This window comes from Pezoporus wallicus, unplaced genomic scaffold, assembly GCF_028554395.1.
Source record: "Pezoporus wallicus isolate ANWC-B61680 ecotype Strahan unplaced genomic scaffold, APGP_CSIRO_Pwel_v1 scaffold_2146, whole genome shotgun sequence".
Taxonomy (NCBI): domain Eukaryota; kingdom Metazoa; phylum Chordata; class Aves; order Psittaciformes; family Psittacidae; genus Pezoporus; species Pezoporus wallicus.
Window position 1 is genome coordinate 45093 of NW_026639769.1, and position 204429 is coordinate 249521.

The 204429-nt window shown below is 43.1% G+C and overlaps 1 protein-coding gene across 4 annotated transcripts; it reads left to right on the forward strand.

The window, feature by feature from the left end:
- Positions 1 to 20237: 20237 nt before the first annotated feature.
- RGS6 (regulator of G protein signaling 6) lies at positions 20238 to 162981 on the forward strand. Of its 4 annotated transcripts, none has more exons than XM_057416070.1 (17): positions 20238 to 20303; positions 52218 to 52317; positions 92481 to 92531; positions 93880 to 93986; positions 96050 to 96101; positions 98898 to 98962; positions 101937 to 102013; positions 106653 to 106734; positions 107249 to 107323; positions 108615 to 108713; positions 110037 to 110098; positions 114424 to 114534; positions 117678 to 117803; positions 126333 to 126519; positions 140797 to 140886; positions 148423 to 148476; positions 162060 to 162981. In XM_057416070.1, exons 1-17 carry the CDS (start codon positions 20277 to 20279, stop codon positions 162108 to 162110), a joined length of 1416 nt encoding a protein of 471 aa, XP_057272053.1. In that variant the 5' UTR covers positions 20238 to 20276; the 3' UTR covers positions 162111 to 162981. The 4 variants fall into 4 exon arrangements, with proteins under 4 accessions (XP_057272053.1, XP_057272055.1, XP_057272054.1 ...); XM_057416071.1 differs by lacking the exon at positions 20238 to 20303 and adding an exon at positions 46823 to 47042; XM_057416072.1 differs by lacking the exon at positions 148423 to 148476.
- The last annotated feature ends 41448 nt before the right edge of the window (positions 162982 to 204429 follow it).

Genomic DNA, 204429 nt, shown 5'->3' on the forward strand with positions numbered 1-204429 from the left:
GCAGAGATTCATCATCTTCATCCTAATGAGAGAAACCTGTGATGTGTGGGAAGTGAAAAACTGGAAATTGATAAATTAAGGATTTCCTCTTGTGTATGGCAAATTACAGAGCAAGCTCATTGGCCTGATGTTAAACAAATGCTTCCTACCTAAAGAAATACTCTTTAACTTGTGGGCGTGATTTATTTGTAGCCCTGTGAATTATTTCAGTCCAACTGCTCATGGCACCAGAGGTCCAAGTACAGTGACACTCGTTCGCTCAGTCCATGTGCACTACCGGCACCAGGCTCTGAGGGGTAACCTTTTCCAAGGGACTTACCTTTTCCATATCATCTGCAACTACATGAATACTAATTTTATCATGAATACTTATTTTATCTTCTCTCCTGGCTCTCAGAACTGTCATGAGGATTAAATCTAAACATCTGTGTCTCATACAGCTACTCTAGTTTGCTGGACAAATTATCATTATCGAGCATTAGGAAAGAGTCATGCTGAAAATAGCTGATGGTCTGAATTCAGTCCATTGAACGCAGATGAATCAGTCATAGGTCTTCATTTCACTGCATGTTTTCCTTCAAGAGTTTAGGATGCAGTTCCCAGCTGCAGCAGACAGTCTTGTGGATTTCAAATGCCATAGAAAGGTAAATATCATCTCATTATTATCTAACAACTGTATTGATGCTTATATTTCTTTCAAAGGCTGGTAAAGAGAAAGTAGTTCCAAAAGTGTGATAGGAATACTCTGGTTTCATTTTTACTTAAGTAAAAAAATGCTATTTATAACTAGTAGCAATTTTTTATTGTTAGTCCCATAAAAAAACAGGGTTTTAAAAATGAAATTAACCTTGTTCAAGCAGTCTTCCACAGCACACAAAATAAACCAATCTCTGCTGTTTCCCCAGATTTTCATTCAAAGGAAAATTCTGATTTGTACATAGAAGTATTACATTATGAACTGCACATACTGTGCTGTCTGAAGTACAACAGCCTCGCACAATTCATAGAATAAGTGGCATTCAAATTATCTTAAAGCATGGAGTGCTGAATGCCTGCAAGTCTTGCCTAGTAAATGGTGTGGATGTCCCCATCTCATCAGAGGACATCACTGGTACATTGTTTTTTGAGAAAATTAGCAGTGGGGCTGTGATTCACAAGAGAAGTCTGCATGTATGTGGTGTCTTTTTGGTGAACAGATAAAGAGTTACAGAGCTGTCAGTCCATCTCCTATCATTACTGATAAATATTTTTATTAACATGTGAAATTGGGCTGATATCTGTGGTCTTCACCTTGACACCAGAGTGCAGTCCAGACTGAGAAAGTGGGTATGGCATTGTGTCATATAGCAGTGATGAGTTCGACACTTAATTTGTGAGGTAGATCTCTTATTTTCCTCACACATTTTCCTTTAAAGAAAAGATACATTGTCAGGTCCTGATTCCTAACAGGCTCACTTGCTCTGAGCAGGTTGTGATTGGCCCCTACTGTGGTTCTGGCTCTCACAGGCCTTTCACCCATGTCTGGGTCTTTTATGGATCCCTTCCTAAACTTACCAAATTGTCTCATAGTAGTATAGTTTGTGGAGGATGATGGCTTTATTTAATAGGCAGCTACTGCTTTTATCTGCTATAAAGTACAAAGTATCATTTAGGCTTAACTTACTTTCACCTAAAAGTATGAGAAGCAGAATGATCCTGCCGGTACAGAGACACAGCAAGACCAAAAGGGGAAGAATGCTTGTTAGGCAAAGATGTGCTGAGTTGAAATTAAGGGGAATTTAAAAAAGAAAACCACTTCTGGATATGGTCCTATTACAATGGGTAAAGTGTAAAGAGAGCTTAGGTTTTCCCAGACTTCAGTTAGGCAAAGTCTTACAATTTGCCAGCCATGATTAACTTTGTATTTCCCATTTTCACAGACACTGAAGTGCGCTGGTGGGAAGCATTTTGCCCATGTGCAAAGACGCCCCAGGGGAGTGCTGAGGCTTGGCTAAGTGCACAAATTGGGCTCTGGGGAAAGGCTCTTTTTGTTGTTTCCACTCTGTTTAGTGTAGTTGTTATCACTCTGTTTAGTGCAGTTATGCTGAGAGGCCTGAGCAGTGTGAAAAACCATCTCATTGCTGTTTTTCAAGGGTAAAGAACCCTCTAAAACAGATGCTGGCTTCCAGAATAGCACGGCACAATAAACATTCCCCAGAACACCTTCTGCTCCATACCCTGGAAACACATTCCAGATATTCCTCCTGCCTCACTCTGTGTACCTAGAGCTGGGAAATATTGGATATAGTTAGGATTAATCTGAGCATGGACAGTAAGTTGCCTAGTAGACCACGTTTCTCAGTTTAGCCAAATAATATATGGTCTTACGTGACCTCCCAGTCCCTTCTCTCTCTGTACCAAAGGATGCCACCCCCAATAAACCTGCCATGATAAACTGTAGTCTTGTTTTAAAATCTGAACTGCTTAATGAATTTTTTGGTCCCTGAGGGATGCCTCTTTGCTGCTATGAAATTGCTTCCTGAGGTGGAAATATTTTGGTTCTGCATAATTTCATTCTGCATAAATGCAGTTTCCACTGTGCAGTGGGTCACATAGATTAAGAAGAGTTCTCAGAAAGCTGAAAACCCCACTTAAGCAAGCCTTTTATGCCCTGCAGTTGCTCTAAGAGCTGTTACCAACCAGGCTTACCTGCAGTCATCCTAATGAAGGCAATGAAAACACTATGTGCGTCATGCAGGATAACATAGTGACAGAGGTAGTCATACGTAATCAATGCAAGTGGCAACTGCTTTTTTATTTATAAGAAGGATCTGGAAGAAAATAAATCTGTTCACAGTGTAGGCCATGATTTGGTTGCAGTCAATAAGTGTGTGTTTTTTTAGCCCAGGCATGCTGCTCTGCACAAGAGTGATTGTCTCATTAAGGAAAATGAGTCAGTGAGAATATATTTTCGCTATTGATTTAAGTGGTATCACAGAGGGGTAGCTGATAGTAGTGAAATGAAAGGACTTCAGAGTATGAAAGCACAATGGTGATGCAGGGACTAAAGAAATGGGTACAGGCCAGTATTCCTGTTTCTTTACTCTTATCTGTAACACTGATTCCCTCTGTGAGGATGGGTAAAGCACGTAACTTTTCTATGCTCCACTGCAACAGCAAAAGGTGCTATAGGGTTACTAAGAGCTCTCTATGTATAGCATTTGCCATGGTGTCTGAAGTACCTTGCAAATATTTAAAAGCAACTGATAGTCATTATCTTCCTTTTTGTAAAGACCAAAAAAGTAGGAGTAGCAACTACCTACATTAGTGCTGCAACACTGCTACTGCCAGTCATAATTGTACCTGTAGCCTCCCTCCTTGCTTTTCTCTGCCTCCAGGGGAAAAAAATTCCTTAAAGAGTGTGTGTTTGTGTGAATTTGTGCATCTGTAACTGTGACTTCAGATACAGGTAATTCAAAGAAAAAATATGTATATCTTGTTGTTATATTGCATTCTGTGAAAGAAAGTGTCTGGAAAGTAGTGCACATCAGTGTACAATGTATACTGCATAATCAGGCTTAAATTCTCTTGAATCGCTCTCTTCAAGGGAGCTGGAAGAAAGTCTGTAGGAGCAGACTCCTGCGGGAGTTTCATTTAGCCTGCACATCTGAGGAGAGAAGGAAGCAAAAATTACCTGCTTTCTCAGTTCTCCATTGACCTTGATCTCTTGTTGCTCCCTTTGCTGAGGTGTCTCTTGGAAACCCTGCAAGCTGTTTAGAAGTGCATTTGCAATGAGCAAGACAACTCCAAGCAGCATTTATAGCTTGTCCCACACCCTGACAACTGTCCTTCCATCAGTGAAGGCTCCAGGTTCATGGAGGGTCTTATTCAGAGCCTAGGAAAAAGGCACATTAACATCTGTAAAGGCAGGTGAGTCTTGTGCTGACACTGTACCAAATTATAATGCCAGCACATGATATTGCTCTTGGTGCTGAGTTCAACATGAGTGGAGAATTCTGTGAAAATCTGAGCAGTGCTACCTCACAGTTTCTCGGGATAGATCCTGTTGTCACAGAAAACATTTTGTTTCATTGTATTAAACTTTCCTGCATTTACATTTATTTTAAAACATTTGAAAATAGATTATCTGTGTCTGAGGTTTTATTTTCAGGTAGTCCAAGCAGAAAAGAATGCTAACCAATGTGAAATAGAAGGTAAATAAATTTTCAAAAGCTTTCTCTGCCTTTTTTACTATCTCCTCTGAAAGGAGTTAACCTTATGACTTGTTGAAAATGGTGAAAATATTGGCAATCTGTATGAACATTCAGCTTCCACAGCACAGCAATGCTGTGGAAAAAGATAAATGACGGGGCAGAACAGATACTGGATTTCTAGAAGAAACAAATCTTTGCTTCCAACACAGACCTTTTTTCTATTACTGTTCTGATGAGCTAGAGAAGGTGCTTACAAATAACTGAACTAACAGCAGAGCATAATAATGACAGCCAATTTCAGAAAAGGAAATTAACAATTATTCTTCAGACTTCTCATCTTTTTTTTTAAATTAGAAAGTTATGGGTCACACTGTAGTAATATGGAGATGTTGCTGATTTCTGAGTAGAACAGAAACAGGCAAAAGAAGGGAACATCAAAATCCTAACCACTTTTGATAGGCAATTCTGCCGTAGTCAGGATTTCTGTTAGTTACCTGTTTTGGTGAATTAAATGTGTACTTAGGTAGAAAATGTTAATATTGGTAAATTTACAGTCCTCCATTTTCAAAAATGAGGACATGTGCTAAATCAAAGAAGCTTAATGTCTTTGAGGTATGTATTTTCCTTTGGTATCTATTTAGAGATAGGAAAAAGAAAAGTGTACTTGACAGCTTAATTTAAAGTTCTAATCCCAATAGTTTACAATAAAATTCCAATTTAATAGATCTAGCGTCATGTCATACCTCTCTAGATAAGTTAAAAAAACATGTAATTTATAGAGCACATTGTAAATGGAAAGCAACTGTGACTCATTTGATTTTAACAGCACTCTGTAGGCCCTTTACTGATTACTTGGACGTTTGCATGGGTTCAAAATGACAGGGCATGTAGCTTGCTGGTTTTGAAAATGCTTTTTAGAGCAGGGAATTTTCATGAAGTTTTGTTAAATATTCATTTTCCAGATGCGTGGTTGTCAGGTCATGTCTTTAGCACTTCAGGAAGCAGCAGACAGGACTTTATCAGGTCAAATACTTCCCTTGCTATAACCCAGAAAATAATGAGGAGAGATCTGTCTTCCCCTCTGCATGACTCTTTGCCCATCCCTTCCCCCAAAGAAAAGGTTACTCAATAAACAAGAGCAACAGAAAGAGGATCTTCTGCCATCTTTCCATGCACTGTACTCACACAAATTCACTTGCACAAAAGATGGAAGATTGTAGAAATATAAAATGACAGCTATAGAGCAGCTTTTATTAGTAAAGTATGAAGGTGAAGTATCTGGTATAGCCAACACCAGAGCTGTGGCTCAGGGGTGCCTGGAAGATGGTGCCTAAGAAGTTAGCCGGGTTTTTAAAGGATATAAGATACCGAAGCCACACTGTTCCTTGTAAACAAATCCCATCCTGCTTCAGTGTCGGTTTTAGCCAAGGCAACGATCTGTGCATAAAGCCAGTGTGTGGCCCTGCTCAGGCAGAAGATGATGTGTAGCATACTCTGTTACATTGTCAGGAATACATGGCTTGCTTTAAAGAGCATGGCCTGAACTGTATGTGGCAGTTCTGACACACAAAGGGATTGAAGGGATGTCAAACTGTAAAGGCTACAACTGGAAGTTGTAGATTCAGTATGGGGGAGAGGCTGGGCTGTCTGACTGCATCTGCAGTGTCCAAAAGATCTTTTTCCTCTTCAAATACCAACAGTAGTCAGACAGCGAGGAGCACCTCAGTGACAGTTTAACCTCCTGCCTCAGTTCTTTTGTTTCAGGCTTAATGAAACATTTTGAATTAGTCACTAGCTAATAAAGAAACGGACACCAAGGTAGGGCTTACAGACACACAGATCAGACTGCATGTAAGCCTGATGATAAGGAAACAGTAATTAAGGTCTGCTATAAGAATGGTTTGGTTGCAGGGGAGCACAAGAAATTAAAAGCTTAAAGACGGCTCTGAGTGTCAGATATAATGGGCTTGGTGGCTGAGTTTTATTCCTTGTTCTCATGACATGAGAGAAGGAACAAGGGAAAGGCCCACATGGGAGGAGAAGTCTGACACCTAGCAATGCTCAGAGTCCCATGTGAATGATACCTCTTAGATATGTATGAATAAAAATACCATTTACACCAGTTCACAGAAACCTTCTGTCCCTATATATGCAGTTAGCTCATAAATTCAGCCTGTCTACCCAGGAGCATGAAGCTGGCTCCTGCAGTCAGAACACGAATTGCTACAGCATCCATATGCGTATGACTGCACAGGGACAGGGGTACTTCTGCCTGTAGATAGAGGGCATGAAGGACAGAAATGGACCTAGCAGTGGTCTCAGTCTCTTCAGGTGCCAGAGAGACCCACCACCTTCCCTGGGGAAACACAGCTTGTGTGAGGTGCCTCCCAGCTGGAGAGAGTCAGAGGATGAGGCCATGTCTGCTCTGGAAGCTTTTAGCTTCACTGTGGGATTGCTGTACCTCTGGACATGAAGGCTGAGGGCTTTCATCGCAGCTTTTTGCAAAATTACGATTTGTCTGATAATTGTGTGTTGTCTTCAACAGCAATCTTTTATGCTGCCATGTCTTTGCCACTCACTAAATATAACTCTCCTTTTCTTTAAATAAAAGATTGGCCTGTCTAAGCCTAATACAATGATTTGTGTAATGAGTTTATTTAAATTCCTCCCATGCTTTACAAAGTTGCTTCTTTATCTTTACACTGTTGTTCAGGGTTTGTATTTTGATATATTGAGTGAGAAACTGAATGGGAGGAAATTTTTCCTCTGGCTTGTTATTGCAAAGCTTTTTGGAGGGCAGATGCCACATTTAAAGAACAATGTTTAAAATATGCAGTCTTGCTTAACTTGTGTTGTAAGGGTCAGTGTAGAAAAATCTCATCTGAATTGTTATGCCTATGTAATTATTGATTCTAGAGCTATACAAAAGCAAAGGTCCTAAATAAGAAGTATGAATAGGAGCAAAATCTCTTGAACCTTGTGTTTTGACAGTTCACATAAGTAACGTGGCTTTGTTGGTCTCCTCACCTTTAGTTATCTTCCAGGCAAAGCTCTGGGCTTTTGATTGAGATCATAACTGCAACTGAAAGATAACCTTTAGAGAATAATATTTTAGTTATCAGATTGAATTATTGTTATAAGTAATAATCAATATTTATAAAAGCATATTCTGTGATTTGGATCATATCCATGGGTATTTTGTAAGATAAATTTCCCTTTCTCCATGAGTCTTCCAAACACAGAAGCCACATCTGACAACTAAATACGTGTAATACAAGACAACCACAGCACTTCAGTGCATTATTTACTGAGTGTTTATTTGTGCATTTTTATTATTATTATGTATTTTCCCCAGATTTGAAGTGGAAATGGGCATGGTAAGATGGGTTTTTTTCTAAGCTGCCAGCCCTGGAGACTATTGGTAAGTTGCTATTGGCCAGAAGGTTTGCTTTTTGCCAGAAAATGTTAATTAAATGTTAATTACTGTCTTAGGAGTGTACAATAAGTGTAGATAGGGCTTATTACATTCAAGACGTCACGGGAGTGTTTGTTTCTGTGGTAGATGGACCACAAGCGGGGAATGCAGGTGGGGAACAGCCCTGTTACAGCAAGAGGCTTGGTCAGTGGAGGTTTTGGAAAAACTCCATTCAGATGCCCTCATGTTATCTATCAACCCATAATGCTTTTGCTTGATTGTAGAGACTCTCACTTACCTGGAGAGGATACCCAGCCTGCTCAGGGAAATGAAGGGAAAGTGTGATGAGAGCAACAAATACTTCAAGCAAGAAATATTTGCAAAACTTGGTTTGATTTAAAGCTAAGACCAGTTTACTGAAATCAAGTTATGCCAGTTGCAGAGTGGTGGCATTCCTGTCATGTAAAATGGTCCCTTTATAATAAACTGTAGAGCAAATTTGGCTGGGCTGAATCACTTGAGAGTGCTCACTCAGTGTGTTCATTTTGGAACTGGGATCTGACTGCATCTTTTCGTGGTGTCAGGCCTCAGCTTGGGAAAGCAGGTAATCCATGTTACTGCAAGCCAGCTCCTGTACCTCTGGAGACATTGTTCACTTTGTAAGTTGGTGCACTTGAAATTGGCAGGACACTTTAATGCGAGTTCCCTTTCTAAGTCTCTGCCCCACTAGAATCTGACTAACGCCAGAGCAGCTCATGCTCTGGGACTCCTGGAGGACACTGCAACCCTGTGCTCTTCCTGGCTGCTCACAAATGCCTCAGGTGGCAAAGCAGCCCTTTCCTGGACTCTTCCAAACCTGTGAACCACAGCTGATCACCAACAATAGCACTGGTAGTGCAGGAAGACAAAGGTGGCTGTGGCTGTGCCAGACTCATACTTTCTATGCTAGCTGGTTAGTGCCTGATTTGCAACTCCTACTCTATTTTTTTTACTGTCTAAGCAACAGAAATACACCAGTGACATGGGAGGAAGCACATTACTTGAGAGTATTTCCCCTGTCTTCCCATGAAAGATTGCTATAACAGAAATAACAAGCCTGAAGCCTGCAGTGGCCAGACTGTGTTCAGCAGCTTGGCAGATTCACAATGATTTTTCTGAGGATAGTAGTGTCTAAATATTTCAAAACCCAACCACTGCCCTTTATGTTGTTTCTTCTTGCTTAGAAGAGACTTCTAAACCACAGAGTTCAAGAACTGCAGGGGTAGGCTGACAAGAAATAAAGCTCTTGTAGCAGGTGGTGCCACCTTCATACAATCTGCTCTAGCAATGAGTGCAGAGCATAACTGTGGTTGACATCCCCATGCCTGGGAGAGTGAGAGCAGGGATGCTGAGACAGGCTGGGACCATGTCACGGGTGGCTGATGGTGTTAACATTGGTGCTACCACGACACACTTCAACTATTCCCAGTATTTCTGCCTGTGCACACAATCAGGTTTTTATCTACATACATATACATGTAAATAAATTATGTACGAGCAGCCTTGAGGAGAAGGACTTATGGATGCTGGTTGATCAGAAGCTCAACATAACCCAGCAATGTGCTCTCGCAGCCCAGAAAACCAACTGTATGCTGGGCTGCATCATAAGAAGTGTGACCAGCCGGTTAAGGGAGTTGATTCTCCCCTCTGCTCTGCTCAGATGAAACCACACCTGCAGTCCTGCATTCAGCTCTGGGGGCCCCCAACACAACTACCTGAGTGAGTCCAGAGGAGGCCACGAAGACACTCAGAGGGCTGGAGCACCTCTGCCCTGGAGACAGGCTGAGAGAGTTGGGGTTGTTCAGCCTGGAGAAGAGAAGCCTCTGAGGACACCCTATAACAGCCTTTCAGTACCTAAAGGCGGTCTACAAGAAATCTGGAGAGGGACTTTTCACAAGGGCATGCAGTGACAGGACAAGAGGGAATGGCTTTAACCTGAAAGAGGGGAGATTCAGATTAGACATTAGGAAAAGATTCACCACTATGAGGGTGGTGAGGCACTGGAATGGGTTGCCCATAGAAGTGGCTGCCTCATCCCTGGAAATGTTCAAGGCCAGGCTGGATGGGGCTTTGAGCAAAGTGGTCTAGTGGAAGGTGTCCCTGCCTGTGGTACGGGGAGTTCAGTTGCCTTGCAAACCAAACTATTCTATGATTCTATGGAGCATGCTGGCCAAATAAAAATAGCTGCTGTGCCTGGTCGGCCTTCTACCAACCACCTGTGAGCACAATATGCAGGGCTGCCATTGCAGATGAGTCTCCGATCTACACACCAGTTGCTTTATGCACAGTGGGTCAGAAGGGTGGTTCAGCCAAATCACATGGCTTGATAAGCAAATTTATTCAGCATAGAACAGATTTTCTGCATACTGAAAGAAGGTAAATTCGTTTATATTGTACCCCTTGCTGCTTCTAGAAATATGTACAATATCAAAGTCCTGAGGCCTGGAGTTTGATATATTAAATCCTGATTTATGTTTATATAAGGAATTTGAGTGAGAGTTGAGTGAGCTGTATAGAGTTAGGTGTTTGAACTGAAACCTGAAAGAAACTGAATTTGATCAGGGGGTTGTAGATTGTAGGACTGTCTCATCATGACCACTTAGTCATTACTTAGTTATCAAGCTGTGGGTGTCATGGCCTTCTTAGCTCAAAATTTCTCTACTCAAGTTGGTTATTTGTAGAGTGAGCATCTTTAAAATTATCTAGTCTTGTGTTGCTTTGCTTCAAACCCACAGACCATCAGTGTGGTCAGATGATGGCACTGAGAAAAAGCTGACATTACCAAGCCCATGACAGACTGTTGCATTCAGAGTTGGAGTTTACTGAATCCCAGGATTCAAAGAAAATGCAGGTGAGAGGAGACAGGGGTTGCAGAGCAAAGTTGAGGAAAGGGCTGGGAGATGGATCCTGTCAGGACAACTTACTGAGTCTGATGGAATTCAGGACAAGAAGGCTGCTAAGTTGTCCTCTAACTAACTTTATCTTGTGTTTGGAAAACACTAACTTACCAAATGGCAAGGAACAACAAATAATTTATATTTATTTACTTATTCATTGTTTGGTCATTTATTTATTTTAATAGCTTCACACTAGAACAATTTTTTGCATTTTTGATGCAAGAATTGACTTGCCAGTTTCAAAGTATTCTTTGCTTCTGTTTGACAGCAAAAAAGGAGAAACATGTAACAGCCACAAACTTTCTGGTGTTTGAATTTAAGTGTGAATGTTTTCTTTCATTTTAAATCTGTGGAAATTGTGTTCAGAAATCAGAGGAAGTTTAAAATGTTTTAGCCAACTATTTAGAATATAATCATAGAATCATAGAGTAGTTAGGGCTGGAAAGGACATTAAGATCATCAAGCTCCAACCCCCCTGCCATGGGCAGGCACACCTCACAATAAGCCATGTCACCCTAGGCTCTGTCCAACCTGGCCTTGAACACTGCCAGGGATGGAGCATTCACAGCTTCCTTGGGCAGCCCATTCCAGTGCCTCACCACCCTCACAGTAAAGAGCTTCTTCCTTATATCCAATCTAAACTTCCCCTGTTTAAGTTTTAACTCATTACCCCTTCTCCTATCAATACAGTCCCTCATGAAGAGTCCATCCCCAGCATCCCTATAGGCCCCCTTCAGATACTGGAAGGCTGCTATGAGGTCTCCACGCAGCCTTCTCTTCTCCAGGCTGAACAGCCCCAATTTTCTCAGCCCGTCTTCATACGGGAGGTGCTCCAGTCCTCTGATCATCCTCGTGGCCCTCCTCTGGACTGGTTCCAACAGTTCCCTGTCTTTTTTATGTTGAGGACACCAGAACTGCACTCAGTATTCAAGGTGAGGTCGCACGAGAGCAGAGTAGAGGGGCAGGATCACCTCTTTCGACCTGCTGGTTATGGTCCTTTTGATGCAGCCCAGGATACGGTTGGCTTTCTGGGCTGCAAGCGCACACTGCAGCCAGCTCATGTTCATTTTCTCATCAACCAACACCCCCAAGTCCTTCTTCGCAGGGCTGCTCTGAATTTCTTCTCTGCCCAACCTGTAGCTGTGCCTGGGATTGCTCTGACCCAGGTGTAGGACCAGTGTGAGAGTGCACACTGCCGGCTCATATTATGTTTCTCATTGACCAACATTATTTGATATGTGTAATTGTATGAATTTGATATGTACCTTTCATTTTGGTCTGCTTCAAGAGATTTTTAAACTATGTAGAATTACAATATTGTTTATTAAATCTAAAATATATCACAGGCATGATAGTATTAGTATCCAATAAGCTTGCTCATCTTCATTATTGCATCCTTTCAAAGATAATGCAAATTGTTTCAAGTAACTGGAAAGCATCGAAATCTATCCAAGCATATTATGTTTACATAGCAGTAGGTTTCCTCTGTTGTATATATCTAGTTACGCTTCAGCTATTTTTGCTTTGAGGTTTCTTTGTCCCTTTGGGATTTTGCCTGAAGTGCCTTAGTGTTCATAGTTACGTTAAAAGAGATATAAAGAGAAGTCTAAAGCTTGCTTTTCCTGTGATGAAGTGCTTGCATTTGAAGAAGTACTGTGCTCTACCACCAAATGTGCTGAAATGCAATATTGTGTCAGAAGTTATAATAACATTTTACCAACATTTTAGTGTATAAGACATTAAACTGTTGTGAGAACGGTTATTCTTCTGTCAGACACCTCTTCTTTGTATCAAAACATTGGAATATTTCTAATGCTAGAAGTAAAAAATTGACAAATCCTTGTTCAGTGTTCATAGCAGCTCACTTATCTCTGTGTCACAGATGATTGTAGCTATAAGATGGCTTTTGTAGCTTGTCAGTCACTGGAGTAACTGAGAGCTTTGTAAGGATTGGCACTATACCCAATCCCCAGAATGGGAACCCAGAACTCTTATCAGAGCCTGCTTCATACAGGCTGTCGTGGTTTATACCCTAGCCAGACAGCTTGTTCACTCACTCCCAGTGAGTGGTGCCGGGCTGAGAGCAATTCCTCCCCCCCCGGGGCTCTCCCCTTCCCTGCTCCCGTGAGGGATGGGGAGGTGGATCGAATGAGTGCACCTCCCATGGGTTGAGACAAGAACAGTCCAGCAACCAATGTACAACACAAATCACCACCGCTACCACCAACGACAACAATGATAAGGGAAAATAACAAGGGAAGAGAATACAATACCACTCACCCAGAAATGAGTCCAACCCAGAAGCCCATGTCCTTCCGGGTAACTCCCAATTACCCCCCACCCTGGGCATGACGTGCTGTGGTATGGAATACCTCTTGGGCTAGCCTGGGTCAGGCGCCCCATCTCTGCTTCCTCCCGGCTTCCCCTCCTCCCTGGCAGAGCATGAGCCTCACAAAGTCCTTGGTCAGGGTAAATATCACTTAGCAACAACCGACAACATCGGCTTCACCAGCACTGTTCCCAGGCTGCAAGTCAAAACACAGTACTGCACCAGCTACCACAAAGGAGAAACACGACTGCTACTGCTGAAGCCAGGACCTTATCTACCCCTTATTCCATACCATTCGCATCATGCTCAGATCCCACATTTTCAATACACCATCGCTCTCCCGCATATATACATCCATATACATACAGACCAAGAGAAAAAAAATAATTTTCTTAGTGCATGGACCAATCCCTATAATGCTGCCGAGTCCATTCAGTCTATGATGTCAGGTTCCATCTCTTGTAACAATCTTTCAGGGCAGGAAAGGCTGTGTGCAGTATTGGATCGTTGCCTGCTGCTACTGGTCGTTCCTTTACTGCAGAACTCATCCGGTTCTATCAAAGTTCATTCTCTGTTGGGATGATGGTTGGAGGGAAGTCAGGGCTAGTCACTGGTGACCTGGAGACATCTAGTTGATGGGCTATAAAAGCATTACACAGCAGGCAACAGAGTACAATTAAGTTCATTGGCTGTTTTCCCCTAAAATCAAATCCCCTTGAGGTATACATCGGACTTCCCCATCTTCCCGCATTACCACCAAGACTGCAAAAGCAATCCCATGAGTGGGTTTGCCTTTACCTGAAGCAGGAATAACCCAGACTGTCTTCCCCAGCAAATTCTTCATATGCACCACGGGAACTTTGTCCCCCTCTACAGTATGTAAAAGTTCTGACTGGGCTGGACCAGCCCTGTTGGCAGATCCTCTGGTGTTGACCAACCAGGTGGCCTTTGGTAAGTGTGTATCCCAATGCTTGAAAGTTCCTCCCCCCCATTGCTCTCAGTGTAGTTTTTAACAGCCCATTGTACCGTTCGATTTTCCCAGAGGCTGGTGCATGGTAGGGGATGTGATATACCCACTCAATGCCATGCTCTTTGGCCCAAGTGTCTATAAGGTTATTCCAGAAATGAGTCCCATTGTCTGACTCAATTCTTTCTGGGGTGCTGTGTCACCACAAAATCTGTTTCTCAAGGCCCAGGATAGTGTTCCGGGCAGTGGCATGGGGCACAGCGTATGTTTCCAGCCACCCGGTGGTTGCTTCCACCATGGTAAGCACATGGCGCTTGCCTTGGCAGGTTGGTGGCAGTGTGATGTAGTCAATCTGCTAGGCCTCCCCATATTTATACTTCAACCATCGTCCTCCATACCAAAGAGCTTTAACAGTTTGTCTTGGTTAATTGCAGCACATGTTTCACACTCATGAATAACCTGGGCAATAGTGTCCATTGTTAAGTCCACCCCTCGGTCACGGGCCCATCTATATGTTACATCTCTGCCCTGGTGGCCTGAAGTGTCATGGGCTGACCAGGCCAAAAATAATTCACCTTTATGTTGCCAATCTAAGTCCATCTGAGCCACTTCAATCTTAGCCACTTTATCCACTTGTTGGTTGTTCTGGTGTTCCTCAGTGGCCCGACTCTTGGGTACCTGGGCATCTACATGACGTACCTTCACCACCAGGTTCTGCACCCGGGCAGCAATATCTTTCCACAGTGCAGCAGCCCAGATGGGTTTACCTCTGCGTTGCCAGTTGCTCTGCTTCCATTGCTTCAACCACCCCCACAGGGCATTTGCCACCATCCATGAGTCAGTATAGAGATAAAGTACTGGCCACTTTTCTCGTTCAGCAATGTCCAGGGCCAGCTGGATGGCTTTCACCTCGGCAAACTGACTCGATTCACCCTCTCCGTCAGCAGTTTCTGCAACTTGTCATCCAGGACTCCATACAGCTGCCTTCCATCTCCGATGCTTTCCTACAATACGGCAAGAGCCATCAGTAAAGAAGGCATACTGCTTTTCACTTTCTGACAGTTTATTATATGGTGGGGTCTCTTCAGCGCGCACCGCCTCCTCCTTTGGTGACATTCCAAAATCTTTGCCCTCTGGCCAGTCCATGATGACTTCTAGAATGCCTGGACGACTGGAATTTCCTATTCGAGCTCGTTGTGTAATTAGTGCAGCCCATTTACTCCATGTAGCATCAGTTGCATGATGTGTAGAGGAGACCCTGCCTTTGAACATCCAGCCCAGCACGGGCAGCCGGGGTGCCAGGAGGAGCTGTGCTTCAGTGCCAATCACTTCCAAAGCAGCTCGAACCCCTTCATACGCTGCCAGTATCTCTTTCTCAGTTGGGGTATAGCTGGCCTCAGATCCTTTATATCCCCGACTGCAAAAGCTGAGGGGTTGACCTCGAGTCTCCCCTGGAGCTTTCTGCCAGAGGCTCCAGGTAGGACCGTTCTCCCCAGCTGCAGTGTACAGCACATTTTTTACATCTGGCCCGGTCCGGACTGGTCCAAGGGCTACTGCATGAACTATCTCGCGTTTAATTTGCTCAAAGGCTTGTTGCTGCTCAGGGCCCCATTTAAAATCATTCTTCTTCCGGGTCACATGATAGAGAGGGCTTACAATCAAACTGTAATTTGGGATGTGCATTCTCTAGAACCCCACTGCACCCAAGAAAGCTTGCGTTTCTTTCTTATTAGTTGGTGGAGACATTGCTGTTATCTTGTTGATCACATCTGTGGGGATCTGTCTACGTCCATCTTGCCATTTTATTCCCCAAAATTGAATCTCCTGTGCAGGTCCCTTGACCTTACTCCGTTTTATGGCAAAACCGGCTTTCAGCAGGATTTGGATTATTTTCCTCCCTTTCTCAAAGACTTCTTCCGCTGTATCGCCCCACACAATAACGTCATCAATGTATTGCAGGTGTTCTGGAGCTTGCCCCTGTTCCAGTGCAGTCTGGATCAGCCCGTGGCAAATGGTAGGGCTGTGTTTCCACCCCTGGGGCAGTCGGTTCCAAGTGAACTGGACACCCCTCCAAGTAAAAGCAAACTGTGGCCTGCACTCTGCTGCCAAAGGAATGGAGAAAAATGCATTGGCAATATCAATCGTGGCATACCACTTGGCTGCCTTTGACTCGAATTCATACTGAATTTCTAGCATGTCCGGTACGGCAGCACTCAATGGTGGTGTGACTTCATTCAGGCCACGATAGTCTACTGTTAGTCTTCACTCTCTGTTAGACCTTCACACTGGCCATATGGGGCTATTAAAGGGTGAGCGGGTCCTGCTGATCACCCCCTGACTCTCCAGTCTACGGATCAGCTGATGGATGGGAATCAGGGAGTCTCGGTTGGTGAGATATTGCCGCCGGTGCACTGTTGTGGTCATAATTGGCACTTGCTGTTCTTCGACTTTCAGCAACCCCACAACAGAAGGATCCTCTGAGAGACCAGGCAAGGTGGACAGCTGCTCAATTTCCTCAGTCTCCAAAGCAGCAATACCAAAAGCCCACAGGTACCCTTTTGGGTCTTTGAAGTACCCTCTCTTGAGGTAGTCTATGCCGAGGATGCATGGAGCCTCTGGACCAGTCACAATAGGGTGCTTTTGCCATTCCCTCCCAGTCAGGCTGATTTCAGCCTCCAGCACAGTCAACTCTTGGGATCCTCCTGTCACTCCAGAAATATAGATGGGTTCCACCCCTTGACAGCTTGATGGCATCAGGGTACACTGTGCACCGGTATCTACTAGAGCCTTATACTTCTGTGGGACTGATGTGCCAGGCCATCTGATCCACACAGTCCAGTAAATCCGATTGTCCCCTACCTCCACCTGGCTGGAGGTAGGGCCCCTCTAATGGTCGTCACAGCGCTGGACACTTAAGTCATGGCAAAAGGGATTATTCTTCGTTATCACAGGAGCTGGAGTAAAATCAGCTCTTCCACTCCATCTGGGAAACTGCTCACCAGAGACTGAAGCCGTAGCTCTCATGGGACGATCAGTCTTGGTCCTTGCTCCCCTCTTCAGTTCACTCACTCGTTCCTCCAAAGCTGAAGTAGGTTTTCCATCCCACTTCATCATGTCTTCTCCGTGATTCCGCAGGTAAAACCATAGGGTACCCCGTGGCGCATACCTCCTGTATCTCCTCTCTTGAACAATAGGACGCCTTTTTTTAATAGCTGAGATGTGTGTTGGTACACGTGAGGAGCTGGATAAATCAGATAGATCGTCCCTCAATTGTTTGAGGTCCTGGGACAGTTTTTTCACAGCTGAGATGATGGAAGGGGTGAGGTTGTCTTCGAACTCTCGGAGTTTATGAACCATTTCATCCACTGTTAGTGGTACTGTGTCATTCCAGGTTACTGTTGCCAATGAATGGGCATATGACGACGGTGCATTCCGTGTAAGTTTTCGCCACATGGGTTGTGTACATTCAACTTCATCTGGATCTATGGGTGTATCCCCGTTATTCGGCTTGATGTGATAGATGATCTCTACGATGGCCGATTCCCTCAGTTTGAGCAGCTGCTGTACTTGCCACTGGGGTAGCTGCGCTGTTCATTGCAACCAAAGTTTGAGTAGCAACTGTACTTGTCGCTGGGTGTGGTGAAGCTGCTGTGCTTGGAGCTGGAGTAGCTGCGCTGATTCCAGTAACTGCCTCTGTTCTGTGTCAGGGAGGTAAATAGTTGTTCATCAAGAATTGGTGACATGATGATGTAGAATATTGTAGGGAAATAAACCCTCAAAATGGGTCCCTTCAGCACGGCAAGACAGGGTTATTACTATGTACCTCTGAGTTGCTGAGTAGCTGGAAGGAGCATAGCAGGCCCCTGATTTAAATAAGCAAATAACTAAAACCACAGTCAAGAAATAATTCAGGCTTAAACTTTATTTCTGTAATTACCAGCTTCTTTTTAATTAATCAGTTGAGGTTTCAGAAAACAGAATTCCAGATAATAAGCATGACAGAGGAACCTGAACATAAATTTCCTGCTTCCAAAAGGGAGAAGGCAACAGGCTTTCACATGACTCCTATATTTTCTATACTTTTATAAGGTATTTTCTGTACATGTTTTCCCAGCACCTAATCAAGCTTTAACTTGCTTTCAGCTTTTTATAGTGACCACATAAAAATTAATAATATAGATTGCATTCTTGGTGTTTGTATGATTTTCAAAGAAATATGTCTTTCCTACCCTCTCACTTCCCATTTTTCTATTATCACAAGTGATTAATATTGTCCCATGGTTGCCTGACTGTCCTATATTACACTCGTGTATGACACTTGAGTCAATGAAACTTTCACTTTCTTCATTGATGTTAATTAAATTTGTAGCATAACATTTAGCAGTTGTTTTTGCTGTTGTTTTCATTATTAATCTTGTTGATAAAAAGTTCCAATGGTAACAATTTCCACCTGGGTTTAAGCATCAGTAGAAGGAGGACATATTTACTTGAACATAAAAGTGTTTTACTACCAATTTGGAGATTTTAGTGCTTGGATGGTGTTTTGGGAGTTAATCATTGCACTCTGTTTATGACTTTTGTTTATAGTCGTCTTCATCACTTAAGGAAAGTAATCATGCCAATTGCCTGAAAATGAATCTCTATTTTTGTTCACTTACAATACATTTATTTGTAGCTAGTAAGCAATTAAAAGGTTTTCAGGCAGATGCTTTAAAATGGAATAATGGCAAACTCTCTGCTTCCTGCCTTCCTTGTAAAGCTGTCATTAAAGAGGTGCGCACTTTCATCCTTACAAAATGCATATATATCTCTGGAGGGGTGTGTGTATGCATGCATGTACGCATGTGCTTGTTCATCACCTGTGCAAAGTCGGGAAGCTCATGGTATGTTCCAGGGGATCCCCTGCATATACAGCCAGCTCCTTCACATCCTTTTGCTGTCCCTATTCTTTCATAGTTTAGCAGAACTCCAATGTATGCTCCAAACTCAAGAAAGTATGAGGGAGCTCCGTTCTTCTCTCTATTCTAGCAGGGCAACCACACAACTAGCAATATTATGTACATGAATAAATATTGTACTGGACTGAAGATACCTTTTATTTTGCTCAGCAGCTAGTTTAGGAGGCAGGTTACCAGCATAGCTGATAAACTGGTGAAACCAGGTCACCTCTATGGTAGTTATTATTTATGTTATTTTTTGTGTGCCAGTAATAGCCAGTGGTTCAGCAGCTTTTTAAGGCAAAGCATAATTTCTGAGAACACTAGCACTCTTGAAAAATATTTTTACAATTACAACACAGGTTGCACCCTTTGTGTGAGGAATCTGTCAGCATACACACAGCTGTCCTAATGAAGCCATTTAAAAAAAAAACACCTTTCTGGGGACCTGGCCTGGCCTTAGCTTGGCTACTTACCACTTTAGGACACCCTTTGGCTAGCATAGTGAGAGCATCCTTCTCCAGTGCTTAACCTCCCCCAGACTGGAAAGAAACATAACTGGCCAGACCATTATCATGGTTCTGAAGACACAAATGACACCAGAGTAGTACAGGTTATTAATGTAGTAGTTCCCATCTCGTCCTGGAAGGGTAATTAAATTTTGTAATCACAGCAATATCAGATGGAAAGTACACAGTAGATCCAAGTATTGTCTTCCTGTTGGGAAGATACGCATTCAATAAAGTGCTGTGTGATGTCTGAGGTTATCATGGGGGATTTAATTTGAAACAAATTAGTAGCGGAGGAGTACATGCTTAGAATCATAGAATAGTTAGAGTTGGAAAGGACCTTAAGATCATATAGTTCCAAACCCCCTGCCATGGGCAGGGATGCCTCACCCTAGACCACGTCACCCAAAGCTGTGTCCAGCCTGGCCTTGAACACTGCCAGGGATGGAACATTTACCACTTCTTTTGGCAACCTGTTCCAGTGCCTCACCACCATCTCAGTATGTTGTAAGTCCATAAGCATAAGTAACTGAGAGCAAGAAAATGCTGGTGTTGGTGCCTTTAAATACTGTCAACTTCTGTGACAGATGAATTAGGTTAAATTTAACCTGCCCTCCAGACACAGAAAAACAAAACATTGTTAAATAGCTCTTTGAATTTCAGGATGTGAAAACAGAAGGTATCCTCTGGTAGTGTAAAATTGTGTTGTACCTTTTAGGATTGCATTTTAGACATTTTAAAGGTAGAGGTGGCCATCTGCCCAAATTAAAATTATTTGTACTTCATGGGTCTTGGCTAGCTACTTATAGACATCATCTCTAGGAAAGCTCCTGGAAAGCACCTGCTCAGGTGAAATTGATGCAGGTAAATGAGGCTGCCCTGTTTTTGAGTGTGGTTCAGATATGATATTTACTCCCTTCTGCTCATTCCACTTATTTTTCTTAGGCATGCTCTGTGCACAGACTAGTGTTCTGAGCTGAATTTCTTGGGATGTCAGTGATCTGGATGGATGTACAGGTGAGAAAATTGTAGTTTTCTCAGTTTAAGAATTGACTTTCATATTTTGTAATCGTAGTTAGTATTTTGAAGCTGTAGGTTATTAAAGCTAGAAAGAGTTTTGCCAAACAGAAGGTAAGTTTTAGCAAAGGCTATCTGCAAGTAAGAACATGAGGAAGGACTGGAGAATATTCCTGTTAGTGTAGGTTGAATTTAACATTCAGGAAAGTAACCTTCTTCATGAAAAGCTGTTGACTAACCAGGAAATACATTTGCGAAGCAGCAAAATAGAGTCCCTTTAACTTGGCAATGTAGAAGTGGTCCTATTACATGTATGTACAGTACTATATGAAGCATAAAATAGATATATTCTGTATTATGAAAGCTATAATTTTATTAATACAACAATCTTTTGAAATGAAATGTTGCATGTGACAAAGTGCAGGACAAACTGTGGAAAGGAGATGAAGAAAGGAAAAAGTCTGGTATAACCATGTCAATGTTAGTACAGCTGTCTCGCAATTCAGATAATAACACTGTTCTCAGTGTCTGAAATTGGTTGCTTTTGAGAGTAAGGCTGAACTTTCCTTGGCCAGAAAGGCAGTAGTTGGAAACTGGGTATTTAAGAAGCATGCACTGCATATATCTTAGAGTTGTTTTGCCTTTTAAATCAAGAGATGGTGGTGGCTGATGGGATAAATACAACTGTATTTTTGTGGTAGTAAAACACTTTGGCTTTTTCTGTGTATGAATGCCATCACTGATTTCAATAGTTCTGAGTTAAAACTTCGTTATCATAGGAGTGACTCTTGGCTCTTCGAGCCTGTGTTTTTTGCAGACAGCCTGTATTGGAACATGTCCTTGCAGCTTTATTTATAACAAAGTACAAGGGAGATAATTGAAATGCCTGACAAGCAAGAGAATGGGGACATACCTCATAGCTAAGACTCATTATAAGTGACACTGCCTCTCTTTTTGGATCTAAATTATATACAGACCACATAAATCTACTTCCACCTAGCTATTACAATATCCTATTATAAATCACAGAAGCAGAGACCTGCTTTTGGTTCATCCGATATGCTTTCAAATTAAGGCAGAACCTACTTTTTTTCCCCTCCCCAAACCTACGTTGGTGCTTGACATAATGAATTATGGTGTCTTGTTTCTAGTCTAAAAATACAAGAGGGTTGTACTTTTCTTCCTCCATGTAAGTACTGGTAGACTGAACTTCCCACATCCCTTTGAGTTCATCCTTTGTCCCCAGGCAAATCAGGGAGTTGTGCAAGTAACATCTGTGACAGATTTGCTGGGTTTGCATCTATGTAAAAACCCTTCTTTTCTGCTCTTTCCCTTCTTTTTTTCTAGGGCTGGGGGGGGATATAACCCATTTGCAGTTTTAGAAATCCAGCTGCATGCAGTGAGGCCTTGAGAATATTTTCACTAAATGATGTTCGTCCCCTGTTAAACTACCCTCACTGTTGACAATCAGTGTTGGCAGCAGATTATCTTCATAGAGGAAACAGGGCTGGAGGGAATTACAGATTTTTGACATTTGACATGAGGCAAGCCAGCAAATACTTGTGCTCCTCATACAATGTCTAAGCAAGCTGATGTTTCTGGTGTCCAGATTTCAAGGAGGACAAGGTAGAGTTCAAGAACATATGGAGAAAGGCAACTCAAATAGAGCAGCTGTCTTATGAGAAGATGATTAAATAGTTAAAATTCCTCAGTTTTAAAAGAAGACTAAAGGAGGGTTGATCATGTTTTACAGAGTCATGAGGGTGATGGATAAAGTCAGTGTAGAGTTACTATTCAGATCTGTATTGGTCTGTCTTGGTGGAGGATTCCTCTGCTTCCATGCACTCTTTTCAGTGGCTCTGCTACCTTTAGCACTCTGGATTATCTATTGAGTGCTTGGATACAGATGTGCTCTTGTTGAAAGAGGACATGAAACTTTGTTGTGGACAATCCAACAGGAAAGAGATGGTGTGTGGCTGAGTGAATTTAACTTACAGAGAAGTCAATAGTGCTCTCTTGCAAAGTGTGATGCTATAGGAAAATAAGCAATTTTCAAGCTTCCTAAAGTCTTTCAAGTGTGTTCACTTGTCCACAAAGTCTTCATTGTCCTTTTAAAATAAAATTCACAACCCTAGACAGTGCAGGAGTTTCTAAATCATTGACATTGTAATTGTCTTAGGGTAATCTGTTTTCACATGCAAATCCAGTTAAAGATGCTGAAAAGGCATTCATATAGGCTGCCAGAAAACTCATGGGAAACCCGCTGAACCTTTTCCAAAACACTTAAGCAGCAGAAATTCTCAGGCAGTGGGGGAGAAACTCCTACTTGTGTTGTTTTTTTTTTTTTGGTGCCAGGAAAACCTATATCAATGGCAACAACCCTCACCCCCAGACCAATATATACAGTGAGAAAACACTACAAATGTGCTACCAAACAGCTATATATGAAAAGAATTAAGATAGCAAAGTTGTAGATTGGATCCTTATGTGTGCTCCTTTTAGGTGTTCATTACTGTGCCCACTGCAAACATTAGATAATGTGGTGTAATAGAAGAGAGGCATAATGTGAATGAAAAAGTGAAGTTGGAAAATATAAATTGTCTAGATTAGGCTGTATAAACACACTGCTCAGTGTATTTGTCCTTTCAAAATTAAGAAATTCAACATATGTAGACTGAAATGTCCATGTATCATTTGGAGACCATGAGGCAGATAAGAATAGTGCGTCTTTCTAGGTCGCTCTAGCAGGAGCAAGCATGCTGCAGCCTCAGTGGATAGTGCTGCAGCTTAAAAGCAGGGAGCTCTCACCTCTGTGTTTGCATATGAGTAACTTTGCTTCTGCTGGGCGACATCCAGAGTGTGCAGCATTTGGGTTCCCTCTGCTGGTCCCGTGTAAGGCCCTACCCTGCTAGTTTGCAGGGGGGATGATGTTATTCCTGAAAGACTTTGAATTCATTTCCATTGGGGTTACATTTTATGATTTTATGTAGTTACTGTGTCAGCAAAGCATCCCTCTTTGAAAGGGCAGTAATATATACCAAAGTCCCAAAATAAGTGATTTAGAACTTAAGCAGGTGCTTAAAGTTAAATACACACTGAAATGCTCTACTTAATAGGAATGGTGTAGGTACATGCTTCCATGCTTTTCTGAATGGAGACCTTATGTCACCGGACAGTTAAACATGTACTCTCAAAACTTCACATACCATTACCTTGATTTTTGTCACCGTCTGGTGCATTGTTGTCTATACAGCCATTAAAATGGTACTCTAACATAATAATGAGGGCAGTAACAGTCTTTATTTTCTTTAGATTTTTTTGAATGCTTCACAAGTAAAATGCAAAAGTAGCAATTCAATGGCTCTAAATCAGAATCAAAACTCTGAAGCTGTGGACTTGCTTTTAACTTTCTTGCTAACAGCTGATGTAGCTGTGGGCAGGTGATTCCCTCTGGTGGGTTTTTTTTTTCCAGTTGTCAAAGTAGCTTTATGAACTTGTCTGAGTGCTGGAATTCATACCTTAATTATGAAGTGGCATGAAATTATTAGCTGTAAGATTATTGCATTAAAAGGGCAGTTGGAGCAAAGATGCTAATTGTTCTGTCAAGCTGACACCTCTAAAGCTGATGTTCTGCAGTTAATGGAAAGGAATCCTTAAAATATATATGTTTATAATGTCTCTGAAGCCTGAGTACCAAATAAAATGTCCAGGAGCAAAAATTAGTGCACAGAAATAGATTTAAAAGAAGTATATTTGCAGTCATCGTGCTTTTCTCTAGACATGTGCTATTGACCACTGTTGTGGACAGGAGTAGGTGGATTTGTGGTCTGACATAGCACTGCTGGTTTTGTGTTCTTGCATTTTCTGTTGTATTGTTTAAAAGGCAGGAGAAGTCATTCATGAGTCCCCCTACTTCATCTAAGACATGGGGGAATGTCTACAGTGGATAGTGGAGCAATGGCATTCACTCACAAGGAGGGAGCCAAGACAGCAGGATGCAGTGCAGCACTGCAAGGCTTGCTACCTGTTCAGCCAGGCATTGTGCTGCAGGTTCCAGCTGCCTTGGGATAAAGATCCCAGAAATCTCAGTGCAGGATAAGCCCAGGTATCCCTGTTCCCACCTCATGCATATGCCCTGAGTTCTAGCTCACCTATGCTGATACAAGTTTGGTATAGTTTGGTGAAGTCAATAAAATACTAGTGATGTGGTATGAGTATGGTCAGAATCATTCCTACTATTTCAGTGGCTTTCTGAAATGTCATACCAGCTAAGTCTAATGAGAATGGTGCAGATAGTGTGGGGAGCTTGTTCTGCTCCGAAATGTTTTGCTCTAGGGGAAAAATACATTAATTCAAAGCACAGTAATTTGGGTAATAGTGGGGTGGTGGTTTTTCTTTTCTAATATAGAAACTATGTTTGGAAAAGCTTTCAGTAGTTGTACAAGTTTTCCCTACAAAATTCAAACTGAAGAAAAGTCATTGGAAAGTTTTCTCTGGAGGTGTTGTGAGAAGATAAAGTTTTGATGAAAGAAACTTCACTCTGATAAAAGGTGACAATAGTAAAAAGAATGACCTCATTTCACAAACTCTGCAGAAAAAGAGCCTTAAAATGCCAGCTGGCCCCATGAGAGATGATCTGGGAGCTTTGACAGATAAAGAAGGAATTCTTAGAAGTGCACTCTCTCCAGAAAGTAAAAAAGCCCTCAATGTTTCTCTCACAGGTTTCAGTATTGATAGACTTTAGAACAATGTTCTCTGCTGTCTTGGATTCTGCTTAGCTGCCAATTTTGCACTTTTTTCACCAAAAAAATTGTCTGAATTTAAATGGAGAAGCTTCCTATACAACCACAGAGGGAGGAACTCTGAACTTTAGCTTTGTGTACTATGAAATGTGTACTATGGTTGCAACTGGAAAAAAACACCAAACCTGCATTTTAGGCCATGTTTAGAAAAATGTGGAGGATAATGGAAGGGACTTGCACCACTCATTGCACTTGCCTCTTCCTGAATTTAGAAGGTCATGAGGGGTTTTACCTCGGTGTTTCAAATTAAAATCTGCTTTACATGTGTTTTAAGAAGGTGGGGAAGAAAATCAACGTGTTGGAAAAAGCATATTCTCCTCCTCTGAGGCAACAAATAATACATAAACAGTAATAGTTTCTCTTGCAGCATTTTCTATGCTTGTCTTCTGTTTCTGGCAGAAATTAGAAAACAGCTTAATTATTGTCTTTTGGATCATTTAAACATCTAAAAATATGTGTTTTCAGCCATTCCACCAGAAATAGATAAAAAATAAAATGGACACATAAGTCTTTGGAACCAGATATGAACTTCAGATCAGTTTATGATAACGTTCAAAGTTTTATTTTGAGCAAGCCTTATCAGTGCTTAGAGTTGAGCCCTGGGAGTTAAAGCACGATTCCTGATCCTGTACCAAATGTAACTTTATACTTTCTTCTGTGTCCTTCTGTGTCCATCTAATGGCAACCATTGCACAGGGTTCCAGTATCCACAAAGGTCCCATATACCTCTTGTTCTAGGGCAGTGGCTTTGAAGTGGCTGTGAATAGCATTCACATTTTTTTTCCATCCTCTTTGCAATTGCAATGTTACCCTGTCATGTATCATTCCCCACATGAGACCCTTTCAAAATTGGGTCCCAAATTATCTACAGTATATATATTATCTACTCTCTCTCTGTGTATCTAATTACCTACTATATACATTAATTCTATTGTATTACCTTCTTATACCTAGCACAGGAAATTTTCCCCAGTTTTGGTCAGGATACAAGCAAAAGTCTGTTATTTCTGGCAACTATTTTCCCCAAATGATTTCATCTCATTCAGTCACTCAGATCAATGAGTGGACAGTAGCTGAAGAGCAGCAGAACCTTAGCATCTCACATGAGTATCTTCTAAGCTGATTTGACAAGTTTTTCCTGTTTGTTTTGGGGTTGGATTTTGTTTTGTTTTGTTTTGTTTTGTTTTTTCCCTTTTCCCCCTAGGAATTTCATCACTGGTCAGAAGTTCAGTTTATCTAAGCAAACCTCTTGGCAGTTTGTATGACATAGTGCTGATAAACAGCCTGGAATAACTCTATCCAGTATGTGTTCACTATCGTGTCTGGTTTTCTTTCTCCAAAACTAAAGGGATCTTGTTGCCAGTTAGCTGGAAATTCAGGCAATAACTGTGGATAGCTACACAGTATTGGCATTAAAGTCTTGCTCTTAGAGTTTTAGATTATTGTGTAAATGATGGAATATTGTTACTGTGGTTAATAAGACCTCCTTGCCATATGTGCAGTGATAATGCTGTAAAGAAAAAAAAGGTGTATTTTTCTGCCCCGCTTTCACGTTATTCATATTATGCTTGAGAGGTAAAATAACTTCTCTGGGGGATGTTTCCCATATGGATATTATCTGTTAACTGTTATGGAAACCTGACAAATTTTCAGGCTCATTGTAAATTTACATTCTTCCACTCTTTCCTCCACAAAAATATTTGCCAAAACTAGATATCTAGTCACAGTTTGTGCATGGAGATATTATTGTGGGAGCAGTTCCCATACTTAATCAAGCTTAAAGTTTTCTACAGCAAGCCTGTAACCATTCCTGTCTGGGTCAGCTTGTTGAAGTACATTTTGCTGAGCACAAAGACTCTGCAAGCAGAATATTCACAATATTAAATCATAAAGCAGTTATTTATTAGACAATACACAAAGTAGATAGGTAGAGCTTGGTAGCTGTGAAGTGAAGTGGTCCTAGTAAAGTATGTGGTGAACTGAGCAGTTGTCAGCAAGTAGGCACAGGATGGGCTCTGCAGCCCCCTGGAAGTGGATCTCTGGTGCTCACTTGTGATCTTTCAACTTCATATTTTTCCTAAAGAACTTGGTATCTTCATCTCGGAGCTTTTCCTCCTGAGCTCTTGGATGTTAAATGTTTCCATCTCCAAATCTTAGCTCTGCCTGCAATTGCACCTTTTTTACCACATTCTGTGGAGTTTCTTGCACCTTAGCAGTTCACCTGTATGTCTCTGCCTGACTTGTTGCAGAAGGCAGCAGACGCGTGGATGGTGAGGTTCATGGGCGGAAGATAACAAGGGCAATGGTAGCTCATGTAGCTGCTTCCTGCCTCTGACACAGAGTTCCTGCGTGGTGGTGAGCAAATTGCTTGAAACAAATAGTCATTAGTTGTAGTCTCCTGATTTTCTGGAATTTCTTATTTTCAGAGAGGCTGACTTTACAGCAGGACATGCCTACAAGACAGGAAACTTGGGCCTGTTGCAGAAAAGGCATACATTAAAAAAGAAATCTAGCCTAGCCACTTGGGGAGAAAATTATAACTGAAGGTTGGCCAATACTGCCTCAGTTCCAGAAAAATCTGCTTAAAAGCTTTATTTCATACTTGCTCATATAGCAGAGGAGGATATTTTTTAGCTGTGCCATAGCTACTAGCAATCTTTTAATGTGAGGTGAAACAAAACTTGCATGTAAACAGTTTTAATCAACAGGCTGTGAATGAGTTTGAGTTAAATATATGGTAAAAATAGAGAAGGCAGAGACTAGAATGTTTTTCTACTGATTTTCTGTGAGTAATTCATAGAACTGCAGGCTTTTCCAACTAACTTTTTTTTGCTAAAAAAGAAGCAACTAGAAGTAATAAAAAGATTCTAATTTTTTTTTTTTTTGTGGAAATTGGTGTCCTACATATGATTTGTCATAATTTGCACAATTTGCTTGTATTTGTAACACCTATTTCTCTTCCTGTTTTGGAGAAAGATAAGAACAACTGTTAATAATATGCCGTGGGCAAGAAGTGCTTTCTTCATCCTGTAGGCAATCATGTTATGCCTTGAAGCATGAGATTTGATTAACCCATCCCATTGTATAAGATTGCACAGCTGCAAATTTTATTGACTATTGTACTCACTTTCTGCAGTGCCTGAATGCAGCTTGATATCTCGTGGTAGTGAGTGTTACATCCTGGCATTTTGACACTGGAGAGACATGGCCATGATGTTTTGACTGTGCATAGCAGCTCTTGGGTCATCACAAAGGAGAACACTATAGCACTTTATATAGACTATATGAGAACCACTGCTCCCTCTTTGCACAAGCTACCGAGTGGAGGTCACGTCTGGTCTCTGCTCCTCCTTTGCTGACTACTGAAAGGTCTCTTCCCTTTCCCTCTTCACTATCATTTCTTGTAGGATTTATTTCCTCAAAAAAGAGAAGTAAGAAGGATCTCTGTTGCTCTTGTCTAAGGTGTTTCGTGCGTAATGCCCAATTTTACCATGGAGTGCTCTTTCAATTCATCCTTTTTGTGTAATGGTATATTATGTCTGACATTTAAACTGGATCACCTACCAAAAGCGTAGGCTTCAGGAGAGACTACTATGATTGCTCATCACTGTCACATAGAATTACTGCATTTCCAGGTGTCGTAACCTTCTATGTTGAAATCACGGGCTTCAAGAAACTGAATTATATTTTATGGAATATTGTGTCCATTGCCCTATTTATATGTGAATAGATTAAGATTGTGCTTGACCCGAAAAGGTTACAGCTTAATTCAAGAAGAAAAATAATGCATTTAAAAGTAAAATAAGATAGGATGAGAGTAAGTAGTATTGGAATACTGTAATAATTAACTTAAAGGATTTTATCTCTTGAAAATAAGTTTTGAAGATTCTTTTCTCTGAGCAGTTGCATTTCCTCATGTAAAAAATGTAGAAGGGCATGATGAGCCTTTTTACCACCTGTCAAGTCTGAGGAAATTAAGTTCAAACAATACTCTTTTTCAGGCTGAATAATCTGCGCTTTGTCAGTCTGATGTTACAGAACTAGTTGTACATCATAAAGCTATGTCTGGATACAAGAGATCAACAAATGCTCAGTGAGCTACTCTCACTTAATTGTCCTAGAGTGGTGTTTATACCTCCCCAGGAATATCGCAAGCATGGCTGGAAGCCCTCTGTGTTACCTGCCAAGTGAATGGATGTCTCTTGCTTCAGAGTTAACTGTTGTTAGTATTAACAAAGACTGTGTCAGAATCAAACATTTATCTACCTATGACTGCTAGGTTTTTAGTTTTTCTTTTTTTTTTCCCACTGATCCTAATGGGACTATATTGTTGTAAACACTTATTAATTATTTGATGGAAAAGATTTTTTTATTTGCTTTTGAAGTAAACAGAAGAGCTATTGCAAGACTGGCACAAGTTTGGTTGTTTTTTTTTGTGAGTTTTCATTTTTAATATTTGTTCCTTATTTGACAGTGCTTCATTACTTTGCATTCCCATCCTAAAAAAGGTGTTAGTTACTGAACAGCAAAGAACAGTTGCATCTAAGCTTTGCTTTCTAGTGCCATACATGCTGTGGGGACTGTCATGGCTGATTTGTTCTCAACACTCCCTGCTAGCATCTAGCCCTGTTCCCTTTCCTCTGTCTCTCTCAAGTTAGTGAGCAGTAAACTTTCTTGGTGTTATCCCGATCAGATTAACAAATATGGATGTGTACAAGGCTCTGCATCCTTCTATTTTGAATGTCCTTATGTCAAAGGATACCTTCACCTGGTGTTGGGATTGACAGACTTCTACCGATTGCTTGATTATGCATCAAATGAGTCTGTATGGCACGAGATGTGTGATCCTGGCTGGACATGCTCACTCTGCATTCAAAGCTGGTGTCCGTTACCTGCACCGGACAGCATGGTCCCATCAGGTCTGTGCCCCACCTTTGGAAATCCTAAGGCTGGGTGCGATGGCAGATTGTTTTGTAAGTTCTAGTAGGTTCATATGATCAGGGAAATACTTTTCATTGAAGAAAGGCAAAGAGTGGAAAATGTCCTTCCTACATTGTCCTACACAAGAAGAGAAGATCCGCAAGCACACCTTCAGTGCAGTTTCCCTTTCCCTTCAAAATATTTCTTCTGTACAGAGTGATGGGAAATAAATAGTAGTCACTTATTTACTTGATTTTTATTTTTTATTTTTTTATAATATTTGGAGATGCCTGATCTGATACTATGAAGGGTCACTTACACCAGGATTATGCAGCAAGTTGTCAGCATTATTATCTATTTCAAATGTAGGTCTGAGTTGCAGAAAGGGAAAAATCCTGGGAAATCACAGGAAAACTCAAACCCCAAACATACATTATTTTATGGAATCAGGCTATACCTGAAGGTCATTTAGCTGAAGTAATCTTACAGTGTAAGAGTTGTTTTATTCTAATGTGTGTTGCTAATTGCCGTGTTGTAGATAGGCCTTCTTGCAATCTTAGTGTCAAGCTGTCACAGAAAGAGCAACCAAATTAGGTTAGATTGACTGCTGGCCATGCTGTAATCACCACTGAGGTAAAGCTGGGTTGCAGTGCTGTGAGTAATGCTACAAATTGCTATAATGTCCAAGTTCTTTTCTAAGTATGCGCAGCACTGCAAAATGCCAGCTAAAGCATTAGCTGGGTTTTTGTTACTAAGATCTAAATATTTATTCTGAGGTGAATTGTACTGGGAAGACACAGAATTTATGCTACCAAATGTGTATCTTCTTGAAATATGTCTAGCAGGCAAACACTGAGAGGAAAGTTAACAGATGCTATGGGCGCTGGAGAAGTGCATTTTTTGTGCAGTCCTTTTTTACTGTAATTACAGCTGGGAACACAATCTCCAGCAAGGCATTAAATTAGGTCAACAGCTAAAAAGGCTTGGGAAGAGACATTGATGACAGCAAGTGGTGTCTATACAGGAAATAAACTGCAGTGTGATCCTGGGTGTGACAGGCTTTTAAATGCTGTAAGGGTGCCATTAACATATAAGTAATAATACATTAGAGAAAATATGGTTATCATGAGATGATGAAAATTTCTCAGATGTTAAGGCATTAGGCTCAGCAGACTTCTTCTAATCCTGTGGGACTGATGACTCCATAGTAGCTGTATCCCCTGGGATCATCTTGTACTGTAGCTATTATAAAATATATTAGTTCTTATTATTTAAAGAAGCTACGTGGATGAGTGCTGTCATCATTAAAAGATTGCAGGTATAAGCTTTTCAGGCATTTGCTTGTCCTCCCATTGCCCCCTGCTAAGATCTTACAGAGCCAAGCTGACTCCTGGTTTATGGTTAAAAATTAAACAAAAATCCTGTGTTGGGTATTCATGTTCATGTGCAGGGCAGAGCAAAACTGTCATTTCAGATTCATGGCACACATTAAGTGCAGGATTGGAGGAGTTGACAAGTTATCTATTTTAAAGGTGAGGAGGAGGCTCCTGCCTTGGGGTTACCCTTCAAAGAAAAGAAGGGTAGTTTCTGTCAGAGGCAGAAATTTGGAGAAGCCAAGGCAGATGGGGTCTCACATGATAAGTCATTAGGGCTGAGCAGTGTTTGCCTGAGGAGCTTGATCCCTGATCACAAAAATGAAGTACTTTGCACTTACAGACCACTGACAGACTCCACAGTGACACATGGAACAGAAGAAGCCTCTGCAGCTTCATTAATGAGTTTGTGTGGTGGCTCAGTGTCTAGGCCCACATCACAGCTTCAGCACATACTGTACCCCATTCTGTAGAGAGTCTGGCCTCCCACCTCTTGCTCCCTGGCTGCCTGCAGCCTCCCTGAAGCCACAGTGGTGGGCTCCCAGCACACCTTTTGGTTTCTTTGCCATTGCCACTGTGTGTCTTGTTCCCACCGTACCATTTTCATTTGGTTACTTCCTGTAGGATCTAGTCTTCTGTTTGCTGGTGGTGTCTGGGGTTCACAAATAAATGTAAATTTTAGTGATGGGTCAAAAAGGTGCTTTCAGCAGTCTTGGGTAATAATAGATCAAGGAGGAGAGTTCTGTGCAGAACAGCTTGGACCTCTGCTGCACCATTCGCTGCACTTCCCTCCATGGTTTATTTTTTGTGTAGATACAACAGTTAAAGGACCATAAAAATGTATTTTCTAGCACCTATCTGCCTCTTGAATATCTGAAACTGATGCACACTGCAGGTTTTGTAAACACTACATTCACCCTGAAGTTACTTGGAGAGGGGACAGTTGGTTACACTGAATTGGTCCAGTCACACTGATACTGTTCCACAAACAGTTGCGTTTGAATACTTGATTGATATTATTCATACAAATGTGACTAAGAGCTTTGAGTCAGTCACAGTGTAGGCAGCCTATATGCAAAGTTTCTTTCGCAGCTCTGCCAATGCATCCCAATCCTGATTTTTAGCAATTCCTTGTGCTGTTTCAGTCTTGGACCTCCTCCCCACCATGGTCATCACAAAGCACATAAACAGATGCATATAGCTACACAGCTCTGACAGTGTGCCTCCCTTCTTATGACATTTTTTTATTCCAGCCCAGGCTTCCAAACTGATCTGCCAACCTAACTCAGATCTGATCTGCAGCACAGCTTATTGCTGCTCATAAATCACTTCACTGACATCCAGGTCTGCAGTACTGTTACAGGGGACACAACAGATTAGCATGGAGAAGAAAAGGGGTATAACCTGGTCTTATTAGCCTAAATAAGCTGGGAAAGTACAGACATCCTTAAAGTTGTTACAGAATTATGATCAGGAATGACAGGGCACTGTACTAGTGATGAGGTGTCCAGGAAAAATGCAGTGTGGAAATTTATGCCTATAACAAAGTGAAGCAGCATAGCACTCCTTGAATTGTGCACTTGTGTGTTTATTATTTATGATTGGTGACTGCAGCACTGAAAATGGAGAAGGGTAATATGTTGACCATTTGCAGGGAAAATAATGCCAAGGAAGAAGGTGCTGTTGAACAGTCCAGACTAAATTTGGTGTGATTTTTGCCTTTTGTTCTGAAATTAGGAAATCCCTTGTACGTAATCATGGTTCAGTTGCTGTAACTGTAGGTCAAGAGAAATTGTGGTAGACTCAGCTGACTTCCACCTGCCAGTGAAGGCATGGACTGGCTTTAGGCTTTCCAAGTTTCACTGAAGAAACACTGGGTGAAATTCCAGCTTTGATTTTTCTTTGCTTTGCTCTGAATATGACCAGGAGTACCGATACAACAAATATGCTTTCTTAGGTCACTGCTACCACAGGAGGGAGAGCTTTTGTCAATACTTTTATGGAAGTGTGTATTGCACATAAAAGGTACTTTTTTAACTCTACAATTTTACATTAAGCTTTATGTAGTTTAAATGCATTCTATTCTCAGATGGACCAGAGTTCTACGGTAGCCTTTCATGTTTTGTTGTACACTTATATAGTTTGATGCCTCATCTAAAATAAATATGATATTTTCAGATGCTGCTTTGAATGAGAAAACACCTGTTATCTAGGTGTTGAATAAAACAAGAGTGTTCAGGGTAATATAATGCATATGCGCATTCTATGATTCTGTGATTGTTTCCTTTGTTGTTGTAAATGAGTACTTAAAGTAAAAAAAAATAATTAAAAAAATGCCTGTTTAGAGTGGGAAGAAGCTGAAAGTTATGGAAAAGTGGCGATGAAAATAAAACCAAGGGGGAACTAAAGTGTAACAAGAACAAAATACAGCACCTTTTTCATCATCTGGGCTGTCAGGGAAGTGATGTGACCAACATTGCAGTCCTGCTGTGATCAGTTAGTAAGTCAATTCTTACATTGTCAAAGACTCTTGCAAAGTTGCTAGACCTTTGCCAAAGGTGGTACATACAACCCCCACAAAACACGCAGCTAAAGAAAACAAGAAAATCTTCTGAAATTGAGTCTCTAAATGAAACACTTGAGTTTTTTGCTAGTGCAGGCTTTTTTGATGAACTGGACAGATTATCTCTCAAGGACACATGCTCAAAACAAAATTGCTTAAGTTGTGCAACTCAGAGGAAGTTCAGGTGGCTGAAGGTATGTGTTTTTCCAATCACTGTGTAGAAGGAATATGCCATATATAAGACAAGAAGATCCTAGATATGTGTTATGGTTTGGACTTTTTGTGAGTCTGCTTTCAGCTGGTGGGCTCTCTCCTGAGGGAGAAGACAGGTGAAGGGTCCCATACTGCAGACACACTTGTTCTGCTTTGATCTATCCAGCCTTCTGAGGCTTTCAAGTTGTTAAATTTGGGATATTTGCCACTTGGGAGCCAAAGTTAACTGACTACCATGTTTCATGCCTTAAAGGCTGATGTTTCCGCAGTCACCTGCAAGTAAGATATGTATAACAGCCATACTTGTTCAAGTATGATTGCCAGTGATTAAGGGCTTGAAAAGAGGAGAGCTGAGGGTTTAGCTGATAAACTGGTGTTCTCCTCAGAAGTACTTACCGGTGCGTCACTGCAGGTCAGATCTAGAGGAGGAACGGAAGATATGTAAACAAAAATGACTGTTTGCAGGTGTCCAGTGCAGGCTATGGCAAGATGAGAGTGCTGGGATTGAGTCTGAGGGGAACCTTGCTATGGTGGCTTCACAATATTATTACTCTGGATGCTACCCCCTGTACAAGAGAGACTGGAAGGAGTTTGTGGTCTCTAGCCTTAGCTCACTCCTTCACAGCCCAGCATAACACCATAAGCTATATTGAAATGGTGTTGGTGCTAAGACATCAGTGTGAACTGCAGTGTAAGAGTGTAAGTATAGATTTGCTTCTGCAGACTTTGCTCGGGGGAATTTGCACCTTCTATCACACAGAGCTGGGGGCACAATATCCTAAGCTGCTGCAGCAGTTCATTCAGCAAATGTGAGTTGAAGCGACCTGTGTGTACGACAGGCACTCAGTATAATCCTCCTGTGAACTTGCAATCCCTGAAGCATGGTTGTGTGCTGATTGGCATTTCTGAGGGAGTTATGACTGCTAGAAACTATGAGCATGATTTCAAGACATAAGTGAAAGTAACTGTGGTAGCAACCCCACAGTGTTTGTAAATGTTCTCTGCTCAGGGAAGATCAGGAGCTTGGAAATACCAAGCTAATGCTCAGTCAGGTGGGATGGAGACAAGGCAAGGAAATGCAGCAGTTTTCCCTTTGAATCTTGGTGTTATGCTTGAGGTAATCTGTCTCTTTCCACTGGGACATTTCTTGCATGAGAAATGCCATTTCTTCATTTCTTGGAAGAACCTGTCAGAGGAGCTTTGGAGAGGGGAGAGCTACGCAGAGGGCTTGGCCACGCACCCTGCAGGCAGCTGCTGCAGCAGTAGTATCAGCCATCGGTGAACTCCAGGTTTCCTCACTGTTTGTCTCCAGAGTGCTCTTGTGAAAGCATGTGCAGCTGCACCACATGACCTCCCAAGTAACAGCATGTGAAGAAGATATTCCATTTTCATTAGCTAAGATAGTTGCTATTAATTAAGCAATGTAAAAAGCCTCCAAGTTAGGTGCAAATTGAATTTTCCTTTTAAGGATTCTCGTGAAGGTGTGCTTGTAATTAAAGATCCTTTGCTTGGCTAGGTAAGAGCCATTTTACTTGCTGTGTCTGTGCAGGAAGCTGCATCTGTTTCCATTAGCTGTTGCACATGCACAGGTGAATCTGACCAATTTGCCCACATTAACCCATGCAGCAGGTTTGAGCAGGGCTGAGGATGCAGCACAGTCTGTCCCTGGGTCCCCAGCTTGCCTGCTTCAGCTTTTATTTATTTATCCAAGTCATGTTTGGGCATTTGATTTTAAATGTGTTAGGGAAGCACCTTTTAAAATCAAAGAGAAGATGAGCAAGCAATTCTCTTCATCTCCAGTTGCTGTCTATGACTTGGAAAAAACAGCAGGTTAAATTTCTAGCCTGTGCCTGAGTCAGGGGGGCTCTGTCATGTTGGGGTTCACTTTTCCATAACTCCTCAGCCAGCTGTGCAGATCACTGACTATTTCTCCCAAGATAGTTTTGCACTCATTTCTCATTCAGTTAATTAGAGCAAAAAACCAAGGTTCATGTCAATTGCAATTAAAAATGTCCCTGGACTATGTCTATGTTTGGACTCCCAGTGCTAACAATAATAGCAGTTGCTTTTGCCTTTGTAGGTTGTTTATGCCTTAGTGATGATATTCCCAATTCATAAACGTGATTCAGTACAATATAAGCAGCAGAATTTGTATGAAACAGCATCCTGTAACTTGTGTAGTCACAAGTTATTTTAAAAATTGTGCAGAGAAAGCTGAAATGACAGAACATTGATTTTCCTAAATTTCTGTTTAGAAAGAGAAAAACATTTAAGTTGCATGTCTTTACAGTTCCTTGAGGTCCTTATTGAGAAAAAAACTTGTAGAATAGCTGCTACTGATTTAAGAGACCAGATTGTGACCTGACCCTGTGCAAGAAAACTGAGTGTAAGACTGATCCCTCAACAGCATGCTTTAAGAGACAGCACCTCAAGTCCAGATGCTGCTTAGGCAGCCCTGTTTGCCCTGCTCTGGAGAGCAACACATGCCACGGGAGAGGGCTGGCAGAGGAGCTGTGGCTTTATCCCCACTTGACCTCAACCACTGGGGCTGGTTGGATGAATAAACTGCAGGAAAGGGAGGGATTTCTCATTTTGCTCTCCGCAGGAGGAAATTCTGATAAAGAATAGCAGATAAAGCAGCAACGAGGATGGGTATACAGGTATTAGAGCCTAAGTGCAAACTCTTAAAAATACTGGCCCAGTATTACCCCTTAGGGAGCACACTGCTCAAGTGTCTTATTGGGACTTAAAAGGAGGGGAGAGAAGGATATTTTCTGCTGCTTTAGTTTTCAGTTCCTGGAGGAACAAAACAGAGGACTCCTTCAAAAAAGACAGGATTCTCTTGTGCCTTTTTTTTTTGTTTCCACCTAGGACAAAGCTATACAGCAATGAACAGATACACAGAGAATGTTCGTGCAAACATCACTTGTTTGTTTTAAGCTCAGCAAGAGTTGCTTTTAGCATCATTCAGATGAAGCAAATGCACTAGGTTACACATAGCACTTTTAAATAAGTGCAATGCCATTTAAATGGTTTTAAATAACACAAGAGATCTGGGGGAAGCTGTAGTAAAAGCCAAAAGCAGCGCAGAGTAATATTACTTATGGATAATTCTTTTCTGTATTTCCATGCACAGAGCATATAGTAATAGTTGTTGGCTCAAAGACTTTTCATCAACCAAAGCGTAGCTGTTGGCAGTGGGAGCCAGTCTAGTTCAGTGGTTTTACATGCAAGTATCCCTTCCTCCTTATTGTCACAGATCCTCTGAACTGTTCTGTTCAGTTGGGTAATACTCAACATACTCTAAATATCTACTTATTATTTTGTCAGTATGTTATCAGTATATTGATATCAATATATTGTTAGTTTATATCTATCAATATATTGTATATATTGATATATATATCAATCAATATACTGTACATATTGGTACAGAGCTGACCTGCAGTTTGCTGTATGTGTAAGATCAACATGCGTAGGAACAGAGCTGGAAAGAGTGAGCAAGCAATGCACTCAGCTCCAGTGGCAAGCACTTTAATAGACATGCTCATAAACAAACTTCAATAAACTGATCAGTGAAATTCATCAGAAAATTATTTGCAGCTGTGAATAAAAAAATTATACATAAAATCTGAGACTTTATCATTGAGAGTTATTTTTTAAAATAATAAAGGAATAATTTTTTAACATATTTTGTGGTATTTTGTTTAGAAAAACTTCATGGCCAGACTCCTACTGAAACTCCCATGTACATGAAAACCCACAAAGAATTAGAAAAAGAACTACTGAAAGATACTGTGTAAGTGAGCAGTTTAAAACCAGGGAGGAGCCCTGGCTTTACTGAAGTTACCTGGAGATGTCAAAAATTTAGTGTCACTTGTTTTTAAATCTGCAAACATGAAATGATGGTGTGGAAAGAGGCAGTATCAATGCAGTATCAACTGTATCAATGCTATGTGAAGGGGTATCTTGTGCTCAGGAATAAAGATGCAGAAAAGTGAGAAGTAACCTTTCCTGAAGCCCAGGAAACTGATGGTGAGCAGCTGTGTGTACTGAAATGAGAGGATCCAAATTATTCTTTTAGTACATCTGGAAGCAAAGGCAAAATGCTTGTGTCCAATCACTTGCTGGTATCAACAGGGTAGTAGGAAGGTCAGAAATCTAGACAGGATAAGAAACAGCAAATACCAGGAAAATTAACATTAACACACCTAAGAAAGGATGAGACTTCAGGAGCTGACAGCCCTGTGATTGTGTGCTACAAAACTTTGCACTTAGGTATGTTAAAGAGTGCTAGTTCTTATTTCCAGGAAGATGAAAAATGCTGTTGCTGACTCCATGGAGCAGGATGCATCAGGATGCAGGATAGCAAAAATGACCAGACAAATGATACGTAGAAGCTGGTGGTAAATCCTCTGTCTGAATAACGATTATGAGCAACAGAGAATAGAGACCTATGGATTATTTGGCTTTTGGAAAGCTTTTGCAGTGTTAGGTGTGTCCTGGGTTCAGCAGTAGCAGTCATGTTTTTTTTTCTTTGTGTTAACTGGTGCAGTGCTGTGTTTTGACTTCTAGTTTGAGAACAGTGTTGGTGAAGCCGATGTTGTCGGTTGTTGCTAAGTGATGTTTACCCTGACCAAGGACTCTGTGAGGCTCATGCTCTGCCAGGGAGGAGGGGAGGCTGTGAGGAAGCAGACACGGGGCGCCTGACCCGGGCTAGCCGGGGAGGTATTCCATACCACAGCACGTCATGCCCGGGGTGGGGGGTAACTGGGAGTTACCCGGAAGGACAGGAGCTTCCGGGTGGAACTCGTTTTCTTGGCCGGTGGTATCGTATTCTCTTCCCTTGTTATTTTCCCTTATCATTGTTTTAGCTGATAGTAGCGGTGGTGATTTGTTGCTGGACTGTTCTTGTCTCAACCCGTAGGAGTTGCACTCTCTCGATCCTCCTCCCCGTTCCTCCGGGAGCGGGGAAGGGGAGAGCCCCGGTGCAGGGGGGGGGGAGATGGACACGGACCTTGATTGTTGTCAGCTCGGCACCACTCACTGGGAGTGAGTGAACAAGTTACCTGACTGGGTTTAAACCACGACAAGGTGCCTGATCTGCAAACCTATCAGTAGCCTGTACATCAGGAGCTGAACTGTGATAACACTGTCGAATTCAGACCTCCCTGCACATGAACTCAAGTCCTGAATGTGAAAGAGGAAGAACTGGTGTTGAATTTCTGGTGGAGTCCTATCTCTCTGCAAGCATGTTGGATTGCTCAGGTGTGGGATGCAGTTTAGAGTAAGCCCCTTCCAGCTGCTCATTTATGTACTGGATGACACCGGTAAATACAGCATGGCCGTATGCACAGAATTGGCCTCGAATACACTCAGGAATTCCAGCTTTGCCATGCAGTGTGCAGTTCCCTTTTCCTTCCCTCTGGCTGTTCAGACATGTATTATTGATGGCCTTCCACCATCCTCTCTCACCCTGCTCCTGCAGAGCTCTTGTGCACTGCTGAGCCAAAGCAGGTGCAGAGACCAGCGTGGAGCCTGTGGGGCTGATCTCCAGGCTGTCAGGTGTTGTTTTTTTCATGCATACTTCCTAGCACTAATACAGACTACTTCATACTGGCACAGAAACTGAAGAGGACTTGCAAAGAGTCTTTCTTGTTTTCATTATCCAGTTATTCAATCATTACTAATTTTCTTTTTAATATCTTACTGGTTGGCTGAGTAAGAAATGCAGAGCTGTATCTTACTGAGCTGATTGTGGGTATAAGAGAATTCTGTTACCAATCCACCACTCTGTTTAAGTAACAGATTTGTGCAGTCTGTTGTTTCCTGCCTTTGGGCTTTCAGACAAGTAAGACATGTTATAGAGGGTTAACTGTCAAATTCCTGTTGATTTTTCACCAGTGTTGTTTTGTTGCGATTTTCTTGGTGAAGCTGTTAGTGTTAAGTACCAAATTCTGCTCACTCACTTTTGACTTACATTGAAATAATTAGAGAAGAATCTGTTGGTACTACTTATTTCAGAGGTTTCTTAAGTTCCTCAGTCACGTTTTTACAGGAAATAAAATGTCACTTTTAAAGGAATGCCCTGTATCAAAAATAGTAAGGAGAAACAGTACAAGTTCACTGTATACCCTTTGCATTTAATTGTGTTTGTGGAATTGTGAATAGAAAAAGCATTCAAAGGTGGTGGAGTCTCAAAACAAATTTCATTTCACTCCCACTCACTCATATTTGAAGTCTGATTTTTTTCCGTGTACACATGTACACATGCATGTGTTTTCATTAGCCAAGCATTTTCACACAGGAAAGAATGATGTGCATGTGTTTTTAGAGAAACGTTTTACTCAAGCAAGTATTCTTAGCTTTATGTAAGCTGCAGTTCTCATGCATTAATAGAAGGTTCCACATTTAGTCTTTCTATGTCTTGCAGAAAAAATGATGACATGTCAGAGAAAAAAAGAAATTCTTTTAGGTTGTAGAAATCAAATGGTAGAAGAGTTACATTCAGTAACCCTGAATAATTGCTGGATCTTACGGCAAAGCTTGTTACTGAAACTACCTAAAGAATATGACTAAAATTTTAGGTTCAGGAGCTGGTCACAATGAAAAGCGTTCATCAAAGTTAGGTTCTACCTTAAACATTTTTATCTGCTCTCTGCTAACAGGCTAAAATCCAAAGCCCCTTGTAAGTCTATTATTAAGATATTTTAAAAGCTAGCATCTAATTATGGTGCTTGACTAATGTGAGAGACAAACACTACGTTTTTGATTGCACATCTGCGTCAATCTCCTGGTAATAGGCAGGGAGAAATACTATTGTAGGCTCCCAAAACCTATATAAGCAGTCAGTTCATGTGGCAACACAGAGCTCAGAGGCCAGTCATTTTATAGTCTCTGCTGTTCAGTTCTGGACACAGGTAACCCAAGGCTCTTCTCTTGCCTTGTAATTGATGGTCAAGTGCCTGCACCTTTTGGTTGTATGTACCATTTACTGTCATAGGTCCATCTTCATCCTGAGTGTTAGCAGTCCAGGAGGAAGCAGTCATCTGCTGCAGCACTGGCTTGAGCTACTGCATTTGGTGTTCAGTTGTGGATTGGCTAAGGAGCGACGGACATTTCATGACCAACCCAGATGTCTTAGCCTTAGGAGATGGTGGTTATGAAGGATACAGCTGAACAATAGACATATGAGGCATCCCAGCTGTTTGGTTTTAGCCAGACTCTGAGTTAAGTTGTAAGGCCTGAACTCAAGTTACCCAGGCTGCAAGGCCTAACCTTAGGTTACTAAAGGACAGCTATGTGCAGTAGAACAAGGAACTTGGCGTTTGCTCAAGGTTAACAAGATGTAGAAGCGGGATGGGAAAACTGTAAGATGTGTGCAAAAAGTAACAAATGGACAAGCTTTCAGCTAACCTATTATCTACTTTGAAAATGTGTGGACAGCACTTTTGAACTATGCAGAATCTATATTGGTTACATCAACTAGTCCTATAAACTATAAAAGCTGTTGATGTGTGTGAATAAATTTGGCAATCGCTTGATCACATTGATCAACATTGCCTTTGTCCGTGACTCCCCCGTCAACATTCAGTCTGAAAGGACTTATGGTTACTGTACTCTTCTCCTTCCCTGGAAAAGGTTTCAGATCAAAGGTTGCTGAGCTGCTTGGCTAGTTCTGATGTGCAGAAAGATGAAGACGGCAGAGCTTAAATGTGGCACCATATTTCAGGGCATATAGTGTCTATCCCTTCAGAGCTGCATGTGCTGAAGTCCTTGGACAACGTGCACAAATGAGGGAGGGAGGTAGTGGCGGTTCAGGGACAGGAACTGGCAGATGGATAGAGCAAGCCAGGATGGAGAAATGGCACAAGAGGGTCCCTAGAAGGGAAAATACTCTGGAATAAGTTTTTTGGGGTTGGTTTGTTGTTTTGATTTTATTTTAGAGTAGAATTTATGGGTAAAAATATGAGAAAGCTCTAAGGAAGTTTCTTTTTTACAAGGTTTGTTCTTACCAGCAAGCATTCTGCTTTTGTTTCTAGCCATTTATAGATAGCTCTATACCTATATTACTACAGAAAGGCCACTGAAAGATGAGCTGCTGAGAAGTGTGTTAGGTATTTTTTAAGTTGTTTTGGCAATAGTGATGTTGCTTTGCAGCCAGAGGAGAAAGTTGGGAAATAATTTCTTAAGAAGATAAAGTTATGGAATAGGGAGATTTTGAATCTGCCTCCATAGTGAGTGTTTCGATAATTCAGTGACTTCAGTAATGACCTTAGCTGGCAAGAAGATGACTTTATAGCAAAGTGAAAACCCCTTATACTATTTTGTTAATAATTTACCGTTCAGCACTAGTGTCAAACTTGAGCACTAATGTAAGATTTAACAGAATGGAAGTACAGGCCAGGCCTGCTAATAATGTAACTCATATCTAAAAGTCAAAGTCATGTTTCTGAGGGTTGTAGGTGTGTTTATAAAAAGTTAAAACAGAAAAAAAATTAAAACATTGTAAAATGGTGATCCCATTTTGAACCCAATAAAATGCATTTTCCATTTGCACGTGGAGCTGCTTTCTGTTTTGTAATGAGGAAGGTAAATGATTTTAAAACGGTCTCTGATTTATATTGTGATATATGTGATGAAAAATCATGTTGTTTGTGTGCTGCTTGATGTGTTACTGTTTCAGTACATGAGATAGATACAACCTATGACCAGGCACTTGGTCTGCCTCTCAGATGACATTTCACAACTAAAAATATCCACCTTTACAAGACAGTTGTGTATTTAACAATTCCATCTTTCAGCATCAAGTAGTAAAAAAAAACAAAAGGTAGTGGAAAAGATGTTCTGGCTAACTACTCTTCTAGACTTACACAACTGAGACGTATAGACAAGCAAAAATATACTAGTGCAGAAACCATTGCTTTGAAAGTAAGGCAGAGTGGAAGTCAAAACCATATTGTACAACAGGTTGTTTGTTGTGTAGTAAGATTTAATGTTTATGATGGTGTCACCTGTGCAAGATGTTCTCCTTCCGTACCATGAAAACATCACTGATTGAACATGAAATCCATGAGAAAAAATTACCTGTGTCACACAAAAGGATTATTTGCTATTTATCTTTTGGAGTTAATACTTCCCGCATTTAAAAGTAGAATAAAAAAAAACCGCACCAACAAAACAAACAAAACCCCATCTCTGTACAATTACAGATATCACACGACAGTGATGCTTTTATTTAATGCTCTGGAGGTCGGGTGCCTGCTCATTTGATATGCTCACCTGATGAAATAGCCATCAAGCTGCAGCCACAGTATGCAGTGTCTGCTCCTTTTATTCTGTTCTGTCCTTTCCCAGTGGATAAAAGAGCAAGTTGGCATTACAGGGCCAGAGACAGGCTTTTGTGCTGTCTGCTGGCAGGAGAGGCAGCTGAGAGCACCTTGGGTTTTTGATGGCTAACTGCATTGTGAGCAGTGTCTTCAGTTGTCTTTTACATAGGCCCCTGTAGAGAAGACAGCAATAAGCTACCAAAAGTAAATGAAACCTTTCTTTGTAGAAGTTCTAAATTTCATTCTACTGATAACTCTTCCTTGCCATCCCCCAGGAGTTAAGCAAAATACTGGTTATGTGTTAAGAGGCTAAGATTGAAAACAAAGCAGACATGGCATCATTTTTATTAACTTGGTACAAGTTTACTGCAAGTGATGTGTTCCTTGATGCATTACTAGCAGAAGAAGGAAAAGTCTGTTGGAGGGAAGAAGAATTTGACACTTCTTTTTATGTGAACAAAGAAAAATCACTGTTTTTCCAAAGTGTTGTTACAAATTGTTTTGTTTAAGTATTCCTTTTAGTAACAACATTATCAATTTACGACTAAAGGACAGAGTTAGTAGTGGAACCACTGAATAAAACACAAATTGGCATTGAAGCAAATAACTTCATCCATGGTGAAGACTGTAACTGTGATGCAGGAGAACTTATACCTACTGTTTGATTTGCAACATTTACTTTGCCAAAGGGGAAGCACCAGTCAGGCCTAGAATAATAAATGGTAGTTACGGTGCATGAAAATGTTAATGAATCCAGTAATGATGATCAAGTTATGAGAACTGTATGTGCATTTTTTAGTTCATGCCTTTAATTCATTGCAGAGAATCATATCTGGTTTGATTTAATGCTCAGCTTCATTTTAAATTTTCTCTAATACATTCCATTTTACTGCTGATCGCTGACATATGAGAAAGTGAAGCAGAGCACTGGAAAAATGTTTTTTTCAATGATTGCTAAATGCACAAACCTTATCACCTTACCAAAAAAATGGCACCTCTATGTTGCAGAGTGTTTAGGTCTGGTGGGTGGACATACCAGCCCTGCCTGTCACTGCCTTTTGTCCAGAACTCTTCCCAGTGCTAATACAGAAAGTCTTACAGTGCTAAACACTTCCGTTTTGTCTCTTTGTGGACTAAACCAATCTTTAGTTTCCAGCGTTGGTGATCTTGTGGATTTTTTTGGTTATAAAATTGTAAATTTTTAATATATGCATTTAAAAGGTATTAAAAAGCAATATGGAAAAAGACATAGTGTGCAAAGGTGTGTATATATATATATATATATATATAAAGAATTCAAATTTCCATTCTTTCACTTACCAGCAAACAAATCCCCAAGTATTTTGCTTCCCTCTATTCTTAAATTCAAATGAAAATTACATTTCCTTTTGCAGTGGTGCCTTTAAATCCTGGGTGGAAAACTTACGGATTTTTCCATGACTTTGCTTCTGCATTTTTTTGAAGTATTTTTTTTTTTTTTTAGTTTTTATGTGTTTAAAAGATAAAAAAAAAATATTGCAAGGTGACATTATGACATGGAGAGGGAGAGAAACAAAATACAACCTTTTCATGGTGATCAACAGGGTTTCCTCTGTTTCCTCTCTTTCCAGTAACTTATAAATTGCCCTGCTTTGCATTAACTTCACAGTATTAGGAGGGTGAGGGTGGATGTATCTAATCTTTATTGTGGTATGGCACTTTTCAGTGCAAAGAGTTAAATGGTGCATGAAATGACCTGTCACACTGTATTATGTGCCAGAGGCATATAAAAGGCAAAAAATTCCCAGTTCCTGAAGGTCCACCTCTATGTTGTTTTGCAGAGAAACATTTGTTGTATGTGTACACACATTTCTGCATAATTTATTTTAGCTAAGCCACAGGAGCCCATCAACTACTAAAATAGAAGGGATGTGCTGGAGAGTTTCTCTCATCCATTCATTAGGGAAGATAATGGTGGAGATTTGGTTCATGTGATACAGCTTTCTGGCAGGGAACAGCAAAACCAAACTTTTTGCATCTTACTGGAGATAACTTATTTTCTGATTGCCTCGGAGAGCCTTCATTACTGCAGGAGAAGTTAGGCACATGTTTATGAAGCTTTGCAAAATGAATAGGAAATTACAGTACTCTGCATTTATTACTCAATCATAATATTCTCAAGTTTGCACTACGAAGTTTCATCCAATTTTGCCTGCTGTTGGTAGCCCTTTGTTGGAGCTCAGACTGAAATAAGAAGCCTACACTGTAAAAGTCTTAAGATTCATGTGTCCTCCTTTTCACTGCAAATCCCTTCTGCTCTTTCACAAGGGTATGGACACAAATCTCCTCTCAAGCACTTGGGCCTAAATCTAAGTGCAAAGATAAGCTTTCTAGTTTTAAATGGAAAATAGTTACTTTAAATGGGAGTTACTTTTTCTGTTTTCTTCTTCTTTATGCAGAACATGTTCAGGAATGCAGCAGACACCCTTAGTGACCCACCGAAGTCTGGATTTTTTCTGTCTGGAAGTGCCTTATATTTGATGCTCCAGACGAACATGAACTTCCTCTGGAAGTACTGTGATTATCAAACTACAGTTCACTGTCACAGGGGAGAGTAAGGTGCTGCTTTCTCATACCAGGTCATGCAAAGACCACCACAGGCTAAGATTCTTGATTACTTCATGCAGTCTGGTGTAATACTAAAACTATTTTGTGCTACTTCTAATCAGGCTTCAAAAGCTGACCTATTATCATGGACGATTTGAGGAAATTGGAAACCCAGCCCAGAGTTGAATGACTTAAGATTTGTGGAGCTTTGTCAGTTGTTCTAGCACAAAAGCACGTTACAGCATAATTTTCTTGCATGAGAAAGATTAGTTGACTAGAATTCAAAGCGAAATTGGGAGTGTGGGAGCGAACCCCCAAAAGGCACCCACCAAATCAAAGCTGCTGAGCCGAACTCTTACTTTTGGCACCTGCCAATTCAAGCAGTTTGTGTAATGTTATTTCAAATGGCAGCTGGGTCACAGCTTTGCTCCTGGGCATTCCTGAGGCTGGGCTCACCCTGGTACCCTGACTGCGGTGGGAGCAGCAAGGTGCCCAAAAGTGCATGCCCACATGGGAACAGACATAGAAAGGAGCTCTGGCACATCACATACAGTTTATTCCTCTTGCAATGATTGCTGGGCAGGCTGCAGTAGGCATGTCTGCTCCACTCCTCATCCATCACTGTATGAGCAGTCTGGAGACCTTTGGAGTTTTACATTCAGTGCAGTGATGCAACAGAAAAGAAAACCTCTGCTGTTTCCATGGCAACTTGTGCATCGGGCCCTGGGTGGAGCAAGGCAGCAGGATGCTGCCAGTCCCACAGCCAGTGACTTCAGTAAAAGCTTGTCGAAAGAAAGCACATGCTCTCATGCTTCCCCCAAGCCCCTCTTGGTTATTCACATAAGGGACTGTAATGAATACATTACGTAAGTGCATCTCTAGATTTCCTATTATAACTTCAAGCTTCAACCCATGATGCTTCTTTGTTTTGATTCAGCCTTCTATCTGCAATAGTAATCGCAAAGCACGTCAGGATTATCCATACAAATTTTGATGAGGATGGCGTGGTCAGAAGGAGTTAGTACTGATTGGCTGGTGACTTGTATGAAATGGTCTGAGAGGTGCAGTGCTGTCACTAGCTGACAGATACCAACAGCCCAGATGCTGTCAGCACCAGTGACTGCCTCAGCAGCATTGTTTAGAGGAGAGGGACAGAATTTCTTCCTTTCTTCCCCACCAAAGTGGTTCCTCGAATTCAGATTGCACAATGAGAAACTGTTTATAGAGGATTCCACCCTAGATTTCCTGGCTGAATCAATCTGTATGCTGATTTGCATTTGTGTTTGCCTACCTCATAAATTGCACAAACCCCACCCCTATTCAATACACACTGTATATCAGTAATGGCATAACTTCTTACACCAAAATATGGCTTGCATCACACCTCAGTGGTAATTCTATGACCATTTGGTTTCAACTGAAATGCTTTATTTAAAATTCACGTCATCTTCCCTGGATATACTTTCCTACACTTGTAGCTTAATACTTCTGCTACAGAACAAAGTAAACATTTGGTCTGATTTGCAGCTAACCTAAGAAGGATTCTAATTAGAGCAGCCGTGCTCTAAATGGTACAAGATCTCTGAAGCTGATTACATGCTTATATGTGACATCTTTACCGTAACTATAGAAAGCACGAGAAAAAAAATGCATTCCTCTGCTCACGAGAAACCTCTGTGATGCTATAAAATGCAGCAGAGTTCCAACCATTTGCTACTTCTATTGCAGTTGCACAATCAGTAAATAAGAGTTCACGTTTAGTATTTTACACAGCTTTATAACATGCCCAAATATCTTCCTCTTAAGCAATTATAGCTTATGTAGAATTTGATCTCTTTGGGAGTTGTCTGTTGAAATGTTTTTAATGAAAATTTGAGTTTCATAACATTGACGCACTGATGTCTTTTACTTCTGACTGTTGACATTGACAGGCTGAAAAACTTGATTTTTGGGAAGGGAGAAAATTGCATTAGTTGAGCTTATTTGGAGAATCTCTGTTTGCTGAATTAATTTGCTAAGCTTTGTTTTTCTGCTGAATATTAAACCCTATTTTCCAACTGTGCATACACTGCCTGAGGGGAATAACTCCCACTCTCTTTTTCCATGACTACATTTTCTTATAACACAGCCCAGGCCTGAGTGAGGGGGGCTGCGCAGAGCTGATACCGTAGGCTGTGCTAGGGGAAGCATAATCTGGTCAAAAAGCTGCTGCCTTGTACTCCCCAGACTCTGGTATTTCACCTCAGCAGCTGAATGAGAAGTGTCACAGTTTTTTCCTAAGCATTGTTTTGCTTAATTCAATTGATGTGGTGAAACCTGTCTCTCCAAGTGATGACTTGCTGAGTAGCTAGAGCTTCACAGAGTATCTAGATTAGCAGCAGTATGCAAACAATTGTGAGTGCCTTGGTAGTTGTGTCTTTACTCCTACCCTCCTATTCACAACAGAGATATAAAAATATCTCTAAAGCATGTTACCAGTTTCAAGGTGACCTTATTAGCTCTGTTTCACCCTCCCACTAAATATTTGAAGAACATAATTGTTGTTTTCTTTCTCCCCTGAAACACACTCAAGCATGAGGGAGCTGTGTGGTATATTCTGCCTTTATCTGAAATAAGCTCTGAAATTTAAAGCAGCACAGATAAAAGCTCCATTGGGAAGAGGACAAGTTTCATCGGTGTCCCTGCCCTCATCTGTTGTTGGGAGTTACTCATGTGGGAAGCAGCCAAATGGCCCTGCCAGCTGATGCATCAGTGCTTTGCCGTGTTTTTTGTTGCTGCTGTTGGGATTGTGAAAGGTTGTCAAAGACAGAGAGCCTATCTTCCACAGTTGTGTAACATCCACTGTCCAAGGCACTCCAAGTTCCTCTCTGACACCTTTAAATTAAGTTTCACTGCCCCTGTGTGATTTGGTATTATCTCCATTATAGAGAAGGGGAGACTTGGACAGAGACAGATGAAACTGTTTGCTGAAGGTCACACAGCAATTCTCTGGTGGTGCTGCTTCGCTGCTCTCCAGCACTGCTTCAGAATCAAGGTTGTTCTTTCTCCCTCAAGGGTGAGGAAGGGAGGTTTATTAGCCCTTTTTTATTTCCCAGCCTTCTCTTTCTGTGTTTATCAGAGTGAAATTTTCTGGTCCAGTGAAGCGAATTGGCTTCAGACATCTTGTCAAATTAACCTTTCTTGTCTGTGAGGCTGTGGAGCTGTGTGGCAGAAGTCAGCAGATAGAGCCATAGGCATGCTGGTAGCATCAGAGAGCTTTGTCAGGAGTGCTTATGAGACCCGTAGGGATTGGCAAGGTGAGAAATGGTCTATTTTAGACTTGTATTTCAGTCAAGTATAAGATAAAATTTATACATAATGATATATATATAGCTCATGCTAGCTGAAAACAGACTGATCCTTTCCTCCATGTACCATCCAGCTCCACCAATGCTCATGAGTGCTCTCATCTGCGGTGAAGAGGATGGTTGGCATCACACAGAGCCATTTATACAACCTTATATGTTTAATGTTGGCACTGATGAGTGATGCTCAGAGACTCTCCAGCCACAGGTTAGCTGCTGACAGAAATGCCCAAGTGTAGGGTACCTGCTACAAATAATCGGGCAGAAACCTGGTGCATACTTCATGCCTTCATCTTCCACAGGCCAGTAAAAATAATGACAATGGAAAAGTCTAATAAATACCAGCAAATCCCATACATGTGTTAAATCCCTAACACATTCTGTGTAACAGTATGTTGGTAAACTGTCATAAACTACCTGCTGTAGGGTTCTTTCTCAATTAATAACATAGCCCTGAAGCCAAAAGCCCTTTACCCCGCTTTCAATGTACTGAAATGGGAAATAAAATCATTCTGGACAAATGTAGGGAGTAGAGCTGTCAGCAACTAGTCAGGAGAAAAGGCAGATCTAGTTTGTTAGGCATACATTACACTGTGTAGCTAACAGTGACAGCGGATACATAAATTGCTTTGGCTTTCTCAGGGACATATTGACCCAGAATCTACAGAGAGGGAAGAATAACAGTTCCCTTTACTGATGCAAAATAAGACCAGATTGAAATAGCAGTGACTGCCATAAAAACCCAACATTTTGTGTTCTCACTATGACTCCTGTTGGGCAGAAGTTAGTTCATCAAAGCTTGCTTATTTGGGAGTGAGAAAATATGAGGAATGCTTAGTTTTATCAGTTCCTGACTCCTAGCCCGTTGAAATGAACTATCGAAGGGCTCTTATTCCCTGCCTGCTAGATAGGGAAACCTAAAGGATATTTAATAAAATATGCAGAAAGTGAAGGGTGAATCATTTGCAGCGAAGTGTCTAACTCTTCAAAGTTAAGATGAAAAGCTTTGGTGAAAGGGAACTTTGTGCTTGATGTTCCCTCTTTACTTTTCTCAACACTTGAAGCTCTAATAATCACTTTTTTTCAGCTTTGTCACTGTATTACTTATGTCATGAAACATTTCCATACCTAGCCAGAAATTTGGGTGGTAATATCTGCAAACATTGGAAGCAGAACACAAAAGCTGGTAGAAAGGGTCAGATCTTCTCTTTTTAGTGGACTGATCAGCAAATAACCTTGCATAAGGTTCAGGTAAAGAGGAAGATGTGGTATTAATTTTCATAGTGTTTGGGTTGGAGGAAAAGTAGAATTATTCTTATCACAAGTTAACTGTAGGTACCCAGCTCTCATGTAATGTATTGAATATCTCAGGATATTTTCATCTTTGTGACTTCATTCCTACTGAGAATTTGTTCAGGGCATGTGTTAACTTAAAAATGACATGTAAACAAGGTGTGAACAGATCAGTTAAGTGATAGCCTGAGGTTAAAAACACAGTGATCAAATTCAGTGTCTGAAGTTGGCAGAGAGCTTGCCTTACCACCTTGGGAAGGCTTGAAATTAAACTTGTTTTGAAATGTAGGTGTTAAGTTTGTGGAAAAACTCACTTGCACATCCCTAAACAAAGCTGACTTTCCAGATTTGAAGAGAGCTCATTAAGCTCTCAGGCTGCCTTTACAGGAGAGAGGGGCTGTGCTCGCACCGCACAATCTTTCTTGCTGAGGTTGTGTTTTGTAGGATATGTGAGGAAAAAATCTTCATCTGAAATCAGAGCTGTACTCCCTGTCTGTCTGCCATTGGCCTCTGCTCCCTGTCACTAGCAGTGGGCAGGGCTGTACTGTCAACTGCACAAGCTAACAGAGCCAGCAGCTCTGCGTTTATTTTTGTTGGGCTTTTGAGACCTTACTAACTTGAAGGAAGTTTTTGGAGATATCAGATTTCTTACGTTCAGCTGTGCTTATGTTCAGCTATTTGTTCTCCCTGGCGTTGCCTTCAAGCAAATGCAGGGGAAGTAGCCTCAAAAGGAGCAAAAATCCCTTCCCATTTTAGAGTAAATGGAAGGAGGATTAAGCTCCTTCCCCCAGTAACCAGATCATCTGATTGATATGGCTTTTGAAGATGATTATATGTTTTTCTATATCTGATGGATTTTGTGTGTTCATGTGAAGTAAAAGTTAACTTGACTGTGAAAATGTAACTAGGTTTTCTCTATGATAGTTTTACCTTTGGTTGTTTACTTTGTATGATGGCTGCAGATCATACATCCAAGCCTACAGCATGAGGCAGTGGCAATCATTCTGAAGCTGTCCTGTCTTATGCTCTTCTCAAGCCGTAGGCTGTTGGTAACTGTCTGTGACCCTTTGGAAAATGGAAGGACTCCAAAGGTCACAGCACCAAGGATTCAAACGAAAGTGGGATAAGAGGGGGGAAGTGGACTGGATGGGAAGGACTTTAAGCTGACTGCAGTATAGAGGCTAACCCAATTCACGTGTGGACCAAACAACACCTTTCTGTCACCCCAAGCAGCAAAAAAAAGGACAAGTGCAATTGGATTGTAAGTTTCCAACTGACAATTTCCAAGCTTGTCTATGTTGTCTTGTGGTTTCTGGTCTCAAGGTTTAAATGTAGGAAGCAATAGCTGTGTCTCTAGGTCTGTGTGTGTGCAGTAATACACATGGTATATTTGAAGCCCATCTTACCAGCAGGGCTCCAAATAACTCATAGTATATAAGTATTACAGTCACCATTTTGCATAAAACACTAAGTCTTCCTTCCTTTTGACAGATTGAAGACATCATTACGAGAATGCAGGATGACAAAACAGGTGGAGTTCCCATCCGCACTGTCAAGAGCTTTCTGTCTAAAATCCCCAGTGTCGTCACCGGTAAGGACCCTGGGTAGCAGCCAAGAGAGCTTGAGCTGGTACTTGCTGGCTCTAAGCAAACTACTACAGCCACAAAACAAAAAAAGGAATGTAAGAAAAAAAAAATGCCCCTCTCTGCTTATTTTCCTGCTTGTCACTGTTACAGGGTGCAGTACTGAACCAAGATTTCTTAATTCCGTTTAAGCAAGCAAGCATTTATATTTTAGGGGTGCATTATTGAAAAATGTTATATAGCTTTTGTGGCTATCACATTATCACCAGTCAGAGGAATTCGCTGTTATGGGGATAGGACAATATCAGAGAAGAGAAATAAAGAATATAATTCCCAGATATTCTTACTGGACTTCAAGTACAGGTAGAGGAATTTTATGCATGTGTGCTGCTTTATTAAAGCTGTATGTACAAAAGTGAAGACGGTGCAGAAACTGTGAGTCAGAGTATAAAACTGTTCCAACATGTGTTTCCAGGCAGAATATCATCCAGTGCAATAAAGAATTCTGCCATTGATAAATGAGGAGTTTATTCGGGGTGATGTAAATTGCTCGGAGGATTTGTACTTTAGTTTATGGTACATGTTTTCACTAATTTAATACTAGTATTCACTATGGTAGCACAAAACTACTGGTTTCCCGCTCCTTACCAGTAAGCTGTTGTCCAGTATGAGATACCTTGTGATATCTAATTTATGAGGATGTGTATCTCTGTAAATATGACTTTTTTTGTCCTGCAGAGTCTCTTTCCGAATCAGATAAAATCCACACATTGAGCCTGTTTTGGGAAGTTTCCCCTCCTATTTGAAAAGTGAAAGGCTTTGTTCTCTGTGACTGTGACTTTGTGGCAGTAAAATTCAGATAATCACTAAAAATGCAGAAATTGTGTTGCTGCATATATATAGCACATCAGTAACTCAGAGAAGACTGACAGTTCAAAGTTCTTGCTCTTGGGGTCTTTATGCTGTTGTAAAACAATCGAACAATATCTGTTGTCAATGGGGATTCTGGCAGTGCAGCTGGTATCAAGCCATTGTTCCCTGAAGTAGAGCATATCTGAGCTGATGCACTTCAAAAATATCTTTACAGTGAAAATGGTTGTATGGGGCAGAGTTTGAATGATTCAGGAGTGTGAATTGATATCCTTGCATCAGAAAAAATGTCAAACTTAAGCTACAAGAAGGGAATACAAATCTACAGATTTCTTGGGGAAAGGCAGGGAATATGGAAATTGAAATGAAGTTTCTACTGAACTGAGGTTTAGTACAATTAACCCCATTTTACTGAACAACAGGCTCTTCTGTCTAAAATTGATGTGACTGGTGACTCAGTGTAACTGGCAGTTGCAGGATTAGGATTTTACAGTGTAAAAGACACATAAATCTAGACTGAGGTGTGAAAATTGTGTTCCTAAATTGCAGGTTATGGCTGGATTGGGTATGAGCTAACTGTTCTTGAAGGTTCCTGGGGAAAATAACCATTTATCTGATTTTAAAACTCATTCTATAAGCTCAAGTCTGCAATACACAGGCTGGATGTCTTAAGATTAACTCATCTAAACCAGGTTTCTGATATTCCTGTTAATATTCATAGCATTTATTAAACATTTGATCTAGTCATCAAGTCACCACCCGTTACTCAAAAGAAAAAGGAAACAGGTGACTTCACAGCATCTTTAAACAGATTATACTTATCCTTGGGTACCACTCCGGTTGACAGCTCCCTGGTGTGATGGAAACTGCCTTGCGCTCTGCTGTTCTGGAACAGCAGCTGCTGTTGCATCATCTTTAAATGGCTGGTTTATACAGCACAGGAAACAGTAAAAAAGATGAAGATAAAATATGAACAAAACCTCCCTTCAAAGCTCACAGAAAGTTCTCAGAAGGGAACAAGCTCGGTATCATTCCCTTCAGGTGATTTGGAGGCAGCTCCCTTGTGATGCACCAGGCAGCAAATAAACCCTCTGAGTTTGAGAAGTATGGGAAAATAATGGCTCAGCTGAGAGTCCAGAGTTTTTTCCATTTCTCGTTTCTCCTTTCAGATGCATGGATTTGCCTATTTGTATACCAAAACCAAAAGAATTTTATATAATATTTCAGTATTTGTGATAAATTGGTAAAGAGCTGGAGCACTTGAAGAGGCAGAAGCACCTATGTTTAGGCAGAAGCTGAGGACACTGGGTTTGTTCAGTATAGAGGCAGGAAAGCTGAAAGGAATGAAAGGGTATGGAGAAAGCACAGTCAAAGCCTTTCTCAGGAATGCATGTTGGAAGCATAAAAGGCAATGTACACAAGCTGCAGGAAAAGAAATCCCAACTAGTTTAGGAAGAAAGTTGTTTATAATCAGAGCAGCTGAGCATGGGCCTAGTGGCCTGGAGAGGCTGTGGAACCAGCATCTGGAGGTGTTCAGAAAGCCCTGAACCCAGCTGAACCGAGCAATCTGACCTAACTGTGCAGTTAACCTTGTTTTGGATGGAGGTTAGACTAAATGAACTCCAGAGAATCCTTCCAACTTGAATTATTCTTAGGTTCATTGTATATTCAGTTTTGGTGCTCATCTAATTCCACTCAGTATCATGAACAGAGATCGTATTTTTCAGAAACTTTGGATGTCCTCTTGCAAAGAGATTGATTTCTAGACTCTGGCATTCTCAGACAGTTTTCTACCTGAAAAATGGAACAGCAACACTGAGATGTGACTTAGTTGGGAGGCTCACAATGACTGTGATTAACAGGGGGTTATTTTTGCTTGACACTTCTATTTTAATTGCTTGTTACACAGGAGAAATATAAAACCTTAAGAAAAAGAAACATTACAGCAGCACCTTGGTGCTCTAAACAGGCGGCTCTGTTTATAGTACAGGAAGTGAGTGTTTGATTTAAAGTTTGAATACCAGGGAAAGAACCACTCATCTGGTTTGCTTTCATCTCTCCTGATGCCTAAGGTGTGAATGAGGCATTGAGTAACTCAAGGAAAGGAGCCTCCAGGAGTTATCATTAATGGTCCTCTCCTGACAAGAGGAATCGGGGAAAAAAATGAAAAAACCTTTTTGATTGTATGATGAGTCCATGTAGGGATGCAGTGCCAAAGGCACATTTTAATCTGCATTAGAAGTAGATTTGCGTATCCTCTTCCCTGGTTTTGGCTCAAAGTCAAAGGAGGACACAGCTCCCTATTATCTTCTTGGTTAAGTCTCCAGTTTTATGGACAAGGCACAGAGAATAAAAGTAAGATGAAACCAGCCTGCATAACATCTGTGTGCTTGTATCTGACATTTTCCAATGGTAAGTTTAGAGTATGGAATGAAAAACTGACTGAGGACAGGTATTGAGTAGTGTTGTGATCCATGTCCAGATTAGGCTGTCAGCCAATGCATGTGATGGCAGTTGCTGCAATAAATGGGGTTGCACTTCTAGTGAGAAAACAATTTCCTTAGTAATTACAATGTTTCTGTAAATGAATCAACAATTTTCTATTTTTCCCATTCATCAGACTGTTTAAGAACATCTCATTGCACTAACAAGCAACATAACTGGCTTTCTAGTCATCTCTTTGATTTCCATATGTCCTGGGTTCAGCAGTAGCAGTCATTTTTCTCCTCCTTGGTAGCTGGTGCAGTGCAGTGTTTTGACTTTCAGCTCGGGAACAGAGCTGATAACAAGGATGTTTTGGTTTGGCCAAGGACTTTGTGAGCCTCATGCTCTGCCAGGGAGGAGGGGAAGCCAGGAGGAAGCAGAGACAGGATACCTGACCCAAACTGACCAAAGAGGTATTCCATACCACAGCACGTCATGCCCAGGATGTAACTGGGAGTTAGCCGGAAGGGCTGGGAGACTGCAGGGTTGGAGGAGGTATCGGTCGGAGCTTGGTCGGGCTTGGGGGCGAGTTATCGGTCAGCTGGTGCTGAGGTGTTGTATTCTCTTCCCTTGTTATTTCCTTTATCATTATTATCATTGGTGGTATCAGTAGTGATTTGTGTTATACCTTAGTTACTAAACTGTTCTTATCTCAACCCGTGGGAGTTGCATTCTTTTCGATTCTCCTCTCTGTCCCTCCGGGAGTAGGGGGATGGAAAGAAGGGGGGGGGGGGGGGGGTGAGTGAACGAGTTACCTGACTGGGTTTAAACCACGACAGTTCTTTTTGGCGCCCAACGTGGGGCACGAAGGGTTGAGATAACAACAGATCTGACCAGATTAATAGTCACTCGTCACAATGCTGATTTATTGGCTCTCAGAGTTGTTCTTGTTGATCTCACAGCTTCAGAATGTTGTAACTTACGTAGAGCCGGTATTTGCTGTGTTGGTGTTTATCAAGTGTGGGGCCTGGGCTAAGGTTCTTGTCTCACTGTGCTTTATGGCAATGACTTGTAATACGGGCGGGCTCCAGCAGCAGGGTGGGACGGACGTGGCCGTGGACTTGTACCTGGCCGTCCGGCTGCTCTTCACCGGCCTGGCCCTCACCCTACTCTCCATCTTCGTGAGGCTGCGGGGAGCTGAGGGGGAGCGGCCCCGGGAGCCGGCGGCAGCCGAACCGGCCCGGGAGAGCGGCCCCGGGCACCAAGCGGCGGCGGGAGCGGGGCCGGAGGCCGCGAGGGGACGGCTGCCGGTGGAGGAGGCCGGGGCGGTCGAGGAGCAGAAGGAGGCGGCTGCCGAGCAGAGGGAGAAGGCGGCGGAGGAGCCGAGCCCCGCGGCCGAGCCGAGCCCCGCGGAGGATCCCAGCTCCGCGACGGCCGAGAGCATCCCCCGGAAGCCGCCTGCCGAGCCCCAGGAGGATGCAGGAGACCACGCAGCACTTCCCAGCAAGGCAGAGGAGGAAGAGCTGGACTCAGGAAAAGAGAAGCCGGTGGTGGGAGAGCCGGCAAGCACAGCAGCTACACCAGCCCCAGTGACAAGTACAGCAGCATCAACTGAGAGTTCTGAAGGTTTTGAATGGCCTTTGGGTATCCTTGGGACCTGCCTGCTGATTGTGATGGGGATCAGCATGTTGGCACACACACAGGCTGTGTGCTACCCACCACCATTTTGTCTGATCTCAGAAGTTAAGCAGAGTCAGGTTTGGGTCTTGTCTGGGGTTAGACAACAATATAGGGGGACCAAGAGGTTTTCCCCAAGGCTGAACAGTCATGAGTGGCAGGGTGTGTGGGACAGTATGGGCAAGTATCTAGTCCACTGGGCCCCTCCAGTGCTTTGGAAGCATCGGAGATGGAAGGCAGCTGTATGGAGTCCCCAACAACAAGCTGCAGAAACTGCTTAAGGGGACAGTGAATTATTTTGAGCCTGGTGGGCCCATGGCACTTCAGGCCATCAGAGCAGAGATGCAACATAGAGATGGACTCATGATCGAGGGGTGGACTTAGCAATGGACACTATTGCCCAGGTTATTCACGAGTGTGAACACTGCACACAGTCTCTCCTGCTCTGGAAGACTGTTACAAGAGATGGAGCCTGACATCATGGACCAGATGGACTCAGCAGCTTTATAGGGACTGGTCCATGCACTAAGATAAGAGTGCACTGAGATAAGAGTGATGGTATATTGAAAATGTGGGATCTGAGCACGACGTGAATGGTATGGAATAAGGGGTGGATAATGTCCTGGGTTCAGCAGTAGCAGTCATTTTTCTCCTCCTTGGTAGCTGGTGCAGTGCAGTGTTTTGACTTTCAGCTCGGGAACAGAGCTGATAACAAGGATGTTTTGGTTTGGCCAAGGACTTTGTGAGCCTCATGCTCTGCCAGGGAGGAGGGGAAGCCAGGAGGAAGCAGAGACAGGATACCCCATACCACAGCACGTCATGCCCGGGATGTAAGTGGGAGTTAGCTGGAAGGGCTGGGAGACTGCAGGGTTGGAGGAGGTATCGGTCAGAGCTTGGTCGGGCTTGGGGGGCGAGTTATCGGTCAGCTGGTGCTGAGGTGTTGTATTCTCTTCCCTTGTTATTTCCTTTATCATTATTATCATTGGTGGTATCAGTAGTGATTTGTGTTATACCTTAGTTACTAAACTGTTCTTACCTCAACCCGTGGGAGTTGCATTCTTTTCGATTCTCCTCTCTGTCCCTCCGGGAGTAGGGGGATGGAAAGAAGGGGGGGGGGGGGGGGGTGAGTGAACGAGTTACCTGACTGGGTTTAAACCACGACACCATACAATTGCAACTTAAAATTAACCTGTTGTTTGGTTGGAGGACCAAATGTGTATTCTTTCTGCTCCCACTGATTCAGACTTGACCTTATACAACATTGCCAAAACAAGTCAGCAAGAAGTCAGTGCTGCAACAGCTGAGGCTTCCAGTGCAAAAAGCCTCCTTTATGCTTCCCAGTCTGCCCTCAAACTCACTCCAAGTTCATCCTTGTACTCTGTTGAGTTGATACCCCTCTTTCCATCAGCAGTCCCCTAGCTGGGATCTGGGTCATGCTCTTAAAGCTTACCCCAGCACTCACTTGTCTTCTTGCTCTCCTCCCCAAGCTTCCTGTGTGGCTGTGCTGGATAGATGAGTGATGTCCTCACTGCACTGCCTTGTGTTAAGTGCTGCCATGCAAGCTTTGTGCACACAGCCCTGCCAATGCATTTCACTCCTGACCTGCCATGTCTGTTTTATTTAAGTCCTGGACCACTCTGAGCTGAAAGTACCAGTATTACTGAAATATGCCAGATGGCCTGTCGTTACTTGAGACTCATGATCTAAACCAAGTTTAAACTGCCATGTGTCTCTGTCTGAAGAAGCCAGCATGTGTCTTGGCAAGTGCCTATGGCATTGTCCCAGAACACATCAGAATGTCACTCAAAGAAGATGCTGGAGTTTGGAAATCCCATAGAGTTGGGAAAAGGAGACTTCATTATTGATAGTGTTCCCTGGTGAAGTAGTTCAGGACAAAATTTCTGCTAGAGGACTTATACAACCATTGCAAAATGAGCTCCTGTGGTGCTGCTCTGAGGGTATTCATTGCCTTTTCCCTTCAAAGGAGATCAAACACATCTCATCTAGATGTGGCAGCCAGAAGCACAAGAGAGAAGAGTGAGTTCCTTGCATCCAGGGTTTGAAAGGTCCCTGTTCAGAGGAACTGTACAAAGAAAGAGGTCATGGTATGGGGAGCAGGACCAGCACTGGCAATGCTGAGAGCTAGCACCTATCACCTAGCAGGGCCCAGAGAGCAAGCTGTGAGGCTGAGTGCTTTGCCATGATGTTTGCTTTTATTAATGCTTTTGCAGGGGTAGAACTTGCCTTGCTGCCTTACAGAAACTAATTTCACTGGGTCCAAGAAACTCCATAAGGTGGCTGCAAATGGATTTCGGCTCCTCTGGGCCATCTGTGCAGCTTACATCTGCATGCATGTACTGTAGCATTTTAACCAGAGGAATGTGCCTGATACAGATTTCCCTCAACATTTGAGTAGTTTTATTCTCAGTTTAAACCACTCATCCCTGAATCTGGGACAGCACTAGTCTCTGAACCTGAACAGCTAAGACTTTTGTCAAAAATAGTGTCTGGGTCTGAACTTCTAGGCCAGGTCTATCTATCTTCTTTCATTTGTCATTCCTCTACAGTTTTGAGGCATTTCTCTCCTGTTTTGAGAAACAGGAGGCTTGAAATGTGGTACTGAGTCTGCTTCAGACAAAGTTAGTAGGTGTAGATAGTCTCAAAACTAAACCAAGGTCAATCTCTTGCTAAACATGAATGAGCCTATTTAGTTAAAACAAGCAAAACAGAGAGGGGGGACACCAGACAAACCAAACAAAAAAGAAACAAACAAAAAACCCACAAAAAACCCCAGCAAAACTTGAATCAATATCCTAACTGATTTGGGGTATTTACTGATTTGCAAATAATAGAAAGAACATGTTTATGGGTTAAAATTGACATATATGTATGTCTATAGTATTGTATGGTTTTGCAAATTTATGTACAGGAGATGCTACTCAGTAAATTCAGCAGTTGTGCAGTTGCGTGGTAGAACCTGGCTTGCAAACACCAGTCAAGCATGAAATCCACTTATTTCTCATGAGAAAATGAAATGCTCTGAGAAAATTCCATTGAAACTAATTCAAGACTGGGCTTCATCATCGCGACTTCTATTTCCTTCTTTTATACATCTCTTCTTAAAATTACACCCAGTGGAAATGTAATCCAACCATCCCTCCTTAAGAAGGCTGTTATACCTTTTAATCTAGTATTTCAAAGCTGCTGTGAATCACATAGCATTAGATATGTCAGCTTTTACACAAGTAATGCATGCCTTGCAATTCTTTTTTTTCCTGTAGCTTTCTCTTAAACTCTCTATTCTTGTGCCAAATGACAAATTAACCCAGTTAAGAAGCCAAAGAGTTGTGCTGTCTACATCCACAGCTCCCTTCTCCCTCCCTTATTTTTCTTTAACTGTATTCAGCTTCCTACCTTTCAAAGGATGAGAGGGATGGAGAAGAGAAAGACAAAAATTAGCTGCCTGAAGTGTAGCAATTCTTTGCCTGTTGTTAAGATGCAAGTCACAACTTTGTGGAGCAAAAGTTGAAAGGATTTGATTTTTTCAGAAGACAAGGGGCATAGCAGATTAATTGAATAGGATCTAGTTGTCAAATAAATATGAGAAAGCAACCAAAATTTGTATTTTAGAGTGTCCATTCAATATACCTCTGCATCTGCATGTGTGTACACTTAAAGACACATAAAGAACATGCAGTTGTTCTTAAGGATAAGCCTGAGAGTGGTAAGAATGCTGGAACTAAATAAGGACAGGCTTCTGCATTTGGAGGTGCTATGCAGAATGAGTGCTGCTAGTGTTTGTGCATCACTGCCCTCTGCTGCAGTTAAGCTACAGTTCAGCCTCTGCAGCTTTTCATCACAAGCTGTGCTAGGTTTATATTGTGTGTTCCCAGCTCCGGTGGTTTGTGTGGGGCATTTTGTGTGCAGCTCGTTATATAGTAGTGGTCCTCCCTACCTGTGTGGCATGAACCTATCCCAGTTATTTGGATATGTGTAATTTAACAGCTACTCTGAGCTTTGAGAAGAAAGGCAGGTTTCATAGCTGGCTGTTGATGCCACTTCTCTGCATCTCCTTCTTAGTTCTCCATACTCTTTGGGGCTGCTAATCTCTGCGTAACTATGCTCATACATCACATGAAGCTTGCACATCCCTTAAAAATGTGTGCACACATTATGGAGTAAATCCTAAACGTTTAAATGAAATTAAGTATCGTTTAGAATTAGCAAAACTAGATGTTTTTCATAACCATGTACTTTCATATGGCAGCATTTAAAGTAGTCATTCCTGCAGTGGAAAATCGCATCACAGCAGTGGATGCATTAAAATTTGGCTTAGGCCACTGCAGAATACTTATGAAACACCTTCTGAAGCCTTAGTATTCAGTCAGTAAAATGACCTCTGAAGTGCAATCTAAAAGCCCTGAATATTATGAGGAATTTAATTTTCTTGCATTAGAATTGTGGTCCTGCTTGTTCTTGCTGGATTTGAGTCTCTGCATCTGTCAATTGAAGCTATGATAAATCAGGAGCTTAAATATTCATGTGATGTGGGTATTCCTGTGGGCAATAAAAATGCAATGAAAAATCACCAAAATCACCAAAGATAAGTGATGTTGTCAAAAGGGAAAGTAAAACCAAGAAGACCTTCCAGCTGCCTAGGCAGAAGTTAGAACAACACAAAATTATAATTTCGCTTATTGAAGAATCTGAGCATGAAAATTACTGGCCTGGAAGGCATTAAGTGAAAGCTATGAGCCTGGAACAAAGCAGGTCTGTTAAAACTGTTGCATTTGGTTTTGTTTTGTTCTTCCCAAGAATTGCTTGTAGGCCTTTCCAATCTTCCAGTTGAGACTAAAAGCTGGAATAGAGACAGATTTGATGATAAATTACCTGCTGAACTCCAGCGTTACGATGAATTGGTAATTCAGCCACAATAACAAAAAAATTTTACATATTAAGAACATTTTTGTTGCTGACTGCAGTTTTATTTTGAAAGACAGCATTTAGCTGAATGAATATTGTGGCTAATGAATAAAGCATTAAAAAGAAAAGTCAACAATATTTCAATGCCTGTAGAAATTCATAGGAATGAATGATTTATGCTTTTCTGCATTCATCTTGCTATCTTCAAAAGCTCAGCAGTATTACAGAAGTTTGTTTCCAGATCTGAATGACACAGCAAAAGAGCAGAGATTAATTATAAGTACCGTGTGGCTTTCATTTTTGGATGTGAGTGTTGAGCAGACTGCACTCAAGCTGCAATACTTCACTTCTCTTGTCTTCACTTCATAGCAACCTGTGAGTTGCATGGTGAAAGATCTGCCGACACAGTTTTGTTTTTTTCACAACTCTTGCTTTGTTTCTGCCCTGCCTCCAGCATTGATGTGGGCTGCGAATCATCAGATACACCATGGAGCAGCTTTGCTCCCATGTGCCCAAAAAGCCATGTACCCCACCAAGGTGTATGTGGAGATCTGACCCTTTAGACAAACCATTTCTGTCTTGAGGTACTGCAAAAGCAATGATATGTAAATGCCCAATGGTAACCACTATCAATGTGAAAGAGCAAATCCTGGAATCTGTTGCTTTAATTTCATGCCATTCCAGCCAATAGAAAAATAAACCCCTCTTACTATTTGGTGAATACATCTGCCTCGTTATTCCATGCATATATTCTATTCATTCTTATCTATTGTTCTTTGGCTTTTTAATGAAAGTAATTTTCAGGGTGGTATTTACTGAGCAGATTCTTACTTGCATTTTAATTAAAGGGCCTATATTGCAAAACACAAGTTTGTTACATTTCCTGTGCTGTTCTAATGAAATGCACAAGTTAACTCTAGTAATTGTAAATCCAGACTCATGAACTGGTAACTGTATATCCTGTAAATCCAGTCTCATTGTCGTGGTTTAAGCCCAGCCGGCAACCCAGAACCATGCAGCCACACGCTCACTCAGCCCCACTTGCTCCCCCTGCTCCTGGAGGGATGGGGAGGAGAACTGAAAGAATGTAACTCCCATGGGTTGAGATAAGAACAGTCCAGTAACTAAGGTATAACACAAATCACTGCTGCTGCCACCAATAATAATAATGATAAGGGAAGTAACAAGGGAAAACAATACAACCTCTCACCACCTGCCAACCGATACGCAGCCCGAAATGAGGAGTGATCTAGCCCTTCTGGGTAACAGCCCCCAGTTTATATACTGGGCATGACGTGCTGTGGTATGGAATACCTCTTTGGCTAGTTTGGGTCAGGTGTCCTGTCTCTGCTTCCTCCCAGCTTCCCCTCCTTCCTGGCAAAGCATGAGACTCAGAAAGTCCTTGGTCAGAGTAAACATTACTGAGCAACAACTGAAAACATCAGTGTTATAAGCGCTGTTCCCAGGCTGAAAGTCAAAACCATAGCACTGCACCAGCTACTAAGAAGGAGAAAAATGACTGCTACTGCTGAACCCAGGACACTCATGAATTATTTTCTAGTCTTTTACATGTACATTAGGTTTGATGATTCTTCCATGTATGATATATCTCAGTTACAACATTGAAGTAACCATTAATGTAACTGTTGGGGGTGGGGTGAAGAAGAAAGGGTTGGTTTTGGTTTTTTACTTTAAATAGTAGTAAGAATTACATCGTGCACCAGCTGATTTTTACAAAAATAAATAGCACACCAGTCAAATCACTGGTGCTCAAAGCTTCACTGGGGACAGCTCGACTACATATCCAGAAGAAGCTGTAGCTGAGGGGGGTTGGCACAGTGCTGGAGCAGACAAACTGTTACTTGGTTTGCATGGATACACTGAATGGTTGATGAATAACTTGGTTTCTTCTGCCTGTTCCAGTAGAAACACTCAGTTCTTTGGTCTGTTAAGTATTTGTACTGCGTAGCACCTGAGAGTGCCATACATTCGGCTTTAGAACTACCAGAAATGGCAAACAGGAAAATGAGAACGCTTCCAGGCTCACCAGGCATATCCTTTATTACAAATAATGCACATTCATGTGTTTTCTTTAACTTTTTTGTGTGTGTGTGTGGAGAAATCTCTCAAAATCACATGCTGGTTTCCCATGGATTTGTTTTGAGTATGGTGTGAATTGATGAGCTCGGGTATTTTTGATGTATGATTCACTACCACATGCAGGGAAGAAAATTATATTTTGGTCCTGCCAAGAAATAAAACTAAGCAATTAGATCTTCATTCAGTTAACTCCTATTTGACGGCCGCTTGCTTTGCAAGAGTGTCTCAGCATTCTCTTGAATTACACCATCACTTGCACAATAAGAATTTTCTCCATGCAGAGATCTCCACTTATGGCAAGGTTTTCAGATAACCTTCTACCTAGAGATGAATAATAAAATGTGCATGAAGCTTTGAGAAGTTGGTTAATGTAACATGGTAATTATACTCGCAAGAAAAAAAAACAACCAACCAAAGATTGATAAGAAAGGAATGTATGTCTATAGCGGTGGAAGGTTTTATATCACAGTATCACACAGTATCACAGTATGTTAGAGATTGGAAGGGACCTCGAAAGATCATCTAGTCCAATCCCCCTGCCGGAGCAGGAACACCTAGATAATGTTACACAGGAATGCGTCCAGGCGGGTTTTGAATGTCTCCAGGGAAGGAGACTCCACAACCTCCCTGGGCAGCCTGTTCCAGTGTTCCGTCACCCTCACTGAGAAGAAGTTTCTTCTCAAGTTTAAGTGGAACCTCTTGTGTTCCAGTTTGTACCCATTACCCCTTGTCCTATCATTGTTTGCCACTGAGTAGAGCCTGGCTCCGTCCTCGTGACACTCCCCCTTTATATATTTATAGACACTGATAAGGTCACCCCTCAGTCTCCTCTTCTCCAAACTATAGAGACCCAGCTCCCTCAGTCTTTCCTCATAAGGGAGATGTTCCACTCCCTTAATCATCTTTGTTGCCCTGCGCTGGACTCTCTCCAGCAGCTCCCTGTCCTTCTTGAACTGAGGGGCAATATCCAGTTATTGCAGGGGTGGAGGGGAGGGAGGCTTTGTTGTATCGCATAGAAAGTCTTATTCTGTTGGTTTTGTACCTATTTTTATTGTGGATAGGATTGCATCTTCTCCCTTCCCTCTTGTTTTTTTATGGAAACTTTATTGCTTCCCTATTGGTGCCAGAAACATTGTCAGATTCATCTGAGTGAATAATTTCTGATGGCTGTTTCTTGTTTGATATTTTTACCTTTGCTCTAAGTATTCAGTAATTTTTATTCCTATTTCCTGAACAGGAAAACACACACTTTTTTGCAAATGAGATATTTGCTATATTTCCAGAGTTATTTTGTTAAATGTTGCCTATGTTTTTTCTTTAACCTCAGGCACATTGATAGGTGAGCTTTCAAAGGGAACAGTAATAGCCACAGAAAAGAAATAAAGGTTACTGTATTCTGATAAAATTTCAATCACAAGGCTATTCAAGACTATTGTTACTGAAAGAAATGAGTTGGACAGTGGCATATTCATCCATGTTTATTTATTTGTCAAGTAGAAAAAGCAATCAGAAGACTGAATCTTCTAAAACTTGATTTATAGTTGTCGTGGTTTAAACCTAGCCAGACAGCTTGTTCACGCACTCCCAGTGAATGGTGCCGGGCTGGAAGCATCAAGGCCCATGTTCCACTGAGGAACACCAGAACAACCAACAAGTGGATAAAGCGGCTAAGATTGAAGTGGCTCAGATGGACTTAGATTGGCAACATAAAGGTGAATTATTTTTGGCCCGGTGGGCCCATGACTCTTCAGGCCACCAGGGCAGAGGTGTAACATATAGATGGACCCGTGATCGAGGGGTGGACTTAACAATGGACACTATTGCCCAGGTTATTCATGAGTGTGAAACATGTGCTGCAATTAAACAAGACAAACGGTTAAAGCCTCTTTGGTATGGAGGACGATGGTTGAAGTATAAATATGGGGAGGCCTAGCAGATTGACTACATCACACTGCCACCAACCTGCCAAGGCAAGCGCCTTGCACCATGTGTGCTTGCATTGTGGAAGCTTTCCTTGGTGGAAGCAACCACTGGGTGGCTGGAAACACATGCTGTGCCCCACGCCACTGCCCGGAACACTATCCTGGGCCTTGAGAAACAGATTTTGTGGCGACACGGCACCCCAGAGAGAATTGAGTCAGACAATGGGACTCATTTCTGGAATAACCTTATAGACACTTGGGCCAAAGAGCATGGCACTGAGTGGGTATATCACATCCCCTACCATGCACCAGCCTCTGGGAAAATCGAACGGTACAATGGGCTGTTAAAAACTACACTGAGAGCAATGGGTGGGGGAACTTTCAAATTGGGATACACATTTACCAAAGGCCACCTGGTTGGTCAACACCAGAGAATCTGCCAACAGGGCTGGTCCAACCCAGTCAGAACTTTTACATACTGTAGAGGGAGACAAAGTTCCCGTGGTGCACATGAAGAATTTGCTGGGGAAGACAGTCTGGGTTATTCCTGCTTCAGGTAAAGGCAAACCCACTCATGGGATTGCTTTTGCTCAGGGACCTGGATATACTTGGTGGGTAATGCGGGAAGATGGGGAAATCCGATGTATACCTCAAGGGGATTTGATTTTAGGGGAAAACAGTCAGTGAACTTAATTGTATGCAGTTGCCTGCTGTGTAATACTTTTATAGCCCATCAACTAGATGTCTTCAGGTCACCAGCAACTAGCCCTGACTTCCCTCCAACCATCATCCCAACACAGAATGAACTTTGACAGAACCAGACGAGTTCTGCAGTAAAGGAACGATCAGCATCAGCAGGCAACGATCCACTACTGTACACTGCAACTGGGGAGAACAGTCCTACCTGGAGCCCCTGGCAGAAAGCTCCAGAGGAGACTCAAGGTTGACCCCTCGGCTTTGGGAGTTAGGGATACAAAGGATCTGAGGCCAGCTATACCCCAGCTGAGAAAGAGATACTGGCAGCCTATGAAGGGGTTTGAGCTGATTCGGAAATGATTGGCACTGAAGCACAGCTCCTTCTGGCACCCCGGTTGCCCGTGCTGGGCTGGATGTTCAAAGGCAGGGTCTCCTCTACACATCATGCAACTGATGCTACATGGAGTAAATGGGCTGCACTAATTACACAACGAACTCGAATAGGAAATCTCAGTCGTCCAGGGATTCTAGAAGTCATCATGGACTGGCCAGAGGGCAAAGATTTCGAAATGTCACCAGAGGAGATACAGGAGGTATATGCCCACGGGCTACCCTATGGTTTTACCTGCGGAATCCCAGAGAAGACATGACAAAGTGGGATGGAAAACCTACTTCATCTTTGGAGGAACGAGTGAGTGAATTGAAGAGGGGAGCAAGGGCCAAGACTGATCATCCCATGAGAGCTATGGCTTCAGTCTCTGGTGAGCAGTTTCCCAGATGGAGTGGAAGAGCTGATTTTACTCCAGCTCCTGTGATAACAGAATAATCCCTTTCAACATGACGTAAATGTCCAATGTTGTGATGACCTTAGAGGGGCCCTGCCTCCAGCCAGGTGGAGGTAGGGGACAATCGGATTTACTGGACTGTGTGGATCAGATGGCCTGGCACATCAGTCCCACAGAAGTATAAGGCTCTAGTAGATACCGGTGCATAGTGTACCCTGATGCCATCAAGCTGTCAAGGGGTGGAACCCATCTATATTTCTGGAGTGACAGGAGGATCCCAAGAGTTGACTGTGCTGGAGGCTGAAATCAGCCTGCCTGGGAGGGAATGGCAAAAGCACCCTATTGTGACTGGTCCAGAGGCTCCATGCATCCTCGGCATAGACTACCTCAAGAGAGGGTACTTCAAAGACCCAAAAGGGTACCGGTGGGCTTTTGGTATTGCTGCTTTGGAGACTGAGGAAATTGAGCAGCTGTCCACCTTGCCTGGTCTCTCAGAGGATGCTTCTGTTGTGGGGTTGCTGAAAGTTGAAGAACAGCAAGTGCCAATTACGACCACAACAGTGCACCGGCGGCAATATCGCACCAACCGAGACTCCCTGATTCCCATCCATCAGCTGATCCGTAGACTGGAGAGTCAGGGGGTGATCAGCAGGACCCGGTTGCCCTTTAATAGCCCCATATGGCCAGTGCGAAAGTCTAATGGAGAATGGAGACTAACAGTAGACTATCGTGGCCTGAATGAAGTCACACCACCATTGAGTGCTGTCGTACGGACATGCTAGAATTTGAGTCAAAGGCAGCCAAGTGGTATGCAACGATTGATATTGCCAATGCATTTTTCTCAATTCCTTTGGCAGCAGAGTGCAGGCCACAGTTTGCTTTTACTTGGAGGGGTGTCCAGTTCACTTGGAACCGACTGCCCCAGAGGTGGAAACACAGCCCTACTATTTGCCATGGACTGATCCAGTCTGCACTGGAACAGGGGCAAGCTCCAGAACACCTGCAATTGTGGTTTAAATCCAGTCAAGTCGCTCGTTCACTCACTTCCCCCCCCCTTCTTGCCCTCCCCTTACTCCCGGAGGGATGGAGAGGAGAATCGAAAAGAATGCAACTCCCATGGGTTGAGATAAGAACAGTTTAGTAACTAAGGTATAACACAAATCACTACTGCTGCCACCAATAATAATAATGATAAAGGAAATAACAAGGGAAGAGAATACATCACCTCACCACCCCACTCCCCCCTTCCAGCCTGACCAAGCACCGACAGATACCACCTCCAACCCTGCAGTCCCAGACCTTCTGGGCATGTGCAGTTACCTCCTGGGCATGACGTGCTGTGGTATGGAATACCTCTTTGGTCAGTTTGGGTCAGGTGTCCTGTCTCTGCTTCCTCCTGGCTTTCCCTCCTCCCTGGCAGAGCATGAGGCTCACAAAGTCTTTGGCCAAACCAAAACATCATTGTTATCAGCTCTGTTCCCAAGCCAAAAGTCAAAACACAGCACTGCACCAGCTACCAAGAAGGAGAAAAATGACTGCTACTGCTGAACCCAGGACAATTGATGACATTATTGTGTGGGGCAATACAGTGGAAGAAGTCTTTGAGAAAGGGAGGAAAATAATCCAAATCCTGCTGAAAGCCGGTTTTGCCATAAAACAGAGTAAGATCAAGGGACCTGCACAGAAGATTCAATTTTGGGGAATAAAATGGCAAGATGGATGTAGACAGATCCCCACAGATGTGATCAACAAGATAACAGCAATGTCTCCACTAACTAATAAGAAAGAAACACAAGCTTTCTTGGGTGCAGTGGGGTACTGGAGAATGCCCATCCCAAATTACAGTTCGATTGTAAGCCCTCTCTATCATGTGACCCGGAAGGACACGGGGTCTTCTGGGTCGGACTCATTTTTCGGCGGGTGGTGTTGTAGTCTCTTCCCTTGTTATTTTCTCTTATCATTGTCGTCATTGGTGGTAGCAGTGGTGATTTGTGTTGTACATCGGTTGCTGGACTGTTCTTGTCTCAACCCCTGGGAGTTGCATTCTTTCGATTCTCCTCCCCATCCCCCCGGGAGCTGGGAAGGGGAGAGCCCCTGGGGTGGGGGGAGAGATGTGGGCACCACTCACTGGGAGTGAGTGAACAAGCTATCTGTCTGGGTTTAAACCATGACAATAGTTTTACATTGTAGCATCTTTTATTTATCATTTATGTCATTGTTACATGGATATTGCATTATGGTTGGTTGTTTGGTTTGTTTTATGTAGGAAGAGCTTATTTTATTGCTCCAAAGAGTGCTGGGTCCTGCATACAGTGGCTTGCTTTCTTGGAGAGGAAGAAGAGGCACATTTGCCTTGAAGTTGAAAACACACAGCTTGAAACTGTATTAAGAAACAAACAAAAGAAAAACAAACACACAAAACCCGCCACCGACAAACAGCCAAAAAGACAACAGAAAAACTTTGAAAATGAGCTTGTCAGTGTGCCGCCTTTTACTGATTTAAGAACCTTGCGTGCCATAAGTTTGGTGTGTCTGGGCACTATGTTGTGCTCAGAGGAGGCTGACAGTGCAGCCATGTGCCCAGCAATAAATAACAAGGTGTAAAGGCTCACAAGTCTTGTGGGTCCTCAAACTGTTGTAAGTGCAACACATGCTCCCTTGAGAGAGGAGAGGAGGGATAGCGACTTCTGCCTGTTGCACTGACCTGCGCAGCACTAGGTTGTGGTGGTCCTTTGGTTAGGTCTGCTTACATACTTGCTTCCCTGCCTCAAATCCTGTTTGCAACTGTAGATCTTACAGGAAAGTATCCACTTTTAAAAATGCTTCACATAAAAAATCTGCTGTAATCTTTAAAGAAGTTGCTTTCACCTGTGAAGTAGTAATATGCGCAAAAGTTGTTCCTTCTTTCTGGTCTGACTTCATCCAGATCACCTGCTAGTATTGAACCTAGCGTTATGTTTGACAGTGAAGGTATTTGTTTTCCCCAAAAGATATTAAGTCACTGCAGTGAAATAGCCACTTCACTTTCTGTTTGTGGACTTTTAGTAAATTGTGTCCCTGAAAGTGTGTCTGACTACAAAGCACTTCTCCCAGGCCTTTAATTGCTCTTTCATGCTTTCCCCGGACTCTTTTTGAAGTTTGTAACAACCTGTTTGAACTGTGAGCACCAGAACCATTAACTGTTGTGCTACTGCCAAGTGTAGGGGGTAGCATAACCTCCCCGATCCGGCTCCACAACTGCCTTCCCCTGCAGATGTGAAGCACTACACTGACCACTCATGGTACTCATCTGCCTACTGGGTGCAAATTCCCAGCAGGAAGATGCCTATCAAGAAAGGTTCTGGTAAGTGCTATATCTTTGTTCTTATCCATGATATATATAAGTAAACTAATGAGTTTCCATGTTTTATGTATTATGCTAGCATATCTCAGCACCATCTCTGTCAATGACTTCCAGTTTGTATGTTCCCTGTTCAGCTTTTTGCTTCTGTTGTCAGCAGGGGTCCTTGAGCATCAAGATAAAAAGCATGCCTAGTCTACATCAAGATAAAAAGCATGCCTAGTCTACAAACATTATTTTGTGTCGGCTACAGTAAGAAAGCACTCTGGCACATTACACTCTTTCTTTGGAGACTGTTCTTCCCCATTAACTTGTACGGGCTGTCCTACGGGGATCGTCTCACTCATTCAGATAATTGAAGATCTCTGTGGGTTCCCCTTATTTTTGTACAAGACAGCTGAGCAGACATCCGTGAGTGTATTCCTCTTCTGTATTTGGATACTTTTATTTAAAACCATAGAGGAGCTATTTATCTGCCCTGGTGGGGAAAAAATAAAATAAATATAGCCAGAGCTTTTTTTCTTGCAGAGTGATGTATTTTAAAAAAATTTTGACTAAGCATAGTTAACATTCACAGAGCCATTGTTAATTAATGTGTTGTTACCTGATATTGTTAATCCTTTTGGTGTCTTGGAACTTGGCTGCAGGTGCTTGTTCTATATGTGAACATAAATTCAAGACAGTGGTGTTTAGGTTTTGCAGATTCCTTCATGTTCCACAGTTTTCTTTCCTTAAGTGCTTTCTGGGGATGCAGGGCCCATTAGGCTGAGGTGTTCAAGGCAGAAGGGTTACCATAGCCAGCATCCCAGAGTGGTAGCATTCTCCTTTCAGCTCCTCATTCCCTATGACTGGTTGCTGGCTCAGAGCAGGTTGGCCGGGGATGGACACAGAGCCTTGAGCTCCTACTTCTTTGTGCTGGGGCAAGCTCTGGCAGCCTTGACACCCCCTCGAAGCTCACAGATGAGGTTCTTTGTCTTATTATTCTGTAATGCCGCACTCTCTGGCAGCTTTCCTGGCAAATTTGTCAGGGTTGTGACATTAAAGCTGAGGAAGAGTGAGGATATCAGAACAGTATCTAATGCAATCAGAGCAATAAACTGAGGAATGTGCCTCTTGCAGCCTCTCCAATGTATTCAGTCAGCCTGTTTCTTGAGCCCTGTGGAAGTCAGATTGGAGCACAACTTCTAATTAGGTATCTGGGTCATGTCTGACACACTCTTCGTTTCAGCATTGCCATTTCTGTGCTCCTACTTAGCTCTAAATTTGCCAGCTGTTTTCCTTAAATAATTCCACCTTCCATTAAAGGATTGTGTATCTGACGTAATTACACCCACAGTAGCGTGAGGGCAGCCATAGAGACATGGAGGTAGAAATAGCTCGGCGTTTTCCTCCAGCCTTGGCATTCTTCAACTGAATCATGTAAAATTTGGGTTTCTACCTCTGCTGTGACAAACTTCTTTAGCTCTGGTGAGCTCTCATTCATACATCTAGACTCTGTTAGTTTAGGCACACCTTGGGAAGGAGCTGTCCTCTGTGCCACTGAGGCCTCTGGTCCTTGTCTGTCAACTGTTTAATCTAGAAATGTCAAGACTAAATTCCATTTCATTGCCTATCTTCAGCAATCAAAGGATTTGTTACTCGTTTGGATAGATTCAGGGATGGGTTGCAGGAATTTTCTTCAAAATAGTCTCAGGCCACAGAGCATTTTCTGAAACAGACATTACATGAGTTAAAATAGTACCAATACTAGAGAAGCAGATTGAGAGCACTGCAAAATCACTCTGGTGACGGGAGTATGGAGTATGAGACTAAGAAAAAAAACTCTTTGCATATGCAAGTGTCAGGATGGAGGTTTCTCAGTCTGTGACTGATGTTGTTAAAATGGCGTTTGCTCTATTAGGGCCCATGCTGTCAAAAGAAAAGATCTTGACATCTGGTTTTGTCACCCCCCACTCGTCTTTCCTGGGATTACTGGGCTAGTCTGTTCATGGAAGAGGGGTTGTCTGCGTTAGAGACAGCTTGTTAGATACTTGTGTCTGTGTACTATAGTAGGTGCCTTACTAACACCTTTAAAAAATGATTCATTTTTAAAATGAAGAAATCCTGCTGCTCCTCCTTCTAGATCACCCTTCATTCCCTCTCTGCTCTTTCTGTACTGTGTGTGGTATGTTCCCCAGTCAGCAGGTTCTGTGCAGCCTCATCCACTGTGGTCTGCTTAAAGCCCACAATCATTTCATTCTGCGCATGATACTATTAACCCCCACCACCTACTGGTGTCATCTTCTGCCAGATTCACACTTTCTTCTCTGCCATTACTTGGGCTCGGAGAAGCCCCTTGCAACCTGCATAACCAGGTACACTGATGATAATCAAAGGGGTGCTTTCAGAAAGCCGCTGTGTGTTTCGAGTGCCTTTCATTTCCAGGAATGAAAACCTAGGATTAACCACTTGAACTCACCAGTGAAGCAGTTAAGTCAGACACAAGCAGCTGAGCTCCTTGCCTGTGGTTTTGTATGGGCTTTCTGCCTCTTACAGTGCTAAACAGTGCAGCTTGACAGCAACCTCTGAGATTTTATTATATCCATTCATGAATTAGTGAAGACAAAAGTGTAACTTGCCTGGCGTTAGACACGAAGGCTGTAGTGAAGGTGAACATAGAGACCTAGGTACAAGTCTGTCCCTTTTCTTGTTATGGCTGCTAGAAGGATGGAGACACTGCAAGCAGGGTCCTAGGCAGAGGCAGATTAAAAATCCCCATGTCTCAAGGTTTAGAGCAGATGTACTCTAATGTGTGGCATAACAGCACATGGGAAGGGGAGCTTGAGGGTATAAAAGGGGAGGCTGTAAAGCCATCACATCTTGATTGTTATGGTCACCTCTAATTACATGTTTTCACTTCAGGCTACCTCTGGGTAATGGAGATCATACACATGGACCTGAAGGTTTCCCCTGTAAAACAGGAGGGGTGTCCTTTGCAGGTGGTACTGAGAGAGATAGATTAATATGCTGCCCCAGTGAGACATAAAACCGACAGCTGGTTTGTGTCATGTCTGCATGGGTTTGTTGAGCCACCTTGCTGGCTTTACTAAATCAAAGGAAGATAGCATCTGCTCTTCAGCTGTGTCACTTGGCAGTACCTGATCAGCCAGACTGAGACTCTAAGCCTGTTTCTGCCTCTGTTTGCTAAAGGAGGGAGTTACTCACAAAGTTCATCCTGTCTTGTCCCCTTGCATAGCAAACTTTACTGCATTGGAATTTTGTCTGGGGTTGACATCCTTTATAATCAAAAGATGTAACAAATCTATCTAGGGGTAATTCTCAAAAGTATGAATGGTTATTTATTAGGCTGCCATGGCCCAGTGATAATCCAAGGGAAATTTCCATGGCTATGTATTCAGGGAGGTGAAGGGATGCAAACAATTAGAGAGAAGAGCAGTAGGCAAGGAGGTGCATTGTTTTGCTTTCAGAATTACTACTTTACAGTACCAAATTACAGACAGCATACAAATACCCAACAATTTAGTTTCATAAAAGGGAGCATTCTAAATCAGCATAATCCATATCATTACTGTAAAATAGGTTTAAGACAAAAATGTGCATTTAATAACCAGATGATAAGATTGAAGATATCTAACTGGAAAAGAAAATAAATCTAGTTGAATGTAAGCCAAATGGGGACCTGCTTATCTCTGTTCCTGATAGCTACAGATCATCCTTCCTACAAAAAAGATAAAAGCCCTCTTTGTTGTTGCTATAGATCAACTTTTCTTATGTTATTTTTAATGCTAAGAATGCAATTAAGCCCCATGACAGTATGGCTGTTTTCATTGTTATGTGCTTTGGCAGGGATGTTGTAGCTTTGTATGGAGATCTTGGTCTCTTCAGGATGGAATTTATTAACGGTCAAACTGGTCTATATTTATAGGTAGTTATATTCTTCCCTAAAACTGGAACTTAGCCCAACCAGCTATTGCCCAGCCAAGTACAGCTTGGTGTAGTGACAAGTCAAAGCGTTCACAGTGCTAGACAGGCAGCTCTGGTACTATGGAGTGGGTAGACAGGATTACACCAAAAGACTAGAGGCAGCTAACTTCCTGACCGCATTTTGTAAGCCTCAGAAGTGTAAGAGTTGGAAGAATAATTAGCAGGTAGATGTGCCCATAACCTCCCATGACCCACATCCCTGTGCTGGCTCTGATGACAGTCCAACAGTGTAGGCACTCTTTCTCCTGCAGATAGCAATTTGGGTGATCTAGAAGCTCCTGTGCAAGGGAGTCCCCCAGGCTGGGAACCTTACTTCAACCGCTCATGAGTGCCATGTGGCCCAAAAGGCATAAACTGGACATGTCTGCAAGTAGTGTTTCAGATGGGCATTACCAACAGTTGTCTTGTTCCTGAGCACCTGCAAATGCTTGAGAACTTTCATTGTTGCCATGGGTAAGCTTGCTGTACGCTTTTCTGCTTTGCTGTCGCTGCTCTGCTTCCTGGACTTGATTGCATATCCTGAATCAGTCAGTTTTCTGCAAACTTACATCTGAAATAGTCGTGGAATAAACACATCCTTGCTATTCTGTGTTTACATTTCAAATGATGGGAAAATCTGTTCTCCTTTGACTTCCCTGTCTAGACTGGGGGGCAGAGTTCTGTCTTCCATGGGCTTGATTAAAAGCAGAGTAATTTAGCATGTTAAAATCAGTATTTTACAGTGATTTTTTGTACAATGTTGAAATTTTGTGCATTTTTTTTTTCTTTTTGATCTGTTGATGGGATACTCATGAGATACACAGTTACTAGGGAGAGGCCACAAATTTGTTGGCCTTTCTTGGATTTTTCTGCAGGTTTCTGTGATGTCCATTTTGACTGGTATTGTAGCAGATTGACCTGGGTTGGAGGTAAGATGCCCACCAAAGCTGCTCTATCACTCCCACTCCTCAGCTGGACAGGGGAGAGGATGTGTAACAAAAGGCTTGTGGGTCGAGATAAGGACAGGGACATCACTCGCCTAGTACCATCACAGGTGAAATGCTCTGGACTTGGGGCAATTAGTTTAATTTATTACTAACCAAATCAAAGAAGGATAATGAGACAGTACCAAACAAATACTGAGTAATATCTCATAATGATAAAGTTACTTCGTTGGGATCTTGATTTCAAATTTGCATGGCCTTGTAGACTGATGATATTTTCACGGGACAGTCTGTGAGTAAGCTGTCAAAAGGATGTAAATATTGCCCTTTCAGTTTGTTCTCTCTGGTTGGAAACAATATCCTGAGCTACCTGCCTTGGGACCTACTGTGGTTTGTTCTGGGTATAATGCTAGCAAAATTTGCAAAGCACTGACAGGTTTCAGACTGTGAAAATAAAACCAAAAATGAGCATTTACAGAGGAAGGACTCTGCACGGTAGGGTAACACTGGGGAACTCCATTGGCAGGAATTAGTACTCATAGTGTTCAACACACTATGTGTTCATGTGTTCAACACACTATGTGTTCATGTGTTCAACACACTATGAAGTTGTATGGTGGTTTATGTTTTCAATTTATTGTAATTTATTTTTGCATACCTACCATTGTTTTCATCATCTATGTTTTTAATCCTTGTGACTGTTTTTAACAAGCCTGTACTCTTGCTCCTTATATGTTTCCTTCATGCACTTCTACTCTGTCTCTGTTGTAACTGCAGGGGTGGAACAACCTGAGCAGATGGAGGAGAAAGTGCAAATCTGTGGATCTGTACTTGCCTTTGTACGTGCAGGATAAGCTAAAGCTAATCAGTGTGAAACTGAGAAGTTTATTTCAGAATGAATCACTAAGTTGGACAGAATCTACTGAGTTGTGAGATACCATGATCATAAATATTGACCAACCAAGCTTCTGACTGGCTTCAGTAGAACTGTGACAGTGCCATTAGCAGTGAAATCGGTATAAAACCCACAGTGAGGGAGGAGGAGGCACACAGCACTGGTAGGGGGGTGTGATTGCAATTGGCTAAAGAAAATTTGCAGGTTTTGACCAAGGAATATGAGGTATTGCCACAGGGTTATTCTACATACATCACCAGGGGAAGGAGGAGGAAAGACAGAATAGAAGAAGTTGGCTTTCCTCAAATATTTTATCTCAGAATTTTTTCTAAAAATTCTTTCAGGATTGCCTGAGTGTGTGCTGATCCACGGCTTGCAATTTAACTCTTTAAGGAAAAACCCAGAAAAACTGCAGTTGTTGACACTCTCCTTGGTAATGCCAAGTGGCCAAGAGGAGGTATGCTCCCAATCCCTGTGAGGTTGCTACAGGGAGTTTTGGCATAGGGGTAGTCTGGGAGAATTTGCAGGGTTCTTCCCTGTGCTTTGCTTTTAGCTGGAGCCATAGGTATTGTGTCTCTCTTACCCTTTTTGTCAGTAAATATTGATAATAAAAGGTGCAGCTGATGGGGCTAAGAGTAAGGGAAGAACGGTCAATGCTAGCTGACTTTTAAAAATAGCATAAGAGCCTTTATACTTCATTTTGTGGTTGAGATATCTAGCCTGGGAGTCCTGAGAGGACAGATCCAAGAAAGGATTACGGAAGACAGTTCTTTTCCAGTACCACTCTTGGTTTGGGACTTGGTAGTCATATGTTTTGCTGGAAAACACAAGGCCACTTCGCATGCCTTTGCTACATCAGAGTTGATTTGCTTTGTGATTTATTTATTTCTTATATGGCCTTTGGAAGAGTATTTTGTATTGAGATCTGTGTAATATTTATAATTTTGATACATGTAGTCAGTATTATTATATTTAGCATGTGTCATGATTAACTATCACTGAGTTTCCTTGCTTTTGTACAGCAGGATTTTTGGTTCCGCACCTTCCAAACATCACTTGCATGCTTGTTCTTGCAGTGGGAACCATACAATGAGCAATCCAGCAAATAACTCTCTAACCTGTGCTCCCGAGGAAGGACTGCATTTCTGAGATCCACAGAAAAGATTACCCTTATCTCCCCAGTGATACAGCTCTTGGAATTCCCACTTGGGCTCACAAGAACTTCCATGTGTACCTGTCTTTATTCTGGGGGAAGGCTGGTAAGCTGGTTGCACTGGGATAGATGCTGCTGGGCAGCTCTAGGATTGACAGCGGAGTGACCGGAGCTCCATGCCCACCCTGTTGCTGTCTTCCATAGAATCAACTGTGGTAGAATCATAGACTCAACTAGTTCTTGGGCACTACTGGCGTGAGGTGATGATGACTCACTATGGGAGAAAAGCTTACCACACATCTGAGTGTTCCTCATGAGCGTGTGGTCCTGAGATGAGAGTGAGAAATAAACATAAGATAAATAAGGCCTTTCCTTCCTCTGCCTTTCCACACCTGTTTTCAGATACAACCTGACAGTGTGACCTGTTTTATTTTACTGTGATCTTGAAATTCTGCATGTTCTGGAAGTGTTGAAAGGTTGGATGGGGCTTTGAGCAACCTGATCTAGTGGAAGGTGTTCCTGCCCATGGCAGGGGTTGGAACTAGATGATCTTTAAGGGCTCTTCCAAACCAGATAATTCCCATGATTTCCTGGGACCTTTTCATCTCACGTCTTATATACACTGTGAATAACTTCAGCTGAGATGGTGTCCCCCTCTCTGCTGTGTTTCTCCCGGGGCAGGGGGAGGACGGTGCCTGCTCCTTTCCTCCTGGAGCCCGTGTTTCCTGTCATTACCTGCAAAAGTAGTGGCACCTTAAGATCACTGCGGGCTCCGTCGGATTCCAGCAGCGACCTTGCCTCCCCCTTGCACCGCCCGGTAAGCTGCCGTCCAGAGGGTTTGGGGTCAGGCCGGCTGGCTGTGACCGCAAGAGGGCCGGTGGCCGTGGCTGCCGACCCCGCGGTGCTGCCGTCCATTCCCGTCCCCGCTCCCATTCGCTTTCCCGTCCAGGCGCAAGGCACTGAGCAAGCCGCAGCCAGCTGCCTCCCATTCCACGGGCAACACCCCCACCTCCTGGCCGCGTTGGGACGTGCCTGCCCGAGCCCAGCCGTGACCAGCTATGTCCCGGGGCTGTGGAGGACCTTGTTCTGCTCTCCAGAAGCTGTCGGGACTGATGCTCAGCCTCCCCGCTGCTACCCAGAGGCCTGGGCAAGGGAAATGGCATAAGGTGAAACGAGGAAAGGAGCAACATGCGTTTCAATGAGCATGTGATCTGAAGGCGTTCTAAGAATGTTTGTAATCCCGGGAAGATTAGTTTTCATTGTAAAAGGTGCTGTTTAGCTGTGAAATCCCTGTGGTGTGGTCTCTGTCCTGTGTCCCTGACCAGTGTACTGTGTAAAGTAGGTTTCTAAAGTAGATATTCTGGCATCTGCCACACCAGAGTCTGCTTTCCATCAATGCTCGTTGAAACGAAACTGTTGCTCTCACAGCCCGGTCAGTCATTTTACTCCCGATGACATTCAGAGGCAGGACTGACTCTGGATTTGCCCAGCGCCTACTGGCGGGCCCCTGAGGATGTTACAGTGCAAATGTGAAACACTTGTTATTACTGGAAAGCAAATGTAAGAGTCTTGTGAGCACAAGTGAAATGTATTTGTCTTTTTTTATTATTATTATTTTAATATTAATGGAATATTTTTAATAAAGTATTTACATAGTTCTAGTTTCTTCAGTCACTTGTGAAACTCTGCTCTCTGAAGATATTTTAAGACTCCTCTCCCTAAACTTCTGACGAATTAAAGTACTTCTGAGACCTTACTGAATGCAGTGTTGCTGGCTTGAAAAAGAGCTTTGCTTTACATTGAGATAATTTTGAGTTTTACCTATGTGGAAACTAAAAGCACCAGAATGTGCATCACTGCATTATAAGGCTGTTTTGTATAAATCTGCCAAGGCAAACTGCACCTGCTGAGAAACACTGTGAGCTCTCAGGCCTTTCCTCTGTGACAGGGCTGATTTCAGAGTGCACAGAGCAGCTGATGTGCCCAGCAGTGTGTTTCTAGAGCAGTACCAGACTGGGTTTTGTCAAGAATCAGTGGTGATAGTTGACAAAGTACCCTTACCCTCTTGAGGTTTCCAGAAATAAGTGAGTGAAGCTGCTGGGCCTCAGCCCGTGCACTGCTGGATGGGAATTGGAAAGCAGCAGCACTGTCTGGTTTGTCCCACTGCTGTTGGGTGTTGCACCACGGAGTCTCTGAAGTGAGAGCTGCTTTGAACAAGGCTGATCCTCCCTGCCTGATGAAGGGCTTTATGAAGCAGGTCCAAAGAAGGGCAACAAAGCTGGTGAAGGGCACAAGTGTGATGAGGAATGGCTGCGAGAACTGGGGCTGTTTAGTCTTGAGAAGGCTCAGGGGGGACATTACTGCTGTCTACAAATACCTGACAAGAGGCTGGAGCCAGGATGTGGCTGGTCTCCTCTCCCAGGTAGTAAGTGACAGAACAAGAAGCAATGGCCTAGGTTTAGGTTGGATATTAGGAAAAATTTGTTCATGTAGAGGGTGATCAGGTAGTTGCCCAGGGCAGTGATAGAATCACTGCTCCTGAGAGCGTTCAAAAGCCATGCAGGTGAGGCCCTCAGTGACATGGTTTAATGGTGGACTTGACGGTCTTGGGGTCATGATTGGACTTGATGATCTTAAAGGTCTCTTTTAACCTAATTGTTTCTGTGGTTCTATGATTCTATTCTATGAAGGCTGTGCTTTGTGAGCCTGCTTGGGTAACAACCAACTATGCAGCTGTGTCTGCTCTGAGCCTATCCCACTTTCAGGGCCTGTTGCTATCTGAAATCATGACTGCTTCAGAACAGCCCAACAGTTTTTCCAAGTCCAAACCCATACTTACATTGAAAGGAGTTGAATAAAATGTTGGTCTTCAAATTCTTGGAAAGAATAAAAGAAAGGAAGGAAAATAATTTCCTAGATTCCTTCTGTCATAGCATGGAAACAAGAATGACTTAAGAAATTCATAAGCAGATATTTTGCAATTCTAAGCCACACTGTTTTGACAGTAGATTCAATTATTTAAACTGAATGATACTTGTTTAGTGCAGCTTTCAGATTTTCAAAATGCTTCTTACTTTCAGAGGTCATTTGGCAAAATAAACTTGAAGAATTTTCAGACAGGAAATAAAATTTTATAGCACAGGTATTTAGGAGAAGCTGATGGTTGTTTTTTCTGCTTCTGTTATTATGTACAGTCCTGTGAAATCCCATCAAATGCAAGAAAGAACAAATAATTTGCCTATTTTGAACTTGCTACTTAATTATGAATGCTAACAGATTTATGCCTGTTGGTCGTTTCAGTGTTACCATTAAACCATTCTGCACATTTTAAATTCCCACTGATCTATATCTCTGCCCAAATTTGAAATGCAGGAATGAGCTGTTGCCAACAAAATCAGTTGCTCCTTGCCAGTTTAAGCACTTTTAACACATGGTTTGGGAAGCCCTGTTTAAAATACAGTCTCTAATGTTAGTGCCAATACTGTCTCTTTGTTTAGCATGACAGAAAGTAAATAATCAGCAATTGCTTATATGATCTTAATTCATCTGGCATTACCCTCGACTAAAAGAACTTGCATGTGCAGTCTTGCCAGAGAGTTGTTCCTGATTCCTGCACCGATACAGGGCACCAGTGCACCCTGCATTATACACTATTGAAAGGCCTAACAGGGAAACGGAGGGGGGAAGGAGGGAAGCTATGCAATGCCTATTATTTAATTTTAAGCACAATAAACTCCTGGATGGAAAATACCTACAGATGTCAGGTTATTTAATTTTCCACATGATGTGACTGTCATAAAAACGAATAGTGCATATGGTACTCAGCCTTTCCTGAATAGTAAGAGGGAAAAGAGTAACAACATGTCAGGAGGAATCTGATCTCTTAGAGAATTTGATTATGCTAATTATCCTTATCTATAATAAAGAACACAGGCAATGATGCCGCAGCTTACATGGAAGTGTGTGATTTTGTGAAAGAGAGATCTGCTGTGGCCAGAGCTCTTTAGAAGCTTTAAAAATTGAGTGCTGCTGCAAACAGAATTACTGTGGAAATTCATAGGAACTGGCTATAGGTGAGGACTAGAAAGTCAGATCTCCTAGTAAGCAAGCCTTGTGCCAAAATCATTAAAATGCTGCAGCTTTCAGAGCACTTTACTGTCTTGCAGCAGTTAGTAACATTTACACCTTTGCAGGGAAACTGTTATGACACTGGTGAGGGCAAGGAGGACCTTGATGTGACAGCCTTTGAAAGCCACTCTGTGAATGAGGATTCGGTGTGAAGTGACCTGATAGTCACATGCTGAAATATAGCAGTTCCCTTCTATGTTTTATTGATCTTCCTCTTTCCTGGAGAAGAAAATTCGCCATTAAAAATACTAAAATATGATTGAAATGTCAGAAGGGTTGACTTGATTTAAATGCTGTGCACATGAATTGCATAGCAGTACAAATGTTTCAGCCCTAACAGGATCTGACGTGTGAATCTTCAATAGCTCAGTTTCCAGCAGTGCTCAGAGTTGCTTCTCTTGCTGTTGGGTTGCCGAATCATTTTGACAGTGTGAGGAATGGCATCTAAACACTACTATGTGGCAGAGCGCCAAACTGCTAAGCTGCATGAGCCACTTCAGTAGTCTGGGTAACACAAAGGCAGAGCAGCCTGAAAAGCAACTGCAAATTTATGATCAATTGTAGGTGTAAAGGTACATCTTGAGACACCCACAGTTCTTAGTGATTTGTAAAAGGAAGTAACTTCTGATGCTACAAGGAAATGCTTGTAGCTCTTTCTTGTAGCAGTTACTACTGCTGCTGGGAGGCTAGGCCTGCAAGGTACAACTTTCCTCATCTTGTGTACCTTTATAATGGCTCTCAAGGCAGCGTGCTCATCTTCTGTGCCTGTTACAAGAGGAGCAGGTACAGGTTTTGATGACGCAAAGGATGGGATTGTTGATTTCTTTTATTTTGGATTTCCTCCCATAGTTGTAGTACCAGCTGTTTGTTCAGAGTTGCATTTGAGGACAGAAAAAGGTCTGGGCACAAGTCACACAATGTCTTTAATTTTGAGCAGGCCAAGTTCTAGCCAAGCAAAGCTGCAAAGGGGGAATTACACTGGGGTTACGGTATATTCTGAGCTCTGGAGGGTGCTTGTGTGTGTGTACTTGGGTCTATCAGCATGCTTATTGATGCCAGGCCTGTCTGTAGATAGCACTGATAGCAGCTCAGTTTTTCCAAGGCAGGTGAGGAACATTTAGCACAATTAAGTCAGTGTAGTTTCTCCTGTGGTAAGGCTACTGAGTAACGTGCTGAGCATCCGGTGCGAGGGCAGGGCTGACATGACACAGCTCTTTCAAAGTGGAGGGAATACAAGTCTGGGGCTGGTGTAGCACCAAGCCCTTTGTATCGGTGCAGGTCAACTGCAAAAAGATCTTTTGCTGGTGTAACTTTTTTCCAGTTGAGTACCTCGTTTAAACTGTCCTGGCAGACCTCTTTCATTGGGATTAGCTGTGCGTCCATTCAGAGGTTTGCTAACTCAGCCTTACTAATACCACTGTAGAGTGATCATTTTAAATCTAGGGCTCTCAGCTAGTGGGCATCCTTCTTCTCCTCAGAGCTGAATGCCTGTTTTTAAACAGTGTTGATGGGAGGGTATTACAAGTCAGAAGCCTGTCTTTGGGTCTGTCTTCTGCTACTTGCTTTCACACTTTGTAAAGTTACCTGAGCTATTTTTAGATGATCAGCATTGTAACAGAAACAGTCTGGCCATGATATCTTATGATCTAATTTATCTTTACCTGGGTAAATTAGCCCACACATCACTCTGAACTGTCATGTCTAATAATTTATTGATTCTTGCCTAGTGAAAATCTCCCTCTACGAGTCTGCATTATAGAGGGTACGTGCACTGTGGTAGTCTGGCCCATATGATGAGAAGGCAGAAGCGGCTCCAAAAAGCAGTTCAGAAGAAAGAGCTACTAACAGGGTACACAGGGAATTTGGAGTTTGCAAACCCAAATCTCCATCTTTCATCTTTTATATCCATCTATATTTAAAATGTAGGCAGGAGTGATTTTTTTGTGTGTGCGTTACATATATATATTTGAAAGAAAGATCAAATTTACACTGCAGTGCTGATGGCTAAATTGTGAATTTACAGCCCATTACTTTGTAAGCTATTTCAAAGTGCATTAACACTCAGTTGTTAGATATTCCGTTCAATTCCTTGTGAGAGCACATAACAGCTCTGCAACTCTGGTGTGTTGACCTCTGACTGGTCTCGCTCCCTGCTGCTCCTCTCCCTATCCCATCACAGCTATAGAAACCTGTGGCATTTTCTCTCTCCTGGGAAGGGTATCTTCTGTCACTCTCCCTGCACCACAAGTGTCTGTCAACACCTTGCACTGCAGACACAAGTCTGGGTCATGACTCCCTTTTGTGAAAGCATTTATTAATAGACTTGCTGTTAATTTTGCTTTAGGGCCTCAGTGTCAGGGGCTAGAATGTGCATGAATCAAACATCAGCATTATTATTTTTAATTGACCTTTTGATAAATATGATTCTTTTATGTTTTGGGTTTTTTTTACACAGATATGGATATCTATGCAGTGGAGGTATAGAGTGCTTCCTAAGTTCACAAGCAACACACAAAACCAAATTATTAGTATTTATATGGGACTCATCTGTGAAATGCCAACATTTGGTATAAATGGGCAAGCATACTGAACAACTTTCTATAGATAGCACTTAGTAAAAGAGACAGAGGAGGGATGGAGAAATGGTTCTAATGTCATATCAGCCCAAACACTGAGACAAATAACACCCTTGTCAGGAAAAAGCAAAGGATCAGAGATTGTGAACCTGTTAAATTTACAAATACTCTGTCCTTATCATTGTTTTATCATCCTGGAATGTTCACACATAGCTTAGCTCCATGTGCTGTTTTCCAGCTTCCCACCAAGTATCATTCTAACTTCACACAAAGTATTATATTTTCAATGTTTTTATTGCAAGAAAAGTAAATTGTAAATTCAAGCACCCGAAAGTTACAATGAACAAAAAGACCCCTTAGAAACTTCGGCTGCTTTGATCAAAAAGGGGTTAACACTCCTGCTTCTAATGATTGTTAAAAATGCACAAACAAGATTTAAAGTGAATATAAGGTAAAGGAAAATTGCTAAAGTGTTGCGGCTTTGATAATGCTCCTTAAGCTGTTGTAGCTTTGATGATGCTCCTTGCTGACACTGAGTGGTGCAATTACCACATGCTGATGGAGGAGAGCTGCAATTACCACATTTTCTGAGTCAACTGCTGAGATATTTTTTAGATGACATTGGTATTTATTTGTATGCTTTTTGTAGGCAAATTCGATAAGGTGCTTCCCCAATATTTGTAACAGATACCAGGGAGACACCAACTTCATTCTTTTTTTATTTTTTCCTCTACCATAAAAATTGACACTTTGCATTAAATCCCTCCTGCGAGCAGGAGTCTGTACTTCCAAGCTAGGTGAAAACACTGTGGAAGTCAGTGGGGGACTCTGTAAGAGAAATTGTAGCAGGCAGTGCTGGAGGCCATGAAAACTTTTGTTATGAAATCTTTTTGCCCCCTGAAATGTTGTTCATATGTTTGTTTTTGCAAGCCCACTGGTAAAAGTGCAAATAATTAATTAACTTTTTTGTCCCAGATTTACCAAGGACTCAATGATGTTTGAGTGGGGCCAAAACACATTATTTTCATTTAATATGTGATTGCTGTGATTGGCAGAGTAAAAAGCAGCTTGAGCGGCTGCTCATACACCTATACATGTATTCTTATGTCATTTTGACTGCTTGTGATTTAATTCTTTTTTCTCCCAGTCTTGCTTTTCTGGTAGAAATATTTAAAGACTGGCCTGAGTTCAGGAGCAAATTGTTTGGAAAATTTGGTGCTAAAATTTCTTTTTGAGAATGAAGTGACAGGAAGGAGAACACATTTTCACCCTTGCATGAAAAGACTCTGGACCTTGAGTTTGGAAGTGACTGATGAGAGAAACTGGAGTGTGTAGGTAAGGTCTAGGGAAGAGCTGAACATTTCACATTTTTATTCCTTTTGTAAAATAATAATAATTAAAAAAAAACATTCCATGCAAAAATACAGTTTTTTTTTTTAAAGCATTAAAATATGTTCAGGTAATATAATGCTTACACTAACTCTGGAAAGAGTCAGGAAATAACTAAGCAATCTTGTGTCTCTTCCTTTAGATACGTATTTATGACATTCTTTCATAAAGTGATCAGATGGTGGTTTTAAAGTATTTTTTAAGACCTCACTTTCTTCAGTGTTAGTATTTGTCAGTGCAGTGTGAGGCTGTGAACAGTCTGAGGTGCAAAGCTTCTGGTTGGCATCCAGTGATCAGGGCTCAGCTTAGCAACTCCCATTTTACTACTTGGTCATTGTCATAGTGAGCATTGTGAGATAAGGGCAACAATAGATGGGAAACACGAGACGTCCCATGTCCTTTGTATGGGCTTCCACACGTCAGTGCTTGCCAGCTCAGGACGCTGAGCCAAAAATGCAGTTGCCTTACCAGGCCTAAAAAGAAATGCAAAAATGCATATTCACTGAAGTTTCAGAAGGACTCTTGTACTTTTTATTTGTATTCATATATGTGTATGTGTATGTGTATGTACATGTATGTGCCTTGTCAGGGACATGCCCAGTCCCCTGGATGACTGGCAGACCCCAATGGTCCTAGCTCCTTTGCCCAGAATAGTGGCATAGTCTACACTCCAGATAGCTGATCTTTAGAAATTGCTGTTCTGTCTGCCTTTGCCATTTCATACAACCTGTGGAAGATGCGTGAATCTAGTTATAGATGGCCCTTCATTTTCCAAGTAAGTCCTGGATTTTCTGAAAGAGATAGAACAACATGGATTGATTAGAAAAGGTATCAACTACTGTGATGGCAACTCACCTCATTAACTGTATCTTTCCAATGTCCACACACCCTGTGAACTCTTTTTTTAATTCACCTTTTCATGGCTGGGCATTCATTTGTCATGGTGACAGGCTGTGGCTGTCTGAGAACACTAGCTACTATTATAGGATCACTGAGGCCAAACAGAAAATGGAAAAAATAGCAAGAGGTGTAAAACTGCTAGTCTGTCTCTAAACTGGCTGGCTGGATAAATGCTCATTGTGAATCTGTTTGCACATAGAAATACAGCTATTCTGTTGGTATTAAACAACTTGATCTATTTCAGCTTCAAAGAAGAGCCTAGAGAAAAAAGATGGTTTTTGTTATAGGTGAGGAGGAGATAGATGTTCACAGACTACCCTTGAACTGATCATGCTGACTCAGAGGAAACGTAGATGTACAGAGAGGAGCATTGAGGAGATGGCAGCTACTCTTCTACCTGGATCCAGCAACACTTTCTGTTATTAAAACAGGTCCAACTATTTGTTCTCAGAAGGTCTCAAATGCCCTGTTACTGTTTAGTGGAAACATGTTAGAGTCCAAGGTTTCCCTTGGGTGTCATCTGAAAGAGCTTGTGAAATGTGGATGCTGAAAATCAGCCAGAAAAGATCTTCTGGGGAAATGAGTTATGTGAGGAGCATCTGTCACCTACAGGAGAGGTTAAGATGAAGTTTTCTGGAAAACTGGATAAAGGAATATATATCTTGGTCTGTCAGGAGAATCTGGTAAAGGATTCACTCAAGTCTTCACTGTGTCTTATAAAAATAAACCTGAATTTTCTCATTTGAGGAAAGGCATAAGTAGTATTTCTAGGTAGGCAAAAGTAGGTTGCAGTGATAGAAGCAGCTGAAAACAGAGGCAAAACCAATGTGTGAGGGTAACCCTAAAACTAGTGGGTTTATGGAAGATGGTAGTAAAGAGATTTCATTATGATTGAATATTAATTAGTGACATGGCTACTGAGGATGACAGTAATTAACAGAGGAAGGAAAGACTTGTCATTGTCCCCAGGGTGAGTAATCAGTCTTGGCAGGTGATAAATAATGGTTCAGCAAACTCAGCAGAAAGATAATCTGCCTCAGGACAACTGGAGAACAACTATAACATCTTCCAGGCTCTTGGCAACATTCAGGAATGATTTCATGTTTTTAACAGAGACAAATTAAAATCCCTGATCTCAAGTGCTGCTTATATTCCAGAGTGACTGATCACAGGAGTTCTGTTTGAGCTGGTGTTTACAATTTACTTGCACCTTTAAAGCCTCTCTTTTTAAATCTTAGTAATAGGGGCAAGAAAACTGGGGAGCCACATTTCAGCATTACATGATTTTGTCATTGTAGTTTGATGAAAATTTAATAGATTCCTCAAAAGAGGCCTAGAGCTGGGGACATGATTGTTGGATGTTAAAATGGGATGGGACTTAATCCTGCATTAAGTATTCTTGTATATCTGGAAAGGGATCATGCAGAATGCACTACACCTCCTCGGAGCAAAGCAGTGCACTGCTCTAGATAATTTTAAGATATCAGGTGTCATGGCAATAAGATGCCTAAGAGATCATAGAATCATAGAATAGTAAGGGTTGGAAAGGAACTTAAGATTGTTTACTTCCAACCTCCCTGCCCTGGGCAGGGGTGCCTCACTCGAGACAATGTCACCCAAGGCTCTGTCCAGTCTGTCCTTGAACACTGCCAGGGGTGGAGCATTTAATACTTCTTTGGGCAGCCTTTTCCAAAGGCTGTGGTTTACCCTCACAGTAAAGAACTTCCTCCTTATATCCAATCTAAACTTCCCCTGTTTTAACCCGTTACCCCTTGTCCTGTCACTACAGTCCCTAATGAAGAGTCCCTCCCCAGCATCCCTAAAGGCCCCCTTCAGATACTGGAAGGCTGCTATGATGTCTCCACGCAGCCTTCTCTTCTCCAGGCTGAACAGCCCCAACTTTCTCAGCCTGTCTTCATACGGGAGCTGCTCCAGTCCCCTGATCATCCTCTTGGCCCTTCTCTGGACTTGTTCTAACAGTTCCATGTGCTTTTTATGTTGAGGACACCAGGACTGCACACAATACTTCAACTGAAGTCTCACGAGAGCAGAGTAGAGGGGCAGGATCACCTCCTTTGACCTGCTGGTCATGCTCCTTTTAATGCAGCCCAGCTCATGTTAAGTTTCTCCTCAACTAACACCCCCAAAGTCCTTCTCCACAGGGCTGCTCTGAATCATTTCAGGTCCCAGCACCGATCCCTGAGGGACACCACTCGTTACTGGTCTCCAGCCAGACATTGAGCCATTGACTACAACTCTTTGTGTGCAGCCATCCAGCCAGTTCTTTATCCACCGAGTGGTCCATCCATCAAATTGATGTCTCTCCAAATTAGAGACAAGATTATTGTGGAAGACAGTGTCAAAAGCTTTGCACAAGTCCAGGTAGATGACATCAACTGCTCTACCCCTGTCCATCAGTTCTGTAGCCCCATCATAGAAGGCCACCAAATTGGCCAGGCAGGATTTCCCCTTAGTGAAGCCATGCTGGCTGTCACCAAGCACCTTGTTGTTTTCCATGTGCCTTAGCATGCCTTCCAGGAGAATCTGCTCCAAGATTTTGCCAGGCACAGAGGTGAGACTGACTGGTCTGTAATTCTCAGGGTCATCCATTTTCCCCTTCTTGAAAATGGGGGTTATATTTCCCTTTTTCCAGTCATCGGGAACTTCACCTGACTGCCATGCTTTCTCAAATATGATGATCAGCGTCTTCGCAACTTCATTTGCCAGCTCCTTCAGGACCTGCAGAAGGATTTCATCAGGTCTCACGGACTTGTGCACGTTCAGGTTCTTAAGATGATCTAGATCATTGCAAGCCTGTAATCTGTGACCACAGTCAGAAGAAAAAGTAAACTTGCAGTTTGGAGGATGAACAGAAAACCCAGTAAAGATTCTGATTTAGCTTGAACCGTTTTGTGAGGTTTGGTTTTGTTTCCAACAACTTCAGTTTGGGTCTTCTTGAAGTAGTTCTCTAACCATAAATGTTTTGTTCTACCTTTGGGATATTTTTGTTTAGTGAAAAGGAAAAGGAAACATTCATGTTTATAACATAGAATATTTTATTAATAAACATGTCAAACAACAGTTACTGGCTCTGAATATCCCCATATGCTTTTCATTTAGCACTGCTTACTAGATGTGTTCTCAAATAACAGGCAGTTTTGGACCGCTCGGACATCTTTTTCTGAATAAATTTACTGTTCACACAAAAAAAAAATATGTGATTTAGGGTGCACCTGGTATCTGGTTTCAGGTGAGGGAGCAAAGTGCTGGGACTATTGCCAGAGGCATTGGTTAGATGTTCTGCAAGGTACTGCCTGCAGTTCTGGTGATCCCAGTGCAAAGAAATGGAACTTAAATTTGAAAAGTTGCCAAACGGTCAAGTACAGGGAGAGTCCATCATAAGAGGACATTAAAAGTTTGGTTGGTTTAGTGAAATGGAGGTGGGGGGGCAATGTGTCAGCCCTCTGTAGAAATTCAGGAGAAGCTATCAGGAAGAAGAAGAATTATTTCCCTTAAATGGTAATTCAAGGATGATATCAGATTCATATAAATTGCATTTTAATAAACATATACTGGAAGTTACAAGAAGACTTCCATCTATTAAAAAAGCAATAATAAAAGAATAAAGTTTTGGAATAACTGTCTAACTTGGATTATGGCAACTTGAATTGCTCCTAGGTGGATTTGAGTGTTTTGGAGAATGACAATAAAGCTAAAAATACCAGCTTGTGAGACTGGTCCTTCAGTGTCTGGTTCATTGATTCTTTCAAGGCAGATTGAGACAATGCCCAGCTGTTGCCTTTTGGTCACATCTGTCTGCTCAGTATTTAAGTCAAAGCAGATGCTTCCCTGATCTTCAGGAGCTCTGCTGATTACCTGCAGGCAACAAGTAAGTTCTTTCACTTGCCTTGGTTGGGGGATGAGGGAGGCCAGGTTCATATTTCCACTTGTTGCTGAAGCCTGACTGAAGAGTATTTGCTAGTGCTTCTTGTGGAGGTGGAGGTCAGCTTGCATTGCCAGGGGGAGCAGAAGCTGCTATCACCTGTGTGGAGTAGAACACACATTTCTACCGGGAATTTCACCTGTATGGGAGAGTCAGTCAGACCTGCAGATATTGCAGGAACCTGTGACACTAGCAGTGCTCTCATCTGTCTCTGTGGCACATCATAATTGTGATTCCTGGCTTTTGCAGTATTTCAGGTTTGCTGAGGGTGTGGGGATGCTATGGGTCTGTGGAAAGTAAAATGTCCTTCAGACTTTTCTGGAACAGGCATCATGTGGGTAATGCTGTTTCTTGAAGGACCCTTCATGTCTGAGCCCAGAAGTGCTCTATGCAGATAAGATCCTCTGGGGTTTGTTCAGTAAGCCCAAACCATATGGTTGATTGGTTCCTTTTTGTATGCTATCTTCAAGTGATGTATCACAAAGCACAGCACTAAGTATTACCAAGGCTATTAACCTACTGTATATGAATGCAAATATTTCCCAACAAATTGACTGTATGCTGAGAAGGCATTGGTGTCATGCCTGCAGCCAGACGTGGCATTGTTAGGTTGTACTGCACGTTGCTATTAACTTGGCATGGACTTGCTAAATTAACTCCAAGTGCCTTTGCTGATTGCCTTTGACTTTGGACAGGTCAAGTTAGCAGACTTGTACACACATTTATGTTTCATTTTAAGCTCACCTTTCTGAGTATGGGATTTAACTAAATTTTGCTGTCCTGTCATGTTGTATTTTGTTAATAAAAGGCTTTAGCTTTTATTGAAGAGTGACAAGTTTTCCACTTCTATGATTTCCATGCAAGCAATAGAGAGCTTGTGTACATGCAGAGGATCAAACCTAGAGATCTTCATGCTGCTTATAAGATAGCAACAACCTTTGTACTACTTGATGGGCCCTGAAGACCTAATAAACCTGATGGGCTTTAGAGGCTTACTTTTCTGCTCCTGGCCACCATCTGTCTAATGTGATCACTGACAGGTGACAGCTCAGCAGTGGCTTTGTTACAGGCACACTGAATGCTTGTCTTCAATATAAGTGAGGCTTTCCTTTCTTTTTTGACTGATAACTCACTTCTGTACTTTATATTATTGCCTCTCACATGACAGTTGCAAGGGGCCAGTAAATGCTCCTTTGCCTCCTTGCTAGCTAGTGTTTGCATATATACACCTCCCTGTGTGCTGAGGTGGGAGAGAGCAACTGTGAGAGAGCAAGTTACATGGAACCATTAGAGTACTGTCTGACTTCAAGTATACCAAGTCTCGTATCACACTACTTAGGACTTAGTGCCCCTCTCAGTAACTGTATAATTACAGTGTGACACAAGAAGGAAAAACATTCTGAAACCTCAGTGGAGATTAGTTTTAATCTACTTTCCTTTTTATGTCAGCTTTACTCTATCTATCTCAATGTTATTCCTTTATTGAGGTCTTCAACCCCGTGGTCTCAGTGCTTAATGCTTTCTTCACTAATTTTTTTTTCAGGTGCTGATATTGTGCAGTGGCTTATGAAGAACCTCAGCATTGAGGATCCAGGTAAGGTGACCATAGCTGGGAAGGAACAGATACTCCATCTGTACTGTGTGTGCCATTAGACAGTAGATGTTATTTTGCTGCAGTCTAAAATACCAGTAGATCAAGGTTGATTTAAGAATTGAGGTGAAGGAGGAGTGAAAGAGATAAAAATCAACATGTGAAGTCTAATGTCTTACACTGCAACACGACAAAAGCACCTTGTAGAAGCCTTAGCCTGCCTGTGAAATTATTGCTACCTAGGAAAGACTTATTGTTTTCAAAGCTGTTCCCAGTCTTAGAAAAGAAATTGGTGGATGTGTGTAGTTAAGCAGGCAAATGAGGTCACAGATTTTCATCATGTGGAGAAAGGTAACCATGACTGACAGGACATGCTGGCCAAGGACAACACAGATACCATCACAGAATCAGGTGATGGCTGCTAATTTATCACAGCAGATAGATAAATGGATAATCAGCCACAAACAATGATCAGGGCTTGGGCAAAGTCCAAATAGCTCACTCTTCAGAGAAACAAAAATCGTTATGGCACACATAAGAGCTGTTGGGAATAGAGGAAGAAAAGGTCTGCAGTTCCAGAAGTTTCTTTTTCTTTTCACCTCCCAGTTTGTTTACTTCTGCCTACTGTCACCATGTAAAAGCAGAGATATAGGTAATGTTGCCTCACCCAAGGCATCCATATTCACACATCCCTTCTTGCGAGTCTAGTCAAGTCCCAGACCTGAATTTCAGCTGCGGACAATAGCTGCTTTATCTGCCTGGGGGTGCATGAGCAGCTGATGTGTATTTTGCAACTCTGAGAAAGTTGATGCGGCTTTTGAGAGCTGACTTTGGTTGAAAATCTGTGCAGATGTGCCTCTGTGCTGGTGAGGGTTGCCCTGGCAGTTAGGATATGTACTCCCTTTTGCCTCTGCACATTTCCTGTAATGAATGGCAATGCTACACTCTCCGGACTTGTCTACAAATAAATGCGCTGCTAATGACCTGGTGTTGCAGCTGTTTGCTGGATTTGGTAAAGACAAGTGGGGTTCATGTCTTCCTGTCAGCTGTCACCTGTGGTGGATAACGGGCTTTGAATTGAACTTCAGACTAGAGCTGATGTGTGACATTTTGTAAACACAAAGCCAGCAAGTTAAACATTTGAACAGTGTTTCATCAGTATTGCAAGGCTGATTCCTGCTCCTTCTGCTTTGCATGGTTTTGTTGGAAGGCATAAAGATGCGGTGTGGGTACAGAGAGGCATGTGTGCATCAGGTCTCTGCACAAGTCATCACCAGAGCCACTGCTGAAAGCAGAGGAGTGTGCAGTGCATGTCTTCCTGACACATCCCTGTTGTTTTTCTCTTTCACAGGGGAAGCAATACACTTGGGAAGTCTTATTGCTGCACAGGGTTATATCTTTCCAATCTCAGACCATGTTCTTACCCTGAAAGATGATGGGACGTTCTATCGTTTTCAGGTTGGTGAGCTCTCTGTGTCCCTTGTGGCCCCTTCTACTGTCCCTGCAATAATACTGCTGAAATCACCTGCTCTTTATCCCTAAACACCCATTAGGTCTCTGAAGCCAGGGCTTGAGGCTATCTTGTTAGAGACCTTAAGAAGTCATAAAGCCCCTTCAAAAGGATCTGCTTTAAAATCCCAAATTACTGCTTTTCTGATGCACAGTTTTCACATAAATAAACAGATATCCTGTGATTATTTTTGATATGTCAAGGCTGTTGTGCTCATATTTGAGCTAAACCAGAAGGAGAATGGCTTTCAGGTTCTAACTTTGGCAAGAATTGAGGAGCCACTGTCCTGTGCAAAATGGCCAAGGGCAAGCTTTGGAGTTGGGTACTCAAGCTCTTACACAGCAGAAGATTCCTGGTTACAGCTTGCTATGGGATAGGGCAAGCTTCAGGCTTTGGCTCTTTTGCAAAGGATATGTAACCTTGGCAGTCACCTAAGCTGGGACATCTCTATCCCTCAGTATCCTTGTGCCTCCAGATGTGTTAAATTTTTAAAGCCTCCTGCCTTTGAGTTCCATGCCCTGTCCAAAATCTGCTCCTGTCAACTTCTGAGATAACTGAGTGTTTGTGGTGCAACAGCTTTTGGACAGATTTTGTAACTTTAAATGAAGCAGTAAGTTCAAACCTAGAGTCTTGCTGCCTAATCCTGCTGGCTGACTTTGTGTTGATCTGCTGTGTGATCCCAGCCAGCTCCCTTATCTTTCCTATGACCTCTCTTCTGTTCACCCTTCTGTTCCTCCTTCACTTTTTTTTCCCCCTCTTTTTTTAGTTTTTATTTGAAAAGCCTGTTCTTGCACCTGATGTTGCTGCTGCTCATACTCACTGTCCTACTGTTAATGTGATATTGTGTTATCATATAAGACCAATGGTACAGTGAACAAAGCAGCCCAGGAGATCACAGAACTGCTCTTATCTCACCCCACCTTCTGGTTTCCTGGCTTCATTCAAACTAAGATTTTTCATTACAATTTCCTTGCTTTTCTGAAAGTCCTGCTCCCCTGTCATGTAAGACTTGACAGAAGCAAGGGTAATACTGATTGCCCTTTTAGTTGTATTTTTCTCTGTTTGAAGAATGACACCATAAGTCATTGTCCTGTGCATCTCTCAGTACCTAGATTTCAATGTAATTTACTTTCCCTTATTTTAAGCTTGTGTAAACCACATCATCAAGTTGTGGTTATTGCTTACTGACTTTTGTTTCCCTTATCTTTTCCTACAACTTTTGCTTACTCTTTGCCTGCTGTCATTTCCTGCAACAGTTCTCCTCAGCCATTTTCTGGAAAAATAACCTGATAGAAACATCTTTCTTTTCCATTACTCTCTCCTTGCCACTTTCTACCTGAACTTCAGTCCCTCCTTTAACAGTAGCTCATAATCTTGTGAAGTACATAAGATGTGTATTAGCAAGGAATGTTGAACCCAGATTGTTTGATCCCTCAGTGTTCTCGTTGTACTTTTGTACAAGGAACAATCTGTGTGTAATATCCTATGTCCGTTTGTGGCATTACATCAGTAACGTAAAACAGTGTTCTGTAATTTGGACACAGACATTCTTTTTCATTCATGTTAAAACTGAAATACAGCTACAGGTAGTAATATCTTGTAATTAATTGTAGCAACTGCAATATGGAGGCCTGGATAAAAACCAAAATCAGTAAGCTTAGCAGGACTTCTCTTTTCAGAATGATTCTAATCAGCTGATTTTTGACCTCTGGTATCTGTTGTATTTAAAAACTAATTTTTTGGTTAGGCTGCCAACCATACTTTATATGCTTGAATTAAGCATTTCTATTACCTGCAATGAGGTGCTAAAGGTGGTATCATCCTGGAAAAGCATCCTCACTTTTGCGGAGGTCTGTAGCAGTGTTTCCTCCGAGGGCTGAGACTGAGCCATAGACATTGTGATTCTTCTTTCTGCACCTGTATAATTCTTCTTTATGTACTTGCAATGTTTTTCTGCATCTGAGTTGTTTTTCATCTCTTTCATTATAAAAATGCATATGTTCTTTCTTAGGCACCATATTTTTGGCCTTCAAACTGCTGGGAACCTGAAAATACAGATTACGGTGAGAGTAGAATTATTTCATTGTAGAAAGTTAGTACAGAAAGCTTGTGATGGAAAAACTTGTCCTTAATTACTGTTGGCCATCTAAACCCTTCATCAGCAGAGTTACTTGTCAGACTGCAGCATCAGAGGCAGATACGTGCCCATCCCAAGTATGTGAAGTCCTAAAGTGTCTCAAGCCCATGGAACTATAGCTGTTGAGTCCTGTGAGGCCAGGGTTTTAACTACCATTACCTTCGTTCATCCATAGGTCTGTTCATTTTGGCAGAATTTATGGCAAGCAGAATACTACTCCTTGGGAATCTTAAATAATACCAATATTGCTTTTGTGGGAGAACATACTCTGATCTGTAGCTGAATCTGATACATTGATCAATAAAAAGTTACCTCATCTGGGCACTCATCTGGCTGATCAATAAACCAGTATAATCATGGCAACTCATAGTTAAAGTTTTCTGATATATGACTCCAGACTAATTTTTCCCAGAGCTGGTAAAAAAGAGAAGATTGAACATGGTTTATGAGCTAATAAACTGCAACATGATGTGTTAAACATGTGAGTGCCTGCAGACAGTTATAATACATAAAGAAAATATGTCAGTGTTGTTATCTTTAGCTGTCTGCATGCAACATTGCTGTCTCTTCCAGAACTGCCCTTCTTTCACAGATGAAATCCATTGTTGCATCCTGGTGTGGCATTGGGAGAGGAAGTGAATCCACATGTGTGCTCCTAAAAGAGAAGCCCCTGGAAGTCCTTCTTTTAAAGTATCTCATAATCTAAGATCAGTTTAGAACTTCTCCCTGAATAATCAGATTCTTTTCTTTCCTGGGCAATAATTACTCATCATTATAGATTCTGGGAATCATTTGCTGGGGTGGAGAAGTATCCTGCAATGGTATCTGTCATGTAATAGTTCATTTGCAGTCCCTCATCTGCAGGAAAGCTAGCACAGAGGTTTATGTGTTTATCCCAGTGAGGGGAACTGCTTAGGAGAAAACATGATGCTGTTCATTATATGCAAAATAATTTCCAGATTTTACAGACACCATATATAACTGTCTGAACTGTGCCAAATATCTATCTGTAAACATCAGAATAACAATCTGAAGAGGGAAGTTCTGGGTTTCTTTTTTTTCTACAGTATCTGTAAGTAACTGGTTTTGCAGTCAGATTGTTGTGCTGCAAGGGCATTGAGTGGACCTGTGCACCTTAAAATAAAGTCCTGTGTGAGCTGGACAAGCTGCAGCTGCATTAGCCCTGAGCCCTGCAGTGACAGATTTTCATCTGTCCCAGAAATCTCTAACATATGTTTATAATCAGTCTTCGCATATCAGAGGTCTGTACAGATGGAGTCCTCCCAGGAATTAATCCCAAACTAGCAGTAGACCCAAATAAAACTGAAATCCCAGCAGCACTTCATATTTTTTTTATTTGCGTAGATCCACTCAGAGGACAAGAACTAAGTTGTTAATGGCAGGTCACTGCTTAGCATGAAGAAATACTGTGAGATGACTGACTAACTTTATTTGGTGTTGCAATGGCTTACAGAGGAACCTGCCCTTGAGATGTATAAATATACAGGAACTGACCACCTCTAGTTACTATGCATAATATTGGCTTATTATATTAATGTTAGAATTATAGGAATAGAATTACACGAGTAGAACTGGTTGGTCTGGGTTTTTTGTTTGGGGTTTTTTTTTCATATATTTTCCATAGAAGATTAGTTCTCCAATGAAAAACATTTATCAGGATGTCAGAAAATTGTATTTACCAGCAAACCAACCCACCAAGATTTTCAAAGAAAAGACAAAATTTTCTGGAAGAGATTTATTGTAGTTTTCTGTAGGTGATGCTTTGCCTTCCACTCAGCTCCAGTTTGGTATGCTGTTGGATAATAAGTACCTGGCCCTGGAGCTTGAGAAGAGGGCAGAACAGAAGGAAGCTATAAAATTCACATCTAGATTCATCCCAAATGAGAGCACTGGACCTCTATTATGTAGTTCAGACCTGACTGTATACCCAGGCTGTGCTGGGGACCATGTGTTTCAGCCTGCAATGGAAATGGGATGAGGAGCAGGTCCAGCTGAGGCTTTACCAGAAGGCAGCCTGGGACTGGTTTGGTGTTGTGCACTGAGCTCATCTTGACCCTCAAAATCCCAAACCACATCAGTTTCTGCAGTGTCTGCCTATGATGAAATGTGAGAAGGCTTTTCTTAACCATTTGAAATGTGTAGAATGAAGCATATGAATGTGTACGATTAAGCATATGAAAAAATGCTCATACCTTTAAAATGTGGCCCATGTTTCTATTTTCATTTCAATATTCTGAATTCTTTTGGTGGTTTTGTTTGTGGGGTTTTTTTTGGTTTGGTTTTTGCTCTGTTTTTTGGGGGTGTGTGGTTGGCTTGGTTGTTTGGTTTTGTTGGGGTTTTTTATTAACAAAAGGCGAAAATTGCAGAGCAGCTTCACTTTGGCAGGGATATTCCCAAGGTACTGAGGGGAACAGGTTGCTAAAGGTAAATCTTTTACCAGCCCCAGAAGCAATTGTGCCTTTTTCAAATATCTTGCTAGGTTCTGGCATCTACCCTCAGCACTTTTAAATTAGATGCCCCAGATGTTTAAGGCTTCTGAGATTACTAGTGGGTAATGTCAGCTGGGTATTCAATCCTCTCATTCCTTGACTCATGTTGCTTTCTGATAAGAACGAATAGTGCACTTTTTTTCCTTTTTTTTTTTTTTTTAAGATCTAATGCTAGTAATCTGTCTGTAATTATTTTCTGTTTCTCTCTTTAGCAATCTATCTTTGCAAACGGACCATGCAGAACAAAGCTAGGCTGGAGCTGGCAGATTATGAAGCCGTAGGTACACTGCTGCTAGAGCTTAAAGCTGGGGGGTGCAGGGAAAGCTTTGCTTGCTAATTGAATGCTGCTGTTTTGTACTTTGGGATCAGCAGCTACTGTGTCTCTTGTCAGAATTGTGTGAAGTTTGATCTGGACACAACATCAGGAACATTATTAGGGAATATCCCTGGCTTTGCAGTGTCTCAAAGTATCTCTGGCCATCTTCTCTATGGCCAGACCTTCAAGACTGGGGCAAATTACACAGAAGTTTACCTTGATTTCCGGTTAACCATTCCCAATTAATATATGGTACATATTAACGCACAGAAATTACAGATTTTCAGGTGCATTGTTAGTCAGTTAAATTGCTGATGACCATATGATTCTAGTTATGAAAGTTTTCAGATATCAGACTTGGACTGTTTTCAATATGCCTTATAGGAAAAACTATTACTCAAGCTTACTCAGGTCAAGTTTTCTGTTATGAAATGATTATCCATAAAAGTATCACCAACCTTGGCTTCAGATTGTGCAGGGTTTGAGTAGAGAGGAGTGGGAAGACAAGAGGCAGGAAGGACAGGGCTGGTATGAGTTTCTTTGAATACGAGCAATGTAACACTCTAACCAGCTGAACTTTTCTTTCTATCGTATTGACTTTGTTGTTGTTTACTAGCTTAATAATGTAACACCTGAATTTCAAGTGTGAAATTTTTCACTGGAGGGTTTGTTTACAAAATTGGTTCTACTGGATTTCTATGTCTGTTTATTTCAATGAAAACATTTATATTGCATATATTTTAGGTTTTTTTTTCCCAAGAATGGACTTTTCCCTTCTTCCTTACCTTCTGTGTTTTGGGACTTTTCTGCACATAGATATGTCTACATGACATTTGGTCTTCCAGTGAAGAGCATGCAAAAATTGTCACTTATCTAGTCCACCCTGAAAATGCATCCAGCGTTCCCAAGAGTTCTAATCTTGAAGTACAGGCATAAAGGAAGGAATATAATAATCTGCATGCACTTACACATCCTTTTGCTGAGTTTTCTCTTCTGCATATTGCTGATTTCATTATTAAAACCATTAAAATTTCTCACAGCCAACCAATTAACTGTAAGCACTCTAGAGGTCTATCATAAAGCAACAAAAGGCTGTTCAGCAGTGTGCCCACTCCCACACACATGCAGTGAGGCTTTGGCTAAGTACTTTTGCACGTTTGTCTACAGAGTGTAGCAATGCTTCAGTAATGATAAATAATTAGACCTTGGCAGTGTCTCATTTTTCTTGTGAATATTGCATTGCACAATTAGAGATTACTTCTGCATTCAAACTTTGTTCTCTTAATTAGAGACAATCAGATAAGAATGGCTCTAACTCTACTTAGTCATTATGGGAGCTTGAAGTCGATCCAGCAACAGAGTTGTAAGCACAAGTGAGAGAAACAGGCTTACAGGAGTGGGAAGAAGCTCTGTCCATGTAGAACACATGTTTGGAAATGTAGTGTGAGTGATTCTCTGAAGGCATCAGCACTGACCTGGAGTTTCCAGAAAGAATCTCTACAAAGCATTTCAGGGGACATCTCATGTTTAGGTTCTGCTTGTAGCATTCTGAGATAACTCCCCACCCCCAATTTATACCATTAGGGCAGAGGCGTCAATGATATGATTAAGCTTACATAATTTCATTCAGTTTTGTTGATAATTGACCAAACATAAGCATAATTCAAGTATTGCTTCAATTGATGATGTTTCATTGGTTTCAGCATATTTACACCAGAAGGCACATGTGAACATAATTTAAAGCAAAATCTTAAAAAAAAGAAACCCACAAAAATTGTTTTTGCAGATAATTACAAGTAGTTCTTCCTTGTAGTCACAGTTAAGGAAATCACCACAGTTCAGCACAGCTGTAAATCATTTGCTTAACTGTTTTCTTCTGTGTATACAGACTTGAATTTTTACATGGACTTGATGGTAACAAGGCCAAGCTTTATGCCTTGTGTTATACAAGAGTTTAAAGTAAATAATAGGAAAATCTCTTCTAGCATTGAAGTGCATGCACTTAAGTACTTCCTTGAAATGAAGGGAATAGGTATAAAAAACCAGCAGTAGAACTAATAGTGTTCATTTTCAAAATGAAAATTTGCAACAGTTGAACCAGCTGTAATGGAGAAGGGGGTCAGGTTAATGGTCCCATAGACCTCCTTCTCAGGGTGGGTATGAATATGTGACTTTAGGGTGCCATTTGAGCCTGAAATTCTGGCCATGTCCTGAGTTTGACCTTGAGCTGTGATGAAGTCACATCCACATCCAAATGTACAGATCATGACACTCTCTGTAATGGGTCTGGACCAGATCTCTTAGTTCAGATGTAGAGCAAGGCTGCATTTGGACCCAGTCTTTGCAGTCAGCTATATTCATTGTTCAGACAAACAAGCTGTTTCCTTTTGTGAATCATCCTGGCAGTCCCCAGCTTTCAGTGCTGTGCAGCTGCGTAATGCTCTCAGCGGTGACCAGGGCTGAGCAAATCAAGGGATGCTCAGGCTTTGCACCTCAGCAAAAGCCTGAAGAGAAGAGAGCAGCTGGGGGGGGAAGGGAAAGTGGGGATGAGAGGGAAATGTGCAGGTGGCAGCCATCTGCTATCAGAAATGAAAGTCGTCAGCTTCACAAAGCTTCTCGGTGTTATCTTTTGGGAACAAGTCCATCATTATTTTCATAGTAGAGCTCAAGCTGTCTTCATCACACTACATTACTTACCCTTGACAGGGCTCTTTTGGCTGCAGCTATAGGACTGCAGCCCAAAAGGATGCATTACAGCCTTGCTTTGCCTGCAAGATAGTTCACCCAAAATTAACACTGACTTCTGTGTCTTGAGTTTTCCAGCTTAAAAAAAAAAGAAAAAAGGAATAAAATAACCACCCACTCTGCTAAATGTAATCTTAAGCACTTGTAATTGCAAGGATTAGTTGTTCTTACTATTTTTGTCTTTTGTCAGGAAAACTTAGCAAGACTTCAGAGAGCATTTGCAAGAAAGTGGGAGTTCATCTTCATGCAAGCTGAGGCCCAAGTGAAGTGAGTAATCCTAAAGTACTGAACTGCACTAGTATTTACAGCTGCGAAGGGAAGGGGATTCCGTAAAGATGGAATTTCTTTGTCAAAAACTTTACTGTGATAAAGCTCTGAAGGTGTTGGTGAGTTTTAATTGCTGGCAGCCTAGAAACGATAGAGAGCAGATTCTGAAATTTTGTGCCAGAATCTGAAAGATGGGTTTAATCATCTGTACGTGGAAATGTTGGTGAGGATCTCCTGAGCCTGTGCTCACCATGGGAGCTTGGGCTATTCACTTGCCCATTCAGCTTCTACTTTTGTGAAGTATTTTTGTATTGCATTCTTTACAAATGGAAAGAACGGCACTTTGTCCTCTGTCTGTGTTACTGTATGCTAGTAAAGTGTGTAAGTCTAAAACTATTGCCACTTTAAAGTGATTGTAAAGGTGGTATTTACAGCAGACTGGATTTGGTTTTCTCATTTATACCAATCTCCAGTTGATTTTATTCTATCTCCCCTCTCTGCAGTCTGACTTGTATTCTTAATTAGAGTGGAGAATTGGGTACCACTTACTTGAAACTTTCTCAGATTCAGTACTGGGATTTTTCCTATCCTCTGCTCATAATTTAAATCTGCCTTCCCCCCCCCCATTTTCCCTTGTGAAAATAGTTTGAAGCCTCTTAATGTTTTGAGCATGTTTTCATTATTGCTGCAAAATGGGTATGGTCCAGACTTTGTAGTCTAGTGTCTACAAGCTAGTGCCTATAACTGTACATGTCCATTTTGTACATGTAGTTGTCATAGAATCATAGAATAGTTAGGGTTGGAAAGGACCTGAAGATCATCTGGTTCCAATCCCACTGCTGTGGGCAGGGACACCTTACACTAAATCATATCACCCAAGGCCTTGTTCAACCTGGTCTTGAACACTGCCAGGGATGGAGCATTCACAACCTGTCTGGGCAACCCATACCAGTGCCTCACCACGCTCATAGTAAATAACTTCCTTCTTATATCCAATCTAAACTTCCCCTGTTTAAGTTTTAACCCGTTACCCCTTGTCCTGTCACTACAGTCTCTAATGAAGAGTCCCTCTCCAGCATCCCTATGGGCCCCCTTCAGATACCGGAAGGCTGCTATGAGGTCTCCACGCAGCCTTCTCTTCTCCAGGCTGAACAGCCCCAACTTCCTCAGCCTGTCTTCATGCGGGAGCTGCTCCAGTCCCCTGATCATCCTCGTGGCCCTTCTCTGGACTTGTTCCAACAGTTCCATGTCCTTTTTATGTTGAGGACACCAGAACTGCACACAATACTCCAAGTGAGATCTCACAAGAGCAGAGTAGAGGGGCAGGATCACCTCCTTTGACCTGCTGGTCACGCTCCTTTTGATGCAGCCCAGGATACGGCTGGCTTTCTGAGCTGCAAGCGCACACTGAAGCCGCCCCATGTTAAGTTTCTCATCGACCAGCACCCCCAAGTCCTTCTCCGCAGGGCTGCTCTGAATCTCTTCTCTGCCCAACCTGTAGCTGTGCCTGGGATTGCTCCAACCCAGGTGTAGGACCTTGCACTTGGCATGGTTAAACTTCATGAGGTTGGCATCTGCCCACCTCACAAGCGTGTTGAGGTCCCTCTGGATGGCATTCCTTCCCTCCAGGGTATCAACCGAACCACACAGCTTGGTGTCATCGGCAAACTTGCTGAGGGCGCACTCAATCCCACTGTCCATGTCAGCGACAAAGATGTTAAACAAGATCGGTCCCAACACTGATCCCTAAGGGACACCACTTGTTACTGGTCTCCAGCTGGACATTGAGCCATTGACCACAACTCTTTGTGTGCAGCCATCCAGCCAGTTCTTTATCCACCGAGTGGTCCATCCATCAAATTGATGTCTCTCCAATTTAGAGACAAGGATGTCGTGTGGGACAGTGTCGAACGCTTTGCACAAGTCCAGGTAGATGACATCAACTGCTCTACCCCTGCCTATCAGTTCTGTAGCCCCATCATAAAAGGCCACCAAATTGGTCAGGCAGGATTTCCCCTTAGTGAAGCCATGCTGGCTGTCACCAAGCACCTTGTTGTTTTTCATGTGCCTTAGCATGCCTTCCAGGAGAATCTGCTCCGAGATTTTGCCAGGCACAGAGGTGAGACTGACTGGTCTGTAATTCCCAGGGTCATCCATTTTCCCCTTCTTGAAAATGGGGGTTATATTTCCCTTTTTCCAGTCATCGGGAACTTCACCTGACTGCCATGCTTTCTCAAATATGATGACCAGCATCTTCGCAACTTCATTCGCCAGCTCCTTCAGGACCCACGGATGGATCTCATCAGGACCCATGGACTTGTGCACATTCAGATTTTTAAGATGGTCTCGAACCAGTTCCCCTCCTACAGTGAGCGCAAGGTCTTCGTTCTCATCTATGAAATGGAAAAGCTGGTAAAGATGGCACATGAGAACACCAGTACTGATGCTGTACCACAAGAAAGAATTTGCACTTTCAGTATTAGATGCTAAAAAGTTAAGTAACATCATTTCTTGAGGGTGTGGCTGAGGCATGTCTCTATCTTTGATTATCCCTTTGGATTTTGATTAATTCTTTGCTTAATAACATTGTAATTATGCACTATTTAAGTACATTGGTAATTATCCTTTAAAACACAAGGCTATTAAGGGATTTTTTTCTGACCACAACACCAGTGTTCTGTTTGGAAAAGAAGATTAGAAGTTACAATAGCAATTGTACTTTCAGTTACTTAAAAGTTTATTGCCAAGTTAAAAAAAAATAAAATTAAGTTAAAACAAGATTCTGTACTCTATTTACAGCATACAATTAGTACCTAAGAAAGAAATGTAAATATCAGATTCTTTGTGATAACTGTTGCTTATTCATCTTCATTCTGTTTTCTTTGAAACATAAGCATGGACTGGCCACTGTCAACTTTTTTAGCTGGCTAGTTTCAGCTTCTTGATTGGCAGTTCCTGTGATGGCTCAGTGTTCAGGTTTCCAAGAAGGCAAGGCTGGAATACACAGTGCAATTCACAGCCCTGAGTTAACTAAAATGGAAAACAACCCAAAACACCTGAAAATGTCCCTCCTCCTTATCAAGTTCTGCTCTGCCTTGCATGTCTGCACTTGCACACAGGATTACCATTGCTATACCTACACTGCTCAAAAAACATAGCCATAGACCATCTAATATGTTGCATCTTCCTAGTTTAAAATGTGAAATACTGAGTTAGTTTAGGGATATAAGCTGAGAACCTGGTTTGAGCACAAAGCACCTGTGAAGACAACTCATGAAGCCCTCAGAAAGTCCCTCCAATTTCTATGTGCTGTGTGGTGTGAGATTGGCAGAGGACTCCACCTTCCATTTTGGCCTTTGTTCACTAAAAGTAGTTTTGGACTGAGTGTCTGCACTAGCTCATCAGTGCAGTACAGTGACTGCTATATGGTGGCTGCTCTGTCTATGTGTGGGGTGGTGCAGAGCTGATTTCTTGTCTCAGCCTTGCAGGGGAATATTCAGAGTGATACCAAACTGTGGAGGACTTGGACTTTCAGTGGGAAGGGGTGTTCAGGAGCTCCAGCTTCAGTCTTCTGTTTCTTATCTTTTGGTACATTTCTAATTGAGGCTTAACTGAGGATCACTGTCCCTTCAAAAGGAAGTCATAAGGGAGAGAACCTGATGGTCAGAAGTCCCACCTGGTGTGGGTTTTTTTCCCCTCACTGGTTTGATTTTCTGGGTGGCAGCAATGTGGGAACCCAGCAGAGGGACAGTGTCAGCTCTTCAGTTCTGCTCTTGAGGTGGAGGCTGTTCCTCCTTCCCTGTGCCTCATCCAGCCTCTGCAGGTGGATCTTGCAATCCAGTGGTGACTTTGCTGTGCCCACATGTAGAGCTGGGCATGGGAGTGAGGCACCAGACATGAATTGCTCAGTGCTGCCAAGAGATAGGGTAACAGTTGCTTTGAACAGCCTCTGGTGTCCTTTGATGTGTGTGTTTTGAGTGAGTCAGTTCTCTGGCAGCATCAGGGCTGAAATTACGGAGTTACTGTTGTGCCAGCCCGATCTTGTGTCTCTTGGGTGAGTGCTGGTTGTCACCCTTTGCTCTCCCAACACCAGCACATACAAGCAGAGCCAGTGTAAGGGTTGGAAGCTCTGAGAGGGGTAGTCATGAGTGCTGCCCATGTTGCTGCTGGGAATGCCTGGGAGAGCTGCCACTTTGCAGTCTGGTCATGCCAGTGGTGCTACTTGGGCACCAGGGTGCAATGGGGCTTCCTGATGTGGAGCAGCACCAGCCAAGAACTTCACCTGGTGTAAAGAGGGTCACTTTTGAACTTTCTGTTCATGAACTTTCTGCCCATCAAGTCAGGGTCTGGGACCAGAGTATCAGGAAAGGTTTTTTTTCCTCAGCAGGTAAAAAAAGCACATGTTAAAATAAATTTTCCACGTTAAAAAGAAAATCTCTTTTGACACATACTGGAGTAAACACCAGTGATATTTTGTTCATGGTGCATGGCCTTGTCAGTGGGAGTGTGACAATGTTGTACAAAAAAAGTGGATTTCTGTATTTTTTTGTCATGAGGTTAAAAACCCCAGCTAGGAACTGTAACAGAGAAGAAAGTGTTTCTTGTACATCGACTCATTTGTTTCTGTTTTTCTTTTCAGAATTGACAGAAAAAAGGATAAAACAGAAAGAAAGATTTTGGACAGCCAAGAAAGAGCGTTCTGGGATGTGCACAGGCCTGTGGTAAAGCTTTTTTTGAATGATGAGTCTTTCCAGGTTTTGACAGAAAAGTTTTAATACTAGTAAACTGCACTATGCACAAAGATATTGCCTTCAAAGTCACCACATGGGTTTTTCTTACAGTTTGAAACGCACCAAGTATCTACAAAATAATTTTAGACATTCTAGCCTTGTGCATGCCTGTAACTATTGATTTGGAAATATACGATAAATGTGAAGTTTTGAAGATTAATGTGCATATGAAAGAAAAGCAGCTTACCAGGTTTGTCTCAGACTTCCTAGAAATAGCTCCTCTCTTAGCTGAGATACTTCCTTTTGGTGCCAAAGTTATGAGTAAACGGATTGGATATTGAGATGCCAATATTAGGTGTATGCAGTCTTTTGTTTAGCAAGGATAATTTATGGGACACAAACTTCAGGAAAGAATTTTGGACAAGATCTAATTGTATATTTTAGAAAGATAATGTAGCACGAATATTGTAAATGGAGTAGTAACACAATTACCATCTCTTTTCAGCCAGGCTGTGTGAACACCACGGAAATGGACATTAGAAAGTGTCGTCGTATGAAAAATCCACAGAAGGTGAAAAAGGTCAGATTGGGTTTCTGGAATATGAACAGAAAAAAAGTGCCTTGCACATATCAGTTCCATTTTATTCTAACTGGTGAATTTACTATCCCATTTTACCAGCAGAGCAGTGTAGACTGGGTGATAAGTAGAACTGAGAAGGGCATTAAGGACCTGTGTCCCAGATGTCTGCTGGCTCTGCATGCACATAAAATTAAATCAATTGGCAAAAGTACCAAGATCCCATATTAAGAAATTATTTGGGCACAGATTTTTTCAGAGCTGTTTACCAGCGTTACTCATTTCAAAGGCTGGATCATTAGCAACCTGGTATCTTGGACTTCCAGCAAGTTCTAGCTGTTCTGTGTATATAGAATCACAGAATCATTTAGGTTGGAAAAGACCCTTAGGATTACCAAGTCCAACCATTAACTGAGCACTGCCAAGTCCACCCCTTAACCATGTCCTTAAGTGCCACGTCTACACATCTTTTTAAATACCTCCAGGGATGGCGACTCAGCCGCTTCCCAGGACAACCTATTCCAATCCTTGACAACCATTTGGGGTTTTTGGGGAAGAGAGTTTTCCTAATATCCAATCTAAAACTCCCCTGGCACAACTGGAGGCCATTTCCTCTTGTCCTGTCACTTGTTACCTGTTTTGGAGAGAACACCAAACTCATGAACTTCCATTGGTAGTTCAATTGCAGCAGAGATATGTCTTTTACATGTGAATTTGAAATAAAAAGCAAAAGCACTAAATGAAAGGGGAGCTGATATTACTTTCAGTGCAGGCCTATGTCCTGAAAGTGAATGTCAACAAGTCAATCTGCAGTTTTTTGTTTAGAGAGGTTCACATGAACTTGAACCATTGACAGGCACCTGGTTAATCACTTTCTTCAATGTGTATTTTTACAACAAGAAATTGGACTAAGTGAAAGAACATGGCATGGGATTGGGTTCTAGTCTTTTCCTCCTCTACTTAGTTGACCACAGTGACCACTCCCAGTGTTCATCCTACAAGTGTTGACAGAGATCCTAAAAATTATCAGCTGCATTTTAACATTTAAAATAAACTCTTTTCTTAACATGCCTGTGGACCTTCCAAGTGCAGGTATCTGCAGGAACAGTCTGATTTGTAAATTTTGCTCCAGGCTGACTGATTATTGACCTGCGTGGGTATAAACACAGGTCAATAATCAGGTAGGAAATTGCTGATTTGTTACCTCACTGTTTTGCATACTGCACTTTTCATCATTGCATAAGAGAGAAAAATACCGTAATTGCTGTTCTGTTTGTTTATTGGTTCCTCACAGTCAGTATATGGGGTTACAGAGGAGTCTCAGCCCCAAAGCCCTGTACATGTGCCCTCCCAACCTGTACGCAAAACTACAAAAGAGGATTTCCGGAAACAAGTAAGTAGATGGCTGTATGGCTGCTCTTCTGAGAACTGTTATATGAAGGGGGAAAAAAGCACGTAAAGCTACTGAGGTATCAGCAAAACCAATTTTATCCTTTAACTGTCCTTGATCCTCACACACTTCGGGTAAAGCAGTAAGTATTTAAAGACTAAAGTAATTCTATGATAATATGGCTTATGGGTAATACTGACTTTTGAATTGACTACTATTCTGTCTGTGGACCAGTGCACAGATTAATTTCAGGTTCACTGAGGATATCTAAAAAGTGGGCACTGACATAGGCTAGGGAAGAAGCCAGCATTCTGGGGCACAGGCTGAAGTAGTCAATTCAGTGCATTATTGTTAGACTGTACGTCAGAGCTTTTAGGGAACTAGGAAGAAGTTATTTGCACAATCATTCCAAGGAGCAGCCAGCCGACTCACATGTCCTCTCCCTGGCACAGGGAGCTCTGCCTCAAAATTCCTCTCCTGCAACAAGCAGCACTCACTGAAGCACAGGCAGGAATCGCTAGGTCAGCATTTTAGCAAAGGCAGCTTTGAGCATGTTTCTTAGCCAGTTTTAGGGGGGTTCTTCTGAATTAAAACTGAACACAAAATTTCTTGAGCTTTTTCCATCATAGGCAACATAGGCTGCATAGTACTGTGAAGAAGTGTCTCATAGCAGAGTGCAAATGTGATATAAAACTGTTATTGGTCTTGTGATGCCAGTCAGAGAAATGAAGAGAGTAGTGTGGTGTAAAAAGGGGATCATATTGCATCTTGAGTAGTCTACGGATGTTGGTCCCAAATATGGGCCTCTCCTGCTTTTAATAATGCCGTAGAATCACTGAATAGTTAGGGTAGGAAAGGACCTCAAGATCATCTAGTTCCAACTTTCCTGCCATGGGCAGGGACTCCTCACACTAGACCATGTCACCCAAGGCTCTGTTCAGCCCGGCCTTGAACACCGCCAGGGATGGAGCATTGACAACTTCCTTGGGCAACCCATTCCAGTGTCTCACCACACTCATAGTAAATAACTTCCTTCTTATAGCCAATCTAAACATTCCTGATCAGACTCAATTCTAACTGGGCCTTAGGTTTTCTGAGCTAAAGAAAGCTTTCATCTGACGCTTTCCCTGGGGCCCTGCCATAGGAAATGCAGACTCCTACTGGAAGCAGTTAATAAGCTTCCTCTAATACCAAGGGAAGGGTCCCATTTCCTTCCGAGTTGCTTCTAAGCTGTTTGGAAACAAAAATCAATAGTTTGTTGGGATATGATCAATGTATGTTCTAGAGCTCTTCGATTGTTAATGTCCTTGTCATCTCTCTCCTCAGATAACTTTTCTGAACATGCAGATAGAGAGACATTGTTTAAAGATGTCCAAAGTAGCAGAAAGGTGAGTGTCTTGTTTGCATGATTTCCCATTGATTTCTCATGCCCAGTTTGGCATTTCCAGCAATAGAGAGTGGACAGTCATACTGTAAAGGCAAAAGAAATATTATTCACAAAAGGAAGAACAGTTGTAGTACTTTCGTTTCCCACTCCTTCACAACCCTAGAGTTTATTTACAGAAAAGTCATTCCTGTTTCAATTTGAAAATTCCCTTTTTTCTTGGTGGATGAAGCCTCAAAGCTCAGCTTGTTAGCCTCGCACAGATCTGGGGAAGGAGCTGCATTTGCACCTTCTTGCAAGTGGTGTTCATGTCCATGTTCATACGGGAGTTGTAGGGCCAGTTTCTGCTTCCGTTTACATATATGAAACCCTATGGGAGGTACTGGAGTTGTACCTGGACTACTCACAGCAGAGTTTTAAGAGGTTGATTTCTCATAGAGGCAAATTAAGGCACAATTTGACTTGCAGAATATTTAATTCTGGTCAGAAAATGTGAACAGGTAAAGAACAAGCTCAAATTTGATTGAGAGTAACAGCTCCTCAGGTACTTTCAAGTTATGCGCATTTGCAGAGGGATCACTGAGACAAGCACAGGGATTGACATGCTCTTCAGTAACATCACTTTTAGAACAAAACCATGGTGGACATGAAGGATATGATAAGGGCTCGTGCCTTCTAGAGAAATAATAGAGTATTATTTATTTAAGCAAGTTAAAAAGAGATTACCCTCTGAAATGTGCATTGCAGTGCTCACATCCGTAATTAGCAGGTGTATACTAAAATAGGCAAATTAAATGGCAAGAGCCACAAAGTAGATTCCTATTGGCTCATAAAGTTTAATAATTAAAACAAAAATTCATCCAATTAAATAGAAAATATTCAGAGGCTCCTTGAAATTCTGCATTCACGATACTGTATCATTGAAATTAGCATGTTCATATTTATGTTCCGGGCTTTCTGGTTCTTTTTCATTAGGAAGATAATTTGTGCTTCACCAAAAAAAAGTAATTTTGTACTGAGTTTACCTACAATGACCTTAATATACTGAGACAGTAATAATTTCCAGGCTGGTAATTTACTAGCAAGCAGATTTGGTTTGCTTGACTTTTTTCTATGTAGGTATTTATTCAATAAGAGGGACTCAATAAAATTCATTCATTCCTGTTCATCGAAGTCCGTTCACATGACACACCTGTTGTTCAACTTCATAGAAGCTACTGACCTTGTAAATGTAATGCCAATGTTGAAAGAAAAAAAGATATTAGTTTTCAATAAAATTGGACAGAAAGTTTTCCTGATTTTAAAGGGCTTTGTTGTTTTTTTTTATTGGTCCCAAATTGGAGAAGAAAATGTTGCTATCAAAACCTGTCACATTGATAGCCAGGAGAAAACCAAATAAAATGAGAATAATCAAGAAGTTCTTTTCTTCTGTTTTGAAAGTTTTATTTGAAATTATAAAGAATGAAAATCATGGCCATGATATTTATATCTTGTGAAGAAGTGTTTTGTTATGTGATGACATTTGGGTGGCAGTGCTGCTGGACAGTCCCAGGTCTTGATGCAAAGAGTGGTGGGAGGCACAGCCTGGATGTGGAGCATCACAGAGCAGGCAGGAGAGAAACAGATGGACTGATGGGTCCAGTGGCTTGGCAGGGGTTGGGGTAGGTGAGAAGGAATGAATATGGATGACCTGAGTTGAACAGTTGCCTGAAATAAAAACCTGTGCAGCCTGAAAGTCCAATGTAAAATGCTGAATAAAACTGCCAGGAACAAATCTGCTGCGTGAGGAGGTGCTGTTACTAGCAAGTCACTTTTCAGGCTGGACCCTGCTTTCAGGACTAGCTTAAGCAACAGTGTGGCAGATCAGGGGAGCAGGAGATGATTTCTTGGCATAGTCCTTTCAACAGCCAAGCCTGACAGTGGCGTCACCTGCCATTTCTTTCAATACAGCACAAAGGCATTTTCAGGCAGGATGAGGAAAGTAACGAGGAGAAAATAAGGCAGGGGGTGGTGGGGAAACAAGCTGCTGTCCAATATGTTCTAGGAATAAGGTGTAAAGTATTGTAATAGTGATAGATCAATCACATACATTTTCTATTAATGTAAGCTATTCTATGGGAGAGCCTTTGTTCAGTAGAAGGGGAATGGAAAGGCTGTCAATAGGTTATCCCAGCTCCCATGAAGTATCCATGACCAGTCCTAAACGTTTACTTCCCCCTCCTTCCTGTTTTCCTTCCAAGAGTAGATCTGTACCAACTGTGGGAGCAGTCATCCCTCAGCCGTGCTAGGCACCTTGGAAACTGTTTTCTTCTCCTTTCTTCTCCTTTCTTCCACATCCTTTCTCACTTGGCACCTGCACACTCTCAGGTTTAGGATTTAGCAATAAGGCTTGAGAACTGTTGAGCAGAACAATCAATACATTCTACCTACTCTTTTCCCTGACTGCATTGTGCAGCATTAATACAATTCCGCTACATGTGGCATCACACTAATGGGTGCGAAAATTGGGGCATTGCAGCATTTTCCTACCAGAAGCAATCTCAGCTCCCTAGATGAAAATCTGTGCTATCCTTTCAGATCTTCAAAGTTACTGTAAAGGCTGAACAGGGCCCCCTCATTGTGAGACAGCTGGCTTCTTCAAGCAAGCTCTGCCCCTTTAGTGAACTCTTCCCACCACCTCTTCTAACAGAATTACAGTGCATCACCTTAAAACCCAAAAGCCCAGGTTTGCATTTTGTCAGAAATGCTTTTCCCCATAGGAGTCCCCCTCCTGTAGTCTCCATTAGACAATGAGACAATGATTCTGCTGCTGTCATTATACTGAATCAGCAAAGTGTGCTTAGCAATTCCCCCTTGTTTCATGTAATTTAGTTTTTCCCCTTTTATTTTTGCTAGTGCTTGTACTAGCACCTCTGATGCCTTCTTACTATTTTATTAGGAGTAATTCAGGTTTCACAGCAGATACCTCCTGATTGATCCTTTTTGTTGTTTTTTTTTTTTTTTAAGCAACCCTCTCTCTCACTGATGTCTCAGGGATTGCTGCTGCTCTCTGAAATTGGACGCTGCTCCATCCTCCAACCCTTGACCCACAGCGGTCATGAAATGTAATTAATGAAATGAGATGAGACAGCCCTCAGTGCCCTGAGGGGCAACGGGAACCTGCTGTGGTTAGAAAAGTGTATGATTTTAATGCCTCATGATAAGAGCTAGGACAAACAAAAAAGAAATAATTACTGTAGAGCAGGTCAGGGAAACTTTCTGCCTTTTGTGACCCTTTGTTTTGCAGGGTCTTTTCATTCTCCTGCCTTTTGAGATACTGAAGACCAGAGGTAAAGTTTAGCATGGACAGTCACAGTGCAAGTAGATTAGTTGTTCAGTTTGATCAGACTCAATTAACTTAGTTAATTACTTGGCAGGCCTAGGCAAAAAATTAAGAAGTGCCTTAGAGTATTTCCAGTATAGACTAGGATAAATTTCTTTTGATTTATTTTATATATGCTGTCTTTCTTTTGTAAAAAAGTGCCCCTAGCCCCAACCCCAGTGGAATTCCTGAAATCACTTATGCAAGCAGACACAGAAAGCTCTTTGAATCTCATCCTAGTGAGGATTAGACACTATATGTCTTATCTGACTCGTTATGAAACAAGCCAGTAGAAAAGCCAGGTGTTTTTCCAGCATGCAAGTAATTTACTACATTCTAAGTTGATTATTATAAACTGCCATTGAAGTGTTTTACAATAATGCCATTAGACTAAATGGTATACCAAAGTAACAAAAAACATGATCTATAGCTTGAAGCTTTGATGCTCAGGTCTGTGAACCCCAGAAGATATAAGTATATTCTCAGCTACAGCCCATGACCCTATTTAAACATGTTGCTCCTCATGACCCTATTTAAACATGTTGCTCCTAACACATAAAGTTAAGTGGGTACAAAAGTCTGCAAAAAACAAAAAGGCAAGAGGCAATAGCAACACCAGCAAATGAACAGGACATACATTTCATAGTCACCCCTTGGCTCCTGGGGGGAAATCCTACCTTAGCAATCCATTTGTTGCTTCATGGGGCTTTTTGTGGACACATCAACAGAGGCAAGTTTGAGGAACATCCTGCAGTGAGCTGGTGGGTGTTTGCACAGAAATCCTGGCCTGCATCATCCCTGGGAAATGGGACTCCTGTGGTGGCTGAGAAACTGGCTAATCCCTACAGAAATAAAAGGAAACAAATAAAAAGAAGAGAGGAGAAGCTGTGTCTCTCTGATGTGTGACTGAGTATTCAGGCCCTGATTCTTTTTGATTCTTTTCTTTTTTTTTTTTTTATACCTGCCAGTTTAATAGCCTACACAGAGCAGTATGTGGAATATGACCCCTTTATAACACCTGCTGAGCCTTCCAATCCCTGGATAAGTGATGATGCAGCATTGTGGGACATTGAAATGAGGTAAGAATTGGTCGTTCTAAGTAATTTTACAGTTGTCTTGCCATTTTGTTTGTGTGGTTTCCCCACTGCCCTATTTGGGTAGGAAGTTGTATGTCTGTGACTTGACAAGATATGAGTACATAGTTAAAGTTTAAACAGGAGCTTAAGCTTTATCACTTCTGGGAATTATTCAGCCTTTCCACTACCATATGACCTGATGTGTGAAATGCTGTAAGTCAGGTAACAGACATTCTCATGCCTGTTTAAGACATGCATACTCGGGTCTTAAGAATCCACAGATAAGACACTGTTAAAAAATATCTGTTCCAGCACATTTCCTTTGACCCTTGAGATCCTTCTCTCTGATCCTCCTTCTGCTGCGGTACTTCAGCCCTGCTCCTGTCCTGGGGTCCCATGAAAAATACGAGACGGGTTATAGGGCAGTGGCCATTCCTGCTGTGTGGAGCTGTATCTGACACAGGAGCCAGAGGAGTTTAGCTCACACATAATGTATGAGACCTGGCAGGTCAGAATTATAATAGATTAACAAAGCGAGTTGAGGCCGCACCTGCTAGTGAACAAGCTGGCCTGTCTCTGTTATGGTGTCTAATAGATGAAAAGGAGATTGAAAGGCTGTAGGAACTCCAATGTTTGGCACCTCAGAGAGTTTCTCCAAAAAAGCAAGCACAGCACTGCAATTTAGCTCATCTTTTGCCCATGAGATGTTGGTGCAAGGGAAGTCTGCCCAGTGTCTACATCTCTTGGTATCACAGGCTACCCACAGCCTTGTAGTGGAACTGAAATTGTCCTGCCTGCGCTTTTGCCTAGCAGCTATCACAGCAGGTTTGAATGGAATCGCCATGCCATGTATCACCATGACTGCTCACACGCATCCTGTGGCCAACTACTGCAAGTGTTCAGTGGCTTCTCATTTAACTGCTGCTGTTCAGCACCAAATCTGAACTGGGAGCTCTCTTCTTTGAAAAGAAAATGCCAAATTAATCCTGTTTGGTTTTGAATAATATTGTAAACTTGAAGATGCTACCAGCCTAAGAAAGCCAATTCATAGTAAAACAGTGTTATAGGAAAAGGGCAAGTTTTTCCCTGTTTAAAAACCATCTGGTCTGGGATGTGAAAGATTTTCACCTGTTTTTCTGGTAGTCACAGAACTCCATTAGTTTCATAATCTCTGCCCCTCTTCATATCATTCTAGTCTCTTGGATTTCCTGCTTAGTCAGTATCTCTCCTTTTCTCCATCCTCTCCAGCAGGGCTAGAACCAGATACGGTCCCTGCAAAATACACTTCTGTAGGAACCCTGACCCACAAAGTAGTCCAGGCATCCATTATTTCTGCATCTGTTGAGGTAGCTGGAAATCCCAGAAAAGATGTCCATGTCCCTGAAGAATACAATTAGCCTGAGGTCATGGCCTTTATAGGAATTTAAAATAAATGCTTGGCTTCTGCTATGATTTCAGAGTTAAGGAAGGTGACTATTCTGCTGATGGAAAAAGAGAAAGTTGTATTGTTGGAAGATAGAAGAATAAACAGCTCTGTATTTCTATTTTATTCTCTATTGTAAAAGAACTCACTGCATCTGCATACAGTTCCAACTTGATGAATAATTAAATGATCCCTGAGATCCCCTTGTGTTGCCTGGTAAGCTGTTTCCTCAGTTAGGAGAGCAGAGCCTTTGCTCAAGAAAACAAAGAGCCTATCACTTCTAATGATAAGAGAGGCTGCTGAGTATGGGCAGCCCTGTGCCACTGCAGTTCATCCTTCATGGCACTTTGGATTCAGAAAACATCATGGAAATCTTTCCATTTTAGACAGCACATTGGTGAGGGTTTTTTTCATGCTCAAACACTGTGCAGCAGCAAGAAGAGCAGCAACAAATCTTTGGATTCAGCAGGAAATTCATGGCTTTCATGTCCCCATGTCCAGGCTGGCTCATTTAACAGGTAGGCTGGCATCTGCAGTGCTGGCTGCTGGGAAAGTGCAAAAGGAGCCATCCTGAGTGCTCTGCACTTCGAGTGAGGACATGCCCATCAATTTTACTTAGTCTTTACACCAAGAGGAAATCAAAGCAGGCATTTTATTTACCCCTTTGGCTTATTTGGTCTTCAGCACAGATCGCCACTGTCCCCTAAGGCTCTGAGATTAGGAATCACCGTGGACATGACAGGACATGTAGTTTAATAGATATGTACTGTTAACAATGGCTCCACTGTCACAAATGTGAGCAGCTGAGCTGTATTTTAATGGTTGTCTCGTAGTATGATGCCATCACACCAGAAGCTTTCAAACACTTTGTGAGCCCAGATTATACTCTGATGTGGACTGTCTCATAGGATCCTTGTGATTCCCAGGCATTGCCTCTCCCCATAGGCATCTCTGCAACATGTCTGGCAATTCACACAATGGCTTATGTAAGTGGGAGTGCATTAAGAAATAATTCAGGAGAAATATTTTTAGTGATTTTGGGTGCCTTGCATCTCAGTGTCCCAGCTGAGAAACAAAATAAGACTCTGATTAACATGGAGGGTAAAAGGCTTTTTAGTCTTCCAAGACTTAGGCATCCAAAAATCAGAGGCACTGAAAAATAAAATACCATAAACCAGTAATTTTTAGAAGCCTCATCTGCACTGCTTCTTAGTGAAACTACTTAATGCAAATGTGGAACTGAAAGTCTGAAGCCAATTCCAAGTGACCAGCCAGCACTGTGTGGGACACAAGGAGACCCTCTGGAGCATACCAGCAGTGAGAGGAGCACTGCTGGCAAATTTCTGCTTTGACATACAAGAAATCCCAAAGTACATTTAGGAGATATGCAAGAAGTGTGTAATCAATACTTATTCAAGTATGGTGTGCTGTTCTTTACATGAAAACTACTAGAAATTACTCTGCATATCATTCACTATTTCGCTCATTTGCCTTATACGTAGCACCCAAATAGTACTGTTGCTTTAATGATGGCCCTGGTCTTTATAGCTTCCTTTGTGTGTTATTTGCTAAGTTGTAGTTCTGCAAAATCCTAAGAACAAATATCCACCATCTCATCTGATGATCTTCCTCCCTTTGCTGCTTAACAGAAACAGCAGCAGCTGTTTGGACAGCAGGCAGAAATGCACATTCCATCTGTTTTTTCCGTTCTCTTTCCAAACAGCAAAGAACCTAGTCAGCAGCGTGTGAAAAGATGGGGTTTCTCCATGGATGAGGTGCTGAAGGACCCAGTAGGACGAGACCAGTTCCTTCGTTTCCTGGAATCAGAATTCAGCTCTGAAAACCTGAGGTAAAATCTTTTTTTTTTTTTGACTTGAACTAAATGAATGGGTCAAATCCTACTCTCTTGCACAGGTGAAATGCAATGCTTTCTCTGTCTTGAACTGCTAAAAATGCCCATTTGAATCAAGTTGAGAATGGCAAGGTTTGGCCCATAGCACTGCTATAGATGCCTATACTAGAACTATGTCAGTAGTCTCAGGAACAGTGTTTAGCATAGCCAGTGCTGTCAAGCAGCATGTGCAAAAGGCTTGCAAAATTGTAATAATGTGGTAAGACACAGCTATTAATAGTGCTATTAAGCCCCCTAATAATATATAGGATTTACATATGCATTTATGTCAGGGGTCGTGTAAGGGAAACATTATGGTGATCATGTGGCTAAAACCTGTTGCAGTACTGGCACTCACCAAATCAGGTTTGAAACAGCTAGTTTTAATTCTGGCACCTCCTAAGTATTTGAGAGCTTGATTCTCACCTTAATAGCACTCTCTCTGTGTGAGGATTCAAAGTACCTGGCTTCTTATGTTGTTCGGAAGACAAAACTTCTATTATGAAGCATTATGCAGACACCCACACGATCCTACATCAGACTGAGAGTCTATAAATCTATTGTGCACAATTCTGCTGCCTCAACTACAGCAGGACTAGGCAGCAGTAGTTGTTGCCAATTTTTTGGTGAACTAACACTAGATGAAGACAAAACCTTTCCTAGAAGGTCCAGCCCCTCTGGCCTTATCCATAATACTGTTCTAAACACAATCTCTGGCCCTAACACATTGCTCCAAGATACAGTCCCATTGGAGAACTGATAAAAAGACACTGGAAGTGCCAACAGCATGCTTCAATGCTTCAAAGGGCATGCCTGTTTCTTCAGTCTCTACAGCTGCAAAACTAAGTGCTAAAGTCAGCATCTTAGGATTCATTTGTCACCCCTACATACCCCAGAACTAATGAATTAAGTCATTTGCCTTTATTGATACCAGTTATCTTCTCATACTGACAGAAAAAGAGAGGTGTAGCTAGATACCCCCAGAGGCGCTAAGCTAAACTCATAGCCCTGTCTACATAGCGAGGATCTGAGTCCCCTGCTTGCCCTAGAATTAGTCAGGATACAGCCACAGGTTTTATAATCCTTGTCTTGAATCCTAACTCTAATTCCAACCCTAAAAAAAAGTAGTTCATCTTAGGGAAAGTAGCTCTCTTGCTGTGGAGAGGGTGATGCAGATACAACCAAGCCACAACAGGTCCTGTAACAGAAGCAAATGCACTGCAGTGAGCTCTGAGAAACTGGGGTTCTCAGGATTATGCTTGGAACAGGGCTGGGGCTGCAAGGTCCAAAGAAAATAGGAGAAGGCTTGTACCAGCCAGAGATGCAGTCTGAACAAACAGGTAGAGTTTGATACTTGGTGGCTGGAGTTACAGTTCAGATCCTCACCTGCATGTGACAACCAACCAGATTTACTGCCACATTCACCCATTTGTGCAGGAGCAGGAAGATGTTGGTTTAGCAGCAGGGTGGTTTGCAGCAGGGCAGGCTGCAGCCACCAGCCTGTGCTGCCAGTGAGGGTTTGAGCTGGTGTCAGGGTGCCATTGTGGGCTCTTATACTCTTGTGTGTGAGACCCTTTACCTTGCTCCGTGACTGAGGTACAGCAGGTCAGAGGCACTACAGAGATAACTGCAACAGTCCTCACCTGCTCCTTCCCCTCATTAGTCCTGGAGACACAGAAGGATCTGACAGTAATGTAATTTGACTGCCCTAGATGTGGCAGTATCCAGGAAAACCCATTTGTTTTACAGAGCCTGAATTACATTGCAGAGGCTTGTTCATGGTGCTCTGGTGCCCTCTTAGCACATGCATGAGCACAGGGACCAGTTCTTTGGGGCACTCCTGTTCCTGGACGCCCAGTTATCATTGGTAGGCATGGCCAGAGAGCTCACAATTTCACTGGCAAAACGGAGCCTGCTCCCCAGATGAGGAAACCTGCTGTAACTGAGCATACGGTCAGTTGGGTTTTGGTCTTTACTGGTACTGAGCTGGTTTGATGTTGTTCTGAGTTTACACCAACTGAGAGCTTGATTGTATGGCCTTTTAAGTCTGTGGTTTGTTTTGGTTTGTTGGGGTTTTTTGCTTAGAAAAATCAAATACATTAGTAAAGTATGTGAACAATCACCCACCTCAGTGCAGTCCACTAGCTTGTGAGTTCTGAAAGGGAAATTCCCCAGAAAGTGACTGTAAATGACATTGGAACTGACCATCCTATTTCTCAGAATTGCCTGTCCAGAGAGAAATACAGGGAACATGCTAGAAGCAAAACTGTGAAAAATCAATGCACCATTGTTTGTTATTTTTAAAAACCTGAGAGTTAACTTGTGAGATAAACAAGGGAGTGTTACTAAATTACATAAATGAGCTTGAAATTTTATTGCTGAACAGGTACTGAGCTCATATGTTTACTGCACTTATGTACAGTGGTGCTCATTTGCAATTCAGTTGTAGTGATGAAGTACAAAATTAGTATACTGCATTGAAATACTCCTCAAATAGGTTTTCTGAAATATGTCTGGGGTTGTACTAATGAAATCCAACAGGTTTTATGACAGGTTTTGTGGCAGGTGTCCCCCACATTACTCCTACTCAAATAGAGAAAGAGAAGGCAAGCATGTACCTTCCTTGGTCAGGCAGAGCTGCTCCTCCTGCTGATGGACATTCTCTTTGGGTTTGAGATGGCTTGTAGCAAAGGGAGGCTGCAAGTCAGTGGGCTGGGTTAGAGGTTAACTCCCACATCCTTCTTGGGAGATAGTGGTATAATATGGGAACATTGCTATCATTCTTACAGTCTCCTTATCATGGTATTGCCTTACATGGTATCGTTATTGTCTGATACTGGATCAGTATTAGCAAGCTGCTTAAAGCTTTATATAACAACAGGATGTAAAGGCAGAAATATTAATGAAGAAAACTGGAACAGCGTGGATCATTAGCGGTGGTGCTAGAGAGCAGAAGGTGGCTCTCCAGGGTTCAGGTGTGGCAGAGAAAGCTCCTGAATTCTCATTAGGCATGTGTGAGAGAAAGGAAAGCAATTGCTGAGTTCTTTGACATGCAGGCAAAATTTAAATTACACCCAAGAGCAAAGTTGGGGTTTGTGTCTCCTAAGTTGGCAAGTTGGAAGCATGTGCTTTCTTCTGTATCATCCAGGGTCCTTTTAGAGCTCAAGGAGGGAAGCTGAAGAGGAGTCAGTGAATCATCCAGGAAGGATTTTTTTCAGCTTTAAGTACAAACAAAACTAAAAGCACCTAAATTATCCTGTAAAGCACCTATCCCTATCTACCACCTATAAGCCTGGAGAGACTGATTCAAATTACAGATTCTGCATGGTAGATGTCTACAGTTAAGTGAGATGCATCCCACCCAAACCCTGGGAAGCTGTAAGGAGCTTTTGGAGAGCACAGCATGTAGCACATTTGCAGTTAAGGACTTTCCTCCCAGTAATTATGCAGAGATTTGGGAACTGTTGCAGCAGTCTTTTGGGAGTGTCAGTAGGATCTTCATTAACACTGACAGGAGTCCTGGAGACCCGTGGTGTCTTCAAGGCAGATCTGAGAAACTGCTGGAAAATCTAAAAATTCCTGGTAGTGCTAGAAAAGGTTCCATGAAGCATGTGCTTAAGAATGCCTTGACATTAATGTAACTCACTGCTATGGCAAGGGGACCAAATTCTGCTCTTGTACTCAGTGGTGGAAGTCCCAGATCACAGGTTGACTGTGGTGGGGTATTTCCATATCTTCCTGGCTGAGAAAAATTGGTCCCAGTGAGGATCTCGAGTGAGGCACTGCCAGAGATAGCAGCAGACTGGACTCGCTGACCTCCCGGGTGTCCTTCCAGCTGTGTTTCTGTGTTCTAATAAACTTGCAGGATCATGTCCACCAAGTCTCCTGGGCTCAGTTGAGCCCTTTAACTTACTTATTTACTGGCCGTCCATCATTTGAGAGCAGGGAAACCAGTTGGTTGGGTATTTTTCTGTTTTCATTTTAACTCTTTTTCTTGCGCTCTTTTCTTTCTCCCCTCTGTTACTATCTTTCATCTACAATTAGTTTTGATTCTGTTGGTTTTTGAAGTAACCAAAATAGAGCAGAGAAAATACCAAGCTTCAATTAAAAAAAAAAAAGAAAAGAAAAAAGGCCAACAAGGAATTGTTGTACATTTTTATGACCTGGAAATCTCCTGAGACATCTCAAGATTGCTGAGATGTTCATCTATCTGGTGGATTGATTGGGTGTTTTTTTCCTGCCAGCTTCAAAGAGTGTCAGCTGGAAAGAGAAACAACTAAGTGGGAATATGGGACATGGGAATTTTACCCAAAGGGGAGGCAGATTGCACACCTGTTTATAGACCTAAATAGAGAACACATGACACTGCATAGGAATGCATGGCAAAGCTTGCAGTGCACGAATGGAGGAGTTTTATGGGTTATTGTGAACATATGTTGAAAATAGAGTTATCCAGAAAAGGACTTTACCTGCAGAAAAGGTTTCTTTCTTACATGATCCCTGACGGCTGCAACTTGTTGCCAATTTTTTTACATTTCTTTTGGCCTTTATTAGGAAAGGAAAAGTTATGGCCTTGAGGAGAGCACATACCTTAAGCAAAACCCACCCAGGCCCTTTTCTTAATAAAAAAACATTTACAGAGGAAGTTTCCAACCACTTCCAAAGCCTCCAAAAGGGCAGGCAGAGCACTGAGCATTCGGGCTGGTCGCACGGGGTGCTGTGCGACTGTCACGGTGTGTGCGGGGGTCATCTTGGGGGATGCATCGCCCCGCCGGAGCAGGGCGGCAGGGCTCCTCCCCGCCTGGCCAGCAGGCGGCGCCGCTGCTCCGCGGCGGAGCGGGCGCGGGCGGGCCGAGCCCGGCTGGCGCTGCCAGGGGTGAGGGGCCCGCGTGAGCCCGAGCCGGCCGCCGCCCGTGGGCGAATGGGCATCTCCCGAGCCAGAGAACTGAAAGGCAGCAGGAAGAGGGGCTTAAGATTTGGAGGTGGGGTGTAGGGCCAGCCGGGGGGCAGCTTGCGCGCCCTCGCACCGTAGTCACCTGGGCAATGCCGCGCTAGGGAAGGACTGTGTCCTGAGCGCGCAGTCTCGCTGTAGGCATCTGTCCCCAGTGTGCTCCTTGGAGAACAGAATGCAGCTCACTGTGCCAAGGATCTGGCCGTTCAGCAACACCCAGATGTAACTATTTCCCGTCAGAACCGCGTGTTGATTTATACCTATTACTTTCATTCATTTCCCCTCCCAGCTGTGATGTTAAAATTGTATTTATTCTCTCTGTGAAAGGTAGTGGGAGCAAGATTGTGAATGGTTGGAGATGTGAGACGGGAGGTGCACCAGATACTTGCATGGAGCTGCTGAGGCAAAGAAGCAACTGTGTTTTCGTTCTAAACTCAGTCACTTGGGGATTTCACTGACAAGCCAGGAGTATCGTGTCCTCCTTAACGATGGGGATATGACACTGTCCTTGTGTTGACAGTTGTTCCTCAGTCTCTTCATCAGGTGTTGAAATGAAATGTTCTTTTACAACCTACCTCAGAAGCAGCTTCCTGTCCTTCCCCAGCAGCCTTTTCACGAGGGGGCTTCTGCAGTGCCTTATGGGGAGGCAGAGCAGGCACACTGAGGCCCAGGAGCCCTCTTTGCCTTGAAAGGCTGCATAGGATAAAGTGTCATTATGGGATATCTCCTGCAAGTGACAGCAGCTTAATTAAAAGCTGGATGAGACTGGAATGGTTTATTCCGCTGACAACAGTTTAGAACACCATATTATCAACCTTCTCCGGAGCTTACATGCTGTTTGATATAGGGCAAAGAACCTGTGATCAATGCTGCTGTTCTCTCTGTGCAGACAGTCCCTATGCCAGTCCTGCTCCCCTTATAGGGCACCTACAGAGAGGACACAGGAGGACATCTCCCTCCTCCCCTGCCCTGTGCCAGAAGAATCCACTGGAGATCTGCCTCCCAGAGAAAGGGAGGAGGCAATGTAGGATCTTCTCCTGACACCTTGTGAACGTGGGGCTGGGCTTGTGCTTCAGAAATGGTGGATCTGACTCAGGGAATATAATTGAGCACAAATTCCAGCACAGCCATCGTGTATCTGTTCCTTTCCTGGGAAGAAATACCTGCTTCTCTCATGTAAAAGCTGTACAAATCTGATAGCAAAGCCCTGCTTATGCACTGGCTTCAGGATGATTTCTTGTGGCAAAGAATTTGCCTTGGAGTTGAGGCTGCGGGGCTGAGTACTCCTCTTTGATGTTCCTCGGTTTTCGGATACCAGCTGTAGTGAACAGGTTTGAAATTTTTACCAAGGCAAAACTCCCCTTTGCCTTGAAGAGGACATCCAGCCTTGGGCATGAATTTGCAATTGCTTGCAGTAAAAAGAGCTTGTTCTTGTTAGTGTCAGGTTGGTCTGGTTGGTTGGTTTTCAGATTGAGCCAAATGGTTATTAAAATGGATGGTGCTCCTGTTCTGGCAAGCTGTCACTTCACAGCGCACCCTGTTCTCTCATGAGTGTGCTTTCCCAGCCCGCCTCCCCAGCTCCAGGGGCAGAAGATAAGCCAGCAGAAAATGTTCTCTCTAGCCAAGTGTTTGTCTGAAATGTCCCAGCTACTCTGGAATGATTAGCATCTTTTCTCTCTGTGCCTTTTCTGCATTCACATGTTCCCATGGCATCTGAAATTGGAAGATGAAATATTTTCCAAGTAAAGAAGCCACATATGGCATCAGATTGTTGCACTGAGTGCACCACCCTTTATTCTCTGTGTGCACCACCCTTTATTCTCTGTGTGCATGCGATAAGTGAGGGTGTCACTTATGGCTCAAATAACATGGCAGGACATCAGGTGCACCTAATGAACATGGAAGTCGAAAAGGGTTCACCATGCACACCCGTCTGACAACCCCAAATACTCTATTTCAGTTTATAAAACCAAATGTTAATGTGTGAGCGCCACTAGTATGTGACTTCACAAGTGCTGATATAGTGTCTGAGCATACCCCACTCCATTTTACTGACAGCCTACCACGGAGCAGGGTAAACCATATGAAGGAATACGATCAAGTGGCTTGGGTGAGTCAGGGCTGTGGCATTAGGCCTGGTAGGGGAGGAGCAGAGGACAGGCAAGGAGGATTGAGCCTGTCCTTGCATCCAGTGAGCATGTTTTTTTCCTCCCAGACTGACTGTTTTCCTCTGTTACAGGTAGGGGACCAAGCTAAATGGGTTAGGGGCCTCATTTGATTACAATAACCCCAGTGTTTCTGAGGTGGTTAGGAACTGGTAAAAGTAAGGAAACAAGGGTCAGAAACAGCACAGGAGTCACTGGGCTGCTGGCTCCTCCACCCACCCTCACTGCCAATGGGATTTTGGTTTGGGAGAGACTTTATCTTCCTCCTTCCGCCATGGAGGGACATTTGCTGCGTGCCAGCGTGTTGCCACCATTAAGTCATTAGGGGTGGGAAATCAGACTTTTCAGTTAAAGTTCAACTGGTTCATTTAGTAGTCTCCCATAGTGACAAAGGGGGGAGCAGAACTTTTTAAGTTGTGCAGCTCTTGCAGATGCCCTGAGCAAGCAGTGACCCAGACAAACCCTGTCCCCACTGCACAGTTCTGGCCTTCTTGTCATCCCTGGGCAATGGACTCCTTTGCCTTGGGGTAGGAAAGAGCTGGCTATTGCAGGTGGCTGCAAAGGTACCTTCTGTAACTATTTGGCCTATAGCCCTCAGCAGTCCCCACAGAGCACTATTGTACCCATTCAGCCGTGTTGCAGGACCTGGGCACCCAGGGAAGAGGCCTTGGGGCATATCTTCTTGCTAGAAAGTAGAGTTGACCAAAACAAATGGTTACTGGGAGGTAGGCATCTTCTGAATTGATAACCTGAAAGAGCATATTTCTGTCAGCAATAAATAATACCAGCACCACCACCAAAATACTTTTTTTTTTTTTCCCTAGGGTAAAAGACAATCAATGCATGTCTTGCAAAAATATTCTGTGTCCTTTGGTTTCACAGATTGAGATTTAAATTATGCCCTTGGCCATCAAAGATAGTATCTTCTCAATGTTTATGATGTTATTTTAGCCTGTAAGTGTGGTCCAGTCAAGAAAATATCCCCCTAGAACTGGAGCGTGGCCATGACAAGATTCATCTCTTCCCACAGCATCCATCTGAATGCTCTTCAGTCTACAAGTCAAAAAGACTGCACGATTCTGGAGGTTTCCTGTTTGCATATCCAATGTCACACCTCTGCAGGGTGGTTTGAATAAGAATGTATTACTTCTCTGTGTGTCACTGTCCTGATCTTAGCCAGAGTGTAAAGGTTTGGTGTAAAGTATATTACACCTTGCCCTGAAATCGTGCTAAGTGGAGAGTCATCTGTGAATTTAGCTAGATGTGGGGTTAGGCTCTATATCTGTGTCTGAGGACTCTGCCCAGGCATATCCATGAAGTCATATAGATTTCTCTCTTTTTCTGTTCTGTTTTAATTTTTGCCGAGTACAGGTTTTGGTTGGCTGTCCAGGATCTCAAGAAACAACCTCTGCAGGATGTAGCCACCAGAGTGGAAGAAATCTGGCAAGAATTTCTAGCTCCTGGGGCTCAAAGTGCTATCAACCTGGATTCCCACAGCTATGAGAAAACAAGCCAAAATGTCAAAGACCCAGGGAGATATACATATGAAGATGCACAGGTTTGGTTTTGATTTTATGGAACTACTGCTAATAAACCTTTCAGTTTTTCTGTGATATTCCACTATCACATTGTCACTGCTCACTTGTAAGAAAAAGGAGACGCACAGTTTGAAGTGACTTTGAGGATATCTGTTCAAGCTGGGTAAATGATATTTTCTTTGAATCTGTCCATTATAACAGGCTAATGCTCCTCTGGGAACAAATGTTCCAAAATTTACAAGTCTGCAAGGCGCAGCAAGCTGGAAGAAGGGCTCATTTGGCAAATATTACCGAGGACACAATTAAAAGTTACTGTCCTTGTAATCATTTTTATCAAAAGCATGTAGTAAAACCAACAGCAAATGAAAAAAAATCACTGTTCTTATATTGTCTTTAAATTGGTGTTCAAAGGCAGTTCTTCAAAATACTCCACTAACAAAATATTTCAGTGTCTGGGGAGATGTTGTGGACCACTTATACAAGGTTAAACAATGAATTTTTCAAGCCAGCATCAAATACTATATTTTCCTGAATGCATCTTGCTCTTTTGGGCCAGCATAGAAGGAATGTGTGCAAAGTTTCAAGGTAATCCCCTGTGAACATCAGGCAACTTAAATGTTCTTTTTAAAGCCGAGAAACACAGGAGTATGAAGACATTCTGGCTAAGATGTATTTTTTGCTTTGCAGTTACATGAACTTCCGCAAATTTGCATCATCTGAAAAAAAAAATGGTGGTGGCAAAACGCAGGTTGAAGCAGATAGGTGAATAGTGGGGGGATTGATTAAATTGATAAATCGAAGTACTGAGAATAAGATGGAGGCCTAGACAATGAGTATTTAATCAGAAGAAGACACAGGATTTAGGCTTGAACTGAGCAGTTCACAGTGTAATTGCCATTCAAAGGGGAGTTGATGAAATCAAGCTGGAGCTCTTGCAGTTAGACTGCAATTTTAGCTCGTTGGGTTAATTTTATTTTTAAGGTCTTTTATGCTGATGGATGTCCTCAGTTCAAGTATGAGGCAAAGGTATATCTTCAGGCCCAGCTATGGTCCTTTTGGAGACTGAATCTGTGCCAAGAGAAGATAAGAATGTGAAAGGTGAACCCAGTTACCTTCTTGTGCAGTGGACAGCTCTAGTTGCTCTCCAAAGGCCAAGCAAGCTGTCTCTGACTGCTTGACCAGATAGCTAAGAAGGCTGTCTAAGAAAACCAGGGAGAAACAGGATGCTGCTGAAGGGCATAGTGCCCTTGTGAAGCTGGAGCAACATTATCTTTTACTGGCTCATCCTGGAGAGGGGATGTTTTTGTTTCCACATCCACTTCGCAGAGCCAATGTAGGTCCCCCCAGTGCTCTCTGTGTCTCCCAGGTATTGTCCTGATGTCTCCCCCAGGTCAGTCCTGCCACACTGGGGGCTCTGTTGTCCATGAATCTGCAGCAGGTCACAGCCCAGCTGCCTTATCTTGGCACCCTGGCATCAGGAGCCCATGAGAGCTCCCACACATCCCACATTCCTAGGAACTCAACCAGACATAACCAGTCAAAACACCGCACTGTGGGAAGGAAAATGTAAGTGCTGTCCTGACCTGTGTATCTTTAGCACAAAGAGGAAAACAACTGTAACATCCTTGTGAATAAAGAACAAGAAAAAAAATAGTTTACTGAACAGCACATTCTTTGAATGCCTGCAGCTCCGATACACTAAGAGGAAGAAAAGGGTTGGCTGAACTAAGAAAATGAAATTGCTGCTCCTGCATTGGAAAAATTGGAGAAGGTGAAGCTGACCTGTGAGACCTGCAAAATACCAGTTCTGTATAAAAAGTGCTGGAAATGAACACACTGCTGTGCTTGGGAAGGGGAAAGTGTAGCAGAACACAGTCTACAAAGCATTGTCTGTTATCAGGTGCTTAACAGTCTACATCAATGTGCTGCTTTGTACAACCTTGGCTCCTAGCCCCAAGGAGCTCTTCCAGATGATGGATGACCATCTGGTATGGCAACTGGCCTGGAATAAAACAAGGAGAGAAGGGAGCTTCCAATAAACCATGCCTCTCGCTTAAGATCTCTTCATCCCAAGGCCACTCTGGAGGGAAATGGATTCCTGTATTACAGAAGCAAATGTTTTGCCATTTCCCCATCTCAGTTTAAGATACTTAGCCACCATTGCTGCTGCCACTGCACCCTGGAGTCCTGCACCACTCTACTTGCAGAGAGCCTCCTTCTCTTGCTGCATCTCCTGCACATGCCCTTGCCCACCCCATGTCCCACTCAAGCCGTGCCACCTCATCTCAGCTCCAAGCAGAGCGTGCTGTTCTGGGTTCACCTGTGCTGGCCTTCCCCAGCCAGCTGGTTTGCTGGTGTCCCCCATCCTTAAGCAGCACAGCCCCTGCTCCTAGCTCTGTCTTGATTGACAGCTGTGCCAGCTATCTTGATCTGCATCACCTTTCATCATTTTAGTGCTGGACCCCTCCAGAGGCAAGCCTACCAGTTTAGCTGATTATTTTCTTCTCTTAAACAACTGTTCACTGAGTAAAATATTATGATTATCAAACCATTTTCACTGGGGAGTAAAGCAGCTTTTAATACAAGGGCCACCATCGGGAAAGGTCAGTTCAATTAAACAGTGTACTACTTAGCAGGATGTAAGCTCCCACAGGAGTTATCAGCATCATTGAACAACCAATGCGGGGCCCTGCAATATGAAACAGGCAGAGCCAGCTCTGGAAAGTAAATAGGTTTGGGTCCATATGAATGTCCTCTTTTGGCTAACGAAGCTGCTGACAGCCAAAGGAATTCATCTTTCACATGGGATCCCAGAGCTGTGAGTGTGACAATTACAGCTCATCTGTACAGCACGTTATTAGTTTTTAAACATTTCCCCCTCTCGTACCTTCCAGCATCTCCTTGCCTTCCCTGAAGTGTCTTTCTGCCTTCAGAAAGTTTTTAATTCTTTCCTCAGTGCCTTGGCATTGGGCGCTAGTATCACAAGAATGCGTTGTGTCTCCTGTAATGTTTGCTTATAGGGACTTTTACTGGTAGGCTTCAGAGCCAGGTATACTAGAGTAAGGTAAACCACATAGCTGTCTTTGGAATTACTTTCCTGTTTCCTTTATTGTTTTTTTCTTTAATAGATAAAAACAGAGTTTTAGATTCACATTCCCTTACCTGAAGGAATTCCTTTACCTTACCAGGTCTTCTTTCTGTGACAATGATTAGGGAAATTCAATTCTAATTCAGGCTCAGTTAGGGATTTTAACTGTACTGTGCAGATCCTTGGCTTAACACCAGATCAGATTTAGACCATAATGCCAAACTCTGCTCAAACCAGAAATGTACCTGGCCTATATCTGAGTCATAGAATACTTTGGGTTGGAAGGGAGATTCAAATGTCATCTAGTCCAGCCCTCCTGCTATGAGCAGGGATATCTTCAGCTGGATGAAGTTGCTCAAAGTCTTGTCCACCCTGGCCTTGAATATCTCCAGGGCTGAGGCATCTACCACCTGTCTGGGAAACCTGTTCCAGTGTTTCACCACTCTCAACATAAAAAATTTCTTCCTTAACTATAGTCTGAGATTTAAGATTTGAGTCCAGTGCATGCTTTCAGCTGCCCCAGGTGTTGGTTCAGTTTGTTCTGGACTGTGACTATACTATTTGTAAGTGATCAGTCCTCAGTTCACAGTCTGCTCCCAGTGCTGGGAGCACTGACAGAGCTTGACAGGATCCTCTTGAATTAAAAAAGAAACTCCAAGTTAAGCAAGGCTCTCTTGGAAGTAGGATTTCATATTCTAGCAAGAAGAGAAAACAAAGGGTGACTTTCTTCCACTGACTTTGTCTTTTCAAGAGTGCACAGGATGTGACAGCAAGCATATAAAGGAGTGTGTGCCTGGTGCCTATTCAGTGGGCAAAAGAACTCCTTTTGTCTAGAGCAAAATCACAGCATGGAAGGAAAGCATGAAAATAATCACCCATTGAGCATCTGTATCATTTTTCATATAAGAACTTGAAGAAATATTTTTCCTATTTTCTTAAAATCTCACCCAATCACCCCAGTTGCTGGAGGTCTGTAAAGGATGGTGGCTAAGGATGGTGGCTAAGGATGGAGAATCGAGGTAACAGCAAAGCAGCTCAGGCTGGAAATGCAGGCAGCAAGGGGACATGGGGCAAACCCAGGTGCTCTGCCTTGAAGGGAGGCTCAAGTCCACCTGAGCCAGCACTGCTCACTCCTCAGAAACCTGGCACTTGTACTACAGGAAATTAAAAGCACTGCAGTGCTGCATCCATAATGTACAGATGGATGATATCCAGGCCTGGGTATCCTGGAGGCTTTTGACAGTCTGGACCTTTTTGCGAAGGTCAGGAACTGCATGAGTGCTTCATCTTTATTCTCTTCTCCTTTGGCTTTTATTCTGTGGGACTGAAGGAGAAAATCCTTCCTTACACTGCACTCCAGTTGTCTTCTCTGTATCTGGGTTACAGTGACTGTAGAAACAGCCTTCATGTGAAGCCTCCCTCTTTCTGTGTCTTTGTTACACACACAAAAAAAATGCAAGCCCCTTCCCTTGTGGATTTCACAAAACAACCTGCAACCAAACAGAATCTAAAAACAAGAGCCCCACATATACACCCAGAAGAGCAATTGGATGACTGCAACAAAAATAGGGAAGTGATGGTGGAGGCTTGTGCTGGTGTACCTGGTGCTGTGCAAAGCAGGAAACAAAAGACTTGAAGCAGAGCTTTATGTAAGAGCAGATACTCAGTGTTATTATTTTCTTGGGGTTTTCAAAATGTACATACGCACCACACATCAGAAAGTTCTCCTTTTATCTTTTGCCTTTCATTTTTAATTTGTGGTTTAGTAATCATGCTATATGAAAAAAAACTAACATTCGGCCTTTGTCTTGCTGTTGCCTTTCTGTCTCTGAAGGCATCAGGGATCAAACTGTTTTCTAAGCTAATGCCCCTCTGTTACACATGGGTGGAAAAGGGCTAGGAAAAAGTCAGGAGCGAGCTCTGTCCTTGCACACATAGTGACAGAAGATAGCAGATCTCTCCAAATGAAAGATCATGGGAATGGGGTGACAAGAACAGTCAGCAATTCCCACAGGACAATAGTCTGCCTGTTATTCAGTGTAGCTCCTGCCAAGCTAGCTAGAACGACATGCACGAGCAGTAACAGTGCCTTATGTGCCAGACATTTCCTAACTCAAAAAAAATACCTTTAAATGGATTGCATGGGAAAGTCTCTAGCTTGCTTAAAAATTGAATTCAGCATTCAGACTCCTGGACTCTTGTGCCAGTTAGTGTGCACTGTGCTTCCTGAATGCAAGAAACAACTGCATGTCAAATGCAGAGCACTTCCTCTTCATGTGAAGGTCAGGAAGCAGCTGACACTGTTCTGTTTCTCCCAGTCAGGGAGTGAAAGTGTTTGCAAGTGCATCCTTTTCTACCTGAGAAGCCAGGACTCCAGGAGTCCACTTCTCCTGGACAATGGGTGAATGTTCTTGTGGATGAATCACAAACCGGTGTGCTGCAGGAATACTGTGGTCTTTAATTTTCCTGAGAGTTTATTATCTCTGAGAGTGTTTAACCTTCTAATTAAAAAAAAAAAAAAAAAAAGCAAAAAACCAAACAAAACCTGGAGAGATTTGTCAGCATTACATTTTGTATATCCCCTTCTCAGCCCACAGCAGGTATGACTGTTGTGTGCTGTCAGGATGGGGTTCATTGGCAAACAGTTGTAAGTTTCAATATGCATTTGTAGCTAGATTCCAAGAGCTGGAGCTCAACCATTTAAAGGCAGTCTAAGGTGGTATTGCAGCAGATATCTTACAGCCAAAATGTTGATGAGGCATGGAAGGCTTTTTATGCTGGTGGTCCCTATCTGAGCATAGCCACCTTTACTCAGAAGCTGTCTGCTGCTTGTTTCTGTAGGGCTGCATCCTGCTCTGTCACTCTCTCCTGTGGGACACAGACTGCCCCAGTGCAACAGAATTTCCTTTCTGCTGTGTGAGGGATTCTGCATGTTCCTCTCCACGGCACAACTGAGTTTTTTGGCAGGATTTTCTCCAGAGAAAACAAAAAGAGGAAGCTGCAGACAGCCCTACAGGGGTCAGGGTGTTATTCAAAAACTTATGTAGTTACTTCTCATAGCTATACCACAGCACGTATAGGAGTGAAAGAAAACAAAACGTCTTCATTGCTGCAATTCCTAGATATTGTTCGTAAAAGAGATGCCAGTCCCTCACATGCCACACGAGGTTGTCCTCTCCTCCCAGGAAAACCTGTTTACTTGGGCTTTTTGCCAGTAGCCAGGATTTGGTCCATATTGAGAGAATCAGCCTCTTAGCCACAATCATTGTTCTCAAACCCTAAAGCTGCTCATATGGCGTTAGACTCCCAGCAGCCCACTCGTGTCTCCCAGGATAGCCCTTGCTATATTTAGGACTAAATCCTCCTGCAGTTCCAGGCTGACCCCTTTGCCTCTGTAGTCCTCCTCACCGTGCCTGCCATAGGCCACCCAGCACTCCGCCTTCCCATTTGTATGTTTGAAGGTATGAAGCAAACCAGTTTTCTCATCAATTTACAGAGGAGCCAAAGCTAAATTTATGTGTTAGTTTTATCAATGCACTTTCCCACAGAAGATTTACATTGTGTTTCCAACTATGTATCTACAGGGCTAAACAAAGGATTTCTGTGTATTACTCAAAATGAGCTCTCATTACTTACAGTTATCCCTCCTGTTAAAGCTCTTTCTTACATTCCTGTGCCTTCAGCCCTGTGTAATTTCATTTGTGGCCTGAAAAGAGGTTTTATGCTTTTTAGTTTAGCAGGGAGGTTAGTCTATATTACCATATAATTATTCATCTTTTTTTTTCCCCTTTTTTTTCCCTTAGTATCAAAACCAACTTGGTTGAGTGTGAAGAAAATGCACCACCAGCTGAAACTCTGGGTGTAAATTATTATGTCTCTTAAATAACTTGAGAGTGGCCAAAAAGATATTGTTCAGATTTTCCCGAGCAGTTCATTCTCAGGTCAAGACCCTTACATGCCAGTTACCAACCTGAAATATTTCTTTTTAAATCATAAATCAAGGAAAGCCAAGTGCTCCCACAGCAGCCAGAGCACCCATTTACCCTCACCCTGCTAGATGGCACTACTGGCAGGCACCAGAAAACCTGCTGAAGGGGGCTGGTTAATGTGTGCAGGCAAGACAGCATTTTTGAGAAGTGTAAAATCCTAAATGCAGGGGCAAGAATAAGTAGATCCAGAGGCATTCTTAGCAGGCATTTGGAGCCACTACAGGGAATTGGAATAAAACCCCTGTGTTTCTCTGCTTCCTCCACCCCACTGGTGTTTTCCCATCATGTTCAGTCAGGGGAAGTGTGAAGGTCTTTTCTTCTGCAGCTTCTTACTGCTTGCCTCATCTCAACTGTGCCTGCTACTTCAGCTCCCAGAGCTGGTGCAGCATTTTTTCCTCCTTTCTCTGAAGTGCATTGTCAGTAAGACTGAAGGGCAATTGATCATAATTGATCCTAAAACCTGTTGCATTAAGGAGCAACACAAGTAACTGCTAAAGAGGAGTAGTTCTCCTTTCCTCTCTTTGGCTTTTTGGAAGACCCTGGTGGTGGTATGGTAGGGGGTCTTGCTGGTCAGGCAGGATTCCTGAGAATAGGCTGAGAAGAGTTCAACAAGGTGAATAGGATACATCTCCAAAAGCCCCTGGATACCAGGTTTTGCTGACTGCAGCATGCATGCGTGCTGGCACAGGTTAACCTCACCTCCTCTGCTGCAGATGTCCATGCAAAGTGGAGGTGCCAGCAGAAAGATATTAGGCTGCTGCCAAGTATAATTGGAAGGTGGGGCGGTCACACACTGTGTGCTCAGAGAAGCGTCTCTCTGCTTTCTCCTTCCCACGTCCTCTTTGTGCTATACACACAGCTCTTGAAAAGCAAGCCCCAGGCAGGGTCTCAACTGGCATCCGTAACCATCCTTCCAGCGAAGGCTGCAAGGTGTTCACTGAGGCAGATCTGCAGTAAATACCTCCCCAGTGCCCAGCATACAGGTAGAACAAACATTAACATTCACTGTGGTTTGCTCTTATTTATTTAGTTGTTTAATCTACTGCTTTACGTTGCTTGTGAGCTTTTCTTCTAATGGTTTTGTCTGACATTCTGCAAATCTCCCTTGGAGTTGGCCAGACGGGCAGCTGCTGGTGTTCGTGTGCTTGCAATACAAAAGGGTCTTCAAATCAGCTCTCACTAGTTTAATACCAGGTGTTGGTGATGGACTGAAGGGGTGTTCCAGAGCAATTCAAAAGATGTTAGTGGGATAGCTACGGCAAGGAGGCTTCTGACTAGCTTATGAAGGGCAAAGCAGGCCCTTGAGGCTCAAGTAAATTTCAACAGCTGTCTACCTTTAGTGTAAGTCTCCTGTAATGGGCTAAAAATGCCCTAAATGGGATACCTGTGTTTGAAACGATTCCCCCTACTTCCCATGATCAGTTAAAGCTGGTTTTAGGCACAAACAGATAAAACAAGCTCAGCAAATTAAAATTTAAGGGTTTTCTGGAATCTAACTGATGTTCAGAGCTCACAATGGCTAAAATACAGGTGGGATTAGAATTGGATCACTCCTCTCATATACATGATTCAGAGGAAAGAACCAAGATTTTCTTCTAAAAACAACTGCTCTCAGTCCCTGAGATGCACTGGGTGCCTTGTGCAAGTCAGGGGTTGTTACTATTTTTTATCATTCATTTTTTTTCCCCACATATTGTTGGGTGTTCTCAAGGTCCTTCTTGGCTCCCACCTCTGCCCTCCTCAGGGTCACTGCATTTTGACTGCAAGGGGGGAGGCAGGCTTGAGATTCCATTGCAGCACATTGATTTGAAGCAGGTGCTGCTTTGAGGCAGTTTCTGCTATCTCAACCACCTCCCACGTTCCCGTCTGGATTGCAAACTTTTTTCTTTTATTCCTCCCCCTTCCCCTCTTGTCAAGAAAATTTACAGAGCTTGTCCTTCATCACTTTCCAAAGATAGAGCTCGTGGAAGGGAAACAGCCAAGAGATGCTGAACCTTACTGGGGTTTATTTCCCTGCACTTAAGTTGTCAGCTGTCAGGGGCGGGATTTCCTGGTGGTTTCACGTATCTGTAGAAAAGGGTGTTTTTGTGATTTACCTGGCTGGTTCCTTTGTTTTCTAGTTCACAGAAGTGACAACATTTCCTCCTTTAAATTTTACTCTTTGTTCTCCTTTATGTATCTAGCAATGGCAAGTGGGATAGTTATGCTGTCTGAAGTGATACAAGGCCAGGTACAGAGAAGATGCTCAGTGGACCTTGATAGCCCTCAGGACTGCTGCATAGTTCTTGCCACCATGGAGGAGATGTGATTCAGGTGCATAAAACACAAAAGGGGTCTACCTTTTTCTCAAGAAGATACGCACTCAGATCCTGTTGCCTTGGTTCAGGGTCTGGGGACACAGTTCTGGGGATATTTGAGAGCAAATCTGCTCTGCTTGCAGCAGTTTTGTAAGGGAATTGCTCGCTTCCTGGTGACGAAATGCACTGTAATTAGAAATGCAGGTTAATGTGTCACCCTCCACGTTAGACTGACATTTCCAAATGTGCATCTGTCCTCTCAGGGAAGCACCAGTACAGCCAGCATTCATCAACAGCACACTGTGTGAAGGACTAAGTGACTGGTCAGCTCAAAAAGCCAGCTCGCCAGGGCTTGCTCGCACATGTCAAGTCAGTCCCTGTCTCCACTCGCAGCTGCCACTGCAGTGGCCTGAGATGGCAGCTTGGTGCTCAGAGATAGCTGGCAAGGCTGCGGGGGAGACCAGTGGGACGTGTGATGTCTGTCAGCTCCTGGCCATATCTTGAAAGACATTTTTTCTTTCCCCCTCTGCTTTCTATTTGGCTTTAGAAGCAGGGTGCTACCTTCTTTAATGGTTTACTAGATCACTTGGACAATTCTGTTATACAACTGTTTTACATTTTTGCTTTTGCAATTTGACTCCCTAAAGGATTGCTGTCTTGAAGCTAGAGCCGGGAGCCAAGAGTCTGAGCCATACCCGAGAAGCAGTACTCAGCAATAGCTGGGAGATGCCGCACTGTCTAGATGTAATGTATCTCCTGCTGTTGTGCAGGTGTGGCACAGGAACTTCCCATGGCACTTACAAAGAAGTGTCACAGTGATAATTCTGGCCAGATTGCTCACACTGCAAGAGGCTGTAATGTCCATAGCTGCAGCTGTGTCATTAAAAATTACACAAGTAGTGCACTTGCTTTGTGTATTCAGGAAGCCAGTAACAATGAGCTCTTTACCCTCTAATAAAGAACTTTACAAAATGATGAGTTCTCTCAGCATAAGGATGGGAAGTCTCAAATTTCTTGCCAGCAGTGTCAGGTATGTCAGGGAGTGTGCATGTATATACAGTGCATTTCTAGAGATGCTGGCTGCAGTTGGAGAGTTCAGTCTTTTGGTGAGGTTATGCTCCCTCTCCACCATGTGATAAAGAGGAGGAGCAAAAGCAGCTTCTCAGTAAAATAAGATGTGAGAGACCAGTGGGTCACAATGACCAAGTGAGTTAAAAATCCATGATAGAAGGGGACAAGCCAATTTGCACAAATTGCATAGAGCAGCTAAGTCCATGCACACACCTCTGTTGATATGCTCTGTTCTCAGGCTTCTGCAAAGAATAAGCTCAGTTCATAGAATCATAGAATACGAGGTTGGAAGCAGCCTCCAGGATCATCTGGTCCAATCTTTCTAGGCAAGAATGACCTAGACTAGATGTTCCTACATCCTGTCCAGCCAAATTTTTAAAACGTCCAGTGTTTGGGAATCCACCATGTCCCTGAGGAGATTATTCCAATGGCTGATTGTTCTCATTGTGAAAAATTTTCCTCTTGTGCCCAGTTGGAATCTCCCCAGGTCTAACTTGTGCCCATTACCCCTTATCTTTTTCATGTGACTCCTTGTAAAAAGGGAGCCTCCATCTTCTTTGTAGTCACCCTTTAAATACTGAAACATGGTGATAAGGTTTCCTCTGAGCCTTCTTTTCTCAAGGCTGAACAGATCCAGCTCTCTCTCTCTCAGACTTGCCTCACATGGCAGGCTTCCCAGTCCTTTGATCATCTTTGTGGTCCTCCTCTGGACCCTTTCCAGCATGTCCACGTCTTTTTTGTGTAGTGGGGACCAAAACTGAGCACAGTATTCCAATTGCTAGATCTCCAGTAGCTTTCAATGTATTTATAAAATGAGGAACTGCTAAATGCTAGCTGTAAATTCTCCCTAGAAAGCTGCATTTTAGAAAGTATAGCAGAAAATAGCTTGGTGGCGAAGAACAGTGTAGGCTAAAGATCAAAACAAATGTCCTAGCCACTGGCGTTTCCTGTCCTGCAGCTAGTTTTGTTGTGTAACTGGGCTGAACACACACTGCAGCCACAATTTTAGCAGGAACCTTCATGGTGCAATCTCAGCGGGGATTTTGGCTGCAGCAATGTAAGCTGTCCTGTACTGTTGCAAATTGGAAGGCAGGCTTTGCTGACCTGAGCAACTGGCTCAGACTTCCAGTAGGTGCTTCGAAAAGGCAGTGCTGTAAAATAAATGATCAGAGTATCATTCGTGCCTCCAGTCCAGAGCTTTTTCAAAGCAAGCCCTTTGAATTCTAAGCAGTGAAGTCTGCTTCTGAAGCTATGCATGTCCCTCGCTTCCCCTATGCCGAGCCTTCTTTCTTCATTAGCATTCAAAGCCTAGGGATAGTTATTCCCTGTTTGATTACATCTTTGGTGAACCACTGAAAAGTAGCAGTGTTGCTGTTCAGTGATTCCAAGATGTGAAAAGCAGAGAAAATGTTTCATTCCAATTAGCTAATCACAGTGGCAGTTGGGCTGTGGGTGTGCAATAGTCCTGTTTCTCAGGGAAGGGCTTCAGTTAAGAAGTCAGCTTGTGGTTTATTTCATCTCAAGATCGAAGTAATTTTTTCCCCTTCACACAGCCAGATGTTGAATTTACACTGTTTTAAGGTCAAACATGTGAAGTCGTCTTGACATGAACAAGAATGATAGTTGTCACTGGCGTGCTGGCAGGTTGTATGGCCAGCCTGGAGTGTTCTCCTTGGCCTGCAAACAGCTCATGTGACCTGTCTGTGTGGCGATGGATGTTATTTTCAGAAGATTGTTTTTCAGAGCAAGCTCAGTTGTCTGACCACAGATAAAGAAACCACTTGGAGTCCAAAGGCACTGAAAAACCAACAATAAAATACATGTCTATCAAAAAGTTAATTGAAGTACGTCTGTCACCCACCACCTTACCCACAGCACCTTCCTGCACCCCTCAGCACTCCCTTCCATCAGCAGCCTTCATGTACTGGTTGCTGCAAGGGAGGACCGCTAGGAGGAGGAGAGCTCTGGAAACCCATCAGGCTCTTTGCTGTTAATGGGCTACACGGTGGCTGCCTTACTTACTCATCAGTGTCCTCATAGTCCTGGAAGAGGAAGGAAAAAGATTTTCAGGTATATAGTCATGTGGGTTTTTTCATTAGGAGGACATGGAGTCTAACAGTACCTGTTAAAAGGTAACAATACAGATGAACTGGTTGCAATAATCATAATAAATCAACCAAATCCTTAATTTCTCCTAGATGAAGTATTTGAAAGAAGAGCTGATATTGAAAATCCTTATTCACACCAAGGAATAGAAACTTTTTGACTACCATATCCATTACATACATTATTTTCCCTCTCCTTGTCTTAATGCATACTTGGCTCATTCTGTCCTGAATAAATAAAGCAAATGACCCACAGCTGGGTGTGAAATGTCAAGGCAGTGCTGTAGGTGAGAAGTATGAAGATATGCCCTCCCTTGTGTTTTTCTGCAGCAAGGAAGGGTGACAGTTGCTAAATTGCATTATTTGAGCATTTCTATTGCAAAATCTTGTGCCACCCTTCAGCTAGATAGTGCTACACAAATGAGAACTGTCAGGTCTAAAAGCAAGTATGGAAATTAACCAGTAAAAATTGTTCTATACCAGGTTCTAGCTCAAAGGATACCTTTATGCTGTGTTGTAGGAAACCCAGTGGCAGTTATGCCCCTCTTAAGACTATACTGAATAGTGCAAGAAAGCTGAATTAAGCAGTTCTTCTGTGTATAGACAGGTCATCACTAATTACCCACGATGGCGAAGATAAGGGAATTCTGCTTGGCTTGTTAACACTGTGAAATAACCTATGCAACTTCAGTCTGGTTTGGCTGTTCTAAAGTTTCATGTGCAGTGTCTTTAGGGCAGGAGAGAATATTTCACATTGTGTAAATCAGTACAAATAAAATTGCTCATTAACTCTATAAAAGTGCTTCCCTGGGCAAAGTCTAAGAGAAACACCCAGGGTGCCTGTTTTTCTCTTGAGTTCCTTTAGTGTGTTCTCAGTCATTATTTGGTCAAAGTATTTTGATTTTGTTTTGTTGGTGTTTGGGGTAATATCTATTGCAAATCCAGGGACAATTAGAAGAAGAACTGATTGTTAAGGGATTATCAGCAGGAAAGCAAAACTAAGCAAGGAAATAGGCAGGAAAAGGGCAGGCATTAAGTTCTGCCACAATGAAACACCACTTTGTAAGTTTGAAGCTGCACATAGTAAGTGCTCTCATAGCAAACTGGAAACAGCAGTTTGACTTGCTAGGAGAAGAAAAGAGCCTATGAAAGGGACTCATCTAACATAACTTTATGTATATGTTATAGCCATCCACATCTGATCTAGTTGTATAACCACCCTGCATAGTCACCAGAAATACAGGCTTTTTCAGGATGTTAACAGGTTGGCTTACTTTCAGTATATATATCTTCAGTGGAGATGAAATGTGCCCAAGTATCAGCTCTCCTCTGTGAACAGGAAGGGAGTTCAAGATCTGTGAGTGGTAAAATGAAACCTAATCTGTGGGATGATTTCTGGTGTTTGTTTCTTCCTTCTTGAGACATCCCAGTAGTTTCAGCCTGGCTAGACACCTGCTTATAATCTGGGGGCTTCAGAGAGTAACACTGATTACTAAATAGTGTGTGCCAGTTTGGGGGGTGAGGGCCATCTCTTTGTTTTGTGGTCGTACAGCCCCAGGCACAGCAGGGTCCTGCCCCAGGATGGATCTCCTGTACACTGCCACAACACAGATAATCAATAATAGCAGACTTAATTAGAACTTTGATCGGTCTCTCTTCCTTCTAATTCGCTGTGTTTTAAATGCATGTGATGTCTAAACGAGGTTTGATAACAATTCTCTGTTTCTCATTTCCTTCCATCCCATAGGAGCACATTTACAAGCTGATGAAGAGTGACAGCTATGCGCGCTTCCTCCGTTCAAACGCTTACCAGGATTTATTGCTGGCAAAGAAGAAGGTATCTGTTGGAAAGGACGTGCTTGCATCTCTTAACACTTCTTGATTCTTGCCTGCTGCTTGCTGATAGTGTGAAAATGAAAATATTGTTTATTTCTTTTTTTTTTTTCTTTATTTAAGAAAGAAATGAGCACTTTTTGTTTTCTTCACTGGGGGCACAGGGTACCGCGTCTGTATGTACAACCTCAATGTGAGTTTTGGGGAAAACATGGTGACCCAAGGTATAAATATGGAAAATGTTTGTCTTGCACAGCTGTTGCCCAAACTCAGTGCAGGCAATTCAAATTGTATTGCCTTTTCCTCATGACAAAGATGGTGTCTGGTATGAGAAGCAGAACCCAGCAATTATTCATTACTGGTCCAAATTTCACCCATTCTGGTTCTCACATCCTTAGCCTCACCATGTGATCTTCCCTTTGGATGCCTTAACTATAGACCCCTGAAGTGATTCCCATGCTCCTTTTCTCCCTTTCCTTTGCTTTTGGCTCCCCAGAGATATTTCCTTTTCCTTGGAGATGAGAACTCCCATGCAGTAATAGAGAAATCCAGCCACATTGTCTTACAGAAGAACTGAGTTTGAGCTCTTCTTAGCCTGTTTGGTTTCTTCATGTGCTCTGCCAACACCATGTTTCTGCCAGGAACCCCCAGGTCAAGGTAGGAAGGGAGTGGTTAGATAGTTACGTCAGCTCCTGTCAAAGTGTCCCTTCTTTCTGAAGGAGCTGGGAGATAAGCTACTTGATCTCTGCAATTGTGGCTGTGTTCAAATGCTTTCTGCACCTCCTGACTTATTCCCATTAGTTTGTGTGTCCTTCTGTGTGCATGTGCATGCATGTACATGTGTACATGTCCCACTTACGTTTGGCTTCCATGACTGTACACAAACTGACTGCCGACTCCTGCAGCCTGAGTGTGTGGTTTCCCATCAACATCTTCCCTGCTGTTTTTCTGTTGCATTCTCTGTGTGCTGCCAAATTACATTGCATCGGCACAATACAATGAAATCCCAGTGGTATTTTTGTCCTGATTGTCATTGTGTGCCCTAAAAGCATGCATATGGTAACAAAAGGAGACAAACCCCCCTCTTTGCTGTGCATGGGACTACTGGCAGGTGGATTAAGGGAATGTAATGAGGTCAGCCATTGATCATCTGTTTCAAAATCTCTGGTTTGAGACAGCATAAACCAGTGCTGCTTACATTTGGAAACGTTAGATCTGGCTTAGAGTTCAGAGGCTGTGGGGAAAGAAGGAGGTGCAAGGCAAAGCCCTTTGATGGTAAAAAGCATAAAAACCTTTGCCATTTTCCTGTCTCTATCAGTTAATTGTTCCCCTTTCCCCAAAACTCCATTGAGCCCATGAAGGTTCATGTGCCTAAAATCAAGAGAGTTTTCTTCTCCCAGCTGAGCACATTCAAACTGGAGGGTGGTTTAGGGGGGGGAGGGTTTGCAATCCTTGTTTACTGTCAGATCAAGCCCTGCATGTGACAGTATGATATCCTCATCCCCCTGCAAACTGCCAGAGGAGCAGGTTTTGGTGTCATGTTAACACAGCCATGAAAGTAAGAATCAAGTTTCTTTTCAAAGGAGCTGTGGGTGCATGAGTAAACATGGCAAGGCACAAAAAAAGGCAGGAGTAGATCTGTGCAGATGCATTGTTCACCAGGCTTCACACAATGCGGATAGGGAGTTGATACTACCCCAGAATCTGTGACGCTCTTTGCAATCACATTGCATTGTGTTGTGCAAGCGAACATTTTGGAAACAGTTTATGTACAAGAGATGTTGAGAGAAAGAACATGAAGTTTCTGTACTCCTAGCTGCATGGTAAGACTTTTGTTGCAGCTTTGAGAGGCATCCCTTTAAAATTCCTCTAAATAGCTGCAACGGGAGGGAAGGAAGAGAGAAGCCTGCGTAGATGAAGGATTTGGTTTAAAGCCTGCATAAAAAGCCCTGGATTCACTGATGTGGGGAGAAATTCACTGCAGTTGCTTAAGACTTGATGGGTATATCTCTCTGGGGCATGAATGTGTCTTGTCCCAAAGATATTATCTTAACATTGCCTGGATAGCACAGTGATATGGCTTAGCCTTACTTTTATTACTGAAAATAAGTTCTGTCAGAAGCACAGCATGGTAAACTTGGGCTAAAGGAGCTGCTTGCACAAAGCAAATGAACCTCACTATGGCTTGAGATTTATACATGAATATTTTGTGGAAAAGTTTATGTCAGTTGGGATCTTTTGCCCTCCAGCAGTGGGTTGTGGCAAGGTGAGAGGGCAGGATAAAGGGAAAAGTTGACTGTGTGACTGGAGCCACAAAATCCATGTACTTCCCCTGGTTTCCCCACTTACTTTCTTGTGTGACCTTGGGGAAAAGAAAGTTCAACTTTGCATACCTCATATCCTCTTCTCTGTTGAATGGGAATGATATTAGCAACCTGCACAGTGGAGAGGTGGCAAGGCTTGATTAGTGCCTCAAAACATGCTTGACATTTTTGAGATTTGTGAGATACTGTAGGTTTGAAGAGTTACTTTTTTTCCACACTGTACAGTAACCACAGATGTGGGAGCTTTCCCTCCCTGCTCTGGGAGAGCAGTAATGGAAGGCAGGAAGGGAGGAGAAGTTATGGGTCAGGACTGAGATACAATGATGGAATTATGAGGGGGGGGACCAGGGAGGATAAAAGGAACATATTGTTCACACCACTAACTGATGCAAGACAGTGGACGTAGCCTGCGTACAGACCAGCATACATGATTTCTTAATCCATTTTAAACTATTTTTGCCTTTCTTCCCAGTGTCATTATTACAAATAACCACAGCATTATTGGCCTCAATCCTGCAGATTCATGGTGCTCAGCAGGGAACATGAGGTTGGCCTCCAGCAAGGGTGTGATTGGAAGCAGTGAGCTTCAGAGGGGGAAAGCTGGGTGTAGCTCCCTGCCTCACACAGAGGTCCTCCTCCCCTGCCAGGCTGGAGAAGAGGAGGGATGAAGGAAGAGCCCTGTCTTCAAGAGGAATGGCTGTACACCCGGCCTGATTCAAGCTCTGTGCCTCCATGCCCAGTCTTCCCCCTGCAGCAGGTAGAAATCATGAGGCTGCTGAAAGCGGTCAGCTCAGTGGTGAAGAACTATCCAGATGGTGCTGAGATCCCAACCAACTCATTGTGGTTCATCTGTGTATGTGTGCAACACGCCCCACTTGTGCTGGGCAGTCAAGTGTTGACCTGCATGTAGATAATGCACGTTGCTGCAGACTACAGCAGGTAATCACCACTGCGCTGCCACCTAGCCCTCCTCCATGGTAGCCAAAATAGTGGCTGGCTGTCCTTAGACAGCAGCAAACCTCAGAATAAGTGCCATGACAAACCTCCTTACTCAAGGCAAGGAGGTGTTCAAGTTGGGTGATGTGACTGAAGAGCCAGGGTTTATTCCCTGGGGAAAGAGCAGCATAGATGAGTGAATGCACCATGAAAGGGGCTGCACAGGAGCTTTGTTAATGGTGAAGGAGCAGCCAGACACACGCTCTGTTAGTTATTTTTGAGGAGAAGGAGAGAAGGGAACAGAGAAGACCTCAAGGCACTTCTCATTATTCCCTGTAAAGGTGAAAAAATGACATGGGTGGGCATCTCTGCATTAGCTGAAGCAGCAGCTGAGCTGTCACAGCACCAGCATTCATGTCAGCCTGGCACAGGATGGCTTCCCATGATCCAGCCCTGCCCACAGGCAGGGGAGCATCCTGAAAAGGCTGTTGTAGCTGCAGTGCAGATGGGCTGCAAAGCCATGGGAGTGAGCCCCCTCACACTGGTGGAAGAGAAGGTTGGTTTTGCTTGGTTTAGAGCATTGTTTTCCTCTCCAGCTGGTTCAGAGAAGGGTGAGTTTTCCGTGGTCCTGCACAAAAGGGCACAAAACATGCAAAATACTGTTCCAGCCATTTGGTAGCACTGTACATGCCCTTTGCTTTCTTGCTTTGCACTGGTGTACATGTGTACAGGGAAGGAGAAAGAGATTTTTGCAGATCTGCAGTGCAGAAGAACAAGTTTCTGGATGTATTTTCCAGCCCCTTTTCATATCCCTGGCAAAAAGTGTCAGCAAGACAATGTCTAGGAGCTTCATGCCATGAGGAACAGGCTCCATTTTCAGCATAAACCTTTTGAAGCATTGCTTTTATCCAAATCCTTTGTCCTGACTGCTTTATACTGTCAGGAAGGTTCCTACTACAGATTCTGTTCCCATCTCGGTCCCGTCAGGGCACACATGACCAGTTTGATTCAGTGGCAGGACTTGGCTTGAGTGTTATAAAGATGCTGAGCAATTTTCTTATAATTACTTTTAATAATCATTGCCAGCTGGTTGTCATAAGTTTTTTTTTCTACTTACACTGCTCTGTGCCAGCAGAATCTACACAAAGGAACTTGAAATTGGGATGGCTGGGTAAATAATTAATCATGGAAAACAGGAAAATTTGGAGAAGACAGTCAATAATTACAGAACAGCTCCTAAGGGGTGAAATCTATTTTTCTGCACCTACCTGATCTGAGAGGTTTTAATCTGCAGCAGGGGTGGTTGTTTCCATCTTTATCCAAATGCACACATCCAGAAGCACCTAGGAGGACTGCTTGACCTGGCACACACACATTTCTCTGCCTTTCCCTTCGCAGTCGCAGTGTGTTTGTGCAAACACAGCTGTGGTGCTGCAGCAGGCACAGCCCTGGGGTCCTCAGCCTTGTCAGACAGGACCCCGGATATGTTCACAGGACTGAGAAGGGTCTGATTCAGTCTCTTTTCGTGTTTTCACTTTATTTTTACATTTCCTTCCTCTGCTGTGCATGCGGCCACACTCCACACCTCCAGCCGCACTGGAGGGATGCGGGAAGACGGTTACCTCCGCAGCAGGCTGCCAGCCACGCAGTCTACAGGCAAACAGGCAGGAAGAGCCGGGGAGCTGTGCAGCCAGCACCCACACCCGCTGCCATTTAAACTGCTCAAACCAGCTCATCACTCTGCAGCCAGCCTGCCTCAGCTGCTTCTTATTTTACTAGAAAATGTCACGCTTTGACTCAGAGCTAGATGCTATGGGGATGAGCTTTCCACGCATCCAGCTGGTCCTAGCCCGCCATTCCTATGCCAAATGTGCAGGATTACTGCAGTCTGTGCTTGCAAGGCGCTCTGGTGGGATGCTATCAGTGCTCTCTGTGCCTGCTTCCCCACACGTCTTCAGCTGTCGTAGGGAAGCAGCCTTGTGAGTGTCCCCCCGTGCTAGAGGAGCTCTCACAAACCCCAGCAAAGTGCTCATCGTCTTTGGAGACCACCGTCCTGCCTTCCTGCTGGGTGGGAAGCTGCATCACCTTGCAGGTAGCAAAACCAGAGACACTAAATTTTGACAGCAAGTGCAGGCGCTCAATGTAGTCTGTTTTCAGCAGCTCACTTTTTTTGCATGGCAAATCTCTACTTAAAATGCAGTCAGGCCAGATGTTGATTTTCAGCCTACTGCAATGGGATGCCGTAGACTCCAAGCGCCTTGCTCCCCACAGAAGTCTTGCAGAACTTTTTGTCTTTTCTTTAGGTGCTTCTTCTCCTGGGTGAAATTGTGCCTTTAATTTGGCTGCTGGTAGGTCTTCCCACTTCTGCAGCAGTCCAGCGCAGAGGCCAGCTCATGGCTGTGCACTACTGTCCTCAGTCCTGCTCGTCCTGACATGTTCAGCCAAGGCAGTAGGATTTCAGCAATTCTCTGTCACCTCTGCCAACCCAGGGTGCAGAGACACCTCTGAGGCTTCTTCAGAGAGGGGATCTGTGATGCTCTGAGAACTTGCACTGTTGCCATGCTCAGCAGAAGAGCGAGGCTGACATTTCTTTTCCCTTTCCTCCCACATGCAGGGAGAGGCAACTAACCCCTGGCTTAGTGCATGATAAGTACACTTTTGGGGAGCATTGGACTGGGTACGTTACTGCTTTTCTGTGAGACAGGAAGCCTGCTTTGTTGCTTGGTACATGCTCCAGGACCCTGGCTCCACTGTCAGTGGCTAAAATGCAGTTTTCACTTTTGGTTCGGCTTTTGGGACATCAGAGCTGGTGGTGTGTCATCCTCAAATGGTTATAAGTGGGGAGGTTGCTTGACTCTTTCTTTTGGACAAAGAATATTGCTTTGGACAAAAATATTTGCTTGTCTTAGAAGAGTCTTATGTTCTATTCTCCTCTCTGGTGATGCAGTGAGGAGAATTAGCCCCATCTCTACCTGGTATGCTTCAGACTAACCTTGTAGACATCAGAGAGCTGTGGCAGCTGTGTTGAACATGCAGAAGCATCAAAAGGCTTTGCCTAGACTCACATACACAAGTACTCATCCAATTTTTCTTTTCCTTACATCTTCTCTTTCTGATTTTTGCACTGGTAGTTTGTCCTGGGGTTGTTACTGCAGCTACATCTGTGGCATATGATAGGACATGTAGGTGCCTCTGATGAACACCTCCAGTGCAATGCTTATTTCCAGTGCAGTGTCAAGCACCACCATTGCTTTGGCTTTCCTCTATATGTAGCTCCTTATCCCCCTTGCTGCAGTTTTACTTTCATCTTATCACCTCCATTTCACTGGCTCACCACATTAAAGTAAGTTTCTCTTCTGGAAATCAGCAGTGACCACAGCTTTGTGACTGCAATGAGCTTTCCTTCATGTTACTGAGATTCTTCTCTATAACATTTTTTTTTCTCTTAGATATTCCAGCAAACATGCCAATAAACTATTTAGTTCTTCCCTGTTAGTGACAATTACATCTCCCTTGTGCCAAGTGAATGAAGCGCTGCAGTGAGCAACCTTCTCAGGGATATGTTAATAAAGCCATGATGCACACGCTTGTCTTCTCACAGTGAAATTGAATGTTTTCTTGCATATGAATAGTCCTGTACTCCAGATACAAAAATACCAGTGCCCCAGATCTGCCTGTATCTTTCTGTGACCTTTCACAGGCATACCTATGCTTTGATATAGCCAAAATTACTGGAAATGTGCTTCTGCCTTCTGGATAAATGGAGAAGTGTAGATTCCCTGGCAATGAGTTCAGTGGTGGTTTTCCTCCAGCACTGTATTCACTCACACTTTGCTCTTTAATACTTTAAAAGTTGCTGTGGTTTTTTTTCTATCTCTCTAAACCAAGTGGATGGGAGCCTCCAATCAGTTGTTTGGCAGATGTTAACCAGAATCAGAGGTCCCAGCTCAAACAGCCACAGAAGGAAAATTCAATGAACAAGAAATCAATACCAATAGCTGTGAGACACAGCAATGCACAGACCTGTTTGAACTGATCAAAAAACTCACAGGAGAAAAGGTGACATTCTCCTAGAGTAGAAGTAGCGATGTCTCTCATTCTTTAAGGGGTTTTGGTTTCTTATGTTTGCTCTTGCAAACATTGATTTCTGCTTTTTACATTTCTTTACAACATTTTCCCCTAGCTGCTTCTTTATATTTTGCTGCTGGTTTGAAAAACTGCATTTAAGCTGAAGGGTTTTCTTCTGTATTTTTTTTCTCTGCACTTTTTTCCCTGTTAAGCCAGAGAATGAGCAAGGTCGTAGAACTTCTCTAGAAAAGTTCACTCGCAGTGTGGTAAGTTCCTTTTCTTTTCCCTCCTCCCTCTCCTCAGAGCTTCATTTTCAGTTGGGGGGAATGTGGATGCTTGACTTTTTATTTCATCCTTTATTTTTGCAACTAGCATTTTTGCAGCTTCTTTTTTAATACTGTAGCTCATCTAAATTGTAGCTGTAAAGAAGGGGGGAGGTGGGTGGGCAGGAAGCAGAATTCCATAATGTTCATTCTAGCTTATCATCACTGCAAAAGCAGATTGACTTTTGTCTAGAATTAAATGCAAGGTTGCCTTCTTGCTGTGCTCCCACTACAGTAATTGTTGTGGCTTTTTCCTTGCGCAATGAAGTAGAAGAGCATGGTTCTCATAGCGCCATTGCAGCAGTATCCATATGGTTGTATAGTGCATGGTTAATGATACCATATGCATATACACATCCATATCCACCCACAGCACTGCAGCTGCTTCCTCCATTGCCCCCCTCTGTAAATGCTTATGTAAATAGTGATGAGCAATACCCTTTGACTAGTTCATGATGCTGATACCAGAAACTGAGTACAGTAACAGTAAGATGACACTGTTAAACCTTTATGTAAGTGGACAGTGGGATCTCAAGGGCAGTCAACAGATGTCCTTTCCTCTCTTGTCCTTTACCAGTGTCCAAACTCCAGACAGTCCTTCCAGGTGGAGGAAGCTGGTCCAGCTGGGAGGGGATGCTGCAGCACAGGGCAGCATTGGGCATCTGCCAGGGCTGCTTCTCTCCAGCCCCCCAAGCAGGACCCCAGAGCTTGGGTAATACCCACTTGTTCCACTTGCTTTCAGAGATCTGCATGTGCAGCAGATTCTCCAGGGAAAGGGGAGAGCAGGGAGAGGGAGCAGGACCAGAGGCAGATGCTGCAAGTGGGGTGGAGGAGCAAGGATACTGGACAGCACAGGGTGGGACAGACAATGCGCATGGGGCAGCACAGAGTAATCACAGATCTGGAGCTGAAAATGCAGCAATGGCTCAGTGAGGAATTACTCTTGTGTTGCTTAATATCAAATAGTACACTTTGACTCGGTTTGTCATATGGTTTTGGCATAATGCTATGGTCTTCATGTATCACCCATCATTAGTTGCAAGGTGATACTGGGAAAGCAGACAGTCATCAAGTGGTTGATTCCCATAGAAGCTACTGTACAGAACAATATTTCATAGAAAATTCATAAACCTTGTTATGGCTTTACAACAGCTTTATAATGAAGGCACGCTAGACTGGACAGGGCCTTGAGCAACCTGGTCTAGTGGGAAGTGACCCTGCCCATGACAGGGGAGTTGGAACTGGATGATCTTAAGGTCCTTTCCAACCCAAACCATTCTATGATTCTGTGATTCTATGTATATATACGGTACATATATTTGCATTTGTGTGTGCATGTATATATATTTATATATACACTAGATACATACACATGTCATATAAATACAAAATATTTGTACATACAGATAGAAAAGGGGAAACTGCTCAGGTAAGTGTGAGCTGTTGTAGAGCAAATAAGCCTATAGGGGTTCTTTCTGATGCTGTCATGCCACTGCACAAGCAAACCCAAATGTAACACGCAGAGCTTTGTAGTATATCCACTGGCAGACTTCCTGGGGAATGTATTTATATAGCTAATGCATATGCACACATTTAAAATATGTTGATACAAAATATATCACTATGCCCATCTGCATATTTACTGCTTTCTAAGAGTCTGCCAGAAAGAGGAATAGGCAAGATTTTTTTCAAAACAAACTATGCAGAAATATTTACACCGAGTGGTAAATTCTGCTCCCAGATTTGCCAAATACATGGAAGAGTAACTCTCACTTTACTAGACTGGCTGGGTTTATAGTAACACAGCCAAGGACATATTTTTCTCTTGCATTTGATTTGAAGGGTAACTTGACAAGCTGTGTTTGGGATGGTAGAATTATAATCTAAGTACCTGTAAAGAAAATCATTGTAGATTGGTCGGCTTTAGTTCATTGATGTTTTACTAGCAAGTATACTGTAAACATTTTCTTTCATTTTTCTTAATACAGATATAAAATGTCATCTTCCAACGGCATGGTAGCTAACAGAACTAGGAAAGGTCTGAATTTTTCATACTTTGCATTATGGCAGTTTGTCACTACCGTCAGATGAGAAAATAGTCACTGTTGGCACGTCATAATGTCCTCAGAGAACAGCATTACCGAAGTTATAACTTTCTGGCATACTCAGAAGACTAAATTAAGACAAAGTTAATTCTGCATGCTCTAGTTCTCCAAAGTGCACTGCAGTTCCCTAGCTGTGTAGGAATAGAGCAATGCAGCAGCCTTCATTCCCAGAGCTCCACTATGCTTTAGTGATTCCTCGTTACAGGATCACATATTCTAGCTGACCCTGCAGCGCACTGAAGTTAAGCATATGCTTAAAGTTTGGCTGGAAAATCTTTGGCAAGATTTTGGTGATGATTCATCTTTTACTTCCAGGTCCTTTCAAAGTACAAGCTGATACCTCTATGCAATGGCCAAGAAGGGGGTTGTGCCCACCGCTGGTTGGGTCCTCCTGTAGTAAAGGGTATAGTTTGCAGTGCCTCCCTGTCTGGTTTCCCTTTGGAGCAAGGGACATCTGTCTGACCTAGTGCCCAACATGCCAGACATCCTCAACCTCCTCTGCTTACCTGCATGAAGAGTGGCATCAGTATGTGTTTCCTGGAAGCCTGCCACAACAGCCTGGACAGTAGTTGTGTAGTGCCAGGACCAAACATCATGGTCATCAGTCATCTGGTGGACACCAAAGGGCCGCTGCTGGAGCAGAGGGGCAACGCATTTCTTTTCTCTCCTGTTAAGGCTTTGAAGAGTCCTCAAAAATACATGGGTAGCACAGTGGTAGGATAGGTATCACCCCTTTGGCCCTAAGCTGGGTTCCCATGATATGAAATCACAGGTACAAATCTAGACTGGTTCTTCCATGATCTCCATGGGGGCCCTGTGGAAGGGTCAATCTCAGTGAGCGGCAGATCTGACAGTCTATTCCATTGGAGCACTTACTAATCCACCTCATTTAAAAAATGATGGCACTGCACATAGTGGCAGGTTTATCTTATTACAATTTTCCTTTTGAATACAGCAAAGATTGACATTATGAAAGCAGAGTTAGCCTGTCGTCTCTCCCAAGTGAAGATAAATGGCATCATAAAAATCAGACATCATGTATCATATATGTTATAAATAATACCTGGTATTGAGGTAATAACTTAATTTTAAAGACACACATACACACAAATCCATATATCTACATCTCTCTCTTCTGTCATATTTGATCATCTTACTAATTAAAAGGAGGCTGCTATACTATTTTTAGCCATGCAGTCTCAGCCTAGCTGTTTAAACCACTGTAGTTCCCCATCTGCTTTAGAAATGATTTAATAATCAGATAGGCAGAAGCTTAGTTCTCATAAACTGAGATGATCCTTCAGGGACGGGAGTAGAAGGAAAATATATTTTAATAAGTGCACTTAGAGAAGCCACTGCTGCTTTTGCCTCACAAAGGAAGCCACCAAGTCTCTGCTTAACTTGTGCTGGTGAACATATATATATTTAATAAAGGGGGAAACAGGAGGGAGTTCCGTTGTTACGTCTTGCAGCATCTTGAGTATTATCTCTAAAAGCAGCAATGGTCACTTCAGTAATAACAGGGATTTACCTACAGATACCAGCCTTGGTAGGTAAATTAGATAAATCTGGACCATCATACTCAGAGCTGAATCCAAACTTTTCTAAAATTGCTATATTCCAAGGAAGGAATTTCCCATGTAAGGAAACTGGCGTTAAAATTCCTGACTCAGTATCAGGGTGGTGACTCAAAGATGAGAAGATCTCTGTGTTTTATTCCCAGTTGACACTTCTAAGAACAAGAGGTGTGCTCACATGTACAGCTTTTGAGAGGATTAGAGCTCTCAGTCTTCAGGCTTTCAAGGACAGGAGGGTGGCCAGAGCAGTGATACAGTTTTTGTTCAGAATTTTCACAACTTCTGTCTGAACCAACTAACTTGGCCTAGTGTTTTATATAATGTTACCATAGAATGATTTGGGTTGAAAGGGTCCTTAAAGCTCATCTAGTTCCACTCCCCTGCAGTGGGCAGGGACACCTTCCACTAGACCAGGTTACTCAAAGCCCCATCCAACTTGTCATTGAACACTGCCAGGGATGGGGTCAGCCACAGCTTCTCTGGGCAACCTGTGCCAGGGCCTCATCACCCTCATAGTAAAGAATTTATTCCTTATATCTAATCTAAATCTATCCTCTTTCAGTTTAAAGCCATTCCCCCTTGTTCTATCACTACTTGCCCATGTAAAAAGTCCAGGAACTACCTGAAGAAGGTAAAGAACTTTTTGTGCCTCTCTTTCTGAGGACAAAGAGAATAGTTGCACTACCTGGGAGAAATGAGAGGCATTTGCTAGCCAGAGCCTCTTGTGAAACTCAGCCCAAGCAAAGGCAGCACCTGGCAGCTCCAGGCAAAAGCAACATCCCAGCCAGAGAGTGCTGCACAGGACAGGGTGGGCAAATATGCAAATGCCAGACTTTGGACTGGTTCTTGGAGTCTGTGGGAAGTCCTTTTCCCTGTGTTTTCCCTGCCTTCTTCCTCAAGCTATAACAGTACAGCACAGTGTATACAGAGGTGTGAAGTGCACAGGCCTGTCATGGCTGCCTACATCCTACACTTGCACGTGGTGAGCTACAGGCTTCTCTTTAGCTTTCATCGTTACAGTTGGTAAAGAGTATAATACTTAACAGGAAAAGGAGCCCTCCTGTTAAGTCTTAGAGGAAATGTAAGTATGTCATGAGACTAAAAGACTCAGATTTATTTTAAAGTCAGCATAGTAGAATACATCAGATATAGAGGTGTGAAATGTAGCAAGCAGTCAGGTATGAAAAAGCAGGGAGCTTTTCCAAGTAGTAAATTCAATTTAGTGCAGAAAGAGAATAAAGTAGAGATGGTCTGTGTCTGAGCTGCTTAGGAAGTAGACTGTAGATTAAGAATATCAGAATGAAAGTTTTCTAATGAGCTTACTTTAAAGAATCCTGGACATTATGGAACATTTTGTATGGGACAGCAAGTCAATGAAGACTCAAGTTTGTCTCAGTTCCCAGGCATAGGTGAATAACTGAATCGGCAGTCTGGCTCAGCTTCATTAACCATAGGAGACAGCGCTGCAGTAGGCAGAAGATGGTAAGCAGGAGCTGCTGTAGTCCTTGCATTAGCAACAGCAGGGTGGGTTTGTATTCCTATCCAGAAGCACTGTAGGTTTCTCATGCAAGGATGATTTTTCCAGGAACAAGAATACAACTGGAGATCTTGTATTTGATATAGTTATAATGCTTAGTGGCCAGGACGCTTTCTGTCTGGAACCTGAAACACCCTCTTTCCTTGCAGCGCTGCAAACTGGCATTTTCATATAGCATTTCCTCTGCTTTAGTTTTCTGGTATCTTTTCTTATTTTGTATTGAACTACCCTTGGCTCAGGACTGTAAGTGCACCTCGATTCACTACCTAGACAAATCTGAAGTCCTACATTTCAGTCCCACGTGTATCTGTTCATTTGCATTATATGGTATGAAAGTCTTGGTGTCTACCCTGCCTGCCTGCCTGAATGTCCCTTCCTAGATGCTCTTAGCAGTCTTGTCTTCAAGCTCTGTGTTTGTTACCCTTGTTCTTCCCTGCCGTCATTTTCCCATTTCTTGATCCTCAGTTACATCCTTTGGGCACAGCTACTGCCTTATGCTGGTTTTTACGTCCTCTCAGTTTGTCTGCTATTGAGTCAGAGACCAAGTCACACTTGACTGTCCTGGTCCTGTTCTTAATTCATGAGTATGGTGTCACTCATGAAATGTGTTGATGGGATCTTATCTTTCTCAGGTGAAGTGTGTGATATTTTGCACAGCTGTGTGTCACTGTGATGTGTTACAAATACTAGCCATGAACACAGTGAAGAAAGCATAAGGCTGAAGAAAGAATTGCTACCTGATATCACCAGGACTCTCTTTTTATCTGGTTCCTTGATAATCTCATAAAACTGTCATACATTTAGCAGCTTTCCCACTTTTCACTTTCCCAGCTCTACCAGCTTGCATAAATAGATAACAGCATTTGAGGGCATGGCAAGTATTCACTACCTCCAACATCTTAAAGACAAAGGTTTAAACTGTTATGGGTTTGCAAAACTGGAAAGTATAAAAAGGTGATACAGTGAGATGCTGGTGAAGTAGATATCAGGACAGCTAGAAGGGAAGGCTGTAGGAATACCAACGTTTTTTAGATTTGACACCAAGGAAAGAAATCTGGGAAAAGAGTTATTTTTATCTTTGGAAAGATCCTTTAAAACAAAATGTGCTTGCTACACTACTCCAGTCGTTAGCAAATACTGGCTTTTACTGGGAAAAGGTACTTGCATCACATAGGTGGTGGAAAGCATCAGAATGTACTCAGCATGTGAGGCGATCTAGTCAGCATTTGCAGCCTGTCCCCTGACTATTCTCTTATCTGCAATAGCCAGCCAGTGTCAGTACCTAATGCTGGGGAGGACCAGGAGGACTGGTTGCTGCATGCTCCAGTACATCACATCTGTTCCTGGTATTGTCATATTAGCTGACTTGGTTTGGTAAGCAGTGGGTTCCATGTGTTACATGTATGCTGTTTAGTCTGTTCTGTATACAGGGGCTCCTTTAAGAGATAAGTATTCATCATTTCTAATGGGTAAGTTGTTCTTCCCTTCCTAAAAACACTGCTGTGTAGTGCTGCTGGTGCAGAATGGCAGCTGCCTTCCAGCATTGGGTGAGTGATCCCTGTGTGTACAGTCTGCAAAATGCTTTGGGATCCTTCTGGATGAAAGGTAGTATACAGAGTTCAGGACATACTGTCCTTTACACACAAACTCTGGAAGATAAAAGTCAGCAACCACTCACTACAGAGAGTTCTAGCTGCTAGCTGCAGATACCAACCCAGGACCTTAGCAAGACGTCTGGGAGGGTGGGTGGGCTTAGACTGCTGTGATTTCAGCCAAGATAATTCTGACACTCCAAAGAGGTTTGATATTTCAGGGGTCTTTCTGTTTTCCTCTGACTATGCAAGATATTTACACATCTGGTTCCCAGTCCCAGTGAAGCCAGTTAAACAACCTGAATCCACTGTACACAGAGGGAAGAACAGAATCACATCCTGCTGAGAGCTAGACCAGCAACGTGTAATGAGGGCCTTTTCTGAGGTGGCTTGAAACTGAACCATTTTATACTGGCTGTAGTGATCCATCTGTGCCTCCGTCTTCCCATTTTTATTGTTGGAGGGAGGGACAGGTCCTGCAGCCACAGGCTGCCCAGCTGGCAGGGCTGTGCTGAAGTGCTTTCCTTCAGTGTGGTAAGTGCAAGCCGTCCATAAGCTGCTTCCAATGATGCCACAATTGGCTCAGACACGTTGTCAGATGCAAAGAACACAGACTGCTCCACAGCAGAAGAGGATCTTCCTCATGCTGCTGGTGGAACGGTAGAGGAAAGCTCCAACCATTCTGAAGCTGGTCTAGGAGTGGGCGAGTATGGTGCTTGTGTCAGCTCCTGGTTTGTGCCAAATGCAGTGGTGTGCTGGTATTTCTCAAAGCAAAGTGCAATGGCTCACTTAGGAAGCACAGGAAATCCTTACAAAATAAAATGGGTATGGACAATACCAATTTTAATTGGACTGCAGCTCTGAACTGTTCCCATAGTGATACAAGCTGGAACCCAGCCCATGGTTGCTCAGCTCCTCTGTAAGTAGTAATGGCAAGAAGCTCAGGTAACTTGTCAGTCAAGCCTTACAAGAGGAGTGGGGCCCATTCTGCAGGGGTTTGGGGTAGCTTGTGGGACTGTGCTGGTGAGAATGGGTGAGCATCCTGCATGCTCCCCTGCTTACCCACTACAGCCACTTTGCTGCTCGTATTTCCAGTCAGTGTCAGCACGTAATTGGTGGTATTGCCCACTGTTTTTTGTGTGCTGATTTATGTTATGTTCATAGTTCATGTGTCTGTGTTTATTTTGTGTTGAACTAAGTTATTTTTCTGTATTATGTTTTTAACTCTGTTTCATATTTAACTTCATTAATTTGTTACTTTATCTTATGTTTGCAATGTATCTTTAAATGAAAAAATCTAATAAAAAAGATATTTTTAAACTGACACAAAAATTAAATTTCCCAAAGATCTGAAGCATAATACAACAGTGAAAACCAGACAGTGCTGGTAAGGCTAGTGCCATGGCAATCTCTTTTTTCAGAAGTAGGATTTGGTGGCAGGACATTGCCCACTGCCAAAATTCTGTTATCTAGAAGGAAATCTGAGCAGTGCTGTCACCACGTGGAAAACCTTAGATTGAAGCTGATGGGTCATGTGTTTGCTCATCTCCAGTGGAGATGCAGACCAGCGCCAGGCTTCTGCTGAGGGTCTTACAGAGGGCTGCAGTGATGCAGCTCCCCATGAGATGGCTTCTCCTTCAGGAAGGTGATGCTTCTGGCTGGGGCAATTTGAGCACCATGCTGGGAAAAGGGTAGCCCTGAGCACAAAAGAGAGCTAGAAAGCAAGAAGCGGAACCAGCTACAGCAGACAAAGTCCTAAGCTGGTGGTTGGAGAGGGTGGAGGTGAACAGTCAGCATAAAAGCGCTTTGGTCTGTAATTGACATGGCAAAAGGGGAGCCTGTGCTACCATACCAGAAGCTCCCCACGTACTCCCTCTTCCCTGTCACTGTATCCACAAAGCTCCCTATGGAATAAATCCTGTCTGTGTCTTCAGGTAAGTTGTTGATGGCATGTGTGGGAGTGATGGCTTGTGCATGTTGGTGGTGGTGAATGCCCGCATGCTAGATACACGAACTGCACTCTGTGCTGGGCAGAGCACGTTAACGTTGTGTGAAACCACAGGCACTGGATAAAACTAAACTTTCTATTTAAAATTATTTTTAAAAGCTAGTTCACAGCCTTTGCCTTCTCTCCCAACTGTGCAAAGTGCTGGTTTTGGTAGATAAAAGCAAAGAGCAAGATGGAAACTCCGTTGGCTCATACAGGAGGTATGAAAGGAATGCTGTCTCCTTTTTGTGTCAAATCCCAGACATATTTTTATTCCTCTTACTTGGCTTCTTGCCTATGTTAAATTGCTGAATTCTGCTTCATTAAAATAATTGCTAATTGCATTTTACACTTTAGTTTAGTAGCTGCTCAGCAAAGGCTCAGCCATCAAAGATGTTGACTATCTCCTGTGACCTACAGGTTAAACTTCACTTCCCTATGCCTCAGTGATGGTCCACATGTGCTGAGGTCTGGTCCTCTGCCTGACATGCAGCCAAGCAGTAAGATGCACCATGTACTTAGAAATCAGATTCTGGGGGCAGTTTCGTAAGGTTTTTTAACAGTTACCTTAGGTTACTCAAAATTCAGATTTTACACTGCCTCTAAAACCTGAGGCTCCTATCATGCCAGTGCTCAGGGGTAAAAAATAATCATTCATTCAGCTGCATAAAGAGAACTGGACATTACCTTTACCAAGACATAGTGAAGCTGCATGTGATCCTTGCCTAAAAGCTGTGTTACAGCTCAGCTGCTTGCAGGGAATGAGAGAAAAGAAAGCCTTCTTGCATCCAACAAGACACACAGCATATGCCCCACAACATATGCCCTACTGCTTGTGCTATGCTGCTTGAGTGACAACAGTCTGGGGTTTTAATTGTTGTAACCCTAATTAGTAATGACAAATATTTTGCAGCTGGGGGGCTGGGGGTTTCTTTATAAGCTTTAGACCCCATGTAAAAAGTTTACTCCTTACATCCACTCTTATCTCGCCTTAAGTTATTCAGCATATGCATACGACAGAGTAAAAGAAGCACTATTGTGTGCTGAGCTTGAAATCATATGCTTTCCAAATCCCCTGCCAACACAGCTTAGATGAAATTTCTCCTGGAAATAGGGCAGGAGTTGTTGACATTTTCCTTCAGTGGGGAAAGGAGGGGTAGAAATGTGTAGGCAGTCACTAGTTTCATGCTAAACAAAGATGTGTGGGAGGAAAAAATCATGTATTTTGGTTGAACCTTTCTAAAGAAACTAGGTGTTCTTAGTGCCAAACTTTCACACTGTAATAATCTGAAACTTCCTCACTCCATCAGAATTCCCCCTAAGGGAATCCCAGCCAAGTGTCAGATGAGACCAAACATGGCTTCTCAGGTCTGAACTTGTTTGGCATGTATTGTACCCAACTATGAACTGATTTAGCCATGGCAAGCAGGAGCAGGGGGCTTGGACAGACAGGCTGGGGTCCTGGGGAGGGTGCTGGCTTTTGGGGGTAAGCTGCCACACCATCCCAAAGGAGCTACCACGTGTGCTATGCTTTGGCTTTTATCAGTCAGCTAGCACAAACCTCTTGTGTCTCCTGCTGGACTTTGTGCCCAAGAAGCCCTAGAGGGCTAAACCTGAAACAGAGATGCCACTGACCAGCTGCTCAACTGATGTGAATCAGCAGCAGTTCTGTGGAGGCAACTGAGTCATGTTGATTTACCTCGGCAAGTGGATCCTGGAACCCTTGCAGCATTTCCACCTGTACCACAATGTTTTGTTCTCTTGTTGTTCTTTTTAGTAACAGGAAACAGATACCAGTTTTTCCTAATGGAATGGGTTTTTCTCCTGATCCTGTGATTCTATGATCCTCTTTAATGAGGATATCTAAAATGAGATAATCCCAAACTGAGTGTCTGCATCCCTCTCACCTCTAGCCTGCAGATATTCGTATTGCTCAGACCCACACTGTGAGGCTGATGCTTGTCTCTGCATTGGGTGGAAACAAAATCCCCTACATCAGTGTGCCTATTTGGTAGCAAAGCTGAATCTTACACTTATTTACAGTCCAGCAATCTCACTTGTAGCCAAAAATTTCACAGCCTTAATCCCTGCATGTGATTCCAGGGATCCTTTTGCCATCTGTCATATCACAGAGGTGGACACAACAGCCAAGCAGACAGCATCACTGCCTGCTTCTCACTGTCTTGAAACAGAGCTTCTCACACCCATCTGTGCACACGAAGCTGTTTTGCACCTCACGTTTTCCTGGTGCAGTTATCCTCCCAGACAGCCAGGCTCCATGCTTGGGACTCATCCCACCCTGCAGGCAGGAACTTTGCTGCAGAGCCAGCCATCAGATCTGTGTTCCCGGGCTTACACCTTTCCCTCAGGATGGGGGAGCTGCAGATGGAGCCCTCCACCTTTGCCCATGACTGGAAGCAGCTTCCCACTGGGAAACCTGTGAGCGAGGTTTTGCTCTGCACAAACCACAGCCATCAGCTCTGGCCAGCTTCCCCAAGGCAGCCTTTTTTCCAGCTGTCCCCTCCCCTCAGCCCAGCCCAGCACCAGCATTACCCTGTTCTGCTTTGAACACGTGCATGCTGAAACTGGGGCTGCTTGTGGAACAGCGTTTACTCCTCACCCCGGTTGGACCCTGATGAGGGAGCTGGCATACCCCCAAGCCGCCTGCCGGTGAGGAGATAACAAGAGGAACAGCCTGCCACAGATTAGTTAGAGTCTGCCTGAACAGTCATTATACACACCCAAAGCTTGCTTGGTTTTTTTGTTCCCAAGGATGTATCCAAATATAGGTGGAAACGAACATCTTTTTTTCTAAAACCAGCCATGTTATTCTTGCAAAAACAAAGAAAAATAACATCCACATCTTTCCCTTCTTTTTTCATATAAGTGGGATTCGGGAATTGATAATTCCTTATCATTCTTTCTCTGGTATTACTCAACAGCAGCAAAATGACAGCCACAGTTGCAGCCCCCCAAGCACTGCCATGCTGCCCCACAGACTTGGCTACCTCTGGGGCAGCACTGGGCCAAGTTTCCCAGAACTGCATATAAAAATAATAATAGTGAAGGATTAGATTTATAGTGAAAGCAAGCACGTATGCCTTAAATGGCAGCAGTGCTGTCATGTCTGCGTAGCTCCGGGAGGCAGCTGGTCCTTCATGAGCCATGCCCTTGGTGTGAGCTCTGTTGTAGTCATGGAGCAGCCACGGAGCTGCAACTGTTGCTCTCTGGTCCTGGGCAGGAGTCTGAATGATGACAGTCTTTCCAGCAGCCAACTTCTGATGTACAGAAAGTGGCCAGATCAGGTTATGTGTCTTTGTTCAGCTGAGCAAATTATGTGACAAAAGATGCACATCTGGGTAACGAAATGAGGCTTCTGTAGGGAACTGTTACATCCTGCTGGAACAGCCCTAAATGGGAAGAGATTAGAAATCAGAGAGTGTGGGGTTTCTTTTTTCTTAGAATGTTAACTTATTAAATAAGGCTTATTTCAAATAACCTGGTAAATTTAACCTTTCAAATTTTCTTGCGTTTTGCACGTACTCGTTTCTACTGTATCATCTGTTTTCGTTGCTCTTTTTGTGGCTCTTTCTTTCAAACAGCAATTATTAAGACTTTCTATTGCAAAAAAAAGCTTGGCTAAATATAGTAACACAGAGGAGCTTGTTTAAGAGCTCTTAGGTATTCCACAGCTCTCTGGTATTCCCTGGATGTTTATTTCAACCAAGACTTCTTTTTCTTTTAAGAAAACAAAGTCTTCTTTCAAGAGGAAAGCTCACTAAAGGAACCTAGCAACTGGTGCAGTACTTGAATCAATTTTTCACTGTTACATCAGTAATTGCAAAGCCATCAGTATCCCCTGTGGGGATATACCCTTCCTATAGTCTGCAAATGGAGAAAACCAGCTGTAGGTCCTGCCTTGCTCCCAAAAGCAGGAGCTGCATGGCCTAACCCAGTGAAGGGATCCAGACATGAAGGTCCTTGTTCCTGCCAGTCAGTGAGAAAGCCTGTGTGGATGCCAGCAGTATGCAAGCAAGGCTGCCATGGCCATGAACCTGAGGTGGTAGCTTGGAGGAAAGCTTGAGGAAGACAGGGAGGCCAGGCAGGAATGGACAAGCAGTGACCAAGGACACATGAAAACAAGGAGAGGGCAAAGTGGGGTGGTGACAGGACAGGCACAGGCTGAGCTTTTTCTCCAACAGATGTATTTCTGATGAATGCTGTGCAGGTGATACTGATTCACAAACTGTGCAAGGGACATCCCAGCTTTCACAGCAGTGTGACTTTGCAGCACTTCTGGACCTGGAGCAGTGCTCTGCATGGAAGCTGTGGCCTGGCACTGGCAGGACATCACTGGGCACAATGAATAGCAGTGAGCGTAGGACAGGACTTTGCTTTTACCAGTTCCCAGGTAACTGGAGACAGTGTGGCAGGAAACAGCATCCCAGGAAACAGCTTTCAGCTATAGCCATATGGACATCACTAGCCACATGGACATCACTAGCCACAAGCCCTCCTTGCCAAACTACCTGCCTGGGGCAAAATCACAAGCACCCAAAATGCTGGGGGTCTTCTCATCTCCCATCACCTGCCTCTCTGTTGGCAGGGCCAGAATGGGCAGCCCTGGGGGAAGGCACCTGCCTGTTATTCGCAGTCAAACTATCCACAGCATCACTCACACCTCCCGGTCTCTTCTGTGTCTGTCTGTCTGTCTGTCCCTCCCTCCAGGGAAAGTCTCTGGCAAGCAAGCGCCTCACGGGCCTGATGCAGTCCTCCTGACGGCTTCAGCCTACCACCCCATGGGAAGGACACTTGGGACCGCTGCTGGGGATGGGGCATACCAGGGAGAACGGGTCCCTGCAGGGGAAAGAGCCTGAGCGAACACAAGCAGAGCCACGTGCCAGGGGAGCGCCTCTCGTCACAGTTTGTATCAACACTTTCCTGTCTGCACAGCTTTGTAAGGACACTGAGCTCTGTGCAGGTACTTTGTTTCTGACCAGGGTTTGGAGGAGCACACTTCACTGTATGCAGAAGGTCAACAAGGCAGGGGCTTGCTGTCTTGTTATTTAAGGGAATAGACCCAACCACAACTTAAAGAAAGAGGAGCTGAGAGAGACAGGTACTTTTCCCTCATCTCTTCTCTCCATTGCACAAACATGGCTGCAATAGATGGTGCCGCAATCTCACTTGCTCCCTTTCTTGTGGCCGTCTGGATCCAATAAAATATCTGCTGGAAGCTGCTTTTCCTTCTCACAAAATCTCACATGAATTTCTCCTGCAGATTCATTGACTTTAACTTTGTTTTTCTTTCTTATATCTCTCCTCCTTTAAAGCAATGGAAAAGAAAAAGGCACATTCAAGTTCATCACTCACTGTCCTTCCAATAGCATGTAGCATGCCCAGAGATGATGGCCAGATCCTCAGCTGAAGTCAAGAGAGCACAAGTGGTTTTCATCACCTGAGGATCTGCCCCATTGAGTCAGACTGATCCTGGTGCAAATCCCCTGACGTCGGTGGAATTGCTCTGCATGTGCGCGTAGTACAAATGTGGTCAGACTCTGCCTGATGCTCAAAAAATCATGTTTTCAATGTGTAATGTGCACACACACACACATGCATAGTATTTAAAAGTGAGTTGGTTTATACTGTATTTGATTTTTTATTTATTTAATGTTTTACATACTTAAAGATGGATGTTCAAGCTTTACTCCGAGTAGATAAAATTAGACTCCAACTCCAATCACAGAGGGCCAAAATCTGCTCACGTGTGTACAGGGAAAGGCAACTCTGATGTGGGCAGGTGTTAAAATTCACTCTGCAGTGAGGAGGGAATTGGTGGAAATGGCACCAGCAGAAGAGGGTGGGAACAGGCAGGGCGCTGGGTGCCAGGTAGCCCTTCCTAAAAAGCATCACAATCAGCTGTGGTATAATGTTCAGGTAACTGAGTCCCCCGAGAAGCACCTTTGTAAGAGTGCACTTGTACCACTGGAGGAAATGAACTTCCGCTAAAACTCCTCTGACCTACAGCCCATGAACAGAACTGCAAGTGATGACCCAGTAGCTTGTTTCAAACTGTTGGGAGTATGGAGGGTAGAATGAGAACAGATGTGAAGTGACTTTAAAAAAAAAATATGTATCCTAGCTGCAGATAGGAAAATGGACTGTATTTACATGCAGTGTATTGCCTATATATGAACATTTCAAGACTCAGCTGACTTAATGCCACAAAACCTCCTGTAATTTGCAAGCAGTTCAGATCTGAAGCTCATGTGAAAATAGACATTTCTTGGTTGACATTTCACTCATGCCAAGGCAAATTGGCTTTTTGTGCAGGTGGTAGAAATTGCTATATGGCTACAAGTCTGCATTCCTACCTAGGCAAAACCATCTAGCTAAGTAGACAGCTGGCTATCGGCAGTATTAACTTCTGAAGCAAGTATTAATCTAATATCTTAGGCCTATATATGCACAAAATCAGGCCAGCATACTTTGTCAGAAGAAGGACCTTCCTTCTTTACCCATAATATTTCTTGTTTGATACCTGTTTTGTTTTTTTCCCCCAGAAAATTCCTATTATCGATTTTACCTAAGGTCCATAGGACCCTCTTACACCTGCATGAATGTACAGTAGAACACTGAGTATTGTATTTGTTCTTTACACACTCCTGTTCCCATGAACACTCTGCTTTCTGAGGTCTTTAGACCAAATTCATCCTACACACACATGACACACAGTGAGTTCCAGGACTGCAGCACCATCATGGATGTACCTGTACATTTGTGTGGTGTCCTGCCTCCCTCCAAACTGTCACTTTGCAGGACACATTTGTCCTCTGTTGGCCACCCTTGGGTAATAGCACATCAGTGCATAACAGGTTCATTCATGCACATTCATACGTCTCCCTGTACATTGTCCCTAGGAAAAGGCAAAGGCTGGCTCTTCTCAGAGTCTTGTTGATGTTATCTGTGTTGAACCCACCATTGCCATGTGTCACTGGAGCTCTGTAAACCAACAACTGCTCACACCACAAGCTACTCTACCGCCGGTGCTGCCCAGCCTCTAGGCTGAGGCATTTCCCATGGGAGGTCTGTCCTACAAACCCTGAAACTGGTCTGCAGGGCATTCCTGAGATGGGGGGGGGGGGGGGGGGTATACATAAAGCAAGAGCTCTGGTGTGGAGCAACTAGCAGAGACAGCAAAGTTACCAGGGAGTCTTTTCTTTGCAGTGAGTTCCTGACATTGGACAGGTCTCTGAGGGAAAGATATGGGGTAGCTCCATGGAGTTACTCCTCGGTGTCCTGCAGCATGGGGCACACGTGGAAAGGGCTGGAGGATGATGCAGGTGCATGGGATAGGTGGAATTTGGGTTATGGTCTGTGCGGGGAACAGCAAAACGTCAGACTAACTTGGCGCTGTGCCGCTGCCCCATGAGCAAAGCACCCTGCTTTGTCTTTCCTGCTCCATTCCTGCAGGATGGTCATGTTGGCTGCTGCAGTGTTTTGCCTGTTGGGAATATGCTGTGTTCGAACTGTTGAGTGCATGGAGGGAATTCTTACTGACAGAGAGCATGCATATGTGCGTACATCAGGGGGCCTGGATGCTGAACAGCTTGCCATTTAAATGCACACTTGTGCAAGCTAATCTGCTCAGTAATGGCTAGCTGAGAGGACAGATATGCATATTCTCTGGAGAGAAGAAAGCTCTGCTCCTCATTTCTCTAAAACAAAGGTGAGAGTAGACAAGACCTCCTCCTGGGAACAGGAATGAACTGCTTTTCACATGTCCTTTACTTCACATATGCTGATATCAACATGTAACTATTACACTTGAACTGCATCCTTGAACAATTGCTTTGTAATGACATTGTTTTTTCCAAGTGATGCTACTCTTGTACACCCACCAGTATCCCACTGAGTGTTGCAAGCAGTAATCTGCTGCTTTATAAGAGTTCCATGTCTTCCAACTACCTCATTGTCCTGAAGATGAGTTAGGAAATCAGCTTTCCACTTCTATGTTCTAAATGGCATTGTTTCAGGGAAAGGCAGTCTGGAAAGCTTTTACAATGTCCATGCTGTGCAAGCTAGCTACAAAGCTTCTGATACTTACAGGGCTATGGCTGTGAAATATGGCTGTACACTGTTATTTAGATAATAGAGTATCCAGAGCATTCGTGGCTATTGTGGTGAAACAGCACCAGGACACACACTAGTAAGGTTCAACGAGCCTGCGCAGACAGCATTAGGCTAAAGCAAATGGATTAATGTACTCTCAGTATAACTCAGCGCTAAGATCCCATAGAGTACTGTAATAAAATGGTAGCAGGGCAGCCATAAAAAGTGGCAGTAAGCTGACATAATAATACCAGGATAAATGTAGCAATAAGGTAATACAGGCCACTGCAGTAAAGTAGCATTTTGATAGTGCAGCAATAAGACACAACAGGACGCTGCAGTAAATTAGTTTGGGGAATAAGGCAGTAATAATGGTGTGTGAGGACAAACGGTGGTACATTTGTACCAGGTACTGCAGCAATAAAGATAACAGAAGGTGTCCTAGTAATAAGTTACTACAGTAACAACAACACGGTGCACTGTAAACTTATGTTGGGATGCTTCCATGCTGCAGTCAAATCCTACAAGATGTGGTAGTGAGACAATGAAGACAAAATATGCCCCATTTCAGACTGCAAAACATGAGGCAGTTTTCTGCACGGAAACCCAAATTCTGTAATGACCTCAGCAATACCAATCCTATCACTCCCTGCTTTCAAGGAAGCTGAGGCAAGAGTGTTCTCCCATCCACTCTGTTGTTTTGATATGAAAATGCAAAGTTGACTCATTGTCTCTTCAGCCAAATTGTCACAGACTGTGGGGAAGTTCTTTTAATAGTCCTTACTCAGGTGAAATCCTGGTGGGTCCTTTGCCTTGGAAAGGATTTGGCTCTCTCATCTTCTGGCATGGGTGATGCTTTTAGCCTACAGTTATTTCTGGTTCTGGGGGGGGAAGGGGAACCCAGGTACAGAACATCTGACTGTACTGGCCTGTTTCCTGAAATGCACAAATAAACTGAGCATCCTGGAAAAGTGAAAGCAATAAGGACCAAATCTGTTCTGTCTGTCATGCATGCATGTGCGCATGAATAATCCTGCTGGAATCGGTGTGAGTCCTGGATGCATCTATGGGCAGGGCTTGGCTTAACCCATTCTCAGTGTCTCCAGCTGAGTGACAGAAGCATTGTGTCTTCTCAGGTTTTATTTTTTGTATGATCTCTTTTCCTGCTTTTCCATTTATTTATTTATTGTTAATTCAACCTCACCTCTGTATGAATTTTCCTTTGGAAAAATCAGTTTATCGTAAGACAATATGCAGCAAGGTGGGCAGAGAACACTTATGTCCTATTCTTTATACCCTTCAGTGGAGGGTAAAGCATTCTGGAAAATAACCAGCAACCACCGTTACACTCAATAATCATCAGGCATAAGGGTTTAGTCAAAGCATCTATGTCAATAGCAAGGCTTGAATGGAGTGTGTGTGCTAGATAACAAGATGGTCTCCTGGGAAAAGGATGTAAATAGGGCACCACTGCAGACTCCTGACTAGCAGGAGCAGCTCACAGCTGGCTCTGGCTCCTCCAACCAGTCCCAACAGATAGGAATTTTCTGCCGCATCTTTCTGACCTTTCACACAACAGCTTTGCTACCCCTTTATGTGGCTTTCTCTGTCTCTAGCTAACTGTGCTCAGTTCAAGTTTTGAGCAGTGCCCTGGTATGCCTTGGCTTGACTTTCACCTTCTACTTCTTGGCTTGCTTTTATGGTGATTTAATGATTAAGCAGGATTATTAAAGTAGAGCTCACAGTAGGGTAAGACAGCGTAGGTTATCATGATTTTGTCATTTAAGCTGTGAGCAATTTTTCAGCTTCTCAGCAGTGTTTATAACCTGAGACAGAGAATGAGCAAGGCGGCTGCTCAGCAGAACAGTGAGCTGGTGAACAATACGCTATCTTCATGCCCATATGTACTTTGAACTTACTGGTGAGGAGAAATGCTTTGTAGTGAGAAAAGTAATCTCAGGGCAGGAGAGAGTCAGACCTGATCAACTTTTTCATGTGATACAGATTTTGCTTTGCCAGCCCCTAGCATCTGCAAAGCTCACAGTTAAGAGCCAGCAACCTTCTAATCCTGCTGCTAAGCATTTGGAAACATGCTTCTCAAAGGCTGTCTTTACACAGCAATGCTGTTACTTGAAGCCTTTTACTGTGAATTGATGGCTTTCACCACAAGTATGGTTGCCCTCTCGAATTTGCAATAGGGAACTGCAGATTCCTCACAGAGGGTGGATGATAGCGGGCAGAATTTAGGGAGCAATTTGCAGGCTTGGGGCTCAAATGAGTTGCATGTGAGCGAGTCTAATGCTGTTTGAGATGGTCAAAAGTGCACAGGTCATTCACACAGTATTGGCAGCAATGACCAGAACATTCCTGTCTGGGGATCCAGAAAACAGCCTGAAACATCTCGTGTGGCAGAGGACAACTTTCTGTGGGCAACTATACAACAACAGAATGAGCTACCTTGGAAAAGACCAAGCATTACCCCAGGACTGCCAACACCATCACTAAACCATGTCACTAAAGGCATTGTCTGCACGGTGTTTGAACACTTCCAGGGATGGTGATTTCACCACTTCCCTGGGCAGCCTGTTCCAATGACAGATCACCCTTTTTGTGAAGAAATTGTTCCTAATATCCAATCTAAACCTCACCTGGCACAGCTTGTGACTGTTACCTCTTGTCCTTATTACCTGGGACAAGATGATGTTACCTGGAAGATATGGCATCGATACCTGAATGTTGTTATCCGTCAGCAGACATACTAACAGAGCTTCTCTGTCTCATCTTTCATGACATCCTCCCATAAATAATAGGTGACAGCCAACCTGAGCAGCACATTCTGTGGGTGGACTAGGAAATCCTCATCTGGACTGGGATTTTAGGAGTGACCTTTTGAATCCTTCTCAAGATTCCTTATGTCCAACCACATGCAGGTTGCTCCCACATGCTGCATAACTTCATAGCCCAGCACTGTGGTGTCTGATTCTCGTCACAATTCAGCGTCAGCCTGATGCCACATGGATTAAGGCACATCAGATAAAAAATTCAAACGATGCTTTATATAACACATAATTTCCCCTAAAAGCATCTGGGATTCCAAAATGCCACACTCTGTGCTTCAGAGGCCATTTGGGGCCAAACACAGAAAAATGAGGCACTGTGGGATTTTCCTCTGCAATAAAAATACCTGAAGGGCCTCCTACCCCCATGGTGTGATTGAAGGCATCCAGGCCACGTCAGCACACTGTGGCCCTGGGCACAGCAATTCCCATTTCTCTCCAGGGCCACGTCACCGTGCTGGCAGAGGGCAAGCCCTGGGGATGGGTGAAGGAGAGTCTGTTTCGGGGGTCAGGGAACTGTGGTGGCCATTGCATGAGGAGCGCCAAGGTGGGTGGAGGTGATCTCCCCGAGGGTAGATGGGATCTCTGCATCCCCGCTGCAGGGGACATGAAGCGTCATTTACCAGCACTCTGGTAAAGCAGCCGGGCAGGGGAGATGGGAAGCGGCATCCCCTCACGTGAACTCGCTGCCAACTGCTCTCCCAGCACAGCAGGAACGTGTCAGTCACTCTGGGCACAGCGGCCAGTGCTCTGGGTTCTAGGCAGGACCGGGCGCAGCTGCACCCGCCGCAGGGCTGCAGGGAGGGAGCTGGGTCAACCCTGCCTGAGGCGCTCCCTGCTTTGGCAGACACGGAAGACAAAGGCTTCGCTCTCAGCTTGGAAGTGCTGTCAGATGCCGGGGAGGGGCGTGTGTGGTGAAGCCGACTGGCTCCCCTCAGCCCACAGCCGTGCTGCTGCTGGCGGCTGCGCTCTTCTCTGTGACCCTCATCCCTCCTTCCAGCACCATCACCCTGGAAAGGCTCTGCTCACCCCGAGCAAGCTGGGAAGGGGCCTGTCGGTGAGCTGGGTGAGCTGCCTTGCTGGAAAGCAAGACCTGCAGCTCCTAGGTTTGGAAGGTCCCAGGGCTGAGAGGCGTCTGCAGCCCAAGCTCTCCTCTGCCAAGATCAGCCCATGCATGCCTGTGCAGGCAAAGCTGCAGAGCTATGAGACACAACTGTACCACTCCCTAGACCTGCTTGTGACCCCCCCCACCCCGCACTGTGCCCAGCCCTAGCAGCTTGAGCCCACTGGGCTAGAAGGGAGATGCATGCTCTAATTCTTCAGAGCATCTCTGTTTTCTGTGTGCCATTTGTCTCTGCAGGGCTTGTAACCTTTGCTGGGTTTGAAGCAAAGGACCAATGCAGACCAGGAAAACTGATACCTTCATCAACTAGACCCCCTGCTTAGCACACACCAGAGTCCATCTTTAATATCTTTGGAATAAGGCTGAGAGTTGCCACGTGCAGTCCTTTGTCCTGCAGGACAGGCTTAATTGCTTTGCTTATTTACCTTCAAGCCATCCTGCAGCTCTGCTCCTCAGAGCATCGACGCTTCTCTGCGTGTCATGCTGCCAGCACACCACATCGCCATTACACTGGATCTTCCCTGCAGCCCATTGCTTCAGCACCTGCAGTTCTCAGCTGCCTTTCCCCCTCATCACTTTTCACTCTCATTTCCTTTGACCCCATCTGAGAGCGGCTGGTCTATGCAGCTCGTTGAAGGGGTTGTCAAACTGACATTTCCCTGCTTAAGCTGTCTCAAGAATCAGTCTCTTTGCTGAAAGAAATGCTCCTTTAGGGCTGCCACGTGCAAGGCTACTGAGCTCTGTATCTGTTCTTCAATTACAAAGCCAGAGAGAGGGGGATGTGTACATGGGTTTGGACTCACCCCTGTTTGAATCTCAGCCTCACAGTGCAATTTGGCTTGCGAACAGGACTGGCACATCCCAAGCGCAGGCAGTGGCAGCACCCTGGCAAAAACAAGCCTGCAGCATTTGCCTGTACACTTTGTTCAGGGCTGCTTGGCCATTCTGTCACCCCTGGGACAGCTGGAATCTCTGACACCATTTTCTATATGTGTGTATGTCAGTGCAGCTGCATATTTATTTATACAGACAGCAGTAGGGAGGGATTCAATACTTCCCTCAGTTGATGGCTGATACCGTATGTTAGATCTTCCATACGGGGGGACAGACAGATTTCGGGCTAAGTCTGGCCAATTCAAGATAAGTAGAGCTTTCCACAGTCTAGAAAAGGCTTGTCTTGCCAGGACCCTCAGCCAGCCCTGCTCGTACACACACACATCCAATACATGGGAAAAAAATAACATCTTTATGTGCTTAGTGTGATGGATCATCTGCTGTGGGCCACCTGCAAACTGCAAGCCCTATCCTGTAGCCAAACTCCTGAGCTTCTGCATGTCATGCATTTTGATTAGGTAGCTACCCTACCCAAAATGCTCCTGTGGTGACCTGCCTCTGGACACTGAGGTGCCCTACCATGATGCCAGACTTCTCTGCTGCACGCTGCCTTCCCCTCTGCAAAACAGCCCTCACAGCCAAAGCCAGGCAGAGCTTAGCTGCCTTCTGCCATACTTTGAGAGTTGTCAGAGCCTTATGGAAAGCAGCAAGCCACAGGCTTCTGAAATGGGGAAGCAACAGCAAGAGGCAGTGTTAGAGGTACTGGCACCAAAAAGGAAATGAAATTGGTTGTGTGGGCATTTTCTTTCTCACTTTGGTTATTAATGACCAGATGAATATGGCAGCAATTTTCTACCACTGTAACAGTGGTTTGAGTATGACCTTTTGAATCATCTGCCGGGTCTTTGAGAGCTTTAATGGGTCACAGGAATGATGTGCCCTGGCTGCAAGTGAAGGGACCTGGATCAGCGTCCTTCTCTTGGCTCCCTGCCTTGCCATCAGGGCATTGCTGCAGCCCACTCTCATGGGCTTCCTTCCCTGGCTTTCTCTTCTAACCAAGCCAGCAGTTCCCAGAAAACAGTCTAGTTGCTATATTATATTAAGGTTATCCAGCCTTCAGCGCCAGTTTGTTTCTGGGGAGTCTTAAGCAAATCAAGTTGCAAACTATACAGAGAGCATGACAGTCTCTGTGTCAGACAAAAGGACAGCCCAAAATGAGAGGGAGGGCAAGAGCAGAAGCTCCATGTTTGCATTTATCTCTGACATGATGGATTCCCCCTTTCTGGTAGCAGCCTTGATATAAATAAAGCTTTTGTGCAAGAACTCTCTTCACCACCAATAGTCAGGGAGTCATAGATAACAAAAGACCTGGCAGCTCATCTTCCGTTGCTCCCTGTAATCAGCAGGATTTTCCCTACTGAATATTCACCAAGGCTACTTTATCTAGCATGCCTCTGAAATCTCCAGGGATGGGACCTCAGCAGATGCCCTCAGGAACACATTTTTCACTACTTGAAGCCTTCTTACTGAAAGTAAAAAAAACCCAAACTTCTGATCTATAACCTAAAAAGCCATCTCTGAGTGAGTTTAAAAACAGTGAGAGCCATCTGTAGGCCAGAGATAGCAGAGGTGTTCAGCACTATGGATTTTTTTACCCAAGTATTTCCCTTCATGTATTTTTTATGTATTGTCTTGATTCTGTTGCACTTTGCATCAACACCCACTCTACATCATGACACAGTTTCGATATTTATGGACATTCATCTCTCTTTTCAGCCTTATCCCCATGTCAGACTACATTGGCTGAGGCTCTTTGCATAAGCTGGTTTCTCAAAGGTTGCTATCAACTTTGCTGCCTTTCTCTTTCTTTAAAATATCGCTCTTGAAAAACATAATAATGTGAAGACAGAAGGGCTGTGCTCATCCATACGGCACAAATACCCAGTCATTTGCGTAAGTGAGGTATCACCCTGGCATCCTGCTCTTCGTGGCAAACTACATGCATGTGTCACACATGTTGTGGTGTAACATATTTGTTAAATCTATTTATTGCGCATCTTTGACCACTTTACCTACCTTCAACCCACGCTGCCATCTGTTCTGTGGCTACCACCCCCCATCTACTCTCCTGAGTACCTAGGGAGGGCTGCCAGGAAAATGGTTCTTCTTTTTCTTGCCAAATCTGGAATTTCAGTTGCAAATTTACCCTAGCAAGAGTGCCAAGGGGAGACAGAGTCAATACCAAACCCGCTCCAGCTTTCCTGTTGGGCACATTTTCAATTCTGTCACTGTAGCTGAAAAGGGGAGCTGACTTCCATCAGAAAGGGGTTGTGCCCAGCACTGCAAGAGGAATCAGCAGTTGTGTCCAGCCCAGGAAGAGCAGATCCTCAAAGGCTTTAAAACTGCAATGTCTGTAGGATCAGAAAATAATTCGATTATCGATATGCATGACATTCTCAAAACCCTGTACGTTTGTCCTCACAGAAACTAACACAGCTGGCTGCAACAAGTGAGGGTCTTTTTGAAAACAGTTCCAAAAAATGTGTTAAAGCCACCTAGATCAGTCCTGGAATTGTTTTTCCACAGAAAATATATAATATCCGTATCGTATAATATCCACAGAGTGGTTTTGTTTGCATGTAATACAACCATCCTGCAATCATGTTAGAGAAAGCTTTATGCAACACTGTACCAACATTACACATGCAATCAGGTATTTCCAAAGTCAAGTAGGGCTTTCTATGCACAAGTTCCTCATAAAATGAGTCAAAAGTGTTTTTTTCCTACAGTATACCCTCCAGGAGCTCTTCTCTGGAGATAATGTGTGCTCCCCTCAGGGCTGTACTGGCACTGCAGCCAGGCATGAGACCCTGCTGAGATTACCAGCCTGCTCCCGGTGACTCAGCCTAGCTGAGCATTTGTGTGGGAGTGTACTTGAAATGATCCAGTTTTACTGTTCCCCTGAAACACCACAGGAGCACCTGCTGCAGTGGGGAGCAGAGCTTGACCTGGTTCAGTGGGCTTCATCTCAGCAGGGCAGAGGTAGGTGATCCATTTAGGCTGATGAAAGACCCCTGCAGGAGAGGAGGTTCAGAAGGAGTTCCCAGCAAGTCCCCTTCACCCCCTCTCCATCCTCATCCTTGGAGGCAAGAACCAAGTGGATGAGCTGGTGACTCAGACAGTCCTTTGATCTTCCTGGCCTTCTCATCTCCCCTGAGGTTGATGAGCTCCTGCGTGCATAATCTTGGCCATCAAATCCTGCCCCTCTGGCATGCTTGGATAATGGTCTGGAATACAGGATCATTTATTTCAGATAGCACTTATATCAGGGATGCGATTTATGAGTATCATGGCGTGGGGTACCATCATACACTGGGTTCATTACCACTACACAGCAGTGATGATGGGAGACTTGCAAATGCAGGCAGAACACAAGGTGTTAACCTCAAACATGCTGAAGGCAACCTGTGCCTGCCCCAGCCACATCCTGGGAGGTCACATACCAGGTGACACACCTCCCTCCAGGGCCAGGGGTGGCCATATACTGCTTACACGGTTTTACAGGGCACTTCAAAGCACGGTGCAGACTCTGTGTGGGCCCACTGGAGGGGTGAATTTGCTCCCAACAGGAAGCATTTCTCTACCCCTTGGCTAAACTGTAAATTTAAAAGCAAATACAAATTGCAACTGGCTGTTTTCAACATCACGTCAAAGAAGTATCAAGTTCTGTGATACCAGGTAGAAGTAGTGCCCAATATTAGAGACGGAAAACTAATTTCTATTAGCCTATGAGCCTGTCATTCCTGGGCAAAAGATGTCTTTGATGAATTCCATCTCTTTTTGTGTTAACAAATTGCCTGCAAGTAGATTGCAGTGTCTCCAAGATTTATTCACTATTTGAATATAGTTGCTAAATATTTACTTGCCAGAGAGTTATTCCTGGAGAAGTTCTTGATCTGAAGCTTATTTACAAAGCAGTTTGTACTGGCATTGGATAGCTGAAATTCAGGGAACTTTGTTTAGTTGTGCTCAGACATGCAGGTTACCTGGTATTGTCTCTACCATCAACTGTTACAGTGGGGTTTGCTCAGCCTCTCTCTGCTACTAGTTTTAATTTGACTGTTTCCATAATGATTCCTCTAAGTCAAGTTCTAACCCAGAACATTCCTGGAAAGAAAAGGGGTGTGAACACAGTCAAACCTAAATCATTGTTTGTTTATTTGCTGAAAAATTGTGGTCAGTGTTATTCTCTGTGCTCTGGACACAGATGATGTGCAGGGTTGTATCCAGCTGCAGGGTAGATGCCTGCAGTATATATGCAGCTAAAACTTCCATGAAAGTTGTTAAAATCTCCTTGTTCAGGCAAAACCAGGCAGCCTGTATTCCAGCCTTGCCACCCAGCTGTTTTTTCATTTGGACAGATAATAATTGTATCTTAAGGCTACTAGAAATAACCAATCCATAATTAAAAGGCTGCTGGTTTTAATGTACATAGAAAAGGCCTACCAGTCACTTTAAAGGTATACAATAAATCAAACTGCATTTTCTTGCCACTGGGTAGCACTTTATTTCTCTGAGAGTTGGTACCACTTCAAGACTCAATTTTTAGGAGAAAAAGAGCAATTGTTGCCCCCCTGGACTTCATGGAAGATGTGGTTGATTACTTAAAAAAAAACCCTGAACAACCCATTCCTTCTGTTAAAAACAAGTAACATGACAGAAAGTTCAATCATTTCTTTTGTCTCCCTCCCTCCATCCATCCATCCACACATCCATCCTCTACTCAAACTTAGGACAAGCACTTAGGAAGTAAAAGGATCTCTTCTCCCAGCACCTTGATCAAAAGCATGTTTTTCCTTAAGTTTCTTTGGAGTTAATTCTGTGAGTGCGTATGTCTCGATCCATTTGTGTGTTAGGCTAAGAGCTATTTTGAAGCTACGTGCAGGTACTGCTCATGTTTTTTCTGGAGATGCAGCCAGAACTAACTGACTTCTGGTATGCGATCAGTTCCTATTCCCATTTGTCACACCATTCACTAAAGGGACGTAAGATACAGTTTTAATTAGAGTTGTCTTGAAGCAGCAGCTGAGCTTTTGACACTGCAATGAACTTAAGTCTCAAATAAAAGGCTGAGACCCATGGCCCTTCCCTGGCAGACCCTCTACTGGCTGACCTAGACCTGCTTGGTTCCCAGAAGGCCATGGAAAATCCTTTGGTTAGTACAGACCTACAGCCCTACCCCACTTATCTATGGTCAGCTGTGAGTGGCCCAGCGTATCCTTTTCTCCTCCCTGTAATTAGGAATGGATATATTCTTTGTCTTGGTCTCTAAAGTATGTATGCTGTCTGCAAACTAGGAGAGCTTTCACAGAGTCTCCACCAAAAGGCCACTGGGCTACACGCTTTCACATGGTGGATTTGGCTTGTTTGTAAATAAGGAGGATACAGATAGTACATCTGATGATACAGCCTCACTGGCTGGAAAATGAGCAGAGCCAGCAGACCTACAGTGACCAGTTCCCCAAAACCAAGAAGTACATAAGCAGACCCCTCTCTCGGGATGGACCTGGGCAGGTGGGGAGGCAGCAGTGTGATACCCTCACATAGAAAAAATGAAGCTAGGCAGCAGATAATATGATGAAGTTAATGGTGAATGATGTATGGTGAAGAATTTCCTTACCAGTGGAGGCAACGCATCTTACCCCAGAGTGTTGAAGGACTTGCCACAGTCCCAACCTTTATCCCAAGACTGCCAAGACCACCACTAAACCATGTCGCTAAGGGCTTTGCCTACATAGTGTGTGAACACTTCCAGGGATGGTGATTACACCACTTTCCTGGGCAGCCTGTTCCAATGCCTGACCACACTTTCAGGGTAAGAAATATTTCCTATTATCCAATCTAAACCTCCCCCGCACAGCTTGAGGCATTTTTCTCTTGTCCTACCACGTGTTACCAGGGAAAAGAGAGCAGCCACCTCCTCTTTCCATCCTCCTTTCAGGTAGTTACAGAGACCCAGTTTTGTATAAACAGAACTGCAACTGCACTGTAGATGATGGAGCAATATCTGTGTCACCTGAGCATCCTGGAGCAGGTTGTTAGTGACAGCTGATCCATAGGATGCTGAGTGGGTGCCTGTAGCACCAGCCACCCACCCACCCACCACATGCTGGCCTCTCCAAGCCCTGTCCCATCATGCTTTCCCTCCCCTGTAAAAGCACTGCAAATTAAAAGCTGCTTATTACTGCTGAGGTTGTCCTTAGGCTGATCAATGTGTTTATTCTTTTAGAGGGATCACAGCAGTCCACTTGCTCCTTGTTTTAGGCTGAGGGACACAGATTAAGGGAGCTCCTCTAAATAAGTAGTACAGCTTTCCAAAGAGGTGCAGAGATCAAGTAAATCCTAAAGAAAAGTTCCGTCAGCGGCACTGCTTATGCAAAAAAAACTGTGCCAGATCTCAGCACCTTTCACACTCTCCCCCTCCAAATCACAAACACAAGCTGGCAAATCATGTGAGAAGCTGTGCAGGGAAAAATGACATTCAGGTGGTAGTGCAGATGGTGCCAATTTTGAGGGAGGCATGCGAGTGCCTAATAGAGCCCTGTGAGCTCCAAGGCATGAAGGGCAGTTCACTGCCACCAGCATGGGGGATGAGTGGCAGCCATGTGTGAGGCACTGGTGCCTGGAGAAGAGGTTCAGCAGGAAAACTTCAGTGTAAAAACATCTGACTTGCTTCCTTACCTGTTGCAGCACCTAGCTACTCATTGCTTTCTCCTGGCTGAAGGAGGCACTTCTCCTTCTTGGCATCTTTGACCAGTTGCAACTGCAGGAGAGCCTGTAGGTGTGGGCCAGCATTAATGTTCCTTTCTCCTCACAGCAGCCAGGCAGGACATCAGCTTGAAATCTGTGTGCATCTTAAATGCTTTATCTTTCATTTCCCTCCTCCCCCTTCAATACTGCTTTTACAATCCCACCAACACTGCAGCATGGATCTTCTTCTGAGGGGGCTAGTGAGAAGGAATGCAGAATAGGAGTTTTTGGAGCTCACATCCAAGCAGAAACCCAGTTAAATGAGGAGTCAACATGGTACCAAACCAAGAGCCATCATTTCTGCAAAACCCTTATATTATGTAGGGCTGATTTTCCAGCTAGAAGGTAAAAAGCCATCCAGGGAGACTGGAGGACTCTGGTGTGGTTGCCCACCTCACTGGCCCTCTGCCCACCCAGCTGCTCTTGCAAATAGGCAACCTGTATATCTGAGTGACAAAGTAAGGATGGTAACAGTTTTGAAAGAGAAAAGGTGAGAGTGTCCTCATTGTTATTTTTTTTTAGATTTATGCATACATCTATTTTGAACATTTATGAGTAACATTGTTCAGTAAAATAACAAAAATAGTAATAAAGCCTGTGTTTCTATACTCCATGTTATTCCATCATCAAACCTTCATTTCCCCTATCTTTTATTCCAACATCACAAACCAATCAAATGTCAGTTGGGTGCATCTAGAGGCAAGGCAACGATCTCATGCTTTCACAAGAAATCTTTTAGGTGTTATCCTTGCTTCCAGGAGCTATGTAGCAGATGAATATTTTCACTTGAGAGTGGGACTTTCGTGATGTAAACATTCTTCTGTTGCAGAATGCAATGAAACAGAAATGCCAAGTAATTCTGAATTAAGTTAGGAAAACAAATTACTTTCATTTTGATTCAAGTGTTGGACTTAGGTGAAAGAAAATTATTCCTTTCTACATTTCCTTTTTTATTATACAATTAAATTTGACATTAGCATAATTAAGAGAAAGTCGTTTGAAGTGTGACATTAAAGATGATCGAAATTGAACCTTTCAAGTTGAAATGTTTTTTTTTATCACGGTTTTTGTTTGTTTGTTTGCTGGTTTGTTTCACAAGAATTTGTGATCAACTGTGTTGTCATCTTTCTGTGGAACATTTCAAATTAGATGAATTAGCATTTTCTGACAGGAAAAAGATCCCTTTCCACAGGGAAATGTCCATTTATCTCACTTCCTCACTGAAAATTTTGACTTTATTCTAATGACTTGCACTGCTTTTCAATCTGTAACAAGGCATTTTCATAAAAGCTGTTAGTTACTTCTTTGAATATGTATAGATTATCTATAGCAACAGTTTCCTTTAAATAAGGGAGAAAGCCAGAAATATTAAAAAAAAAGCAATAGATTATTGAAAAGATAAATAAAATCCTAACCCAGTTTCACTGCAAAGCTTGTGATGTCTTTCCTGAGGGGAAAAAAACAATATTGTGAATTTGTGAAGCTGGTCTTGACTATAGTTGCAGAATTTAATTAAGTTAATTTAAGTTATTTATTTAAGTTAATTAAGCCTCATTTTATGGGGTCAGGCCAAGGGGTGTGTTGGTATTAAAGCTGTGTAAGGCTTCATTTCTACCTTTTCATCTCAGTTGCAGCATTAGCATAGTCCAGCCGTTGTCTGACTGGAATGTATGGGACATGGCTGCAATGTGTGGGGGACAACTGGAAAGTCTCAGCAAATGCAGTGGGGGAAACCAGTTCTAAGGACTCATCCTCCTGCGTCTCTGATCCTAAGTAACTTTCCTTCACAGGCTGTTCATTTTTGGTCTGAAGCTTCACTGTGCTTCCTTAGATGTCCTGTCATATCTGAGCAGCTAACAGCAAGGTCTAGGAAGAAAAGGCATTCAAGAACATCTTTGAGTTTTTAAGTACCATGTGAGACATCTTCTACTAGTTTGGACATAGCCCTGCCTTCTACCTCAATAGGAGGAAGAAGCTTAGTTAGGGAAGAAATGTTTCACCATCACTAGGAATCACAAAAATCTTGAAATTCCACTTCTCAGACTACTTGAAAACCATACTTTAAAAAAAGTACAGTTTCGGAGGTAGTCACTTAACTGAGATGTTGATGATTCTCAGGAAGTTCCTGGTGAGAAAAATCACTTGCTCCTCTTCTGGTCTCCACCATGTCTCACTCAGTCCCTCATCTTTGCTGAGTCCGGTTAACTCATGAAATCATTCATTTCATAATCACTCAAGACTGAGCAATGATACGGAAAAATGTAGTATGTAATGGAAACGGTGACCTGTCAACTCATGTGGGCTGGTGCCAAGGAGGCTGCTAATTATAGCCCAACATGTAAATACTCCTGGAAGATGATTGTACTTATTTGGACTAGTGCAATATTCATTTAGTACTTTGATTATTTCTGAGATAGACTTCTGTAAGGAGGGGGAGAAGTTGTCAAGGGAATTAACCTTTTCATTGCTGAAAATATGGTTGTCTTCCCTGGAAACTGCAGCAGAACGGTTATTCTAAAATTTCCTCACTCTTTTCTCTTTTCTCCTGTCTTTGACCTACTCTCATGACACTTCCCATCATCATCTGCTTGCCTTTGGTCTCCCCTGGATCTGTGCCCATGCCAGCTCCTTAAGATCACAACTTACCTGCCTCCCCTCCAGCAAGGGGAGGGATGAGGCAGAGCTGCTGGCAAGGAACCAAGGTGGCCTTCATTTGAGGCCAGAATGCCCAGCTGCCCAGCACTTACAGAAACAGCCAGCTTCCATTTCCTACACTGGGTTCCCCATCAGCTTCCCAGTACCACACAAAATTGTCCCTCCTGGCTAAGGCTGCCCAGAATCAGGAGGTGGAAGGGGAAGCTGATGCACAAAACCACAAACCAAAGGATCTGGAATCATCTCTGTAAAAAACTACTGAAGACTTTGGGGTTCAGAAACGGCAGGACAAGATGGTGCTGCCAGTCTGACTCATCCCTTGAAGAAAATAAACAGCAGTGACATTGCATATGAGAGGCAAAGACCAAGAACAGGAGGTGTTGTGAAATCAAGGGAAGTCTATTGGGCTTTTCAGTTCCTGCAAGACACAAAGCTAAGCTTGGGCTCAGCTGCAGGCTTTCTAGGGCTGATGAATGTTTCACAGGGATGCTGGGTTTGCAGGGAGCCTGGGGCTGCCCTACAAGCAAGTAAGCTTGTGTGGAGGCAGGCTGCAATCTGCACTGGCCCAGGGTGTTGGTAGGCAAAGCAGACTTCTCAGCCTGCAGCTAGGTTCCAAGGAAGCTTCAGGCCACATTTCAAGTAAGCTTGTTGTTACCTTATGAACTACTCTACAGGAGGTGTTGAGTCCAGCAATATCTTTGAGTGACTTTGGGGACAGTGTTTCGCAGCAAGTCCTTCACTTCAAGTGAGCCAAAGCTTTGTGTTGAATGAATCCTTCATTACAGTAATGGCCTTGAGATGGTGCATGTTTGGAGCATTTCAGCACAATCTAAACCTGCTGCTCCTGCACCTTGTCTTGAGGCACACTATAATGTGCCTCAGCTTGTCTCTCCCCTGAGTGCCTGGGCAGTACACCCCACCTTGCACACATGAAGCTGTAGAAAAGCAGGCAGTATGCAGAAGCCAAATCTTGCATCTCCTAGGATTCTGTGCCCTGTGGAGATCCTGCTCCTTTACTTCTGGTCCAAACAGGTAACTGGCCCTGTTCTGACAGCACCAAAGCCAGCAATCCTACCTGCTGTTGACATACCTGAGTGGGAATGCCAAGGAGGAGAGGAATCAGTGCTTCTTCAGAGAGCATGACAGCTCTGCTTTACTCAGGTAATGACCCTGGTCTTCCATTCATTTTTTCATTATGGTCTGTAGGACTAGGGAATTCAATCTTATGTCTGGAGCATAAGAGATGTCTCTGGGTCAGAGCCACCACTAATGCACTCTCAAGGACTCTTCGTAGCTGCATAGCGTTGTCTTGAAGATGCAGGGGAAGGACGAGTGCTCTTTCTTTCCAGGAAGGCAGAAGATGTTAAATCAACATAATGAGAGCTGATGAGAAACAATAGAGGCATCAGGACAGCACAGAGAAATGGAGAGTTATGAGACCTGGATGCTGTGGGCCCAAGTGGCACACGGACATGCATGCTAATTTCTCCTTTTTCCTGCAGCCCTACAGACCATCACCGAGTGCTGCTGAACCATTGACTGTCAAGCAGTGCTGCTGGGAAAGGATGGTGCTGTGCCACCACCAGCTGCCCCCTGCAAGGGGCTGGGTGACAGGGCCACCAGCTGCAGCAGGATTTCCAGCTGTGGACGTGCTGGGGGATGCCCTGGCTGAGGGATGGCTGCAGACTTCTCTCCCCGGACCCCCACAGGAGGCAGAGGCCAGGGCGACATTCCCAGCACAGTGGCAGCAGCTCTCCCTCCAGATTGCAGCTTTGCAAATGCCCAAGGCGAAGTGCACAAAAATGCTCCCTCACCCTGTTTTGAAGAGCTCTGGTCCTGCTCCAGCCAGTTTCCTCAGGGCATATTCTCCAGCCAGCAGTGCATTCATTGCCCCCCACAAAAAACACTGAAGACATGCAAGTTCTTCATGGTCTGTGTGTGAGTGAAAACAGGACAAAGCACAGGAAAGCAGTACAGGCCAAAGACAAAAGCCCAGGTGAAGAAACACCAGGCATAAGCTTGGTGATGCTGTGCTAATCCTAAATGCCTGAAACAGGGATACGGAGAGGAAGAAAATGTTTTTCCATGGAAGTTCTTTTCTAGGGAAGAGTAGCCTGAGTTTAATGGCTGGACTTGAAGTTAAAGGGTTACAGCCTCGCATGGAGCAAATGAAAACACAGATTGATCAAAGCTGCCATTTTTTACCGATAACTTGTTTGTTCAGAGGCAGTAGCTGCTCCTCATGCTGATTGTCTCACTGCATAATCACCATCGGCAGCTTCCCTCGTCCTCTCCTAAAGATCCTCTGCATGGATTTTTTCTTTCCAATTGCATTTAGGGGCTGATAAGAAAGTTGCAGCATAAATTAAACAGGATGCCTGGAGACTCCAATTCAAATCTAATGTAGATGAATTCCTGAGTGAGAGGGGAAGAAAGAGTGATGCCAAATGCAGTGCCTGCCTGCCTGATGGCTTCTCCCTTGCCATGCTCACACCAATTAAGCATAGCTGCATGGATAGGGTGGCCAGGAAAGCACCTTTGTGCACACATGCTAATTTGTTCACAGGCTGTGGCACACAATTAATAAAAGCAACGCTCCACAGATTCCCCAAAACAAAGAAGGAACGCTGCAAACGTTTGGAGGCACAGAGGCTGAAAAGGGTACACACACGGCTGGATCAAAGGCGAGCTGGATTTAGGGAAGATTTGTACTGCTCAGCCCGTGCTTGTCACCAGGATCACCGGGCACTACAGACTGAAGTCCCTGTTTGGTCATTCAGAACTTTATGCTGCCAGTACAAAATAAGCAGTGAGGAGAATAGACTTTTAAAGGCAAGAGAATGAAGTGCAGGGGCATTGAATTTAAACCCAGGAGAAACAGGCTTCAAGAGCCTTACACAGACTCCTAATGTCAATGCAAGATGCAGAGAGGGCAAGGAGAAATCCATCTTCATAATAAAATGCTGCCTTTAGCTGTGATGGATGGATTGATGGAGAGTCAGGTTCTTGTTTCTCTACTCCCTCCTTGCTCTTTCCCCTTTATTATCTTAAATGTTGGGTTTTTTTCTAAAGGACAGGAGCAAGCAGAAATTAAATGCTCACTCTCAAAATGAAGCTGACATGAGCCTCTGGCTTTGAGGACGGATTAGTTTTGAAGGCATCCTATGCACAAAATGAGGCCAGTGAGGGCTGGCAGTGGAATTCCCAGTAGGGACAGGTTCCTTTAAAACACAGATTAAACAGGGAGGAAATGCACAGCATATGAATATGAATTGAAGCTGGGCCTTGCCTGGTCTCACTTCATTTGATGAAGCACATTTCCTTATCACATGTCAATTATTTATATTATTTAAATATGTACCTTTAGATGAACACGTCAGCCCTGAAACAGATACACAGATGCACACAGCAAGGCACACGTGCAGCAGGACATGAGGAAAGGAAGCGCACAGCAGTCTGTTGGGCAGATAACAAGTGGGTACCCCTTCACTTGGTGAGCTGTGAGTAATGAGCACCCCTTTGCCTGGTCCCTGACGCATTCCTTGTGCTGCTCCTGCAGAAGACCCAGCTCTCCTCAGAGTAATTTGAATGCAGGCTCTGCTCAGCGCCGTGGGATTGTCAGCACCCGGCAGGAGCCCGGTGCCTCTGCTAATCTCTGGTACGTGGAACTGCTTATCTGCGAGAGAGTTATTCCTCCTTTCATCTGTGCAAGTTCACAGCAAAAGAAACACAGGAGAGCTACATTTAAATTGGATAAAATCCCTGTGCCCAGAGATTCTCTAAAGTTAGTGTTATTAGTAAAGATTTTAAAGATATCGCACTGTTCTGGCCTCTACACCAGATAAAAACCTGCTCTGAATTCTCATGAAACAAAATTGGTTTTCTTACTTGATTCCCATTCTTACATGGAGTTTCTGTCCATGTCTTCTGCTCCGTATGTATGAAGGTACGTCACAGGCTTTGCAGCAAGTGGTCCTGCCTTTGAATTCTGCTATTTGCCTGCAGCCTGTGAGGCATAATAAAGGTCTACTCTGACTACCCTTAAGTGACACTGGCCAAAGTCTGGACCCATATTTTGCAGTTGATTTGGCTGCACACCCTGGCCACAGAAAGGGTCACATTTTCCCAAGAGCCATTCTTGGGGAGCAAGGGCAGGCAGTGTTGTGCAGAACTCCCTTCCTGAGGAAGGACATCCCTTTCCACAAGTCCTGTTGCTGAAATGCAGGCCACCTCTGGAAACAGTGAAGGCTTGGGTATGGATGGACTATGGGTATTTGGACAGGCCCAAGAAAAAAGCTGGATACTCTTAAGATTTATGTTGCATCATCCCTCTAGCCCAGGAACCCCGGGAGGCTCCTCCCAGCTCTGAAAAGGTCCAGAGCAACAGGGACATTGACTGGATTTAGCTCTAGTGAAATGTTTCTAAAAGAACAAGTGTAGCCTTGTATAACAGGTGATTTGGCTGATGTTTCGCACTTTTATTAGTGAAAGAAGAACTAAAGACTTCCCTCAGCACAAAATGTGACAGGTCAGATTTCCTGCAGGTGTAAAACAGCACAGCAGACCCAGTGGAGGTACTCCAGCAAAACCCAGCTGAGGTGTTTACCAGAAGAGCTGACCAAGGCAATTGCATTTATCCTCCTGTGCTCTTGGCCTGGTGCTGTTCACTGTGAAATTTCCAACGACATTTTTATCTTTCAACCACAGTGTAAGAGATGATGCTCCATGAGCAGAGAAGAAATGACACATTGTTTTCTGTTGCTTTGCATGGGATTCCCCAATGCTTTTAAGATGAAGGCTCCAATTGCAATTTTCCATTCAGCTGGGGCATTCATAATCTTTCTCTCTCATTCCCTAGTGTTTAATATGGTATAATGTCATGCTGCGTCCTTTCCTTCAGAAGGGACTAACAAGATGTTTCACACTGCCTGTCCCTCCCTCCCCTGCTCATCCGCATGTTTCCATCGGATTTAGAAGACACTAACAGCTACATGGTTTTATCATACTTGGCCAAAAGGAGTTTAGAAAGCATTATGTTGAAGATGATTTCATGGCAGCACTAGTCTTCTATCCTTTGGAAGCTGCGCTAAAACAAGGCAGGAAATGGAACAGAAGTTATTAAATAGCACTGGTAAGACAGACAGATGGCCATTAACACCCCCATCACCACATTTGCTTCCAGAGAGATGGGGGTCTTTGCTTTTACTCTGCCCTGCCATAGGAACATGTAAATGATGTGTTTAAAGGGTGAGTTTCTGGACTGTCTGTGGTGCTGGGGAAAGATTTTGAACCACAGGTCTTCACCAGACAAAGCCCCATTTTCTCTTCCCCCTTAGGGGTTTCTTTTTGTAGGGTTTTGGTTTGTTGTTTTTTTATCACGATTTTTTAAACTCAGCAGACATCAAGGTACTCTGTTCATTTGCTTCAGAGTTTGCTGATGCTGTCAGCAGAGCTGTAGGAAGTACAGTCTCCTTTGATGGTGACTGCATTGGCAGCACAGGGAGCAGCCAGCCTTCCTCTACCAAAACAGCAAAACCAAGCAAACATTGCACAAGACATGCAGGTGATTTGCATAACTGATGCAAAGCAGCATCCCACTGTACAAATCCTCTCCCTGCAGTCAGGTAATCTTCATCCCCACCCTGTGTCTTTTCTCTCCCACTTTCCATCCTGTTAGGCTTCCTCCTACTCACCCATCATCATCCCTCATTCCCGCCCAGGCCCTCAGCTTGTCTTCACATGAGGAACCTGATATCTCCCTTACATCTCTCCATCTCTCTGATCTTCCATCCACCTACCTACCACTCCCACTGACAGAAAGAAGATCCATGGGAAGTGAGGACATTTAACTAGTTAAAATGGAAAGGAAGGAAGAGACTTCCAGACACGGTCATTACCCATCTGAGCTGCCTACAACCCCCCCCCCCAAGGGAAATAGCAACAAAAAATGTGTTGCTGGAGAAACTTACCTAGAAGCTGAAGCCGTCATTTCAGAAGGTGGCAAGATGACAGTTACACGCGGCATCTCAAAACACAAGGATTAGCCTGAGCGCTCAAGCTAGCCACATACGAGGCTGTTCTCCCCAGGCACAAGCACAGCTCCCCTGAAGGCACACCAGTAAGTGATACTGGGGCCATACTGGGTGAAACTTTAAAAAATAATGAAAAAAATGAAATAACAACAGCACCAGCATTTATGCTTTAAATTCTGTTCAGTTACTGCAGGACAGGTCTGGAGCCAGCACGCATCTCTGCACATCTCTGCCTCTGGTAATGGGCATCTCTGCCTGCCTGTGCTCAGAGCCTGCAAACAGCTGGTATGAGCCCATGTGTTGCACTGACATCTGTCCACAGCTACCACCTTCAGATGAAGCAGCTCAACTTGTGTTCATAAATAATTGCCTGACCAGCTGCTGCCCGGCCTGGGGAAAAGGTCTCAGGAAGGTCACGGAGCAAATGCAGAGCCTCCTGTATAGCACAGATGTGTCATGCCCAATATCTGGGGCATACTAACTCCTCCAGGTCTCTTACTGGGGCATACCTCTGCATCCAAGGGTAGTTAAACGTGCTCACCTCTCCTATTCCTTTTATAAAATACAGAGGCAGGCTGGGATGATCAGCACTGCTCCTGATGGTGCCGAAGGAAGGCAGCCCTGAGGAGCAGGGACTGGTGCTGCCCCAGGAAGATGCTGAAGGACAGCACGCCACTTGCCTCAAAGGTGACTTGTAAGGAGACCTATGCTGAGGGAGGTTAGTCCATGGTGGGAGGAACCACCACCACCTTCTCCCGTCTCCACATTGGAGCCTCCCAGGTAGCAAGAACAGGAAATCTCCCCTGGGGACCGAAATGCAACCTCTACTTCTTTTCTCGCCATCTGAACTGCCCTGGTCCTCATCAGCTTGATCTCTGCAGCCTTCTGTCTTCCTCCTTTCTTTTAAAAGCACTCATTAGTCTCCCACTGCTCAGTGCAGCTGTGGGGGCTAGGGCTGGCCAGGCAGTGGGTAAGACCTGGCAGGGATGTCTGATGGGGTGAGACAGTGGGCACCGGGGGAGGCCAGCCTGCAGGCTCTGCCTGCTGCCTGTGTTTTGGAGAGGAACCCAGGGGCCTGAGGCTTTCCTGTGCAGAAGAAATGGAGATTCTCACTGCAAGTTCCTCCCTCTGAACAGGTATCCTTTTGGAAGAAAGCCTGCCAGGGTCTGGCCACCTGAGGCATATCAGATGTTGCCCAGCAAGCCCATCTCTCAGACTGCCAGAAGCACTGGGGATTAAATACACCATCATGTGTAAATCCGGTGTTTAAACAAATAATTCTCTCAGAATAACAGGCAGGCTTTTCCACACGAAGCAAAGCTGACACCTGACTCTTCACCTGACTTCTCCCAGGAGAACATTTTAATGAGCCCCACAGCTGTAATATCACACAGAGAACATTAACAATGCTAATTACCTGAAGTTTAGCCCATGAATACTCAACTGACCGTACCTTGGATATGAATTGTTGTTTTGGCCCAAACGAAGCACCAATGGCTTGCAAAGTGAATTGAGGCTTGTGAGAGCATCAGACACAAGGCATGAGGCACACAGACCTGGCAAGGCAGCCTCCACAGCAGAACTGGTAAAATACAAGAGGTGCCTGGGCAGAAGGCAAATCTGAGATTGCAGAGAGAAATTGCCTTGAGGTGGCCAAATCCCTCCTGAGAAAATGCGAAAGGTGTTGATAGGTCTCTCAGCATCATCTCATACAGGATCTGTGCAGAGAAAAGGGGGGGGTATTGGAGGAATTCTTCTGCCAGGCAGCTGCAGCTGGCACCAACTAAGCCTTGCACTGCGCTAGGAGAAGCCAGAAGTCCACACAGACATACAACGCGCGAGCGAGCTCTTGCCTGGAAAAGATCCAGGGCCTTTGCTTCACACCATATGCACAGTCATTCTGCAGCTCAAGGTCACCGCAGAGGTGCCTGGGTGTGCTGGGAGGACTCATCTGAACTCACCAGCTTCACTCGCTCAGGCTCCCAGTGCCGGAGCTCAGTTTGCAGCACAGTAAATAGAGTGATGTGTACTCTGCTGCACGAAGCTCAGCTGTCACCTCTACCTTCAGCTCCTTATCAACAACGCTGCAGGGCAATGCGCGACAAGGGACATCATGCAGCAGAAGAGGAGGCTTGGTCCACCTAGGTGTCTCTCGGAGGGAGACATGAATTTTTAGCAGTCTGTGTTGCTCAGCTTTAATTGAGCACAAAAACATCACATGGCAGGCAATAGCCCATTAGCAACTCTGCGTGCTGAGGGGCCTTTTAATTATTTTTGCATTCCCAGAGGACTACAGAATGCTCTTCGTAAGCATGGCGCAGGAATGCCAATTAGGTGGCCTCCAGCCCTGCTAGACAAGGTCCGGTCACATCACCTTGCGTCACAGGCTGAACCCTGCCCTCCATTTTCTCCCCAAGTCTGCCATTCTCTGCCGTGAAATATTTATTAAAGGGATCTGCCGCCTGTCAGGAATGTTGAGGCCCCTGTCTCCTTGCCAAGGTCAGGCTGCCGGGGAGGTACTTTTGCTCTCCATAGCTCTTCCTCAAGACTGATAGGTCTTTCTTCCATTCAGCACAGTCAGGCAGCCTTGGGAGGAGGTTCTTTGAATTCCTATGGATTCTTATTCCCCAGGAATTAGGTAGGCATGTTAAAGAAAACACTATACAGAGGCTGCACAGCAGTGAGCTATTGTGGGATCAAAACAGGTAGCTGCGCTAGGGCCTTTTGGGAGCACATAATAAAAAGCCATTAAATTGTTTTCTACTGTTGCAAAAGGCCACCTTCAGTCTTTGCGATCACTGTTGTAACTTTGTTGGAAGCTCCTACACTTAGAGATGAAATCCTGGGCCCACGGAAGAGGATGGTAGGTTCACCCTCTGCTTACATGGTGCTAGCGTTGTGCTGCTTGAGTTTAGCTTTGGCTTACTGAGTTTGAACTTACTGTTTCATACAGGTTTTGTGCCAGAAAAATGCTGAAAGCTTCAACCACAAGCTTTTTGATACCCTTTTATCAACTGCACTGAATGAAATAAGCACACACAATGTAACTTGCTTGAGAAGGACTACAGTTAAAGTGTCAAACAGACTTTCCTCTCCCAGTATGGGCTCATACTGAAGTGGAAGGAAAACATGTCTAGGAACAGAAATTAACTCCACTAATATAAAATGTGACAACCAAAGTACCAGCCTGGCTGGGGAAATAACCTTCCCTAACAATGACCTCTAAAGGAAGCTTGGGGGCCAAAAATACGAGAAGCAAGGTGCATATAGACAGTGGACCCCACAGCCGGGCTGTGTTCACCTTGCTGCAGGAAGCCAGATGCTTTGGAATATCTGGGGCTTGACGTGCAGCTCATTTGCTGTGGCGGCTGGTTCCTGGCAAATCTGCAAACCTGTCTCTCTTTTGCCATCTCTCTTGACAGCCAGCGAGTCCCAGCGCATTTGTTCTCTCATCACATGGAAGCTGCCCTGTAACACCAATGCTTTCTGGCTGTCCCCTATGCCTCTGCTGGCTCTCCTTGTAGGCTTCTCAGATGTGCACTGGGCTGTGGGGATGTGAGGGTGGAGGCACAGAGAAGCTGCAAACACTACCCAGCACAGAACCACTCCACAGATTTATGCAGAGACATAATGGTGTTTTCTGTTTTCTCCTCTTTTTCTCCCCTCCTGGTAATTCCTAACATTTTACTCGCTTTTTTGACACCTGCTCAGCCTTGACCTGTCATTTTCTCAGAATTAGCAACGCCGCCGAGATCATTTTCCTGCGCAGTGATGGCTGATTTAGAGCCCCTCATTAGGCATGTATAATTAGGGTGGGGTTTTTTTCCCCCAGAAACATTACTGTGCATTTATCGACAGCAGATTTCATCTGTCATTTTACAGCCCAGTCCCTCATTATCATGAAAAATTTCTGCAGCTCTTCACAGTCAACTCTTGTTTTGACTGCCCAGAACACTTTTACATCTCAGTAAACTTCTCACCTCACTTTTCATCTTCTTTTCCAAATCACTTGTGAATAGATTAAAAAATAGACATCCAGCTTAGATCTCTGGGTAATTTTCCTCCTCTGAGAAAACGTATTCTTTATTTACACCTTTATACTGTACTGCTGCAACTACTCTTTGTCTTTTATTGGAATCACCCTCTTGGCAATCACACCATTATGCAATGGAGTTGCACTGGCAAAAGTGCAGACAGACATTACAGAAATAGAACCAGCAGCAGTCCCAGTTTTAGGACTTAGCAGACAAGCTATATTTGTTTTGATCTGTGATTTTAAGTTATCTATCTTGTAAATTCCCACCACTAAATTTCATCTCTCACTGTATGCAGCATGTAATACATCCTTTTTTTCAAAATACATCACCACTTCAGAGTTCATTAAGCCATTTGAGAGACTATAGATGATAAAAACCCTCATCTGGATTCAAGATACTAGCAGAAAGACTAACTCCTCAAATCTCTGGCACCAAGGCAACGTATTGTCATAAATCCATAGGAAACCAGATTTCATTAGTTCTCTTGGTCATGGAACTAATTGTTTGCTCCTGCTTTGGGCACCTGATCATGGCTGTGGGCAGCAGGAAAGCCAGCGGCATTTTAATGTAGTTCCTCTGCTGTGCTTTACTTGATTTTTGTCTCAGGATTATGAGATGCTGGGGATGTAAAACAGCTACCAGGAAGATAATAGCTGCCAGAAACACAGCCTTCTGTTTTGTACTTTGAGCCGTGTGTACCACGTAGAGTTAAACAAAACAAAAAAAAAAAAAAGTTCTTAGAATAATTTAAAGCAGAAATCTGTTACGTTCCTTCAAAATTACCCGTGCTTGGTTTAATAGATGCTGGATTAATTGCGTGCTGTCTGAGAGCTTTTGTTCCTCTCCAGAGTGGCTGTGGTCTGTGCCACAGAGGTGAATGCTACTCTACTGTATGGCAAATTTGACGTTGAAGGGCTCTTTGTAGAAATAAGACTGCCTTTCTCTCCCATTGTCCCTTTGATTAAATAGTGCCAGCAAAAGAGACAGTTCTGATGGTTGTTTTCATATTATGGGCATCTGGCTACTAAGAGCTGGGCTGAGATCACCAAATCACAAGCCGCTTTGGAGATGCCTGTTTATGCACACTGATCCCACAGTGATGTGATCCAGAGAAGTATTTGGATATGCACAGTTCAGGGGCAGGGAGGCAGGGGGGGAGAAAAACCATTTCTTGGATGTGTGGTAAGGATCATTTGCTGCCTCCATGTGCTGCTGTTTTGCAATATCCCTCCTTTGGTACTCAAACCCATAACTTTCTAGTACTCCTGAAATAACCCATAACTATAGATGCTTTACCTCCACTTTTACATTAACAGACTCACAGTGACCTCTGATGTACTTTGTGGTAAAAATAAAGGAAATCTAACATATTACACAGTAGACTCATTCATTAACTCCTTCCCAGTTACCACTCCTTTTGTACCAACTCACATTTGTGTGACTCACCACTTAGTAATGGCTTGGTGATCCCTCAGATGCTTCGGCTTTGGTTGCAGGGATTCCATTAGTTCATAATATATGTTGGAATAGGTTGCTGATGCCTTCTGCTTGCCAAACAAACTTTAATACTCAGAGTACTTCCCCAGAGTTTGACCACCTCTTTTTGGTATTACAAAAGCTAACAGGGAAGATCTCAGGAAGAGAGCTCTCCCTCCTCTTTCCACACATTTGTTTGGTTGTACAACAAAGGCTACAGGAGCATTTTTCCTTGTAGCTTTAATTGAAGTGCTTTAATATATAAAAAAAAAAAATACATACAAGTTCTAAACTCCTGTTTTCTGCAATCATTTACACTTTTTCTAAGTTGCAACAGAATATTAGCTACGTAGGCAGTCAACACTGCTAACAAACTACAGTACAAGTTACTAATAACAGTACAAGATGCTTGGAATACATTCTTGAAAATGTGTATGAATACCAAAGAAATCCTGCAAAGTTGAGAGGCTTTCAACACACATTACCCTCTTCTCTCATGTCCCAGTAGGATTTCACTCACAGGTTTCCTAACCACAAAAGCACAGAAGGTCTGATCCTTGGCTGGTGCAAGCTGTGGTAGCTCCACTAGCGTCCATGGAGCAGTATCACTTGTCATGAGGAAAGGGTGCAATTCACTCTGTGCTCAGATGGACACCTTCAGACAGGGGTGAAACATCATGGAAGTTTCCATGCACATCAAACTGATGGGCATCCTTGGTCAGTGCTGGCTTCTAGCATTAAGCAACATATTTTTCTGAGGGTTTCAAGACCGATTTCTTTATCCTGGAAGAAGTCAGATCAGGATGACAGAAGAACAGTCAGGAGCACCCTGGATTCTCATAACTCTCTATGGAAAGCTGGGCAAATTTCCCTCAAAAAAAACAAATTTTGAAGTGCAAGAACCCACCCCATCACCTCTCCTCCCCCACAAAAGGCTGGCAAAACTATCAAGCACTTCATAAAACCGAGTATGAGTAAGAGAAGCAAAGGTCCTCCACACAAGCCATGTCAAAACAAATCTCTACAAACACACATTGTAACAACACAGTCACTTCAGAGTTCAAAAGAAAGGTTCACATGTTACAGAGGAGGGAAAGGGAAATAAAATAACACAAGAAGCTGTCCTTATAATTATGTACTGGTTCCCAACCTCTAACCTTAGTCTGTGGCCACCGAAAGTAAATGAAGACCAAGCAGCATAGTGTAAACGCCAGTGAGACTTCACAGGGGGTAGCAACTAGCAACCTGGAGATAGTGTACATAGCTGAAAAGGAATTTGAAAGAAATGACAGTCATTTTTCTCCTATTCTGGTATGTTTACATAATTGAAGCCATGGTGACAAACACGCTATAGGGATATGTCTCTCCAGCCTTGTGAGCCCACCTACTTGTTACACTAGATTTGGTCACAGAAGGGTTTCTCCTCTAAAGTGAGAGTGATATTTGGGGTATTCTTCAGGCAGGAGTCCTTAATTTTTTTCCTCACTCAGTTATTCTAGCTCACCTCTGTACTTACCAAGTGGCTAATAGGACAATTGGTTTCATCTGAGACTGCTGGGTTTTCCTCACAAGCATCCATATAAAACCTCCTTATCACTATTGCCCTGAAGAGCAACATTTCAATGGCACCCAAACTCTGCCAAGCTACTCACTAACTGGTATTAGATTATTTTGATGGGAAGCTATGGAAGTTGGCAAACCCATGACAGGGTTAGACTTTTAATTCATCAGCACATTTTGAAAAGACTGAACACCAATGGCTCCAGCTCAAAGTAAAGACACAGAAGTCAAGTCCTCTTCTGCTGCAAAGAAGATAAAAGGCTATTTAGAGGATACAGAAGTTGGCATATTGTAGAAAACATGGTGGTGGTTCAGAGTATGAAAATTTCATCTGCATTGTCTATTCATTGACTGGTATTCCTTTTGTCTTTTTTTTTTCCAACCACATTGTCGTGACACCACAGTTATTGCATTACAAAAGTCCTATGACGCAGTCACTCAACATACACATATACCATGTATAGGAAGGGGTGTGTACAGCCAGGAAGTGGGGCAGCGTCCAACCCACATTTTGCTGTTTCCATAAGGGCAGGCAGATCCCAGTCAGGTGAGCCAGAGATAACCTAGAGCATTCCCAATGTCAAAAAGAAAGCTGTGAGTATATGAGCAGATAGTAACCTCAAAAACTAAAGAAGAATCATCATTAGGATAACCCTGCTTTGTCACTAAGTTCCTCTAAAATCTCTTTCAGCTGAAATAATTTTATCACACAGAACGTACAAGGAAAGAGGTGCTTCTCCCCTGTGAATGCAGGGAGCGGATGCTCAGTGTTGCCCAGAAGTTACCCAGCCCAACTACTCTTCCCTAGCCCACTCTCTTTGCAACAACAGTTCTTTTGCTTCAATGGCTAACTGGTAAGACAAGACTATTTAATTACAAACAAACTTCAAGGTTAATGTATTAGAAGACTGGAAATAGATACCCTGCTACTTCTAAAACAAATGATCCATTGTAAACTTACTGCTTCTCTGAGTCTTCTTTCCACAGAGCAAAGAGTCGCAAGGGCAAGATTTCCATCAGCTGAGCTGGCACAGCTAGTTCTAAGAATTAAAATGTAGATTAGGCCTCCACAGCCTTTGTCTCCCCTGCCAAATATGCTCTCTGATTGTACTCCCTGATTGAGTGCAATGTAGACACTTCTGCACTTGGACCCATAGCGGGTCATCACTTGCTCTTATGCTGGCCACACACCAGTCATCAGGAACACTTTTTGATGACTTTCTGTAGTTCTTAAACCATTTGCAATAAAAATGCAACTACATGCAATAAAATTGAAAGATTCTTTGTCCCATGCTCAAATTTATCTATTAGACTGGGACCACAGAGATGTACCCACTTCCTCAGAAAGTCCTCAGAAATCAAGTGGGGAGCTCAAGTTTGGGGATGTTTTTACATCTTTATGCTAAGTCCAGCTTTAGCTCACAACTGTTTTGTGTGTCACTGACCTTGCACTGAAAAGGCTTTGCACAAGAAACAAACTTTGCTGATTTCTTCACCGTGGCATTGAGCATTGTCCCAGGTAGAAGACTCTCTGGAGACCAGAAGGACCTCTCTGGAACACTTGTCTAACAACCTTGTCTTCAGACCTGTCTGGACCTTCCATGACTTTTATAAAAAAAATCCCTTCATATTTTTGCAGAGGGCTTCCATGACACAGTCTGACAACAAGAAATGGGTGATACTGTGGTTAGACACAGATTACAGCTCTACTCTCTCTGATGACAAGAAGTAGGACAGGAAGAGCCCAGCTGGACCCGGAGCTCAAACCTAGACATTTCTTAAAATACCTTTTCACTTCCAAACTGAGGAGATTTGATAGTAAAATCAAGAAGGTGCCTCAAATAAAAGACCTCAAGTTACTTTTTGAAGCCATTTTTAAGGATAAACCAGTTCCAGATAAAGGTGCGAGGCTCCAAAGTTCTTGGAATTTTTGCTCCTGAATTGAATTATTCTTAAAAGAGGAAGGGAGTAAGCTAAAAGCCTTTACAGTCCATTTTTACATGAGAGGATGTTTTTCATTTAACTCTCTGTAACAAAGTCATTTGAAAATAACTGAGGAAACCATGTAATCCCAGATGGTCTCTGTTCTGTGTGCATTTGTGAAGCTGCTGTGACTCCATTGCGTTAAAAAAAGACATACATTATTCTGTAGCAATTGTCCATGACACTGAGGCTTACAACATAAATATTGCAATACCTCATCCAGTTTCTGAATGCCACACCATGTTTTATTGCAGTAATGTCTCATAATAGATGAAGGTGTTGCAGAGTCCTGTTTGGTCAATTGCTGTAGGACCCTGGAGTGTACTTTCATAAGGAGGAAATATCTCCCACAGGAAAGCAGTTAAGATATGGACTAGATGCCGGAAGAACCAGCTAAAGGCTTCACATGCAATCCTGGGCAAATATTTTCTGTGCCTCATCCTCCTTTCCCCCATAGCCCCTCCATTAAATGGGAGGTTCGTTTCTTCACTTGCAGAGAGTGCTGGATGCAAGGTAATGGAGCACAGCCCTGCTATGCACAGCAGAATGCCTCTAAATCAAGAAGCCAGTGTTTTTTTGCCAATGTGACAGATTGAAAAATGCTTCTGGTACTTCCATGAGTAGGTTACTAAGCAACACTTTGGCTTCCAGGGAGTAGCCGTGCTGGATGTGATCTCATGTGCCAGCAGCCTGACCACATCCCCAGCTGGCACCGGGGAAAGGAGGGCGAGTGTGTGCCGGCAGCAAGGCTGCATGGCTTTTCACTGGCTGTAAAACAGGTTCCTTTGAGATGAGCTGTAACCACAGAGGAAAAACATCCCAGAGGTGTTCATGGGCCCTTTCACAGCGTGGCTAAAAAGCAGATGCTCTCAGGACATACCATTGGGAGAGAAATAAGGCTTAGAAGGTTTAAGCATCACTCAGCAAACCTATCACAAATCCTGGTCATGCAAACTATCCCTTCAGCCTGTTTTAGAACAAATGATGCTGGAGAGAACTGACTTCAAGGACAGAAGCTAAAAATGATAGAAGCTGGAAAAGATCTCCCCATAAGGAGAGAGAGAGATCAAAAAGACTAGAACAGATTAGAAATAGGTAAGAGAGGGGAGGTTACAGCTGAGTGAAGGAAGGTCTGATACAGAGATGAAAATCATGCACTGCTGTCCGGTTTCCTGATATGGCAGTAAAGGGTGGTTTACAGAAAATCAAAAGGCAATACACTGAAAACTGATTAATCAAGTCCAAACTCCATGGAGTTAGAAATTTGCACAGGTTGCTGACTGCTCCATCATTGTCTTTTCTGAGATTTTCACTTTGGAGCCTGTGAGAGAGCATCACCAGAACCAGGCTGAGCCAGAACAGTTCAGAAATAGCTGTTTTCTTACATGTGTTGGGTGTGCTTAACTATTAAGCAGCATGCATCTTTTAATGAAGAGTGAAGTCCAAGACCACTTAGAGTGGGCCTTTTTAAGACCCCAAGCCAACCTCTTGGCTTCAAGTCAGTGGAAGAATTGAGAGTGGAGGAGCTGCTGTTGATTGACAGCAGCTGAGAATCTGACCTATCTTTTAAAGTACTGGTGTTCTTTCATGTGCTGATAAATCATGCTCCAAATAGAATTGAGGTTAAGTTGCAAAGGCTAATGTTTTGCCTTACATTGTTAGAATGCTGACATACCTCTGCAAAACAAATAAGATTGTCTCCCTCCTCCTCCTTCTCAATCAAGGCGAATAACACTTATTATAGGACACTAGATCTACTCCTGCTAGGTGACCAATATTTACAGTAAATAAAATTAATATGATACACAAATACATATATATTTATATACATATCTAGGTTTCCTTCTAATTAAAATTCAATACCAATGTATTTATGGGAATGTCACTATTTTGGGATCATTACTTGAGAATTTTAAAAGTGCCCTTAGAAGCTGATGATGCCACAGTTTTTATCCAAGTGGTCCACTAGCAGTCACAGATTTATCCTCCATCTATTCCCATTTTGAACAATGGGGACAATGTTGTCCCAAAGTCAAATAACGTATCTATCTTTTCTCCTCTCCTTCTCCACCCCACCCCTTCCCAATTTTTGTTGTTGATGGTTTTCTTTCAACCATGTCCAGTGAAAAAAAGCATGTGTATACCAATGGTACACTCAGTCTGAAATAGCATAAGAAAAAGTGAAGCAGTGACTTAACATGTACACAAACTTCTGGTTCTTAGGAGATCTGACTAACACAAATGGCAATTTACTTGAACGCTCTTGAGCCTCTCTTTACATCTGCAACTCAATAAAATAAATTGTTCCCCCACCTGTCACCATCACTTCTGACCCAGCTGAGCTGCTGGAAGAAAGTCAGAATAAACAGGAGGACTGTCGATCTCTGCTGCAGCACAAAGAATGGAAAGCCAAAAAGGTAAAGAGGAAACATTTCTCCCTGCATTTTTAAAGAACATTTTATGACTACAAAAGAGTCTATATGAACTGTTGTGTGACCCTAGTGCTGAGCTGGGATTAAGTCAGCCCAGGAGTTTGATTTCCTGCAATGATCAAGGGTTTGCTGAACACATCTAAGTGGGAGATAAAAGCTGATGGTTCTGTTTGGACCTCTCTATTTTTCCAAATTGTTCTAGACCCTTCCAATCAGCTGTGGTACACAGTGTCCATGAAATCCAAGAGTGTGTTGTAAAAGAAGAAAACAAGATGAGAATGGATATTCTGTCATGAAGTTTAAAGGAGAGGACACTTGGAATTCCCTCATGTACTATAGCTTTCCCAAAAGGATGTAGAGGCACACCTCGTGTGTACTACTCCTAGGAGAGCTACAAAGGAAGAGCACATTAGGCATAATATTCATGTCTCATCCTTCTATTTTCGGCAGATACTTCCCTTTTAATGTTGTTGGCAGTTTGCACTGGCCATGCATAGCAGACATAAAAATGCAGTCCTGAATCCAGCAGCAACAGATGTCTGGGTCTATGCTCCAGCAGAGTTCATGGGCAGCAGGGGGTTTGGCCTTCCAGGCAGAAAATCTTGAGAAACCTAAGGGAAATCCTTATCTTGATTTTCAGGTCTGTAGGCACATGGCTCCTTGATGTGACTTACCAGTTTCAAGGTCTTATATGGCAACAGTAGGAAAAGTCCTACTCAAAGAGACAAAACTCCAGGCTGTGGTATCTCATGCCCAGGTGAGACATGCTAGAAAAGACGCTTCAGACTGCTACAAAAAGGAGAACTCTTCCAGCCAACAAATTCAATCATTCAAGACATGGAAAGGAGATGAACATGAAATGGACTTGTCATTCTTTATCACTCTTTCAGAATACAAAGAATAAAACCTGACCTTCTCTTTCCTTGTCTTCTGAAAAGTGGGGAGAGAGGGAACATTTCCTAAGTCACTGTGGAGGTCAAACCTATGGTTTGTTACAGTGAACTGAATCGGATGACTAGACTGATGGCAGTCTGAAGGAAAATATCAATACCTGAGAAATCAGCAACTTTTAGCTATGAAGTGTTTTACTGTTAACTTCATGCAAGCAAAGGGAGGTAAGCTGATCTGGAAATAGTGGTTCCCTCATTTCAAAACAGCAGTAAAAGCGCATATTTCAATTGCACAGGTGAACACTAGAATAATACTTTACATATTCATCCAGCATGGCAGAAACACAGACCAAACATTAATAAGCTATTGGCTTGACTTCCAGGCTGTAAAATGCCTCGCATTCTCACTGACATTTCTGCAATATGAGGGTAAGCCCTAAAACCCCTTGTGTCCCCCAGAAGTAATTGCTGTTGTTTACCTTTCTCTCCTCCCTTCCCTGGTTAAGTGTCTCGATGCACAGTGGTGGTGGCACTCAGCAAACACCCCAGCAGTGCAGCTGGAGAGGCAAGAGAGTAACAGCTCTCCTCTGCCCCATGCTAAGACTCAGCCATCAGGACAGATGAATTGTACTTGCACATCCTTCAAGAGAACCACTGTCCCCCAGGGGCCTCCAACACTGGCTGGCAGCATCGGTCACTCCTGTCCTTGTCTGCAGTGCAGTGAGACCCAGCCAGCACCTCAGGGGATAGAGCTGGGACAGCGCCAGTTCTCTCTCTGCAAAAACTAAGGAGCAGGGACTTGGTGTTCTGGCCCTGCTCAATGGCAGCAGCACTGGCAGAGAGGAGGCTGCTGGAGCCTGCACTGCCATGGAATGTGACTGGAAGCGGGCTGGGAAGCTGCACTTATAAATCAGTTCCCTTCAGACCAGAGACACCCCCTCCTCTCCCTTTCCCTCCAGCAAAACTGAGTTTATCTTATGTAAACCAGACCAGGTTTGGTGCCTGCCCTCAAAAGGCATTTAACTACTGCCAGGGCTGGAGGTCGTTGTTAGTAATTAAATCACCATTGCAGATGGATCTGGCTGCCTGCCAGTCCCCACTCCTGCCCTCTTTGACCAGAAGAGAAGCACAGCCATAGCAACTAGAACTTTTCATTTCCTCCACAGGGTCTTGGACCTTCAGCATCTAACTCCTGGCTTGTCACCTGCTCCCACCTCCCAGGGCAGGAATAAATGGTGTGAGGAGCAGCATGGGAGGGTTGGCTCTGCTTGCCCTGCCACAGCCTGGCTCTGCATCACTGTAGTAAATGGAAGCACTCTGCTTGCATGCAGTTAGTGGGCTCTAAGTGCTTTATAAATACTGAGATATGCTAAGATCATAAACCTAAAACTGGCTAGAGAAGAGTGCTTTCTTGTCCTGTCTGCCTGCTCTTCTCCACACAACTTATTTCCATAAAATATATAGAACCAGAGAATCGTTCAGGCTTGAAAAGATCTTTAAGATCATTGAGTTCAACTGTTCACCTGGCACTGCCATGTCCAGAACTAAACCATGTCCCTAAGCACCACATCTATATGTCTTTTAAATACCTCCAGGGATAGTGACTCAAGCAGCTCTCTCATAGATCTGGTTGACTGCTAAAATCTCAGGTGAAGATCACCTCCTGTCCAACCTGCAGCCTCCCATAACAAAATTGACAAGACAATCCATCTTCTAATCATCTCCTCTATAAGAATTGCATTTTCTGCCCTCCCAGACTGGTGCCAAATTTTTCTCAATACAGTCTCTTGTGCTTTGTCCATTTTTTTTGATGTATTGGGAAAACATAAAGCATTTCCCCCTTCCGCTCTGAAAGACAGTTTTATAGACTAACAGTTGGCATTTCCAGCTGATTAGATAGACAGACAGACAAGTAAGATCAACCAAGATGTCTCACTCTAAGAAAGTGCTCCTAGCATTCAAAATTACTTTTTTCTCTCAATTTTAATTACTATCTTTTATTTTTGGATGAACCAGTTGCATCGTGTTAAAGATCCCTATTCCTCCATAGCTTGCTTTCTTTCCTTTTAAGTAGATACTGTAGAGTTTTCTGTAGTGAAATTTCTTGACATGGTGGAACTGAATTAACCAGATACACAGTGGTGGATATGACAATAAATAAGAACATTTGGAAAATTTCAATTCAGATAGACCTGAAATACTTTTGAGCCCCACATTAAAAGTTTTGTGTCAAATGAGAAGTATTTATTTATTTTGAAGTTAAAGTAACTGTGAAATTCAAATATTGAAGTGATTCATTCTAGAAAGATTGAAACAATCATTTTCAACTTTTCTGATATTCTCTATTGTTTTGTATGAAATAATTTGCCAGATTGAACTTGAATAAATGAATAATCGTGGTTCTCTCAAAAGCACATTTTTTGAAATTAGTAATTCCACACAGAAAAATCATGCCCAGCTCTACCTGGAATTTCCTTGTGCACAACACACATTATCCCTCCGGCAGTGACAAGCTTAATTAATATAACTCTCTAACCCTATCCACTCCTCACTTCCCAAATGACCAGTGTCAAAACACATGCTGTAGGCGTGAAGAACATGCAACAGCCCCATAACACTGCACAGTGTGCAAGTCCTCCTTTGGGGCAGAATTTACTAAGCCCCTTTTACAGAAAGCTGAGAAATTATTATTTCAAAGTTATCTACAGCAACGTTTGCTTCAGAAGAACACAATGGTAGCTTTCCTAGTGCAAGGACTGACCTAAGGTATGTTTATAGAAATGCTGTAAACTCAGTCAAAGACATCTCTATGGAAATAGTTTGGAGGCAGAATGGAACCCATCTCATGTTCCTTAAATAGATTGCCTTTTCCAAGCTAGACCTGAGGCTCTGTGATGGTTAAGTAACATGAGCTCACCTCCTCAGTGGCATGACTTGGATGAACCCCTTTTTTTATTTCTCCACCCTTAGCATCAGATTTAACTGAAAACCCTGCACAGAGGATACTGTCCAGCTGCAGGCTCTGGATCACAGTCTGAAAATTGTTGGGATAGGTGATCAGGTGTCTAGAGAGAAGTCTCACCATCAAAGTCTAAATATTCATGCTTCCCAAGTGTTGTAATTCAGACTACAAAGTCATGCCAAGAAAGTAAGCAAAATCAGGGACAGAAGAAACACTCCTGCCATCTCTCAGGTTATCACCTGTCACATCTACTCTTGACTACCATATTGAAAATACTGCCCTGGTTTCTGAGGCTGCCACTGCAGCAGCTCCCCTCCCCAGCCAGTTTTCCCACCATGGGGCAGAAAACTGGGCAACACAGAACACAAATGTGATGGAGGGAGAGCCAGAATCAAGCCATGTTTTCACACAATATAGTCATAATTATCAAGTTCTGAGGTAGCTAACACTAATGTAGCTGCTATCATACACATGAACAATGTAATACAAAATTAACTGCATCTATAAGGCTGATTTTCTTTATAAGGCTGATTTTCTTTAACTGACCTTTTTTAGGTTACCCAAAAGAGGTTAAAAATTAGAAGAATTACATCAGTATGTTTGACTAATGTACTTTAAGGCCATTATGCAGACACAGCTTGTATTTAAATACATCCTCTGCCACAGTAAACATCTGTTTTTATAATAAGGACAGGAAGAACAATTACATCATCCAGCCTGACTTCCTCTATAACACCAGCCTTTTTTCAGTCAGACGTTCATGTGATTAAATAAAATTGCATTTAATTAAAATACGTCTTCAGGGAAGCCACCCATTCTTGATTCAGAGACTTCAAGAGATGCAGGATCTACCATCTCCCATGGTAGTTGCCCTGATTTGTGCTAAAATACTGCTTGCCTTGCCTACACAAGAGCTCTGAAATACGCCAGAGCTCGATCACCTCAGAGACTGCCAACAAACCTGCACGTCCTGCCATACCAAGAGAGACAGAAACAGACAGAGCCAGTGTCCCCACATTGTTTACTGCCCAGAACAGATCGCCGTTAAGAGTGGTCTCAAGATCTGCCTGACCATGGATGGTGCCACCCAAGTTATTCATCCCAGCAGTCATGCAGGAACGCTGTCCCCAAAGGGTACCACATGACAGGGAGTCAATTATCAGAATTTCTGAACTCCTCTTCCTCACCTCCAAGGCTGTACCACAACCTCTCCACATCTCAGTAAAGCAGTTACAGCATTGTTTGCTTGGTGGATCAATTAATATTTCTGAAGTGTGCCAAGACATATGGCTCTGAATGCATGATAAAAACATCACTGAGAGATCCGTCATAGCCCCTTATCTTAGACCGAGCTAGTGAAGAAGGGAGACTGTAGCTGGAAGAAGTTCTCAGCATGGGAGAGCTTGCATCTTATCTGCTGCCAAAGCTACCTGGAGCTGCTTGGCTGCACAGCAACACAGCACAAAGCTGGAGAGATGAAATGCAGACAGACCACTGCAGGTAAGTACCCTATGACACTGATCTCAAATGGCAAATAATATTTTGCCATTGAAGATCTAGCAGTCTTTCCTGCCATCATACCTCATTAGTGGTGAAACTTCAGCAAGGCCACAAAGGAATATTTCCAAACTGAAAGACACTGTTCACTGCAGAATGCTTGTGGGAGGAGAAAACAGCCAGCAATGTGGATCAAAACTACAAAGCAGGAAACAGGTGTGTGCCAAGCACAGCTCATTTAGCAATGTCTGTCACAGGGATGGAGAGCACTGATTTTCTGCACCAGCCAGTCCCAGAAACAGGGCTATCTGAGACTTACATGATGAACTGTCCACTGTCTGTGCAAAACAAAGGCCTAAACCATATGTATTTCACTCTCCTTTTGATAGAGCAGACATTGTCCCACTCCTCTCCCAGGGTCAATGCAAATACCAGGAAACTGGGAGGCAATGGCCGTTTTTATGATGGAGATCCCTAAGCCCAGCAGGCCTTGGTAGCTGAGCACCAGCCCAAACACCAACCCACCTCTGCTGTTCCCACCACCAGCACCACCATAAAACTTTCCTCCAGACACACACTTCTCAGCTCCAGTCCCTCTAGCCAAACCATGCACTACCCATGAAAGAGCTCAGTGGCTTCTCTGGAGAATACATACTTGTGGTCCTGGTCACAGCAGCAACAGGACTTTGTTTGAGCCTAAACCCTGCAATGGTCCCAAAGTGCCCAGTCAGCAGGGTTTGACCACACCAAAAGATGGGTCCAAACGCTCATGTGGATGAGCTGTGGCCTCCAGGTGCTTCCCAGGATCAGGGTAGATGCAGACTAGGTAGAAAACGCTTCATTTTACATTTTTTCTAGAGCTTTGTCCCAGCAGGTACCAGAGACCTAACACAGGTCCATGAGCTCCCACTTTATGCTCCCCAGAGCTGATGCTCTAATTTCCTTGTACTCTTGGCACTCTTGGCTCATCTGAGGGGTCATCACATGAAAAGCCTAAGGTACTGAATGAATTCCCTAGGTAGCCAGTGCACCTAACCCAGGAGAGACTTGGTCCAATACAACCAGGATAAATACTTCCTAAATCTTCTTTCTAACAGGTTAAAATACTTCTGCTGCCTGAGAAGAGGCTGTGAGAGTACATGGGAGAATCCAGCAGCTGACACTGTCAATTCTAGCAAAAGGTGAAGAAACTACCTAAATAATGAGGGAAAGTGCATTAGGTCAGTATAACTCATTCTAACTATGTGTAATTAGCAAGAGAAGGAAGAAAAATTAGCTCACCAATATTCTTTAACAACATTCTTTCAAGTGTTTGGGAACATTTAATTTTGTGGAAAAGTTTCAATTAATATGAATATGCCAAATATAATCTTCAGTGTCCTTACCTACTTGTACAAGAAACCTGAGTCACATGCTGCTTGAGACTCTCATAAATGTATATTATAAACCCACTTAAATCTATGCATAGAAATTAATATACATCATGCCCAAGAAAATGGTCATTCTGGGCTACTTGGCAGTTCAAGGAGTTGCAGGTTTTTAACCTTAAAATGTATCTGGTAGAAATTCTTTAATGTACTCACTTGTCCTCCTAGTGATTCAACTGAACTAATACTTTTTCAACTGATGCTCTTGCTTAATGTTTCTTCATTTCACATGTAGAGGTTTGCATAAATAAAATACAATTCTTTCTATTTAAATGTTAAAATAAATTTGATTTTTTTCTTTTATTATTAGTTTCAGTAAATTATTCCCTACTTTAGAGCTGGGGAAAGCTTTTTGACAAATTATCACATTCGCCAAAAATGCAGTTTGGTGGAGAATTTGGGGGCAAAATTTTTTGGAAATTCAGATAGAT

Bases quoted from the DNA above. Each gene is read 5' to 3' on its own strand.
- RGS6 (XM_057416070.1), top strand. From the start codon at position 20,277: ATGTCAGTGATCTGGATGGATGTACAG. The intron at 114,535-117,677 runs GTAAGAATTGGT...CTTTCCAAACAG, and splicing joins TTGTGGGACATTGAAATGAG to CAAAGAACCTAGTCAGCAGC. The intron at 117,804-126,332 runs GTAAAATCTTTT...TGCCGAGTACAG, and splicing joins TTCAGCTCTGAAAACCTGAG to GTTTTGGTTGGCTGTCCAGG.